Source organism: Acipenser ruthenus, chromosome 5 (genome assembly GCF_902713425.1).
Source record: "Acipenser ruthenus chromosome 5, fAciRut3.2 maternal haplotype, whole genome shotgun sequence".
Classification (NCBI taxonomy): domain Eukaryota; kingdom Metazoa; phylum Chordata; class Actinopteri; order Acipenseriformes; family Acipenseridae; genus Acipenser; species Acipenser ruthenus.
The window spans coordinates 25,653,842-25,897,634 of NC_081193.1; the positions used below are offsets into that span (position 1 = coordinate 25,653,842).

General features: G+C 39.4%; 1 protein-coding gene across 1 annotated transcript; it reads left to right on the forward strand.

Annotated features, from left to right (window-relative positions):
- The first annotated feature begins 47,309 nt into the window (after positions 1-47,309).
- LOC117403024 (sodium/potassium/calcium exchanger 3-like) lies at positions 47,310-240,611 on the forward strand. Its single transcript, XM_034004847.3, has 17 exons — positions 47,310-47,781; positions 78,249-78,383; positions 183,592-183,668; positions 189,060-189,134; positions 194,903-194,987; positions 196,849-196,952; positions 221,219-221,293; positions 224,647-224,672; positions 225,450-225,503; positions 225,837-225,970; positions 227,857-228,017; positions 228,953-229,214; positions 229,660-229,826; positions 230,411-230,525; positions 232,709-232,821; positions 238,277-238,342; positions 239,895-240,611. The coding sequence occupies exons 1-17, from the start codon at positions 47,619-47,621 to the stop codon at positions 240,042-240,044; spliced, it is 1,962 nt and encodes a 653-aa protein (XP_033860738.2). The 5' UTR covers positions 47,310-47,618; the 3' UTR covers positions 240,045-240,611.
- The last annotated feature ends 3,182 nt before the right edge of the window (positions 240,612-243,793 follow it).

The window sequence follows — 243,793 nt, forward strand, 5'->3', positions numbered from 1 at the left end:
CGCTGGAGACGGCAGCGATGGCTCCTCTCCCTCTGGCGCTGGAGACGGCAGCGATGGCTCCTCTCCCTCTGCTGGTGGAGACGGTAGCGATGGCTCCTCTCCCTCTGCTGGTGGAGACGGTAGCGATGGCTCCTCTCCCTTTTGTGCTGGAGATGGCAGCAGCAGGGTCTCTCCCATATCCGCAGCCAGGTAGTTGAACACCATGGCTGCGATGTCTGGGAGGGAAGCTGGGTGGTGTTGCTGTTCCCAGGCCTCCCAGCGCTCCCCATCTCTTGCCCACAGGAGGTTGATCACTGCAGGGAGGGCTTCCTCATAATCCCTCCCCGGCTCCACCAGCCAGTCCCAGACTCCCTCAGAGGAGAGTGCATTCGTCCTCTTTGGAGGATGCAGGTCCTCCCTCACTGGACGCTCTGGCTCCTCTTTCTCCTGCCATGGAGGGGGTTGGTCGGGTGCTATGTGACCCACCTCCCCAACAGCGAAGCACCACTCCTCACCTTTCAAGCAGGTGGGGCAGACGTCCAGCATGGTTGAGCTACAGTGGGACCTGCGACCGGCCCCACGCTGCTGTAGCTGCTGCTTCCTCCGTCCGCTTCTTCCCATATTTTTTTTTTTTTTTTTTTTTTTTTTTCCCAAAAACACACAAAAACACTTTGAAAAAAAAAACGAACAAAAAAACGAGCTTTTCTTTCCTGGTCCGGCTATTGGAGGCGTTTGTTTTGTCCCACGCAGGACACCATATGTGGCAGTCTGGCTCGCAGTGGTGAGGGTGATGACGTCACGGACCAGGAAGTAACTGAATCACAAACAGTGGATGGGCGGGTGAAGCTGAGTGCAGTAGCACTCAGCGTATTTATTAACAAACAAAATATTAAACAAACCAACAAAACACAAAACAAAAGGGCACGAGGGCCAAACGAATGAACAAACAAACAAGTAAGTGACGTGCTGGGTAATCCAGCACGTTTTAGCAATTGTTTTCCAAATGTGGCTTTCTCTCCTCTCTCCGCTCTCCCGTACTCTCCTCTACACTCTCAACCCCAAATGCAGAGAGCTGCAGGTTTATATACTCTGGCCGAGGGATTTAACTAGTTGGTAATTATCTTATTATCCCCCGGCCAGAGTCTGCACGCGTTTGGTAAGGATGCATGACTGTCAGCTATTTAAGTAATCAGTAGCTGATCAGCCATGCATCCTCACGGGGTTTTTAAATAATAATAAAAGACGCGGCGCTTTTACCCGCGCCGCAAACAAAAATACAAATAATAATAAATAGGGGCGGGACACTCCGCCACACTACTGTTATTATTGTAAGAGACATTCTTTTGTATTACAATACTTTCCAGCAGTGGGATTCAATGCTTTGATTGAAAGGACTTTAAGGTTTTATTGAGTGAGCTGCACAGGCAAGTCAGGCTTGCTGCTGAGATCTGAGTGATTTTATCAGCGACAGTCTGGATGTGTGTGTTATACTGTATTTCTAATTTACATAAAGAGAGATTATTATATAGAAATTTAGATTATTCCAAAAATTCTGTTGTGAAATTCCTAAGAATGTACTTTTGACAATTGTGGGGTAGCACCGATTTTCATTGGCCCTTGTGTTATTTGTTTTGAAATTGTGCAACTACTAGCTACACATTTCTTGCAACAAGATTACAGGACATGATGAATCTTACATTTGTCCCGTTGAATTTGACATGTTTTGAACCATGGCCTACCCCTCTCCAGAATCTAGAAAAAGTAGAGGATGATAACAATATGATGACATCGAAATTCTAGAAAAAGAATGTTCCATTCATTGTAAACATTGCCATAGATTCCACCCTCAGGTAGCATCAGACACCGAAATTCAGTGATAGATGGACAATCTGATACAGAGAAGTGCACATCTTGAACAGGATCTTGTACAGCAGCTACAATTAAAAGTCAAATGTCTGTAACCTCAGTATGTCTGTATATTCCTCAATCATACTGCCAAAAATATCACTGCCCATGCAAGAAAGAGGTAATGCTAATGGACTGGAATCTTTTGAAGCCTTAATAAGTTATTACTGGACAATCTACTGTAACACTAACGAGGCTACAGGTGAAATAAATTCCTCTGGTTAATTAACCATAGAAACCACATAAAGAGGCTGTTCTGTCACAAGCTTAATTCATGTTTTAGAACTGTAAAATTGAAATTTTACTTTAATCAGTATTCATAATATAGGTGCTTTCTTTCTCAAGGTCAAAGTTTGCTCTGATTGAATTTTGACTCACTCATTGGAAACAGTTCCATCAAGAATGTGTGCTTGAACCTTCAGATTTTTCTCCCAAAATCGAACTTGACATACATTTTTATCCAGTTCTGATTTACAAATGTGTAACAATATTTTGTTCCAATGTCAAGTTACCATGATAAGATGTCAAATATACTCCCACACAAACCTACTGTACATGTGATTACAAAATCATTGTGCATAGGCATAGCATAAAAATACAAAACAGAAAACCAGGCACAACACATTTCAGGCTTCCCAGCGTCATCAAGGCAAGTCAGATGCCCTAGCATGATGTCATGGACCCATTGTGATGTCATCCGTATCTTTAATGGTTGAGAAGCATCATAAAAATGCTGATTTTATGAAGAGGGAACACAAAACACCAGAAACAACCATCTTTATTATTATTATTATTATTATTATTTATTTCTTAGCAGACGCCCTTATCCAGGGCGACTTACAATCGTAAGCAAATACATTTCAAGTGTTACAATACAAGTAATACAATAAGAGCAAGAAATACAATAACTTTTGTTCAAGCAAAGTACAAGTGTGACAAACCACAATTCAATAATACAGCAGATAATAGTGATAGTTACATCAGGATATGATTAAATAGTGATAGTTACATCAGGATGTGATTAAATACAAAATACTACAGGTTAAACACTTGGCAGATTACAGTATTCTGAAGTACAGGATTAAATGCAGTAAAATAGGGGGCAGATAAGAGCAAAATAAAGCACATTTACATGAAGGGTGATAGTGTCCCAGGATACAAACAGAGGAGTTCTACAGGTGCTCTTTGAAGAGGTGACTGCAGGAAGCATTCAAATAGCAGAAGTCTGTTTCATAATGCCAGCTAGATGTGGACTATGTTGTAGGGGCAAGGTCCTGAAGACCCGTGATAAAAGGAAAGTGCTAGATGAGTTGAAGAGGAAGGAAGTAGACGGTGAGAAATGTGAAACAGGAGGATGAGAAGACTTGAGGGAGGAAGTAGAACAAGAAATAGAGGAAAAGAGGGAAGGAGTGATGAAGAGATGTAAAATAGGATAAGGAAAGAGGAACACAAGACGGATAAAAGGAGAAAGTGACATCAAATTTGAGGATGTTCAAGAGGGGGAGATGTAAAAAGGTAATGAAAGAGTCTATGAGACAACAGATGTGATGGGAGAGGATGAAGAGCAAAAGAGTGAGAAAATGGAAGGAAAAAAGAGGAAGGTGAGGTCAGAGAGAAGGAGTGAAACCATGAGAGCCCTGCCCAAGAAGGGGGAGAGACCAAGCACAGGAAGGAATCGTGGTGATAATTTAATGAGCCCCCAATTACATGGAGGGATTGATTCATAAAGTAATTGTAAAATAAATCCTTAAGCTATCTCGAGACAAGTAAACATGTATTTGGATGCCTTCTCAAGATACGCCTTTAGCTTTGTATAAACAGTACCTTACTAAAATGATCTAGGGTTTTACCACAATATCCTTCTATATCACCATCAAAACTACATTCATATCCAAGTGTAATCAAAAGTTAGACTTAAATATATGAATATATATTTTACAGTAATCATAGAATTCTGGTTATAAATGTGATTGATTAATTCGGCATATGATTTAAGTTTTAGACAATATTCAACTTTGATTCAATTCAGTGCTATCATATATAAATGCTTGTTTCAACATACAAAAACAAAACAACAAATCTTGTTGGAAGTTATAAAAATAAGATTAAAAGTAGATTGTACTTGATTGTAGTAATTAATGTTCAATGTATAATCAAGCATTATACTAAGTATGTTCAAGACAGATTAACCATATATTCAATTGTAATTAAGATTCTAAATATATTCAACATTCAACAATGCATTCATATTCTATCATGTAATTCAACATAGATTAATATTACTTCAATTTAATCATAAGAACATAAGAAAGGTTACAAACGAGAGGAGGCCATTCGGTCCATCTTGCTTGTTTGGTTGTTAGTAGCTTATTGATCCCAGAATCTCATCAAGCAGCTTCTTGAAGGATCCCAGGGTGTCAGCTACAACAACATTACTGGGGAGTTGGTTCCAGACCCTCACAAGTAGTAGTTGATTTTAACAATAGGCTGGAGACATCAGTAATGGAGAGAGGAGAGAAGGAAGAGAGAGCAGGAGGGGCAATCGGAGGGGAGTCAAGGTGGTCAAGTACTATACTGGGTTTGTGGCAGGAGAGCATAGAATAGATGGTGTCAATTTTGTTCCGAAAGAACGAGGAGAAATCATGGCAGGTAAGAGAGGAGGATGAATGGGAGAGGGATGTATCGGTGGCTGGATGCAGGATTTGATCAATGGTTTTGAAGAGAATATTTGGTTTACTGTGTCCCATAGGTATGATTTCTGAGAAGTATTTCACCCTGGCAGCAGCGAGCGCATGCCTATAGCTACTGAGGTGATCGGTCCAGATATAGCTTTCTCCTCGTGGTTAAAAAGTGTTTCAGATTAGAAACCTGTCTTCAGTTTGTAGTCCTCTTCAGTTAAAGCAGCGTTCCCCACTAAAATATTGTGGAGGGCCACATAAGTAACTCTGCTATCATTGGTGGGTCACATATTATAACCCCCTTATCCCCAAATATTAAAAATGGAATACATTTTTAACTTACCTTTACTCGTTGCATCTTCGGAAATGAGTGAACTTGCTTGTAATATTCTGATAACATGGTTCGTAGGAGGGGGTTGCAGCACGCAAACAATGTTGCAGACGGTCGTGCCTCAGTCTGTTACGGTACTTGTTCTTTATTGAGTTAATTGCTGAAAAGCTGGCTTCACACACGTGCTACCAAACACGGACAGTCCCTTAAAAGCACAGTTTACCAATGTGGGGTATTTTTCTTGAGGTACTTTAAACCAGAATTCATGCACGGAGCATGTCGAATGTATCGCTTGCATGTCAGTGTCAGTTTGAAGTTCCAAAAGTTCAGAGTCTGAATTGGCAGTTGCTGCCCCCATTTGTGCCAGTTCAGGAGAGGTGGCTCTCACTGGTAGAACAAAAGGATTTTGCAAAAAAATGGAACAAAACCATCCTATTGCAAAAGTCACCAAATCGTGCTTCAAACCTCTCCCTCAGTTGAGTCATGTACGTCACAAATATGTCAGGTCTGTAGTGATCCCTCAGCTCATGTCATTCAGTGGTGATGCACGCAAGTTTGGGGAAATGGTGTGTGAACTCTGCGCTTTGCAAGTCGCTGATCAAAAGCCCCTCTTTGCTTTGGAAGGAAAGCACACACTGCAACATGTCACTCACCATTTTACATTTTCCTTGCAGGGAGAGATTCGGGGTGTTTAAATGCCCTGTCATATCTGTGAGAAAAGCTAGTTTTAATATCCAGTTAGGGTTGGAAAACTTTACTTCGTTTTTGCCTTGCTCGGTTAAAAAATCCCGAACTACTGGAAGCAAAGACAAAAAACGCTCAAGTACACGTCCACGAGACAACCAACGAATCTCACTGTGCAGAATGATGTCATTATACTCTGCATCGTAGTGACTGAGAAACTTGCGGAAAAAAGCGGTGGTTTAAGGCTTGTGCACACAGGTAGTTTACTGTTTTTTTTATCTTTGCAACCAGAGCCTCTTGGTGAATTATGCAATGGTATGAAATAAACTTTCCAATACCTTTGGCTCATCTGAGCAGCGACACTGCACCATTTCCACATCCAGTCATTGAAGGCGCTCCATCTGTACAAACTTAAACTAGCTTTTCACACTGTACATTATGATCATCAAAGAAATCTGTCAGCTTCTCACATACATCTCACCCCCGAGTGTGGCCTTCAACAAGCAGTAAACAGAGCGTCTCCTCCTGAAACACACCATCTGACTGTTTTGGAAAACGTACCCATACAGGTAGCTGTGCAATATTTCGGACATCGATAGGTTGCGGATGCAACCCTGGTTCCCTGAAAGAGAAAATAGCCGTCAAGGTATGGGATATTGCTGTCAGGCAGTAGGGATTGGATGAGCTTTATAGCAAAGCTGCCGATAGGCCTCTGCGCGAGCTGCCGTGTAAGCCCGCCCCCGGGAGCAGAGACACATTTCCTCTTTTGCTTTTTTGATGGTTATTTTCTCTTTCAGGGAACCGGGGTTGCATCCACAACCTATCGTTCCCTTTCAAGTCGAAAATAACCATCAAGGTATGGGACAGTGTACCCAAGCCGTCGTGAGGGAGGATTCTCGGCAGTAGGACAGACTTACGTCATAACGCAACTGCGTAGGCAAAACATCTACGCATATGCGGAGCCGTGCCTCAGCGTCTATGCTCGCAATGACACCTGTCCTAAGGTGGAATAGTTAACACCTTATTGTCAACCACTCTATATGTCCGCATCCTGGGGCGTCATAGAGTGTAGCACATATGCTCCAAATAGTGGAGCAGAGGAATCCAGTACATTCCACCGGTAAAACCTCGTAAAAGTATGCGGTGTAGCCCAACTGGCTGCAGCGCAAATGTCAGACACCGGCACCCCTCTAAAGAGGGCCCAGGATGTTGCCATACCCCTTGTGGAATGCGCCTTCAACTGCCCTGGTGGCGGAAGGCCTGCAGATTCATACACTAATTTAATAGCATCCACTATCCAATGGGAAAGGCGTTGTTTAGACAACGGCGGACCCAAAGTCCTAAACCATGGCATATGAACAACTGTTCTGTTTGCCTCACAGTCGTTGTATGGTCAATATAACATCTCAATGCCCGCAAGGGGCAGAGCATGTTTAACCGTTCTTTGTCTGGGGAAGAAAAAGGAGGAGGATGGAAAGCCATCAACTTGACTGGTTGGTTCGTATGAAACGGGGATATGACCTTGGGTAAAAAGGCTGGATTTGGACGCGTGGAGACTCATGGAGATTTGGACGCATGGAGACTTTAGAAGCGGATCTCCGCTGCGTAATTGACTCTGCCCGGTAGGTGAACTGCACGCAGAGAGGTTAAACGCGGTTGTGCCCATAACAACATCCGTGTTACCATCCGGTGAAGGCCGGGGGACCGCAAGCCGCCCGTTTGATATATGCCACAACTGTGGTGTTGTCTGACCGCACTAACACGTGCTTGCCTAGAAGCACTGGCAAGAAGTGCCGAAGGGCGAGGTCCACCACTCTGAGTTCCAGAGCATTGATATGGGCTCAACCTGCGGTGTTTGTCTCTCTGCGGATGCAACGCGAAGGCATTGAACCAGGCCTGCAGGGGTCTTTGGTGTAGTAAGCCCAAAGGAAGGGCTTGCGAGGTGGCAGCCATCAATCCCAGCATGCACTGACACAGCTCCATGCTGACTGTTTCTCTCAACCTGAATAGGGAGAGACACCGCTCCAAAGGAGCTAGAATGGCATCTATGCATTTTGAAAAGGTTCGAGGAGCTAGTGACAGGCCGAATGGAAGGACACAAAACTTGTATACTCTGCTTTGAAATGCGAACCGCAGATACTTCCTGTGACCCGGGCAGATGGGAACGTGAAAGTACGCATCTGTCAGGTCCACGGTGGTGAACCAGTTGCCTTGTCGGACTGACTGGATAATGTGCCTGTGCGTAAGCATCCTGAACGATAACACCCGCAGGTATTTGTTCAGTACTCGCAGATCTAAAATAGGGCAGAGCCCGTCGTCCTTCTTGGGCACCAGGAAGTATTTGGAACCCCTGGTCGATCAGAGCAGGGTCTACTTGTGCACGCTTCCTGAGCAATGCCTGTATTTCCACATTCAGAGCTGAGGACTGAACCGAGTCCTTCACTGCAGTTACCACCACTCCCCGAAAGGGGGTGGGGGTTTAACCAGAACTGAAGGGTGTACCTGGTGAATATAGTTTTGTGCACCCAGATGTCGTCGGTGAAATGTTGCCAGAACTGGAGCTGTGGAACAGTATAGGGGTGGGTTAACAGCTGCCTGGATTTCTCAGGGCTGTTTTGGCTGCGCTCGTTCGCAAGGGGCCTGGCCAGAGCCACGAGGGCGTGGCCTGCCACCTCCTCTAGGGCACCACCCCGCGCGCTGCGGTCTTACAAATGGAGTCTGGCCGCGCGCTGTGGTACTTGAGGGAGAGGTCTTAGTGCCCCCTGGGCATGGCTGGTGCTGCGGTGGTATTCTACGCCACTGGTGCTCCTGTGGACGTCTAGGCTGAAAGGGCTTATGTGGCCACATCTTTTCCATCTGCTGTGATGCCTCCCGGGCTTTAGCAGAACGCTGCAGCATCTCCTCAACCGCTGGGCCAAACGTGTGCGCCGGCGTAATAGGAGCATCTAGTAATTGGGCCTTATCAGGTTCCTGCACTCTCGCCTGCGAGAGCCAGAGCTGCCTTCTGGCCACCACCAGAGACGCAATGCTCCTGCCCTGAGCCCACGCATTCAGCTGGGCAAGCTTCACCAGCAACTGATTGACTGTGCCCAATTCAGCTCTGAGGGCCACGGATGGGCACTCAGGCAGGTCCTTAATAAGCGCCACCTGGTAGACAGTGAGCAGGCTGGCTACATTAGATAGCCTGACCACCTCTGTAGCCGCAGAGTACCCCTTTTTGAGGTGTACCTCTGTGATCCTGCATTGCTTGTTGGGACATGCAGGGTCCTTTGTCAGCCCTGACAGCGTTGGCATCTTCACCAACGCGGCGAACGCAGCGTCCACTTCTGGGAAGGACGCCAACCCAGCATCCGTTGCCCCCTGCATGTTAAAGGCCAAAGCCTTACGAGATGTCGCCGGGGCAGAGGCCGGAGTCACCCAGGTGGATTGCACCTCTTTTATGAAATCAGGGAATGCCGGGAGCATCCTTGATTGAAGGGGCTGAGCTGAGGGCGACTCAAATAGAGGGCGACTCAAATAGAGAGCGCCGTGGTTGCTCCACCAAAGGCCACTCCACACTCAGGTGCCGGGTTGCTTGCTCAACCAACGACCACATAGGGTCGTTGGTATCCATTAGCTCTGGCTCCATGTCCTGTTCAGAGGGCTGGGAGGTTAGCTCTGCCACTGCACTGTCCTCCTCCAGCAGAGACAGCATCAATGTCCAATTCCTGCAGTTGAGGTACGGGGACCGGTATTGGCTGTGGAAGAGCCACCGGCTGGCTAGTGGGCCCAGGCAGCTGGTGTGAGACCGGGGCGCTACATTCGCCAAGGACATCAAGAGGGACTGCTGACCCATCATGACCTCCATAAACTGAGACATCTTGGAGGTCAGTTCCGCCACACCTGATCGGTCCCTGTATCGCCTGTCTCGACGAGGGGAGTGGGACCGTCCCTTCCGGCGCGGTGACCTTGAGCGTGATCTGGACTCCCGATGGGGGCGTTCCCTGCAAGGGGAGGGATCTCACGCGGTAGAACTGCGAGAGAGCGTTCCCGCACACGTCTGGGCAGGGACCTCTGACCAGCTGTGAGCTGGGAGGACGGGCTTCTAGAAAGCCACAGCCTGACTGGCGGAGTCGCCGTGAATGACGGCAGGGCCGAGGTGGTGTGGGATGACCCCGAGGAGGGTGAATGCCCACCAACCACCTTCTTCGCCCTCTGACGAAGGGTGCGGGTTTGGAACCCCACACACAATGCACAATATATCCTGTCCGCTAAGGTGGATGCGGCATGCTCTGGGCCCAGGCACGCCACACAATCCTCGTGTGGGTCACTAGCAGGCAACTTTGCCTGGCAAGTGACGCACCGGTGGAAAGACATGATTATGCCCTGAGCGTCGAGCGCGGAGCTTCGAACGTCGAGGTGCATGTAGCGTTGATGCACCAGGCACCAAGCGTCAAGTGCTGAAACGACAAACGTCGAAGCGTCGAGGTGCGTGCATTAAGCGCCGAGCGCCGCGCACCGAGTGTCACGCATCGAGCGCCGAGCGTCGAGCACCGTGCGTCGAGCACCGAAGGTGCGTGCGCACCAAGTCCTCAAGCGTGGACGAGCTAAGCACCAAGCACTGAAGTGCTGCACCAAAAACGCCGGAGTGCGAGTACCGAGCGTAGAACGCTAGCACAGACGCCTAGGCGTCAGCTGACCCGCATAGCAGAGACGCTAAGTGCTGGTACAGTGTCTGGGGTGCTGTGTAATACCTACCTGTTGGTGCTGGGGATTTGTTGTTTGTGGTCGTCTTCCTCTGTATAGTGAATAGGAACATTTTTTTTATTTATTTTTTTCTTGGGGGACGCTGCAGCTACACTATGTAGTGATTGTGTGACTGGGGCACAGTATAGCTACCACGCGGTTGGTAAAACACACCGCAGAGGTAATATATGAGAGACTGCAGTGCAGGCTCCACACACGTTGTCTAGCTAAGGCAAGACTGGGGCTGCAAATGTGCGCGCGGCCAAGGCCAACGCAACGCGCGTCCTTCACAAATTATATATACAATATAATACAATTTATTACAAAAAACCCCAAAACACAACAATAATAATTATAAATAAATTAACACAGGAAAGACGAAGACCACGAAGTAAACAAAAACACGATGCCGAAGCAAAGCGTGAACGAATATATAAGTATAATATAGAAAATATACAATATATAAACCAGTTTCACAAAAAATAATAATTACTCCGAAGAGTATAACTGAAATAAACTCGGAGATGGGGCAAAAAAACAGCTTCTCAAGCCTAAGCTTAGTGAGTACAGTCAGTTAAGCTCTATTACTTACCGCTACCGATGCTGAAGACAAAAGAGGAAATGAGTCTCTGCGCGCTGCGTATAGTAATCTCCCAGGGGGGTGGGCTTACATGACAGCTCGCGCAGAGGCCTATCGGCAGCTTTGCTATAAAGCTCAGCCAATCCCTACTGCCTGACGGCAATATCCCATACCTTGATGGTTATTTTCGACTTGAAAGGGAACGGTTATTTCATCCAGTGCTGTACTGAAGCAAAGTGCCTCGTTCAAGTCAGTTATCAGCTGTTCAAATACATCAGAACCAAGAACCTAGCTGTACTGTCCGATAGCTGCAAGAGACGGATCTCTTTCAGTATTTTTTCTTTGTTTGGAATGTTAGCGTAAAGAATTTTAGCAGATTCAGAAGCACTCCTTTATGATTTCCGCATCACTCAAAGCTTTCTTATGTTTGACTAAAATCCATATAATTCGAAAAGACGCTTCAGTAACAACCGATTCCTGCCCAGTTGCCTGAGCTCTCTCCTCCTGGTAATTCAGGGATGTTTTCAGTTTCTTTACTTGCTCTTTTCTAATTATAGATCCCATCAGAAAGCAGACTGAATAATCGCTGTGCATTGTTTTAAAATGCCTTTCCAGATTGCTCCGTTTCATGACTGACACGGATTTGTGACAAATCAGGCAGATGGGTTTATTTTCTAACTCGATAAAGAAAAACTCATCTTCCCAAACAGAGTTTCTGTATCCAAGAGAAGCGCTGGGGAATCGCTTGTTGTACTTTGAATGGGAGCAGTATCGGTGGAAAGCTCTATATTTTCATATCTTGCTAGTTTTTTGCAAATTAAAAAACGCTCCATTTTTTACGGCTGCTTTCAATCCCTTTTCAAATTACAAACCTCAGTAGCTATCACCGCTGTACTGATGCTGACGGGAACTGATGTGTGGTAACACGGTTCTCGAGCAACAACCAATAAGAAGAGTAGGATTTATGATTTAGATTTTGTGATTGGCTGAATAACAAAAAAAAGCGGCAGTGGAGCTGGTGAAAAGGGAATGAAAAATACACAAGTACGTACTAAAAAAAAGTACTGTAATATAATAAAGATGTACAAAACGCGGGAGGATTATACAGAGGCAGCTGGCGGGCTACTCCTTGGGACCCCGAGGGCCACTTTTGGCCCGCGGGACATATAATGAGGAACACTGAGTTAAAGAATTTCTGAAGAAAAACAAGATGGCTTTTTCTTCAGGACTCCATATCCCACGATGGAACAAAGCCACACTTCCTGTGTGCTTAAGATGATGCTTGTATCAAGGAAGCTCCATTTCAAGTAGATTTAAAAAGCACTTTTGTGGGGTTCCCGAGTGGTGCATCCAGTAAAGGCGCTCCGTGTGGAGTGCAGGATGTGCCCTATAGTCTGGACGTCGTGAGTTCGAGTCCAGGCTATTCCTTTGCTGACAGAGGACGGGAGCTTCCAGGGGACGGCACTCAATTGGCCGAGCGCCGCCCAGGGGGAGGGAGGGTTAGGTCGGCCAGGGTGTCCTCGGCTCACCGCGCACCAGCGACCCCTGTAGTCTGGCCGGGCTCCTGCGGGCTTGCCTGTAAGCTGCCCGAGAGCTGCGTTGTGCTCTGACGCTGTAGCTCTTGGGTGGCTGCATGGTGAGTCTGCAGTGTGAAAAAAAGCGGTCGGCTTACAGCACACGCTTCGGAGGACAACGTGTGTTCGTCTTCTCCCTCCCGAGTCAGCGCAGGGGTGGTAGTGATGAGCTGAGCCTAAAAATAATTGGCCATTCCAAATTGGGAGAAAATAATAATAATAAAAAAATTATAATTGGCAACACTAAATTAAAAAAAAAAAAAAACTTAAAACTAATCATTCACACTTCCCTTCCATGGTTGTTATCAGACTGGATGCACTCAGTACAGTAAATGTGTGGAGTTTTTGTCTTTTCCTGTCATGGTAAACACTATTATTATGTACACACACACAGTTTGATGTTTTTTTGTATGGATGTTTGTTTCAATGTAATTTATAAGCCCTACAAACCTACCTGCTGGCTTAGATCTATGAGCATAATGAATGATGAGCACCTTCTTCATTACACTGTGTACTGTAGTATAGTAGTGGCACCCGCTTGGGGCTCTTCTAAACCATTCCAGAACAGGATATTGTTCCACCTGAGCCTTAATTATCGAAATGAGAAGTTCAGAGCACACCAGAAGCTACAGGTTTAGGATATACTGCCATTTATCTTCATTTATTCATTGTACAGATTTATTTTTAAAAAGCAAATCAAAAAACAACTTTTAGTTTTTAAAAATGTATATATTTTTCCACAGCAGGAGATGATCTAGGCATTTAAGTTTTATCTCAGGGTAACCACGGTTAGGTGGTTGAATGCCCTTTTTCCAAAACAAGCCGGATGATTCTATAAAAGACTCCAGCTGTGCCTCATCCCTGCAAGGTGTAAGTATATCAAATCAACCCCTTATGCCTTGTTTCCACTGCGGGCTGGGGCTGGTGCTGGCCGGCCATGGCCGGCCCAGTACAATAAACACACGTTTCTACATTTTTTCTTAACATGGCCAAATTCAGAGGTTCATGTCCTGCATCATCATCAGGTCACTGGAGGATTGTGGGAATGTATTGTGCTGCATTTTAAAGAAACCCATAGTAGTAGAAGTTCAGGAAAAAAAATGCCCGAACCACGGATGCTGCAATTGAAAAAAAGTTTTGTCTCTATTTTTATTTTCATGCTATACAAGATTCTACACAGCATTCTCAAGACCAAATTTTCCAAACCAAAAAGAAGACAGATTGAAAGTTAATCTGATTGCTTACCATGTTAAAAACATCCCATGTTAAAAACAATACATAAATCTAGCACCAGTAGCAAGGAACACATCTTTAAACATGCAGGATTTCCAAGCAGGTAAGATTCATGTTTTATCTAATCCAGAAACAAACCTTCTTAACATCTGCTCAATGCAAATAAAATATTCCAAAAGGGGGCAGACAGCAGCCAGAACAAACAGCTAGGTTTTGTCTTTGTTACGTTTAGCCTGGGCAAAAGAGTATTGTGATCTCTCCCGTAAACATGTACCAACCCCCAAGACACATTTTACTCTAGAATCACTGTAGTGCTCTGAATGTTTACAGAAGTGTTATTACTGTTAGCAGACACAGTTTCCTGCTTTCAAAAATAACAGTAAAGCTTATATACCTGTAGAGTGCTGTTCCATCGTGGCGTTCTCCACATAGGTATTATTCAAAAGACCCTGCAGCTCATTCGCGGGCCGGCACCCTAAAACACTGTCTATTTGTTCATAAAACAAGAAAAAAATTGGCTGTTCCCGCTCCGATTGTTGCTGTCTTAAATTTTTCTGTAGTCAGCCCACAGTTTTTTTTTTAATTTTGTCCCGGCACTATTGTGGTGTTCGTGTGAATCTCTTATCTGCAAGAACTTTTGCTATTTTTTCATAGACTCGAATATTCTGCACAGTGCTCATTAATTGTTTTTGTTTTTCTGAATCAGGCCAATACGGACAGCAAACATTTTGTCTCCTCATTTTCCCACATGCCACCAGAATTTTGTTCGATGGCAGCCATTGTAGAGGATTAAATGTTTTTCTGTTCCCCTGTCAGGAACAGTTCCTTTGTCAACAGTCTGGCCACATAGAGTACGATAAAGCAAAGCAGGCCAGAAAAAAACGTTCGTGGCTGGCCAGGGCTGTTGTGGCCAGCAGTGGAAATGAGGCATAAGTCTCAGCAGCACACCCTTTGTGTAGCTTGTTTTGGAGTAGAGCCATTAAAAAAGATTTTAAACTCATTTGTTTTGCTTGAAAACAAACTTCTTACAAAAAACTCTCTGAAGCATTGCAAACAGCTGAACTGAATCCATCTCACTGTATTGTTATCACAGTCACCATTTCCAAAGGAAACTGTGTGAATGCAGTTCAACTAAAGTATAAAAACTACGGAAGGGAAATGATAAATGAGCCTAGCTCTTGTGCTTCATATTTTATTCAGTGTTCCTTCAGTTCTGTCATCAATGTAATTATTTACTTATTTAGGTCAATGTGACAGAGATCGAAAGATTCTTTGTGTTAGATCTCCCTCCCGACCTGTGAGGGTGCTGTGTAAAGGGAACAGAGTACCCTGGACTAAATGGCATGACAATTTATTCCTTGGGTTAGATGGAAGTCGGCCATCTAGAAAAGGGGCGGAGCTACGGTACGCAAACTCAATGACCCGGACAGGAAACGGTGTGGCATCTGTGGATTGGAGGCGCGGATGCTCTCGTTAACCTAGGCGTCATGGGGGAGGGTATATAGGGGTCGTAGTGTAAGCCATCTGTTCCTTTGTAAATGGTTAGAAAACCTAGAAGGATACCAATGACCTTGTTTGTCTAAGTAAAAACTGTTATTTGTTATTTTAGACTACTAACACGATCCAGAGCTGCCGCTACTCGGCCAGCATTAAACCCGCACACCAGCACGTTCCCTTTGTTCACAGAGAACTGTCTTGCACCACGAGCACTAATATCACTCATTGTTAACTGTGTTTTTGTTGTGTGTTTCATGTGGGTGTAATAGAACTGGACCTAATCGCAGGACTCGATGTGAAGGGATTAGAAGCCTTGACTAATGTGCTCACCACAGACTCACTTTATACACTATGTACAAGCATAAAACTGGGGAAATAGAAGGTGGTGCAGATGTAATTGGAACTACAGTAATGTATAGTTGGTTACCCAGATAATATTTGGTTACCAGATTAAACAGACAGCAGACCTACTTTGTCTTGGCCAGCATACCTGTGTTCAGGATCACTCCTTTTTGTGTGTGGGGAGGTGATGCATTTAGATGCCAGGAGGGGGAGTGTACATGTACCTATGGAGAAGCATGGTTGTATAAAAATAGCACTTCTTGCAAGTGTCCTTGTCCAGACTTTGGTAATCCATACTTTATGGATGTTAGGAAACCTTAGACAATGGTGCATTCAAAGAATATAAAAATAGGATTCCAAAATTCCCACAGGCCTGAAGAGCTTGTGCTGTGTTCAATATGTGCCAGGTGCTCGGTGACAGTACATATTGATCACCTCTACACATCTAAAGCAATATCTCTGTTTTAAATGTTACTTAGAATGGATTAAATATAAACTTGTATGTTGAATTCTGCAATGAGTTATGTTTTATTCCTGGAAGTAAATAATAATGAGTACTTGAGTCACAGTACTATTCATAAAGCATTAGTATGACATGAGGTGCATGGCACTACTTTGCACCTACCTGTGTGCTATTATTAGTTTAATCAATAAATTCAGGTCACCCTAAACAGGGAGGTTTCACAGGGAGAGGGCAAGGAAATAGACCTGAAAACAGCATGAAAATGATCTAGGGTGGTGTGATTAAAATGTTGGTAACACTTTACATTGTCTCTAATTACTGTGTATTTACATAGTAGTTTCTTAGTAAATACATGAGAACCTGCAAGTAATTACAATGTTATTATGCATAGTTACAATATACTTAATGTGTAAATGTTTGTGCACAATATAACCCTAACCCTAACCATTTTCTGATACAATTGTGTACTAACATATATCATGCAAAAATATTTACACTTTAAGGACATTGTAACTGTGCATAATAACATTGTAATTATGTGTAAGTACACCTCTATTTACAAAGTAACAGCTATGCAAATACAATGAAATTAGACACAATGTAAAGTGTTACTAAATATGTCCTTAAGGGAACTAGCCTTCATCTCTTGAATCCTGGTTCCATGGCTGGCTGTATACACAATTTAGCACAGAAAAAAAGTTTTATGTAGGACAATTGTGTAATGCATAACAGCTGCTGATTTTGCCTGCTGCAGCCAGTGCAACTTCCCATCAAGTTTACTTAAGTGTTTGAAATGCACTGCAGAAATGCACAGATCATTATTTAAAAAGCAATTGTGTTCACTGGTAAAAAGTGATAAGTAGTACACACTTGTTACAAGATTTTAATCTATCATGTAATCCTGAAACCACTTTGGTCGAGTAGTGGTAAAAACAAGTTTTTCTTTTAATATATTTAACAATTTTACAATTGCTCTTCTTAAAGAGTAAGTAGTGGGTTCCGAAAAATATAGCGTTACACATCCCCACGTGTTGCTACAACTGTTTAAATAATGTACCTGTAATTTTTATTTTCATTGTTAACATCCTGACAACTTTTTACACTTATAACTTTAAAGTCTGTTTCAAAGCTCTTTCAAAACGGCCTCTGTAGTGCACTGATAGTGTAAGGACTATTGCTCACATTGTCAAACAGGTAACACAGCAATAATGATACAAAAAGCTAGAGGACTTGCATAGCTGTCAACTCTCCCATATTTCATGGGGGGCTCCCGTAATTTGACCCCTTATCCCGGACAGCTCCCGTAATATAATTTCTCCCGTGTTTCTCCAGGATTTCAAACAAATTATATTCGCAGCAAAATGTCAAAACCTCAGCCCATTACTGTAGAGTTGTCAGATTTTAGGACCCAGGGAGAAGCTAGGCGAGAGAGAAAGTACAAGAAAGTTCAACCAATGAACGTAATGAACATATCATTTTGGGGGTTGTCTACATGCTCATTGGTTCTTAGTTTTTGCGTGTTGTTTTCAGCTTCTGTACAGTCACACTCTCACAGTAATAATGGCATCTCGAAGGACTAAAAAAGGCGAAATACTCATGCAGGTACCTACCAACTTGGAGCGAAACCTTTTCCTTTCTTGTCCCAAGTTCGATGTAGTCCAACATGAGAAATCCCAGAAGCACAAAAAGTCAACTGAGGCGCAGAAAACAAGTGGCACCATCACAACTTTTACTGCCAATGGAAGAACGGATGTTTAGAAGGTAGCATATGCTGAGACAGAAATTGCAATGTTAGCCTCCAAACAAAACATCCCTTTTGTTCTCTGCAAGGAATTGAATAAACGTGTGGGAGATATCTTTCCAGACTCCGCTATTGCCAGGAAATGTTCCACCAGGAAGACCAGAACTGCACAGATAGTAAAAGGTAAGCAAGCGTTCACTGTTTCTATTGACATTTAAAATATGGTTTGAAGACATTTACAGTAATTGACAGTCTGTAAGTGTGTTTTAAAAAGTACCTGGTCACATAGTATTATCATACCGTGGTTTTGTGTTTTCTGGAATATGTAATGGCATGTGTAACGATGAGCCCTGCCCCTATGTATATATTGTGCGCCATTATTATGATTTATTATATTATTTTGTATTTGTGTTATGATTTATATTATATATGTGTTATATATGATGGCGAAAAGCCTGTTTGCGGCGTGGTCGAAAAGCCGCCGCCATTATTTGTTATTGTGAAATGTTTTAAAATACCTGGTGAGAATGCTGTCAGCTACTGATTATTTAACTAGCTGACAGTCTCGCAGACTTAGTAAATCTGTGCAGAATGTGACCGAGGGATAATATAATAATTGATTGCTAGTTAGTCCCTCGGTCACCAATATAAAAAGACCTGCAGTTTGGCTGCACAGTGAAAGAGTGTTTGTAAGTGGAGAACGAGAGTGGAGACGGGAGGTAAAAGATAATTTAGAAGAAAATAACAATTGCTAAGCGTGCTGGTTATTAAACCAGCACAATACTTGTTATTGTTTGTTGTCCGTCTGTTTGTTTGTTTTGGCCCACCTGCCTTTTTGTTTTGAAAGTGTTTTGTTTAAATATTTAATTTTGTTATTTAATAAAAATGCTGAGCGCCGTAGCGTCTCAGTTTTGCCCCACCATCCCTGTTGTGGTTTCTGTTTCTGGTCTGACGTCAGCCCTGCAGCCATCCTGTTCACACATGTCAAAACAGAAGTATATAATTGATTGGAAATGCAGGCATAAACGCAATCTACTGTATAAAACATTATGCACAGTTTGCGTTTATTGCAGGAAAACAGTACATATTGATTACATTTAGCACACACATATTATTGTCAAGTAGCTTATGTTTTCAATCAAGATGATTGATCAGTTTTGATAGTAAAGGAAACGCTTTATAAATGGTGGTGGGAAGCTCTTGTCTTATTCTTAATGTCACCTCACCTTCAATAACTGCTATAATAAATGTGCTGGGTCCTTTTATTATTATTATTCTTAATTTCTTAGCAGACGCCCTTATCCAGGGCAACTTACATTTGTTACAAGATATAACATTATTTTTTTACATACATTTACCCATTTATGCAGTTGGGTTTTTACTGGAGCAATCTAGGTAAAGTACCTTGCTCAAGGGTACAGCAGCAGTGTCCCCCACCTGGGATTGAACCCACAACCCTCTGGTCAAGAGTCCAGAGACCTAACCACTACTCCACATTGCTGCCCTTATTACCCACAATTACCTTTTACCCACAATCTGTGTCTGAACTCTATACTGCCTTCTGGTCTGGGTTACCATCAAACCAACCTGCCCATCATTACACAAGGGAAGCCTGTGACACACTTTCCATGGTCTCACACAAAATATTCTTACAACACACAAAGCTGTATATTTATATCTATTTAGTTTAGCTTTTTACCCTCTGTCCTCAAATTAGGTTTTGTTTTTTCAAATGAATTGTTCCATTATCATTTCTGAGCAGACGTTATCAAAAAATAATCTAAAATGTAGCTTCCTTTATCACATGGAACATCTGTTATTTTACTTACTAAAAATAAAACTGCTTCACCTCTTGTTCTGAAGCTAAATATTTATATTGCCTGGTGGCTTGATAAAACGGCTTTGTTTAGTTAACAAGTGTCAGCAGCTGGCAATGAAAAGAGTGTTAACAGATTTACAATTCGCCAGTAAAAAAGAGATCGGGGACCGTTTAAAAAGAAATCTATTCTCATTATTCTGAGTCAAAGGTGGTTTGCATAACAGACGTATTGTAATGGAAAACATTTCCTTGTCATAAAAAAACCCCAGTCATTTCTCATTGTTCGTCTAAAAACACTGCAGGAGGTAAGTAAAACAAAATAGTTGAAAAAAAAACAGTGTTTACACTGGATAGGAGACTATTTAATATGATCAGGAATATTGTTCCAACCATCCTTGGCAAGGTAAAAAGCAGCCCACTGCCCAAATCTGTTTTATATTTGTCCAGGGGAGACTGTTGTTAAGAAGCGGTCACTGAGATATATTCACAAATATTATCATTTTACAAGGAGCAAGAGTCATGTACAAATGTATTTAATTAATAAAATATAAAGTAGCTACCTAGAAATACTACAATATTTAGATGCAAGAAGGGGGAGTGTACAGTACTTATGGGGAAGTATGGGTGCATACAAAACCCTACTGGATTGCAAGTGACTTTAGTAATCTATACTTTCTGGAAGGTCTGTACCTTGTAATTACCTAATGAAAGAAAGACTAGCATGCACTGCTCTTATAAGTATTTAAACTATGACACTATTTAGTATCACTACTGTTTAGATCAATATATCCCACTGTTGCTTACCAACAGTTACACAGTAAATAGTATGTATTGTGCAAATGGAAGAAAATTCAACCTTCAATATTATTGCATAAATATCCTCCATCGGCAGGGCTCCAAGTCTGAAGACTTGGACCTCATTTAGGTGTGGAGTTTCCGAAGCTGTCCAATAATATTGCAAGCAGAAGCCAATTGGAGCTGTAGCAAGCCTGCAAAGTTGATCCACACTTGAAGTGTGTCTGCAAGGATAACCATCTGTCTGTATTTGTCTTGACACCCTCTTTCCTGCTTTCCAGTTCTTAAAACCCATGTTAAAAATATCAGCTCCATATACAATTCCAGTAAAATGTGGGAGAAGAAAATTATCTGCTTGTTTTGTTTCTATATAAACTCCTTAGTCTGCTGGTATAATTGAACGAAGTGCACTGGGCTCATTGAGTGGTATAGGAACCACATTTTTAATGGGGGGGGGGAGCTTGTGTCCTTACATCTAAAACTGCCTTTGGGAATTGTACATGTGCAAGATTAGTGTAGAAATGGCTGCAAGGCGGCTGCCTAGGGCCCACCCCTCGGGGCCCGGCGTGTCACAAATTGGGTGCGTTCATTCTGCGCAGATTCTGTGTAGAATCTGACCAATTTAGCCAATGGCTGCGTTCACAGAGATCATTCTTGGAAGATCATTGGCTAAATTGGTCAGATTCTGCACAGAATGATCTCTGTGAATGCACCCATAGTGTATATGTTATGACGTCTTCAGAGTCAAAAGTCTCGTGGGATTAGGCTTGTTCGTTACTGTCACATATTGTGTCGGCTCCTCGCAAATACGAGTCGGGCCATTCTAAAAGAAAAAAAAAATAGAGAAAGAAATTCAGGTAAAGTGGCAACAAGGAGCTATGCTGCAGTATTTCAGATCAATTCCGCCGCCAACTACAAATCTAGAAGAAAATGAATCCAACTCTTCACAAGAGACCGAAGACTTACAGCAACAACCAGCCTTTTTGCACGAATCATAAGTCAAGAGGGCTCTGTAACGTTACAGTCACAAGAAAATCAGCCCAAAAAAATGAGCCTGAAGAAAATGAGGCTGAAGAAGACAAGGTTTTTGAAGAAGTGCCTTTGATGGATTACACCGATCCAGCAATGTGGCCACAAACACTTATCATACAGATTAAGACCTTTTTGGTACAGAAAGGCCCTGTACATCTACCAAATGATGAACACCCATTGGATGAAAACGGGAAACGTTTTTCTGATATCCACAGAAAGAGAAAGCTCTCTAATGGTGAGTCATTGTTTCATTGATGGCTTGTATATTCTTTCAGCTTTCAGTCTGCTTTAGAATGTGATGTTTTTTCTGATTGGAAAACTGTTTCTGCTTGCCTTTGTGAACACGACCTTTCAAAAACTCACATAGAATGCATGCAAAAATGGAATGAACTTAAGAAAAGACTGTCAACAAATAGCGTTGTGGACAAAATAATGGAAAGATTGATTAATAGTGAAAAGGAAAGATGGCATCAAGTTTTTCAGCGCCGCCTTGCAATTGTTCAGTTTCTCGCAGAGCAGAACATGGCTTTTCGTGGATCTGTTGACAAGTTGTATGAGCCACATAATGGGCATTTTTGGGGTCTGATTAAATTGCTGGGCAAATTCGACCCTATAATGATGGAGCATGTCAGAAGGATCATTAGTAATGAGATGCACGACTCATCGGAAAAAACATACAGAATTAGCTGATTAGCAGCATGGGGAATAAAGTTTGAAGTACAATAGTTGACTGGATTAAGACAGCTAAGTATTATTCAGTCATAATGGATTGCACACCAGATCAGAATTATACACCTGCATACACCTTTTTGAATGAAATGCAAACCATTCATAAGTTATTAATAACTAGCGGTTCATCCATGGTAAATGCGCTTTTTATTGTTTTGTTCTCAGGACATATTATTTGACATTGTTGCTGCTTACTTCCCCAACTGGCATACCTTTAAATACGAATTGCTATTTCATATGGATTATTATTTTTTTTTAATGGAAATTAAATTTCTTTAAAATTCTTTAAATGTACTTGTGACAGGGTCTTACTCGTGTCACGTGTGTGGGTCACCGCTGTTTAAGCAATACAGAGAGACAGCTGGGGATGGAGTTGAAACGCTGGCACATGCGCACAGGATTTATTAATAATAAACAGAAACGAAAGTAAAGGTGGTCATGTGACGTTACCAGCTATGGTAACGCACAGAGGACATATACAGCAAGCTGTACAAAAGGCAAAATAAAACACAGTACAAAAACTACAAATAAAAGGTGCCACAGAGGGCGAGCGCTAGCCTTATAAACGAGTCGTCCCGCTCCAGGAACCGGCTACACTACGTAACCCTCGCTATACATCACATGGGATCACTATGCCCTAAGCTAACCTACTGATGAGCCGGTATTCATACAACGACTCCTGCTGCTTCATACGGCCTTGGCTGGACATTGCCTTCACAAGCACCGCTTGCAGTCTCAGTGTTGCGTAGCTGTCGTTCCTGCAGAGCGGACCCTCTCCTCCCGAGTATTCGCCGCTCCCCTCTGGCATGGCGTTGCAGTCACCCCGATTCATCTCCCGCGGATGTTTTTAAACTGACGGACACTCGGTCAAGACCCGCCCACCTGCTGATTGAGGTCCAGCACAGCCAATCACTTGCTGCCCTTCCCCTCAACCAAGCCTAGCAGGCAGCAAGTCTCAATCGAGCGCCCGTCTGTAAACAATAATTCAATCATACAAATCAACACCAAAACGATAAACCCATTTCCCCATACAAATTATACCAACACTAAATTTACACACACGCAGGGCAATCACCCTGTTACAGTACTTGTATTAGATGAGTCCTCATGTAACATTATGTTACAGTGCCCACGACAATTATAACAATATGTATGAATACATAAATACACTGACTTTAAGGTATAGCCTACTGTAGCATTCTTTTGATGTTCTGAACCCACACTTGCATAGGGCCCCACACAGACTAAGGCTGGTCCTGGAAGCATCCAGTGCTTTGAATGTTTTCTTATTGTCAGAAATGAAATTCCCATTAACAGTAAAATGAGATCCACTGGCTGTGTGTGACCACAGTGGCGTTTCTCGTCCTTTGACAGTATGATTGAACACCAGACTAATATCAAAAATAGCTAAAACCTGAAATAGAAAACCATTATCAAGTATTCATAAGAATAAAAGCCCTGGCATAGTGTGTCTTTTGAGTTGGAATTTAGGGAACATGAAAATTACAAATTAAAGTGCAGCCAGGGAAGTACTGTAGGGAGTGAGCAGCTCACTAATGAAGCTGCCCAAGGCCATGATTGCCTTAAAGGTAAAGAGCAGCTTAAAATCAATGTGGAATTCAATTTCCAATGCAGTGGCCACATGACTGCGTTCTGGTGAGCAGATTTAGTCTTCATGTACTTGTTATAGTGTATCAGTTGCAGTCTATTCAATGTTACACCTGGAAGATCAATAATGTATGTACTTAAAATTACATTTCGGGTTAGCAGGTCTCATATAAGTAAACTATGAAGGCAAACACTGTATCAAAAGCCCTGTTCACACTTGTATCTGTACGATACCGATAAGAACTCCAGTCTGGATAGATGTTTTGGTACTGTTTCGGTATGGTTCCGCAACGATACCAGTATAAAAATGCTACTGTGAACAGGGCACAACCAATGTTGTAAGTTAAAGTCATGACTGTTTAAATAGTGGTTGTGAATCATTTCTTTCATTTTACAGTGTTGCTTTTTCACAAATATATTGAAGGACTTTGTGTTTCTCTTTTTTTTTTTTTATTTCGTCGCAATTGGTTTTTTACCCCGGTTTTCTCCCAAATTTGAAATGCCCAATTATTATTTGTATCCCGGTTCACCGCTGCAACCCCCTGGTGACTCGGGAAATGGAGGCTGAAACACGCATCCTCCAAAATGTGCTCCTGCCAATTCGTCATTTTTCGCACTGCAGATCCACAGTGAAGCCACCAGACCTATAGTGCCGGAGTACAACACAGATCTGAATGGCGCCACTGCAGACCTGCAGGCGTCCTATCAGCCACAGGTGTCGCTGGTGTGGTGAACCGTGGATTGCCCTGCCGACCTAAGCCCTCCCTACCCGGGCAGCGCTCGGACAATTGTGCGCCGCCCCCTAGGAACCCCTGGTCACGGTCGGCAATGACATAGCCTGGATTCAAACCTGCGATCTCCAGGCTATATGGCACATTCTACACTCCATGCGGAGCGCCTTTACTGGATGCACCACTCGGGAGCCCCGTGTGTTTCTCTTTTTAAAGTAATATATTGTACACATGGCAGCATGGTATTGGTAGACAACTGTTTTACTTCTCCACCCGACTTAATGTAGGAGGAATGGAAGGAAGTCTGGCAGGAGATTTAAACATGTGTCAGTACTGTCAGTGTGAAATTATTGTTTTCCAAAACAGGCAGAAAAGAGAAGGGAAGTGGTATGCCAATTGTCCTCTGTCACAAAGGATGGCTTTAGTGGTGTGGGTGGTGATGTCACAGACCAGGAAGAAGTGCAAAAACAAAAGGTATGGGGCTGAAACAGAGGCGCATTGGCGCTTAGTGTTTTATTTTAATAAACAACAAAAGTAAATATTTAAACAAAACAAAATACTTTACTTGAACTACAAAGTAAAGGGCTTGTTGGCCAAACCAACAAAACACGGAATAAATTAACAAGTATAAATCTAAATATAGCAATTGTTGTTCTTTTTACGTTGGTTCTCTCGACTCACGATTTGGTCTCTCCTCCGACACTCTCCTCCTATGAGCCCGGAGTGGGTCTCTTATATTGGTGGCTGGAGCCTTAATTACTCATTAATAAATTACCTTAATAAGGCTCCATCCACATTCCCACAGGTTTTATTGGGATGGGGAATTCAACCCCATCCACGCTCGCTACACTTTATACGACGTGCTTTTCGATGGTCTCAAATAATAAATAATAATGTTGGATGGCTTTTGTCCATCCATACATAAACACAAATATAATACAAATAAATAATATATAATACACAAGGGGTGGGGAACCCCGTCACACTCTCTAATCATGTGAATATAGTAGATTAAGTACATTGTAATTATGTGTAAGTATACATGTATTTTATTATTATTATTTATTAGCAGACGCCCTTATCCGGGGCGACTTACAATTGTTACAAGATATCACATTATTCAGATATCACTTTTTTTTTTGTTTAAACATACAATTCTCCATTTATACAGCTAGGTTTTTACTGGAGCAATCTAGGTAAAGTACCTTGCTGAAGGGTACAGCATCAGTGTCCCCCAGCTGGGATTGAACACACGACCTTCCAGTCAAGAGTATAGTGCCCTAACCACTACTCAACACTGCTGCCCTGAGTAACTACTATGTAAATGCACAATATTAATTAGAGACACTTAATGTAAAGTGTTACTGATGTCTGTTTCACCACTGACGGAACCATTACCATTATATAACACTGTCTAGAATCTATACTTGTATAGGGTTTAATGTTATCATTGATTTTGTGTAGATCCTTTCACAAATTCATAAAGCAGAACTTTCCCCTGTAACAGTGTGTAGTATCACTATTGTAGTTAATGAAACCGGTTGAGGAGGCCCTACAGCTATTAGTGAGTGTGACAGCTGAAAGCCGTGCATCGCAATGCAGTGCATGACAGAGAGGTTTATGTAACAATTGGAGTTTTTACACTGCCCATGAGAAACACTTGCAGATACTGTGTATAATGTTCACCCACACTCTTTGCACCAATAACAGCTCTTCACATGCTGCTTCACAAGACTCAAAAAGACGTAGGACAATTACAGGAGACCAACCATCCAAGCAAGTGGATGGCAGTGATGAAGGCAAATGCTGACGGGTGTGAGTCAACATTCGCTCCTTGAATTATTCAGTGGAGGTGAAAGTCCAGGGATTGAAGGCAGCAGAGTGCTTTTAACACCTCCCTGAACTATATGGATGAGGGTGTTACCATCAATCATTAGAAAAGTAGCATGCAATGTACAGTGAATTCTGGGTAAAATTGTCCTAAAAAACAACTGGCCATAATCGAGGTAAACTACAAAAAGAAACAGAACCTTGGGCGGATGTCATGAGCATCTAGAAAATACTGTACATTCAAATTGGGTGCCTTGTTGCGTTGTTATGGGTCAGTCATTAGAAATGCATTAGTTGATTGAGTTAGGCTTAGTTATAGCAGCATAGCTGTACGAGTGACAGCAATTAACGGGGTGGAATTAGGTAATAGAGCTACCAACACAGACTGCAGGGAGATTTTGCAGTCAGTGAAAATCTGCAGTACATGCTTACTTAAATAGCAGAACCCCACCCACAGGTACTGGGACGTTCTACTTTCCCAAACAGGGAAAGAAATTGCCCCTCTCATAATCAGACATTAAAATATATAAAATCGACTAATTGTATTTTGTTTGCCGTCGGCAAAGCAGATCAGTGTCAGGCTGTTGGGGAACATGTTATGTGAGTGTAAAATGTCACATGATAGTGGGATTATATAGTTGGATGTCTTAGATTGGCTATCCAATGTGTCAATTATTCTGGGACTGTGTAAGGCATTGCAAAATAATGCGGCAGGGGCGGGGCTTTACTCAAAATAGATATGCCATGGTTTGACTGTGGTACAAAGTGTTATCCCTCAAGTGTTAACCTGTAATTATGAGACATTTCAAGTTGGAATTGAGCGTAACTATAAGTGCTTATGAAGCGCTGAAGACTCTGATAGTGTTCTGTGCACCCAATAGTGAGAAATGTGGAATACTGGCTTATTCAGGGTGGAGATCAATTCTGTTCCTGGCTGCATGTATCTGATTTTTCTTAGGGTTAGCTCTTCAATTCTGAGACACTAACAAGACCTGTGCTGTAAGTGATAATAAACCACAGCAAATAAGCCATAGAAAGAAATCAATCATCATAATAAACCACAGCAAATAAACCATAGAAAGAAATCAATCAAATGTAAGAAATAGAGCTGTAAAAACACATTGTTAGTTAACAAAATCCAGCAGGAATCTGAGGACTCCTCAACTGATAAACTGGCAGAGAGGAAAAACATTAAAAAAAACTAGATGGTAACTTTACAAGTAAAGTTGTGGGGCTTGCTTTATTGGGAAAGTGGTCAAAGTAACTGATTTGTGTCAAAAGTCACATTGTTTACTAATTGTCTCATGCTTAGAATGTGCTAGAATTTGAAATTTCTCAAAGTTCTATGACAGTTAATTCAACAGTGGGAAGTAGCCTACTGAAAGAAGTTGATGCGGTTACTAAAACAGCTGGACTTCTTGATTGGTAGACGACATTCCTGTTTTGATTTCATATTTGAATAGCTGAGAAGTAGAGGAAGATTTCATTTACTCTAAGTAGTTGTCTAACTTGTTGGGAAAGTGGTCAAAATTGCATAAAAAGTTAGAGCTCTTGATTGGTAAAAGTTATTTATGTTTTGATTTTAGATTTGAATAGCAGAGAAGTAGAGGAAGATTCCATATGCTCTAACTTTGTGTCTTACTTGTTGGGAAAGTGGTCAAAGTAGCTGATTTGTGTCAACCGTTGCATCATTTACAGTAAATAGAATGTTGGAAGTCTGGGAGTTTTTAAACAATGGGGAGCTTTAGAATGTTGAACAAAGTCCCATTAAAGTGAATGAAGATGGACAAAAAAAGGACAAAAAGCTTAATAGTTTAAAAAGTATAAAATATATCAAAAAGTTGTATACAAGCACACTATTCCAGACCGGTCTACACGTTTTAAAGTTTGAACGGCGTTTGTAGCGTAAACGGTGTAAGAGGAGTAGCATGCCAAAGAAGAAGAAGAAGAAGAAGAAGTATGTCGAAGATTTAAAGTGGGGACTCTAAGCTTCGCAAGCCCCACTAATAAAAAAAAATGTGTAAAAGCAAGGAAAATTATAAAAGCATCTTTCACCGCTAGACGGACATAGCGTTCTCCACTATTGGAGTACCTGTGGGGCAATTAAGTTCAAGAGCCGTAAAGGAAGCTCTCAAATTGCATCACTTAACTGTCACGCTTGCATTTCCTATGTCATTTTGGTAACACTTAACATTAAGTGTCTCTAATTACTCTCTATTTACATACTAGTTACTTAGTAAATACATGTGTACGTATTTATAAAGTCATTATGTATAGTTGCAATGTACTTAAAGTGTAATTTTTTTTCTTAGGATTAGGCAAGTGCTACAGATAAGATATATAATGGGTGTTTTACAAATTGAAAAAATATGAATTACGTATCTAAATTAAATGCATAAAGAATATGCAGAGCAATTTAGCTGCACAGCCTGAGTTTACATCTTATCAAGCTTCTTGTACTTGGTTCCTGGCATTTCAATGATTAATTGTGAATATACTGCATGCAGTAGCTAGAGAATCGATCATAGAAATGGCAGAATACGTGACCAATAAGTTTGGGTTTTCATAAAAAATAAAAAAATAAAGTACGGTTGAATCCACTCACTTGCAATACATGTCTGTGACTGGTGAATAAGAGACTGGATTTTTCATCCAGGATTTCTGTCTTAGTCCCCCTCAACCTAACCTACCAATTTACCTAGCTGTCTACCACCACATTTTTGTAAGGTAAATCTATATAATAAATACGATATTCTGTATTTGCTATAGCAAAGCGAGCAACAAGGAAGACAATATAGTCTTTTCTTTATTTGCATTAGTGCAGTATAGTTAAAAAATATTAGAAAACAGTATACAGTATGTGCATGCAGGCCTTCTGTTAAGTATATTCCATCTGCAGAATTGGAATAAAACAAGTTCTGTTTCTGTGTTTATTTGCTTCACAGCCATTGTTTGTGGTCAATAAAGCAAATAAGGATAATTTTTATTTTTGTTTTGATTGTAAGACCAAGTTTTTGTTCAGTAGTTCAAAGTAACAATACAGTTAAGATGTAAGGCTGTAGTGAATGCATACCCCATACGTTAGCATTAAATTATTGAAACATGGAGGTAAAGAAAGCAGTTCAGGTAGGTATTCTGTTCTCAAATTACTCTGTTTATTATTACTCACAGAACAACGAACGAGCAGTTATTTGTTGTTCAGTAAAACAAAGGCAGTAAACAAAATTGAACACAGGACGAATAAAAGGTTGAAACAAACAGGCAGGTAACACACACAAAGCAAACAGTCTCTGTGTGTCTGGCTTGGTAAAAACAAGCAGACAAAAACAAAACAGGTTGTCTTTCACAGCTCCAAACTCACACTCTATACACAGCCCCTCCCTCTGCCAGGCTAACATACCCCTCACATATTTGCTCCCCCAATCAGAGCCATGCATTCCTATCCCACCACCCATTATCTCAGTGCACCCACACAGTCCATCAACCCCCAAGGGGGCTCTCCTGCAAATGCATGTTTGTGACTGGCTGCAGGCCCGTTGTCCGTGCGAACTCTGGACTTAATAACCTGGGCTGGTTGTGCGTGTGTGAGCATGTTCATGCCAGTGTGAAAGAGGCTTTAGAGTTAGGGTTAGGGTTAGGGTTAGGGTTTAGGGTTAGGGTTATATCGTGCAACATTTACACATTAAGTACATTGTAACTATGCATAATTACATTGTGATTATGTGTAAGTACACATGTATTTACTAATTAACTACAATGTAAATACACTTAAATTCTAAAAAGCAGAAAGAAAAGACCCTAGACTTGTCAGAAAATATTGGTCCTGTTGTAATTCTTAACAGGAATTACAAAATTACATAATTAATAAGAAGTTATTTCTTGTAGGGTAAGCGTTCAAGTTTAAAAATCTTTTTTTTTATAAAACAAACATGAAGAGATTTACCTTCAAACAGGGCAAGATCGATGTCAGGTAATTATTTCTTAATTGGCTTTACTAGAAATACATTATTTAACACACAGCAGTTTTCCTCCTGCTTTTCACGTTTATGATTTTGTTTTCTATTTATACATATCGCCAAAAGCTGAAACACAAATTAATAAGAAACCATAAGGGAAAATTATTGCAAACTGAAATTGCTGGAGGTAAAGCATTACTCTGATGAGAACATGTGTCGCTATTTTTAATTGATCTGTTTATTTGTTCAAACCATCTTTCCCCAGGATATGACTCTCTGAGATACAACATCAATTAAAAATAGAATATACTATAAAATGCAAACCTATTCAGATCCAAATCTAAGGTCATAATGCATATTATCAGATTTAACAAAGGAATCATATTTAATTCTTATAAGAAATGGGTATTGGTGGTATCATTTAATTATTTCTGACAAAAATCTAGCCCATCTGGATTCCTGCGTAGCTCACCTGGTAAAGGCAAGGTGTGCAGGGACAGGGAGTCATACACCTGAGCCCAGGTTCACATCCCGGCTGTGTGAAGTTGCTTCTCTTTCATTTTCACAGGGTGTGTTGCACTCACAGGTCATTGAGGCAGAACAGTCAGAGACTTTCTTCTAATCATGCTGCAGCTGACCCTACTGGCCAGGCACCCAGTAAGCTTAAGTGGACTTCTGCACGTCTGGCCTTTGTCCTCTAGAAACTGGAAGTTCTGTTAGTTTAAAGAAGAAGTATCTTCAAATGGCATTTTATTAATTTGTTCATCTTTCCCTTGCTTTTTATGATGTTTGCAATTATTTTGAGTGGATCTGGGTTCTATATATAGTATTGTTATTGTTGGGCCAGTAGAGTTAACAAGTCTCATTAGAATCAGGAAGTCTGTTTAGTGCTAGGCAGTTTGAAGTTCAAAGCAAGTTAAGAGTCAGGTAAAGACCAGGTATAATATCGGAGCCTCAGAAACAGGAACCACTCATAATGATAGCAAATATCCTAAATGGCAAAGGAGAGATACAATAATACAAACATTACAGTAGTATATTATAAAGGTTGTGCTTTGTCTATATGTGCACACTTACCCTTTTAGAAGTTCATTTTTCTGGCTGTTTGCCATCTTTTAGGGGTGTCACAGAGGATCCTGCCTTGTCCTCTCTGATAAAAAAAATGTAGTGTACACTTCTGGGAGTTGAATCAGAAGGGCATTGTTACCACTGAATGTATAGCCACTGTTGCTTTTCATCCCTTTTTATTACTCATAGTGTGTATATATTTTCACTAAGTAATGTCAATAGTAAACAAGCACACAACCCGGTTCTCTGGAGGGAGAGGGAAGTGGAGAATAAGCAGCAGTTAGGTTAAAGAGCCTGCATACAGTTCCCCTACAGTTATTTTAAAAAAGTGCTTGTATCTTGAACAACAGATAATGTATTTGATGCAATATCAGCATGTCATTGGTTGTGTCAGCATTCTGCAATGCCTTTTTTACAGTCCATTCTGCTCCCCTCAAGCTGAACTTTTCCTATGGGTCATTAATTTGCATTTTACAATAGTTCAGAATTTGCACTGCTTGAAATGTCAAAGATATCTGGCACATTAGAGAGCTCAGAGTGATTAGCCACCCAGAGTGCATTCATTATCTTCTCAGTGGTGGGTCTGAAGTCCATAGGATTATGACACATGAATACATTTAAGAACACTGCACTTTGCACTGAGCAAGGCATCAAAGCAGAGATACTTTTGGCCTGAGATTAAATTAATGAAATATCCATCCTAATTATCTTTAATTGTCTGGGCATTATGGCAATCGGGCAAAAGTGGCAGCTCAAGTAATACTGAAATGTAAATAAATTAAAGATGCAGTGCTTATTTTTGTAGACCCTGCTGAAAGCAAATAATTGCTGCCATGCAACAAATAAGTAATGAGACACCACAGGGAGCAATTTATTTTGGCTTTGGGGCTACTTTGCTAAGGTACATCACTGGAGAGTTGTTTGCAATATATGTTTTTTTATTCCCTGGTGTACAAACTGATTTATGGAGGCAAATGACAGCAACCACAGAGGAAGGTGTCACTACAGTATTTCATGGGTTGACAAAGCTTGTTTATGGGATGCTGGTGCTGGTTGAAGATGTTTTTGCTGTAAACCTTGTGAGGGATTTAATATACTTGCTGCATAGGTGTAATTTACATGGGGGGACGCGGGGGACATGTCCCCCTCACTTTTTCAATGATGGGGAAATGTCTGCCTCCCATTGCAGGAGTACTAAATGTGAATGTATTGATATAATCAATAGTCGGTATAGAAGTCAGTGGATCCGGATCATGAGATGGTGTTTTACTACGAGGATCTGGATCAGGCTCCACTGATCCGTGATGTTGATCCAATCCTGGAGCTGCACATACCTTAACTCGGGAAACTGACCAATGAGAAGTGAATATATGTGGTGGGTAGATTAAAGACCCCGGCTGACAAATTTGTATACAGCCTGAGATCACAGTAATGTTGTGGAAAAATGGCAAACGGGTGGACAAAGATAGAGGAGGATGTACTACGCTGCTGTATCCAAAACACAGGAAAATATCTTAAGTTTGTAATTCCCCATAGCTCATGTTATTTACTAATGTTATCACACTGAGGTTTCTGTCTACTTACAGTTTAACTTTTCATTTTAAATTGAAACAGTAAACTTAAAACAGCAAAATGACCTTTGTGCCTTGTGCAAATAAATATTGACATCAATAAAAACTAAATACATTACCAAGAACTTTTTACAGAATTATTATACCAAATTAATCACGATATATTACTGATTCTAAATTATTTTGCGTGTTTAAATAAATCTCTATTTATCAATGTTCCAAAAACTCACACTAGATCACATTTTACTAAACATTTTAAAACTAATAAATAAACAATTACTATAATTGACAATATCGTATTCATCATAGTAAAGTTGAGTTCTTGCCTGTAAACAGGAACACGTTTAATGTTTGAAACTCATTGTCTGGAGCTCGGTGTTATTTACATTATCGTCGATACACTGTGGTTTGAGGTTCAAGCTACATCTGCATAGTTTAAGTGGATGGAAGCTGAAAATACTTTTCTTTTACTAATACAGTCCTAGCATCATTTTAATAGCAAACTGTATTTATCTTAAGTATTTCAGGGTCCGGTTGTAAAGGGATCTGATTCTGGATCCAGGCTCCGATCTGAGTGGAGCTCCTGTGCTCTTTGAAGACTAAAGAATGTCTTTGGATCTTTTAATTAGACATACCAGGGATGCAACGTTTTGTTATACTTGTTTGTAACATATTTAATTATTTCAGATTGAATAATCTTCATGCATGCCCTAGCTACAGTAACTGTCCACTCCACTTTTGAAACCAAAGTTACACCACTGATTTGCTGGCTCCCCAGAAAGAGGAATGCATATTTGTTCCAGTTTCTAAAAAAAAAGAAGAAAGAATAACGACAGAGAGAACTAGCATGAAATCCCAGAGACTGCATCTAAACCATAGAATGAACAGGCAGAACTCAACAGGAAGACGCAGAATCATCTTGTTAATCCACCACAACAAAATACAGTGAGCAGTAAGGAAAATGGGTCAAGATTTCACCAGGGACCAAACTAAGTCATTCCCCTTGAAGTTCGAGTTTTTGCACATCTGTTTTGGGGGACTAGGTTCTCCTCAGAGTGCACCATTGCCTCCCTTGAGGTGACAGTGCTTTCCAAAATAGACAATTGACCTATGAACACAAAACCAGTAATGTGAATACTGCCAACTTGCTCTTCCCCACTTTAGCTTTGAATTCACCAGACCCTGTGTCAGCATATACAGGTTTTAACAAAATGAACAATCTAAAGGTCTGTTTTTCATTTATAGTTATTGGGTAACCAACCCTCTCCAGAACTTCTTCCGTTCTCAGCATAGCTTTAAAAGTCTATTACTCCAGCAATTCTTAAAAAGCAAGTATCTTAATTATTTGTTTTACTGTCCAATTAACTTTTTATGTTGTTTGTGTTGCAATTACTCAGATACTGCTTTTTAAAGGTTTATATTGTGGTGCTTTCACTTGAGTTCAGGAGCTTCCACTCTAGTTGCTTGCTGTAGATATAGCATAGAGGTAAGAGCCAGCGCCATCTAGTGATCAGCCACTTGGATGATGTTTCCTATAGTTTTCACTGCTGTGCACAAGAGGGTGCTCGCCCACTAATATAAAGAAACTTGATCTAGGCAACTACAACTGAAAAGCAAGACCTGACTTTGAATTAAAACCCCTTACATTTCATGCTGCTTACTCACATTTAGCAACGAACCAGATCAATCTTGTTAGAATGTTACAGCATGGATTTTTAGAGCTTGCTATATTTCACCCCACACTAACTTTGATTATGGTTATGATGAGTGAATCTTAAATATGTATTTTAAAGTGCAGTCCAGGAAACTACAGGACCGGGAATCAAGATTTGTTTTTCTAAAAAAAAAATTGTGAGCTGCAATTATCAGTTTAATTTTGACAAAAATCACAAACCGTTTGTGAATGGTTGAAACCCAGCCTGTTTGAGATACCACATTGAATACAGAACAGTTTTGTGGAGGAAAAGGAGAGTGTATTGCATTCCAAAGATGTTGTTTCTTTGCCCCTATAGAGTGGGTATGGAGCTGTCCCTCACTTTTCTCGCAATGCCCACTAGCAATGGAAAAACAATTTAGCCAGAGTTAATTTGTTGTAAAAAGTTTAACTATTGGGAATCCACCACATAGTACAGTAGATTGCTTTGTAACCACATTAAGAGAACATTATTGAAAGGTTTAACTGGGCTTAAGATAACAGAGAAAGAAAAGAACAAGAATAATGCTTCACAAAAAAAAAGATTTGTCTGCATTACCAGTGGTATTACGTACATTTATAACTTTGAGAAGAATCAAGTAGCAGAGGTTTTTTTTTTTACTTTCAGGTTGTGACCTGTGCAGATCCTGATTGCTAATGCTGTTCAAAATGATCTAGGAAATGCATTAAAATTTGTATTGGTATTGGATAATGTCACACTAAAAAACGGTTAGTTAAAACTAACAACAATGTGCTTAATAATAGCTAGCATTTGTCTTAACTGTGTTTTTGTTCTAAGAACTGCTGTTTGGGGATTGAAAAGCAGGCGCTCATGATGCAATGTTATGAAAAGCAGCTGGACCACGGGAAGTCCTACAGTCTGTTAGCTTGCTGGTAGGAGCACAAATTGATGGAGAGGACGTGATAGCGCGTGCCCTATTAGTTGGAGCAGTCTTGACTGCAATCAAGCACTACTGTGGCTATAGGGAATAGTGAACATCCTAGAAGGCAGAAAACAAATATCAAATAGGTGCAGTCATCGGCAACTGCTGACTTACATTGGAAGATGACCACTGTAATAGACAGTGGTCACTGAAAAGGTGTTATGCACAATAAACTCAAATGCAGGTAGTAAGTTGATGTATCTGCGTCATGTAAAACAGCTTCAGATCAGTCGTCTCCCCTCACATCTTCCAATTCTCTATTTTGCATAGAAACCAAAGCAGCCATTTTAAATGACTGCTGGCTCGGCTGTGTATTGATGTACTGGAGACTAAGAAGTACTGCACAATATAGTCTGCTTTACCCAGCTCCCTAACATTCCTCTGTTCTTGACAAACAGAACCTTTACACCTTGCATCAGTCCCTCTTTTGAAGCACATTAACCAAATTACTGTTAAGACCTACTGTACAGGGACCTGATAACAGACATTTTTTTTTATACAACCAGCATTTTTCTGCAGTGTTTCAGATTAAAAGGGGTTAAAGGCTAAATGGAACTGTGTAGCCTAGAGCTTAACCACTTTTTCCATTCTTCATGGGAAATTTCCAGTGCTATTTTTAAGAACACTTATGCTGAACAATCGGTGGTGTCCATCACTTAGGCAAATTTGAACAAATAATATGAAACCTGAGATGTGTTCTGCTGCACAACGCTAAAGTGAAGGTCGCCCTGTGGGATGCAGTGTTGACTGACTTTTAAAATTAAGGGTTGGGTTTGCACAAATTCTTTAGCGTATAGTTTTCCTCATTGCAGTTCATAATATGGTTATTTTTTATATTGGATTTCACACAGTAGGATTGGGTGAATAAACTTCTCTTATTAAGAAGAACACTAGCAAACCAGGCTATTGTTTCATTAAAAACAAACTGTGCTTTTCCAGACCTCTTAAGTAGATGTGGTCCAAGGCAGTTTTATGTTGTGTCTGACATTCAGACATTCAGAGATATCCATTCTGACATCCCGACTCATACAGCTCTGGTCAAATGGTGCTGGCATTTTGTATTCTTTTAGTTTTTTTTAATTGAGATATTACCCCATTTATTGCCGCAATTTGAAAATGCCCATTCTGACTGTCACCCACCACTGTAACCCACATGATTCCCCTGGAGAACTGAAACAGCCTATTATCTCCTGTCACCAGACAAACCTACACAGTAGATGTTGCCATGGTACTGACCCTGGACTTACTAATATAGGGTTCCTGTAGACCTGTAAAAGGGGGATGTTACATGTGTGGGTCGTCACTGAATAATACTGAGGCAGACACAGAGCAGTGGGTGTTGCCACGCTGCACAGGAGCAGAGATTTAATTGTAACACAGGTGTTGCCACTAGGGTACCAGCAATGGTAGCCCTAGTGTCAGATTTTTTTTTTTTTTTTTAAGTAAATTTAGCCGTTACCAATTATTTTTATTATTTTCTCCCAATTTGGAATCGCCAATTATTTTATTATGCTCAGCTCACCGCTACCACCCCTGCGCTGAATCGGGAGGGCGAAGATGAACACACGCTGTCCTCCGAAGCATGTGCCGTCAGCCGACCGCTTTTTTTCACACTGCGGACTCACCATGCAGCCACCCAAGAGCTACTGCATCGGAGGACAACGCAGCTCTCGGGCAGCTTACAGGCAAGCCTGCAGGCGCCCCGCCAGACTACAGGGGTCGCTGGTGCGTGGTGAGCCGAGGACACCCTGGCTGACCTAACCCTCCCTCCCCCTGGGCAGCGCTTGGCCAATTGAGCTCCGCCCCCTGGGAGCTCCCGTCCTCGGTCGGCAAGTGAATAGCCTGGACTCGAACTCGTGACGTCCAGATTATAGCGCGCATCCTGCACTCCTCGTGGAGCGCCTTTACTGGATGCGCCACTCGGGAGCCCCTAGTGTCAGATTTAATAAAGAAAACAAAACAAAACAAACTGTAATTGAGTAGCTTATGGGAATAACCGCTAGAGGGCAACAAGTGAGAAAGAAAAAGTGAGAACATCTTGGGTTGACAAGCACAGGAGTCCATGTTAAGTGAAGCTGTAAATAAAGTTTGCTTGAGCATTAAAACCTGGGTTATCGTTATTCCCATGGTATCACAAAAACAAAGTTTGCCCCACAAGGCAAGCACTAGTCCCACCAAAAGGAACGTCACACTCCAGGAACCTACTACACTATGCAAACCCTTGTTATACTGTTTGGGATCTACTGTACTTCTGGGTCCAGGCATCCTCATGGTGACCCGAGCCTCTTCAAACAGCCTTTTCCAGCGGTCTTGGCTGGGCAATGTCTTCACAGGACCGCTTAGGCAAAACAACTCCAATTAAATTCATGCATTTTTCTTTAACAATTTTAAAGAGCTTTCAGTGTCGTCACCTTGGGGTGCATTTTTATTCTTACAAATAAAAATGTGTTGCAGCTCACTGCCATCCACTGTTTGAGCTCCCAGGTGTAAACAGCCTTTAAAAAATCATTGGAATATTCCTGCCTATCTTTTTTATGAGGGTGCATGAAATGAATATTGTTGAGATAAATATTAGTTGGAAAATCTCATATTATTGAATTGCAGCAGTCTGTCGGCTTGACTGATATGAAGCAATTCTGCAACTGCTGACAATAAAACACTATAAACCACAAAGCAGTATGTTGCAAGTGATGTTGCAAATAATAAAGTGTCAATTGGAAAAAAGTATGGTATTGCACTTTATCTTAATTTGATAGCAATTGACAAAAAAATTGGTATATATAAACATGCTGAAGTATTTCCCTTTAAAAACAATAAAGCACGTTTGCAACGTGTTAAAGCAAATAGGGATGCATGACTAGTTTGAACAACACATTTGTGACTCCATTTGTGACACCAGAGCACCAGCACTGACCTATTCACTTCCTCTTAACCACTTCCTGTATTTTGATCTTAGTAAGCAAACTGTAGTCTTGGAATCAGAAAAGCAAAGTGCATTGAAACTTTACTGAAGACTAGTTTCTTATGCATAAAAAAGAGGAAGAGACACTTGCTGATTGACAGTCTGCATGCAGTTAATTGAAATATTCTTATACCCTTCTGTAGCCCCTTTCTGGTGAGTGTTATCATTCAACAAGAAACTGATGCTGCTGCAGGGTCCCACAACCATGTTGGAATTATCACTAAAACATAATTCCTTTGGTGTCTGTACACTGAACCAAAAATGTTTGTTATTCTGATCATAATATTTGACAGTAAACACCGATATAGATATTTTGAGTTTTTGTTTAATAACAGCCTCCTTCAATGTGTACTAAACTATGTGTAAAATCGGTGCAGTGCTATGATGCCACAGTAAGCAATGGAAATAAAAGGCTTGGATACTCAAGATCTTTTCCCTCATAACTTTCCACAGAAGTCCTTGTCAGTGGGCTCAGGGTAATCACCACCTCCCCCTTGCCTTCACACTCCTGTTCTCAACCTGTGAGGATTAGGGAGCTGCTGCTTGTCCCATTTTGCCAGGCAGTGCAATACCTCATGCCACCTCCTGACATACCTGACCAGGGCTTTGATGTTTTCAACCTCAGTGATGGGAAGTAGTGTCAGTGCAGTCAGGGCAGAAGTGAACCACAGCTTGAGTTTCCCTAGTGAGTCGTCACCATTGATAATCCTCAAGGATCTGTTGCCTTACTTCTGCTGCTCCTCCGCTGTCCTTCGTCAAGGAAACAGTGCAGCTAATCTCTGTTGTAAATTCCAGCAATGACCAGCAAGGGTGGTCTATACTGAAGGAAAGCTTTTGCCTCTTGTTCTTTTCTTGGGGCCCCCCAAGGATTGTCAACAAAATTCTGCTCCGGTGAATGATGGAGGATAAATTATCTTTATATTTTGCATTCATATACAATCTCTATAAATGCAGTGTATTTTGCAAATGATTTATATTATGATACTGTATTAAAGTGGCCCCTTTCATATTTGTAAGGAATATACAGATAATTTCATATGAAACATTATATTCTATGTGAAAGTGCAGGTATGTGTTAGTACTCATTGTATCTTCGAAGGGTGCTTTTGATTAAATCAGAAAATAAATAGAAGTTGTGTTTAAAAAAAAAAAAGTATTTGCTGGATAATTAAGCAAAGCTGACACATTTATAAGGGTAACATAAACAAAGTCAAATTAATTTAAAGCACAGTATCTATTTCTAAAATGCTTTTTCAAGCATTAAAAACAGCTTTAAAAGGCCACGTAGGCATGTATGTGGTGCAAGACAATACAATCAGGGCCTGTGGAAAGACATCAAAAGACATACAGCACAGCCCAATATTAAAGGGAAGCACAACCATAGATCACAGGCTGGAGATGAGAGGCACAGATCGATTCTTTAACAGCAAAGGGTGGTAAAAAATTGAACGGGACTAAAGTGACTTTGCCGGTTCCACTGTGACCTTTGGACAGGACAACTAGCCTGTTTTAGATATGCTGCAGTGAACTACAAACAACAACAATCGAAGATCCTTCTCCTTCACTTCAGGACTGCCACTTAACGCAGAGTGTGCAAGAGCCTTTGCACTGCTGCAGGAGTTGATTTAATATACCTTGGAAGAGAAGGGGTGGGGGCTGCCAATTGAAAGAAAACATTTTGCAGAATTATGAGGTCAAGATGTCACGAAGGCTACATATAAGGAGGAGCTTTACTGTATTGTAGTCAGACTCTGATACATACAGTAGTGGAACCAATTCATAAAATTGTTCATGAGTTATTTAAAGTATATCAACTTTGTATGATATCTGCAACTGGTCAGAAAAGTTCTGGGTGATGTTGCTGAAATACTGTATTGAGTTATCTTCCCATTTCATAATTTTGGTGGAGAATATATAGTATGTTCCTCCCAAATATTCGTTTCCCCATAAATGAATATTGGTTCCCCTTTTGAATATATGCACCCCCTTATTTTTTTGTAACAAAGTAATCTTTCTTTGCATATACATCTATATCCATGCTCTTTGAACTAATACCTTAATTTTAAGACCAGTTTCCCTAACCCTAACCCTAAACCCTCAATACCCTCTGACAGGTCCATTCTCTCCTGCAATAATACAGGGTAACAACCTGGAATCATTACTCGCATTTATTAGCATTATACATGCATAATCTACATAAAAACAGGACAAATAACAAACATGCATGTAGGGGGAAACAAATGTCTGCCGGTGAAAAAAAAAAATTGTTCCCCTGGGGGTACAAATATGTGAGGGAAACAATATTCATTTACACCAGTAATACTATCCTCATGACTACCAGTAGTTAGGGTTCTCAGTGAGGGTTTATCGACATTATTATTATTGAGTCATTTAGCAGACGCTTTTATCCAAAGCGACTTACATAGACTAGGGGGTGGGCTATACATCACAACTGCTGCTGCAGAGTCACTTACAATAGGACCTTGGTTTTAAGTCTCATCAGAAGCACAGAGTACAAGGAGGTTAAGTGACCTGCTCAGGATCACACACATTTATCTAAAGTATAAACATTACTCTGTCAGCATTTCTTTTCTAAAAGTTTGCTGTGAATGTTTCCTTTTATTCACTACAGCCTTTTTGTTTTTTCACCCACAACTTCAAACACTGAGTCTTACATGCAAACAATAAAATACGTAGAAAGCCAAAAAAATGCCCGCTAGCCAAAGAATTTTGGTTTGATTTAGAGGGTTACGCATAAATTAGCAACCCAGGAAAAACAAATACCTCGTATTGCCAATGCATCTAACAGGTGCCTCTTCTGCAAAGAATGCAGTGTGATTCCAGGGACTCTATCATAAAAGGAACACCTCACGTTGAGTCATGTGCTGTGTGTACTGCTGTATTCACTACTTGAGAAATGTTCCTTATTCTTTCTTGCTCTTGAGGTCATTCAGTGTCCTTTGTGTTCCTTGTGTTGTTTCTAGTGTTGCTTTAAGAGGCACAGACAATGGGTGTTTTGTGGTCAGGGAACAAATGACCTTTAATTAATTACAGGGCTTTATACGTTTAATGACAAATGTTCCAACTATTTCAACAATTTATTAGTTTCTCTTAATATTTTTAAATGTAGCACTATTGACTGATTTACTGTTATTGATCATGTAACTAGAGGGCACATTGAATGCACGAGGAGAATGTATTAAATATGTGATGAAGCCTGTTGTCTCCAAGTACACTACACTGTGCACCCTGTAGCTATAGCTCTCACACAACAGTTTTCATATTTTTTTTTTAAGTTCTTGGGTTTTAACTGGATCAGTTTGAAGTAAGAAGAGACTGGCTGCTGTTGCTATGGACCCTTATGTTTGGATTGCTTATCCAAAAGTACCATGACGTGTTCTTGCAGGATGACAGGATTTAAAATCCCAATTAAAAACTGAATGTCAGAGAGATTTCAGTTGTAATAATATAATATACCTTATAGATTTTTAGATTGCACTGTACCAAACAGAGATTAAAACCAATCTGCTCACATCTGTTTCCTTAGGGGGGAAAAAATAATGTAATCAGATAAGCTGACTTATTACAAAGAAATGTCTTTCAGTTAAACCATTTAGAGGAGATTTGAATTCCTTCAATGCTTTGGGACAGCATCTTTAGAATTGGGTTGCTCTTTTGGGGAAAATGAGTTGGCAATGGTCTGAACATGACTAATAGAAACCTGCAGGAAACTAAGTAAAACGGTGGTTCTGGCAGGAACTCACTTTAACTTTAGATCAAATCAGGTAAACATCAAGCATATTTTCAGTGCTTTTAATACCAGATTAAAATGTCAGTTGAATTGCGAGTATCTTATTTGTCCTGCGATAAACAATACATCCAATGATCAGCAAAGGAAAGGATTTATATCTTACCTCAATCCATTTCATCCCTGCTGTGCGCCAGAGTTCGCCTCCTCCTCCCCAGCTTCCACCTGCTTTCTGGCTTCGTCTAACGGGGAGGGCAGCTATCCTGCCCCCCTGCCCATGGTTTCCCTACGGTCCGCATCTACATTTATCTGCAAGCTCATTTATGGGCAGGGGTACTTCAAATGGCGAGGCCAAAGGTCAAAGAATGTAGTGAGAAAATATGCATAATGTAGTCTAGTCTAAGTTTTAATAGATTATTATTATTATTTATTTCTTAGCAGACGCCATTATCCAGGGCGACTTACAATTGTTACAAGATATCACATTATTTTTACATACAATTACATTATTTTTTTACATACAATTACCCATTTATACAGTTGGGTTTTTACTGGAGCAATCTAGGTAAAGTACCTTGCTCAAGGGTACAGCAGCCGTGTCCCCCACCTGGGATTGAACCCACGACCCTCCGGTCAAGAGTCCAGAGCCCTAACCACTACTCCATACTGCTGTCCCTAAATAATCAAATGCATGAGTTTCCTGACTGAATCATGTATTATTCCCCTCAGCTTAAATAGAAACGCTAGCATTACCAACCCTGGTAACACAGACCTCAAGAAGTTAATTAAAAGCAATATCAGAAGAGTATAAATGGAGCATTTTGAAATGCATGCACACCAGTAAGATTAAGTTGCACAGCAGGTCAACTCTGGAGCCCACGCAGTCTCAGATTTCTACTGACAGATATTAAATAACCATTTCCCTGTTGGTTTTCAGTGCTGTTGTGTTTGTTTTTTTAATCAATTATTCTATCTCGGCTTCCTACACAATTTGTAATGCCCAATTCACTAATTGTTAAGTATCCCTAATTCCCGATTTTCTGGGAGCACAAAGGCCAATTCAGCGCTCCCTGTGGACCTCTAGCCAAACAACAGGATTCAAACCTGCACCCCAAGCAGTACTGCTTTTACTAGTGGAGCCACTGAGGACCCCACAATAATAATCATGAATGTTTTTTCTAATAGACATTTGTGATCCTTAAACCGATTTGAACTATAGATAGGTATAAGGGCAACATGTTCCAGAGCCATTTTTACCAATTGTATTGTATCTAATTGCTTCAAAAAAGAGCATGATTAAACATTAGCATACTGTATTTATTTAAGAGAACGATAATGTAACATGGTTAAGTTTGCTTTGCATTTTGTTTTATATTTATAATTTAAGATGTGTCGTTTTTCTATTGCACTTCGATTATTTTACATTGATGTGTTTTTTTAAAGCATGTGTGAATGTGTGTAAGGAAATTGCATTGTAATTGATTAATTAGTCCAATTGTTTGTAGCTGAATACTTTATAAAGCTGGGAGGACGTTTAGGATAACGAGCAGTTTGTGTGAGCATGGATGCCGGGCCAGGAAGTAGGAGTGCGGTAGGGGATTTTGAGCAAAGTGCTACTTTGTTTGTGAAATTTATGAACTGTAGCGTATACTGGCGGTGGTGTGTTTTTATTATTATTATTTATTTCTTAGCAGACGCCCTTATCCAGAGCGACTTACAATTGTTACAAGATATCACATTACACATTATTTCACATTATACAGATACTACATTATTTTACATACAATTACCCATTTATACAGTTGGGTTTTTACTGGAGCAATCTAGGTAAAGTACCTTGCTCAAGGGTACAACAGCAGTGTCCCCCATCTGGGGATTGAACCCACAACCCTCCGGTCAAGAGTCCAGTGCTCTAACCACTACTCCACACTGCTGGTGTGTATCCACATATAGCAATTGTAGCTCGTGAGTGAGTCCTCAACCACATCTCCAGTTCACCAATGCAACTAACTCTTGATTGTTTTATTCTGTTTAGGTGCCCTTTAGTGCTTTACAAACTGTGATGCTGATTTGTGAGCGATGGTGTCTAATTTGTGTAGCTGATAACTAATATGTCTCTGTTTTTACGAAGCCATGGAAAGAAGGATCTGTTTGATATATACTATTTTTGTAAATGCAAAAAGCATATTTTACCTTTATAAATAAAAACGTCGAACTCCATCTTTGCTTGCTCTCTGCTTTTCTTGTGGTTCGTACATTGCTCTTTCCCAATAAAACAACCTGTTCTGTTAAACTAGGGCAAAATTGGCAAACATTACATTTTAGTTGCTCTTTCTTTTATAGATCTGGCGTAGTCGGATTACTGCACGGTGTGGTGCTGGCTTATCTTAAGCGTAGTTGCCCTCGAGGTAGCTGTGCACGTTCCTATACTGGTTTGGGCTTCCGTTACCTCCCCCCATTACAATAGTATAGGTGTGACCCAGGACCTCGTCAGGCCGGGTGGTGGGAGAAGAGTAGGAAAGACACTTTACGACTGAAGGAAAGCGGTAAAGTCCCAACTTTAAGTGATAGGAGTAAACCCTTAAGGGAAAATGTGTTATGATAAACTGTAGGATCATTTTGCAAATTCTTTGTTTTAACACTCCAATAATAACAGTGTAGTGGACACTTCCAGGCTCCAAGTTGAGACTCCAAATCATAAAATTTCATCACATGACTTAACTTCTCATTTATTTAACAAAATCTACAGTGTATCCCAATACTACAACATTAAACCCACCAATATCCTTCATTATCATCCATCTAGGAACTCAGTGCATATCTAACAACAGTTTAACCAATGATGTTACCTCTTCATTTCAAAAGGCAGCGTGTCCTGTTCTGCCATACATTTGTTAGTGATGGAACACAGTATAAATGTGCATAGTTTATTGTAACATCTCATTTATCTGATATTGTTTTATCGCTGACCTTCTTAATATGCCCCCCCTCCCCCCCCCTGGCTGTTTGAAACACTGCAATCAGAAAACATCATTGAGATTTCACTCCAACTACCTGACATTTTCAAAAGCATCCTTCTCTGGGGAGCCTGGGTAAATATGCCATTTAAATATCTTTTATTTAGGCTAGCGATCATGGTCTGAATATACCACTGTGTCATTTCACGACCTGCGTTCTAACGCATACTGCATGTAGATGTCAAATCCATTTACATTCAGTATGCCGGGCCAGAACACATCATTACATTACAGTGCCTCAGGACATCACAGTGCGATTTTAAGTGTTGCGTTCTATTTTTTTTCTGACAGTTTTGTGGAATTTCGTTTTCACAATGCTGATGCCATACATCTCCCCTCTATTATTTCACTATAAGAGCCTACCTTAATTTTTTCCTCTCTTTGGAGACCAAATGCAGTCACAACAAAGGTCAAAACGAATAAAGGTCTTTTATCATTTTTTTTGTTGTTCACATGTGGCATTCCTCTGAATTGCTGCTGCTACTGATGATTTCTCTGTCCTCTTTACATAAAAATACCACTGGAGAGACCCAAGCTGAGTCATTAGCAGATCTCGGCATAATCAGCACTAGCAACTTATGAATTTGGAAGAAACTACTGATATGGCAGCACAGTGCTATGTTACTTTGGCTCTGCAATGGAGTGTGTTTGTGTGTATTGATTAATGCCCTTGTGGTACCAGGGGTCTCAACAGCCACAACAAAAGCTGTTCTGAAAATTATAAACTTCTGGCCAGGCAGTAAAAGGTTAATTACAACGAGTGTACCTACAGTTTAGCTGGTCCATTGACCATATATTTGTTACACTGTGTGATCCCGTGGTTAAAGAAACAGGCTTGTAACCAGGAGGTCCCCGGTTCAAATCCCACCTCAGCCACTGACTCATTGTGTGACCCTGAGCAAGTCACTTAACCTCCTTGTGCTCCGTCTTTCGGGTGAGACGTAGCTGTAAGTGACTCTGCAGCTGATGCATAGTTCACACACTCTAGTCTCTGTAAGTCGCCTTGGATAAAGGCGTCTGCTAAATAAACAAATAATAATAATACACAACATTTCAAAACCTCACACTTTTAAATCTGGCACCAGAATAAGTTAACGACCATACAGGTTGAGGAATACTGATTAAAATTGTTTAGCTTCATGGCTCAGACTCTTTGGAACTCTCCCAGCTTTGGTGCGTAGTGCTCCCACCGTCGCTCACGTTAAATCAACTCTCAAGACCCACCTGTTCTCTCTTGCTGTCCATGCTCTTTAAGCCTGATATCTGCTATTAGCTGCTGTGTTGTTGCTACTATTTCATGTATTATGCTACTATGATGTATTATGCATTTTTCACTATCTAATGTATTATGCTTTTTTTTATTTTTTTTACTGAATGTCATGTATTATGCATTTCTCTGTATTTAAAGTATTATGGATTTTCTTGTTACTGCATCTTGTAAAGCGCTTTGTGATGGTGGTCCACTATGAAAGGTGCTATATAAAATAAAGATTGATTGATTGATTGATTTTGAATGACCTTTGCTGCTGCAATGGTGTTTGCTACTCCTCCTATTTTTGTCATCTGCAAATTTAACAAGTTTGCTTACTATACCAGAATCTAAGTCATTAATGTAAATAATACAGTAGTTGTCTTACAAAATTGTGGCTGCTATAATGTTCTATAGTAGTGGCGATTATTTTCCATATTATACACAGTGTATTTTGATATGGGTTAAGTCCCGATTTATAATGTGTATTCTTCTGTAGAAAATGACTATATTATTGTATAGAAAACATATAACGCTGTAGTCAGGAGCCATAGTTAAGAGATCGTGCTGTTTGCGTTTCGCCTTATAAAGAGACTACTAGTGTTAGTGTAATGGCATTATGGGGCAAATGTTAGCCTATAACCTGTTCCGCAGTATAAAAGGCCAATATAAAGGGGGAGCAATGCAGTTCTATGGTTGACGTATTTCCAACATGCCATTATAGCCTTCTGGTATTTACATCATAACTCTTAAACCGGTAGAGGGCAGTGATAGATGTTTATATGCGAGGCTCAAAATAACTATCCGTGCCTCTGCTCTCTCTCTTCCTCTCGGGATCTTTTTCACCATCAAGCAGCTGCACAGTATCAATCTGAGAAGAGCACATCTTACAGCTTCCACAGGCTCGCAACAGACCCAATCCTACAAGACTTGGCTCCATCTAGCCACCCATGGACCGTTCTCACCGCCCAGCACCCTCTAATTGCACATTATTAGGACTTAAAATGAAATAGAACAAGCACGTTGCACGCATAAACCAACGTTATTGGATTCAGTCAGTTTTGAAACTTTTACCCTCTCCGTTTTTTTTGTTTTTTTTTCTTTTTAAACGATTATTTTCTTCATTTGTGACCCATGGATGTGGTTGCTGCCAGGATGCCAGGGAGCCAACCGATTCACCAGAAAAAGATCAAGGCTCGCAGGAAAAAGAGAAAGGAGTTGTTTTTGGGACAGATATGCTTCACTGGCTTTTTGCTGCTGGTTGTATCGTGTTTTTCATTCCTAGCTGAAAAATCAGGTGAGCTTGCATTTAAATTACTATACACTGTACTTCCTAAAACTGCGAGCGTTGTGTTTCTGTTTAGGTAACTTTTTATTATTATTATTATTATTATTATTATTATTATTATTATTATTATTATTATTATTATTATTATTATTATTATTTACTGTATTTGATTATTTTAAATCGGTATTTGGTTACTTTATTTCGAAATGTGTTGCTTTATTTTTTCTTGTCACCCCAGCCTCAGACTCTTAATTGTTTCTGCTATTCCCTGTTGATCAGATCAAAGAAAGAAAATCAATCCCACATGAGCTCAGCATTAACTTAAAGCAACGTTGTTAAAAATAGACATGCAAAAAATAGGTTTTTTTATTTTTTATTTTGCATTACAGCGAAACATTAGAATTTAGCGAGCCAAGGAATTTCCTTTTTCATAATTACTCCCAGCAAATGAGAATTTTTTTCAATGGGCTTGACCCCAGAGTTTTATTGAGCGCGTTTCGATGAAGCATTTACTTGGAAGCATTGCAGTACAGCTCAGCGCTGACAGAAGTCTTTCTGGTCCATACAGTGCTCTCTCAATGCAATGAAGTAACAGTAACTCCAAGCCAGTGTTTACTAGATGTGCTACAGCATTATTGATGAATTATAACTTTCAGTTCAATATAGCTGCAGTGTTTTACTGTTAATTTATGCACAATGTGTCCTATTGTATACAAAACACATTATTTTAGCTATCCCAGGTTGGTGTATTGCGCAATTAAGAAACTAGCAGTCAGTTTTAGGCGCATACATTTTAGACGTAAATAACCACAGGTTCTGTATTAAATTGTAATTTGTCTAACACCTGTAGTGTCATTTAGACTACAAACTGGGCAAAGTTGACAGTAGCCTAATACATGCAGTAGTGTATTATTTACACAGGTTCATACTTCCTGTTACCTCAGCCGGTTCATAATGCCATGATTTTGTTTACATCCAGTACATTTACAGTACAGGTTTTATGCATTAAAATACATCACTGTAGCACACCTATCTTCATCTAATTTATTTTTACAATCTGTATGTCATTGTACAATACAGGTTTAATGGGGACTGAACATAAATATTTATTTTTGATCAAATATAATGACATTTTACCGGTGGATATGTGATAAGTTAATATAATGCTAATCTACAGTGCCGTGGTTATATTAGCTGCTGTAATGTTATAGAAGTGCCGTGGTTATATTAGCTGCTGTAATGTTATAGAAGCGCCGTGGTTATATTAGCTGCTGTAATGTTATAGAAGCGCCGTGGTTATATTAGCAGCTGTAATGTTATAGAAGCGCCATGGTTATATTAGCAGCTGTAATGTTATAGAAGCGCCGTGGTTAGCTGCTGTAATGTTATAGAAGCGCCGTGGTTATATTAGCTGCTGTAATGTTATAGAAGCGCCGTGGTTATATTAGCTGCTGCTGTAATGTTATAGAAGCGCCGTGGTTATATTAGCAGCTGTAATGTTATAGAAGCGCCGTGGTTATATTAGCAGCTGTAATGTTATAGAAGTGCCATGGTTATATTAGCTGCTGTAATGTTATAGAAGTGCCATGGTTATATTAGCAGCTGTAATGTTATAGAAGTGCTGTGGTTATATTAGCTGCTGTAATGTTATAGAAGCGCCGTGGTTATATTAGCTGCTGCTGTAATGTTATAGAAGCGCCGTGGTTATATTAGCTGCTGTAATGTTATAGAAGCGCCGTGGTTATATTAGCTGCTGCTGTAATGTTATAGAAGCGCCGTTTATATTAGCTGCTGCTGTAATGTTATAGAAGCGCTGTGGTTATATTAGCTGCTGTAATGTTATAGAAGTGCCGTGGTTATATTAGCAGCTGTAATGTTATAGAAGCGCCGTGGTTATATTAGCAGCTGTAATGTTATAGAAGTGCCGTGGTTATATTAGCAGCTGTAATGTTATAGAAGTGCCATGGTTATATTAGCTGCTGTAATGTTATAGAAGTGCCATGGTTATATTAGCAGCTGTAATGTTATAGAAGCGCCGTGGTTATATTAGCTGCTGTAATGTTATAGAAGCGCCGTGGTTATATTAGCTGCTGCTGTAATGTTATAGAAGCGCCGTGGTTATATTAGCAGCTGTAATGTTATAGAAGCGCCGTGGTTATATTAGCAGCTGTAATGTTATAGAAGTGCCATGGTTATATTAGCTGCTGTAATGTTATAGAAGTGCCATGGTTATATTAGCAGCTGTAATGTTATAGAAGCGCCGTGGTTATATTAGCTGCTGTAATGTTATAGAAGCGCCGTGGTTATATTAGCTGCTGCTGTAATGTTATAGAAGCGCCGTGGTTATATTAGCTGCTGTAATGTTATAGAAGCGCCGTGGTTATATTAGCTGCTGCTGTAATGTTATAGAAGCGCCGTTTATATTAGCTGCTGCTGTAATGTTATAGAAGCGCCGTGGTTATATTAGCTGCTGTAATGTTATAGAAGTGCCGTGGTTATATTAGCAGCTGTAATGTTATAGAAGCACCGTGGTTATATTAGCAGCTGTAATGTTATAGAAGTGCCGTGGTTATATTAGCAGCTGTAATGTTATAGAAGCGCCGTGGTTATATTAGCAGCTGTAATGTTATAGAAGTGCCGTGGTTATATTAGCAGCTGTAATGTTATAGAAGTGCCGTGGTTATATTAGCAGCTGTAATGTTATAGAAGCGCCGTGGTTATATTAGCTGCTGCTGTAATGTTATAGAAGCGCCGTGGTTATATTAGCTGCTGCTGTAATGTTATAGAAGCGCCGTGGTTATATTAGCTGCTGCTGTAATGTTATAGAAGCGCCGTGGTTATATTAGCAGCTGTAATGTTATAGAAGTGCCGTGGTTATATTAGCAGCTGTAATGTTATAGAAGTGCCGTGGTTATATTAGCAGCTGTAATGTTATAGAAGTGCCGTGGTTATATTAGCTGCTGCTGTAATGTTATAGAAGCGCCGTGGTTATATTAGCTGCTGCTGTAATGTTATAGAAGCGCCGTGGTTATATTAGCTGCTGCTGTAATGTTATAGAAGCGCCGTGGTTATATTAGCAGCTGTAATGTTATAGAAGTGCTGTGGTTATATTAGCTGCTGTAATGTTATAGAAGCGCCGTGGTTATATTAGCTGCTGTAATGTTATAGAAGCGCCGTGGTTATATTAGCTGCTGCTGTAATGTTATAGAAGCGCCGTGGTTATATTAGCAGCTGTAATGTTATAGAAGTGCCGTGGTTATATTAGCTGCTGCTGTAATGTTATAGAAGCGCCGTGGTTATATTAGCTGCTGCTGTAATGTTATAGAAACGCCGTGGTTATATTAGCTGCTGCTGTAATGTTATAGAAGCGCCGTGGTTATATTAGCTGCTGTAATGTTATAGATAGCATGTCTGTACTGCACTACAGTAACGTATTGTTCTGTTTTTTTGTTTGTTTGTTAAACAAATCAAGTAGAGATCCCTGAAATGTGGTTGACTTAAATTTCTTGTACCTGAAGTGTCCAGGAATTCCTCTCTTCAAACTATCTTCAAAAGCCTCTGCCTAGTACACCACTGATGTTACCCCTCTGCCAAGTTTAAACTGCATTATTGTGGTCCTTAATAGTTGCTATAACAAGCTCTGTTTTCTTCATAACTGTAAAAAGTATAGTCCCGTGATTACTGTATACCACCATTTACACTCCAAAGGAGTCCAAATGTTCTTGTGGCTGCTTTTTACCAGCAACAAACAACATAACCTTTGCATATTTTGTGTTGTTGATGTTTTGCTTGTAACAGTTAGTGTTGGGACAAATATTTGAATATTCAAAAAACCTTATTCAGAGACATTACTAGAAGTAATGTTCTAGAGAAACTGAAAATGAAAGCCTCCCTGCCACCAAGTTTCACCTGGTTAGCATTCGCTGGCATCTGAAATAAATAAAGTCAATTCTAATGTACAGAAATGTATCTCACAATGCTTTGTAAGGTAACCTGGTGGAGTGAAAGGTTTAAACATACTCTGAATATATTCCCCTTATTGTCATGCTGTGATATATTATACATGTTGCAGCTAATTCAAAATGCAAGAGTACTGAATCGATGTTCGTCCCAGCACCAGCTGCAGGCAGATTCTTGTGATTCACTAATGCATGCATCAATGCCATCTCGCCATTACATAACAGGTGATGTAATGTTTTCAATGCAGGGGCAGCTTTTGAATATTTTACATTGTGTCCATGTAATGTTATTGTACTTTGACAGGGAATGGCAGGTAGTAGCAATTGCCTACATTACTAGTATTTCACCAGCCAACCCTAATGTCTCCTTTCTCTTTGGTCCTTGCGATAACTAAATGAGTTGACAAGGTGATTTATTGAGGTCCCATTGCAATCATGATTTCACAGTAAATCTCAGAATATTTTCATTGAAAACATCATTATTGAGAAACTTTGATAAATAGCCATACTGCTAAGGCATATATTTTTTGTAAGCTGTAAAAGAAGTGTCCCTTAGCCAACTGTATCTACTGTGTTTATCACAGTTGCTGTTTGTTTTGATACTTTTCAAAGCCACTAAGGAGAGCAGTGTGGTAATTAAGACTGAATTCTAGGGACAGTCATCCTATATTCACCACGGCAACATGGTCAATAGATTAATCTCTCTTAAAAGTTTATTACTGAACCCAAGACAGAAATAGAACCCAGAGTGATCATCAGACATGGTACAAATTTAGTCTCAGAAGTCATGGAATTAAAACCCCATCTATGTTGAACGGTGCAAAAGAATAAAAAATAAAATAAAAACAAAAAAACAAACAAACATTTATAACCAATGGGATTATCAACTTTTTAAAAAGTAAACTGATCCCTGATTAAAGTTGTTGGGAAATATTTTAAATAAACTTCACGGGACGCCTTTAAGAGCTGAGAATTAGTAGACAGACAGGACAGACATGACTCTCACTACTCGGAGAACTGTGAGGAGCTTCCTCGGTGGTTTGGGAGCAAGATACAATGAGGGCAAGAGGTTGTGGTATGGTTGGAACAGAAGAACATATAACACATGGAGAGTCCCTTTACTGCTCGGAGGACCACGTCCTAGTGGCCTGTGGGGCTTTTTTGCCTGTACGCTTTCATACAAACTTTGTTTGTGTATGAGATGTGCAGCTGTGGCAGTAGGTCTTTATTCTGGAGAGATAAGTAACCCCATGATTACTGCCTCTTATTTATTCAGGGAGACCGGTGGTGAAAATCTGCAGAAAAGTATGTTGTCGAAAATGGCCCATTGAATGATACTTTTGAAACATCAGTAATTTCTGCAGTCTTGGATATGGTGCAGTAGCAGCTGTAAACTAAGCACCTACTTTTAGCTCCCTATCAAAGTGTCTCAGACCTGCTGTCTTGCCATTGTGACTAAGGGAGCGTTCATGTAATAAATTCCAGAATACTTATCATGGAATCCATTTGGAAAACAAACAAGAGTGTGTGCTGCGTGTGGCAAGTGCTTCTAAATGTACGAGCACTGTTGTTTTAACTGTGCGCATGTGGTTGTTAATGTGACTTCTCTCAGAAATAAACAAAATATATTGGAAGTCAGCTGGTCAAACTGGCACTTGAGAGAGGCCAGAGGTTGAGAGGAAGGACTGAGGTGTGCTCGCAGAGCTGCGAGAGAAAGCTCTCATGTGACCTGTCTACACCATGCCTGACTAGCCAGTGCTCAGTTCTTGCTGAATCCAGGGATAGTTTTAGGAATGGCAAATTTATTTTACGAATTGTATGTAGATGCATTGCTAAATAGGGCCTCTTGATTGTTTTAATGAAACCTTGGATAGCACCGTGTAACAATTTTTTTTTTTTTTTTGGTTCCTGGGTAGTAAGTGTTATTTCCTAATTGCTTATACCTCAAAAGTATAGAAAATGGCTATTATTCCCCACAAACTTTGCTTTTGTGACCAGGACAGTGATATTTTGAAATTTACCTATTTCCAATGAGAAAACGGGTGAATTTGTCTTTTCGTTCACATAAAGTCAGAAAAAAACAACATACGAATCCAAATTAACATGTATTTATACTAAAGTAATACAAAAATGACTACAAAAGATTTAGAAGTGAGTAGTTTTTCGAGATTTACGATTATACTGTAAATCACTTTCACGAATCAGCCCCCAAATGTAGTCTCCCATCATGTTCTCGTTATACTGTCCTTCATTGACAGCTCATCCAGGAGCCTCAAAGCCGTGCTGCTCCATAATGGTAACAAGTACCCGTCTCTTCCCCTGGCTCACTCGGTGCACCTCAAACAGCATCAAGACCTTGCTGGACGCCTTGAAGTATGATGAGTACGGCTGGGACCCCCGGAAGGTGCTGATGCCACCACTGCACATCAAATTGGGCCTTATGAAACAATTTGTCAGAGCTCTAGATAAGGAGTCGGCAGCCAGTCAAAGGTCAAAGCCGGTGTCTTCGTCGGACCACAGATAAAGAAGATCCTGGAGTGCAATGAATTCCCCAAGAAGCTTACTAGTAAGTAGAAAGCTGCTTGGAACAGCTTTGTCGCAGTGGTTCGGGGCTTCCTGGGCAATCACAAGGCCAAAAACTATGTGGAGCTGGTTGAGACTCTGGTGAAGAACTACGGCACAATGGGCTGTAGGATGTCCCTCAAAGTCCATATCCTTGATGCTCATCTTGATAAATCCAAGGAGAACATGGGAGCGTACTCGGAGGAGCAAGGCGAGCACTTCCACCAGGATATACTGGACTTTGAACGCCGCTACCAAGGACAGTATAACGAGAACATGATGGGAGACTACATTTGGGGGCTGATTCGTGAAAGTGATTTACAGTATAATCGTAAATCTCGAAAAACTGCTCACTTCTAAATCTTTTGTAGTCATTTTTGTATTACTTTAGTATAAATACATGTTAATTTGGATTCATATGTTGTTTTTTTCTGACTTTATGTGAACGAAAAGACACAAATTTGCCCGTTTTCTCATTGGAAATAGGTAAATTTCAAAATATCACTGTCCTGGTCACAAAAGCAAAGTTTGTGGGGAATAATAGCCATTTTCTATACTTTTGAGGCATAAGCAATTAGGAAATAACACTTACTACCCAGGAACAAAAATTGTGTTACATAGTGTAGTCTTTTAGAAAAACAGTTCAGCGCCCTCTTCTGGCTGATCATAGAACTGGCAAGATTGTGCTCACAGGTCTCTCAGTATGCTAATTGCAGTCTGCTGTGAAGTTTTTATTTGACCTTTTAGGAACAGATATGCTTGGAGTAATCTGTGTCTGTGTGAGGAGAAAATCTGCTTTTGGCATATTCTCAGTAAAATATTTGTCTGTGAAACCAATACAAACAGCAAGAGAACAAAATGCAAGTTCTGCACTCATGACAAAAGCCTTCTTTTTGTGTGGGGCAGTGACCTCAATAGATGAGGATTCTGCCTTTTGAAAAGAGGCCTCGTGCTGGATCTAGCAAAGTGCCTAATTGTACAAGGGGCAGGGAGGCCACACTGGTAAGAATTCAGTACCACCCATTGAACCAGCTGAAGGTGTTGGTGTTTCAGTAGAAAGTATGGGTTCTTTTGGAATAGTAAGAGGTATTATACTACAGTGAGCACTCACATATCCAACCCTATAAAATTTTGACTTCAGTGACGGTTAAACGCCTGTGACGCATATCTGATTATTTCATTTTGGCCCTTTCCAACCATATACAATATCAAAAATACTTTTCTGAAAGGACTGTGTTTTAAAATAAGTAGGCTTCCATTTAGATGTACTGTATTGGTTTTGTTGGTACAGTACTATATTTTCAACAGAATCATTTTAATAAAGAACGATATGATTCTGAAAATATCCCTTGCCAAAACTAAAGAGACGAAATGTTAACTACAATACAGTACATACTTTTAAATCCGGTACATATTGTAGCAGTATGTAAAATTTCCCATTAAGGACCTAACAGCAAAATGAAATCTAAATGTTATCCATGCACAGAACTGTGTCAAACTTAAAAGGTAATGCAATTTAGCAAAACCAAAAGATACCCCCCCCCCCAGTTCACTGGATGCACAAAAACAACTAAGATCACAGATAAAAAAAAAATACATCACAGTATCTAGAACTGTTTAATGATTAACTGTTACATTACCCTAGCTTGTCTCGTTTGCTTTGTTTTGGTTGCATTTTCGTCAGGTGAAACTGGAGGAAGCGCTGTGTAACTGCACAATATGAGACATTAGAGAGATTTTTTAAACGCGGGCTGTGACGGACATTCAGATCACTTTTAAAATTGAAGAGATGGGCTTTGTATCAAAATACTGGTGATGGAGTCGGAAATCGCATGTGACGGGTAAGTGCATTAATTTGTTACATATATATATAATGGGGCTTGATTTTATTCCTAATACAAGGGTGGTAAAACGCGACTGACGTGTATCTGGGTAACGGATAACCGAGTGCTCTGTAGCTTTAATACCTTGCAGTATTTGTTTGTAAAATGAATTAATGAAAGTTAAAAGTGCTTTGTGAATGTGCCCCTAGGTGTTTATATTCCTGGTATCTGAATATACATTCTCAAACTGTCTGTAGAGTCTATAGAGTACAGCATATGTTTCCAATGAAGGGCCTATCAAATGTTGCCTGTCCGGAAGTTTAATTTAATGTCACTTTAGAACAGGGGAACAACGCAGGTCAAAAAGCAACACTATGTTTAAAATAAATAAGTATAGCAATTCTCCCCCGAGAAGGAGCTTGCACTGCTGGCTACATATTGTGCTAGTACATTTGTATGAGTAAGTCTGAATGAGTTTAGACTTGCATGTAAAGTCTTGTGTACACACAAGTGGTATTTCATAAGCACTTAGACTCATTTGAAGCAGTCATAGATTTATTTAATGTAGCTAATATTATATGTTAATATTTGGTTACTATCCAGAAATTGCCTAAACTGGCAATGCTTTTTTGATTAACTGTAGGTTTTTTTGTAAGTGAACAGCGATTTACTGCAAGAGCCAATTTCATAAGGCCCCTTACTTATTTTTAGTTCTTATTTATTGATGGATGTAATACACACGAGAGAACTGGAGTGGGCCTGTCCGGATTGAATTATTAAAGCAGACAAGGAGCACTATAAAGGATGTTGTAAAAGCAGAGCTTGCCCAAATGAAAATGCATTTGCTATGTACAGTAGATATGCCTTTCTGGATGGGACTTTCACTGTACGTGTGATTCCAACAGCACAGCGCTCCCTTGCACCATACTGTGGCATTGCTTGAGTTCGGCCCAGACAGAACATTCCACCTGCTGGAACACCTACAATGTTTCCAGTGTTTTAAAAAAAGTTTTCTTATTTTGCATCTGTTTTTCAATTACAAAGCTGGAGCTGTTAGGTTTGTATTTTATAAAATGCAGGTAAATAAATTAGGTATGCACCGAATCCAACTTTTTGAGATTCAGCCGAATACCGAATCCATCTCAAAAGATTCGTCCGAAAACCGAACTGAATACCGAATCTACAAAAACTGTCCAGAAAAACTGAAGGAAATAAGATTTCAGTTTGAAACTTACAGAATTTATTGCTAGCCCCCTCCCCCCACAATAGAAACATCAAAATACGAACTGTTTACCTTTACAAGAAAGGAGAGCTGCATCTTTGCCATAACCCGCTATTTTCTTTAATGATGTTTCAACCTGTGTCACCTGATCTCTAAACTGTATTGTATTCAGTAAGTGAGTGTGAATTATGTGAACTGTTGCTAAATTAATTGAATTGTTTTATTTAGTTGTTACCAAAAGCACACACATGCCTGAGAGGATCGTTTCCATCAATCAGACCTATACAGCTGCTGATTGGATTTCTGAGTCTCTGACTGGGCGGGACTGTGTGAAGAAATATTAAACAAATAGAAACTTTACCTGCTGTCACAAGGTTAAATGAAAGAGTGCAGGTGAGTGCAAAGTTATCTATAATAATGGTGTTGCACTATTATGATAGATATTGTTTACTGTATAAAAAACATTCAAACAATACGATTAATCATTGTTACGAGGCTCTCCGGATAGAATCTACACAACAATTAAACAATTAAATACATTTACTAAACTGCTCAAGCAATTCACACTCACTTTACACGTCGAATACATTGTAGTTCAGATAGTCGAGTTAAAAAACCTGACCTGCCTTAAAGTGTCCCGAGATTCTGGAGCCTGTTGACAACCCTATCTGACAGCTATGAGGAAAAAATTACCATGATGAGTGACCTGAATCTCCCTGCGAAATAAAACCCACGTTGATTTAAATGCACCGTGTGTGTAACACATGTCAAATAGGCTACAAAATAGTTAGTTTTAATAAAACACAGCAGTTCCCAAATAGTTCAACTTGTATTGGCACATTACAGTAACGTAAAATTTTATTTACTAAAGCATATTGTTCAACAATGTCTTGCACATCTGACAGTTACAAAAAATATATATTTCTGTGGACCAATTATTTTTTTTTTCTCTCTCTCAGTATGATCTCTAGAACACATCTCAGACAAAGCAACAAAGCACAAAAGTCTACAACAGTTTGCCGTTACTATATATTACAGGTTTACTGCATAACTTTACTCCATGAAAAGTGTGATGTGACTGTGCTGTTGCATACGGGGGTATGTTTACATTCAGCAGCTGCGTGACGTGTTTAGTGCGTGCGCCACCAGTAATAGGGAGTTGAGAGGCACGACAGAGCTCATCAGATGTAGTCTTGTTATTAAATACAAGTTACGTTCAATACCGGATTTGAGTCTTTTATTTCAAGAAGAACTGCACACATTGGAGGGATATATTAAAATGGATGTGCGTCTGGGCGGATATAGGATTCAGATTCGGTTTGGTTTTGTCAGATGTCAGGGTCATTCGGTACAGAATATTTCGGTTTGTGCTGCGTCATGATTTTACTTTTAGTTTATTCAAGTTGTTGAGTCCTATGTGGCTACTAGAGTGCCATTTTGTTGTGGAGCATGTCCTTCCTAAAATTACCTTCAATGGCAGTGAGGTAGCACTGCTATACAATGGTATTTTTCAAAGTTATCTGTAAGGATATTACAACTCATTCATTTATCACATTAGATAAATCAGTATCAGACTGTGAACTGGTGCCTTGTAGGTCAGGTGGAAACAAAGTCACAAAAACACTGTGTCAGAGTGTGGCACAGTGATGAGTGAATACCGGTGCGTGCAGTGCAGAGCAGAGTGGATACAAAACAGACACACAATGATTTCCAGGTGCAAGGGTGTTTATTGATTTAATTAACAATGTCCAGAGCCTTATGGCAAACACCTGTAAATAATAATGATGGAGTGATACAGCGCCGTGTATCACTCGGTACTTGTAATTCCCCGGGTTTGACCCGTAACCAAAAGTCCAGTTTTACACACCAACACTAAACACAAAACACAAACACAGTTCTTAGTGATAGTGAATAAGTGCAAGTGGTGTAATACAGTTCTCCGTGAAATGCAGGGGTGAAAGTGATGTCCGGGTTTATGCTGGCTTTCGCTACAGCTCCGGATCGTGCTACTGGTAGTCTATTAAAAAACAGACGACAGTTAACAAACACAAGACAAAACTCACGGTTCACGATACTGCAACACAGACTCCTTGTAGGTTTAAAACACTAACCATTTACCAAGGAACAGATCACTTACACTACGCCCCCCTATTTATACCCTCGCTCATGACCCCTAGGTTAACGAGCGCATCCGCTCCTCCAATCCTTGGATGCCACGCCGTTTCCAGTCTGAGTCATTGAGTTTGGGTACCGTAGCTCCGTCCCCTTCCTAAATGACCGACTTCCACCTACCCTAAGGAATAAATTGTCATGCCATTTAGTTAAGGGTACTCTGTTTGTTTATTTAGCAGATGTCATTATCCAAGGCGACTTACATAGACTAGGGTGTGTGAACTATGCATCAGCTGCAGAGTCACTTACAACGTCTCACCTGATAGACGGAGCACAAGGAGGTTAAGTGACTTGCTCAGGGTCACACAATGAGTCAGTGGCTGAGCCGGGATTGGAACCTGGGACCTCCTGGTTACAAGCCCTTTTCTTTAACCACTGGACCACACCGCCTCTGTTCCTTTTATACAGTGCCCTCACAGGTTGGGAGGGAGATCTAACACCAAGAATCATTCGATCTCTGTCACACAGAGTTCAAACACTGGCTGTGCAATTTTATTCCAAAGAAAAACAAACTTTACAGTGGGCTTCTGGCCCTTTTAAGAAACAAAACCAAGTCTAAAACAAAAAACAATCTCCATTTGGTAGAACTAACCTAAACTTATCAGGAGGTAAGTTCTCCTCAATTCCACCCTATACTCACTGTGGGGAAAGGCTAGGTCCTTTTACCCCCAACAAATATTTAAACCTTGTAACTGACCCCTTGTTCAGGCAACCTGATCCAAAACAGCACAGTTGTTTGTATTCCCTGGTAGTCCTTCTCGAGGGTTGTCACCTCCTCTCTTTTATAGAACGGACTTAATATGTTTGTTGAGGACAGGCAGAGATAACAACCAAACCTGAAACTATTTAACTAATTAGCTCGGCCAAACATCCTACCTGCCCTCAACCTGAAGCCAGAATTTCCCTTACCACCTCCATGTTCCCCGGGGTCCTAAAGCCCTTAGTTTCCAGTATGACCAGTGTACTTCATCACACCAAAGGTACGAGAAGCTAGTGAAATACCTAAGTGGAATTTTGTTGTTTATGGGAAGATTGTTTAAATACGGTCACAAAAATGCTTTAGTTGTCCCAGTGGTGCTCTATATATAAAAAAATAGAAACCAAAATCAAAAAGTTGTCTGAAGAACTGGTGCTCCTTCATAAATCAATTAGACATCGGAAGAACAAGAACCTAAGCTTCACCATTGATTGAGGCAAACTTGTGTACACAGCTGTTATCAATTAATTTCTTTATCCTAGGGGCTGTGTTCCAGAAATAATACAAATACATATATTTTTGTTAGAATTAACCTAAGGAAAGGACGTTTGGAAATCACATAAACAGAAGGTTACCTCAGAACTACGAACGGAGACCAATCCTGGCAAACGCCAGCTAAAACTGCAGAGGTATCCAAGAAATAGAGTGTTAATTGGGACGTGCGAGCTGTGCTGTCGAATCCATATGGAAAACAGCAGTGAAAGGGCAATGTATTCAAGAAAGAACAGTGTGCAGCTGGCTGCAGTTTTGTTACATTACAACTACATTGCAGCTGCATTATGAGATTACATGTGTTGCATTATAACATGATTTAAACAGAGTTAAACATTGTTCTCGTCTGGTCAGAAAATGAGCAGGGATTCAGGTACACACCAACAGCATACACTCATCTAAACCCACTCATGTTGTTATTGTCCTGAACAGAACAACACCTAGTCACTGTCGTTCAGTACAGTACAAGCCCAATTGTAGTTAATCGGTTTTGTGTCTCTCAAATATAAACATATTTTAGTAAAGGACTTGTTTTTGTTTCCACTGTGGTTTTATATACACTCCATATAGTTGAACGTAGGGCTGTAATGTCTGTAATAATCTCTGTGTGTATATACTAATATGGAGTTGCATTGACTGTGACACGGATGACTTTTCCTTTGGTCTCTTGTGATTAGCTCAGATAAAAAGGAGGTCATTAATATTGTCAGGGTTGATCGTAATTGGGGGGATGTCCTACATTCCCAGCTAAAAATAGAACTTACTAGATGTGATGTCCTTATAGATATTATTAATGAGGTGGTTTGCTTTTTTTTTTTTTTTGCTGACAATAAGCTGGCAAGTTATAGTATATTGTGATACTGTAATAGAAATCTAGGTTTTATGTGGGACTCAATTGGTATATTTTTTAAAGTGGCTTATAAGGCATGCACAGAGTTAAGTAAAGGATATATATTCATATATTTACTGCTTGGGTACAGCAGCCAGTACATTTCTGAATTACAACACTGCTGTGGGTTTAATCTTTTATTATTATAAGGAACTGTGACAGAAGTACAATGATTCTTGGTAGCAAATCTTCCTCCCGACCTGTGAGGGCGCTAAGTAGCGAGAACATAGTTCCTTGGACGGGCTGGCCCGACAGTTCTTTCCCAGGGTTCAAGGGAAGTTGGCCAGCTAGAAAGGGGGCGGAACTCCGGTGCATTAACTCATCGACCCGGAAGGGAAAAGATGTGGCAGTCACGGATTGGAGGGGCGACTGCACTCTTTTACCAAGGGGTCATGTGTGATGGCATAAAAGGGGATGGAGAGACGCAATCTGTTCCTTCGCTTTGGTTTGTGTTATTGAACCTGAAAGGACCAGTGAGAGACCCTGTGATAAGACGTATCGTGAGTGTTTTGTTTGTATGTCTACAATTGTCTTGTTTGTTATTATTAGATGGCTAACATGTTCCGGAGCTGTCGCCGAAGGGCCAGCGCAAAACCCGGAACAGCACTCCACTACTGACACTAATAAACCTGTATCACCCACCACGAGCACTACTGCACGCACCCAGGACTGGTGACCGTGTTTGTATATTGTGGGACGGATATTAGTGTTTATTATTTGGGACTGCAACCCCGTTGTTATTTACTGCACTACACATTGTTGTGTATTGCTGGGAATTATTATTTGGCCACCAGACCTGGATATAAAATAAAACCTTTTTCCAAACTGGATTACAAACCTCTCTGTCTGCTTAATTACACACTGCATCACTCCTGCACCTGTACCCAATCAACCACTTTGCCACAGGAACTTATTTTTAAGAGTGTTCATAGACATTCTTTTAGCTTACAGTGCGTTGTAAAATGAGAATGCGCTTCTAAAAACAGTTTAATGAACAGGAAATTGAATTGAATGAATCAAAATAAGTGTTCATAAAACAGTCCTGAAAAGATGATTCTTTAAAACAGTCCTTGAAGTGTTGTGAATAGGGCCCAGTTATTGATAGCCGTTCAGGTGGGGATGTTACTACATAGTGTTCTGTCCATAACAAGGCAACTTATTGTGTCATGAATCTACAAAACCTTCTGTAGCTACATACTTACTATGATTTGTACAGATTATGAGTTGCAATGGTACCTCCAGTTAACCTTCAGACACACACATTGGAGTTATCTGTAGATCATTTCAAAGGTAATGGGGTTACACCAGAGGACAAAGAAATCTGGTTCAGCCTTTCCAAGTCTATCGTGATGGATACATAAGCTGCTGAATCAGCCAAATAAGGGAGGAAGGTACAGTTTCATCTTAATATGGGTTCCTCTTTCCATAACTGATGCAAATTTTCCACTGCTGTGTACTGTAGTGCCCGGGCCAAGACATTCATGGACAACTGCCAGCTGTTTTGTAATTCTTTTGTTGACAGTAAGTGCTAGGAAAACAGTGTTTGACAGTAAATTGTGAAAAATGTATGATTTGGATTCAGTGGTGATTGTGGTGTAAACTTCTCAAGCATTGTTCTGGAGTCCTAGAGTGGTCTAACACAACATTTACTCGCACTTGGTCTAAAGTTTCAAGACTAGTTGGAGCCAATGCAGGCTTGTAGTCCGGGTATAGATTATTCTTTGTGACAGCTATAATTTATTATGTTTTGTTGTCAGGGTGCATTATTACATATACATCCTATTTCCACAGGGCTTTGCTTTACAGCAATGTTAACCTGGTCTGGCAAGTTTCCCTTGTTGAAATGGCTAAGTCGTTTTTTTTTTAATGTAAATTATTAACTTATGGGAGGGTGAAGCACGTTAATAGAACATAAGAACAAAAGAAAATGTACGAACGAGAGGAAGGCATTCGGCCCATCTAAGCTTGTTCTGTTTCTAGTAGCTGATTGATCCAAGTGTTTCTGCCTCAACAACATGACAAAGTAGCCCATTCCTTACACTCACCATTCTCTGTGTGAAGTGTCTTCTCCACTCTGTCCTAAGTCTATCTACATTTAATCTCCAACTCAGAATTGACTGATATTAGCTTGTCTAGCAATGACAATAATACTACTTTGTATAGCATAAAAAAGGGCAGATCTAGTAATATTGAGATATTGAGAAACAATTACAGCAGTAAAGATACACTGTCCCACTTACAATATACTTTACCTCAAATTCTTTACCACTAATTTTCTTATTGCTGAAACCGTTTGAATATTATTTGTTTAATGAACCAAACGTATAATTTAGATTTTCCTTAATACAACTGGTCCTATGCAAATTTTATATTGTGAGCCTAGAAAATGTAAGAGGGAGCATCTCTTTGACATATCAGTTCAATCAATCAATAAATCAATCATTATTTAGTATAGCACTCTTCACAATAGAATTGTCACAGAGTGCTTCACAGGGCGTTAAAAAAACAAAACAGTACATTGTCAATTTAAAACATAATCCAGCAGGCACACACAGTGTTCACACGCGGGGGGAGGAGGGAGTAATGCTTAGTTGTAGTGATTGTGAGTAAAATGATTAGAAATGGAACCAGCATAAAATATTTGTAAGCTAGTTTTTCCTTTAAGTCTGTATTTCAAATAGGTTTATTTGTAGCTTTTATTGTTGTGGACTATTTGGCTGTCACTGTAGTTGCTGTTCTGTCTCGATGGCAGCGCGCTGTGTTCATTCGTTTTTAAAAAGAAACACTGAGGAAAGAACAGAAATGCAGCACTCTGACTGAAACACTTTACAGCATGTTGATGCAGAGTCGTTACCGGCATGAGATGAGATGTCGGTGTGGTTCAGTTGTGCGCACCATGTGAAAGATTTCTGGTGGCGCTCCTGGATATATACATACATCTTTTTATTGTTTTAACTGGCGAGCGAGTATAAGGCATTGCAAAATAATACGGCAGGGGCGGTGCTATGAGGAGCTATAAACAGATATGCTATGATTTGACTGTGGCTCTAAACTGTAAGATTGCACTGTGTCTACGAATTCGGGACAAATGCCGTCCCGGAGACATTAAGGCCGGGAACAGGACTTGATCTTTACATTTCAGGACTGTCCCGCCCAATTAGGGATGGGTGGTCACCCTATGCCCGGGGCATGTACAAATTTTGGTGGGGCATGTAAAAAAATTGCTTACATGCCCAAGGCAATTGTCAATTTGTCAATTTTTCAAAGCCTAAAACAAAAACAAGCGATTACTTTAGTACAGATTTAAACTTCCTTATTTGCTCCCACATCACTTTTCTTCTTTTTTTTTTTTTAACTTCATCCCTTCCAGCCAGCATCTCATGTGTTCTAGTATTGCATCCCTGTGCACCTGCACGAACATCAGAAAATGTGTTGCCCGAGTGTTTTGAGCTGCTATTGGTTAAGCTATTCTGCTGTCGGAGTGATAACGGATGGTGTTTGCAATGGATTACTGAAACTGGGGGGAAATAACAAAAAACGATTCAGCAAATTTTGAGCATTGTTTAAAGTTTATTTTAAAATAATGTTATTTTTTGTCATTGAGTACACCTGTCAAATTATTCTGTTAATACAATAAAACAGTAAGAACAGAACAATAAAAGGGGCAGACAAGTAATGTTTAAGATAAATAGGCTGGACTGTAAAAATGTGAATTTAGTCTTGTTTTAAAAACAGCAGTGGTTGTTGCTTCCCTAATGGAACAAGGTAGTTTATTCCAAAGTTTAGGAGCCCTATAGCTGAAAGCTCTACCGCCTGTTTTTAAAAAAAATATATATATTTGGGGTAGTTAGTAATCCAGCATCCTGTGATCAGAGTGGTCGTCTCGGAACATATGGAATCAACAAGTCATTCATATAAGATGGGACTGAAGTATTATGGTTTTGTAGGTTATTAGCAGGACCTTAAAATCAATCCTGCACCAAACTGGAAGCCAGTGTAGGGATGCTAAGATAGGCGTGGTATGGTCTTATTTGTTTGTTTTTGTTAAGACCCCAGTAGCTGCATTGTGCACAAGCTGCAATCAGGATAAGACATCACTTGAAACACCAGTAAACAAGGCATTGCAGTAATCAATTCTGAATGATACAAAAGCATGAATCAGTCTCTCAGCATCATGTTGTGAAAGCGAGCATCTTAGTTTAGCAATATTCCTTAGATGGAAAAATGACACTCCTAATGTGAGGTTCGAATGAAAGATCTGGATCAAGAATTAGACCCAGATTTCTCATTGCAGTCTTCGGCTCAAAAGGGAAGCTGTCCACTCTAATAACAGATGAATTTACATTATTTAGTTGACTTTCTAATCCCAAGAACAACCTCTGTTTTATCCAGGTTTAAAATTAAGACTTTTTCTGACATCCATTGCTGAATGTCAGCAAGACAGGCAGTCAGAACATTTCCATTTGAGGTATCACCTGGCTTCAAAGATAAATAAAATTGAGTATCATCAGCATAGCCATGAAAGTTTACTTCATGTCTACAGACAACAGCACCCAGAGGCATATATATACGGCAAACAGAATGCAGTAAATTAAAATGTTCTTAACATTTCTGCAAAACAAAATGTTTTTTTTAAGAAACCATTGCTTACATTAAACTACAGAGAGACAGCATTATAATTGGATTTTGATAGTCATTTCATAGTCAAATCCTTTTGGAGTTTCCCATAGTAACAGCACTTTAAAACATGGGTAAACATTGTAAAGCACAGAGAAGTATGGTAAAGCATATTAATAAACATGGCAAACCAGGGTCAGTTGTGGTAAATGCATAGTATAACCATGTGAAAAGCATTGCGGGGAAACTGTAAAAATACCATGGTAAGCTTTGATAAGGGAAAGTGGGATAATTTGCCAGAGGTATCATTTGGGAGATGACTGGTTTGGAAATCACCTTGCCAATTTTACTGCAACAGCAAAAACAAAAAACAAAAACAAACAAATAATACCGCACAGCATACAATTACACATGATCACAAGATTGAATGCATACCAGTTGGAAAAGATACATAATCAAAGCATGGCTACTGACAATGCAGAACAGTAATTTACAGTGCTTGGATGCTGGGACTGTAACAGGGACAGAAGAAAAACACAATTAGGATTTTCAAACAAAAACTAAGTTTCCTAAATTTAATTGTTTATTTTCTCTGATATGTTCCATATACAGTGTTCTTGCTGGCAGAAGAACCCTTATTGGACCCATTCTTTTCTGTGATTACAGCATATGTAGGTCATTGCGATGTATATTCTATTTTCATGTTACTGATGGCTCTGGTTTTGCTTTAACAGCTGTGTCACTGACATGCTTGTTTTACTACACTGTTGCCAGGTACAGTAAACTTAAAACCCCTAAAGCTAACAGGGAATGTATTCATGAAATTTTAAATCCGATGTATATAGTAAAAACCAGGTAATTATCTAGTACATGGCTGTAAAAGCTTTCTCTTTCTTTTTCTTAGTAGAAAGATCACCTTGTATCATAAAACTAATGGCCATATTCAGAAGCAACACTTGAGTGCTCACATTGAAGAAGCAAACTTAAAGATTAAGTAGTGGGGTTCTGAAAAATATAACGTTCTATGTCCCCACGTGTTGCTACAATTGTTTAAATAACATACCTGAAGTTTTTTTTTTCATTGTTAATGTCCTGACTTTTTACACTTATAACCTTAAAGTCTGTTTTAAAGCTCTTTTTAAAATGTCCTCTCTAGTACACTGGGGTTTGAGCTCTGTGCTCTAAATCACTGCAGGAAAAAAAAACCCAAAAAACCATAACAACAAGTGCTCTAGCTTTTCTGTTCTGTACCACATCATGGATCATTATTGCTGGGTTAACTGTTTGACAATGTGGGCAATAATCCTTACACTATCAGTGCACTGGAGCAGACATTTTGAACAATTGTAGCAACACGTGGTGACATGCAACACTAGCTTTTTAGGAACCCCGCTTCTTACTTTTTAAGTGAGCACTATCACACTAATATAAAATCTGTTTTAAAAAACATGAAAATTTTTTCTGAAAAACCAAGATATTTTCCATGGTTAATCATGATGAGGTGACCAAAGTTGCAAGGCCAGTGGACATCCTCTTCCAAATGTTAAAACATGGAAGACTTGATTGTTTAATTTATGATTTGCTTAGATTGTTGCCCCTTTTTCTGCAGTATTTTTTGGAAGTATAGCTTCTTAAGAATGTTTAGCTCGGTTTTGCACTGCCTGTGGTCTTCTTGGATGAGATCAATGGAATTTGTCATGAACACAAAGCAGACAGGTCACAGGAATTTGGACTCATGGTCTTGCCCAAATGACACCACGTCCATTGCCCATTGTCAACACATACTTGGCTCAAACAATCGTGATTATACTTCTTAGTAAATGAATCTTGAATAAGTTCTAGCTTGTCAAAGGTTGTAGGGCTTATTTTAGGACCAAAAAACAATAGCTTTTTTGTTGCTTGAAAATAACCAAATTCTAAAAGTAGTATCCAAATTAAGAATTCAAGAGCCAAGTTCTTACAATGATTTTCACTCCTCTATGACATACTCGGGAAGACATTATACAGCAAATATTTTATTGCAGCATTCGAAAACTTTTGTTTCAATAACATGCTTAGCTTTAAACAGAGCATACACGATATATGCAATCGAATTGTCTAACCTTTTGATTTGGGATCCGATGTGTTCAGGTCAAAAATGCCATTTACAATCTTTCCAGGACTCGTTGGTATCATGCAGCAAGACTGGTGCTGACTTGGGAGAGGCTACACAAGCAACAACACTATGAGAAGGATTGTTATTATTTTGTATGATGAATATTGTTTTAATAGTGTTTATTATTAGGATTAGGGATGGTAATTTTGAATAGTTTCCTATTTGAATACACAGGGTGCAACATTTTTGTGTATTCGATTACACGAACTCTGGTCCCTTACGCTCCCAAGAGTAAAAGGCAAGTTTTTCCTTTTGTTTACTGAATTAAAATACAGAACTCAATGAGCAGCAACGTCACAGCGCGTAGCTCTTCCAATTAAAGCAACAGTAGCATAATATTGCGCAAACAACCAAAAAATAATTTTTGCTGTAGTGTATTCAGAATAAAATAACACCTATCATATAGCAACCTAAATATTCTACATCTGTTTAATTCTAACAAATAATATTTATAAAATAATCTTAGTATTGTAAATATTGTAACCTGGCCAAAACAATAGAAAATACATTCCAACATTACAATAGTTTAACATTACTAATTACAACTAGCCATCAAGTACTGACATCAGATGAATCTAAGTCAAGTTACTTTGTTTATTCAATAACCTGTAAATAATTCAAAAGAAGGATACCTGATTGTACTTTTAATGGTCAGTGCAAATGTTGACGTTACTCCATCCATTCCCAGAAAGTCAACAGTAGATCTTTTACATTGAACTGCAGTCCAGAGTTAAAAAAAAATAACTCCTTTCCAACTCCAAGTATCTTGCCGCCGCCTTCTTTGTTTATTTAGCAGACGCCTTTATCCAAGGCAACTTACAGAGACTAGGGTGTGTGAACTATGCATCAGCTGCAGAGTCACTTACAACTATGTCTCACCCGAAAGACAGAGCACAAGGAGGTTAAGTGACTTGCTCAGGGTCACACAATGAGTCAGTGGCTGAGGTGGGATTTGAACCGGGCACCTCCTAGTTACAAGCCCTTTTCTTTAACCACTGGACCACACAGCCTCCTATTAGTCACTACGTTGTTCTGCTTAACGTTAAATGACCTTTCTAATTTCAATGTTACCCAAGTTTGGATTACTTCTTTTAGCACTTGCTATATATACATTATTTTATTTTAGTTCACACATTCAAAGTTCGTCAGTGCCATGCTCCCAGAAGCTGTTTCACGACTGGCTAACAACAGCTGCAGAAGCTGCTGTGTACAGTCATTACAGCGGAACTCAAGCAGGCATCTGTTAACATTAGCTAAAAACAAGGCAATAAAATTGGCAACAATTTTCAAACAGAATACGTAAAATGTGTGCATGTTAAATGGCTGAAGTAACATATATTGAAAGGCTTTGTTTAGCCACTTTCTTTTGAGACATGGGCTCTCTTAGGTTACCAGGCACAGTTAGAAACATACTGAAAATAAAAACCATCATGAAAAAATATATAAATATATTGTGCCAGATAAAATTGCATCCGGGCCAGTAAAAACACTAGCTCCGTGGCCCAAGGGGCCAGTAGTTAAAAATCTAAACGTAGAGCCCTGCACTCTGTGTGTGTGTTTGAATGCACTGTATTTGTATTTACTTTTTGTGATGATTTTTGTATTCTTTCTTTTAGTTATGCTTCATCTCTGGCCTGAGATAGGCAGCATTGTCATTTCCATAATGTGCCACTCACCCCCTTGTTTGTTTTGTTCTGTCTTTTCTTTTGTGCGTCAGTGTTAATTGCCCCCTGGCTGCATTGCTCTTTGGGTTTTTATACAAAGTGTCCTACTACTCTGCACCCTTTTGAAATAAAACATGTCACTGATTTATTTCATTTATTTAATCAAGAACTTCAGAACAATTCTCAAAAGAACATAATTTGAAAGTTTGATAATGCAACTATTTTCTTATTGAAAATACTATTGCTAAGCAGTTACCATCTTACATAGATTTGGGGATATATTTTAAAGGTGTTACTGTTTATGAAATGGGAAACAGGCAGCTCTAGAGTGCAGGAACAAATTGTGTTACTATTGCTGTGAGGTTTTTTTATTTTTTTCGGAAGTTCAGGGGTTTTTCTCAGTCCAACATAAGTGGAGTTGAGTGAGACTAGAAGAAATGGTTTGAAAATATGTCCCTTTGTCTCATGATGTTTTTCTTTTCATCTATCTCAAAGGTATCTAAAATAAAAACATGATCTTAACCCCATTACCCCCGGGCTCAACTATATCTAAAACCCCAGTGGAACAAATTCACACTGATCGCTTTAAATTAACTTTAACAAATTCATATTTTCATGCTAATGTACATACAGGAAATTTTCACACCAATGATGATTTTGTGTTGTTGTTTAGTTCTTAACTTTTTGTTGCTTACTTGATGTCCTGGAGGTCTAGAGTCATTCAGGGTTTATGAGTATCATTAAATAATGAACTAATTAAGGAAGGAGTTTAAATTACTTGAAATAAGGAATTGAGGGTAACGGTAAAACAATCACATAGTCTGTGGCCCTCGAGGACCGGGTTTGTGCCGGGGTTCACAAAGTTGGCTCTGCCAGTCCTTTGTTCCAACCATGCTTTGTTGAACCAATTGTATTTATATATCTGTCCAGGCTCAAATGTAGTTAAATATTTAAATACACCTATTAAACCTGGAGTGGAATGACTTGGGATAGAGAAACCACCAAGGTTGGAGGTCAGCACCCATGCCTTGAGATCATCACAAAGTATGCAGGACCTCTCATATATAATTAACTGCAACTTCATTAGGACTGTCCTATTACAGCACAGAGGTGTCCAATCACGGTCTTGGAGGGCCATTCCACCCTAGGTTTAACTGGTAAAATTAGATAATGAACTGCTTTAGGGTTTGGAAGGAGGTTTAATTGTTTCAATTAAACCATTTAAACCAGGGTTGGAAGAGACCAGGGCTGGAAAGACCAACTTTGACCACCCCTGTACTACACAATGGTTCCCATCTATGGCCCTTGAGGTTTATTCGAGTCAGGACCGTTGTTCCAGTTAATTCACCCTTAGCAGGTTCATTCAGCTAATTTAGACTGTGGTTGTAATACAGAGAAGGACTGGAAAGGAAGCTTGGGGCCACAGTTGGGAACGGTTGCACTACACTATAGCGTTCTGTTTAGCTGTGCATGTATTTTAATGCATTCTCAAAACAAAATAAAGTAATAGTGACAAAAATAGAATTCTGCCAGGAATTTGAACTGGCATTTGGGGAATGTATCGTCATAACAACCATTGTGCATGTTTCCATTACTCAGCTCAACCTTGCCTTGATGTGCCTGCTGAATGAAACTTGGCTAAAGCTGAGTGAATATTGAGGAGGGAAAAAGATGGCAGCATCAGAGGGCCCTTTAGAACAACAGTATTATTGCAGAATATACTAAAGGACATGTCATTGATTCAATGACCAACGGTTCGACTAGAAGTCTTTACAGGGATGGAAATAAAACTTGCTTTGTACAGCACTTTGATCAATTCTTGCTTTTACTATGAGTTTAATAAGACAGATTTGAGTGTGTTACCTGTACACTGTGGGGCTAATCAAGCTTGTAGTAAAACCTGGAATGGATGAAACTGTTATGCAGTAAGAGTCTTATTTCCATCCTTGCTTTATCAATGTCCTCAATGATGTCTTTGAAACCATTTAATTTAAGTTTTTTTTTCTCAATTTAGCAGTACTGAGTGATTCATAGTTACTATAGTGGTGGGCAATGATATCAACATTTGATATCGATATTGTGCATATATTTCGAAAACAAAGAAAAACACAATGACACGATTGCAATATCATATATATATATATATATATATATATATATATATATATATATATATATATATACACAGACGTGCTCAAATTTGTTGGTACCCCTCCACAAAAAACGAAGAATGCACAATTTTCTCTGAAATAACTTGAAACTGATAAAAGTAATTGGCATCCACCATTGTTTATTCCATATTTAATAGAAATCAGACTTTGCTTTTGATTTTTTATTCAACATAATATTGTAAATAATAAAACAAATGAAAATGGCATGGACAAAAATGATGGGACCGCTAACCTAATATTTTGTTGCACAACCTTTAGAGGCAATCACTGCAATCAAATGTTTTCTGTAGCTCTCAATGAGATTTCTGCACCTGTTAACAGGTAGTTTGGCCCACTCTTCCTGAGCAAACTGCTCCAGCTGTCTCAGGTTTGATGGGTGCCTTCTCCAGACTGCAAGTTTCAGCTCTTTCCATAGATGTTCGATAGGATTCAGATCAGGACTCATCGAAGGCCACTTCAGAATAGTCCAATGTTTTGTTCTTATCCATTCTTGGGTGCTTTTAGCTGTGTGGTTTGGGTCATTATCCTGTTGGAGGACCCATGACCTGTGACTGAGACAGAGCTTTCTGACACTGGGCAGTATGTTTCGCTCCAGAATGCCTTGATAGACTTGAGATTTCATTGTGCCCTGCACAGATTCAAGGCACCCTGTGCCAGGCGCAGCAAAGCAGCCCCAAAACATAACCGAGCCTCCTCCATGTTGCACTGTAGGTATGGTGTTCTTTTCTTTGAAAGCTTAATTTTTTCGTCTGTGAACATAGAGCTGATGTGACTTGCCAAAAAGATCCAGTTTTGACTCATCTGTCCAAAGGACATTCTCCCAGAAGGATTGTGGCTTGTCAATATGCATTTTAGCAAATTCCAGTCTGGCTTTTTTATGTTTTTCTTTCAAAAGTGGAGTCCTCCTGGATCTTCTTCCATGGAGCCCACTTTTGCTCAAAAAGCGACGGATGGTGCGATTAGAAACTGACGTACCTTCACCTTGGAGTTCAGCTTGTATCTCTTTGGCAGTTATCCTTGGCTCTTTTTCTACCATTCGCACTATCCTTCTGTTCAATCTGGGGTCGATTTTCCTCTTGCGGCCGCGCCCAGGGAGGTTGGCTACAGTTCCATGGACCTTAAACTTCTTAATAATATTTGCAACTGTTGTCACAGGAACATCAAGCTGCTTGGAGATGGTCTTGTAGCCTTTACCTTTACCATGCTTGTCTATTATTTTCTTTCTGAATCTCCTCAGACAACTCTCTCCTTTGCTTTCTCTGGTCCATGTTCAGTGTGGTGCACACAATGATACCAAACAGCACAGTGACTACTTTTCTCCATTTAAATAGGCTGAATGACTGATTACAAGATAGAAGACATGTGTGATACTAATTAAAGAAACTAATTAGTTTGAAATATCACTATAATCCAATTATTTATTATCTTTTCTAAGGGGTACCAACAACTGTGTCCAGGCCATTTTAGAATATCTTTGTAGAATAAGCAATAATTAATCTCTTTTCACAGCTTCTTTGCTTTATTCTATGACATACCAAAGGCATGCAAGTATACATGATAAAATAGCTTTTAATTTCATCACTTTTCAGGAGGAATGAAGCATTATTTCAATGAGCTGTAAGGGTACCAACAAATTTGAGCACGTCTGTATATATATATATATATATATATATATATATATATATATATATATATATATATATATATATATATACATATACTGTATATGTTTGAGTCATTTTTGCATTGAGGGTCCAGGTTTTGCATCCGTAAGTTAGCACTGGCAGCACGCATTGGTCCATTGGTTCAGAACCAATCTTCCAAAGGCACCCCAGCCTATTTTTGCTCTTCTGTTGATTTCGCACATTTGGTTCTCCGTTGCCAAAACTAACTGTCCTAAGTATACGAGAGAGAGAGAGAGAGAGAGAGAGAGAGAGAGAGAGAGAGAGAGAGAGAGATATTATCCTTGAATTCAGATTAGTGGGTATGTACTTGTGCTGGTCAAATGGATCTGCTGCAGTGCCACAGAGTCTTAATTAAGCAAGGCGTCAGTCAAACGCAATAACCTGGCAGAAGAGTTATATCGATTTGTCGTGTATCAATGAATTCGTTGTGTATTTCTTTACATAAAATATATCATAATAGAGGTCTGTATGGTTTGTATCATGATACAATACCAAAACTACAACATAGCTTATTGTAGTTCACCAAGTGGCTCTTAGATGAAGAAACATTGTGTTTTATAGTTGGCATGAATACATACTCTCCCTATCTTATATAATTATTATTTTTATTTTTTTTAATTTACAATCACCAATTATTATTCTTATTTTCTTCCCAATTTGGTAAGCCCAATTATTGTTTATTTCAACCCGGCCCACCACTGCCACCCCTGAACTGACTCGGGAAGGATGAAGATGGACATAGGCGTCCTCTGAAACACTCTGCAGGCCGACCATGCAGTCACCACAGAGCTACAGCGTCGGAGGACCACGCAGCTCTGGGCATCTTACAGCCAAGCCCGCAGGTGCCCGGACAGTCTACAGGGGTCACTGGTGCGCGGTGAGCCGACGACACACTGCTGTTGTCGATTCTGCCCTGTCCCGTCGGTGAGAGGAGGTTAAATGCTCTAAAACCACAAATGCAGAGGAGCTCTTTTGCAATGTGGTTATGATTCTCACTTGCGCTGTGCGGGGTCGCTGGTTCGCGCTGAACCTCCGCCCTGTTACACCTGCTTCTTGCTCTGACTGCAGGCAGGTACCACAGCCAGTGCTCATCAGATTTTATGCCTTGACACATGACACTTCAGTTCTATGCCTTATGCTACCATTTAAGCCACTTACTAGCAATCACTTGCTAATTCAAAATGACAGGTATTTCCTCTGACAGCTTGAATAAAGAAATGAATTATCCATTGTGGGCGCACATGTAAAGAGTGTTATTTGTGAATGTAAGATTGTCAGGGATGGGGTTAAATCCCTCCCTGCCAGACATGGGTAGAATGTGGCCATTAATTATGTTGAATGGATTATTCTAAAAGATAAGACTGGTTTCCGGATTGCTGCAAGCAAAGTTCTCCTAATCCCACTCCTTTGGTGAGGTTTTTAGTATCATTTGACTGACTTGTAGGATCATTCCTTATATACGTTTACTGTGGTATACCATTGTTAACGCATCGCAAAGTGTAGGAAAACAAAGTAAAAGCATAGTGAAATCATGGCAAAGCACAGGTAGGTAAACAGGGGAAATTACAAGATACATATTGCACATCATGGTTAACCATGGTAAATGAATGGTATATGCATTATTATTATTATTATTTATTTCTTAGCAGACGCCCTTATCCAGGGTGACTTACAATTGTTACAAGATATCACATTATTTTTACATACAATTACATTATTTTATTTTTACACATTATTTTTACATACAATTACCCATTTATGTAGCTGGGTTTTTACTGGAGCTATCTCGGTAAAGTACCTTGCTCAAGGGTACAGCAGCAGTGACCCCCACCTGGGATTGAACCCACGACCCTCCGGTCAAGAGTCCAGAGCCCTAACCACTACTCCACACTGCTGCCCTGTACAAGAGTACAGTATAGTAACCTACAAAAATATTATGGAAATCTACTGTGGTTTAATTATATTGCTCTATAATACAGGTTTATGTTCTCTAGTAATGTGATAACTGTTTTCTGTTAAAAAAAAAGACAACACTATAGAAGTACAAGTTGCTGCTGCTTCCTGGTATGAAATCACTTCCTGTGTCTCAGTTTCCTTGCAGTGCACGAGCAACAGTCAGACCATGTCCTGCACATGGAATGGTTAGATATATATTTTTTATTTTTGTGCTTTAAAAATAGGTATACCCTGAGTATGAAAACAAGCAAAGACCTGAAAGATCGTCAACACAAGAAAAGGCGGACAAGTGATTACGCTGCTGATGTTAATAATAAGTTAATTTTAAAACCTTGTTTAGCACTCCTACAGATTCCAGTATGCAGTTTTAGACAATAATCTCTACCACTACAGGCAGTGCACTTTTTACACATTTGACTACACGTTCACGCAGTCAGGGGCAACACCTGGACATTCATTTGCTATATAAATGTTTCAAATGGCTGAAGTCGCTATGTTCACCGTGCACCAGCAGATCAAACTTGAAAAAGTTTCCATGTTATGGGTATACCAACCAATGCATACAGTATGCCTGTAAAAAAAAATGTTGAGAGCTGTCCAAAAATGTAACTAATGTGAATGTAAACAGCACGTGCCAGTTGAGAATATGCTTTTGAATGATACTCCCATTTATTTTTAGTTATTTCACCTTCCATTGCTGAAATAGTCCAACTCAGTTTTGCTATCCTTTTCCCTTTCTGCTTTAAGACTGCAGTGTTTTACATTTTCCTAATTTAATAACTGCATTTTATTGACCTGAAAACATGCTGATAAATTCTGCCTCATTTCCTTTTAGCAAAGCCTGAAAAAACATTTGTTTTCGTGCAGCAGCACTGCTTAAACAGGGTTATGATGCTCATTTTGCAATAGATTTCAACGAGGATACTCCATTACAATAAAATGAGTTGGGAAAAGTATTTAACAATCTAGTTGAAAACAGTAGAAGTAAAATGCTAATGTTGTCTCCATTAATGTTATGGTTGTGTAAAATGTAATTGCATTTCATAGACTGGATATCATATTTTAATGTAAAGTTGAGATAAGATTTTTATTTTTTTGTTTAATTTACTTGTCATATCATTGATACAGATCTTTTTCACATTTTACCTCATGCTTAGAAACCATTCAGTTTTGTATGTCATTCACGTTACATTATGCACCCAGGGACGCTTTGTTTTTTTCGAGTTCATTTTTAGTTGTCTGGTAAACTGGTATAATTTTTTTTGTTTACTTTATCGCCACAGATATAACCCAATCTGTTTTGCACCTGAAGGATCTAGCTGGATAAAAAAGGAGATACACAGATAATAACCTTTGTCTGATGTTTTGGCATTTTGCTTGCTATACTTATCTTGCTCTTAATTGTATTATTACTTGTATTGTAATACTTGAAATGTATTTGCTTACGATTGTAAGTCGCCCTGGATAAGGACGTCTTCTAAGAAATAAATAATAATAATAATAATATACTCAGCAGGCCTAATTTTGATTTATCCTGTGCAGAAACTTTTCTTTGTAATTGCTGTTACTGCATTATTTGCACACTGTTATGTAAGAGGAAACCTGTTTATGAAAAAGCTAAGATGTATGTGGAAGCTGCACAATTAATTAACACTAACAATAAAATGTATTTTCTTTCTGGTGCAAAATTTTCACTGGAGAACAATCCCTTATAAAAATGTACTGTGGTAGGTGTCCCAGAGTGGCTCACCTGGTAAAGGCACAACCATGTGGTCTTCAGGTTGAGTCGCACAGGCGGAGGAGCACAGATTTTTGGCCTGGCTGTGGAAAGTTGCCAGTCTTCACTGGGTATTCCACAGGAAGCGTTGCTCTGTGCTACAGTGGACCCTACTGGTCAGGTAACACCTGAGCTCACAGTGGACAAAGGCACTGCACAGAAAATAATAATAAAAAAATGTAATTACTGCAGTGTAATGTGGTACAAGCAATGGAAAGTGTAGTGCAAGCACAGAGATGGAAAGCAGAAGCACACATGGACAAGTTGGGGAATGCTTTGGCCACAAGCACCAACACTAATACATGTTATATACTGTACTGTAAGCTCTAAGGAAGTGATTGTTCAAGAAAAAGCCATTGTTTTGTTAACAATTAATTCTAGAGGTTGCTTGGCGTTTGGCACTCTGTGAACAGCTGTTTAAACATCTGGTTAGATTTGAATGTTTGGGATGCAGCACGTGCCAAGATGAAGGATGTGTCGGGGTGAGAGGGATTCTAGGTACCTGTATGAACCTCTCAGCAGCAAGTGAATGCTTTTGCAATAATGAATACATTCTTGCCTTCTTTTCTTTCCAGGTTATGATATATTAAGCTACACTACTGAAGACGATGGCAGGTGGAGCAGCCGGCGACTGATGCAGGAAGCCAACAGGAATGAAACGGAGGAAGAGCAACTGACCCCCCACCTGTTTAAAAACTGCACTGAGCCTGGTAAGGGATGTTTCAATATGCTACACTGCCATGGTCTGCCTGAGTGCCTTTGAATTAGAGTAAGCAGCTTCAAGTGTTATTTTTTGCTTGCTTTTTTGCCTTTTGTTGATGCATTCCTAGATAGGAGTTGCGATTTCTCCAATATTGTTCATATTTGTTCCCCCTGTGGTTGCCTTACAAGCTTTCCATGCTATATTCACTACTGTCTGGTTTTTTACCTTTCAGTTCTGTTAGCTTCATACCGTGTAGGTAATTATGAGTAGGCTGTATATTTTGCATGGTTGTTTTCCATAAAAATGTACACATTGTCTAGTGCAGTCAGCACTCACATATCCAACCCTATAAAATGTTGACTTCAGTGACGGTCCATTCCAACCCTTGTCCGTTTTTCAGGAAACACAGAGACACAATGTCAAAAATACATAGCTGAAAGGACTGTGTTTTAAAATAAGTAGGCTTCCATTTAGATGTACTGTAGTTGGGCAGCAGTGTGGAGTAGTGGTTAGGGCTCTGGACTCTTGACCGGAGGGTTGTGGGTTCAATCCCCAGTGGGGGACATTGCTGTTGTACCCTTGAGCAAGGTACTTTACCTAGATTGCTCTAGTAAAAAACCCAACTGTATAAATGGGTAATTGTATGTAAAAAATATCTTGTAACAATTGTAAGTCGCCCTGGATAAGGGCGTCTGCTAAATAATAATAGTTTGTTTTGTTAGTACAGTACTATATTTTCAACAGAATAATTATTTTAATTCAGAATGATATGATTGTGAAAATATCACTTGCCAAAAGAGACGACACATGAACCGTAATACAGTATATACTTTTAAATCTGGTACGTATTTTGTAGCAGTATGTAAAATTCCCCATTAATGACCCAACATTAAAATTAAATCAAAATGTTACCCATGCACAGAACTGCGTAAAAGGCATTGCAATTTAGCAAAGTATTAAAAAAAACCAACCAACAACACAGGTTCCAGAATTAAAACAGTGTCCAAAGTCAGTATTCAAAATTGCAGAATATAGTGCTCTATAAGGCCCTAATGTCACAGTTCTCTTTCAAATGGAAATGCACAAAAGCAACTAAAGAGCACAGATAAAAAAAAATAATAAAAAAAAATACATCAGCGTATCTAAAACTGTTTAATGAAGCTTGTCTCGTTTATAAATAAATAAAAAACAAGGCTTCTGCTGGATAGTCAAATAAGTTGTAACATTGAAGAGATGGGCTTTGTATCAGAATACTGGTGACGGACTCGGAAATCGCGTGTGACGGGTAAGTGCATTAATTGGTTACATATATATAATGGGGATTGATTTGTTTCTTAATACAAGGACGGTAAAAAACGACTGACGTGTATCTGAGTGTTATATATATCGAAGTGCTGACTGTAATATGTAGTTCCTTGTGAAAATTCCCATTTCTGAAAGAATATAATCTATATACATATTTGCAGAGATGCCAACGGCTATGATTTGGCTGTGGCAGCTGCTATTTTTGGAGGTTCTGTTACGGCGCTACGCCAAAAACATATATAATACTACGATTTTTATTAAATAAATAAATGATGGATACTCCCTGAACATTTATGAAATATTATTTCAATACCATGTGTGTGGTTTCCTTTTGAATTTCTTTAATGAATTAATTGTTTGTAATACTGTATTTCACTTACAGTTTATTGTGGCATTTTAACTGACATACTAAAAGCTCTGAGCTGGGTTGCTTAATAACCAGTTTTGGGGTCCTTCAGAAACTCCTACGCTAATGTCGCCTTGCTATCATTATCAATTGCACTTACTCGGTTGCTTATCAATTTACTTGGTTGCTTGGTTGCTTATCAGTTATTAAAATAGGATTCACAAATCAAACAAAAATCTCACTCTCCTCCATCTAAAAGATCGAGGTTGGCTTGCCAGAAATACCGAGAGGAATTTACCACAGAATGGTCATTCATTAAAAGAAGTGGAGTGTCTCAATCTCACGTCTGCTGCCTTGCAGACTTCTCTGTGAAACATGTTGGGCGTCATGACTGTATCACTCACATAGGTACGAAGAAATGCTCCCCATTACTTTATGTTTGTGTAAATGGGTTTGAGGTTTAACTTACTTAAATAAATTAATTATTGGATACTACACAGAATTTTGTGTTTTGATAGTTGTTAAATCTGTTAACATCTTTCTTGAGGTGTTGTTATTTTTTATAAAGTTTTGAGGTTGAATATTTCAGTCCAGGTTTGATTGCACTTATGAGATCCTAAAACACTCTTCATTACTAATATTTAAATTCAGAATAAATAGAACTTGAAGTACTTTCATTTATTTCTTTTTTTAAAATTTCTAAATGCTGTGTTACCAAAATTATAGATTGAAGTGAGGTAATTGGTTTGCCAAAGCCAAAGAACCTTTTCATTTCTAGGGGCTAGCAGCCACTGGCCTTAAAAATAAATACAGCAAACGTCTACCAAAAATAAAACTGTATATCGAAAAAAAAAAAAAATATATATAATAATATTTTTTGTATACTGCAGTTATACCAACATTTCAGCCCTATATATATATATATATATATATATATATATATATATATATATATATATATATATATATATATATATACATATCCCTATATATGTGAAGTGGTTTCATAAACCAATTCGCAATTTTGAATGTGACAATGCAATTTTTTTCTGCTTTAATAAATATTATGTTTACTCGTGAAATACCTTAAAATACAGTGAAATCAAAAACATTTTACCATGAAAAAAATACAGCCCTGAGTTGAAAGTTTAGAGCATCATGTAATATTTTGGAATACAAAAATAAAAGACTGGGAAGTCACTCTAGCAGTCCTATGCTTATGCATTAGAAGAATGTGATCTGCCCTGGCTTATTTTGTAACTGAGAGTTGACTGTAACTATTGTGTCTTTCCCATGTCGTGCTCTTTTAGTTTTAGCATGAATGCATTGTTTGTCAAAGGTATCAAACGTGTCGCAGCCAGAGCACTTTGGTGCATTCATGGTTGAAAGCAGGATGCCTGCTAACCTGTTCTTAACACTAGAGATTAAATAATGCATTGTTACATCACTAATCAATGGCAAGCATTATTTAATTAAGAGTGTGGACTGAATCCTAAAAATATCTGGTGCTGCTTTTTTCTTTGGTGGCAGATGGAACAATAAAGAAGAGCATTCGATAAAAAAAAAAAAAGACAATCAGGATTGTATTTTTAGAATTGAATTCCGCTTTTAATTGATCTGCCAGATAGGAGTTGAATTAGCTCGCTCACAGTTAGGAAGGTGTGTGATAATGACAGAGATAAGGGAGCGGGGCATTAGGACCGGGAGACTGTGTATCTGCTCTCTGTCCCTTTCATGTCCAGCCCTTCAGTCATTCCTTTGTTTAATTGTGTGTGTGTGTGTGTTTATTTTTAATCCCGCAGAAACAAAAAGCAGCAAACAGGCTATTGTTCTATAGACGCTTTTGTCACTGTCTGCAAAACTATTCATCCTGTTGTTTCCCACCTAGAAATAGAGGCAGAAGAACGACTGAAAGACTGTCTTGGCAAGGACAGAAATAAAACTCCTGTTGCACAGTAGTTTAACATTACAGGTTTTACTGTGAGCTTAGGGAAACCATAAAGAGTATTAAGAGTTCAGAATGGCGATAAATCCTGGCGTGGCTTTTACTTATTTGCATTGGGATTCTTATTAGGTCATCATGAAATCTGAAATGACTAATTTCATTTCCCCCTCATATTTGGATCATGCTTTGTGCTCTCTCTTCTCCCCCCCCCCCCCCTCTCTCTCTCTCTCTCTCTCTCTCTCTCTCTCTCTCTCTCTCTCTCTCTCTCTCTCTCTCTCTCTCTCTCTCTCTCTCTCTCTCTCTCTCTCTCTCTCTCTCATGTTCTTGTTCAAGCTTTCCTCTGGGCCTGGTTCTGAAAGCTTGTCGATGTCCCGTCTGTTTTATTTATGGGATTTCACCCAGTAGAAAACTCTTCACTGACGGTAATGGCGATTGCCTGTCTCTTCTGTTTATGGTATATTTTAGATGGTTGTAGTGACTGCTGCATTTGTACTGATGGTTAAGCACTTTGTAGTTAAAGGTGCTACTGTATAAATAATTTGAATACTACAAATAGCAGCTGTTATTATTATTATTATAATAATAATAATAATAATAATAATAATAATAATAATAATAATAATAATAATAATAATAATAATTCACATATTTCTATATGCATTACTGTATTTACTGAATATACAGAATACAGCCATGGCCAGATTTCAGTGTGGCTGCAGTTCTCTGATTTTCTGGGATTTTGTTTTCCTCGGGCTATATCCTTTATAAATGTTTATATTGATAACAGTTGGCAAAACAACAATATCAGAGTAAAATGTGGCTATGCAAAAACTAAACCCACACCCCACCTAACACAGATACACACACACACACACACACACACACACACACACACACACACAGGACGCGCACATTATTGAATTTCTCCCCTATTTAGAATACCCAATTATTTTTTTCTCCTCACCACAGCACTTCCCCACACAGCTCAGGAGAACCGAAGGTTCAGTTGGCATCCTCCGATCCCACGACCGAGCCAGTTTCCTCTTTTACACCCAGGAACTTGAAAGCAGATGTCAGCGAGCTACCGGCCTCTTGAGGACAAAGGCCAGCCCTGTGGGTGTCTGCCTGAGCTCACTGGGCGCCTGACCGGTAGGGTCTGCTCTAGTATGAAAAGAAGAAAGAGTGCCTGCCGGTTTTGCCTCCCTAACCCACAGAAGCGCCAGAGCCAATGCGATGCCAAGAGAAGTCTTGTGTTGTATACAAGCCTCAGCTTAATATTCCTTGTGAAAACCCTTGTACCTTGACAGCTATGATTTACTGTGCCCCTTGAATTGATATCAGTTGATGAGTCTTATTTTGAAGGACTGTCATTTTGATTCTATTGTCAGCTAAGTAAGACAGATGTTGATAATAAAAAAACTCAACAATTGAAAAAGTCAGACAAATCATAGCCTGTCTGAGACCATTTTAAAAAATGTATATGGAGTTGATGTATGTGACACCAAAGAAGCCTTAGGACCAGTGCTCCAGATAAGGTTTTGGGTCTGGGAGTAACTTACCCTCTATTTTTAACACTGAGAGAGTAAAATGTATTTTCTGGGGGTAAAATGCAACACTACCTTGAAGTCATGAGTAATCTGGATTTAAATACTGTACAATCTGTAATGATAGTACAGTATGAAATTATTTACGTTACTTGTATTTTAATATTTATTAACACTCAGTGTTAAAAAGCCATACAGATAAAATACAATAAGGACATGCATTAATAAGTTATAAAACAGTTTGTTAAATATATTATAGGCACCTTTTTAACTCTGACAATTGTTCCAGTTGGATTTGTAGTTGGACTGGGGTGTTTATGCTTTAACCTATGTAGCTTCGATTTTTTTTCATATTCTTACTGTGATTGGCTGCAAAGACAACAGGACTAGCCAGAGACTGGATAATGTTTGTTCAGTTGTTTTTTCTTGTGTACAGTTTCCTAGTAACTGAAGACATTGCATTCTGGGAGATGTAGTTGTTAGTTGAAGTTTTAAGCGCATTAAATAATAAGGAGCTGGTTGGGATTGTCTTGTCAGTCCCTGGGGGGTAGGACCATATTTTAGCATTGAAAAATGCTAATGTTGAGAGTCCAGTAGCAACATTAAATAATCTGACCTGGCAGCCCCGGCCAAGAAACTGTGTGTTGATGCAAGGAAAAGAGCTGATTTGGCACAAGCTAATAACAGCTCTACCATAATAGGTGCTGACGTGTTTTGTATTCTGCCTAGGTGAATTTTCATGCTGAAAGCTGAAATCTGGGCCTCTGCTTCTGAGATACATAAATAAGACCCAATTCATAAAACCGTACATTATCTGCCATTAGAGGCCATTATTTATTTTTTTTAACTATTTTTCCAAAATATATGGTGTGTAATATATATATATTCACAGTGGCATTCTGGAAAAATCATACTTAAAAAAAAGCTCATTCACAAACATACAGCAATTAACAACCCACTAACACGACAATAAATAATGCATATTTATGCAGCAGTGTGGAGTAGTGGTTAGGGCTCTGGACTCTTGACCGGAGGGTCGTGGGTTCAATCCCAGGTGGGGGATACTGCTCCAGTAAAAACCCAACTGTATAAATGGGTAATTGTATGTAAAAATGATGTGATATCTTGTAACAATTGTAAGTCGCTAAGAAATAAATAATAATAATTAGTATTATATTTATATACTTGGCAAATAATAAATCTGGTTATGTCTTTAGAGAAGGTTACCTTTTAGGGCTTCTTAATTACTATTTTATGTGTATAGAAATATAATTCAAGGTTTTATGTCAGTACATATCTTGAGATGACATATTGCCACTTGGTTGGAGCTATTGAAGTGCATATTTTAAAAATAAAAAAAAATAAAGGTAACACTTTAGATTACATTATATGATAATAACATAGTAATAACTATGTAACTACCACCATTTCCTGAGCTTACATGGTAACTAATTTGTAAAATAAGTGTGTAATTACATAAACATGGCCTGTGCCATGGTGTTACATGTACCATATAATTACATCTGATTTCCGTGTAATTTTAGAGTAATTACTGTTTAATAACCATTAGCAATTGGCCACTTTTTACAATGTAATTACATGGCTATTCATGGCCAGTAATATAAAGTGGTACCGAAAATATACATGATAGGAGTTCAATAAGTTTATAAGACGCACAGAGAAGCATAGAGGGGCAACACGGCTTTAATTTTCTTTCAGCATCACCTGTATCAATTTCAAAGTACTCCGTCCACAGCTTCTGAAGTACTCTGACGCACGCAGTCCTCAATGACCTGTTTCGGAGTGTCCGAGCAGGGCACAAAGAGAAGGGCTTTATTGTGCTTGTCATGTCCCATGTTCACCAGGCCAAGGGCCCATTGACTTTTGCCTGATTGATACTTTGAAGACTCACCTGTGTATGATGTGCATTTTCCCAAATAAGACCTGAAAGAAGCATCATTTGGACAAACCAAAGTATGTTCTTTCAGCAGGCAGCCATAACATTCGACAAACGGTGGAGCAGCATTTAATTCAACTCAAAGTTAATATACTTTGAGATCATACTCGTGGCACTGCTGACTGTCAGCATCTTGTTTTCCATACTGTTCCTCCCGATTCTCTAGGTGGTACTGGCAGAATGGCAAAAAGGGTAATCCCAGAATCGTCAATGGAGATCAACATTATATTGTTGAGCATGTGAACCACTAGACTCCTCTGAATTCCGGACAGATCACAAGTTTAAAAAGATGCTTCAAGTCAAGTTTCTGGACCTGTAAGTTAATGACCACTCAGTTCCATCACTGATTATTGAATTGAAATAATATCAGTGACATGGCAGCTCACCATTACCTGTATCCACTGCATACACATGTAAAAGCATGACATACATATGTACAGGTGCCTTTGTATACCCCTACATTCTGATAATCTTAATAGTAGTCTCATTTGACAAGTGGTTCTTTAGAGTCTAGAGAAATGAATCGAAGGCACAGGCCCTAGTATTAACACTAGAACCACCGCGGTTATACTGATACCTAGAACCGCCACCGGCAGCCATTATGAAGGTTACATTTTAAACAACCTCAATATTAAAATGAAAGACAAACTATCGGATACAACTCAAAATGGTTTATTTTCTAACATGCCACATGTAAAGCACTACTTCAAAAAATGAAAAACTATAATAAAGTAAACATTTCAAAAGAAACTAGTGTGCAAACAGGTATATGTACAGTCAAACTGTAAAAATGAAATTCGTTTTTTTTAAAGTAACAGACTTCAAAGTAGCAACCTAAGTAGCACAATCCACACAGCTGTAACGCTTCTCAACTTTTCCAGTGCATTTACCACATACTGCTCTTTCACACTGGGCACAGATATCGGAAGTTTTATTTTTATTGCATTCAGCTACCTGGCATTGTTTTCTCTTGCGTGTGTTACTGGGTGGAGAACTGAATCCAGGTTGAGTTGCATTTGCCTCCTGCTCATTTGTAGTTTTCTATTGAAATGTTTCTGCCGAAGTTCTGTGGCTAGCTTTAAGATGAAATCTCTCCTACTGATATTTTCCCTGGTGCATTCCTTGTACAAAACGAAGGAATTGATGGCTGCCAGGTCCAGTACATTGTAAAATACAGCAACTGGCAACCGGCGAGAACCGGCTTTCACTGAGTACTGACGTGCCATCTGGTCTGTATTCCGTACTTTGTTTCATTGTAGAAATCCATAGTCTCAGTTTTTTCCTTGTCAAGTACAGCAGTGGTTATTATTATTATTTGTTTATTTAGCAGACGCCTTTATCCAAGGCGACTTACAGAGACTAGGGTGTGTGAACTATGCATCAGCTGCAGAGTCACTTACAATTACGTCTCACCTGAAAGACGGAGCACAAGGAGGTTAAGTGACTTGCTCAGGGTCACACAATGAGTCAGTGGCTGAGGTGGGATTTGAACCGGGACCTCCTGGTTACAAGCCCTTTTCTTTAACCACTGGACCACACAGTGGTTAAAAAGAGGGGTGTTTTAACATTTATACTTCTGTCTGAGTCCGAGTTGTTGGGCTCCTAATGTTATGAAAATATAATGAGTATTTTGATCTTTCTCCTGGATGGAGAGTGTGATTTCCTGGAGAGAGTGAGCGGGAGGGGTAAGAGGGCTGGATGTGTGAAACCAGAAAACATGTCAGGGTTTCAGTTACTGTTAATGATCTAAACTGTCAAGGATATAAATACAGAACACTTTTACCTTTAGATTAATCCTGCTGTTTTTTTGAACCCCCGTATTAAAGCCACACAGTTAAGATGTGGTTGACAGAGATCTGTGATGAAGCTGGTTTCAGGCTGGCCACTGTTTCATAGATTCCCTTTTACTGGTTTTGCTCACCGTTGTACAGTAGTAGCTCTAGTCACAAACACTCCCATCCAGAGCTGGTTTTATGAGCTAGCCACCAGTGCAGTTGCCTGGGGCCCCAGGCCATGGGGGCCTGTGACAGGATGGACCGAGGTTTGAGACTCAGAGACAGTATAAAGTTCAGAATAAAGATTTTTAATAAACAAAAATACAAAATAAACCAGCACGAGGGCCAAACAAAAAGGTTTCAAACACAAAATACAAACACAAAACAAAAACTTACAAAATAAAGTTTCCAGGCTGGGCGTTGCCTTCACTGGAACAGAAAAACAGCACATACAAAACACACCTTCTCCTCTGGAACTCTCCTCTGGAACTCTCCTCTACAACTCTCCAACTCTCTCCCCCAGCCAGGGCCTCTCCCCTGGCTTTTATCCCCTGTGGCTGGAGCCCAATTATTCAATAATTACTGATTAGTCAATTAGGGCTCCAGCCACATTCTCACATGTTTTTCTGGCAGGGAGGAATTTTAACCCCCTCCCTGCCAGTCCCAACATTGATCATAAAGACGGGGCAGTACCCCGTCACAGGGCCCCACTAGGCTAAGTTAGATCATATCTATCAAAACATAAATTTAATGCAAACAATCACAATAATACTGCATAAGTCACCTTAAAGTGACATAGTCTAGTTCATGACACTTTGATTTTATGACTATTGTTAATATAAAATGGTATCATTACCTTTTAACAGGTGTGTAATAATAATTAGACCTATTTTTTTTTTTGCATTCTGAGTTTAAATGATTTGCTTATTTCTTATGTGAAAGTCCTTTTCCAAGCAAAGTAGCAGTGGGAGTCATCCAATATGCGGGTGGGAAGAGGAAGGGAGGGGCCCTCGCCTTAGCCTCTGCCCGGGGCCCCCACGAGTCTAACGCCAGCTCTGTTCCCATTATACTTTGCCATCTGGTGCATAAATAATTAATTGGCAGACATCTTAGACTGGCACATACCATTTTTACCCCTCGGCCCATTTTTTAAAAATTTTTAAACGTAAATGGTTTGTCTTATAGTTTTAGACCATCTGTGTGGTTTCTTCAAAGTCCACCTACCTTTAAAATGAGACCCAGCACACAGTTTAACAACACAACAAAAAGGCTTTCACGCAGTACCTTATTACTTACGATTGAGCACATTTATCAAGCGGGCTCTCCACACAGCAGCCCTAAGCAGACTGACTGCTTTCTTTAAATACCCAGCACCTGACTCTAATTTACAATATTAGCCAGGTGCAGGTGATTATTAAACAAAACAATAATAATCAAACAATAAAACAATTAACCCAATACACATTTTTAGGCAGGGAGGATATTAACCCCATTCCTGCTGTGTTACTTATATATATATATATATATATATATATATATATAGATAGATAGATAGATAGATAGATAGATAGATAGATAGATAGATAGATAGATAGATAGATAGATAGATAGATACACAGTAGAACCCCGTTTATCCAAGCCTCGCCTCGATAATCCGACTCTCCTTATAAACCGAACAACCCCTTTCCACCTAGCAGTAAAAATTGTGCACAGTTGTAAATGCAGAAATGGTGTCTTCATGTCTAAAACATGATATAATGCCAGTGGCATGCACAAGCTTGCATTAACAGCCATTGGCAAAGTGAAAAAAAAATCCACATGCCCCTAAGAATTCAAACATGAACAGTAGCCTACTCTGTTTCGTTATTTCTTTTCCCATACGTTTTTACCAAAAGATGTAATCATCTGATGTAAACAACATCACATAAAAAGCTATTCATCTGCTCTCCCTGGTGGCATTGTTTACCTCACAAGATGACACAATCTTGTTTTTTTCAATCTCCAAATGTAATGTCTTTTTTTTTTGTCTCTTGTGTAGCACATGGAGCCATGAGTGCTAGAAAGTCTAAACGGCTCTATTATGCTATTTTTTAAAACTGAGTACTGATGTTAAATCCACCCAAACACTGCTTACAGTACTTGCAGCAGCAGTCCTATACTGACCCAAACTGTTGTTAATGAAGCGGCTATGATTGTGCAAAAAGTGATCCTCTCCTCTGAAACAAGGCAAACTGTCAGATTTTTTTCCAGTCATTATTAACGGGAGTACTGTTTTACTACAGTACTTTATACTCAATTGCCAGTTTGTTACTTTAATCTTTATTATTATTATTATTATTATTATTATTATTATTATTATTATTATTATTATTAGAAAACCGGTATTGTTTTCTAAAACTAAAGTTTTCATATGCTTTAATTTAAATAAGTGGTGGATGTTTTGCTCCTTTTCTGGCATAGCTCAAGCTGTTTCAAACATCACGCAGCTGTCTGCACATTAAAATCAAGGTGAGAAACTCTATCGATTCAAAATTTTTTATTGCTGACTATCTAAAACAGTTAATAATGTTTATTCTCCTGATGATCCGAACTTTCATTTTTCCGAACTGGCTCCAGTCCCAATTAAATCGGTTTAACGGGGTTCTACTGTATATATAAAGAGTAATTAGCTTCAAAATGTCATTTTCATTTATTCTTTATTACTTTTTTATGGTGAATGCAAACATTCAAAGTGGTTCAGAGTTCATGTAGCTCTTTTTTTATTCCAATTTTATAAATATTTTGTTTTACACTTTTAATTGTTCTATTTTTACAAACTAGATTTTTATCTTAGTTTTTCAAATGTTACAATTAACCACATTTTGTATCTCTTTTTAAAATGTCTGTGCTATTAGATTTTGTATTAGACTTATTGAATGGTTTAATAGTTTTTTTTTGTGCGTGCATGTGTGTGTGTGAAGCGCTTTGGGATCCTTGTGATAAAGGGTGCTATAGAAATGTGAATTGTATTGTATTGTATTGTATTGTATGAGAGCGAGGAGATCCTATTGTCACATGACTTGAACGGAATGAGAAAGTCTATTCAATGTTAGGACCTCCAAGTAACCTCAAAGCAAGCGTGAATCAGGTAAAGACAGATATAGAAAAAAAGATGAAAGTTTAATATTGGAGCAACAGAACCCACAGAGTAAAGGAATGGCATTTGAAGCTGCATTGTCCTAATAGGTTGGTACAGCCTCCTGTGGATTTTTCACAGCTTCTAGATCAGTGGTTCTCAATCCTGGTCCTCGGGCACCAGTGTCTGCTGGTTTTCATTCCAACTGAGCTCTCAATTACTTAACTAGACCCTTAGTTGAACTGATCATTTGCTTAATTAGACCTTTTTAATTATTTTCAGCTTTTAAACAGTTGCTGATTTGAAGTTAGTTATAACATTTTATAAGTAACTTGAATAAGTAGGCTGAGAAAACATTGTCGATCACATATCTTCACTGCTTGTTTTTAAACTTCAATGTTGTGAATAATTTTCATTTAGGGATTTAGAAATATAGTGCAATGTGTAGCCCTGGGGCAAAGGGACAGTTAGAATAGTTAGTTGAATGACCATTGGCTGCACGTTCAGGTCTTTGATACAGTAGCAGGCTGTTGATTCGTCCAGTACTAGATGCTTCAGCAACATCTGTTCAATGGAGAATAACTTTGCAGTCCGGAGGACAGAATAACAGTTTTGCAATCTAATAGTTTAAGAATGAATTGAAGGATTCGGTTGACATTGTGATTTTAAATTTAGGACTAGGTGTATGAGTCCAGTAGATGCTCCTGGAAGCTTAGATATTTCTGGAGCATTTGGCTAAGGATGAATCGACAACATGTATCCGAGTTCATTGGCGATGGAGAGTAAAGGAGTGAGTGAAAAAAGTGCGTAAAGTCATATAAACTTCACATTGCTGTGAACTATAAAAGGTTTCTTTCAAACTGTGTGTTTGTAGTGGCTGAAACCTGCCAAAAGAAACAAAAAAAAAAGAAACATATTGTAAAACAGCAAGTTACTCTCTCAGGCAGTGATTGGGGCAATTGGCTGGCAGCCATCTTTACAAGGCATGACAGCCAATAAGTGACACCCAGAGCTGAGCTCAATACAGGCAGCCGTGTGGGAGGTGCTCAGTCCACGCAGGGATCATTATCTTCACAGTGCACAAGTCAGCACCCACTGTGGGACCTCTCTCCAATACTGCTGGGGTGACCAACAACTCCTCAAGCTTTATAAAGATTGCATACAGTGTAGTTTTGCATGGCCTCATTTCACCAGAACTAATTTGTGAGCTGGGCAGCATTTCCGCCACCTCACACACCTACGCTTTAGCAACCAGGGATCTTCCTCTGTAACGAATCTCTCCAGTCTCGATATAATGCAGGCATCTCCACTGCCTGCCTGTTGCTCAGTGAACTCTTCTGAGTTTGATCAGCGGTGAAGCTGACCCTGCAGGTGAAGTCAAATAATAAGAACGATTTTACAAGAGACACTGGATCCTTGGATCCTCTTTCTCAGTCCCCACCTCAGCCTAATAAGTTATTTGCACAATTAAAACCAAGAACGGCTTGAGTTGTTGAACTTAATTTGCTGCAGAGGACCACTGTTTACCAATTTTGTGGCACGTTTAATGGTAGGAGGAACATGAAAGATTAGGCTGTTGAACTTGAAATGAAAATCAAATTCCCTTCCTCTCCACTGCTCCCTATCAGTATTTTGGTATCCAGATCAAGATTTCTATTATCATATTGTAGCATTGCGGGTGTCTGTCGGCAGGTGGAGAATCTGGAGTGGATCTGTTAGCAATGGGCCAAAGCTGTTAACACCTTTTTCACTGTCATTAACCAACTAACAACTTGCCCTATTGACTGGCATGCTTACAGGGGTGGAGGTAATTTAATGCTCCATGACCTAGGAAGTGGAAGTTTAGATTGCATGGCAGGTACAATTTAGGGAATCATTTAATTAGCTGTAAGTGTGAATGACACACAATCCAATACAGAGAAACCTTTAATATAATTAGGGCTTCTGATTTTAGGTTTTGAATGATAAAAAAATGATAAAACACCCCCGATACAAAAAAATGAAATCAGTGTATAGCCAATAAACACCGTAAATAATTACTCAATTCACGTTGACTTCACCCCTTTCCCATTTAAAAAAAATAAATAAATAAATAAATAAATAAGTGGTACATAAAAACAAAAACAAACTACCTTTTCCAGTGCAGTTGGGCAATGTCCCTCCTTTCTGACTTGTCATTTAGTCGATCTGAATACTTTAAACCCACCCCAACTACTGAGTGGAAGCAAATTCCTACATATCTATTGAAGACCACTTGCCAGATTTTAAACGAGATTACAATTAGGAACAGAGACTGTACGGGATTTAAAGCTGTACAGTTAGATAGGGAGGATTTAAAACAAAATTGCAAATTGTGGTGAAATGTAAAAAAATGCCTAGACACAAAAAAACCCAGAAGAATGTGCCCGTGACCATAGGGATTTCGTTGTGGAAGACAGCAAAGGAAAGAAGGTACAACTTGTACCTTGTAAGTGTGCAAGTAGTGTTGAGTTACTATATTGTGACAAAAAAAAAAAAACATTTTGGAAAGTAGTCGAAAACAATAATTTCGTACAGTATATAAAACTCAAAGGCCACGAAAAAAAAAAGATTTTAGCAAAAATAAGCACCCAAAAATAAAATTAATAAAAACAGAAAAACAGAAGCCCTAAATATAAAATACATAAGGTTTCCATGACTACCTATTTTGGATGCAGCAATACTGTAATAGTAACTGCATTCACCGTAATTCAAAAGTTACTTTTCAAAAGAGTGCAGTTTATTTCTACAGCATATTTTTTAGGGCATAAACCACACTAGAGCAATATTAATCTACCAGATAAAATATATTTACCTTTATAATAGAATTTTTCGATGTAACATTTTTACAGCTCAATTGCCTTTTAAAACAATGTCGGGCCTTTCAGACAGAAAGGTTATTGTTTTCATATTTGAATAACAGCTTAGGCCCTAAATACATACGTTTTGCAAACATTGATTTTGCAAGTGCCTAAAACCTAATTATGTTCATCGGCAGGGGGCCCAAAGTACAAGAATTTAATTAAAAGGAATTTATGGGAAGATAATAGAAGACTGACATTCATATGCCAAGCACCTTCTTTGGTGGGATGTGGTTTTAATATAAACAGCTTTGCGGCTGGCTGGATTAGGTGGCTCTTGTTTGAACTAAGGATGGTAGTTAATCCTTGTGAAGAAAACCTGAAACTGTTTCCATTAGGAATTGCAGGTTAATGTAGCCAATGTAGACCTGCAATTTGCTAAACCACTATGCTCTCGTAAAAACTAGTGGAAGACAGAAGCTCAGATAGTCCACGTTGAAGGGCAGGTCCACGTGTGTCAGTATTGTGAACTTGTTAGCCTATGGCTTAAACACTTTATAGCTTCAAATTATCTTTTTATTTAATTTTTTTTACCCGTTCCTACAATTTATTAGATTTTTTCAAACATCCTGAGGGGTTCTGAGTTCTGATCCAATACTGACATGAATTAATTTTCCCAACAGCTCTCTCTACTACAGCTATGGCCAAACGTTTTGCATCACCTAGAATTTTAGGATTGAGACATAATAAAAAAAATTTAAAAAAAAACCTATGTGAACATAATTTAGATATTTTATTTAACATCATGTAATCAAATAAACTACATCATGTAATCAAGGAAACTACAGTATATGGAAAACTACAAAGCTGCATGTAAAAACAAAATAGTGATCAGAGAGGTCCAGAGGGGTGATAGAGAGGGTGGGGGGCAGCAGGCCCTGGAGAAGGTGAGGTTCAGTTGACAGTCAGCTTTGTGGGTAGGAGGGGATGGAGAGAGATAGAAGTTGAAGGAGTAAAGGAGAGGAAGGAATCCGGCAGAGTGGGTGGGGTTGGAGAGATGAATATTGAAATCACCTAACAGGACAGTTGGGGTAGACAGAGAGGGGAGGGAGGAGGGGAGGGAGGAGAGGAGATAGTCAAGTTCATCGAGAAAGTGAGTGAGAGGTCCAGGGGGATGGTACAGTACAATTAGCAGGAGTTGACAGGAAGAGGTTAGTTGGACAGCATGAAATTCAAAGGTGTTAACAGAGAGTGAGGAGAGGTCAGAGGGGACAGAAAAGAGTAAGGAGGGAGAGAAGAGAAGACCAATCCCACCTCCCTGTCCAGTGGGACACAGAGTATGGGACAGGACGTAGTGAGAGGACAGGGCAGCAGGAGTTACAGTTATCAGGAGAGAGACAGGTTTCAGTGAGAGCAAGGAAATAAAGAGAGAGAGAGAGAGAGAGATGGGAGGCAAAGGCAGAGATGAAATCAGCTTTGTTAGTGGAGGACGGGAGTGAGAGGACAGAATAACAGGGATGTGAGAGACAGTCATAGCAGGACAGGTGAGACAGATAGGTACAGTAGTAGTGGGGGCAGGAGTGGTGGGGGGAGGGTACAGACTAGTCTAGTAGTTGGCGTCTTCCAGAGCACTGCTAGGTTCGGAATTTCTCCAAGAGCCTCTCCTCGCAGGTCTCTCTTTGCAGGAATCCCACAGCTAGACTCCCAGCTCTTTGGTAGAGAGGCTCTACGGTTGGCTGGCGCACAAATAGGCTAGCTGTCTAATTTACTAACTAGATGGATAAAAGCTATCTGCCTCTGACTCTGGTTACCTGTAGACTGCCCACTAGTAGATTCACTCAGCTTAAGTAAGCGCCACCCTCACTTTGCAAGGGAACTGGTTAACAGCTGCTAAAGTGCGCTACAGACACTACTTAAGCAATACAATAGTTTAAATACACTTCAATGGGATCACACAACTACAAAAAGCTGTGTGGAAACCAGTAAAATTGCAAATCAAATATATTCAATTTAACCACACTCACCTGGTACTAATCACAAACAGTAAATCATCTAATTAAAACAACACCACCTTTATAATGTTACTTAAATACAGCTAATGTTAATTACTTGAAGCAGGATCACTTACCTATCTGCCTCTGAATATTACTGTAGTAGTAATATTCTTGTCACTAATTTCTGTTTACTGTTGGATGAATATAGGATTTGTGAAGAGAGTCTAAACTTTTAACAACCCTCCTTCTGTTTGGATGTCCCTGTTTTTTGTACCTCAGAGGTGGCAACCCTAGCCTCTACCTGGCTTTGAGCTTGCTGGACTAAGTACTTATTGCTTGGCTTGGGCTGTGCTTCCAGATTCCAGAGAAGTGTCTGTTTTCCCTACCTGCTTGCTGGTATTGTTAGGGTTTCTGATTTTAGGTTGTAACCAATGAAACACTGATAGACCCCCCTGAACCAAAAAAACTGTATTTAGTTGTACTGTAATATTTCCCAGGATGGCTCAACTCATCAAAACTCCAGAAGAGTTACTTTTGGGCAGCACCATAGAGAACTAGTTAATTCACGATATACAAAAAAAATAAAAAATCCCTGATACACACAAGATCCCTAGTTACTAAATTCCAAGGTTTTTTTTCAGTTCCATTCTCTTAACAACCCCCTTGCATAAACATGAAAACAATTTTGTTTGTTTATTTCTTATTTTTTAATGGCTGTCACAAACTATTTTGACCAAGTTTTTGATTGTGTTGAGTAGTTGGATAATTCTGCCAGTCTTTAATATTCTGTTTAAACAAAAAGATTAAATGAATATGCAGATGAGAACTGGTAATTAGCATGAGCCTGAGATTTTTACCGATGAGCAGTTGCTACTGACACACTTTCCTGAGGACACTCATGGAGAGATGAAACGTGTTGGTTCTTTGTTGATTGCTTCCTTTATAAGCAGAGATGAAAAATGCTGTTTATACAAATTAATAAATAAATAAATAAATAAATAAATAAGCATTTTAAAAAGCTGCATCTGCGTGTTGCACGTCACAACGTTTTATATAGTCGTCGTGGGTGTGCTTCAGTATTCAAGACACAAATTGGAGTTGTTTCACTGAAAACAGGTTTCCAATCCACACTTTCCTTAAGTAGTAAGAGGCAGTAATCACTTAGGAATGGTCACTGTATCCCTCCAGAACAACTTAAAAACTCTGAAGGCTTGTCTCTTCAATCAGTGCTGTCCTGGTTGCCTACTGTATGTTGATAACTTGGTAGCCCAGCTGGTTTTCTGTTGTATCCTTCCCTGTATATCATTTGTATAAGGACAGCCATAATAAAATATTATGAATGAAACCCTACAGTATTATTACCAGTGCTTTTAGGGTAAAATAATATGCCCCAGAACGGAGAACTGCAAAGGAAAAACTATTAAATGTATGCAATTCTGAATATTATTATGATTATTTTACCTTGGGAATACAATATGTTCATGTATAGATTTTTGTGTTTTTCCAAACCTGATTCCTGACACCTCCATGACCATCCATGCAGGCCCGTCTAGCTGGGGGTGAGATCATGACCAATGCCATAGATTTCAAATGTTAGCCGACCAATAGTAAAATTGAAAGTTAGGTAGAGCCATACCCCCGAGTGGTTTTATTCTTTGGATCATTTTTTGTGGATTCTGGGAGATTTCTTGTTCCAGATAAATGAAAAAAACATTTGATCTACGGTGTTAAAAAAACTTTTTGATAATAAAAACAGGGCTACATTGAAAAAGGTAGAGTAACTTAGGGAGTGTGTTCATCTTGAGTTAATACAACCTGTTAGGGAAAGAGGTAGAATGGACCAACAAAGAAAGTCTTGTTTGATGCACTCTACTAGGGGAGTAAAAAACGTGTTGTATGAGCATGTAACTGAGATTTCCCAGATAGGTGAACCTATTGGATGTAATTTTGAAAGGGATCTTAACAAGGGGGCAGCGGAGGGCAGACAAATTGATAGGGAAGAGTTTGCGCTTGTGTAGGTTGAGTTTATATCCGGAAACCCTGCTAAATTGCTCTAATATAGCTAAGCCATGGGGAAGAGAGAAGATAGGATCCAAAATATAAAAAATAAGGTAATCAGCATAGAGAGCAACCTTCTGCTCGTGACTCCCCCACATTACTCCCCTTACATCCTGACTTCAACGCAGGGATATCGAAAGAGGTTCAATGGCAATTGCAAAAAGGAGGGGAGAGAGAGGGCAACCTTGTCATGTACCCCGGTGGAGAGGGAAATATTTAGATTGCATTTTATTTGTGCAAACAGAGGCTGAGGCAGAGGTATATAACAGCTTGAGCCATGAAATAAAATTGGGACCAAAGCCAAGCTGATGTAGTGTAGCAAATAGATAATCTCACTCATCACATGGTCAAACGCCTTTTCCACATTGAGTGAAACAATAACCTCAGGCAAGGGAGAAGAAAGGAGTATATATGATATTAAACAGACAGCAGAGATTAAAATAAGTGTCTGCCCTGCACAAACCCTGTCTGGTCAGGGGAGATTATGGATGGAAGAACTGATTCAACACAGTGTGCTAGGGTCTTCGCAAGAATTTCAAAGTCTGCGTTAAGAAGTGATATCGGGCAGTACGATCCACAGTCAAGAGGGTCCTTATTCTGTTTTAATAACAGTGATATAGAGGCTTGGTGCAGTGTTGGGGGTAGGAACAAAGAAGTAAAAGATTCAGAGAACATAGCACTCAACAAGGGAGATAAGCTAAATTTCTTGGGAAAACCATCTGGGACAGGAGATTTACCACTCTGCATTGACCTAGTAGCTTGAGTTATTTCATCTGGATCATAAGGCTCCTCTAGGCAGGCTTTAGATTATGGGTCAACAGCCAGAACATGAAGGCTCCCAAGACAAGATTCAATTAAGGAAGGATCTGCAGGTGATTCAGATTTGTAAAGCGTAGAATACTTTATTTTAAATTGATCATTGATCTCCTGCTGGTAAACTGTAGGCAGGCCCAATTGCATATTCATTCAACTTGGTTGGTCTGCCTTCCTCCGTCCCCCCCAGAACTCTGATAACACGCAGGTTGTTTCTCCTACTTCGGTTCTCCAGATCATCAATCTTTGCACGGAACTTGTTATTTTCAGAGGAAAGCAAGCTGCAGGTTGATTCAATTCCAGCAAGGCGGGTTTCAAAAGCATTCATGGAATCCTCCATCTCCCGTACTTTCTCTTGGCATTCTGACAATGTGGCTTGAATGGGAGCAATTGCTAGTTGAATTTTGGTCCGAAGGGTAGCGATCTTGTCTCGTATAATTTCCTTGACGATCCTACGAAAATCTTCAAGCATCACAGAGCTGTAGCCAGGCCCCGCAGCGCTCTCTCCACATCAGCGTTCGACCCAGCAGCGAGGGTAGTTGGATCAGTATCGACTTTTTGCCTGATGGTTTTGAAGGTATTGCAAAGTAAGCTGAACTGACAATAGCCAATAAATCTAACAAAATATTAGAATTTAAGTTTACTTTACTTAGAATTTAAGTTTACAAAAAAAAAATGATGAGTCAAAAAAGGATTGATAAGGATTGCTTATCAATCCTTTAAAGTTACTGGAAATCTTGCTTTTAACCTCTATTCCATAACTGGCCCCACTAGTGGTCTCTTTGCTTTTTGCTTTTTACTTCAAAGAGAATTTTGGTATAATCCAGAGATTGTGCAGCGGCCAAGTCAGGCAGTGATGTGATTTCCTCAGCTCCCAGGGGTCCTGAACTGTGCGCTGCGAAGATCTGTGCCGGAATAATGCTTCACATCTGAAACAACAACCGACAAGCCGAGCACTGCCTGCATACAATAAACAAAAATGCCCTTATAAACGTGTTGTTAAAGAAAGAGAGAAAAAAAAATCACACATGTCTTATACTCAGCCAAGCCAAAGCATTTCTAATATGAAATCTCCATTCCCTGTGGATTTGCGGTGAACTCGAGCAGACAAAGCTCCTTTTCCTGGATCTACTGGTTAAGACTCCAGAGGCAACCTCTGCAACAAACGTTGGGACAGGCTGGCCTAACTATCAGTTATTATCCACAGCTGGAGATGTATATCCCCGACAAGATTTTTAGATGAAAATCCATTTTACTGGGCTTATGTGTGTGTTTGCAATATGTATGTGTATAAGTCAAAGGAAGTATAACAGCTATTATGACTGTGTGGAAATAACATTGAAACTGTTATTCTGAATACATCTTGTTATTGAGACATACTGAAACATGGATCTAAATTTTATAGTGGAAAAAGGCAGGATTTGTCTGCAACTTGTTAAATGTGATCCCTGGCCACAAGCATTGTGCTTTAATGGACCAGTGCAATGCCTTAATGCAGGGGTTTTCAACCCTTTTTTTTAAAACCGTACCCTTCTGTTGAGAGGTTTCAGCTAAAGTACCCTTTACAATTTTCGCTCACTGAACGGTAGCAGAGTTACAATAAAAGGCACAATGATGTGATCAACACTTTTCTTTTGTTTCTGTTTATTTAATATATAATTTTTCACAACAGTCCGGGACGGACTGTTTGGGACACAATACCAAACAGTACAGGCTTAATTATTTTAAACTTAATTACATGTGTTTGGATGCACATATATAAAAGACAGTATTTGGGAATCTCTTTGGAAACACTTGTATTCGCTTTCTATTCGGCAAAGTTATTATAAATATTACAAAATAGTCTGCAATGTAAATGTTTATCACATTCCCATATATTTCCCATCTCGGCCATTTAACATTTTTACAATATCAAAAACATTAACCTCAAGATAAAACTATTATAACTAACAATGATACACTTTTTTTTTTTTTTTTTTATTAAAACGAGCATAAAAATGATCCAATTAAAAAAATGATCTTTCTGTCGCTTTGCACTTTCTGTACTCTTGTGTTTTCATCCTTTGTTTTTTCTTTTGCAAGTAAGAAATGTATCCGTTTCAAACATCAAAAACAAATTCAACCACCCGCTATTGCTAAATGCAGCCGTGCCTAATAAATAAAACAAAAAACGTCAAAGTATGAGTATTGTGATTACTATTTATGTTTACCGGAGCATTACATACTTCTAAAAAATGCAGAAATATTGTGCTTCACTGATACAAGTTGAAAAAAATTCAGTTCTAATAAATGTGTGATGAATATTCATCTGAAATATTTCCTGATTGATGATTTCTCATAAAATCAAAGAAAGAAAGACTGACCTCAGATTCGGTATGTTTCAGGTTCTGGGTTTGTGCTTACAACTATGTCTAATCTCTACTGTGCTTGCAGGTGTTTGAATATCTTCATAGGTTCTTGGAATATTCTCCCTTGTGATATTTATCAAACCACACAGTCAAATCAACATCTGAATATTGTGTTCCTTGCAGTTTGATCTGAGGTTTAATGTGGCTTGAATTGAGATTATGTTTTATTATGCTGCTGTAACCATTAGTAAGTGAGGCAATGGGCATTGTAGATTGTTTGTTTTTTGTTTTTTTTTCATGTGATGTGACTGGTGGTACAGAGGGGGCGGTTTACTCAGGTATAATCAGATCTCAGGCAGTTTAACAGACTTATATATATATAAATATGAATCCTGTTTCCACTGATGGAGACATCACAATACAATTTCATCTTCCTTTCTGACAGCTGTGGATAGATTAAACAACCGTATTTGGGATATGGATGAAAAGCTTTTAAAAAATAATAGACGTAACGTGTCTGTAGACACCATTGGAGTCCTGCAAGTTAGAACATTATTTGGAATTTGGAAATTGGTAGCCAAATAGCAGGCCCATGTAGGAGCCCAGTGTGTTATAGTGAATAGTGAGTCATACTAGGTAATCTGTCACCATGTAACAGGATAATCAACACCACTGCTTTAACTAATATATTGTTTCAAAGATCACATGCTGTAAAACTTTCTTTAATATTACTCATTTATAGTTTATTGCCAGCTATGCTTAACTTGTGCTGGCTGCAGTTTCAAAATTGAGACCTGAGGGAACTAAAAGAATAATCTGGTTTATAAAAGCAGGAGATGATGACTAGTAAAAACAATGGACTTGATCCTCGAAGCTATCTATTCCAAATTGTCATTGGTGCCGATTACAGTTCTAAAATGAATATGAAGAAAACCAAGACTGTTTACAGGCGCATAACTTCAATATTTATTTGTGGTTTGATGCTTTTCTGGGGGCATTTTTCATTCCTGGAAAAAAAGCGCTTGTGATGATTTGGATTAAGAGCTTTAATAATCTAGGGGCTCCTGAATGGCGCATCCAGTAAAGGCGCTCCACGTGGAGTGTAGGATTCGCCATATAGCCTGGACCTCGCCGGTTCGAGTCCAGGCTATTCCATTGCCGTCCGTGGACGGGAATTCCCAGGGGGCAGCACACAATTGGCCGAGCACCGCCCGTGGGGGGGGGGGGGGGGCGGGTTTAGGTCGGCCAGGGTGTTCTCTGCTCACCGCGCACCAGTGACCCCTGTAGTCTGTGCCGGGCGCCTGCGGGCTTGCTTGTAAGCTGCCCAGAGTTGCATTGTCCTCCAACGCTGTAGCTCCAAGGTGGCTGCATTGTGAGTCTGCAGTGTGAAAAGAAGTGGTCGGCTGACGGCACACGCTTCAGAGGACAGCGTGTGTTCGTCTTCGCTGCTCCCGATGCAGCACAGGGGTGGTAGCGGTGAGCCGAGCTTAAAAAAAAATAATTGGATATTCTAAATTGGGAGAAAAAATAAAAAAATAATTGACGACTACTAAATAAAAAAAAATAAAAAGTGCTTTAATAATCTAGACCAATTCTGTTATATATGACATTGCTTGGGAGTTCTTCATTTTCTCCATCAAAAGGCTGTGAGTTTGCCTCTCAGGACTGTAAGCAAGGGTAAGATATCACACATGGGTTTTTCCTAATCAAGTATGGCCAAGGGATCGCTTTTCTTAGAGAAACAGCTGTTTGTCCTCAGCTTGTGGAGAATAGTATTATTAGTCTGTGTTTTTGTGGCAGGATTTCTCTGCTACTGCATCTTATCCAGATTAACCCAGTAGTGTCTAGACAAATCACTGATTCATGAAATGTTTGTCTACTGGACTACATTTCTATAGTTTTATGTGTAGAATAGGGTAAGCCATGCTGATCCTTATAAGAGAAGTACAGCAAAGGATTTTTTGTTGATACCTTTAGTAGGATAGTCTGAAAATGTGTATAAAACATGCGTTCTAAACCACAAAGGTCTATTCTGCAGGTGAGAAGTGAAAAGTAAGATAAAGAAAGTGCCTCTTGCAGATCAATTCAGCCTTCTTTCCACTTCCCACCTGACAAAGGCATTTGTGACCTCGAATGTATGTTACATACAGTACTGCACAGTACATATTCAGCTAATCGTATATAAAAATTATTGTACCAATAGTTTTATCTAAAATGCATTTACCTGGAGTCTTTTTTGGTTAGGACTGTATCTGTAATGTGTGCTGTATGTTTACTTTATAACAGATCATGAAGTAAAAAAAAACAAGCAGAAAAAGTAGCCTACAGTGGCTCTCAAAAGTATTCACCCCCCTTGGACTTTTCCACATTTTATTGTGTTACAACATGGAATCAAAATGGATTTAATTAGGAGTTTTTGCCACTGCTCAACACAAAAAAGTCCATAATGTCAAAGTGAAAAATAAAATCTACAAATTGTTCTAAATTACAAATACAAAACAGAAAATAATTGATTGCATAAGTATTCACCCCCTTGAGTCAATATTTGGTAGAGGCACCTTTGGCAGCAATTACAGCCATGAGTCTATTTGGATAAGTCTCTACCAGCTTTGCACATCTGGACTGCAATTTTTGCCCATTCTTCTTTGCAAAATTGCTCAAGCTCCGTCAAGTTGGATGGGGACCGTTGGTGAACAGCAATTTTCAACTCTTTCCACATATTCTCAATTGGATTGAGGTCCGGGCTTTGACTGGGCCACTCCAGGACATTGACCTTTTTGTTTTTAAGCCACTCCAGTGTGGCTTTGGCTGTATGTTTGTGGTCATTGTCCTGCTGGAAGATGAATCTTCTCCCAAGTCCCAGGTCTCTTGCAGACTTCAGCAGGTTTTCCTCCAGGATTTCTGTGTACTTTGCTGCATCCATTTTGCTCTCTGTCTTCACAAGCTTTCCAGGCCCTGACGCAGAGAAGCATCCCCATAGCATGATGCTGCCACCGCCATGATTCACGGTAGGGATGGTGTTCTCAGGATGATGTGTGGTGTTAGGCTTGCGCCAAACATAGCGCTTAGCATTGAGGCCAAAAAGCTCTATTTTGGTCTCATCAGACCATAGAATCTTCTTCCACTTAGTCTCCTGAGTCTCCCACATGCCTTCTGGCAAACTGTAGCCGAGATTTGATGTGAGTTTTTTTCAACAATGGCTTTCTTTTTGCCACTCTCCCATAAAGGCCAGTTTTGTGAAGCACTCGGGCTATTGTTGCTGTATGCACAGTGTCTCCCAGATCAGCTGTGGAAGACTGTAACTCCTTTAGAGTTGCCATAGGCCTCTTGGTGGCCTCCCTGACTAGTGCCCTTCTCGCCCGGATACTCAGTTTTTGAGGACGGCCTGTTCTAGACAGATTCACAGTTGTGCCATATTCTCTCCATTTCTTAATAATGGACTTTACTGTGCTCCGGGGGATATTCAATGCCTTGGAAATGTTCTTATATCCTACCCCTGATTGGTGCTTTTGAAGAACCTTATTCCGGATTTGCTTTGAATGTTCCTTTGTCTTCATGATGTAGTTTTTGTTAGGAAATGTACTAACCAACTGTGGGACCTCCCAGAGACAGGTGTATTTAACCTGAAATCATGTGAAACACCTTAATTGCACACAGGTGGACTCCATTCAACTAATTATGTGACTTCTAAAGACAATTGGTTGCACCAGAGTTTATTTAGATGTGTCATAGCAAAGGGGGTGAATACTTATGCAATCAATTATTTCTGTTTTATATTTGTAATTAATTTAGAACAATTTGTAGATTTTATTTTTCACTTTGACATTATGGACATTTTTTTGTGTTGATCAGTGGCAAAAACTCCTAATTAAATCCATTTTGATTCCATGTTGTAACACAATAAAATGTGGAAAAGTCCAAGGGGGGTGAATATTTTTGAGAGCCACTGTAAATAGAGAGCAGAAGTTTATTGTTTTTGGATTTACAGTATCAATTTGTTTTCTAATATTGGTCCTGTTAATGGGATTTTAACATCACCCTCCATTTAGACTTCAAGCACCTCAGTCTGAAGCATCTCAATCTCAAAGGTGCCCTGGGCTAGATTCTCAAAGCTTTTTCTACAAATTGTTCATAGCATGAAATGTAAGCAATATCAGTTTCAATTCTAAAACTAATAAGTAGTAACTTAAGCCTGCTAAATTGAGTTTTATTGATCTGTATCTTTTATTTTATTGTGTTTTTTCCTTTCCCCCCAAAAAAGTCTTAATGACGATTCGTGGTAAAAGGATTTGGAGAATCAATCATATTTTCAAGAGTAAATCATTAGAAACCATAGACATGTCATTGTAGCAGTTCTTAGCTTGTGTATTCTTGCGGTTCAGTGTAGCTTGTCAGTGTTCCCAAGGCTTGTGACCCTTTGGGACACCCTGTTGCACTCCAGTAACTGTGAAATTGGCAGTCATGTCTCAGCTAATAATCACTATTCACGACTCTTGAGGCCCTAATTGGCTCAATCTGTCTGTGAGTGTTGTAGGTGACCCTGGCTTTGACATGGTGGGGGGAAAAAGCCGTTAAGCAGCACTGTTAAATGAAATTGACTCTAAGCCTATTCTTACATGTATTGTCCAAAGACATAAAAAACACTATTATCTGAAGGCTCCAAAGCTCCCTTGTTACCTTACTGTCAAATGGAGTTTTTCATTACAACGTAACAAAAACCGGTCTGAAAGGTGATGTCTGATAGATTTCCATTTTCTTTTGAAGACGTGACATGACCCATTTATTAAGCAATCCATTCCAGTGTGCATTTGTTATTTATTGCAGTATCATCTGTTTACTATTTTATTGATGTGTCAAAACCACAGTATGGTGATGCCTAGTTTAATAATAGCACCGTTCCGACTTATCTTTCAAGACTGCTGTATCTGGTGTCTCTGGAATTCATGAGCTTTGCTAATAGGGAAAGCGGTTTAAATAAATACCTGTGTTTCCTGGCCAATTTTAAAATCATCATTATGCATCCGTACTTGAACTTCAAACACTCAATCAGAGGTAAAACAAAAAAAAATAACACAGGCATTTCAGCTTATGCATTCACCGTTAGAGGTGTCAGAAACAAAAATGGTACAATTAAAGTAAATAAACTACAACTAGACAATTATATAATACGCCAGTTAACAATCCAAAATGAAACTTCCTCCACAGATTTTGGCTGCATAGTATTTTGGTCTGACGTGTTATTATCCCTGTTCTATTCTCAGTATCCCATCACCGGACTGCTTTTTACATCATCTGGGGGGGAAATTGTTTATTTTCTTATTAGGCACCTAGTGTTTCCACAGTTCGTCAACACCCAAAGAGCTGAATCAGACACGCTCTCTGATGTAAATGCAATAGATTTTGTTTGCATGCCATATGCTACCTTTGCAAACAAGCTCAGCTGTGTTCTAGCTCTAGATATAACAGCATGCACAGATTCTTGCTTTGACTAGTACTTGAGGCTCCTCTCTTCCACTGCAGAATAAGCATTTTAACTTAAAAAAAAAGTTTCTCCTCATACGAGTAAATGTACATCATTTACTGCATTTCAAATAGAAATCATAACATGATTGCCGAGAAGCTGAAGCTGTTTATTCTTGCAAATTAAAGGGTTATTGGCCTTGACAAAGTCAGCAAAGTCAACCCAAGTCACTATTTCAAATGTACCACTGGGACCAAGACCAGTGGACATATTCAGAAGTAAAATAGAGGCAGATTATTATGGGGGGAACTAGTTCACACAGAGAGCGGTGGCTGTATGGAAAAGATTGCCAAGTCATAATGTTGTTGCTTATTCACTGATATCCTTCAAGAATTGTCGTATGACCAGGATCTCTATTCCCTTAAATCTTTCTTACTGTGCACTTTCTTTTCATCACCATACAATGACACATGTTCACATTCATATTCAAGCAGGAGAATTCGGAACCACCTATTCACTGTTTTAATGATGGAATAACAGTGTGTGTTGTAACAAGGCTTGAATTGTCTACTCCCATTCAATCAGTATTAAATAGTAACTCCAAGGCAAGTCTGGTTTGTCATTAAGAAACTGTAATTATCTGTGCTGGCCATGCAAACCTGTTGACGCAGGCATGTCAAAACCCAGGAGAGAGAATCTTTATTTAATCTAATGGCCCCCATGGCTAGTATCTGCCACTGACTTCCCTGAGTAGCAGTCAGCTGTGAAGAACAGGCCACAAACATCTTAGAACTTCGACTGGGACAAGTGCATAAGGTTTTTTTCTGAAAAGTCAAAAAATCTTTTGTCTCTTTTTTTCCTCTCTGGAATTCGGAACAATTGGGGAAGGTGGTGGTGTCCCATAAACAGCTTACAGAGCCGTACTTAAAACAGGAAATTTCTACGAAAGCCAGTCATTCTACAGTCAAGGGAAGGTTGCCATCTGTGTGACTTTCCTAAGGGCTGATCTGGAAGCCAAGAGCACAGAATTCAGATACAGGTGGCCAACAAATGTCAATAAATAATTCTCAGGTGTCCAGATTACTGCAGAGTCTTCCTGTGAATCTGCAGTCAGTGTTTGCCTGAAACAGCTTGCCGTTTCATTGACGTGATTAATTACAGTAGTTTTAAAGACCTAATTTCCTATTAAATCAAAGCTCAAGCATATCATGAAGACATACGGCCCGATTTTCAAAAGGGGTTTCATTTTCAGTGGTTTTACCCGCAAAAATAATACAAGTGTGTTAGCACATGCTATATAAACATATACTAATTTAAATATTTGTCTTAGTGAGATCTCAGCATTGTGAGAGTCATGCGACATTTTTTGGAATAAATAATAAAAGCCAGTTTAATCCTATCACATTCTATAGTGGGGCCCCCACCTTCACCCCCAAATAAAAAATTTGTTTCTAACAAAAAGCTTTTCATAATCATACAGTAGCCCCTCGCTAAACCAGACGAGTTTGTCCGACATAAGGAGGCGTTGGGTTTAAAAAAAATACAATAAGATCGCACACACATACATTTATAGTACTTAATGTATTTCAAATGTATAAATCATTGTGCTGAAATAACACTAATGTGTTTTGGGTAGACTACACATTACATGTAAAAATATAAATTTGTACAGTGGGCCTATACAGTATACAGTACAGTAGTACAATCAAATGAATACCTAGCACACTTTCTTTTTATTTTAGCCTGTAGTCTAACGCTAACACAAAATAAATCATGCTGCTGTACAATGTGTACACATTGCACACACTCTCAACTTACACAAAATAAATCATGCTGCTGTACAATGTGTACACATTGCACACACTCTCAACTTTAAATGGCCAGACATATATATTGCCTATAACTTTTATAAGGCACCTTGTTAAGGTGCCTGCCAAGTGAAATAATAACATCATGATGTTGCATACACAGATAGTGTTTTAAGAAGGATTTCATCCTCTCAATTTCAATAGCCAGATCTAAACATATGAGGACGTTTTCCTTAACATCTTAAGGTGTAAGTTCTACCAAACAGCCAAGACTGAAGCAGAAGCAGTGCTCTGTACCTACAGTGGAGCAGCGATCTGCTGTCCAGAACAAGACAATGTTTTCCACAATACTTTGCGGTTGATGTTAGCTGCCTGAAGACTTTCAGGTTTCAGATTATACAGATGAATGGAAATTCAGCTACCTGTTTGACAGGGGTTCTATTATTATTATTTATTTATTTCTTAGGGTTCTACCTACCCTCCATCAATGTTCACATTGCTGCAATCTCCAACATGCTACCTAGCTGGTACTGTCACTGTGTAGGTTCCACCCTAGGGTGGCTAGAGTGTTTGTTGGGGCTCCCACCAAAGGAAACACATTGTGCCTCACGGGAGCCTCAGCCGGTAATTAACTATTTAGGTTACCACAGTTCAGACCCTGGCACAGGAAAGTAAAATGTCACTGCATTTCTAGTGACTGTGATCTCAGTCGAGGGATCACAAAAGCAGGGCACATCTGTCTCCAAACAGACACATTTAATCTGCATCTCATCCTGCATCAAATTCTGTTGTAGCCTTGGAAGGAAACCATCTTCAATATCCATCAAAACCCATGGGCTAAAGTAGGGTTAATACAGGGACAAAACTAAAATATGCCCAATACAGGACATCTGTCACACTGCTACAGGGCCTCTTCTGAGACCTTGTTAGCGTTACAACTTTAATAAGTCTTGTTTCAGCCTACTTTACTCTATGTATGCCGTATCTTCCTCTACTAAATTCTAGCAACCACCCCGTTGCATTAAGTGCATTGGTATCGTTCACACAGTGTGGAGTTCATCAGACGAGGTCAGAAGACGAAGATTATCTGTAATATGGTTTCTTCGTAGGATGATGCTCCACACACCTATACCCCACCCTCCTTTCCCCTCTTTTCTTTACTGTTCTTATTTTCGAAATTTGGACAATGACAATGATTGGTGGTGACGTGGGCTTTTATGGAGGAAGTGACATGGGCTTTGGCGCCGAAAAATATTTTATCAATGATCTCTGGGTAAGAGATCAGTTTATTCCTCCTGACCAAGCAACATGGAGACCAGGAGTTCACACTGTGTGAAGTTCGTCATCCTATGAAGAAACCATGTTACAGGTAATCTTTGTCTATTTTAAATTGAAAGTGAATGATTTCAGTGTTTTTTTTCATTTAACGTATTGAACCTCCATCCAGACCCTGAAGTAATTCATTATAAATGTATATCATTTTACCTGTTAAACCTGGAGTGGAATGACTCTTCAGGATCGTGATTGGTCACCCTGGTGTAGCCTCCTAACAGCTGAAGATAGTCATCAAGGTGCATTCAGAAAGATTAACTTTGACCTGCATCCACCTGCACCCTGGGTTTGGATGTAAATGTGACTGTTGGTTGCAATACCCAGAGCAGCAAGCCCAACAACCTGATTTTGCTGTACGTTTTTCAAGCCTGTTTAGATATTGCAGTTTTGGGATGGTCACACACTAAGGCACCTCTTGTATGGCCTCTTCTGACAAAAAACAAGCTGTAGCCTTGTGACAGTCTGGCTTGCAGTGGTGACGTCACGGACCAGGAAGTAGAAACCAAAACAATGGATGGGCGGTTGAAGCTGAGTGCAACGGCACTCAGCGTATTTATTAATAAACAAAACAAAAGATTTAAACAAAACAACAAAACACAAAACAAAAAGGCACAAGGGCCAAACGAATAAACAAATACTGTTTAGCAGTCGTCTTTAACTGTCGTGATTTTTCGCTCGCTCTCTCCGCTCCCCGTACTCTCCTCTGTACACTACACCCCGAGTGCAGAGAGCTGCAGGTTTATATATTCGTTTGGTAAGGATGCATGACTGTCAGCTAGTTAAATAATCAGTAGCTGATCAGCCATGCATCCTCACAGGGTTTTTAAATATATAATAAAAGACGCTGCGCTTTTACCAGCGCCGCAAACAAAAATAAAAATAATAATACATAGGGGCGGGACACTCCTCCACAAGCCTGTATGCAAGTAGATAGATGCTATAGTAACTCAACAGAAACAAATATGCACCAGCTTTTGTCTTGAACTTGTGTCTACTAAACTGCACCCATGCCAGGAATATAAATAAACAGAACAAAGTTTATTCCATTAGCTAATTCGCCACCGTATGCTAACTTAAATGGCTGCTAATTGTGCAGCACTGTACAATTAATTGAATACATCTGTTTTACTGTTTATCGATTACATTTATGACGTCTAGTTTTAAATGTATTGAAAAAAGAGACACAAAGGAGTAAACAAATAGAAATATAGAAAAGAAAAACAAATCTCAGAACTACATATATTTTAGAGTTTTGTATGGTAAGATTAAATACCAACATGTTACAGTTTACAAAACTAAGTCAACTGAAACGTGTACCACGATCACTATTTGTTTAACTTAAAAAAAACAATTCCAAAACTCTGATTTCTTCCTCTTAAGAAAAAAAAAATGCAATAAAATACTCCCACAGTGCTTAATTGTCCAAGAATTGAACAATACATAGGGACATGCTGGAGTTTGGGTTTCTAATTGCCTCAAGTTTCCTGAACTTATTAGAAGAGAATTGATTACTGTGGGAGCACCACATGAAATACCAGGTAATGGCTGTGTGTGGCCATTACTCATCATGACTGATAAACCTTGGAAGCGTGTACCATTTGTTTCTATCCAGGGAAGCTTATTCACTGCTTCCATATTTATCTCCTTTGTTCAAGTAAACCTCATTCATCCTGCAGCTCCCACAGGACACACTGTATGTTCCTGCTGTTTTTTTAAAATTTATTATTATTTCATGGATTGCCTTTTGAGGGACATTTTCTTTTTGAGTTTACACCACCTTTGTTGTGTAGTATCTGCTGCCTGGATTTAATTGCTTGTTCTTGGACAAATAATAATGCAGATAATCCACTAGATGTGACATCATGGCAAACACCTTGACCACTTGTGGCAGCATCCAGCAATGGCAACTTTAGATTAGCTTACTGCTACCTGCTCCTCTGTGCAAAGTGGCATTCTCATTCACAAATCGGGAACCAGCTGAGCAGACAATTCAAACTTGAATAGACTTGCAATACCCAGAACAGCAAGACCCACATAAGCTTGAATTTAAACCGATGAACGCTCTAGCCGAAATGCTTGTCCACTGGACTTAGTTTCTTTTAAGGGTCCATTTACACCTACTGTATTAATGTATGTAAACCTATCATGGACGAATGTCTAACCATAAGATAAATTTTGTCCCATGTTTAATGCAAATATTTAATGGAATAAACTTTCAAAACTCAATAATAAGCAGATTTCTGCTGTAATAGGCCCTGAAATAAAATGATATTTGTTTTGTCGTTGAAGATTAATTTAAATAGCTAGATAAACCAATCAACATGCATAAACAGTCAGGAACACAAGCACATAAATGAATATATGTAGTTTGTATTATATTGTATTCTAAAGATCATGGCTCAATATGAGTTCAAATGTGTTTAAGGCAATCAATAACGGATTAAATTAACTGACTTTGATTTATTGTGGATGAATGAGCCCAACTGCTGCTGAATTAAATCTGTTAAAAAAAGTGATAACTTCTATCTGTGAAGAAATAAACAGCTGTCTCCCAAATCACAGCACGCACTGGACCACTGGAACATAATAAGCCAGGATATGCAAGAGCGCCTCACAAATTAAATTAGGCAATATTAACTGATTTCCCCACGAAGACAAATGAGAATCCTGAAGGGTTCACAGAAAATATCTGTGTTGCGCTTGCTGCATAATCAATCTATCACCTTGGCAGGGCTTTGAATCCCAGGGGGTGGTCTATAAATAGAAGCTAATCACTGATATGACACATTTGCAGAATGGCTCAGCTTGATAGCTGATTGTATTACTTTGCAAACCCAGTGGCTTTTCTAAGTAATGAACTTCACTCTGAATTCATATCTAACCTTTCAGGTCTGGGTTCTGAAACATTACCCAGTCACCGCATATAACACCAGTTAAGGAATATATTGATTGGGTTTATTTATATATTTCGGAAGGTGAAGTTGAATGTGATCCACTAAGACTAAAGTCTAACTTTCAAGGTCTAAGGGCAAGAAGTTTCACTGCAAGTTGTCCCAAATTACAAATGTAGACATACAGTCCAAGATATAATATAACCCATAATGGTATATTTAAACATGTAAGGAGTATTGATAGAGCTTTGTGCAGACGCTTTCTGGTTGTGACCAGTGTTGCTGTCCCTCAGATTTAAGGGACACAAATAAATACACAAATGCATACATACATAATATGAATCTCTGCTAGTCAGGTTTTGAATAGATGGCGTCTTGACACTCGTTTAAAAAAGCAACACGAATGTCAACTAGCCAATACAGTCCCAAATGTAACCCCAAAACACATTTAAAAATGTATTACAAAACGCAACCATTTCTTCAGTTTATAATTGCATTATTGTCCAAACTGACCTTTCGTTAAGTGCCCTCGTGTTCGGCTTGGGATATCATTTTTTTTTTTTTTTTTAAATACTTGGCATATTTTTAAAGAGGAGACAGTTATCTATTCAGGGATACCAAGATAATTAAAGAGAAAGTAGTCTAAGTAAAGTTATCTGGCAACAAACTCCCCATCCCCAGTGGTACTGCTTTCCTAAAAAAAGGAGAAGATTTTGGGGTACCATTCTACTTGAGATGTCTTGCTCATTAAAATATTTAGCACATTTTTAAAGTGGAGATGATTATCTATTCAGAGATACCAGGATATTTAATCACTTTGAACCGTCGTGTTAATACAGGAAACACATGCTCAGTACTGGAGGGTCGTGGGTTCAATCCCAGGTGGGGGACACTGCTGCTGTACCCTTGAGCAAGGTACTTTACCTAGATTGCTCCAGTAAAAACCCAACTGTATAAATGGGTAATTGTATGTAAAAAATAATGTGATATCTGTATAATGTGAAATAATATGATATCTTGTAACAATTGTAAGTCGCCCTGGATAAGGGCATCTGCTAAGCAATAAATAATAATAAGTATTAAAATAGTGAGTTTTCAGTTTATCACTTTTCTTCTTTATTACGGTATTTCTAGTAATTGATGAATATTCTGTTGGATCCTGATTCTCCTTGGATGTAGTGTTGTTTGCTGTTTTTGAATTCTCTGTATGTTATGTTGTGCGAAAGTGTCAGCTCAAGGAGGAAAGGGTTCTAAACAGAAGGCGCTGAAGGGCAGCCTTATGTTTTCTTAGCTGTCCCATTGCATTCTCTTTAAACTCCTCCAGTTTTTCTCATTGTGTGCTAACGTGCCCATTGATGGCGAAATCATTGTTTGCCTGGTTCATTGTGCAGATTGCCAGCATACCTATAGGAAGGGTTGCCATGGCAACCACACTGAGTACACTGAGTATGATATCATCACCGCTGTCAGCCTCCAGTCCTTTTGAGTTTTGAGTTTACAAGTTCAGGCCTGGGTTAAAGATAATCGTTTTTTTTTTTGTTTTGTTTTTAGTCAATGCAAAACTTATTAAAAAAAAAAGTAAATTGAAAGAGCTTCATAACCTGTTTTTACATCTACAACTTGGTCAATATAGCGTAAAGGAATTTATCTTTATTTCACCCAATTACTGTGCCTATGGAATGGTGTCCCACTCCATCAGGAATATTTGTTGACTGAATTAAATAAACTGTTTTTTCACCCTCTAAGAGCATGCACACAGCACTGGGTAATGTAGGAAACTCTTGTTGTCACTGCCTGTGCTATCCCAGCTCTATGGATAGACAAATAAAGGTGCAGCCGATGTATTGTAGCGACAAACAGTAAGGGCCTCCTTATATCCATTGCTAACAGAAATCACAGTCTGTCAAGGTGTCTTAAGAAATCCCATCCATTATCTTTTTATTTAAGTTGCTTGTCTACGCAGGTTAAACATGCTGGCAATTCAGGCTTTGCCATTTTAATTGATGAAACTAATTGACAATAACCCAATGGTACATTCTTTTTTCCCCTGTGAATTCTTCATTTCCTCAAAAATCTATGTTTGGATACTGACTCACAGCCCTCTGCTACAGTAGTGTGGAGTAGTGGTTAGGGCTCTGGACTCTTGACCGGAGGGTTGTGGGTTCAATCCCCAGTGGGGGACACTGCTGCTGTACCCTTGAGCAAGGTACTTTACCTAGATTGCTCCAGTAAAAACCCTACTGTATAAATGGGTAATTGTATGTAAAAATAATGTGATATCTGTATAATGTGAAATAATGTATACTGTGACATCTTGTAACAATTGTAAGTCGCCCTGGATAAGGGCATCTGCCAAGAAATAAATAATAATAATACAGTAGAAACCTTAGGCCACACTGCATTGAACACTGTACTGTACATCAGCATGACAAAAAAAAAAAAAAAAAAACATATTGTGTGGCTACCTGCTTAATTCTGTCTTCTGCATTGAGTGTTTTAAAACCCGCAAAGCAGATTCTTCTCTCATACTCTCAGCACATTTTTACTGCTGTACCGAGGCAACAAACTGTGGATTTGTTTAATATCTGCTCATAAATACTTCTTAAAGGCAATTATGAGTACGAGTGTTAGTACACCTCTAATATTAATTATTATGTAAATCAAAATGTACTTGAAATTATTCAGAATGGGACATTGATTAATAATATGTGGTCAACCTACTACTACAAATGCTTCTCTAAGGAGAACCTGCTGTGTGCCCCCCCCACCCCCATTACTCCCCAAATCATCTGCTTCAAAGTTACAGTACCTTGCACTACCAGCAACCAGATACAGCTTTAGTGGCAATTTGCTGCATTTATGTTTTCAATTCATTCAGCAGTGCTCCAGATATATATTCTGTCAGTAGTAATCACTCCCAGAATTTTGTCAGCAGGAGTAATTTTCAATTTCCCACAAACTGCAGCAGTACAGTTTTGTGATAATAAAATAAGTCAGGGTTTACCCTGGCTTTTATATTTCTGTAGTCTTTTGTAGACTAATCCTTTGAATACACTTTAGTCACTATGGTATAGAATCCTCAAGGGGCTTTACACACCGTTTTTATTCTGTACCTTAAATTACTATAAACAGATATATTGTACACTGTTGTGTAACATACTAATCATACATAATAACAAAATGCATTTAGTTTGTTTATTTTGCAACTTTTGTAGTGATTTTGCAATATAAAACATTGCACTAAAACAGGAAATATCAGTATAATTTGTATAGTGATTTTCATGAAAAAAAAAATATATATGTTTTCAGGTTTCCCTTCTCAAATAAAAGGTGTAGTCCATTACAGTTGTTACAAGGGAGTAACTAAATTTATGATTTTTTTTTTTTTTTAATGGAACGTGTGGTATAGACTAGTAGTATAACAATTCAATTACTTATCATACATGGTTGTGTACTGGCAAAATCTGCATTTCTTTTGACTCTTCCACAGATAAAATTAAAGTTTCTAATTATATACCTGTATACCATTTACTCTGAACAATACACATGCAATATATTGCACAATTTGTTTAAACTTTCCAACAACACTGTGATACAGTCGACCATACACTGCACTATTTATCACTGCAACAAGAAAGCCATGTTGTTTAGTATGACACGTTTAAACTGTTCTTTGTGACGTTTTTTAGAAAGTGCGAACTGTCTGCTTCATTTTATTTTGGCTTCTGCGCGACACGTGTGTTTACCGCGTGAGAGAGACACAGAGAATGAATTGTAACCATTAAGTGTGTGCACCGAGGCACCTATAGAAACTTCTGGCGGTTGCAAAGCGCATATTTCTGCAGTTCTGTTGTGTGAGCTTCAGAAATCTGCTCTACAAGAACGCACTCATTAATTTATGTACTGCAGTTAGAGCGGCAGGGGTCGTACTGTTTTTGCACCGCTGTAAAACAAATCCTCATTTTTTTTGGAAGGTCCTAAATGGTTGTTTTTTTAGTCGGGAATTACCACGGTACGCCCCTTATCTGGAGTACTGATTTGTACAAAAGCCTGTATATATGGTAGTTTACATTTACAGAGACATATAAAAAAATGTAGTGTTTAACTATGACATGTCTCAGTATAAAACTTAATTGCTCTAAGGAACACACACACACATATACATACATACATACATACATATACTGGTTAAGTAAAGTGGATTTTGAACAATTTCTATTTGAAAATTGTGGCAGCTGTTCTAAAAAGCCTTACTTTTAATGGGTTTTGAAGAGCTATCTGGTAACAGTTACTGTCATGAACACAATCCAATGACAGAATGAGTCTGCGAATCTGTCCAAAATTCATTGCATTGCTTAGCAGATGCGACACTTGATTTAAGGAAATTGTTTATGATTCAGAAAAAGTGACCTGTTGTTTAAATCCTGTACATACTATATACAGTATATATATATATATATATATATATATATATATATATATATATAGTACAGACGTGCTCAAATTTGTTGGTACCCCTCCACAAAAAACGAAGAATGCACAATTTTCTCTGAAATAACTTGAAACTGACAAAAGTAATTGGCATCCACCATTGTTTATTCCATATTTAATAGAAATCAGACTTTGCTTTTGATTTTTTATTCAACATAATATTGTAAATAATAAAACAAATGAAAATGGCATGGACAAAAATGATGGGACCGCTAACCTAATATTTTGTTGCACAACCTTTAGAGGCAATCACTGCAATCAAACGTTTTCTGTAGCTCTCAATGAGACTTCTGCACCTGTTAACAGGTAGTTTGGCCCACTCTTCCTGAGCAAACTGCTCCAGCTGTCTCAGGTTTGATGGGTGCCTTCTCCAGACTGCAAGTTTCAGCTCTTTCCATAGATGTTTGATAGGATTCAGATCAGGACTCATAGAAGGCCACTTCAGAATAGTCCAATGTTTTGTTCTTATCCATTCTTGGGTGCTTTTAGCTGTGTATTTTGGATCATTATCCTGTTGGAGGACCCATGACCTGCGACTGAGACAGAGCTGCGACTGAGACACTGGGCAGTACGTTTCGCTCCAGAATGCCTTGATAGTTTTGAGATTTCATTGTGCCCTGCACAGATTCAAGGCACCCTGTGCCAGGCGCAGCAAAGCAGCCCCAAAACATAACCGAGCCTCCTTCATGTTTCACTGTAGGTATGGTGTTCTTTTCTTTGAAAGCTTCATTCTTTTGTCTGTGAACATAGAGCTGATGTGACTTGCCAAAAAGCTCCAGTTTTGACTCATCTGTCCAAAGGACATTCTCCCAGAAGGATTGTGGCTTGTCAATATGCATTTTAGCAAATTTTCTATGTTTTTCTGTCAAAAGTGGAGTCCTCCTGGGTCTTCTTCCATGGAGCCCACTTTCGCTCAAAAAGCGACGGATGGTGCGATCTCTTTGGCAGTTATCCTTGGTTCTTTTTCTACCATTCGCACTATCCTTCTGTTCAATCTGGGGTCAATTTTCCTCTTGCGGCCGCGCCCAGGGAGGTTGGCTACAGTTCCATGGACCTTAAACTTCTTAATAATATTTGCAACTGTTGTCACAGGAACATCAAGCTGCTTGGAGATGGTCTTGTAGCCTTTACCTTTACCATGCTTGTCTATTATTTTCTTTCTGATCTCCTCAGACAACTCTCTCCTTTGCTTTCTCTGGTCCATGTTCAGTGTGGTGCACACAATGATACCAAACAGCACAGTGACTACTTTTCTCCATTTAAATAGGCTGAATGACTGATTACAAGATTGGAGACATGTGTGGTACTAATCATAGAAACTAATTAGTCTGAAATATCACTATAATCCAATTACTTATTATCTTTTCTAAGGGGTACCAACAAATGTGTCCAGGCCATTTTAGAATATCTTTGTAGAATAAGCAATAATTCATCTCTTTTCACAGCTTCTTTGCTTTATTCTATGACATACCAAAGGCATGCAAATATACATGATAAAATAGCTTTTAATTTCATCACTTTTCAGGAGGAATGATGCATTATTTCAGTGAGCTGTAAGGGTACCAACAAATTTGAGCACGTCTGTATATAGTGAGTGATTCATGCTCTCTGGCTCTTTTCCAGCACGTAAACACTGACCTAACACACAGGAACTTGTTTTAACAGCGCAATTGCGCTATTTTTATTTACAAAAACACAAAAACAAAAGAAAACGAAACAGAATCTAACCTAATTTTTGGAGTACCGTATTCCCCGAGACTACCTTTTCTCTCCTAATATCCTAATTTGCTCCACTCAAGCTGAAAGACCAAATAGAAATGGATTATATCACTAGCAGATTACTGTATGTATCAATATAAAATCAAAACTAAATATAACAAGGGATGGTATTTGTCTCAATAAGATGAACATTTCATCATTTTCCAATGCCTGTTTTCTAGGAAGACATTGTATTACTCATTTGATTTATTGTTAAACATACTAATTAGAATAAAGAGTAAAGAAGAATTCATGGAACCCTCTTCAATATCATTGTCCCTGGGCAATCATTATTTTTCAGCCCAATTATATAATAGAACAGAAATACATTGATATCATAATAGACCCAATAGCTCCAGCAGTGGCAGGTGTTTTCATTTAAAAATAATCTTGATGGGTATATGAAAAATCGACATGTTAGTGATGTAGGATTTTCTTTTTACAGTTCATCTCTGACGGAGAGTACCCAGGGACTCTGAACATCTGCTCATCTCGAACAGGCCCTGGTTGTTGAGAATGACACTGTTGACATTAAAATTGTTCAATGGATAGCAGGTTTTAGCCTGTTTGTGAAATTATATAGCGATATAATACATTTATGATATTAATTAGGGGTGTGCTGATACTCGTACACATCCTCGTACTTGGAATTGCCTTTGAGAATTATTTATTGACAGCTGTTAAATAAATCTATTAATTAATGTGTTGATTTCAAAACAAGAAAATATGACCTTCCCTTTACAATCGAGTACCAATCCATTACAACTGTCTTCCGCATTGAGTTTTTTAAAACCCGCAAAGCAGATTTTTCTCTCATTTGGAGCACTGACATTTTTACTGCCGTACCTAGGCCACAAACTGTGGATTTGTTTAATACCTGCTCATAAATACTTCTTAAAGGCAATTATGAGTACGAGTATTAGTACACCTCTAATATTAATTATAATGTAAATCAAAATATACTTTAAATTATTCAAAAAGGGACATTGTAATGTAATTAATAATATTATCGGTCACCTACAGTATAACATTATTTATTGGCTAACTGCTCTGATGAGGAGGGACATGGAGGATAATAACAGCTTTTGAACATTTTATAATAAGTGCACGTAAAGTACATACAAATGAACATAGAGTATAAACATCATGATTTACAGTTACATTTCAGTTTAGTAAACAATTATTACCACTTACCTAACACTAAACACGAATTAATCATTTAAAAATGTGGGTATGTATTAAATGTATCCCAAATGAATGCTTGTTTTGTCTGAATTTAGTAGGAAATATATTAGTTCATATGTAATTGGATTTTAATTGCTAGCACACTGTAAAGTGTAACACAGACTCCAGGGCTAGGCTGTCATTTTCTGCCGAGGAAGTTTCTCTTCTCTTTTCTGTCTTCAGACTTTTTACAATTTTAGTTGAATTCAAAACTACCTCATCCATTAAGTTCTAATTTGGCCCAGTAAACTAGCACACAGTACATTATGTCCCTCTTATAGAAGTGAGTTTTGATCCCTTTCCCAAGTACTGTAAAGAGCTTCTGGTTCAGCTGATAACTTGTGAATTTGACATTTCTCCTGGGGTTGTCTTGGATCGCACAGAGGCTCTGCTCAGGTAGATGCATGTGCAGGCATGAGGAAGCCACTGCTGCGTGCTCTAATGCATCCACTGTGTTTACTGTCATGGAAACACCATCTGATGAGTCACATCAGCATGCAGGGCTGTGGCAATGTGCCCCGCCCCTGTGTGCATATTATGTGTTGTATGTTGCGTGTGTGTGTTAATGTTGGTGTATAGTCAGTGGTACACGGGATATAAACGGGTCTGTGTTTCACGTGTATTTAAAAAGTGTAGATTTGTATTTAGGCACGAGGAGGGCACAAATCACTTCACGTGCTGGTTAAATGTAATATGTGAGCACGGGGTTGCACAGAATTAATTCACGTGCTGGGATTCAAGTGAATAATTAATTAGTAATTGAATCCCAGCACAACAGTATATATAGATGCACATTTCATTCAGTCGGGGTTGTTGGGTGTTCGAGAGTGGAGAACGGGTGAGGAGAAGGAGGAAAGTAGTAAAGGAAAGTAAAGTGAAATCTATAAGTGTTTGTACTCACCGTGTTTGTTTGTCTCTCCGTGCACCGTTTGTTAAGTGTTTAGTACGTTTTGTTTGTCTATTTATTTTGGCGCAAGTGCCATGTCCTGTTTTATGTTTAAAACCTTTTATTTTCTGTTCTGTCTGTTAATTATTAAATGCTGAGCGCGATCACGCGCTCAGCCTCACCAAAACCCCAAGTCTCTGTTGTTTATTTCCTGGCTCTGGTCTGACGCCACCCACTCCGGCCGTCTTTGTGACAAGGGCACAAACAAAATTTAAAAAACAAAGAGATGGTGTAAAATGAAATAAAGACTCTTAGCAATTCAGCTGAATGTGCAGGTAACCTTTTTATTTTTACTAGAATTTTGTAGACTTTGGCATTTAAGGCATTTATTTGACACCATTTGTGGTTTGGCAACTTATGAGTGAAACGAAAAAGAGACCCACTGAGGCTTTCACTGCAGTCTGTCACGCGAAACAACTCCCATCCAAATATACTGGAGCATTGTGGGAACATCAACCTTCAATCTCTAAGACTGGCTGAATGGAAAAATTCGAATTCAATCTCGGTGAGAGAGCAAAAGATACGAGGAAGTTTTTTTGTTTGGTTTTTTTTTGGTACAATTGGATACCCTGTGGTTCTGGCTGCATATTTAAATGCTCACTGTTAACTCCTATCACTGTTGTTGATCATCATAATTTAGTTATACTGAGGGTTTCTAAGAATAGAAGATTATAGAAAAATAATGAGAGTGTCTGCAAGGGCTGGAATACCCCGAGCAAAATTAAAGTGAAGTGAGGCAGCGGTATTCCCACTGCAGAAGCTGTGTGGGTTGAAATGAGTCTTTAAAGTAGGAGGATATACAGCAATCCCAATACACTGTGGGCACAGTGATCACAACAGGCTGTAATGCTCCTGCTGAACTAGCAGCACTTATAATGAAACACAGGTGAATTAATACAGAAGAGAGGAAAAAATAATTTACTTGCAGAGCACTGGGTTCTACTGAAATGAAAGAGCAGTTGTAATTATATTTTGTAAAAAAAAAAAAGTCCCAGTCTTGACAGCTTGTGTGTTAGACCTGTGTGTTGCAATAAAAGTTATCAAATGCATTTTTCTTCATTATTTCGCATTAAACCGCTTCCCAGCATCCCTTCACCTAACCACTTAAAATGCAAAAGAGAGCCTGCTTTATCTTGTTTACTGTATAGGACACAATATTGTTGTTATTGTTACATACAGCGTTTTGAATATAATATTTTTTCATACAGCAGCTTCTTAGATTTATAATGCTTCTCTCATTATAGCGCAATTTGGTACCTGCCTGTAGTTGCCGATGTAAAAAGGGACAGCTGTAGTGAAAGATGAGCTCCCTTATAAATGACCTAATTTGACTTTTTTATTCCGTTTATTCTATACAGTTTTTTTTGACTATCACATTTAAACAAAAGCTTAGAAAATTAGGATGTTTTTTATAAGGAATTGAAAGCTGTGTATTTTTATTAAAAAAAAAAAAAAAGAATTCTTATGGAAACGAGAAGAGGTGGTTAAACAGAGTTTCAGCTGAGGAGGTTGAATTAATTAGGGGCAAGCAAAACAACACCTCTACCGCACACACAGACACATAAACTTTTTATTTTTTGCTATAATACTGGCAGCATGCCTCCAATTTACAGGAATGCCATTTAACAAACAAAATGTGTTTGCAATTTTGCCCGGGGCTGCTCAGATAAACGTGTTCAGTTTAGGAACAAACCCAAAGTGCATGGTGTGCATCGGCAAGGACCATTACAGGCCCGGTCCATTATAGGATGGGACCATTAGAGGCCAGGACAATTACAGGCCGGGACCATTACAGGCACGGCCAGTTATAGGCCTGGACCATGACATTCCCGGACCATTACAGGCCCGGATGCAAGTGCCCTGGCCAACAGCAGGGAAACAAGGCAATCCATTTTTGATGATGAGTCTACCGCCTCTCCCATATCCCCTCCTGTCTTCCTGGGACTGTCCGGCAACAGCTCCTATCCAAGGACGATGCCTGCCCTAACAAGCAGTGTCATGTTTCTGAGGTGATCCTCAAAAGACCCTATTCAGCCGGGGCGTTCACTGCATGGCTAAGGAACTAAAATAGAATCTTGGTAGCCTACCAGTTGCTTTTGCTGTGGTCCCTCTCTGAGAACCACGGGCCCTCACCAGAATAAAAACCTGCTCCGTGTGTCTAAACTCAACATACAGGCTGTTAGCGGAAATCTGGGTGCTTACTATCAGTCAAACTGGCAATTCGCTGCAATTCAAGCATGGGCCCCCTCACTTTCGGGGCGTGACAATGACATCAGTCACTGACCCACAGAACGCCGCTGTAGTGTCTCGGGCTATTGCATCTGCTTGGGGTGTCGAACTGGCCGGCAGACCTCCTCTCAAGGGGAGTCCCATAGCAGCTCAGAGTGGAGGCTTCACCCTGTGGTGGTGAGCCTCATCTGGGAGAGGTTCGGGATTGCAGAGCTATACCTCTTTGCCTCCCTGGAATCAACCCACTGTCCCCTCTGGTTCTCCATAATAGGAGGCGGGGAACCGCTGGGAATAGATGCCTTGGGACACCAGTGGCTGAGGCATCTGTTATACACCTTCTCATCGCTCACCCTACTCCCGCTGTGTCTGGAGAAAATCAGAGGGTTATTGACATCCTACAAAATGCCACAACAGCGTCCACGCATTCCCAGTATGGGTACAAGTGGGGTGTCTTTAAGACGTGGTCTGCCTCGTGGTTCGATCCCACGACTTGTCCCATGGCAGTAATACTGCAATTTTTGCAGGACCTATTTGACGAGGGGAAATCCTCCACCACATTAAAGGTCTATTTGGCAGCTGTTTCAGCTTGCCATGCTCACTTCCTGGCAGGGCAATTTTTGAAAGGGGCTCAGCGGCTTCGGGTGCATATGAAGGACATTATTCCTTGCTGGAGGCTAAATGCAGTGCTTAATGCACTCGTGAAGCCTCCATTTGAGCCTCTGCATTCAGCTGAGCTGAAATTTCTATAATTTAAAGTGACTTTAAAGCTTGCTATCACCTCCGCAATGCGGGTGAGTAGATACAGACATTCTCTATAGTGAAAGCCTGCTTAATTTTTACAGAGGCCAGGACAAAGGTCACATTCTGTACCAATCGTGCCTTTTTGCTGAAGACTATCTCGACATTCCATGTCAAACAGTCTGTGGATTTGGAGGCTTTCCATCCACCTTCATTCCAGTATGACAGAGAGCGATAGCTCCATGAACCCTGCCCAGTTCGGGCCCTGGCATACTATGTTGATAGGCAGTCCGAACGTCTGCTATGGGACGAAGTTCCGAATGGTGACTTCAGGCCATGAAGTAGACAGACATGGTGAGTGAGTGCGCTGTTGCGCCGGTTTATTATAAATAAAAAATTTAAACAAACAAAACACTTTACAAAACAAGACATGTCGGCCAAAAGAAACAGACAACTAAACAAACACTGACAAACACTATAACAAGTAGCAGGGTGGTGTACGTGTAGCAATTGCTAATTTTATATTTGTTTCTCCTCCTATCTCCTGTTCTCCACTCTGAACACCCAACCCTGAGTGAGTGATTCGTGCATCTACCTATATATACAGCTGTGCTAGGATTCAATTACTAATTAATCATTCACGTGAACTATTTTGTGCAATCTATATATATATATATATATATATATTGTAAGACAGCAGGGAGGGGGTTAAAACCTCCCTACAGAAAAACATGAGCGTAAGGCACATTTTGGTTTGTTTTGTTAATTGTTTAATTGTTTTGTTAATTGTTTAATTGTTAATTATCACCTGCACCTGGCTATGATTGAAAATTAGAGCCAGGTGCAGGGTTTATAAGGGGAGCAGTTAGTCTGCTCATGGCGGCTGCTGAAGAGGGTAGAAGCCCGACTGTGCTGGTTTGTGGGTACAGCCGTAATTTCAAAGGGGAAAGGTAGAGTGAATCCTTTTCTGTGTGTGCTGTTCTGTTTGTTTTGTTTTTGTTACAGATAAACAGCTTAGCTGTCCTGTTTTGTTTTAGTTATTGCTCAAAGAAGAGCTAGGTGTTTGTTTTGTTTATTTTGTTTTTGTATTTTCATTAAAAATAGCGCAAATGCGCTTTCAAAAATCCATTTGTGTGTGTTGGGTCGGTGTTTTTAAAGGGGAAACGAACCGCGTGAGGGCGATTCTTTTACTATATATATATATATATATATATATATATATATATATATATATATATATATATATATAAATATACATTTTAAATCACTTGTGCTACATAGCCCACATTATACCGTGTGCACCAATACATACACACCACATAAAACATACAGCACAAAAATACGAACAGGGGTGGGGCACCCCGCCACATTCCCTGAAATAGAAATGTAACCATTAACCTTCAAGGTAGCGGCATTCATGATTGCAGCAGGCTTGAAGGAAAAATGACACTGAGATCTGTGAGTGCAGTCCTTTTGATACCTCGGGGGCGGAGTCATGACTTTGTCACAGGTGAGCAGCTTTGGTATACAATATTCAGGATTCGGGTCTTTAGGAGGCACCCATTAGGTAATTGTTACATTTCTATTTCAGGGAACCAGGGTTATGATAATAACCTAACGTTTCCTTTACTCATAAACTGTTTTTCATTGCTGTTTAAAAAAAAAATAATAACAATAATTTTTAATTATTTTTTATTAATAACTTGAAATTGCCTAAATAAAACAAAAAATCACTGAGTAACGGTTATATGCTCCAATTATAGATAATATTGTTTTAAATAAATGTGATTATTGAAATAAAACAAATGTTAACGGGTCTGCAGTCAGTAGCTATCCACTTTGCAACAGCACTGGTTATAGTATCGTACTTAGCTTGATTCATGGGTTTGCAGTGATTCTGAATTTCTAAAAGAGTACTGTTGAAACTGACGGGTTTCATTTGTTGTTGTATTGCTGTTGTCTGTAGCATAACTACTAGAAGTGTATTTTGAGATGTGAAAGCATGTTTAGCACGCAGGTGGTACTGCAGACTAGATGCACTTCTGTGTTACTGGAACTCACTTTGACAGTAGATACTACCCTCTTTCTATCCAATGAACCGGCAGTTTTTTTTTTTTTTCAAATAAACTTCCCATTCACAAGTCCTTCAGTTTGAGTGCTTTGCTACATAATGCGGTTCGGTGACTAATTTTATATTCAAACTATGACTACAGTCATTCAATTCTGACATGCACTCAAGTGTATTAAAATGGTGCTGCAGGGAATGAATTACAGTAAGCTAAGAGGGACAAGACAGAGAAGTGTGATTAACATGCTTTAAAAAAAAAAAAATCTCCAAATAAAATGACGCGTTAATCGCAGAAGTTAACTGCGATTAATTGACAGCCCTAGTACTTACACATAATTACAATGTTATTATGCATAGTTACAATGTACTTAATGTGTAAATATTTTTGCATGATATAACCCAAACCCTGTCCCTATCCATATCCCTAATCCTAACCCTAACCCTTTACTGATACAATTGTTACACAAACTGTGGAAAAAGATTTGTACATTAAGTACATTGTAACTATGCATAATAACATTGTAATTCTGTGCATTAGACATGTATTTACTAAGTAACTACTATGCAAATGCACTGTAATTAGAGACACTTAATGTAAAGTGTAACCGCCTCGTCTTGGTACTTTTTTGAAGAGGCAAAGTACTGGCAGAGGTTACATTTGTTTGTTCTGTATATAAAGGAGGGCCACAAGGACCATATGAGGCCATTTAAGAAGAACATAAGAACATAAGAAAGTTTACAAACGAGAGGAGGCCATTCAGCCCATCTTGCTCGTTTGGTTGTTAGTAGCTTATTGATCCCAGAATCTCATCAAGCAGCTTCTTGAAGGATCCCAGGGTGTCAGCTTCAACAACATTACTGGGGAGTTGGTTCCAGACCCTCACAATTCTCTGTGTAAAAAGTGCCTCCTATTTTCTGTTCTGAATGCCCCTTTATCTAATCTCCATTTGTGACCCCTGGTCCTTGTTTCTTTTTTCAGGTCAAAGAAGTCCCCTGGGTTGACATTGTCAATACCTTTTAGGATTTTGAATGATTGAATCAGATCGCCACGTAGTCTTCTTTGTTCAAGACTGAATAGATTCAATTCTTTTAGCCTGTCTGCATACGACATGCCTTTTAAACCCGGGATAATTCTGGTTGCTCTTTTTTGCACTCTTTATAGAGCAGCAATATCCTTTTTGTAACGAGGTGACCAGAACTGAACACAATATTCTAGGTGAGGTCTTACTAATGCATTGTAGAGTTTTAACATTACTTCCCTTGATTTAAATTCAACGCTTCTCACAATATATCCGAGCATCTTGTTAGCCTTTTTTATAGCTTCCCCACATTGTCTAGATGAAGACATTTCTGAGTCAACATAAACTCCTAGGTCTTTTTCATAGTTCCCTTCTTCAATTTCACTATCTCCCATATGATATTTATAATGCACATTTTTATTGCCCGCATGCAATACTTTACACTTTTCTCTATTAAATTTCATTTGCCATGTGTCTTCCCAATTCTGAATGCTGTCTAGATCATTTTGAATGACCTTTGCTGCTTCAACAGTGTTTGCCACTCCTCCTATTTTTGTGTCGTCTGCAAATTTAACGAGTTTGCTTACTATACCAGAATCTAAATCATTAATGTAGATTAGGAATAGCAGAGGACCTAATACTGATCCCTGTGGTACTCCTCTGGTTACCTCAATCCATTTTGAGGTTTCTCCTCTATAATCAGTACTTTCTGTTTTCTACCTGTTAACCACTACCTAATCCATGTGCATGCATTTCCTTGAATCCCTACTGCGTTCAGTTTGAGAATTAATCTTTTGTGCGGGACTTTGTCAAAAGCTTTCTGGAAATCTAAATAAACCATGTCGTATGCTTTGCAGTTATCCATTTTCAATGTTGCATCCTCAAAAAAGTCAAGTAGGTTAGTTAGACATGATCTCCCTTTCCTAAAACCATGCCAACTGTCTCCCAGGATACTGTTACCATATAGGTAATTTTCCATTTTGGATCTTATTATAGTTTCCATAAGTTTACATATAATAGAAGTCAGGCTTATTGGTCTGTAGTTACCTGGTTCGGTTTTGTCTCCCTTTTTGTGGATCGGTATTACGTTTGCTATTTTCCAGTCTGTCGGTACAACCCCTGTGTCAAGAGACTGTTGCATGATCTTGGTTAGCGGTTTGTAAATAACTTCTTTCATTTCTTTGAGTACTATTGGGAGGAGCTTATGAAAACAGTGAGACCTTAATAGTGTAGTTCAAGGTTAATCACTTTCTTCTGTATTGAGTTTACTGTAACAGCTGCAGTGCATCCTTTGTGTGATCTAATTAAACTGAAAAAAGGACAATTGGAAAAAAGAAAAAAATGTTACTGTCATGACCCTGTTGAAAAGACAAGACCCTCAAAAACAGAAGCAAGTTCATTACTTTCTACCAAAAAGTGCTTCGTCTGATGAATTGTGTTCAGTTTCTTTCTTTTGAATCACTTTGGGCTTGCTTGGAATAGTAAGCGTCATGTCATGTTTTGTGTGCGCTTTTAGATTTTATTTACAATCAAGAAATAAATACATGGAAAGCAAGCCAGCATACTAGAATACATTAGGGACTGGGGCAAATGATATCACCTTTTGAGACCACATATTCCATGAATAGCCAATGTGCGTAAACACATGCACAATGGGCTTCGGGGAGGAATGAGAGCATCTTTAAAAGGCTCATGAACTGTACCACTGTTCTCGGAAATGATGCAAGCCATTTAAATGTAATATATACAAGGTAGATTTGAGTTATAATCTCCTATAGCCATTTGCATTAATAAAATAAAATACTTACTGATTTATCTGGCTGTTTTGATATAATTTAGTACATAACTTAAGTAACTAAGTATACATGGAATATAATATCTAGTAGATCACCCAATATAGGTGTGTACTTAGTCATGCTGGTTATGCCCAGGGTATAAGTTGTACACAGGTACACGTACCTGTAGCAGCACATTGGAAATATTGAAAGACGTAATGGTCAGCAGTACAGCTTTTCCAGCCAATTTATAAAAAAAGACAAATGTTTCTTGTATCTCCAGCAGTGTAAATCCAACCATTTTAAGAGACTAATTGACAGGCAAGCTGCGGTGTACAGCCACCTCAATTTGATTAAGGCAGATTATTAAAAGAGAGATCAACAATTTAGAGTGATTAAGGATTAGAAAAAGAAAACCAAATTAAATTAATTTGATTTATTTTTGTCTATGGATGCACGCCGTGCCCGCTGTAAAAGATTCCTGTGTGGTCTACTTTAAACATGAAGTTTGCATTGAAGTACAGTATAGAGTGCCTTTTAACAATACTCAACAGGCACAGTGGTATAGTGGACAGACCCTTAGTTGCTGTAAGTATGTACGTTCACTACCCTCTTACACTGTCCCAGTCCTTGTTTTGTATTTGACATTCAAATGCATATGTCACAGTTTCTTAAACACTTGCCCTGACAATTTTTACAAATGGCCACGTTGGTTATCCCTGATTGACCAGTGCCCAAAGATCTTCCATTCCTGTCATAGCACTCCCACAAATTCTGACTTATTTCCGATTTATTTATCACATTGGTAAACCCTTGTTCGTGTCGTTAGCTTCTTTGTCCCAAATCATATTTATTGCCCTGGGGACATTGACAAGAGGGAGATGGGGTGAATTCAAATTACTCAATGCATTTCACTGTATGTTTCCCTTGCGAAAAAAACAAAACAACAACAACAACTATATAAAACCTAGCTAAGTATTCTTAGCAAGGTTTTTTCATTGTTCCTGTTGCGTCACTAGATTTATTCATCCTTTATCTGTGGCTGATCTTAAATACCTTTGGCCTTTTATTTCAGATGTGTCCCTTCTGGTTTGTCTGTCTTAAATAATCTCCAGCCTCAAGATGCAAACCCCCATCAATGCTAGGCACCCAGAAACAGAGCAAACTCAGAGTAAATAATTGTATTTTTTAGATTTGATAAGAAACCCATGCCTTAGGGCATGGAACAAGTGGAAAATTATTTTAACACTGAGGCCATTCTCAAAAGGATATTAGAAGGAATCATTGCATAACATCAGTCAGAGCATCATCCAGAGAAAGAGTTGAAATTAATTTGTCAATGTGAGGGCTGTTATGTAAACATCTACAGCAATTCCCATGGAGGTAGTTTGTTCACTGTTGTAACGCAATGTAAAGAAGATCTTGCTCATCGTTTAACTGCTGGAGTGTGTCCACAAAGCTCATAGTAAGAGTTGGTGGATGATGCGTGTTATGTGGCTCATTGTGCATAAACTGTAGCGCTCACACAGAGGCGTTTGGGGATACAAATAAGGCAAGATGCAATCAAGCGAGGGAGTAGGTAAAACCATCTGTAGGTGCAAGGAGGGAGGCTGCCCTGCAAAAAGACAAGTTTATACACGCATATACATGTGCATATTTAAAAAGAAAAACAAATACAGCTATATGCATATCAGGAAAAAAAAAAGATAAAACAAGACTGCATTCTCATTTACTGGCACAATCTGTGTAAACGGATACACAATTAAATCGCTAGCAAATGTTTAGTACAAAAGCACATGAACACATTTCCCACAGTTTTAGGAACACCAGTGATACCATACTCTTGCTGTGTCGAACAAGGAGCTGCCACATAAGTACCTGTAATACTTTTTACAAGCCACAAAGGGAATGTCAGCCAGGATATATTATAAAAGAAGCCAGCGTTTTAAGCCAGTGCAAGTAAGCAGCAGGAGCTCCCAGATTGCTCTGGTTTGTTCCAGCTTATTATAATTTGCTTCAGTGACAAAATACAGAGGATTTCCCCTTGCTTTTTTTTTGCCCTTCTTGGATGCAACAAGTTTGTAAGTATTGCCTCCCGTGAAGCAGGTTCTAGTATCCCGCTTGTCGCCTCTATTTAATGTTAGTTCCTTTTAGGAGCAGTGCCTGGTGTTCACGGCCCATTACCCCCAGGTGCTTGCCAGCATGCAGAAGCACCGCTTGCGAATCACAATCCTATTGGCTGCTCACCATGCAGACTCCCCGTGACCTGTCAGTTGATATAATTTCCCATTTGATGTTTTCTCAGTGGGATGCTCTCCACCGTCGAGACACTGGCATGCAACGCACACAAACACTTAAAGCAACAAACATGTTCTAGGATTATAAGCATTGCTGGACCACAGCTGAATGATGAGAAAGCAACATTTAACGTTGTCAGGATCTCATTGAGACATCTTTAAATGAGAATGAGTACTTTGTATTTTGGATAATAGCTTGTCAGACCGCTTGATCAATAAAACATTTGCATATATCTGAGGAGAGATCTGTGATCTATGATGCCAAGATATCTATTAAGCAAGCACCAATTTCCCCCCAATGTCCTTCTGCATTTATTCATCTGTCCCATTGGTAGTGTATATATAATGTACATGTACTGTATGTATATTGTATGTATATACGTTATTGCTCAAAAGAGCCAACTTCCCAATGTTTTGAAATGTTTAGTATACCATTGTCAAGGGAAAGTGTGTTTGAAAACTTGTAGGCTTTTGATGCCATGGTGACTACATTCACTTCTATTTAAATTTATTAATGTGATTTACTACATAGTTAATGATGTAACAATCTACTATTCCTTTATATTTAAACCTTCAGGCACCATGGTATTGAGTCTATTTATCCATTTATTTACCTTCTGTATTGTACAGTATCTCATTTTATTTCTTCTAAAACTGCCAATTGTAGGTCATTCGTGTTGTGTTCATTTTTTGTAATGTTGAACTATTGGTTATTTTACTTTTTTTTCTTCTTATGTTTGATAGGTGATTCTGTATTATCTTATATAATGTTCTACCTGTCTCTCCTACATGTTTTATTTTGTTACATTTTTTTAGCAAAAAATACCATAAACAAGGTTGCTAGTTGTGCATGAAGGGTTTCTTAGTTCTATTTGTGATTTCACTTTTATCTTCAGAACTATATTTGCATTATTTACATGTGCTGCTACAGGTTTTAATGTTGTTTAGTGTGTCTATGATCCATTTATGTTTATGTGGACCAAAATGTCAGCAACTACCGGCACTTTTGGAAATATTGTTTTCATTTTTTCTGAATTAGGAAGTATACGTAAATGCTTCCAAACTATTTTGGAAATGTTGGGTAATAATTTAGAATACGTAATTATGAATGGTATTCTTTCAACCTCAGCCACTGAGCAAGTCACTTAACCTCCTTGTGCTCCGTCTTTCGGGTGAGACGTAGTTGTAAGTGACTCTGCAGCTGATGCATAGTTCACACACCCTAGTCTCTGTAAGTCACCTTGGATAAAGGCGTCTGCTAAATAAACAAATAATAATAATAACCTTTTTTCTCTTTTATTATACTCAAGTAGTTAATTTCTGTAAACTCTTTTTCTCCCAATAATCTGTTTATAATGTAATAATATCTCAATAGTAATAATCTCTCAATAATCGATATATATATATATATATATATATATATATATATATATATATATATATATATATATATATATATATATATACAGTGCCTTGCACCCTAACCAATTCTCTCATATTACTGAATTACAAATGGTACATTGAAATTTCGTTCTGTTTGATATTTTATTTTAAAACACTGAAACTCAAAATCAATTATTGTAAGGTGACATTGGTTTTATGTTGGGAAATATTTTTAAGAAAAATAAAAAACTGAAATATCTTGCTTGCATAAGTATTCAACCCCCACACATTAATATTTGGTAGAGCCACCTTTCGCTGCAATAACAGCTTTAAGTCTTTTGGGGTAAGTATGTACCAGCTTTGCACACAGTGTCAGAGTGATTTTGGCCCATTCTTCTTGGCAGATTTGCTCCAGGTTGTTCAGGTTGGTTGGACGACGCTTGTGGACCGCAACTTTCAAATAGTGCCACAGATTCTCAATGGGATTGAGATCAGGACTTTGACTGGGCCACTGTAGGACATTCACCTTTTTGTTCCTGAGCCACTCCAATGTTGCTTTAGCCTTGTACTTGGAATCATTGTCCTGCTGAAAGGTGAATTTCCTCCCAAGCTTCAGTTTTTTAGTGGACTGAAGCAGGTTCTCTTGCAGTATTTCCCTGTATTTTGCTCCATCCATTCTTCCTTCAATTTTAACAAGATGCCCAGTCCCTGCTGATGAAAAGCATCCCCACAGCATGATGCTGCCACCACCATACTCTACTGTAGGGATGGTGTGTCTTGAGGCATGGGCAGTGTTAGGTTTGTGCCACACATAGCGCTTTGAGTTTTGGCCAAAAAGCTCTATCTTGGTCTCATTTGACCACAAAACCTTTTCCCACATCACAGCTGGGTCACTCTCATGCTTTCTGGCAAACTCCAGACGTGCTTTCAGATGGTACTTTTTGAGTAACGGCTTCTTTCTTGCCACCCTCCCATACAGGCCAGTGTTATGCAGAGCTCTTGATATGGTTGACTGGTGCACCATTACTCCACTCCCAGCCATTGAACTCTGTAGCTCCTTCAAAGTGATTGTTGGCCTCTCTGTGGCTTCTCTCACAAGTCTCCTTCTTGTTTGAGCGCTGAGTTTTGAGGGACGGCCTTTTCTTGGCAGTGCCTGGGTGGTGTGATGCAGCTTCCACTTCCTGATTATTTATCCAACTGTGCTCACTGGGATATCCAAACACTTGGATATTATTTTGTACCCTTTCCCTAATCTATGCATTTGTATTACTTTATCTCTAACTTTTGTAGAATGCTCTTTGGTCTTCATTTTCCTTCAGATTCACAGCCTGACCACTGATCCTTCAGCAGTGGGGTTTTTATCCAGAAAATGTGACAGCAACTTTAATGGTTCACAGGTGGCAGCCAATGGTAAGGTTATTGTGTCCTCGTTAGGGCAATTTCTTTCATCGGTGTAAACTGGGAGCTTCCACAGCACAGGGGTTGAATACTTATGCAAGCAAGATATTTCAGTTTTTTATTTTTCTTAAAAATATTTCCCAACATAAAACCAATGTCACCTTACAATAATTGATTTTGAGTTTCAGTATTTTAAAATAAAATATCAAACAGAACGAAATTTCATTGTACCATTTGTAATTCAGTAATATGAGAGAATTGGTCAGGGGTCTGAATACTTTTGCAAGTCTTAATTTTTTTTATAATAAAGGCTACTTATTTTATCTTTCTGGTAAGAAACTATATCTGCACAATAACTGTAGATAAAGCATTCTGTATTGGAAGCTACACGGTTATGAATATTAATGGATCACTGAGTTATCACTGACATAAACCCAACAGGATGCTGTTATAGGAGGCAGTGTGGTCCAGTGGTTAACTTCCAGGGCTTATAACCAGGAGGTCCCCGGTTCAAATCCCACCTCTGCCACTGACTCATTGTGTGACCCTGAGCAAGTCACTTAACCTCCTTGTGCTCCATCCTGTGGATGAGATACTAAATCAATGTCCTACTGTAAGTGACTCTGCATATAATGCACAGTTCACAGCCTACCTCTGTAAAGTGCTTTGTGATGGTGGTCCACTATGTAAGGCGCTATTAAAAATAATTATATTATTATGATGTTGTTTTCTTTCCAATTTATTATTATTGAGGTGTACTTGCCGCTGTGTGTTATTGTTTTCTCTCATATGTCAATGCATTGTCATATTTTCTACATTTTCTTTAAATTCTCAAATGAATAGTCATAGTAAAAAGAGAATCGGGTCAGGTCGAGTAATTTAAAACCCGATGGGTACCCGTGCTGACCTCTAATATATACATATACAGTGTTATATCATTACTTTGGATTGAAGGTTTTAGCTTTCCATTGTTGTTCAGTTCTGTTGTCCCATTAATCTTCAAAAAAGGTCAAATGTTTTGGCTTGTGTAAAATAGTTTGGAGATTTTCCTTACATATTTATCTGCCTAGTTTTGAGCTTGAATGGAGAGTGATTGTTGCTGGACCATTGTTTCCATTTCCCAATTCGAGAACACTTTTTGATCTTACAAATCTGTTGGCTCTACTTTATCCTATACTATAGCGCAGAGAAGATATGCCCAACAAGGTTTCAGAATGCATGCAAAAAAATTCATGGTAGTAAAGATAACCACTCTTTATGGGTCTCCATAAATGGTTACCTGTAAAACAAAAACTTTTTTTTTCTCCATTTGGAGAACTTGTAACATGTCTAATTGTGATCCGAGACAGAGAAAGTTCCAAGTCTCCCTGCGTCCGCCACCCGTCCGCTCCAGCTCATCCAGAACTCCACTGCTCGCCTGTTGTTCTCTCTGCCTCGCTTCTCCCATGCAACTCCACTACTCCGCTCACTCCACTGGCTCCCGATCACCGCTCGCATCCAGTTCAAGACTCTTGTACTAGCCTACAGATGCCTTGACCAGACTGCACCCAGCTACCTCCAGACCCTCATCTCTCCCTACACCCCCCCTCGACCTCTCCGCTCCGCCTGCATTAGAAGACTGGCTCTACCTCCTCTACGCTCCCCTGCCTCCAGAGCCTGCTCCTTCTCCACCCTCACTGCGCAGTGGTGGAATGACCTTCCTACAGATGTCAGGACTGCCCAGTCCCTGACCACCTTCCGGCACCTCCTCAAGACACCTTTTCAGACAGCATGTGGCAGGCTGGCTCACGGTGGTGAGATGTGGTGACGTCACGGACCAGAAAGTACAGAAACCAAAACAATGGATGGGCGGGTGAAGCTGAATGCTACTGCATTCAGCGTATTTAATAAATAAACAAACAAAAGATTTAAACAAAACAGAAAACAGAAACCAAAGGGCACGAGGGCCAAACGAATAAACAGACAAACAAGTAAGTGTCGTACTGGCTAATCCAGCACGTTTTAGCAATTATATTGTCTCCTTGCTCTCTCCGCTCTCCGTACTCTCCTCTGTACACTCCACCCTGCAGAACGGACAGCTGCAGGTTCTTATATTCTGGCAGAGGGGTTAACTAGCTGTTAATTATCTTATTTACCCCTCGGCCACAGTCTGCACGCGTTTGGTAAGGATGCATGACTGTCAGCTAGTTAAATAATCAGTAGCTGATCAGTCATGCATCCTCACAGGGTTTTTAAATATAAATTTAAAAAACAATAACAAAAGATGCAGCGCTTTTATCCGCGCCGCAAACAAATACATATAATAATAAATAAATACATAGGGGCGGGACACTCCGCCACACAGCACCTGTAGAACTCCTCTTTTTTTCCCCCTGGACACTTATCACCCTTCCTTAAATGCGCTTTATTTTCACTTATCTGCCCCCTATTTTACTGCATTTAATCCTGTACTTCAGAGTACTATAATTAGGGGTCTACTTATTTTTCACGGGTATGTTGCGGAATAAAATTAGGATTTCGCAGACCTGTTTAAACATTAAATAAACCTAAGTAGACAGTATTTCAGAGCGCTATAAAAGCCTAAAAATAGCGGTACTTGCTTCCTTACTAAAACAGAGTGCTGTCATTTGTTAAAGGCGAGTATGCAGCATCCCCCTGCAGTTGACTTGCCCATACATTGAGACTGCACGTCTGCATCCACTGAATTGGTTGGAAGTTAAGGCAAAGCTTTGCCAAGTTATACAGATGTGGAAATCGATTAGAAACAGCCCAAAAACTCAGTTACACACGGGCATCTGGCATACTTTAATAAAAGCAATATACAAACGTGCTCAAATTTGTTGGTACCCCTCCACAAAAAACGAAGAATGCACAATTTTCTCTGAAATAACTTGAAACTGACAAAAGTAATTGGCATCCACCATTGTTTATTCCATATTTAATAGAAATCAGACTTTGCTTTTGATTTTTTATTCAACATAATATTGTAAATAATAAAACAAATGAAAATGGCATGGACAAAAATGATGGGACCCCTAACCTAATATTCTGTTGCACAACCTTTAGAGGCAATCACTGCAATCAAACATTTTCTGTAGCTCTCAATGAGACTTCTGCACCTGTTAACAGGTAGTTTGGCCCACTCTTCCTGAGCAAACTGCTCCAGCTGTCTCAGGTTTGATGGGTGCCTTCTCCAGACTGCAAGTTTCAGCTCTTTCCATAGATGTTTGATAGGATTCAGATCAGGACTCATAGAAGGCCACTTCAGAATAGTCCAATGTTTTGTTCTTATCCATTCTTGGGTGCTTTTAGCTGTGTGTTTTGGGTCATTATCCTGTTTGTCTGTGAACATAGAGCTGATGTGACTTGCCAAAAAGCTCCAGTTTTGACTCATCTGTCCAAAGGACATTCTCCCAGAAGGATTGTGGCTTGTCAATATGCATTTTAGCAAATTCCAGTCTGGCTTTTTTTATGTTTTTCTTTCAAAAGTGGAGTCCTCCTGGGTCTTCTTCCATGGAGCCCACTTTCGCTCAAAAAGCGACGGATGGTGCGATCAGAAACTGACGTACCTTCACCTTGGAGTTCAGCTTGTATCTCTTTGGCAGTTATCCTTGGCTCTTTTTCTACCATTCGCACTATCCTTCTGTTCAATCTGGGGTCGATTTTCCTCTTGCGGCCGCACCCAGGGAGGTTGGCTACAGTTCCATGGACCTTAAACTTCTTAATAATATTTGCAACTGTTGTCACAGGAACATCAGGCTGCTTGGAGATGGTCTTGCAGCCTTTACCTTTACCATGCTTGTCTATTATTTTCTTTCTGAATCTCCTCAGGCAACTCTCTACTTTGCTTTCTCTGGTCCATGTTCAGTGTGGTGCACACAATGATACCAAACAGCACAGTGACTACTTTTCTCCATTTAAATAGGCTGAATGACTGATTACAAGATTGGAGACATGTGTGATACTAATTGAAAGAAACTAATTAGTTTGAAATATCACTATAATCCAATTATTTATTATCTTTTCTAAGGGGTACCAACAAATGTGTCCAGGCCATTTTAGAATATCTTTGTAGAATAAGCAATAATTCATCTCTTTTCACAGCTTCTTTGCTTTATTCTATGACATACCAAAGGCATGCAAGTATACATGATAAAATAGCTTTTAATTTCATCACTTTTCAGGAGGAATGAAGCATTATTTCAATGAGCTGTAAGGGTACCAACAAATTTGAGCACGTCTGTATGCAGCACGTTCGTTGTCATGTTATTTGTCCCATCCAATAATTTATTTTATTAGTACCGAGTCAAAACAAAGAAGACGTGGCTATTCGGGTCTAAAATTACAACTAAGCAGCAGGTTGAAGCCAGGTGGCTGTGCTGGATCGTTTTAGTACTGATTTAATTTGCAGACAGGAATACTTTTTGTCTGGGCTGACTTTCCAGTTTGGTTTCTGAAAGCTGTTTATTTTACGTTCTGTTCAGCAGCCTCTTGTTTAATGTGTGATTCTGAAGCTAAATAGCGATCGATCGTATTTTCTCCAAATACTCATTAAGATATGGAAAACAATTACCTCAGTCTGCATGTACAGTTTCTCTGGGAAATATCTTGAAACGATCATCATCCGAAATATACTTTGCTTTTTTTTGTCGTCCATTTCTACTATTTTCCCTCCAATGCTGAAAACTAGATTTTAGCAACCTAAATCAAACAATGCAGCACCAACCTTGTCCCACCCCCTACTGCACAGTACTATAGATCACATAAAAGCAGTAAAGACGCACTGATAGGCTGATTAAAACTTTGTCTTTTGAATAGTAAACTAGAACGCTAACTGCTTTGGAGAATTTTTTTGTGTAAATGTTATTTGTGGACGTTTTTTGTTTGTTTGTTTTTTGCTTAAGTGCAATGCACACGGGACGGCGAAGGAATAAAAACGGGCTATCTAAACAAGGAAGATACGTAGTTTGCGTCGCTAGATATTGCTGCACGGGATATAAATGGGTCTGTGTAACACGAGTGATTTCAAATATATAGTTGTATTTAGGCACAGGGATTGCACAAACACTTCATGTGCATTTAAAGTATGTAATAGTATGTGAGCATGGGATTGCACAAATTGGTTCACGTGCCGAGATTCAAGTGAATAATTCATTAGTTAAGTGAATCCCGGCACAACAGTATATAGTAAAATAAAGTTGTCTATTTATTTTGGACCTCAAGTGCCGTGTGCTGTTTTTGTTTAAAACCTTTTATTTTGTTCATTATTAAACCGCGCAATTCACATTTCACCTCGCAGTACTGTGTGTTTCTTCCGGGTCTGACGTCACCACTACAGCCTGCTTGTCACAGGGTGCTTGGAAGATTTTGTTTTCCTTCAGAACTCACAATATAGCTGTCAGGGCCCGCTATAGTTGTTTGGATCTGGCTTTGTCATATTACCAGGTGTTTTACTTCATCCAAAAAATAGGAGTTAGTTAAATACTGGAGTAAACGCCTTGAAAATACAGCCTTACAGCTCTTAATCAAACGTTTTCCCGTTATTATTATTATTTATTTCTTAGCAGACGCCCTTATCCAGGGCGACTTACAATTGTTAGAAGATATCACATTATTTTTACATACAATTACCCATTTATACAGTTGGGTTTTTACTGGAGCAATCTAGGTAAAGTACCTTGCTCAAGGGTACAGCAGCAGTGTCCCCCACCTGGGATTGAACCCACGACCCTCCGGTCAAGAGTCCAAAACCCTAACCTCTACTCCACACTGCTGCCCCAGTTGATGAAAGTCATTGGGTTTATTCCCATCTTGACACCCCGGATTAAATAGGAGTGGCTGATATGAAAAGGAAACCACAGAGTTACTTATGTATCAGTCCAGCTCCTCTGGCTCACTTTAATAGCTTTGCCAAGAGGGATTGCTTACTGTTGTGGTGTTGTTTGCATATTTTATTTGGAATAATTTACTCTGAAAGACATTTTCATTTTAATATTAGTTACAGGAATATGAAGCCATGGTTATGAAACTGCTAAGAAATGGAGATAAAGGACACTGATTACAATTCAGAGAACAATTATACATTCATTTATATCAAAAAGACACATGACTGTCACATGCAGGGAGTGTAATTATTCCATTTTTTTCTGAATACTTTTTGGAAAGCAGGTTATTAAAGTGTCTGTCTAATATCAGAGCTCTTTCCTGTTGTACACAGAGCAGATACCATTGCTTGTACCCATCTACAACGATTGACCAAAATAACACAAAATGTCCCTGTGACAGGGGCTCACCTCCGCCCCTGAGTGTATTTGGTTAATTTTTTTTTTATAGTATTGGTTATGTAGCATGGGTGAGTTAAAGTGTATATTGGTATGTGGGCACAGGGATATCACAATTAGTTCATGTGCAGACTTTGCCAGGGCCAGATTGAATGATTAGTAATTAAGTCCCGCCACAGCTATATTTAAGTAGCACAGATTTCTCACTGGGGGTTGGTGTGTTTGAGAGAGAGAGAGAGAGAGAGAGAGAGAGAGAGAGAGAGAGAGAGAGAGAGAGAGAGAGAGAGAGAGAGAGAGAGAGACTTTTGACTTTTAAGATCCTTTATTTAACATTCCAAATAAAATCCATTAAAACTCAATAAAGGTAAAACATAACAAAATTAAGATTTAGCAATATTAAAAAATCCTAAAATACATCATGTTCTCCTTAAAAATAGATTTTACCAAAATAAAAGGATCATAAAAAATCAATTAAAAAAACACAGTGTTTTCTTTCTGTTAAAAACAGATTAAAGCCAAAATTAAAAAAACACTGTAAAACAATAAAAAATAAAATTAAAACTAGAACAAAAACTGGAGCTCCCCCTCCTCACTCACAGCACACAAGGCGTCTCCCACACACCACCTCTCCTGGAAGTCCTCCGGGTTATTATTTAGTTTAAAAAATTCAAAATCCACTCTTATCCGGCTGACCACCAAAACCCTGAACTGCAACACAACATCAGTCAGCCCGGCGCCAGAGATACTGTTCTTTCTGGATTTTAAAATGGCCAATTTTGCCTGACCCATTATAAAATTAATTAAAACACACCTGTTTCTCTTTTTAAAACTGTAGGGAACCCCAAAGATAAAAAGCTCTTTTGTGAACTCCTCGCCTAGGCCCTGCAGGAGCTCCTGTAGGAGATGGAAGAGTGGTCCTAGCCTGACACACTCACTATACATGTGAAACACTGTTTCCTCTGCAGAGCAGAAACAGCACTCTGAGCTAATGCTAGCATCAACTCTGTGGAGAAACCTGCCGGTGGACACAATACAGTGCAGGATCCTCCACTGCAGGTCCCCCGCTCTCTTGGTGAGGGGCAGTTTATACAGCACCCTCCATACTGGCCTGCACCCCTCCTTTACCTCCAGACATGCCCTCCATCTTGAATCCACCAACCCCCTCAACTGGTGGGAATGTGATGCCTTCACACAAATTTGGTAGATCTTCTTACTCTCTGCTGTATGAAGAGTTAGATCTTTAACTGTGTCTAGGTTTAATAACATTCCCTCGTTTCCTACACCCTCCTCTCCTTCACCTACTGCTGGACACACTAGCAGTCCTGGAAAGATGAAGTCTTGTCTCTGCCCTGTGCCGCTGGACATCTCCTCTCTCACAGCCTCCCTGAGCTCGGGGGAAAGACAACTTCTCAGTTCACTGACCATTTTCTCTGCCAGTCTCTCAGAGTGCCAGCCCAGCCGCCCAGCCAGCTGTGTAGCAGTCAGCCAGCAGGAGAGCTCAAAGTTGATAAGATGTCTCAGCCTGGTCACTCCTGCCCTCACAAAGCTGGCACAGAGCGTCATTGACTGAAAGAAACGTACAGGGAAGAGCGGATTGAAAAATAGGGGCTCCTCCAACAGGACCCTGCCTGTCAGGGACCCCTCATCTCTCGCCACCCTCACTGCCCTCCAGGCATCTAAAACACTCAAGTAAAAAGAAGAGAGACCTACTTTAGCTAGTCTGGCACTCTCAATTAAAAACAGGTGTTTGTCTATCCCCAGCCCCCCTACTCTGCTGAGGAAAAAACAAGCTAGCCTCTTCCAATGAGCCTCCTCCCCAGCGTACAGGAGCCTCTGAACCGCCTGCAGTCTGAAGGCTGCCACCCTGCTGGCAATGCAGACCAACCCCTGCCCCCCTTCATCAGTGGGGAGATACAGGACCGCTGGCCTCAGCCAATGTCTCCCGCTCCAGAAAAACTCCAGCAGTATTCTTTGGATCTCCTGCACCATGCCCCGGGGAGGGTTCAGACACACCAGCCTGTGCCACAGCATGGAGGCCACCAGATTATTAATCACTAGGACCCTTCCCCTAAAGGACAGCTGGGCCAGCAGTCCCCTCCATCTCTGCAGCCGCCCCCTCACCCTGTCCACTAGGCCCTCCCAATTTTTCTGCATATATATCTCCACTCCAAAAAACACCCCCAGCACTTTTATACCTGTCCTGTCCCATCTCAGCGCCTCAGGCAGGACAGGGGGGGTGCAATCATGCCAACTGCCTGACAGGAAGGTGTCACACTTTGCCCAGTTAACTCTTGCTGTAGAGGCTCCTTGGAATGTGTGCAGGCTCTGCTGTAGTGCCTTGATGTCTCCGTCACTGCACACAAACACGTTCACATCGTCTGCATAAGCGGACACCTTCACTGCGACAGAGGAGGGTGAGGAGGGCACTGCCCAGCCAACCAGCCAGCCCCTCAGCAGGTGCAGCAGGGGCTCTATGGCCAGTGAATAAAGCATTCCAGACAGGGAGCAGCCCTGCCTAATACCCCTGCACACTGGGAAGGGCTGACTCAGCCCATTGTTAATCTTTAAAATGCTAAAAACATTCCAATATAAAAGCTGGATATAAGAAATAAAAACAGGGCCAAACCCGAAGGCTTCCAGGGTTTTAAAAAGGTATGTGTGGTCGACCCTGTCAAACGCTTTCTCCTGATCTAAAGAAACCAGACCAACATTCAAATCGCATGTCTTAGCCATTGATAAAAAGTCTCGAATTAAAAACAAATTATCAAAAATGGAACGTCCCGGTATGCAGTAAGTTTGGTCCGTGTGTATTACAGCTCCTATACACATTTTTAGTCTATTGGCCAGACATTTTGAAATAATTTTAAAATCAGAACATAAAAGCGAAACAGGTCTCCAGTTTTTGAGTAAACACAGGTCTCCTTTCTTGGGCAGTAGTGTGATTACTGCCCTCCTGCAGCTGAGGGGCAGTTCTTTATCTCGGAGGCTCTCTCCCAGCACCTGCAAAAAGTCCTCACCAATCACAGTCCAGAAATTTTGAAAAAATTCAGTGGGCAGTCCATCAATGCCAGGAGCTTTTCCATTTGAAAGCTGTGTAACAGCAGTGGTCAGCTCCTGATATGTTAGTGGCTTGTCTAATTGGTTCTGTTCTTCCTCGCTCAGGGTGGGCAAATCCTGGAGCAGCAGGTCTGTATCCTTCTGCTCACAAGGCTCTTTGCTGTATAGTTCAGAATAGAATTTTACTGCCTCCCTGCTGATCTCCTCCCGGCTGTACAGCTCCCTGCCGCAAGGCGTCCGGACGCAGTGCATCTTCCGGCTGTCTGCTCTCCTCCTCTCCAAGCCAAAAAAGAAACTGGAGGGGGTGTCCATGTCTTTAAGCTCTATGAAGCGAGAGCGCACCAGCGCCCCCTTCACTCTTTCCTTCAGCAGGCTGCCCAGCATGTGTTTCTGCTCCCTCAGCGTTTGCAGGGTCTGCTCCTGGTGGTCTGTGTCCAGGCTCCTCTCTAACTGGAGAATTTTCAACTCCAGCTCTCTCACTGCTGCGTTCAGTGACCCGGTTGAATTGAGTGTGTACTGCTGGCAAAAGATTTTAATCTGCGTTTTGCCAATGTCCCACCACTGCCTAATATTTTTATAATTTGTTTTTTCTTTTTTCCAAATGTTCCAAAAATCATTAAACTGTTTTACAAAAAGTGTGTCCTGTAATAGCTTTAAATTAAAATGCCAGTAGGAGGTGCTGTGAGAGTCAGTGGTGAGTATTACTGTAACTAACAGGCAGTGGTGGTCAGAGAGGCTACTGGGGATGATATTGGCTTTAATGAATTTATTCAAATGTGTGTGTGATGTGTAGAGGCGGTCTAACCTGGCTCTATATATTTGTTGTGCGCGACAATGAGACCAGGTGTACTGTCTTGCATTGGGGTGCAGACACCTCCAGACATCAACCAGGCCAATGAACTGAAAAACTGCAGCTAATACACTTGAGGATTGGGGATTGGGTTCCTCATTATTTCTATCCATTGTAAAATCAATAGTGCAGTTAAAATCTCCTCCCACCACCACCACATCATCATTATCAATATTTAAAAGAGCTTGCTTTAATTTATTAAAAATTAAAATGCGTTCCCTTCCTTTATTTGGTGCATAAATATTAATAAAAACAAATTCAGTACCACCCAACCTTGCTCTCACTTTTAATAACCTCCCCTTTTCAATTTCTTCAATATCTAAAATTGTTGCTCCTAGGCTGGGCTTAAATAAAATTGCCACTCCTGCACTGGTGCTTGAGCCGTGGCTCAGCACACACGGCCCCCTCCACTCTGCCAGCCACGCCGCCTCATTCTCCCTGTCTGAGTGCGTCTCCTGCAGCAGCGCGACCCCCGCCCGCTTCTGCTCTAAAAACTCACACAGCTGCGCTCTTTTAAAAGACTGTCTGCAGCCATTCACGTTAAAAGAAATAAAAACGCACTTTTCCATAGCGGCTAAAAAAAATAAAACTGACAGAGTAAAACAAGCAACAATAAAAAAATTCTTAAAAGAAGTATCCATTTTTAAAATTATTGTTTGGCAACATAGCGATCTTTTTCTTAATTATTTGAACATATTTTTTAAGACGGTACCTTTTTTGCTGGTCAAACTCCTCTAATGTTGCCTTTCGTGTGACGATGTGTGCTGAGTGGAGGAATAATCTCAGATCTGGGAAGAAGTTTTCAATTTCAACCCCCCTTTTCCCTTTTGTACTCTCCATAAACTGTTTAAATTCATCTAGGGTATAGATTTTTTTCCCCCTGTTAACGGGTTGGCTATCGGGGATGTCAGAGATAAGCGAGGAGTCAGAGAGCTCCCCCTCCATTTCCTCTGCTCCGTCCTCGCTGTCTGCTCCGCCGTCCACGGCTGCCAGCTCCTCCGCGGCTCTCTCCACCTCTACAGCGCCGCTCTCCTCTCCTCCTCCCAGCACAGCCACAGCCGTCACCGCTGCCTCTGCCTCCGCTTGCTGGGGTTCAGAGAGAGAAGAGCGCTGCACCACGCTGGGTTGTAAGCCCGTCGCCGTGCCGCTCCCCTCTCCCTCCATATCAGGAGGGACAGACCCCCCTGCCTGAGACTGCAGGCTCCCCTCCAGCACAGGCTCGGGGCTCTGCTCCGTCCCCCGCTCGCTGTTAGGCAGATCTGCAACTTTGTTTTTTTGTTTTTTAAGTCTTTTTTTAGCTACCATCACAAAACCCTCATCATTTTCGGTAGTTTTATTTTGTGACGGACCGTGGCTGAGTCTCTTCAGCCTCGGCTGTGGTGTGGGCGGCTCCATCCCGATCGGCGGCTCCCTGGTCTCTGCAGACTCCGGCTGGCGCTGCGATGGGGGAGCAGCCTCATCCTCCCGCTCACCCCCAACATCCCCAGCCTCCTCCCTGCCATCAGTACCCTGCTCCTGCCTTTCCTCATTTCTGTTTTTTCTCGGGCAGGCTCTCCTCTGGTGTCCCTGTTCCCCACAGTTAAAACACCGCATTGTATCCGAGCTGACAAACACTACGCAGCCCGTCCCTTCCACACTGAAGCTCCAAGCAACATCAATCACCTCCCCCGGGTTATTCAGCAGCAAAAACGCCTGTCTCCGAAAAGACAGGACGTGCTTAACATTTGCATTTCTGCACCCTAATGGTATATTTTTAATTGGGGACACCAGTTTGCCATATCGGGCAAGTTCATTTGCCAAGGTCTCGTTTTTTAAAAACGGCGGCACATTAGACATGATTACCTTGGTAACAGGGGTTACTAAGGGGGATACTTGAATAAAATCTCCTTTCACTGAAAAACCTTCCTCCACTAGTTGATTGACCAGCGTTACCTCTTTTAAAAACACGACAAACCTTTTATTCATACGGGATGCCGATATTATATTATCACACCCGACCACCTCTCCCACTGCCAGCAGGCACTCCTCCACCGACACGCCGGCATCGGGCAAGCAGCTGACCCCGTGTCGGCGGCTGAGAGCACCCAGCCCTCCAGAGTGAGATCCCATAACGGGACCTACACACACACACACACACACACACACACACACACTACTCTATAAACGGTAAAGTACAAACAAAGCAACGAAACAAAGATATATAAACGAACTAAACAATTAACAATTAAATATATAAATTTGCAAAAAATATAGTAGCGAAAACACTCTCCTACCGCACCAGCGTTCAAACGCTACCGCCTCTCCACAAGCTCCTCCCACAATCCCACAATCCTCCGCGAGAGAGAGAGAGAGAGAGAGAGAGAGAGAGAGAGAGAGAGAGAGAGAGATCCAGAGAGATCCCCCAGACACATAATCATTCACACAGGCACAAATGATCTGAGGGCCCAGCAGGAGAACGTGGCCAAGTCCATCAGGAGAGTGGCGGAGAGGGCCACCCAGGAATTTCCGCATTCAAAAATCATCATCTCCACCCTGCTGCCCAGAAAGGATTTCCACCAATACACCATCCAGAAGATCAACGCGGAAGTCTCCAGAGGGTGCGCTCTACTACCCAACGTGCACCTGGCACACCACCCCACCCTCAGGCTGCAACACCTGTACGACCACGTGCACCTGCACCAGCAGGGAGTCAGCATCTTTGCCAAGACCCTGAAAGACGTCACCCTGGGCCGAGACCCAGCCAGCCCCCAACACGGCAACAGGAGAGGCCTCAACGTCCACAGACCACAGCACAGCCCACAGACAGCCAGGTGGGCCCCCAGGAGCCTCCGTCCACAGCCTGGACAACACAACCGACACCTGCCCAGCCCAGCCCAGCCCAGAAAGCCCAGGCCCGGCCCAGCCCAGCGCCCAGCTCAGCCCAGCAGACCCAGGTCTGGTCCTGCCAGCCCATTCCAGCACCCAACCCAGCCATCCCAGCAGCAGACTCACAGCTACGCTACGGCCCTCAGCAGACCAGCAAGGACTGGGAGCATAGAGCTGGAGGAGATTCACCACCTCCTGAAACTCATCTGCACAAGACTTATGAGCTAAGTCACTACTATTAAAAAAAAAAAAAAATTAAATAGATTGTAAAAAAAACGGAGAGAAAAGGGGGAGGAAAGGAAAAGAAAAGGGGGAAAAAAGTATATATATATATATTGTACGTAGAGATTTCAGCAGCAAAACGTAAATATAATTAATATTTAGTGAATTATTACAAAACAAATATGTGTGTGTGTGTATATATATATATATATATATATATATATATATATATATATATATAGATTTATTTATTTTTTCATCTTCTCCAAAATGTTTTGTTTAATTCTAAGACAAAAAATAGAAAAATAATTGCAAATATAAATCTTTGTCCATCACAATGTAGAATATCCAGGGCCTGAGCTCCTCAGTGTTTGGGCTGAAGAGCACAGCCCCAGAGTTTATAGAGAGAGTGAAAGGCCTGGATATCATCATCCTGCAGGAAACATGGTGCAGGGCAGACGTGTCCACTCACTGTCCCACAGGCTATAGGGAGATCATAGTGCCCTCACTGAAAAAGACCACAGTCAGACGAGGCAGAGACTCTGGGGGAATAATCATTTGGTACAAAGCAGAGCTCACTAACTCAATAGAGCCAATTAAATGGGGAGAGTCACATTTGTGGCTTAAAATCAGCAGAAATATTGTCTCTGCACAAAATGAAATCTTCCTGTGTGCAATATATATCCCCCCTTCAGAATCCCCATACTATAGTGAGGAAACCTTTACCAGTCTCCACACAGAGATCTGCCACTTCCAGGCCCAGGGAAATGTTCTGATCTGTGGAGATCTGAACGCCAGGACAGGCAAGCAGCCTGACTTCACCAGCACACAGGGAGACCAACATATATTCAGGCAAAAATCCCTATATTCCAGCCCTATTGTCTCCCAGAGAAACAGCTATGATAGAGAAATAAATCAAAGTGGGAGACAATTACTGCAACTCTGTCAAGGCCTGGGCCTGTACATTATTAACAGTAGGATCCGAGGGGACTCTTTAGGAAGACACACCTACAGCTCAGCTCTTGGCAACAGTGTAGTAGATTACAAAATTTCTGACCTAGACCCTTCCTCTATTAGTATTATTATTATTATTATTATTATTTATTTCTTAGCAGACGCCCTTATCCAGGGCGACTTACAATTGTTACAAGATATCACATTATTTTTACATACAATTACCCATTTTACAGTTGGGTTTTTACTGGAGCAATCTAGGTAAAGTACCTTGCTCAAGGGTACAGCAGCAGTGTCCCCACTGGGGATTGAACCTACAACCCTCCGGTCAAGAGTCCAGAGCCCTAACCACTACTCCACACTGCTGCCCCTATTAGTGCATTCACTGTCAGGCCAATATCTCCTCTGTCAGACCACAGTCAAATAACTGTGTTCCTTAAAAGAATAGAGCAGACCAGCAACACACAGACACAGCCCTGCAAGCTGTATAACCTCCATCATTCCTACAGATGGGCTCTAAACAGTGCAGAAGAATACCAGAAAGCAATCAGCCATCCAAAAATCCAATCACTATTAAACACCTTTCTGGTTACACCACATACTCACAGTAAACGGGGAGTAAATCTAGCTGTAGAAAACCTGAATGAAATATTTAGACAGGCAGCTTTAAAATCCAAACTAAAAATAATTCGGAACACTCAAAAGAAAAAACTGAAAGAAGAAAATTGGTTTGATGAAGATTGTAAAAATATAAGGAAAAGACTTAGGCAATTATCAAATCAAAAACCTAGACAACCAGACAACCAAGATTTACGCCTCAGCTACTGTGAAACTAAATTACTATAAACGCACACTAAAACAGAAAAAAAATAACCACATCAACAAGCAACTGACAGAAATCAAGGAGTCCATTAACTCAAACCGATTCTGGGAACATTGGAAAAAACTAAATAAATCAAAACCAGAAGAATTGGCCATACAAAATGGAAATATATGGAAAAACCATTTATCAAAACATAACACACAATGAACAACCATTAGATCAAAACAATATTTATGAAAAACTGAAAAAACTAGAATTGTCAATTAAAGACAACCAGAATCCACTGGACTCTCCAATCACTGCGCAGGAACTTAAAGAGAAACTGCAGACCCTCCAGAATAGGAAAGCCAGCGGGATAGACAGCATCTCCAATGAGATGCTGAAGCACAGCAGCCCTAAGCTGCAGGAGGCCCTGCGCAAACTGTTTAACCTGATACTAAGTGTGGGCTACTTCCCTGACATCTGGAACCAAGGGATTATATCCACTGTCTTTAAGAGTGGAGACAAATTCGACCCCAATAACTACCGAGGCATCTGTGTGAGTAGTAACCTGGGGAAGGTATTCTGCAGTATCATTGGCACAGTATACTGGCCTTCCTTACCGAACACAGTGTCTTGAGTAAGAGTCAGATTGGCTTCCTTCCAAAACACCGCACTACTGATCATATTTACACCCTACACACCCTAATAGACAAACATGTAAACCAAAATAAAAATAAATTATTTGCTTGCTTTATAGATTTCAAAAAGGCTTTTGATTCAATCTGGCACGAAGGATTGTTTTATAAACTCCTCCAAAGTGGTGTAGGATGTAAAACCTATGACACAATTAAATCAATGTATACGGAAAATAAATGTGGTGTAAAGATTGGCAATAAAAGTACACAATTCTTCTCACGGGCGTGGAGTGAGACACGGGTGCAACACTGTTCAACATCTACATCAATGAATTGGCCACAGTGTTGGAGCAATCTGCAGCCCCTGGCCTCACTCTGCTTGATACTGAAATTAAATTCCTGCTCTACGCAGATCACCTGGTCCTGCTGTCACCCACAGAGCAGGGGCTGCAGCAGAACCTGTCACTGCTACAGCAGTACTGTCAGACCTGGGCCCTGGCAGTAAACATGAACAAAACTAAAATCATGATATTTCAGAAAAAACCCAGATATCAGGAAAGTAGATACATCTTCACACTACACCACACCACAATAGAACACTGCATGCACTACACCTACCTGGGCCTAAACATCAGCGCATCAGGTAGCTTTAACCCGGCAGTGAATGCACTAAGAGAGAAGGCCCGCAGGGCTTTCTATTCCATAAAGAAAAAGCTTTATATAAAACTCCCCATTAGAATTTGGCTCAAAATTTTTGAAAGTGTTATCAAACCCATTGCCCTCTATGGCAGTGAAGTGTGGGGTCCGCTCACAGAGCAGGATTACACTAAATGGGATAAACACCCAATAGAAGCCCTGCACACAGAGTTATGCAAATACAGAGAAAAACACCAAACAACGCGTGCAGGGCAGAACTTGGTCAATATCCATTATTGATCTCAATACAAAAAAGAGCAATTCAATTTTGGCTACATCTAAAACAAAGCAACCCAAACTCCTACCACAGTGAAGCCCTGCAGTACCAAGAACTGAGCCAAAAGAAGAGTCCCCTCAGCCAGCTGGTCCTGAAGCTCACTGCACTAACACACACTTAACACCAACCAGCCTTAGGACAGCACTGCTCCAACACAGACAATTCGAGTTAACCAAATTATAACACAACACAAACAAAACTACCTCACCTATTGGGACACACACACAAAAACACAAAGCAAATTAGAGTGCTATCGGGCCCTAAAAAGACACTACACCCTGGCTGAATACCTGAGCAGGGTGAAAGCCAACAAGCAGAGGCAGATCCTAACCAAATACAGGCTCAGTGAGCACAGCCTGGCCATAGAAACAGGCCGACACAGGCAGACCTGGCTGCCCAAAGAAGACCGGCTGTGTCATCACTGTCAACTCCAACAAGTAGAGACAGAGATGCACTTTCTACTGCAGTGTACAAAATACACAGAAATAAGGGAAACTTTCTTCCCACAAATAAAAAATCTCTGCAAAACATTCCCAGACCTGCCAGACTCTCAAAAACTCCCAATCCTCCTCGGAGAGGAGTCCAGCTGTGTCCAACTGGCAGCCCAGTACACAGCCGCCTGTCACAGCCTGAGGGACAAACAGTGAGCACTCTACATTAGTTCAAATCTTGTTATATTTCATTGTTGTTATTGTTAAATTATTAATAACGTGGTTATTATTTATATTTGTTTACCATTATTATTATCATTATTATTCTCATCAGTGTTATTGTCTATTTAATGTTCAGATGATGTACTGTGTATACATTGCTTTGTCACCACACAAAGCTTACCGTGACAGTGCACAGGCTTGGTCCGTTATGACCCACTTGCAATGAATTTCCATTCCAGGAACACCAGGGAGACTGTTTTGATTTACAGTAAAATGTTGATTATCTGACCCCTGATTATCCGAACACCTCTATTATCTGAACAGCCCCTTGTTAACCTTGTCGTGTGCTGTCCTCTTCTGCCTTGTTTGCAAAGACAATGCGCTATGCAGCCCTCCATTTCTGGTATTTACAGAACAGTGCAGTACTGTTCTATGTATTTACAGGTAAAGGGGTGAATCCTTTTAGAAGATTTCTTGATTAGGAAAGTCATGTAAAAAATGTCACTGTCATAATTCAGTTATCAGTTTGATTCGATTTATACAAATACCCCCTGGTCCCAATTAGTTTGGATAACAGATGTTTTACTGTACTTAATATCTGATAGCATTTTGGCTCACCCATGCCATGAGAATACCTTGCCTGATTTTGGTGGAACTGTGCCTAGCCATTTCTTATGAGTTGCAGTTCCACGTGTTTTGCTTGTAGGTAGTAAAGTCCAGACCATATGGCTAATATTACACACTGATTATGTTATAATTATTTATATTTCTGGGTGCTACCTCCAGGATCAGTTTCCCAAATATCCCAACATTGATCACAATTGATGAAAACAGAGGGGCAACACCATAATAATAGTCCATGTTTTATTATATATTATCTGGCAGGTCATGGTCACCTTTTACTTGTACCTGTACATTTGTTCTTTATATCCTTGGTTAAGGGAGAATCCATGCTTGTAACATACCTCGTTTCTGGACTCAGTAGACAGGAACATGAACATCTTTATGCCTGACCACCTTAGCTTAGACTTGCTTAGAATGACATCAGGTTCTGAGTTACACAACTGGGATAGTTCCTTGAAAAATCCACAGGCCACTGCAAATTAGTTAACTTACCATAACAAGTAGTCTGATAAATGATCTGTTTAACTAACCCTTGACACAGAGCGTGTGGGCAAATGCTTACAAATTGTACTAAATAAAGCCTCCAAATAAGTACATGTTATTGTTTCGTGCCAGGTGCAGCACAAAGATCATTAATAAATAACTAATGCTTGACAGCTTTTGTTCAAAGATTAAAATAATTCCTTATTCTTTCCCAATCAGTGAGAAGCAGTTTTCTGTTAAGGGAAGTGTAATCATAAACTGCGGGTGTTATGTTATGCTGTGTAGTCTCTAAATGTAATGTCATCTGACTTCCACAGTTTGACACCTACAGACTTGGCTGAACTAACACGCTGTTGTTTGACTGAATGAACATTGAGTAATGACAAAAAGACACAATAATAATGAATGGCTAATGAAGTCATGTGTTTGCTTCTGTGCCAGAATGCTTCTTTTCCTTTTAGTTGTAATTCCTTCTTAGGTGTAACTGCAGTGTCAAGGAGAAACAGCACACTGCAGCATAGTACCGTGCTTTAAATACAGTGTTGATCAAACCTCCAAACTCACGCATACAATGCAAAACATGCAACTGAGTTTTACTGGCATTTAACCTGATCTACCAACACTGTAAACTGTGCAGAATGTGTCTGGCATTTGTGTAATGACCAATATATTATTATTATTTGTTTATTTAGCAGACGCCTTTGTCCAAGGCAACTTACAGAGACTAGGGTGTGTGAACTATGCATCAGCTGCAGAGTCACTTATAATTACATCTCACCCGAAAGATGGAGCACAAGGAGGTCAAGTGACTTGCTCAGGGTCACACAATGAGTCAGTGGCTGAGGTGGGATTTGAACTGGGGACCTCCTGGTTACAAGCCCTTTTCTTTAACCACTGGACCACACAGCCACACATGAATTCCCTTAATATTTTTTTTTATTAAATGAAACCAAACATGCCTCTTAATTTATGTGTATTTAACAACAGGAAAAAGCATTTCCCTCACCTTTTGAATCCCAGTTAATGAGAGGTAACTTCCACTTAGAGTGATTTAAAAAGCCTTTCACTCTGAGCATGTGACCTTTCCTTCAACCAAACTTAAGAGCTACCGCTGTGCTTACTTACTGAGATATGTATTTTTTCCTCAGGTTTAATCAAATGTTAAACCAGGACTACAGTCCCACAATTCACTGCAGAGATTACGCATTTTGTCAAGCAAAGGGAAATCAAAATGATTTTATATCGAAAGGATAGACAAACAATCACAGATAATATATGAATGGTTTTAGTTCGTCTGATGTCTAAAAAAGACACAAGTGGGTAAAAGGTTTGGAATCTGAACGTTTGCCCTCTCAGTCCTTAGTTAGAACCTGCCAAGGTTCTAGTAGTTAGTGCCTGTTTCTAGTATGCACCAGTACTAACCAAAGAATTCAGTCCTGGGAAATGCCTGCAATCATGCCTTTGTTACTTAAACAAATATTAGGATATGGTATTGTTAGTGCTGTAAGCTGGCAGTAGTGCTGAAATATTTTAGTACACAGTATAACCTGTAACAGAGTGGACAAGGGATGTTTATTCACTGAGCCGTGGCTGTTGGGGGAGAATGTCTGTCTGGAGGTGATGAATAGCTGATTGATGGTCTATGCAGTGCAGTGTGTGCGATTATAGGGAATGTACAGCCAGTGGTGCTTACGAAGCCAATAGCTAGTGACTGTGGTTCTGCTCGATTGCATGCAGCCTTTTATTGCTGGCTGGAGATACACTGAAGAGCAATTTTCACAAACTGTTGCCTACTGCAGGACAACCTGTGTGTTTGTACTCTTTTTCTCTTCATCTCCTATTCCTCCCAATTTAGCCAATTATTTTTAGGCTCAGCTCACCACTATCACCCCTGCGCTGACTCGGGAGCGGCCAAGACGAACACACGCTGTCCTCCGAAGCGTGGGCGGCGCTCAGCCAATTGTGCGACCGTCCCCCTGGGAGCTTCCGTCAATGGTCGGCAGTGGAATAGTCTGGACTCGAACTGGCGATGTCCAGGCCATAGGGTGCATCCTGCACTCCACGCGGGAGCCGATTGTTGCTTTTAAACTGAAATAGATTTCTTTCAGAAATTCTCAATGCTGTTATTTCTACCCTTTCCACATACTCAGTAAGCAGCAGAGACATGTGCTGTAATTGCCACGGCTAGAGTGTTAAATGAGGATCGAGACTTTATCAAGATGACAGAAAGAGGTTTTCTTTATTGGTCAGCAGGGCTTTGCTAACAGAGAGCTGTAGCTGGAGATGGATCACAATGAGCTGACAATGACTGTAGAGATGGTGAGGGAGGGAGTACTTTAGAGCAGCACAAAAGTGCACCCTTAGTTGGGTAGGTGTTCTTCACTCTTAGAGGTGAATTCACAATTGCTTTACTCATCTCAGGTCTGTAAACACTGCAGCAGGCATGTAACTCCAGCTCTGTTATGTCATGACAAAAAACTGAAGCCCAATCAAGGAGGTTTAATCTGAATCGCTACTGTGTTAGGGGGTGGTTGGTTAATTTTAATTGGACTCCACTGGGCTGCACTCCACCAGTTTTAATATATTCCTAGAGAGATACTTGATCATTCTTCTGACAGTGCCGTTGGTTTTAAGTAGGGCAAGGTTGTGCAATACATGTGTGGTATTGTTTCAGTTCATTCCAAAAATGTCCTTTGGGACTGATGATGTAAGGACTAAGATAATAGCCGGTGCAACTGTGAGGTCAGAACTCTGTTTGATACCTGTTCAGTAGTCATTCTTTTCCATGTTGGGGTCCTGAATGGAGTATCATTGCTCCAACGACTAAACCTCTGCAGTACTAGGCCAACATAAATTGTTTATTATTTATTTGTGAAGGAAGTTACTTATTAAGATACAGCACTTGTTCACAAGGATGTTCGGAGAGATGGCTTCATGCCAACATACTGTATGTGTGAAAAAAAAGCTGCAGATAAGCAATTGTAGTAAACCAATAATTGGTACTAGACAACTTAATGAATGTAATAAAAACCACATACCAATAACACATCACACACAAATATCTAATTAAGCACAGAGGGCATAACCATCTGTTAATTCCTGTAGGACTAACCTGAACTCTGTGGAAGGCTTGCTTGTTGACTGTTTTAAAAATAAACACATCCTACGTCATTAGAAAACCATGATGCATTATAATTTGACAGCCAAGGCCTTAAAAGAAAGCCCTGGCTTTATCAGCTACCTTTGCTGTAGTTCAGTCAGCCCTTTTTTTGTTTTGTTTTGCCAAAGGGTAGGGATTCTAAGTATTGTTGTTCTGCTGCTTTCAAGCCTGCAGTTTTTTTTTTGCAGGCCAATCTTAGTGTGTGTGTTGAGGTTGGTGGGATGGGAGGGAGGGATGGAGGAGAAAGGGTTAGGTCACCTGCAGCTTCCTGCATTGCCTAGAGCTCAACAGGATGCTAAACTAATTGGGATAGATCGGGCTGTCATCTTGAAGCTTCTAGAACTTCTTCAAAACTTATAATGTAGCTGTCAGGGCCCGCTGTGGCGCCTCATAAGTCATCCTTCTTCTCAAGGGCCCTAATGAACAGCACCTGAAGAGAGAAGCTTTCTTGGTGAACTTAGCTGGAAATGGATTTCCTCGTCAGGTAGTAACTAGGCGTCAGCGGGACAGGTAAGACAAGCTTGTTTGATTGATTAGCTATTTATCTCTGCCACCATGCAGAGGATTTTTAATGTTGAATGTTTAGCAGTGGGAGCCCAGAAGCCCTAGCCAGAAAGTCTTTCAAATGACAGTATGCTTTTGTAGAATTCCTGGAAATATAAGTACCCTATTGAGACTGTATAAATGGTTTAAGGGCAAGCCTTGTTATGGAGGCTCTGTAGTCATGTGGAGGCTTGGGCAGGATATGGTCAAGATGTCTAGGTCATGTACTGTATATGCCTGCCAACAGGGATATAGAGATGCTTGTAGGAGGGTATATTTATGTGACTTGGATTTGTAGCTGTATCTTCTGAACGGCTTGTCCAATTGTGATGCAAAATTCACAATTGGACGATAGATACTGAATAGGTATGACAACACAGAAACACATACTGTACAGAGGTAGGAATTGTGTTAGACTGCTACACTGTTTGATTTGCTTACTGACCCATCACTCCATCCCTGGCCTGTAGGGTTGATAGCATTTTTGAGAGTATAATTCAGATTTGCCATTTGGTTTAAATCCAGTTGTCCTAGTTTTGTGATGGCCCACTATCCACCAGGACTAGAGCTACAAACGTCTTGTGACCGAGCGACTTGAGTCCGGTTCCAACCCAGAATTCTAGAGATTAAAGACTGGTGCATTTGGTAATGTGACACCCAGTCCCTTTTAAACACATTTGTCTTAGTGACTGCTACCATATGTTTTCTATCAGAGTGTGATCCGTTGAAGTGTGCTGAAAAGTGGAAAATTAGGGGAAATTGACTTTCATTATTTAAACAATTTTCTTAAAATGAGGGTAAAATACTAATAGAGCAACATAAACCAGAACCACTGACTGCAGACACCATAAATTAGTAAGGGAAGAGTATTGCATTTAAACCTACTTATTCATTAAAGTTCAACCATGCTTCCTAATCCCATGTTAGGTTGTAAAAATCTTTCACGTCATGATATAGAGATGTAATGCCATTCTGTTTTATGCTAACTGGGCTTAAATCGCACAGTACCTCTGAGATCTTAATTTTAGTCTACTGAAAGAAAATCAACTCCCAGAGTCCCTCTTTTCCACCTATCTGAATGGGAGACTCACCAACTGTTCCCATTGCAATCACATGGACTACTCCCTGGAAAAGTACAGGTGAAATCCTTGCACAGAATGTGTGATAGTGTGATAGTGAAACCTCTGGATCACCGGGTGATAGTAAGATCTTAGTGAGGTGGAGTTCAGATGATAACATGACTACAAGAAGGGAGCAAAATGCCACCAACAATGTCAGAAGAGCCAACCAAACAGTCAGGACTCAAAAAACACAGTTGGAACCGACACGATCGTTAGAAGAAACGTACAAATAAATATACAAAATACTTCTAGCACTTTATTTTATCATTGTGCGACGTGTTTATTGTTCATTTTAACTGAGTCCTGTCCTCTCACACTGATCTTTATTTGGATTGATTGCGGCATGGACCTTTTAGCCTCTCTAAAGGATGAAAGTCTATTTCAAAACTTTTCCGAAGGACATCCCTGACCCTTAAACTTGTTTATGCTAATAGGTTACTACGCTACTGTACATTCTATTCTTTACCTAGTATGCCTTTTTAATTCAAGAGAAAGCTTTCATTTGACAAAGTGGATTAAATAAGCACAACATCCCAGTAAATATAATGAGGTGGTGACCCTCTGCTTCTACAACTGTCATCTTCTGAACTATTGCACAATGCTCACCATGTCTACTCCAATCAATTAAATTAGACCAAACTTTGTCCTTGACTCTACGGTCTATAGTAATAAATGTATGTGCGTGTAATGCTATGAAGTGCCTTTGTGCAACAGCATGAAATGTTTTGTTTATGTTTTTTTTTCTTTCTTAAAAATGATAACGTAACAATGGTAACGGTAACCATGGTAACAGTAACAATAAACCCCTGTGTGACAGGGTAGCCGATGTGGTGACGCCAGGCCAAAATGCAGGAAGGGAAACACACAGGCAGTACTGCAGGGCAAAAGACGCGGCTTTTATTTAAACAATAACAAAAATAAAAGGTTTAACAAAAAAAACACACTCACAGACAAAACAAAACAAATCACAAACACAAAACAGCCAATACATGTCAGGCTGGGCAAACACTGTCACTGATCTTGTATATTTTTTAAATGTTCTTTTCTCCTTTCTCCTCTCGCTCTCCCATACTCTCCTCTGTACACCCACCCCGAGTGCAGAGAGCTGCAGGCTTATATGTAGGTGACCATCTCCCGATTAGGAACAATTAAACTCAGGAGATGGTCACCTTCTGCACGAGGTTTTTAATGTGGATGGGGCTTCCCATCCACGCTGCAAAACAATATAAAACATATGGCTCCGCTGTCACATTTATAAAGAAATAAATCATAAAAATAACAACAATAATAATAATAATACAACAAAACAAGTACAAAATAATAAATCGCACAGGGGCGGAGGGGTACCCCGTTCTAAAAATAAACAAATAATCATGTACAGAGCTCCTCGCCCTGTCATGTCATTTTTTTGTTGATCGTCCTAAAGTAATATTTCTTTGCATTTTTAAATCTGCAGCGATGTGGCTTAGAAATGCTTAGGCCTACCTCCCCCAGTATAATGGAGTTCTTGTCTGCTTGTAATTGTGACTTTGGTAGTGCTGTGTGGTTTATAATGATTTGCAATGATTCTTTTTAAATGTATGTAAGTTTAGTTGAGGTCTATTGACATCAGTGCTCTCTACTTTAAGCCTCAAACAAACATATGGATAAAGCTGTTCCACCTTATTATTTACCATAACATTGTATGTCCTATACCGGGCTTGCAGGTCAAATTAGACCGGAGCTAACCTGTGTTATGAAAAATGTAATAAATCTCTGCTGGCCACTGGCATTCCCATCTTTCCTGCCTGTCCTGTATAAGTCATGAAAGAAGATTGTCTATTAATAACTAATGGCTATTATGAACCTTAAAGAGTACACAAAGCCTACATCAATCAGATTTGCCAGTATGAAAAAGCAGTACATCCATAAATCCTGTGCAATTCATGTTTTGTGTGGTTGAGAAAACTAAATGAATTTTGACAGTAGCATGTTGTCATATAGATCTGATTGGAATTGTAACTGTGGTTAGTGATTTATTATAATACAGTATAGAAAATTGATTTCTTACAGTGTAGAATTTCTAGAGCTTTTGACAGAGCAAGTCAATGGATTTAATACAATGTGTGTATCCATGTCAGGGTTTTAATGCAGAAGATGAAGATGTCATCTAAATATGGTTGCCAAAAAGCAACTGTTATAAGTGCAAAGATAATGTTAATGTGTACAGAAAATGGTTAGATTATTAATTCTTGGGCTTCACAAGCTTCTTGTCAAATCTTTTCAGAGATTACATACAAGCTAATTGGGTGGTGCAGTAGAGTCATTAACTCCATGTTGCCCATTTATTGTGTTTAGTTTAATGTCATAGTAAATTATAATGACTTAACAGTTTCCTGTTTACCATGAAGACCATGTAGAACCAACTGGTATCATGGGTGTTATGGGACCATTGCAGATTAGGCACCGGTTGCCCATTCGTGCCCAGTTATACATACCTTTCTGTTTAAAAAAATACCATAGCAAAAGCCAATCAAAGTTTAATAAAGCATAGTGAAAGCATGGTAAAGCACAGGTAATCATTGCAAAGAATACTGAGGTATGGTAAAGGATATTAATAAACATGGCAAACCAGGGTAAACTATGGGAAATGCAAAATATAACCATGGGAAAAGCTTGGTAAAACTACAAAAGTACAGTGCAAAAAAAGTTTCTGACATTCATCTGTGATGATGCTGTTTCATTCCCGCCCTCCATTAATTGCTGTATACTGATAGGGAGCTCCCACACATACTGTACGTTTCTTGACTAAACTCTGTTCTGACATGACGCCTGTGAGCTGCAAACTGTAGACGAATTTCATCTTAGTAATGACCAAGGCTGGAAAAGAATCAGCAGAACAAATGAGAGCTTTAAAAAATATTTTTAAAGCTATTCCTGAGCACAAACTTCGTTGGTGTGGTTTTATATTAAGTGATACATTGTGTGTAGGGTGTCTCCAGTGGTGAAATTCTGCCGTTACTCACCGGTACTCCGTACCGGGACTTATTTTGATGCCGGTACTGGGTATCGGGATTTATTTAATCTACTTTTCATCCAACGCGGATGGATACCATCCACTCACACAGTCCACTAGCGCAACGTTTCTCAAATGCGCTTTCATTCAGCACAGTTCATGCTGCTTCTGTTAGCTGCTATTGGCCACCATTAACGTCAATATAATCACTGCATGTTGATTGGCTGAGCTTTCATTCTGATCAGATTTCATTTTGGCATATGTCACAAATCTCTGCCCATTTCGCTTTGTGCTCATTCGTTGATCAAGAGAAGACCTTAGCAGTGCAACGTGAAAACAGCTGTGTGGAGTAATTATCATTATTGTGAAGTAATCATTATTTTCTTTAGAGCGGTGGAGAAACTATCTGAATATTCAAACAACCATTGCTGCACATGAATTTGAAGACAAAAATCGACGTCAGTGTTCGCCATAAATTACATAGTTGATAAATATTTAAAATAATTATCAGAACGTGTTTTGCTTTGCACCGATTTGCCACATTGCCAGAATTTGCACGAAATTTTCTAAAATGGCAAGTGATGTGTGGGACAGTAGGGATTAATAATAAAAAAACAGGATCAAAGTGCAGCTTCAGATTTGGTAAGCGAGTCTGAATCAGGATACAGGTGTAGGTGTGCTTCATGCTTTTCAAACACGGGCCCAACTTGCAAGGTACATGTTAAGTATAGTGATCAACGTTTTTCTTTTGTTGTGATCCTAGTATTTTCTGTTACGAGAACTGTAATAAATGAAAACCAAAACAGTGAGATGTTTTTTCTTTGTACAATGCCGCCTTTTCTAAAACATTCTGAAGAGTTTATTTAAGTTAAATGCGAGTTTTCACTTGCGTGTACATCAAAAAAAATTACTATATTACTTTATGAAAATGTGTCTTTTGTCACTTTGTTTCTTGTGCAGAACCCACAATACCAGGGATAAAAATAAATACAAAAAAGTCTATTTTATAATGTTTCTGCCTGAAAAATCTTTTTCTAGAATAGATCATGGTAATTAGTCTACACAGAAACACAACAGAGAAGCACACAGAACATATTATTATAAGATAAGTAATAAGTATAAAATAAATACAAGAAACAGGGATATATGTTCTAATCCAAGGCTATTATTGTAGCATGGTCAGGTCCTGTTGTAGGTGAGTACCCAGGGTCTGGAAAGTATGGGGATGATTTCAGAGAATACTATGGAGATTAAAATGGCCAAGTACATCATTAGTCGTAGTAGTGCTTGTTACATAATAAATTTGAGGAGTATTTTAACCCCTATTGTGCATTGTTTGACTTAGACCTTTTTGTATAACTTTTTCATAGCACAGTTGTTTTTTATACCATTTTTATAACATTATCCCTTTTTAGGATATCTTGAAATAAACCCCTCTCTACAGCAGTTACTGCATAGTGTAATATTTCTTAATATTTGTCATTTAAGGTTTAACTTAAGTGTTATATCACAGTTCATGACTGAGTGATACAAGCAGAGGGTGCAAAGCTTTCAGTATTTTCAGGTTCCTTGTTTATGGTGAATTGGTTATAATTGATCAGTGTGGTCGAGCAGCTGTTGTGTGGCGTGTGTGGTGACGTCACGGACCAGGAAGTACCAGAAACAAAACAATGGATGGGCGGGTGAAGCTGAACGCTACTGCGCTCAGCGTATTTATTAAATAATAAAACAAAACAAAAGATTTAAACAAACAACAAAACCAAAGGGCACGTTGGCCAAACAAATAATCAAATAAATAAGCGTGCTGGTTTTAGCACCAGCACGATACTTAGCAGTTGTTTTTAAATGTGTTTTCTCTCTCCTCGCTCTCTCTGTTCCCCGTACTCTCCTCTGTACACTCTCCCCTCAGCACGGACAGCTGCAGGTTCTTATACTCTGGCCGAGGGGTTAACTAGCTGTTAATTATCTTATTACCCCTCGGCCACAGTCTGCACGAGTTTAGTAAGGATGCGTGACTGACAGCTATTTAAATAAATCAGTAGCTGATCAGCCACGCATCCTTACGAGATTTTTTAAATATAAAAACAATAACAAATACGCTGCGCTTTTATCCGCGCCGCAAACAATAATACAAATAATAATACACAGTGCACATATAAATATAGGGGCGGGACACTCCGCCACAATCAGTTATTTTTTGAGGTGTATTTTGTATTTATAAATGTATCGTGTACCAATATGTATACATTTATTTATTCATTGGCACTTAAATTGTCTGAATTTGTAAATGTTTACACCCGGCTGTGGATATGAGTACCTGCACTTTTTTGTCGAGAATTTCACCTCTGAGTGTCTCATATTGCATAGGAGACATCATTTCACACAGTTTGAGCAGCCAGAAGCACTCAGCTTCACTGTCCTCTCACCTAAACTCCACGAGATGACATCTCTTCTACAGTGAGAGACATCCTGCACATGACCTTTGCACTTATAGTATTATGTAGTTCTACATGTGTATTTGTAACAAGATCTGTCTCTAGTTGGCCTCGACTGCCTATTGTAGTTATATACAAATGTACTTATTTTTCCATCCCTCTTCACAGGCAGTCTCCTCTTGAGCCCAGACCAAGCAGTACTTACACAGTGAAACAGCGCCTGGAAACCCTTTTTAGTGTCACCTCTAGTGCTAAAATAGATGGATGTCATTCTTCCCTTTTAAAATGTTAATAAATGGTGTGTTTGTCCGCTGTTAATGGAAGGGCAGCAGTTTTGCATGTAAGTATCTTATTACCGTGCCTTTGATAAATAGCTTCTGAAGCTCATACATCATTAATTGAAAGCCCCTATGTTTAGGAGCTTCTGGTTTTGAGGAAAGATTAAAGACTCCTCTGAAATGTATCTGTGGAGCTGGGTACGCTCTCATAATATTGGGGCTTTTTTTTGTTTTATAAATTAACTAATTCAAAGCAGATTATAAAGTTGTTGAGCAGTCCAATTAAAGGTATGGTATCCCATTGTGTATGTCTACTTCTATGCGCTATTATAGAACCGCTGGAAATCCTCTCGATATTCTAACACTAAATGCATTTTACATTATTTGCATACAAAAATTATAATTATAGGAGATGGTTGGAATAATTCAAGTAAAACTGTTACAGATATCTCCTCAAACTCTGACTAAGTTTCCCAAAAATATTTTGGTGATGTTTTGTCAACTATATTTTTTTTCAGAATGTTTAAGAAAATTCTATAAATATTATTATTATTATTATTATTATTATTATTATTATTATTATTATTATTATTATTATGGAATCATCAGGGGTCTATAGGACCATGACCACATATTTTATTTTAACAGCAATCTTTTTTTTTTTAAATTAACTCTCCATAGTCCAAACATCTAGCCACAGCTCCACTGACACAAGAAGAACACTAACTAGCCTAGACCCTGTCCGCCACATTAGCTCATTAACACTCCAGGAGGATTCCCATTCATTGGCTTTGCAGCGTGCCCATATCAACCCATGCCCACTACCGCCTAGATGTATTATTATGAATTACTATCCATGTTACCTTTCAAGTATAACTTCTGTTAAAAGTGTAAACAAGAACTTAAGATACCTTTCACTTGTAATTCTGGTGTGTAATTCTGTTAAACTGAAGATATCGCACGCATATGGAAAAAAAAAAACTATAGTGAGTCTTATCTTGAAAATACATTCAAAATATGATTGAAAGATACAGTAGCTTTACAGTGGTTAATGCTATAAAGATAACTTGATGGAAAGTTTGTCTTTTCAGAGTTATGAAATGCACTTTCAAAATATCCACCTTTTAAAAAAATGAATTTGCACAGTTTAATTTTTTAAAATACAGAAGCTTTGTAGATAAAGCTAGACCAGGTTACCATGTTTGTGTTGTAAGTGCTATTGGACTGAGGTGCCAACAGGTGGTGGTGTGGCTGAGTTGTGGTCACGTTATCATTCATACCTTAGTTATAAGCTACAGTAAAGGAACTGGGATGTGACTTCCAGAACTCATTATAAGTTGACCATAAAATGAATGTCTGAGGAGCAGAGAACAGCCATTAGTCTTTCTGTGTTGCATTTTGTCAGTGCATTCAGCCTAACATATTGTTCTTGTGAAATCAAGATCTCAAATTTTTAAATGAAAGTGTTTGTTTTTTCTGTATGGCAGTGTTTTAAATTGGGTCACCCCATACTGTACTTACTGTGGTGGCCTCCTGTGTAACTACTTGTTTCAATTTATTTTGTATACAGTGTCCGTAACCAACTGGGGCAGTGCTGTGAAATTTGTTTCACTGCCCACCACTGAATGCCATTTTGATTGAATATAAGGCCCCCTCAGCCTGAGTAAAGTAGCTGTTTATCCTACAGGAAGTTAACCCCAAACTTTTATGTAGAGGCCAATAGGCAGCCTCTACAGAGCGATGTGCAGTACATGAGATGGAAAGGATCAAATGGACATTACAAATTGTGGTAGGCTTGATTGTTCCCACTAGGCCCCTAATCAGAAACATTCTCTGTTCTCGATTCTGTGTACAGACTAAAGAAGGATTCCTTTTAGCTTTGAAGTGCAAATTGTTTCAAAGAAATATGAGGTTCATCCAGGGAACATAAGCATTAAGACTCGCTTCAGGATAGTTTTACTGTACATGAAGACAACTAACGTCCCGGTTGCCAAGGGCTACCAAACTGTATTTTCAACCACTGGCATACAATGTATGGCAGTCACTAGTTTGATGCTACTAGTTACAGCTATGGCAAAAGGTTTTGCATCACCTAGAATTTTAGAATTGAGAAAAACTATATGACCATAATTTAGATATTTTATTTAACATCATGTAATCAAAGAAACTACAAAATTATATTGCAGAAGTCTACTGGAAGCCATAATTATTATTATTATTATTATTATTATTATTTATTTCTTAGCAGACGCCCTTATCCAGGGCGACTTACAATCGCAAGCAAATACAAATACATTCAAGTGTTACAATATAAGTCATACAATAAGAACAAGAAATACAATAATTCTCAAGTGTGACAAACCACAATTCAATAATACAGCAGATAATAGTGAAAGTTACATCAGGATATGATTAAATAGTGATAGTTACATCAGGATATGATTAAGTACAAAATACTACAGATTAAACACTTGGCAGATTACAATATTCTGAGGTACAGGATTAAATGCAGTAAAATAGGGGGCAGATAAGAGCAAAATAAAGCATATTTAAATGTAGGGTGATAGTGTCCCAGGATACAACAGAGGAGTTCTACAGGTGCTGTTTGAAGAGGTGAGTCTTAAGGAGGCGCCGGAATGTGGTCAGGGACTGGGCAGTCCTGACATCTGTAGGAAGGTCGTTCCACCACTGCGGAGCAAGGGTGGAGAAGGAGCGGGCTCGGGAGGCAGGAGAGCATAGCGGAGGTAGAGCCAGTCTTCTAGTGCAGGCGGAGCGGAGAGGTCGAGTGGGGGTGTAGGGAGAGATGAGGGTCTGGAGGTAGCTGGGTGCAGTCTGATCAAGGCATCTGTAGGCTAGTACAAGAGTCTTGAACTGGATGCGAGCGGTGATCGGGAGCCATAATAGTAGTACAGTATTTCATCAAGTTTCAAAATGTCAATTTTAAAATTTTTTGGTCAGTTTTCGTTAAGTACCGGTATATGGAAAACTACAAAGCGGTATGTAATTCAATATGTTAACGTAACATTATTCAGCAGCTTTCATTCGACTTTATGAAGTAAAATGAGTTAATTCTATAGGGTGATGCAAAACATTTAGCCATAGCTGCAAGTATTTCCCAGCATTTAATTATTTCTTAACTTCACACTGTCAGAAAGTGAATAGAAATTATGGAATGAAGTTGATGTTAAAAATACATGTGTGCATAAAAAAGATTTGTACCTGTAAAATAAATTTGTACACTCGCAAAAAAGAGTTGTACCTGTAAAAAGCATTCTGTGTATTTGTAAAATAAATGTGTAAGTTTGTGAGCTGCTTTGTGCACATTCTCAGCTGGGCATGTACTGTTCCACCGTTGTATTATTATAATGTATATTAATAGTTTATTTTGATATCCGTTGTTTTTAATTACCACTGTGCAACACGTTTTACTCCAATATGTGTTACGAAGGAAAACAAATAAATAAAATAGCACCAGCCAAACCAACATCACTATCATGAATATTGTGTTTGAACTGGTGCATTCAATACCCATGAATCTAAGGGAGCAGATGTCATATCCCATACATTAGGTTAAAATGTCTCGTTACAGATGATTTAGGGTCATGATTCCTTATAGCACTTTTGTGTTCACCAATTCTGTTTTTTAATTATCTTTGTTTTACCCACGTAACACAATCAACATGGGTGTCACAGTGCTGAACAAATGAACTTGACCCAAAACCCCACTTCGTGAAAATACGGCAAATCTTTATTTAAGTGGGAGTTCCTCGAGTGCAGGTTGCAATCCACATATAGGTATGTGCCGTGAGACATCCAACAAACAGCAACAACCTCGTTTGACAGGTTATTCAACTTTCAATCGTTGGCCTGCTCAACGCACCATTTCAAACGCAATATTTGTGATAGTGATGTTGGTTTAGCTGGCGTTATTTTACTTAACACATACTGGAGTAAATCGTGTTTGACAGATATTTCACTCCATAAGAAATCAGCCAATTGGCTTACATGCGTGAGTGATTTACCCTAGCAAAGACGCTAGAGCAGCCATACAGTTTCCACAGCATTCATACAGTACATCTGTGTGTCAGTCAGAATTTCCTTTGTTTTTAAGGCTGTTGGAAAGAATGAAGTTGATAAGGAAGGTGGGAGAGGAAAGCAATTGCAGGGATGTCTTCCACCACTTTGTTTATAATACAGGTTGAAAGAAGTTTAACTGAGGATGGTGCAGGGCTGTGCCTTTACTGTCATTTGTACTTAATTCTTGTATTGCATGATTAAACAAACAGGTATCTGAAGAAGAATGAAAGGCAGTTGTAAGAATATCTATAGAAACTACATCCTGTAGAAAACAGAACCCTAGATATGCATGGCTGGTTTTGGGGTATCGCCACACATACTCTCTGGCTGAAATGGTGATGAATTATGTTACAGGACAGAACAAGCCATGGACAACACAATGATTCAATAAAAAAGCCCATATCACGTGGTTCATGTGAGGCCTCAGCTCATTCAATAGCTATGTAATATGGGCTTCAACAGCGCCCTCAACAGGTGTTTTTATATTGCCTTGTGTCGCCCATAGCTTTTTCATTCGGCACACTACGGCAGCTAGTATGTGTAAATAACCCATGCAACTTCATGCCAGGCCTGTACTGTATGTTAGCACCATATATTCTTTGTTGTTGGTGCATATCATGGACTGTGGCTTACATAAAAATACATCAGGCAGGCAGTGCTCTGTCTGGGTACATGTTAATTAAACCCATGTATGTTTCCTAGCCTTTCCCTGTTTTTTAAAATGTACAAAACAATGAGCAACCAGATACGCTTACACAATTATCCTGACTGGATCATTGCCTTGTGGCCTATTTAAAGTTGTATGGGATTGCAATGAATCTTTTATGAAATGCATATTATATAATTTTCATGCTGTTATATAGTATGCATGACGTCTCTGATTTTCTTCTGCTCCAGCAGTGGCTTTGCCGAACCAGTTTGAGCTGGCACTGCTTTAGAACTAGGGATTTATGGAGCTGATATCATCATAAATGATCCGACCACACTGCAGTGAACACATTCTGTCAGTACTGTAGATACATACATATTTAGGCACAGGTGTACAATACTGACTCTGTAATGGGCAGTGTTGTGTGATGCACTGTTTTGGATTCTGTCCCCTGTCTGTTTTTAACTTTAATGTCGGAGGTTAAAAGCTCTATAACCACGAATGCCAACAAGCCTGTCCTTTTTGCATTGCTGTGTTTGCGGTGTGCAGGGTCTCCAGTTCCCAGCCAGCCTCCACCCTATTACAGCTACATAAACATCACACACATACAAATGCACACAAACACAGAAACATCTAGCAAAAATATCTAAACAATGTACATTACATACAGCGGTACAGCTGTATTGCTGAAAGTTTTTGTGCTGCCTGGCTCTGGTTGTCTGTATGTTGTCCTATGACAGTCCTGTTTGTATTATTGATTTGTATTACTGTTTTTAAAAGGGTGTCAAAGGGGAATCAAACAATATCGTACACCAACATTACACCACATGCAAAACATACAGTGGCATAGAATATCATATCGGTGGTTGTGTGACACGCTGATATCCACTGCTTGAGAGGTGAGAGCAGCTACAGGATTAGTGACCGATGCGACCTTGAATGGGTGAAAGTCAGCTTACACTGACCTCTGTGCTGTATTGTTTTTTATAACATATGGTTCAAATAAGAATAATTAAATAGTATAGCTCATTTTAATGTAACGTCATTTCCATCTGGCGTGTATCCTGACCTTGAGGCTGGATGAAGAATGGTTGTTACCAGCGTTTAGGGTTGTTTTAGGCTATTTCCACTGTTTAGGTTGTTGATTTTATATTTGAGGCTTATTGTCAGGGCTGTATTTTTTTACACTTTTTCACGGTCTAAAAATAGGTATTTCAAGATATTTCATGATTCAACATAATATTTAATAAAGCTGAAAAAACAGCAGTGCAGCATTCAAAACTGACCACTTTCTCCAAAGTTATTATACAGCAAATGTTCCTAAATATTTAAATGCTTACCTGAAAAACAGTAAATGCTAAATTGTAGAATATTTCATTTTATTCCCACTTTTTAAAGACATTCTATTTTCACCATCAGTGAATTATCAAACAAAATAAAAACATAAATAATTATATAATAACAGACTCGTGAAATGTCCCCTTCTTGTACTATTCAGAGATCTTTAGCAGAAATATTTCCGATCTTTAATGCAGCTGGTGTCTTTTTTTGTTAAAGACATTTTAAAGAAACCGTGCAGCACTATGTAGTGTGTTGAATCATTTACTGGAAACAAACTAACTTGTCTGCCAGGTTCCTAAATGCAGTGTAACAGGTAGTTCTAAGGAACACGTTCGCTGTATTTATTTTTAAGTTATAAATGTATTTCATGTGTATATTTATACTGTTCTTTCAGAAATAGGAAGGGGAACTACATATTAGATGGCAATGGGTACATTTCACGAAAATCACAAAATCTGTGACAACCCTGAAAAAAATGCAGCCTTACTTATTATTAAGTGTCAACGCTTGGTTGAAGATACATGACCAAGGATGCATTCAGTATTACTGATTCCAGTCCTGCTGCTGCTCTGGGTTTAATATACTGCACGCTCCTGTCTGACCTGCTGCCACTTGTCCTTCCCATCATAAAACTGAACCAGTAAGGTTTTTTTTTGTGGTGCTAAAATAAAAGTGTATTGGATTGCCTTATAACATTTTGCTGAAATTCAGCTAAATGAGTTGAATTGAATTTCACACCCACTGCTGTATCACACAACATCAGCCATTAACAGAACAAATCTCGAAGAAAGGTTCTAGGTAATTCTTGCTGTTGCCTCAGACCAGCATCCTCCTGTGCTCATTAATAAAATCACAATACAACTGAGAGATCCGAGATCCGTGACACACCTCCTCTCTGCATTGTTCCACAGCAGTACACAGAAATTTGCTAACAATCACATAGTGGTATAATTGGCTGTATAGGAGTGCACCATGAAACAGAGTGAACCCTTCTCTCCATTTGATCTACAACACCCTTATCGCTAAGTGTTAGTTAGTTGCTCTTCATTTTAGCGTTGCTTGGGATACAGATGCTATAGCAAGCCAGGTACCCACACTCTCAAGCCTCATTCAATCTATAAATAATGTCTGTTTCTTCCATGGTTTTAAATTGCTCATTTTGTGTACAGTTCCCTCAGTAAGGACCTATACTTTATCTCCCTATTGCTCCTAATACAGTGGAGACTCCTCTCTACTGCAGAGCATTTTTTGCCATGGTTGAAGAAAACCTTTTAAATGCCTAAAAATGCTTTAATTGAATTGCTTATATGCAACAGGCTTACTCTTATTGTATCTGTGGATACACAGTAGAAGGGCCCATCTGCTGTGCAGTCATTCGAGATCCCAGAGCACTTGGTAAAGCGCAGGGGCGCTGACCCCTGTACATTGGCCAACTCTTTGGAAACAAGCAAGCATGCGTAGTTTATAGGGATTCCCTGTCTCAATACTTTAAGCAAATAAACATGGATAAACTGAACGGCGAGTGCCAAACCACTTAAACTGTGCAGGAACTGGACACTTTATTAGGAACTATGAGGAGATAAAAGCAGGTAAATCACAAGGAAATGTTGGGTAAAGTAAATGATGTACCACATGCTCCACTTTTGGCTCTAAAATGGGCAGAAGAAAATGTTTTATCAAAGTTAGAAAGGGGCATGATTGCGGGGACCATAATAGTTGGATCATCGGTATCTAGGGTTTAAAGTAACTTACTTTGCAATAATCGTCCTGATTTTTACAGGAATAAATGCAGTCATCACTATTTCTAGTTGTTAGATCTGTAACACACTGTGGCAAAGTGACTTGCAGTGTACAGGTGCAGGAGTGATGCTGTGTTTAATCAGGAGACAGACAATTGTAATCTATTCAGAACTGGTTTTTAATTCCAGGCAATACACAGCAATGTGTAATGCACTTGAATAAATAATGGGGTTGCAGTCCTAAATAATAAACACGCACAATACACAAACACGGTCACCAGTCCTGGGTTTGTGGTGTCCTCTGGCGACAGCTCTGGACGTGTTTAGCCATCTACTAAATAACAAGTAACAGTTAGAGACAAGACAAAACAAACAAAACACTCACGCATGCACGATATAACACAGGTCCTTCCAGTCGATTCCTTAACCAAAATGAAGGAACAGATTATGTCACTTCGTCCCCTTTTTGTACAGTCACACATGACCCTTTGGAAAACGATTGCAGACGCTCCTCCAATCCACGGCTGCCACAATGTTTCAATGAAGTGTCAGGCCAAACAGTCGAGGGTACTCTGTTCCCGTTGCTTAGCGCCCTCACAGGTCAGGAGGGAGATTTACCACCAAAGATCATTCTATTTCTGTCACACACACACACACACACACACACACACACACACACACACACACACACACACACACAAAAGCTCCAATATCGTTCTGCAGGAGTTTGAGCGGGATAATTTGTCTTTCTGAGAGCTTAGTCTCTCCTAGGATCACAGTTTCCAGGAAAATAGAAAAGGGATTTTTCTGAGTAACAGAATTGGGAATTGGTTCTAGAAAGTATCAGCTTAAGGATACTATGCCATTGAGAAACAAGGACGTCTGTCCGTTCCTGTGATATTAATCAGAACATGGCATTGGTTTTTTTCTCTCCAATTAGAATGCAACTAGAAGGGTGTTTGCATAACACAGCCAATCTCAAAAGGTTATGCTTTGAGATCTATAAATAGCCAGTGGGTGGATGTGTTCAGTGTTATGAAGGTCCCCTTATAAAAGTGTCCCATAGTAACAGCAAAGCAAGGAAAGCATGGTAAAACATAGGTAAGCATTGTAAAGAATGGCAAATATGAGCTGCAAGTTCACAGACTTAAGAAATTCAGTGCCAATACAATACAAATCTCAAGTCAAGAAAAAAACTCATTTTTACTATAGGTGTGCAGACATGAAACTAAAAGAATTTTAAAAAAATGAAATACTTTATGGAAGCAATTCATATTGGGAAAACGGCAGTGAGAAAAAAAGAAGAGGTGTGCTTGCATAAAACTGTCAATATGGCTTTTATGTGTTTTTGCTCTTTTAACTGCAACGCTATATAACTAAATCATAATAATAAAGGTTAAGAGATGGATGTCTTCAATTTATAAAACAGCAGCCGACTGAAGAAAATAATGTACTGTGTACTTATAAAGTGGTCGGGCGCTGCAGTGTTGGACCATAGGAGGTTGTGTGGTCCAGTGGCTAAAGAAAAGGGCTTGTAAGCAGGAGGTCCCCGGTTCGAATCCCACCTCAGCCACTGACTCATTGTGTGACCCTGAGCAAGTCACTTAACCTCCTTGTGCTCCGTCTTTCGGGTGAGATGTAATTGTAAGTGACTCTGCAGCTGATGCATAGTTCACACACCCTAGTCTCTGTAAGTCGCCTTGGATAAAGGCATCTGCTAAATAAACAAATAATAATAATAATAATCATCCCCGTTGTCACCAGATGTGGGGATATGGTGTGAGGATGATTTGGTGCCAGTTGAACTCTCCATAGAGTTGAGTGAATATGGGTAATGGAGGCTTATTAAGTTTTCAAGAGGCTGTGTGGACTGAGGTTAATTGGTCAGGACTTACAACCTCCAACCAGACAGTAACATGAAAAACATCTCAGCAGGAGCAGTGTGGAATTGCTGATAGTTTGCAAAGGTTCCCCCCCCCCCCCCCCATGTTTGAAGCCCTTGTGTCACATGCAGCTTTGCTCTATTTATGTCACAGAGTTAGTTGCTATTTTGAATATCCACTGTTCCCATTTCTAAATAATTTACTGTAGCCAATAGGTTGTTCTTCACACTATTGAATACTGTAGAAAAAGGTAACCAGCAGCCTTGTGACATGGAAGAGATAAGGAAAATAGATCTTGTGGGATCATTGTCTCCCTGTTTAAATGTCTTGCTTTTTTATTTTACAATGCAGCGTACTGCTAATATACCAGAACCTATGACACATTTGGCACATGGTCATTTAGTGCTCTCTATCCGTTAAGATGAAGGATGGATTGAAACTGAGTGTTTAATGCCAAAATGTATGTTCACAAATGAAAACAACTGTTACTATTGCCTTGTATCCACTGCCTATTCACCACAAAGAAAAAAGGTAGTGAGGGCAGCAGTTAAAACTGTTCAAATTTAACTTGAAACCTTGATGACAAATGCTATAAATGACCTGAAATAATTTGATATATGAAATAAGATGACAAAGTACTGTAGCTTCAATTGTCATTGTATCCCTTTCCCTTACATTTGGATGGTGTTTACAATCATTCTGTGAGTTGCTGTGAGTTCTGTTGCTCCAAATTAAAATGTGTGTCATTTCTCTTTGTATTCCATGTGGACGATCAAAGGGAAATTATTGCTTCCTTTGTATTATTTCCACTCCAAGCTAACCAATGATAAGTGCTGGTTCCACTTAAGTTCTCATGAAGGTCCTGTTAACAACCCAATTATCTCTTCAAGTTAATCTTTTGGCACAGCCGTAGTAATTGCGCTTGTCTGGCATTGAGCTGCATGCTTATTATACTGTTCAGTTTGTTATTAGTCACTTTTGTGGATGCATTAATGTGCCATTGTTTGTTTTTATTTATGTTTAGAGAAAACTGCGTTTGCAGTACAGGTATGTGGCATGACAATTATGTCAAAGTTGCTACTGTTATCATGGCTTCAAACCCTTTGAAAAAGAACTCAGTATAGAACTCAGTAGTTCATTCAAACCATCTTGCTTGCTTAACAGTGGAATGATCAAACGTTTGATAAAGCAATAAAAAATATGAAACTTGATCTCATCCACGTTTTTTAAATGGACACACACCAAGCTCAGGTTTACTGTGCACCTTGACATGTTGGTTAGGGTTAGCAGCCTATATTATGGACCATTGTAGCTGCCCTGTTGCTTCAGTACCATTGCACCTGTGCATTGAACAGCAGGTCATTATTGTCATTGAAGAGATGGTGAAAGTAGACTCACCGATGTTTAGATTAATTGACGAGACCACATAAAGTATAAGTAATTTAACATGTTAGTACACTAGTAGTACCAGTATGTAATAACATAGTACTGTATAATTTGCAGTAAGCTCACCATAATGCATAGTAAAGGGTAGTAAAACATAGTGAAAGTACGGTCCCATACTAAAAAAATATATATTTTAAATATATATTTTTAAAACTCATAGTCATTGGGAATGATAAAATATATGGAAAAATATATGTATTATGTATGTAATGTTATATAAAATATATTTAACATATTACAAAATTGGCTCGTTTTCATCATATGGAAAATATATTTACAAAGTATTTGCTTAAACATATTTTAAATATATTTAAAATATAATTTCAGGTAACAATATATCAATTATATTGTCCATGTATTTTTTAGAAATGTATTATTCAATACATTTACTAAACATGTATTATATAATGTATTCACAATATATTGCATAATGTAAAGTGCCTGGACACACATCCTATTTTGCATGTGTTCCATCAAACAGATTTGAAGCAAATAAATAAGAAAGGAATGGAATTCCGCAATTTCACTTAAAAATAACCACTATCTTTAAACATAATGGAATATATCAACATTTTGTAAAAATTCAGTGTATATAAAACACTCAAGCACAAAAATGAAAAGCTTTCAACATATGCTAAAAGGCTGTTTGCATTACAACAGGTGTTTGGGCTGCTTCTCTGTAGACCTGCTAACACTGTTCTTCTGAAACTGAGACGTTACAAAAACTGCTGCTTCCAATTAAAAATTCATTAATAGCCATGGAATTGTTGCTGAAAATAGAGCTATGAAAGTAAAAAAAAACACTAATAAACTGGAAATACATTTTTACAATTTGATTCTTTTTTCATATTGGTGGGCATACAGTTTAAATATAAGGTGACTTAAAATATGAACAGCCTATTGTGTCCTTGATTGTTATTGACCTTTCTTTTTTTTTCTTCTAAATACTAGGCTTAGCCCAGTTATTTTTTATGAGGTATCTGTAACACTTCGGTATCTGCAGAAAGATTGATTAACGACCATATTTGTTCCGTCAAGAATAAACTTATTTACCGAATTAAAATCACAGTGTCTGTGTTTTTATCTGCTGTACATGGATAAACTTCTGAAGCCTTCTTGTTTTAAATTTAGTGCTGCCTGACCGTCGCAGTCTCCCATTATATGCAATATATAAATATATTGTTTGAAAACACTGCATACACTTTTAAATATATTAATGTGAATATATTTATTTACAACATATTTTACAATGTATTTTGAATATAGTTTAGAAAAATAAAATATATAAATGTGAATATGTTGATTTACAAAATACATTTATAGTATATTATAAATATATTTAAGCAACATGTCATATTTAAGAAAATGTATTATAAATACATTTCAGGTTTAAAAAATATATAATTCCATATATTAAAAATATATTTATTTTCCGTATGGGGTAAAGCACAAGTAAGCATTATAATCACAGTGCCACTTGAGATAGGGAGGTGTGACTAGTAGGTAAGAGAGACTTCTTAGTGATCTGAAGTTTAATATGTTTGTGTGAATGTGTTTCAAGAAAGCAGTGAGGAATACTGAGCTGTAGAGCTACAGTGGAGTACCATCGGCTAAGTTAAGTGCAAAAAGATAAAAAAAGAATGTCACAATACAAAAAAGGGGGGGGGGGGGGTGCAATGTTTATGATTTATGAAATATAAGTCTGGTTTATACTCACTTCAACCCCCCCGCCCCCTTGGATTCTTCCCTTCTCTTGCCTGTCTTAATGTTCTCTCTCTCCCAGAGCTCTTTGAAACATTTGCAGCCCGCAGCCAGCTCCATAGTCTAGATACATTTTCAGGGAAATGTTAGGTAATACAAAGCAGATGTTTGTGGCCGTCTATAAATTTTGCTTTGATTGCTAGAGTGGATATTAATCATGTTGTTTCTGTGCGTTCCCTGCATTCCATGAAGAAAGGGCATGTCAGACCATCAGTGCAGTATTGATACATAAAAACGTGGGCTTGATTGGTTGACTTCTACAGTGTAGCCTATAGAGCACATAGGTTTCATGGACTATACCAAATGGTAAAGGAGATGTCTGCACCCCATTTATGTTCTCAAAACTTTCATAAACTCCAGCATATCCAAGTGTATTCTATTCAGTTACATTTCTTCAGTTTATTTTAAACTATGTGGAGTGTCTCGGATTATACAATTATTTCCCAACTGGTGTTGTCTGATCTTTGAATCTTGGGAGGCTTAGTTTTTAGCATCCTAATGAGGAATAATGGTCAATTCTTGGCCCTTTACATTAACATAAGGATGCCTTTGTAATACCAGTGGATTGCTCTATAGAATATTTAAAGTAAAGCACTCAAAAAGAGGCGGCAAGTAGGATTCTAAAGGCTCAGATGATGCCAGGTGAATTCACTACATGTGCAACAGAACTTGGAACTAGCTAGAATGAATGTAAGCATCATAAAAAGGTAAAGGAGAAAAAACAAGCAAACAAACAAAATTATTTGAAGCTACATTTCCATGAAATAAAGTAAATATAAAATAGCTTTGGGGGAATCGCTTATTTCCAGTTGGCATTTAATGACTAAAATATTCACATGTTTTTACTAGTTGTTCACATACCCATCAGAAAAGGGCAAAGTCACATTCTCAGCTCTGTGTTATACTGTTTAAAGTGCAGGGTAAGTGTGACCTTCTCCATTAGGCTCACATCCCCTTATCACTTTTTGTCTATATATAGTAATTGCTTTATTTCAGATGTATTTCTGCAGCCAGCATTAACATGCACGTGCGCACACTCATTAACATGTACCAGCATCTCTGGATACATTGCTGAACTCTTTTCAAGTAGACGTTGAAAACCATTCTGTTGTGTTGCCTTTTACTGTACAAATACTAAAACTTGAACCATGTTATTCAGGTATCTACAGACGCTTTGAAAGGTGATGGACATGACCTAGTTCTGTTTAATGGAGTTCCTTGAAAATTAATAGAAACCAACTTATAATATATATAAGTAAAGAAGATGATGCCTTCATCTGTGTTGTCTGTCTGTTTGTCTGTCTGTCTGTTTCTTCTTGTGCTGAGTGGTAATTGTCCAAACACTTAAACATAAATTGGGAGAAAAACTAAGTGAAATCTAGTACACTAACATATATGCTGTTCACGTGTTAAAAATGGATTTATTATTTATCAGGACTGCCCAACTGTGGTGAAACAACAACAAAAAATCCATAGCAGCAGATTATGTGCAGTGGAAGATTGTGTGTTTGTTATTGAATAATAAATAAAAATAAAATGCACAGCTGAGCCTTTGCTAGCGAGAGCATATTCATCAGAGTGCCGTTCACCGCACCTCGAAGACGTCACTCTTTTCTCATTGACATGAGTGTAATGGGTGTCAGTGAGAAGTGGCAGTGCAGTGCTCGCTGCTGCGCTCATGCTGCTTGGATAATCCCTCTGTGAAAGGTTTTTCCATCACTAAATCTACACACAGGGTTCTAAAGGCTGTTGTTTAAGTCAGAAAAAGCTGAGCCGACGCCAGGCATGTGAATAAGCAGTGTGGCATACTAATGTGTCATATAGTACATGGTGTATAGAGGGCGAGGGAGGTCTTCATGGAACTGACAGAGAGGTGGGGAGCTGGTCTTTACATCAAACTGGTCACACAGAGGGAGTCTTCTGCATATATGGATTTTTAACAAGGGGGAAGCGTGATACTGTATTTTGGCTGCACCCTTACATATATTGTACAGTATAATGTACTGTGTACAATACAAGCTGTATATACACCCCACCAGAGGTCAGAATGCTTTACAGCTGCTCAGACCCTGACCTTGTATCTTGCAGCATGCAATACTATATTTATTAATAATCAAAAAAAAAAATTAAATAAGTATAATTAAAAAATATAGCACATTTGAATATAACATAATTTCATTCTGATACAAACTATCTGATACAAGACATTTTAGATGGCTGTATCACATCAATATTAGGGCCTACGATATATGAAAGTCTTTTAAGGTGTTGATACTGTATCATGTGTGTTTTTGTGTTTTATTGCAAATAGGCTAAATTTGTGAACCCTATAGTAATATTGCTTAAGTCACCAGTAATCTCTTCATGGATTACTGTACTGGTACCAAATTACTGCACAATCCTATATAGAACAAGAGGTTATGTTCTTTTTTATCAATATGAAATATTGACTTCAGTTTTTTTTTCTACTAGAGGAATCTTAAAGGATTTTATTATAGGGTTATTTTGTACAATAGATTCTTATTTTTTTAGACCCTGCAGTAGTGACAGTTGGTCTGATTGATAGATAGACAGATGATTTTTAGGAGATGACATTCTCCATCATTTTTATTTTTTTTCAGCCGCTGAAAGAGGGTGATAAAAAGAAAAAATCCAGACTGAAAGGGTCCCTATTGCTGCTGTGGTGGGCTATCAGAAGTCCTGATCCCAGGCTGATTTGTTTTGTGAAAGCTACCAGAGTGACGGGGCAAAAGAGTCACAGTTTCTGTACTGCGATTGTTGTAGTATTATGAAATTATTAGTAAGAAAAACCTGACTGTATGAAAAAAGGCTGCAGTACGGTACAGTACATGACCACATAGATTCAAGGGGATTTCTTGTATTCCTATGAAAGTCACTTGTCAGCATGACCTTTTAATGGACACAGACAGGCTACTCAAGGGGGGACCTGGGATTGGTTGCCACATGTATAGCAGCAGCACTTTCTTCTGTTTTCTGTAGCTGACAGAAATATCCAAGCCTTCTTTAAAATGAACCCTGCAGGGTAGCTGTATTGAAAAGGGATGTTTGTTATTGAAGAAAGCCATGCGATATTGAACCACCAAGCAGACAGCAGACAGGGCATTAGTTTCATATATCGGCAGAACCTCTGACATCACAGAGCCCTTTCACGGCTCACCAGTCCGGAGTGAGGCTCAGGTAATCCTCAGAACACATTTCGATCTTGTTACCCTCTGACCCAAAGGCAAACTACTACTGAGAAAGCCAAACACAGCTTCAACTTATTGATATATCTTATACATACTGTTTTAGTATCTAGCTGGTAATATATTTGTTAATGGTTATACAATGCTGACTAGACTTGTTGTTACTGTTATTTTGTTTCTGCCAGGGATTAGGGAGCTTGCATTCCCATGTCTATGCACATTTATTAATCAGCTTAGCATATTAATGTTTTTTTTACCTCAGTTTATTTGGGTTCGGCAACGTCCCTTGTAAATAATCTTTATAAATGCATGAATCTCTGTGTGCATAACATATTGTAATGACTTGTGGTAATGAAGTTGTGGTGATGTTTTATCCATTTAAAGGTTACCGTTTAGAGTTTGGGTTTGGGTTTAGGTTTAGGTTTGGGTTAGGGTTAAGGGTTAGGGTTAGCCAAAAATGTTTCTTTGTAGGGTATGTGCTGTGCAGTCTGCCTATTTGTACTTATATAGTGGCTTTCAGTGCTTCACTTTAGCAGAACCAACTGCGATATTGGTTTCACCGATATTTTACACTTATGAGATAATAGCCACCAGATGAAAGTTGCATTTGCTTTTCAGTCTGGGATGTGGTGACCTTATATACAGGTAAAAAATGAGTTCCACAACACAATATTGAAGAAATTTCCAATGCCAGTTAATTACAATCTCATTTGGTCACGCCTCCTTAATAAGAACCTTGTGGGGCTGCGTGAAACAATTCTCATTTTGTGGCCATCAAATGTACAGTTTAAGGGACCGACTAACTGAGTTCTCATTGCTAAGTTCACTTGCTTTCTTGAAAACAGTATGTCTTTGGATTATGATTGTAAACTGTCTTAGTAACACAGACCATGACTGTTGTTTGTGGTTTATGGTCTAAAAAAACATAAGGCCAGCCACCAAGCTTATTCTTGTTACTAAACAGACAGGAAGACTGGTGACTAAGTACAGTGATAATGTTTATCTTGTGCAGTTTGAAAATAAAATAAGTAAACTCAATGGTGAGGGTACTTTGGGATTGTGAGAAAGCTATTTTCTGTAGTTTGAAAAATTGGATTTTCTTTGGCTCTGTCCTCTTCACCTTAAACAGGATCCTAAGGTCTGAGGAAAGGTCTTGCATGACTTCGGACCTACCACTGCCTGAGGCACCCAAAAAGGGCCTCTAACTGTAATTACTCTATTAGGCAGAGTAGACTTACTCAGGAGAAAGTAAATTAAGCATGAAAACAGCCCACTCCTATGTAAACAGACTGCCTTCAGGTATGCATCTGCATTCAGTTACCTGGGATGACTCTTCTCAGAACCTCTTCTCATCGCTGGAGGCCGCATTCTCTCTCCAGCACACATCAAAATGCATATTGCCACGGGCAGAGCGTGCCCTTTGAAGGACATCACAACATTGCCCTGTCGGTTTACATTAGTGCGAGGCAGCACTGCTGTTTTTTGTAACAGTGTCACCGAACTAAAGCACTTTTGACATCACCTCTTCAGCCATTAATGATATGATGTCATACTGTAGTTCAGTAAACAGTAGTTGGCACACCCATGGGTGAGTTCTTTCTTCCTCACAGTTATGGGTTGAGACTTTGTTACATAAAAATAATGTACATGTATTTCTTATAAGTTGCAGTGTCTGTTTTGCGGTATCATTGTCTTTTTATAAAACATTTTTACAGCTCCACTACCGGTGCTTGAACATGACAGGTTACGGCGTCATGCTTTTGTTTACAAATTGAACCTCCCAGAAGGCAGAGGGTTTCACATTGGTTGAGTTCATAGTAAACAAGGAAGCATGTGTATCACTGCACTAAAGTATAGTCCTGATAAATCAATAAGATCAAAACCCCTAATTCATGGCAATAATAAATCCCATTTATTCATGTAACTCTTTTAGGTGCTTTATGTATTGAGAAAGTTAATACTTCAAAATTCTATTGTTGGGTGAATGGACACCACAATCCCCATTGCCATGTGACATCACTTTTCATATAGTACACTCCTGCTCTTAGTTTAGCACCGAAAGTGCTGATGTTTTTATTTCCTTTTGAATCTATGTTGTCTGTACCTCAGTTTCTTCTCCAAAGCGTTGTCAAACAGTACCCTCAACCACAACTTACTGTTGCTGACTGCTGTCATGGTGAAATCTGTGGACAAATATTGTTAGAGTTTCTTACATTGGGATTTCAACTAAACAGATAGCGCCAAAGGTGTCCTCAAGTTGTAATTTCTTGTACAACCGATAAAGGAAATTCAAGCCTAGCTTGTGTCATAAAACAAAAAAAACGAATTATGAATCAACCCATTAGTTAAAAGATTGTTAAAATCCAATTAATTATAATCAGTGTGATGCTGTTACAAAGATGTAAAAATCACAGAATCGAGACGCATCTTCAGTGAAACTCTACGGCTAGCAGCCCTATGGGTTTGTCAGCTAAGTAATTATTATTTTTTTTGTTTATACGCCTATTAAATATAGAGGGTTATTCTGGACAGGTGCATTGTTTAAGTGGAAAGAGGTGTGTCTTGTACAGGGTTCCTGTGATTTGGGTCGCTGAAGTACATCTGTTGCTCCTTGCCATATGTTGCATGCGTCTGTAGGCTCGATTCATCATTACCCGCTTGCAAGTTATGCTTTCTGGTGTCATTGGCTTTATGCAAATTTTGCCATTCCAGGAACACTTGGGAGACTGTCTTGATGGACACGTTGGTCAATGCAGTTACTGTGCTGAGGGATGAGACGGTTACACAAGCACCTGAATAATCTGGCCCCTTGTGAAGTTACTGAGATCTTTCAGCTTTCCAGTGATTGTTTCTGAATATTTGCACACATCTTTCACCCAGCTTATCAGATTGCATGTATTGCCAATCGGATTATAATCAGTTGTACAGCAATACGTTGCAATTCATTAGTGTTGTACATGCCACAAATAAATACAATGTAATGAATCCCATTGGAAGCAAATGTGCTAAACAACTCCTTAAAGCAGTATTATTAAAGTGGTTGTACTGATCCACCTGGTTGGTTCAAGTCCCATGTTCTCCATGGGAGTTCTTCTGAACACTCTGTGGTTAATGACAAGCCACACTAACTGTGTCAGATCCACAGTTACCAGTGCAGGATATTATTATGACATCTAATTAGATCCCTGCATGCTGTCTCTTCATGTCTGATAACAGCTGCTGGCTTTGTGAGACAGATCTGCTAGCCATGCAGCCTGTCTCTTATGGCATTAGGGCAGTTAGTATGTGCTTCAGTGTTAATTCGTGATTAAATCTGATGTTTGTTGACTTTTGGTTTGATGTATGATATTGATTGGGTTGTAAAAGCTAAAGAACACAAAATATTTAGGGAAATGTTAAAATGTGCTTGTTAAGACATGATTTAAAGTCTCTTGCTAGTTTTGTCTTGTTTTCTTTACAAAAATGGTGCAAACTATTTGCACAGGGAAGCCCGAAGGCAGGCAGCAGGTTTGCTCTCTGCTTGCATTGTTGAGTCTCAAGTGTGTCGTGTAAAGTGGCGCCTCGCATGTCAGAAACTCTGCTGACACTGGCAAACTTTCTGTGCAGGATTTCAAAGCAGTTTGAATTAATTTTAAGACAAGGTTCTTACACTCTGCGTTAGGTGGTTCCTAATACAGAAAGAACCGTGTCACCTCATGTGGCAAAGTGGTTAACAGTGTGCAGGTGCAAGTGATCAATGAACAGACAATTATAATCCAGGTGCAAAGGTGTTAATGGGTTTGTATGTCCAGTGCCTGACGGCAAAACAAACAGTAAACAATAATGATGGTAAGTAATATAGCGGTGTGTATTACTTACTTTGTAATCCCCGTGTTTGTCCCGAAATAATAGTCCAGTTTATTGTACACCCACACAAAACACATACACAAGTCCGTTAGTGTGTGAATTAGTGATCGTGGTGAAAATAAAGTTATTTGTGATACAAGTGCAGTGCTGTTCCGGCGACAGCTCCAGAATGTGTTAGCTGTCGCTGTTATTATTAGACAGCTAACACATTCCGGCGACAGCTCTGGAATGTGTGAGCTGTCTAATAATAACAAGCAACAATTAGACAAAACAAACAAACACTCACGATACAGATACACAAAACACAGGTCCTTCTGGGTTCTTTTTCATTAACCAAAATGAAGGAACAGATTATGTCGCTTCGACCCCTACTTATACCGTCACTCATGACCCCTTGGTAAACGATTGCAGCCACTCCTCCAATCCACGGCTGGCACATCATTTCCCTTCCGGGTCAATGAGTTAATGTACCAAAGCTCCGCCCCTTTTCGAAATGACGACTTCCTTTTAACCCTAGGAACGAAGTGTCAGGCCAAGCAGTCCAAGGTACTCTGTTCCCGTTACTTAGCGCCCTCACAGGTCGGGAGGGAGATTTACCACCAAAAATCATTGTCTTTCTGTCACACCCCAGCACAAACCTTGTGTTGTATCTCATTATAGGTTGGTTATATTGTAGGTTGGTGCATTGTCGGTATTGATACTCAGCAGTAAATACGTCAGCAGGTCATCTCATAATGTGGAGAAGTGCTTTGGGTAGTGATTAGATGCATTCAGGTTTTAAAATCAGCTTTGATATAGTGGAGAAATGTTGTACAATATCAGTCAAATATCAGAATTGTATTTACTAGAAACACACCTTTTTTTCTGTTTCCATTTTTGTTTTACCTTACCCTGAATCACAGCAGAGCGTGCATTTGCCATTCATGTCATCCTACTGCTGCAGGCAGTTGTTCAGTGACAGTGACAGGAATGCTTCAATGAGGGAAGTGTACCTTTTAGGGAATGTACAGTACACACACAGGAAAACCAACAAAAGTCCACAGAAGAGTAAATGGTGTAATAATGTAGAAAAGCATACATAGTAAAAGCATTGCAAAGTGTAATGATGTAATGAAAGCAGTGTAAAGTACAGAGAAATACAGTATAGTAATGCATATAAAAAAAAAAACATGGCAAACCTGGGTAAACTATGGTAAATGCACACTATAACCATGAAAAAAGCATGACAAAAGTGAAAAAACACAGGGCAAAAAATACCATGGTAAATTATGTTTTTGTATAAAATTGAACGCTGCAATTTTGAACACTCCTTACTCAGAGTCATCTTCCCTTGCAAGCAGCGTGTGATGCTTTGCTTTGTCATTTATCTGCACCTGATTCCCTGCTGTTTATAATCAGTTATACCCCATAGAGACACAAGGTAGCTGTTGAGAACGAATCAGTCTCAGTGGTGTCTAGCAGAGGCATCTTATAATTCTGCGTTTCCTTCTTTTCAGCTCTTCACGAATTCCCTACTGATGTTTTCTCAATCAAGCAAAGGAAAGAAGGAGCAGTGGTGCTGCATGTGATTTGTGTAAGTCTTTAAGCATTTACTTTAGTATTTCACAATAGACAAAGGGGACCTTATTTGTGTAGTATAGGTTTTTAAAGGGTGCTTGTGGTATGTGAAAGCTTTCACAGAGGAGGATGTTTATCTCAGGGGTTTCTTCCACCTACAGTGAAAAGTGAGAATGTCCAGGGAAGTTATGGGTTGTAAATCTACAGCAAAGTTGTTTCTCCATAAAAGCCCATTTAATCGTAACTTTCTTTAGGCTATTCCTCCTGATTCATTATTAACCTGTACAGTCTTGGAAATGGATGCACCTGCCAACCAAGTGCCTACTATCAGTCTGCTAGATCTGCTGTTGTGGTCATGGAGACTGAAAGGGACATATTTTCAAAGTGTTTCCTCCATTCTTTAATAAGAGAAAAAAAATCACGTTGATATTACAAATTGAAAAACAAAGCACCTTGAGAGTCCTGAGGAGAACTTGTCAAACAGTGTGTAAGTTGTTTGGTTCTGGTTTTGTAAAATTCAATTAGCTGTTTTCCCTCTTTCAAAAAATAGGAGTTAATTAAAGACTGGAGTAAACACTTTGTGAATATGGCCCAACGTGCCTTGTAACAGGGAGATCTTTTTATATTTTACAGAACATATCAATTAATCAACCAATCTTTATTTCTTATATAGAGCCTTTTACAGTAAATAGGCTCAAAGCACTTTACAGATAAAAGAAAAATCAACAAATGTATAATATTCAAAACAATTTTGAAAAATAGTAAAAGATAAAATAATAAAATACCCCTTAAAGTACATACATTCAAATAATAAATGTCTTTTAAATCTTACTTTAAAAAGCAGTGACAAAATGTACATCACTTATAAAAAAAAAAAAAGTATAGAACAGGATAATACATTTTCCCTTTAAAATACATATGCTAAATTATAAAATGTGTTTTTAATCGTACTTTAACAGCGAGAGACTATGCCTCACTTACAAATCGTGGCAGATTATTCCACAAAGCTGAACACTCTGCCATCTGCCTTCTTTCACTGTGTCCGCGGAATGCTGAGCAAACCTTCATCCTGTGATCTAAGAGAGCGACTAGGGATGTATGAGGTCAGCAAATCTTTTAGATATAGGGAAGCAAGGCCATTTAAAGCTTTATAAGTATATATGTCTAACTGACCGCGTCGGGAAGGTAAGAGCTTCCTGATTGGTTGATGACAGTTCTGATGTTTCTGATCAGTGATATTCATTCTGAATTAAATGAAAGTTGTCAAACTAACCTCTGCAATGCAAGTGTGTTTTCCCACCATTTGATATCTTAATAAGATGCTATGAACAGGTGGCTTCTGATGCTTGGAGTCTTTTGCCCAATATTGTTTGCTGATTGATATCATCTTGAGCCATCTATAAATATATAATTATAATTTTTTGCCTCCTCTGTGTGCTGTCTGTTAAGATGAAGTGCCCTTCCTCGACTTGAAAGAGCATGTCATCCACTCATCACCTCCATGTCAGGCAGCCTGGATGTCAGCCTTTGCTGCCCATCAGCACACATCAGCCCCTCGCTCCCTGTCGTCCTGGCTGTCAGAGCAGAATGAATGTGGGGGGACAGGACTAGAGGGTCCTGCTGATATCTGACATTCATTACACACTGCTGTAATGAGCAGGGTTCTTCTCTCATAGAGGAAGCCTGTGTTTGCAGCCGGCTCCGCACCTCAATCGTTGGCAGTTTCATTATCAAGGCAGTTGACACAATGCTAGTGTTATCACTTTATTACTTCCACCACCACACAGCGACAGCTTCAGCACAGCAGGGTCCACACCAAGGGGCTTTCTCAGAACCGCACACACTTCTTCACAGGCTTGCTGCTGATTTAACAACGGCTGAGGCTATTAAGCCTCTGGTGTTCAAAATAAAGATACAATCTGAAAACCAGACTCAGGTTTTAAGATGGATGTACATGCAGACTTTATAATCGCAAGAATGAGCTTATTCCAGTTCCAATGTTGGCCCATATGTTTGTGTCCGAGAAAAAAAAGCATCACATTGACAGAGTAAAAGCTCTCCCTGGACACCAATGAACTTCATTCCCAGACTACATTAGAATTGAGCGATGAGAGTTTAGATCCGACTGAGTTTTATATATATATATATATATATATATATATATATGTATATATTGTGGGCGTGTGGGTGCACACAGACCAAGCAGACAATAGTTTCCAATCCAAGTTGGTTTATTAAACTTCACAAAAACACAACAAATAAACTTGCTCGCTTACTTCACAACAGAAAATACCATCCTAGTTGTGAGATGCAAGGTAAAGAAAATAAACAGTTCAAACAGGATTTGTATAACCCAAAAAAAAAACAACCAAAATGTAAACTAACTGGACAGTTCCCCACATCCAGTTAGATTACTTGGTTCCAGGATTTTACCAGGTTGGTTGTTGGCTTCAGCTTGTCTCCAGCTTGTAAAAAACCAGTGGCATCTATTTCCCCGTTGCTGTATTCCCTTCCAACAGCGAAAGGAAAGAAAGTGTTAATTGCAAAGGCAGTTCTTTTAGCTTCTGTTTTATATTGACGGTCCGTCTATGTTGTGGATAACCTCACGCTGCTCCCTGGTTAGAAGCCAACTTGACTGGCTGTGAAGGCTTTCTTTTAAAGGGTGCTGCATCATCTGGTAATGGGACGGTTACAGGCTACAGGTGCGGGCAACTTATGCTAATGGGAATCAACCAAGATACATCCTTGGTCCCCTACCTAACCACACCTGCAGCCTGTTTACCCGTTAACTCCTGGACGTCATGGCAGGCAAGTATGCTGACCACAGGTCTATCATTGTATTATCTGCCACACCTGTGGGCTTGTTCCTAGCCTGCCATTGGGGAATCTGTGAGCTGGCTCACAATATATATATATATATATATATATATATATATATATATATATATATATTTTTTTTTTTTTTTTTTTTTTTTTTTTTTCAGCTGAAAAAAAATCACTTTTATTTTTTATTGTCAGCCTTTAGGAATTTGTAATCGCACATGTGCACCTAAATTTAAAATGTACATTATCACAAGCAGTTTTTTAGTCTCATATGTAGAAACTCTTGGGATATTTTCATCTGTGCTACCAGACGGCACAGAAGGCTCTCCTCATCAGCCATAACAAAAACTGTTGCATGCTTATATGTTAGTGCTTGTTCTGATTTGTCCCGAGATCCACCAATAATCTTTTGCGATCCACCCGTGGATCGTGATTCACGGCCACCACTGCCCTAAGCAGAGAGCGCACAAACAGCAGAGCTTTCCCACATAGCCCAGTGCCAAATACTTTTTTATTCACATGCTAGACTATTGTTGGCTTTTTAAACAACACCATTTTCACGAAACAGACTTTGAGTTAAAGCTTAATATGGGGCGTGTTTCAGCCCTATTGAGAACAATTGAATGGAATAATTGCTATTTGCTGCATCACATTTTTAGCATTGGAAGCTTATATTAAAATCAAAAGCCTGAACCATCAGAGAAAGAGATATTTACTGTAATAGAGATGCCCCCCCTATTGGTGTTCTGTTATTTACAACTGTACTTTATGGTCACATCACTGTAGAACTGGCTATAATAATAATAATAATAATAATAATAATAATAATAATAATAATTGACCAAAACTACTCATAAATTTCATAAAAAAAGTAATAGGAAATGTAAAAATAATATATGTAATACTTATAACAGGGCTTCTAAATGTAGTCTGTAAAAACAAATGTCAGTTGAATGTAACTCTGGAAGCTGACATTATAGGGTTAGCACAGGGATTCCAAATATAGGACAATTAATTCTTTGGACAGGATCCCCCTTGGCAGTCAGATAGTTAACTCCTAGAAATACATTGATTTACTGTACATGTTTTCACATGGTTTGACATTCATTTTATATACACACATACATAACATATATACAGTAAACACACACTTACAGTATGTATAGTGTCTGTTGCAAAGGTCTGCCATTTTACAATTGAGTCATCTAGTATCTGTCTGCAAAAGCCAGATTTTTCTGCTTTGTACAGCTCAACAATCATCCATGGACAAATGACAGCACCTGGCAATGTGTGACTATAGATTTCTAGACCTGATCAATTGTTTCATTTTTGCATTGGGGTGAGTGGGGAGGGGGAAGATTAGGTGTTGTAGGTAGGAACCACTGTAGGGTTACAAAAATGTACAGAATTTCAAAAAGATATCTAAAATATTTCCACTAATTGAATCGTCAGTCTTCTGTGTGGTATTCAGTGGAATTTCTAATTATTGCTGTTCTTTGTCCATGTAGAACTGACCGACTGCGGTGTCTTTTAATTCAGCATTATACTGACAACATACAGTACTGTAGAATGGTTTGATTGGGTTATTCTGGTAAAAGGATATTCTTGTAAAACACATTTAATAATTCTATAATGTACCAGAGGTGAAATGTCAATTTCAAGCAGCCTTCTTAATTAAGCTAAGGCATGTTTTAAATCTAATGGTGGTTTTGCAATGTGTTCAAGTGGTGACATTTTAGAACTCAATTCAATGAGCTGTAAAAGCTTCGTATCTAGGTCTGTATCTAGACTGGTTCAGCACAGTAAGACCATTGCCTTAGAGCAGGGGTGTCCAATCACGGTCCACTCCCGGTTTAACAGGTAAAATGATATAATTAACTACTTTATGGTCTGGATAGAGGTTTAATTGGTTGAATTAAACAATATAGAACAGGTTTGGAACAAAGACCAGGAGTGGAAGGGCCAACTTTGGCCAGCCCTGCCTTCGAGTGAATGTTCTCTGAATGCTGGAGTCGCAAGCTCACACACTTCGCAGTGAGTTGTTTTGCGATCTTCACTGGGCCAGCTTTGGGATTGGCATTCTTGATATCTTTGTTTCTTTTCTTGTTTCAGTTATTGTCAGTTTCACTATAGGAAAGACAGTGTATTTGGTTGGTAGTTGCTTCTAAATCCACAGCACAAAGCTGTGATGGTTTATGAGTGCACATTAAATTCTGTTCAAATCTGACTACGCCATCAGATTCAGAAATCTGGTCATGTAAACAGTGCAATGAGGAACCTTTTTCTAAACTCCATATGCCATTCAGGTTCCCTGAAGTATTCATAAAGGAATGATCATATATCCCTCCACAATTTAAAGACATTGTAGTCACACTGAAGCGGTACTGTACTGGCTGTCTATAGCATTATAGTGACAATATTATGGGATGGTGTTGGTATCTAATCTTTTGTCCAGACCCTGTCCTGTGTATTTTATCAATATACATGGATAACTTGTTTAGATTCCTTTAATTCCATTAAGTTTTTCTGCCTGCTTGGTGACAGGGAATGACAAAACTGACTGCTTGTTGTAACTCTTCCCTAGGCTATGTACATGTTTTATGCCCTGGCTATCGTCTGTGATGACTACTTTGTGCCCTCCTTGGAGAAGATTTCTGAAGTAAGTACTCATTCAGTACTCAACACTTTCCCTGTGTAACAGGCTTCAAATGACTTAATTACACACAAAGATTTTCAGTTTTACATAAGTATACTAAAAATGTGTTTGCCATGCACTTACCTGTGTCAAATGTATATAATGTCTGAAAGTGTCTTGGGACAGCTGATAACACCCCAACCAGAGCTGTACCTTCAGTCAAGCATTGTTGTTCTGTTCTAGCTACCTGTATATACACCTGTAGCTCATGCTAGCTCAGTCAAAACCTCTTTATTGAAGTTACAGGCAGCTCCATCTATTGAACAGGTAGAAAAGGTCACGTTTATTTTTGTATTGCTAGAAATACACATTTGTGCACTAGAAATACAATGACATCAAAAGTTATTCAGACTATTATTGCAAGTCCCATTGGGCCTTATTCCTAAAGCTTACAGTAAGTGTGCCAGTAGTTACATTGAAATCGTAGGAATTTACTAGCATGATAATGCTTTCGAATTTAACCCTAGCCAATACTTTAATCGCAGTACAGAAACCAGAGACAGTTGGAAATTAAGTGGAGACAGAGTTACCTTTGACAAATACCCCAAAAAAGCGTAAAAAGGGGTTTGGGATAGCTGATAACACACCAGGCTGGGCTGTACCTTCCGTCGAGCATAGAGGAGATGGTGTTATTCTAGTGCTGTGAGGGTATGGAATGGGCTACCTAATGTTGTTAATGCCGAATCAGTGGAATCTTTAAGACACGACCGGATGAGCACTAATGGGTCGAAAGGTCTCCTCTCATTCGTAATATTGGTCAAATATCCATAGATCTATAAGGTTAAGAGGTAGTCAGTGCCATCTAATGCAGCAGGCTCCAGTTTGAAATATAAAACTTTGTTTTTTTACACGATTTAACTGTATATACTGTACTGTATATAAAACTTAAGAACATAAGAAATGTTACAACGAGAGGAGGTCATTCGGCCCATCTTGCTAGTTTGGTTGTTAGTAGCTTATTGATCCCAGAATCTCATCAGGCAGCTTCTTGAAGGATTCAACAACATTACTTGTTGGTTCTAGACCCTCACAATTCTCTGTATAAAAAAGTGCCTCCTATTTTCTGTTCTTAATGCCCCTTTATCTAATCTCCATTTGTGACCCCTGGTCCTTGTTTCTTTTTTCAGGTCGAAAAAGTCCCCTGGGTCGACATTGTCAATACCTTTTAGAATTTTGAATGCTTGAATCAGATTGCTGCGTAGTCTTCTTTGTTCAAGACTGAGTAGATTCAATTATTTTAGCCTGTCTGCATCCGACATGCCTTTTATACCAGGAATAATTCTGGTCGCTTTGCACTCTTTCTAGAGCAGCAATATCCCTTTTGTAGCGAGGTGACCAGAACTGAACACAATATTCTAGATGAGGTCTTACTAATGCATTGTAAAGTTTTAGCATTACTTCCATTGATTTAAATTCAACACTTTTCACTATATATCTGAGCATTTTGTTGGCCTTTTTTATAGCTCCTCCACATTGCCTATATGAAGACATTTCTGAGTCAACATAAACTCAACTCCTAGGTCTTTTTCATAGATTCCTTCTTCAATTTCAGTATCTGCCATATGGTATTTATAATGCACATTTTTATTGCCTGTGTGTAGTACCTTACACTTTTCTTTATTAAATGTCATTTGCCATGTGTCTGCCCAGTTCTGAATGCTGTCTAGATCATTTTGAATGACCTTTGCTGCTGCAACAGTGTTTGCCACTCCTCCTATTTTTGTGTCGTCTGCAAATTATACAAGTTTGCTTACTATACCAGAATCTAAGTCATTAATGTAGATTAAGAAAAGCAGAGGACCTAACACTGATCCCTGTGGTACTCCACTGGTTACCTCAATCCATTTTGAGGTTTCTCCTCTAATCAGTACTTTCTGTTTTCTACATGTTAACCACTCCCCAATCCATGTGCATGCATTTCCTTGAATCCCTACTGCGTTCAATTTGAGAATGAATCTTTTTTGCAGGACTTTGTCAAAAGCTTCTGGAAATCTAAATAAACCATGTCATATGCTTTGCAATTATCCATTGTCGATGTTGCATCCTCAAAAAAATTAAGCAGGTTAGTTAGACACAATCTCCCTTTCCTAAAACCACGCCAACTGTCTCCCAGAATACTGTTACATATAGGTAATTTTCCATTTTGGATCTTATTATAGTTTCAATAAGTTTACATATAATAGAAGTCAGGCTTATTGGTCTGTAGTTACCTGGTTCGGTTTTGTCTCCCTTTTTGTGGAACGGTATTACGTTTTCAATTTTCCAGTCTGTCGGTACAACCCCTGTCTCAAGAGAATGTTGCATGATCTTAATTAGTGGTTTGTAAATAACTTCTTTCATTTCTTTGAGTACTGTTGGGAGGATCTCATCTGGCCTTGGGGATTTGTTTATTTTAAGAGCTCCTAGTCCCTTTAACACTTCTGCCTCTGTTATGCTAAAGTTACTTAAAATTGGATAGGAACAGGTCGACATGTGGAGCATATTGTCCATATCCACCTTTGTAAAAACTTGTGAAAAGTAATCATTTAATATATTTGCTATTTTTTTCTCGTCATCTATCTCGTAGACATTTTACTTCCTCCTTGAATGTTCTTTTGATGTTATAATATTGGAAAAATGTTTTGGAATTGGTTTTAGCCCCCTTGGCAATGTTCATTTCTATCTCTCTCTTGGCCTTTCTAACTTCCTTTTTGACTTGTGCTTACAGTTTCAAGTACTCTTTATGTGCACTTTGTTCTTGTTCCCTTTTAAACGCTCTGCAAAGTGCCTTTTTTCTCTGAATATTTTTTTAATTGATCTATTAAACCATTTTGGCCATTTTGTTTTAGATTTTGATTTGTCTACTTTTGGGATGTAATTGTTTTGCGCCTCTAGTACTACATTTTTTAAAAATAGCCATCCTTTCTCTGTGGATGTTTTCTCTATTTTACTCCAATCTACTTCTGTTAGTCTCTGTTTCATTCCCTCATAGTTGGCCTTTTTAAAATTGTAAACCTTAGCTTTAGTCGAGTTTTAAAAAACACTTCAAATGAGACCATGTTGTGATCTGAGTTTGCCAATGGTCGTCTCACCTGTGTTTTAGTATTTCTGTCTTTGTTGTTTGAAAAGACTAAATCAAGGTATGCACTGCCTCTAGTTGGGGCCTTGGCAAATTGTGTTAGGAAGCAGTCATTTGTCATTTCTACCATTTCAATTTCAATTTTCCATATTCTATATACAATAGTGTTTTGGTCACTACAATGTCATTTTTAATTTTCAATAAGACCCCTATTAATACTGAGGTGGCTGCCCTGAAATGTTGAAATGTGCAAATGATAATTTTTTCATATATACATTCTTTTAAATCTCCTGTGAATAAAGAGATCAGTCATGATACGCGTGGGATTGAAGTACAATGTTATACATATTGCTGATGTGGATCAGCTAACATGCCATTTGACCTATGTATAAGGCATTAGGAAACCAATTACTATTGAGTAGGCAATCTGAGTGGATGACACCATTTTGAACCTGAGGAAAAACTGAAGTAACCGTACATGTTTTACATACATGCATTATTAATAGAATATTAGAAGGGCTGCAGTGATTGAAGAGGTTATTATTTGTACCAAGGTTTTGGTGATTTCCATTACATGAGAGTAGGTGTTAAAACTTCATGCTGACATTGGACTCAGTTGTCACCAAGATAAGCACCAACTAAGACATAGCTTCTTTTACTGTAAACTAATGTGATCCATCTGCGTTTCCTTCCATCTGATGATGTAGATACCCTTCTGCGTGGTGTTGATAGCTGAAGAGTAATGCTGGCTCCAGGGATCAGCCTATTTTGCCTCCCTGCCACATCAACACACACAACGGCTGCGATGCTGGCTCCAGGGATCAACCACAGTGTGGCCTCCCTAGAGCTTCAGCATGACAACTGTCTGGACTGAGCTGAGTAGGGTACTTCTCTGGGGGCTTCAAGTGGGCACCTCCCATCCTTGGTGTTTCGTCGACTAGCCCACGACACCTTAACAGGGCTCGACAGTGATTCTGGCGTTCCAGCATCACCCCCTTCCGTCCTCCGCTCAGCTAAGCCCAGCTTACTTACCCTCCTTTTTTTATTTCTACTGTGCTTGAGGTCCACAACCGGAATCTTTTCATCTCAACCAGAACCAGTTGCTGCACCTGTCTGCTGCTTCAGGTAAGTTCTTCACTGTGCATCGCAACTCCTGACCACTGAATCCAATGGCTTTGAGAAACTGGGTTGTGGAGTGTGCCACAAATCTTCGACAACCCACCTCCACTTGGTAAACCGGGACTCTCCATCCTTGCTATTCTGCTTCAGCAGCTAGTTGAGCGTACCGAAGTTTCTTTCTTTCATACGCCTCATCCACAGCATCCTCCCATGGCACTGTTTACTCTACCAGGTGAACAAGGCGTGCTCATCCAGACCACAAGACAGTATCAGGTCGAAGGTTAGTGGTGGCAATCTCAGGTGGGAAAATAAGCCGTTGTCTGCCAGCATTGTCCAGTCTCTAGCAGCTTCCAGTTGTCCTAGAGGAGTTTTGATTTTAATACCTATTCTTGGAGGCTGCTCCCCTGGACGGAGGAATGTTGTTCTTCATGTATCATATATTGCTGGCATTGGTGGCAACCTGTTGGTCATGTTGTGCTTGTCTTCCACTGCTAAGGCCTGGTCATGACGCCAAGTAAACCGTTCTTGGCTAAGACCCACCTTACATCCTGTCACAATGTGTCTTAAAGGAGCTGGCGATGAAGACAAAGGACACCACGGATCCTCTCCTACCCATAGATTAAGGTTCTGTGGTGATGGGAGAACATCATATGTTGACCTGATGAGGAAGCTGATCCTGCTCTGTTCCATTGTCCATAGATCTCACCAGCCGATCTTGCGTTGTTCCACACTCTCCCATCTTGTCCATTGACTACCAGCTTCCTCTATTCAGCTGGGGTTGCTTTGTGCCATGTAGGAGGAGCTGAACTGAGACCAAGGCCTCCTTTTCCATGCTGTACTTGCCCCATGATATCACTGATACGAAGGGCAGCCTTTGCATCTTCCACAGCTTCCTTTGCCACCCACTTTCTTCCAGTTTTCAACACAGGTGCTGCCTCCCTCACACATTCGTTGTGTGACTCTACCAATGTCATTTCCAATCGAACTATGCTTTTACATTACGCTTTATTACAGTTTGCTAATTTTTTACTGTGGTAAACATTTATCAGGGATTAATGACTTAACATATTAAGTAACATCAAGTACTTTTTTTGTTGTTTTCTGTTTTGTGTGCTATTGTTATAGGGATCTATATACTGTACTGTAATTGAACTAGGTGAATTTCATTTTTGTGATTCTTAAAAAATAAAATCTAATAAATAAAAAAGTAAATTAACCACAGATAAACAACGAAACTATCGTAAATACCTATAAACTGAAACGTGACAGGTGTGTTCAGTTACAAAATTACTATGAATTAATATCTTTAATCAATTGACAGACGATCAACGTGAATTGTGAAGATGCTAGTTTTGAGTCGGTGTGTTTATGTTAGCTAATTGGAGCATTATGTTGCCCTGAACTGCCTAATCTTACATATTCAGTAGTACTCAGAGTCACGCTTGGTATGAAAGGCCAGTACAGGTAAGACTGTTTCAGCAGACAGTGAAATGCCAGCAGTCTTTGTTATCCCTGTTTTTATGTGTAACCTCTTCCCCTGTGTATTCTTTTCCAGCGTTTGCAGCTCAGTGAAGATGTTGCCGGAGCTACATTCATGGCAGCAGGAAGCTCAGCTCCTGAACTCTTTACCTCAGTCATCGGTACGGTATTGAATAGTTTTTTTTTTTTTTTAACAGACAAAAAGATTAATCAATTCATGGGCTATATTAGCTGAATTATTTTTGTCGAGCTTAAGAATGTGAAACTAAGTTATATAATTCAAAAAGGAACTCCTTTTATTGAGTATGAGTAAGAACAGGAAAACATTTTTTGATAATTTAAAGGATCTCATCAATTTACCAAAGCAGACAAAATACTGTTCGTCACAATTTATAGTGAGTATTTCTGATATCCCAGCTATGAAAACCGCATACAGTAGCAGTGGTTCAGTACATAGTTAAAATGGGGATTGTTGAATACCACTTTGTATACATGGATCCATGAAATACATTATCTTTTTTAAATGGGATGCATTTGCAAACATGCAGAAAATAGTATGTCTTCGAAACAAACATGCTGTCCAAATCAAGGCACAGTACACCTGCAACTTCTAGGTGAAGTGACTGTGTTTCTGAAAGGCATAACGATATGGAAATGGTCTGCACTGCGCCACCAAGAAAGTCTCCCTGGTTTACCAATTCCCGTGTACTGTCATATGTAATACAGTTATATTCAGAACATTTTGGTATACAGAAATGTACTTTCCTCTGCTTGGTTGCAGAGTGTAATTCTGATACATTCCATGTCCATAGATATCACAGCACTAATGAACACTTGAGAGACACATATGGGCGACCATATTATTTTCTACGGCCTTGATCATGTTGCATTACCTAATGTATAATGTACAGATGATCTCCATTTTTATGGTCTTGATTTGGGTGGGATCCCTTTTCTGTCTGCAAAAAACTAAAAAATCCTTCCTTACCTACAGTGTGTGCTTCAAATACCGAAGAGAGTGTAAAAGTGCCTCGACTGCTAATGCTGTATGATGTATACTATAGTCTCCCCTTATAAATGGTTTCCATAGTAAAAGCATAGAAAAGTGTAATAAAGCATAGGTAAGCATTGTAAAGAATAGCAACGTATGGTAAAGCATATTCATAAATATGGGAAAAAAGGGTAAACAATGGTAAATGCATAGTGGAACCATAGGAAAAGCAAAAATACAGTGCTAAATTAATATAAGGGTATCTGTGACACTGTGCTTTGGAGTTACTGTATTGACATTCCCACAGTATTTATCAGTTAGCTTTCAGTATTTTGGCCCATTTAAAAACTGAAGAAGGATCATATCTGGAAAGCATTCACTGTTTCTCAATAAGTCATCATTTTCCTCAGAGGGCTAGCCAGGCAATGTTATATAATAAGAGTTTTCCAGACTTCATTGGGAAAGATCATCACAGCAAAGACTGTTGGGGATTTAAACACAAAAAAACCCTGACAACAATATAATTGTCTCTGTGTTGGAGAGATGGTATTGATTACTAACACCCTAGAACATTTTCTTGTTTCATTATTAAATAGTTAAATATTAAATATTAAATATTTGGCAATAGTTTCACATTTGTTAAGAGCTTTCCCTTGGAGGGAAGTCGACAATGAAAGAGAAGATGCCGTTTTAATTCTTTTTACCCACTCCCTTACCTATTTTAATGATTGCAGTCCTTTTATTGCTCCAATATTAAATACTGTGCAAACAGGACTTGATTCCTGTATATATTTACAAGCCCACCTTCTCTGTGCTACAGTAGTCAATATGACAGCCACAACCCTGGTCAGGAACTAAAGCTGGGCATACCACATTTGTGGATATGAAAAGTCTATTGCAGAATTGCAGAAATTATCTTAGAAGACAGCTCTAGCTTTGTTCAAAAGTTTCTTGCCTAAGGAAGTTGGTTTTGTTTGGAAACAATATGTAAATTAGGTCTAATGTTTCTGTGTTGTTTTTAATTTAACCAGGGGTGTTTATCACCAAGGGAGACGTGGGCGTTGGGACCATTGTTGGGTCTGCAGTATTCAATATCCTCTGCATCATTGGAGTCTGTGGGATCTTTGCCGGGCAGGTAATGTCTGTTGTAACCCAAATACTGACATTCCTTTTTGTGCTTCGTTGCGATAATAGAAAATCTATCAAAGGGTAGAAAAAAGAAGATAGACTTAATTAATCACTGGGTTTCCTTGACACACACACACATTCCACTGTATGTGTTTAATTCTGGAGTAATTGTACAAAGAACAAAGTGTGCATGTTTTGTAACGAGAAGCTCTAGTCAAGTTTCTTGAGGGACATTTTGACTTCAGGCAGACATGTGGTGCGAAGTTCACACAACTTTGTTATAAAATGTTACAAGAACTACCAATACTACTTAATTGGCTATGAACAAGACATAGGCATACACATCCCTTAATATTGTAAGAGCATTTGTTGAAGGGTAATGCACTCAATGGTATAGGTATGAAATATCACAGTGCTCTTATTGTACAGTATTAATGTATCTGTTATGAAGCTGAGATTAACTTTGTACAGTTTTTAAAGCATCCCTGTGGCCTCTAAACGGCTCTCTGTCTTCTTTCTAAGTGTAGCTGGTATCATAGGTGCCTAACCAATGAATATATATATATATATATATATATATATATATATATATATATATATATATATATATATATATATATATAGTATGACCCACCCACTTTGAATATGGGGTGGTCAAACTATATATTTTGACCCTCCTCTTTTTTTCGTTCATTATATATGTGTTATACCTTGTTGTGTTTGGCATTGCTTTGTCTTTAAAATGTTTAAAATAAAATATAAAAATGGAAAAGTATTCAGAGGATGGGCCACATTTATAAACAATTACAACAACTTCGCCCTACACGAACATATTGGTTTGACCCAAGGTCTGCACCGAGGCTAACGTTAGCTAAAAGTAAGAAAAAACATTGTTAAGTGAATGTGAACTTACAGGCGATCAGGAGAGACGACTGCACGAAATATTAATACTTAAACACAGGCATATATATTTTTTATTACTCGCAAAAATAGCTGAACGAAGAGAGAGTATCAGACCATTATTAAAAATGTAATAATGTGTAAAAAAGTGGCATTTCAAAATCACATGAGCCTGATTTTATTTTTGTTTTCATTAAAAACTTGTAACTTAGGGGGGCTTCCGAGTGGCTCATCCAGTAAAGGCACTCCGCTCGGAGTGCAGGATACACCCTATAGCTTGGAGATCGCCAGTTCGAATCCAGGCTATGCCATTGCTGACCGTGGCCGGGAATTCCCAGCGGTCGCCTGGGGAATCCTTGGCTCACCGCGCACCAGCGACCCCTTTGCTGGCCGGGCGCCTGCAGGCCAGCCTGTGTGCAATTCAGAACTACGTGGTCTTCCAACACTGTAGTTCTGTAATGGCTTCACAGCGGGCTTGCAGTGTGAATAAAAGCAGATGCCTGATGGCACACGTCTTCATCTCCCTCAAGTTAGTGTGGGGGTGGCAGCGGCAAGCTGGGTTGAAGAATTGGACATTTCAAATTCGGAGAAAATTGGGGGTAAAATAATTGGCCAGTCCAAATAAAATTTAAAAAATAATAATAAAAAAACTTGTAACTTAGTTTTTCATTGCTGACATTAATGTTCCGCTTTCATATCAAAATGTGTGTACTTACTAATAATTTAAACTCACATTCGTTTAATAATAAACATTTAGGTATATTATGTCCCTGAATGACTGTAAAAAATGTAGAAATAAATGCTGATTAATAAAAAGGCCAATATTTACTAATCTAGTTCATGAGATGATATACTGAAATGTCATAGATTTCAGTATATCATCGACTCCATTGGTCGGGGCAGGTAAATTTCACATACTTGGCGCATCAATTTTTATTTATTTATTTATTTTGGTGCCTAAGGATGCTGGAAGTGGGAGTGCTGGTGGTGCAGCCGAACTCATAATTGTTCTCTTGTTAACGTATACTATGAGCAGTGTATGGTTGAGCTGCACTGCCTGTAATATTGTCATGAATCAGCAGTTTCAACCAATTAGCATTGCAGGGTGGGTGCTTATTGTTTCAACCTACCAGCATCAAGCATTGCCCTGCGATAGAGAGTGTTTACTTTCCTAAAGTCTCGTAGCGGCTGGTTTTGCTGTCATAATTGAGCTCAGCATTGTATGATGACAAAACGTAAAAAAGAAATTCTCTAGCATCCAGCACTACATTAAAAACAAAGCCGAGCAGGGAATATTTGAACTGTTAACATACATATGTAAATATATCTATCAATAAACAAGCATATTATAACATTTCGTACATGTTATTCTTTGTGTTTTTTTTGCACTTCCCTTTAATAAGCTACATGTTGGAATTATAGGTACTGTATAGCATTGTGTAGATATGCCACTGGAACTGGTTCTGCCATTTGGTGCTACTTGTGTTTGTACTTAATACATGCTCAGTTAGTAAATATTCTAGATTTTATGCTGAAACACCTGCCCAATTTTGTGAGTTTACTATTACAAAAACAGGAACGTGAAAAAGATTGAACAGTAAAAATGAGGTTCACCGGAGCTTCTTAGCAAAATAATACTCAACTCACTTCGTTAGGCAGTTATTCCTTACCTCTCCCCCCCTTTCTGGTATGCCCCCTGCAAAGAAATACATCAGTAACAAACACAGTACCGCTTAGAACAAATGTGGTAACCTTTATATCCACTAGGGGCAGATGGTTGCAGGTGGGCTGTTTAAGTTGAACTGTTGAACCAGCTTAGAGATATGACATCGGTGTGTGTATTTTTTTTATGCATTTAGCAACCTTTTTCTCATGTTTTGAAAGCCAAAAAAAAAAAAAAATTCAACAGACCTCCATGTGTTAGATTCTATGCAAACTAATTTCACAGTTACAGTGAGGTATTACACCAGACTTTCTCACAAATCTTGTTATTGTATATGGATTGTGATCTGCTTGTACGCATCAGCATTGACAAGGTTGTGTGTCATTTATTTGTCAAATGAAACAGCAGGCAGTGTTTTGTAGAAAATACTGCTGCCACTATATTTAAAATAGAACAATTGCATTTAATATTACCTTCAGACATGGTGTGATAATTATTTTCTAACAAGGTTTAATGTTCCATTGTGGATGTGGCATTGGAGTCCCTAGGCAAGACATTGTCCGCATTATAACTCCTACAGTCACTGCAGCTACTGTAGCATTTTACCAGCTTGGATTCAATTTTAATAGAAGCAATATGTTCAACTTTTCTGACAACCTTTGTGAATATTAGCATTATAATTTTACTTATAAATGTTAACAGCCAATGTCAAACTAATTTAAAAACCGCATATAGCACCCTCAAGTGTAATTCTTGATTTATTGGTGAGGCAATTGTCTCCATAAACTGGCTGACTGTTATACCTGTATTATCAGTAAAGAAAAGACCACAAAGTCACAACCCTAGCTTGGCAAGAGACTATTCCATGTTATAATGTGTTACTTCCTTCATTTTCCTTGGCTGCTAAGTGACTTCTTACACCCACAGACCCCCCCCCCCCCCCGTGTTCATCAATCAAAATTTAAGTTAAACACCCCTTCATTAAAAAGTGTGCCTGGCTGCTTGCTACAGCTTCTCATATTTCCATTTTTCATTTCTTTAAAAAAAAAAAAAAAAAAAAAAGCTGTTGTTATTCTCCTTGACAGTTTTGAGAAAGAGGCTTTTTCTCTGACCTGTTCAACAATAACGCTGAGCTTGGCAGGAATAAGCAGGGGCTTTTTTTCAGTGCTTTTTCAGCTAATACTTGTGACGGCTGATATCTGAACACTGTGCTCCCCAGTCCTGCTTTAACAATAGACATCACAAGAGCCACCAAGAGAACGAGACCCAGTTAAAACTGAAAACTTAGCATATTACCAAACTCAGCAGAAATGTTATGTACCTTGTTCTGTTATTTTACATCAAAATATTCCCCAATTTAACCACCTAAATATGACAAAATGTCATATTTTAATAAAATGGAGATGTTGATACAATATCAAGATCTGGAAATCGAGAATGTCATAGTGCCAGACAAGAGTCATGCCATATATTCTGTTGTCACTGAAATACATTGCATTGAATACGTAGTCTGTTTGGAACATTTTTTGACAGCGTTAATGCAGTTGTTTTAAAATGAGAATTTAAGAAAAATGAATTGGATTGGAAATGCATTCTTAACATCAGTGGTGTCACTAGCATGCTGTTGGTTCATCAGTTTCTTTCCAAATTTTCTACAAGAACACACCAAAACTTTTTTTTTCTACTTCTGTGGGATACAACAACATTTTGTGGGGTGTTTGTGCCTGGTCAAGCAGACAAGACCTGGTGATAAGGATTTGACTTTTTACATTGTTTACTGAGAGCTCTATATTCTGGTCAGAAATATTTACATCAAACCCAAGGTCTTTGAACACTTTATGAAGAGACCTATAATACGATTACAATACAATTATTCACAGTCCCCTTGTGACACATCATCATTATAATGTTCCTTATAAAGATATACCACTTGTTAAAACAGTTGTCATTTGGAGTGAGACTTACTAATTTTAGAAAACAAAAAAGGCCACAATTTTATTTGGATAATCCCTTGGCATCTGTGCTAAACCCTGCTAGAATAAACCACAACAATTTACAGAATCCAACTGGATTGCATTAACTCAATTTATTGGTAATCCCAGGATATCCCAGTTCTGTAAAATGCTCTGAAAACCCAGCTGTGGTGCATACCGGCAGTGTACATGTTGATTTAATTGAACCCATAGTTTCTTGTAAATTTTACTGTACAATCTACGACTGGTGTTTTTGAATTTAAAGAGAAAGAGGTATGTGATAGCGATGGTGGCTGAATGTGAGTGAATACATTTCTGAACTACCCCTAGATAATACAAAAAGAAGAAATGCATTCGCTAAAGACTGTAAAGACTTTTCTTCTTGTTAGGGTTGCCTTTTGGGTTTTAAAGAATGACACTTTAAATAAACAACTTATTTGAAGTAGAATCTTTTAGCAATTGAAGTAACAGAAAAGACTGTCACATGCTTTCCCTGCGATAATCATGTGGTAATATTTGTGGATAAAGACGGGATTTATTGAAAGGGATGTGATACTGTTTGTAAGATAGCTGGTTCATTATCTGTTACTTCCAAGGCAATCATTCTGCTCTGACTGCCCTAATTATTTAGATATTATGTATTATCCAAAAAAATAATAATTAAAACAAAGTGAGGATTAAATCACAGAATGAATTTACTACCAGGCTGCTGTGTTAATAATATTTCTATCCATATTTAAAGCCTCATATTTCAGTGTAATCAGTTTACACACTGACTGCCTTGGGGCTCTGACTCATAGATCATTCTCTATTTACACTTTTTAATAGTATCAGTACTGCCATCCATCAAATGCATTTCTGTTGCTTAATTTATTTATTGTGAATATCATAGCGTGAATATTGTGGAAATTGAATTTTGTTTTATTTTAATGTGAAATAAAATAGCCCCCATTTCAAGGTCAATGTTTAGTTTTCTTCATGACTGTCCAAACCAGACTCTGTATGAGTTTATCTAGTTTAGAATTAACATACACCTGTGTTACTGCATTTATACAGCATGTTTTTATGTGAAGGACTGTGACTGGGTACCCCACCCCTGTGTTTATTTGTGTTGTTTTGTATTATTATTATTATTATTATTATTATTATTATTATTATTATTATTATTATTATTATTATTATTATTATTATTAATACTACGACTACTACACTGGGCAGCAGTGTGGAGTATTGGTTAGGGCTCTGGACTCCTGACTGGAGTGTCGTGGGTTCAATCCCAGGTGGGGGACACTGCTGCTGTACCCTTGAGCAAGGTACTTTACCTAGATTACGCCAGTAAAAACTGGGTAATTGTATGTAAAAATAACGTAATTGTATGTAAAAATAATGTGATATCTTGTAACAATTGTAAGTCGCCCTGGTAAGGGCGTCTGCTAAGAAATAAATAATAATTATTATTATTATTATTATCATTATTATTCAGATGTACTGTTCTGTGCTTGTTTTATTGTTCTGATTTAATATAGTCTGGCAGAGACAATGTTTGCTTCTTGTCTCTGCCAGACTACATCTCGTGAGAATGCGTGGTCGGCAGCTTGACAGCTATTGACAGATTGGTTGTCGACCGCGCATATGGGAAAGGCCATGCAGAATGTGGTCGAGGGATAAACTAGATCATTGATGGCCAGTTAATCCCTCGACCACAATATAAACACCAGCAGCTTTTGCTGACCGGGGTTGGGTGTTCAGGGAGTAATAACGAGAGAGAGGAGAGAGAGGAGTTTAAAGAAATAACAATTACCACACTTGCTGGTTCTGCACCAGCATGATACTTCTTCAGAAGGGTTTGTCTGTTTATTTTGGCCACCTTGCCGTTTTGCTTTCTGTATCAGTGCTTTGTTTTGTGTATTTAATAAATGCACGACCAGCACTTCAACCCGCAGTATTAGCGTCTGTCTCTTCCTGGTCTGACATCACCACCAAGCCATCCTGTCCACAAGGACTTACCGGATTTAAACACTGCACTGGAGCCCAGTTTTATTATTTTCTTTTGGTTTTATTTACTTTAGCCCGCTGAATACCAACAACGGTAGTTAGGTCCACAGTAATACCAGCACAGGTACTGGCAGGCACACTCATAGGTGCTCAAAAACAATAATGAAATCCAAAGGCGAAACAAAAAAAGGGAAAATAAAACACAGAAATAAAACTACAAAACAAAAAGTGCTGCTTGCGCAGTGCCACCACTGCCACCAAACCAGTCAGTACAGGGCTCCAACCTACGCTCAGCTATTTGTTTCTATTCACTGGGGTGGCCAGAGTTCCCCGTATAACTACACACGTCCCCTTGGGTATGTAATTGTTTCTTTTCCTTTTTGGTTTATTTTAAGGCAGGCTGTCTCACTCAGCTGTGCTTGCCTGGTCTTTGTTTACATTGGCGTCTTCCGCCAGCGTCACTGTGTATTCCCAATCACGGCCACACGAATGCACAACCAAGCGCAGTACTTATGGGCCAAGCAATCTCCCAAGGCCCACCTCTCAGCCACTCAGAGAGAGGGAAAGCCAACACATCTTCCCCACCTCTTCATGTCACTGCCATGACTGACAGGCGGATCTACGAGGCTGCTGCCACCTTCCTGCAGTACCACGCATGCGCCAGATAGTCATCACAGATCTCCCCATTACAACATCCAATATGATTTTTTTCAGTGTGCGTAATACATTATATTATATATATATATATGTATATATATATATATATATATATATATATATATATATATATATATATATATATAACTAGTAGCTTTCGAGTTAAGGTGAATGAAAGCAATGAATAGAGAACAATGGGGCTCATCAGTGCAGCACGACTGTACTTTGACTTATACTGATGCACAAAATATACTGATGCACAAAGAAATGCAACACTCTGGTCTAATGGATTTAATCACAATTTTTAAACATAGATATCAAACAAAATCACAGAAAATACAGATCGCTGAATTGTTTTATTGAAGTCGTGCAATTGTAATCCTAGCACTGTGTGGTCTTGCATTGTCCTGCTGGAAAATCGACACTTCCGGATTGGCTTGCAGGAACGGAAAACCTGTTGCCTCAAGGACTTTGTCAATGTATCACTGAGCAGTAAGGTTGTCCTCAATCTGCACCAAAGGCGTGGCCTTTCCCTCACAGAGCCGGTTTCCTGGTTTCTCTGGACTAGTCTGCTGATTGTTGAAGCAGAACATCTCATTCTCTGGGCAACTTCTCTCACAGACAGATGCCTTCAATCATGCTGATAGCAACCAGGTAATCTTCATTACTCAAGCGGGGCATGGTCGTATCTTTTGCTGTTCTGGCGTTAATTAAAATCATCAAATCGTCTTTTCGAATGGCTATTTATACAGGTTCTTAATCAACTCATTTTGGCAATTTTAACTCAACTCAAATACCAAACACTGAGCACCTGCTACACAAAAACTTACACTTTTCCTGTAAACTTTCACGACTGCTCGGAAGCAGAGCACTCCTTCTGCCTCCTTCTCCTCAGCAGCCCCGAGTAGACTGACTGCTTCATTTTTATACCCTGCACCTGGTCCTAATTTACAATTACCGTCCAGGTGCAGGGGATAATGAACCAATAAAACAATTAACAAAATTAAATTAAACAAAACGCAAAACAATTCAATTAAAACAAATGTGCATTCGCACATGTTTTTTCCTGCAGGGAGGATTAACCCCCTCCCTGCTGTGTTACAATATATATATATATATATAGTGCTCCCTCGCTATAATGCGGGTCTCGGGGGATACACAATATGAGTATTATAACTTAAGAGCATTATAAACGGAGGAAGGGGTTGGGGAGCGCTGTAGGACACATAACAACAAAATACAAAATAAAATAACTCCTTCTCTATAATGCACATATAGTGAAGCAAAAATGTAACTTTCAGTGAATTAACAATGCATAAAGCACCAAAAAAGGTAACATTCCCACTCATGGATCATTTTAATTAGCGGTTTTTAAACTAAATAGCCTGGCTAAACGGTGGTCAGGAGTTCAGTTCGAAGCGACATACAAGCAAACCAAGTGTGAGAAGGAGAGGGAGGAGGGAATGGGCTCGCCCCATGTTCGGCTGCCAGAGTGGGGCTGAAGTGAAGCTGAAGCGTCTCGTCTCCCGGAGAAAGCCGCAGCTCCTCTCACAGCAAAAAAGCAAATACATTAGGAAAGATAACCACGTAATAGGCCTGATATTTCTTCAGTTCAGATACTGTATCAAAATTGAGAGACAGAAACGGAAGTTAGGCTGAGAAGTTGTTTACAGTTTGAACAACACCAGTATTTTATTTACTGTAGAAATATTGCATGAATCACTAGTATAGTGAATTGGGGGACATGCTGTGGGAGCATTATATCCGAGGCGCGTTGTAACCGAGAGCCTTATAGCGAGGGAGCACTGTATATATATATATATATATATATATATATAATATATTGTAACATAGCCTCTCTCTGCTCAGCTCATTTGCCCCTTTAATTAACAGAGCCAGACACAGAACTGCACATTTCAAGCACTTTCGTGCACTTTTATTCACACAGAATAACTCGAAACAAAACACAAAACAAAAACCTAACTCCCATTGGAGTGCTAAACTAAACTTATCTTCTGTTCAAACTATATCAGACGGCTAAGTCGTTTATCGATTGCAAAAACACTTTTTCACACACAGTTTACAAGTTAAATAACATTAAGGTTCACATAGTACCTTTTCTATATCCCACACAGGACTTTGGCCTTCACACAGACCCCAACCAAACATTTTTGACCTGTTTAAATACCTGCCTGCTAATTCAATTTAATAAACCAATAAAACAAGTAACCAATTAAACCTGTGGCTGTACAAAACTGCCACAAAACCCACATTTATTTGGCAGGGATAGAAATTAACCCCATCCCTGCCAACCACCACCAACACATCAACCCAACTTGCTTTACAGACAGGGCTCTGCCCTACAAAAAGATTGTATTGTATGTGATATTGGCATTGTATGTGATATTGACATTTGTATCTGGACCCAAGAGCACAGAGGAAGTTTAATGACGGAGCTAACACAAAAGAGGCAAGCATATTGAGCTGGGTATGCATATTACTTCAGATTTAGTGCATGCAGTAGTTAGTACTTGTTATGAGCAGACAAACAGGCTGTAAAAGATGCTGTGTCATGGCTACTGTTCTAAAAGCCTCTAATAATAGATTTATTTCTAGATGGGGCAATTACTGGAATGAAGGAATGTTTTTGTTCCACAGTAACATTACAGTGCAAGAGAAGAACACAGACTCTGGGCCTTACATACTCTTATACCAAAATTACTAATTTCTGTGCTGTTTCTGTAATTCTGGGTGGTATTTTATTCAGGGGATTTTCATACCAGTTTAGCTCCATTTACTGAAGGCATTTAGCAGAGGATATGACGCCCATGTTAGCCTCAAAAGTCATAATAGAATTGGCGCAAACAGTAACCAACAGGGTCTGAAACACCTGTTTAATGGCTTGACCAGGGTTGGCCGATTTTAAATCAAGTCGGTATAAACCACTTGATTTTTTATTTAAATAACTTGATTTTGTTTAAAAAATCATTGATTTAAATAATTGTTTCATTTACTACCTATTTTATATTGTTTCTTAAGGAAAAGACATGAAAAGTATGTTTTAAAAATCTTTTATTAACACAAACATCTTAAACTCTTACCGTCTATAAACTAAAACTCTTAGAGCTGTATTCTGATCACAGCGCAAATGCAAGTGCAAGCACGAACGGCGCTTGCCCTCGATTTCTGTGACGCATAAATGGAGTGAAGACGTCAAAAAAAAAAAAAAAATACTGCATTGAAATGGTATTCTGAAGGCTTGCCTTGTCTTGTCTTGCCCCGTTATAGAGCACCTGCCCCATCATTAACATATTCGCCAAAGTGATTCTGATGACAGTGCAATGGGGTCCCAAATAGACAACTGAGCACTGTGTTAAGACTCTGAAACCAGGTTTATTTAGTGGTGCAATGTGACAAGTTGGCTTTGGTGGTGACGTCAGACCAGAAAGGAACACGCAGACAGGCAGTACTGGCGGGTGAAACTGAGGCGCAATGGAGCTCAGTGTTTTATTAAACAAACGAAAAATAAAAGATTTATACAAAACAAAAGACACAAAGCAAAAGGGCACATTGGCCAAACAGAACAAACAATTATCCTAACAAATGTTGTGCTGGCAGTTCCAGCATAATAGCAGTTGTTTTATTTTTTTTACCTTTTTATTTCTCCAGAGTCTGCACAAGTTTAATAAGGATTTGCGACTGTCAGCTAATTAAATACTCAGTAGCTGATCAGTCACCCGTCTTCACGAGGTTCTAAAAACACACAAAACAATAACACATAATGGTGGCGGCTTTCATCTGCACCACAACACTAATAATACAATAAATCATCATAATAATAATACAAAGGGGCAGGACACTCCGCCACATGCAATCAGGAACTTTAATAATTGAACACACTATAAAAAGCAAAATAGTCCTAAGTAACAACTGCGTGTATTTGGACCGACACAGAAAGAGGAAATCAAAGAAAGAAAAGTAAAAGAAAAGAATGACTGGGATGAGTGAGGGGGATTTTTCTCTGGCGTACTCCATCGCTAAATTCTTGTAGTTGACATATTGTAGTTCACATTTAGAGGATGTCACAATGATAAATAATTTGCTTTATTTATTATTATTATTATTTATTATTATTATTTATTTCTTAGCAGACGCCCTTATCCAGGGCGACTTACAATCGTAAGCAAAAACATTTCAAGCGTTACAATACAAGTAATACAATAAGAGCAAGAAATACAATAACTTTTGTTCAAGTAAAGTACAAGTTTGACAAACCACAATTCAATAATACAGCAGGTAATAGTGATAGTTACATCAGGATATGATTAAATAGTGATAGTTACATCAGGATGTGATTAAATACAAAGTGCTACAGGTTAAAAACTTGGCAGATTACAGTATTCTGAAGTACAGGATTAAATGCAGTAAAATAGGGGCTGATAAGAGCAAAATAAAGCACATTTACATGAAGGGTGATAGTGTCCCAGGATACAAACAGAGGAGTTCTACAGGTGCTCTTTGAAGAGGTGAGTCTTAAGGAGGTGCCGGAATGTGGTCAGGGACTGGGCAGTCCTGACATCTGTAGGAAGGTCATTCCACCACTGCGGAGCAAGGGTGGAGAAGGAGCGGGCTTTGGAGGCAGGGGAGCGTAGCGGTGGTAGAGCTAGTCTTCTAGTGCAGGCGGAGCGGAGAGGTCGAGTGGGGGTGTAGGGAGAGATGAGGGTCTGGAGGTAGCTGGGTGCAGACTGGTCAAGGCATCTGTAGGCTAGTACAAGAGTCTTGAACTGGATGCGAGCGGTGATCGGGAGCCAGTGGAGCGAGCGGAGTAGTGGAGTAGCGTGGGCGAAGCGAGGCAGAGAGAACACCAGGCGGGCAGCAGAGTTCTGGATGAGCTGGAGCGGACGGGTGGCGGACGCAGGGAGGCCAGCCAGGAGGGAGTTGCAGTAGTCTAGGCGGGAGAGTACCAGGGCCTGGACCAGGAGCTGGGTAGCATAGTTGGTGACGAAGGGTCGGATTCTTCGGATGTTGCTCAGGAAGAATCGGCAAGTGCGTGCCAGAGTGGAGATGTGCTGGGAATAAGAGAGGCAGGGGTCCAGGGTGACTCCAAGGTTCTTAGCTGAGGAAGAGGGAGAGAGTGTGGTATTCATTTAAGATGGAGTAATTTAGTTTGGTATGTAACTATTCACAAACAACCATTTCCAACATCCTTACATTTACGGTTTGGAGGTACTGTACAGCTACAACTACGGTACTACAAAAAAGAATTCCATAATTTTAAATAAATAAATAAATAAAATCAATTTAAGTAAAAACAAAATCAGATTTTTTTTATTAAAAAGAAAATCCAAATAAATCGCCAAACCTGGACCTGACTGTATTATGTCTGGCCTTGAATGATATACTTCATTCACAAGCAACTGTGGTTATAGTAAAGGTGTGCTGAGCAATCAATTTTATAAGGCTGTGGATCCTGGTGCATTTTGCTGTAGATCATGAGGTCTGATTTCAGCTACCTGTAGACCATTGGTGTGATTGAATTAATAACCTTAGTTTGGTTGTGAAACAGCGTATTTTAAAAAGTCTATTACAAATTCAGTCTCATTTGAGTGACATAGCCTGTAATAGCTTAGGCAATAAGAGGTCAGTAGAAATATATGGCAGATATGCATCCTCATTGGGGATAAGTGGGTGACAGTATATATTATTGTCATTTGTTTATTTAGCAGACACCTTTATCCAAGACGAGCGTGTGTGAACTATGCATCAGCTGCAGTCACTTACAACAATGTCTCACCCGAAAGACGGAGCACAAGGAGGTTAAGTGACTTGCTCAGGGTCACACAGTGAGTCAGTGAGTGAGCCAGGATTTGAACTGGGGACCTCCTGGTTACAATCCCTTTTCTTTAACCACTGGACCACACAGCCTCCTGTATATGTACCATATTTACACAATACTGGATGGTGTGTTTTTTATAGGGCGATGCTGCAGTCCCAGAATGACAACAGCACGCACAGGAAACTTTACCAAACTGCACTCTCACACTTTTTATGTGCACTATGTCTAATTTGATTGAATAATGCAACTCTCGGAGAAGAATTTATTTTGCACCGTAACACTCTAGTTCCCTGACAGAGTCCCAGCGTATGTAAGAGCAGAGGATTGCTAGATTACTGTGGTTAGAGGGACAGATGGCACGTCAAAATATAAAGCTGTTTCTCTGCCAATCTGTCAGTAAGGACCAGGGAGGTTAATGAACTTCCAGCCCAACTTCCTGTCTCTGCTCGTTTTTATTTATTTATTTATTTATTTATTTATTCGACCAGGAGATTTCCCCATTGAGACTGAGACGAGGCCTCATTTACAAGGGGGGCCTGGAAAACAATACAATAAAGACAATTACAAAGTACAAACAACACAGTAAAAACGTGTGGGTCAGACTTAATCAGCAACATACAGAGATCAGAGAATAAAATACATATCTATTTGTTTATGTGGACTGAAGGAGAAGCAAAATCTTTAAAACCAGAGAAAGAAAGATTATCAAATTCCATCTGATTTCCATTACACGAGAGTAGATGTTAAAACTTCATGCTGATTTGAACTCGGCTCTCGCCAAGATAAGCACCAACTAAGACGTAGCTTTACAGTAAACTAATGTGATCCATATGCGTCTCCATCCATTTACGTTTCCTTCCATATGATGATGTAGATATCCTTCTGTCTGGTGTTAATGGCTGAAGTGTAATGCTGGCTCCAGGGATCAGCTTATTTTGCCTCCCTGGCGCATCAGCACACACAACGGCTGCGATGCTGGCTCCGGGGATCAACCAAAGTGCGGCCTCCCCAGCGCATCAGCATGACAACCGTCTGGATTGAGCTAAGTAGGGTACATCTCTGTGGTTTTCAAGTGGGCACCTTCCATCCTCAGTGTTTCGTCGACTAGCCCACGACACCTCAAGAGGGCTCGACGGTGATTCTGGCGTCCCAGCATCACCCCCCTCCGTCCCCCACTCAACTCAGCCCAGCTTACTTACCTGTCCCCAGCCAGAATCTTTCCGTCTCAACCACAGCCAGTTGCTGCTCCTCTCTGCTGCTTCAGATAAGTTCTTCACTGTGCGACGCAACTCTTGGCCACTGAATCCGACGTCTCTGAGAAACCGGGTTGTAGAGTGTGCCACAAATCCTCGACAACCCACTTCCACTGGGTAAACCCGAACTCTCCATCCTCGCTGTTCCGCTTCAGTGGCTAGTTGAGCATACCGCAGTTTCTTCCTCTCATACGCCTCATCTACAGCGTCCTCCCATGGCACTGTTAACTCTACCAGGTGAACAAGGCGTGCTGATCCAGACCACAAGACAATATCTGGTCGAAGGTTAGTGGTGGCAATCTCAGGTGGAAAAATAAGCCGTTGACCAACATCTGCCAGCATATTCCAGTCTCTAGCAGCTTCCAGTTGTCCTGGGCGGGGATTGGTTTTAACACCTTTTCTTGGTGGTTGCTCTCCTGGGCGGAGGAATGTTGTCTTTTGTGTGTAATGTTTTGATGGAACAGGTGGCAACTTATTGGTCATGTTACGCTTGTCTTCCAATGCTAAGGCCAAACATCGCAGCACCTGGTCATGGCGCCAAGTAAACCGTCCTTGGCTAAGAGCCACCTTACATCCTGTCAAAATGTGCCTTAATGTTGCAGGTGATGAACACAAAGGACATGAGGGATCCTCTCCTACCCAGAGGTTTAGGTTCTGTGGTGATGGGAGAACATCATATGTTGACCTGATGAGGAAACTGATCCTGCTCTGTTCCATTGACCATAGGTCTTGCCAGCCAATCTTGCGTTGTTCCACACTCTCCCATCTCATCCATTCTCCCTGTTTGGCCTGGGAAATGGCCTTTATACACCTCATCCTCTCCTCCTGCTTTTGCACCTCGTTGACTACCAGCTTCCTTCTTTGAGCTGGGGCCGCCTTGTGCCATGTAGGAGGAGTTGAACTGAAACCAAGACCCCCTCTTCCATGCTGAATTTGCCCCATGATATCACCAATTCGAAGGGCAGCCTTTGCATCTTCCACAGCTTTCTTTGCCGCCCACTTTCTTCCAGTTTTCAACACAGGTGCTGCCTCCCTTACGCATTTATCGCGTGACTCTACTAATGTCATTTCCAGTCTGACCTTGGCGCACTTAAACTCCTCGGTTAGAGCAGAGACTGGTAGCTGCAGTATTCCTTTACCATAAAGTCCCACTCTGCTGAGGCAGCGTGGAACTCCCAACCATTTCCTGATGTATGAACTGATTAAAGCTTCCAGCTTCTCTACTGTTGTCAAAGAAACCTCGTACACAGTCAGTGGCCACAGCAACCTCGGCAGTAGACCAAACTGAAAGCACCAGAGTTTTAGTTTACCTGGTAGAGCGCAGCTGTCTATGCTCTTCAACCCTTCCACTGCTTGTTGTCTAACTTCTCCCACACGAACTGTGTCCTTTAGATCCCCGTCGTACCATCTCCCAAGACTCTTCACTGGCTTCTCAGACACTGTTGGTATTGCCTCACCATTAATGAAGAATGTTTTATCTACTACTTTGCCTTTAATTATAGAGATGCTCCTTGATTTAGTGGGCTTGAATTGCATTCGTGCCCATTCAATGTTATTGGTTAATTTGCCCAATAATCGATTAGTGCAGGCTACTGTTGTAGTCATGGTTGTCATGTCATCCATGTATGCTCGAATTGGTGGTAGTCGCATTCCAGAAGCCAAGCGCTCTCCTCCTACTACCCATTTTGATGCCCTAATGATTACTTCCATTGCCATGGTAAAAGCCAGTGGAGAAATGGTGCATCCTGCCATTATTCCAACCTCTAGGCATTGCCATGTAGTGCTGAATTCTGAAGTTGAAAAACTGAATTGCAAATCTCCAAAATAGGCTTTCACTAAATTTGTTATTGTCATCGGTACACTGAAAAAAACCAAATGCTGCCCAAAGTAGTTCATGTGGCACTGAACCATATGCATTAGCCAAATCCAGGAATGTCACATGGAGCTCCTTCCTCTCCTTTTTAGCTGATTGAATTTGTTGCCAGATCACATTGATGTGTTCTAAGCAACCTGGGAAACCTGGAATGCCCGCTTTTTGTATTGAAGTGTCAATGAAGCAGTTCTTTAATAGGTAAGCTGACAATCTCTGAGCAATAATGCTGAAGAAAATCTTGCCTTCTACGTTTAATAGGGAAATGGGACGAAACTGACTGATGCTTGTAGAATCTTTTTCTTTAGGTATAAAGACTCCACCTGCTCGGCGCCATGCTCTTGGTACAACCTGTTTTTCCCATGCCACTTTCATCAATTTCCACAGAATTCGTAGAACTCCTGAAGCACTCTTGTACACTCTGTACGGAACTCCATTAGGCCCTGGAGATGATGAAGCCCTTGCTTTTTTCACAGCTTGCTCTATTTCTTTCCACTTAGGTGCACAGTCCTCCATTTGGTATTCTGGTGGATTGATAGGTGGGATGTCTGACGGAATTGACATAGGCTCCTGCCTTTTTGAATCTGTATGTGTTTCCTCCAAATATCTCTCCAGCTCAACCTTAGATGCTTTTAGTGTGCCATTCTTCTCACTGGTGAATAACTTCTTTACAAATTTGAATGGGTCTTTATAAAAGTTAGCTCTCGCACGCTCCTTCTTTTTGTAGCGTTTCCGTAGGCGCTCAGCTCTGCGCAATGTTGCAAGCTTATCTTTTATGACCCTTTGTAAGAGATTGAGTCCCTCCTTCTGACTTTGTTCTGCTCTTCTCCATTGGTTCCTCAGCTGTCTCCTTTCTCTAACTAAGCGTTCAATCTCCTGCTGCCGTCTAGACTTTCCAGGAATAGTTTGTACTTTTTCCTTCCTTTTTTCAACTCCAAACCTCTCACTTCCATATGCGTAGATGATGTCCCCAAATTTATCCAGCTTCTTTTCAACTGTTCCACTTAATCTTTCCAATGCAACGCAGAGATCTGTGTTTACTGTGTCCCATGCAGTTTTCTCACAAGCTCTTGGCCATTTAACTCCAGGCTTATGCCCGTTGAGGTTCTTTTCTCTCTTATGCTGGTTTGTCTGACCGGGTTCACAAGGATCATTAGGTTCATCACTAACTGTGTCCATGCAAGTCCTCCTCAAATCTATGACAGGGGTGCTGATATCCTGCGAACTGTGGTTTGCTTCCTGTCGCTGGATTTCATTCGACTGACTTGACTGACTTCGTAAGAAGTACTGATCAATGCGAGGCCCTTGTCCCTTCTCCCTCAAGCATTTCATTCTCCCTTGATGAATCTTCAAACCCCTGACCGTTGTCGCCTTGCTCCAGCCGCAGACACAAACCTGGAGTTCCATGTCTTTGTTAACTGCAGATCTTGAACTAGTCTTTTGTGAAGTACTCTCCATACTCATATCCGTTTCCGTTCCTAAGTCGTTAACCGTGTTGTCCAACGTTGAGTCATCTTCCGCCCCCGCTCTCGCAGACTCTAGGGGTATTTTTCTCTTTAATTTCTTAGAAGCCTTGGGCGGGTGTCTCCAGCATCCTGTAAACACAGAGCTGGATACTGCCGACAAGGGTAGCTAACCCTTACCAGCCCCAATGGGGTCTCTTTCCTCCTGTCAGCTGTCTCTCCAGGCTGTCACAAGGTCTTTCCCTTGTTGCCAGCTGCACTATTCACAGCAGTCACTGGACGTATCCAGATCTTCATGATTTCCATTACACGAGAGTAGATGTTAAAACTTCATGCTGATTTGAACTCGGCTCTCGCCAAGATAAGCACCAACTAAGACGTAGCTTTACAGTAAACTAATGTGATCCATATGCGTCTCCATCCATTTACGTTTCCTTCCATATGATGATGTAGATATCCTTCTGTCTGGTGTTAATGGCTGAAGTGTAATGCTGGCTCCAGGGATCAGCTTATTTTGCCTCCCTGGCGCATCAGCACACACAACGGCTGCGATGCTGGCTCCGGGGATCAACCAAAGTGCGGCCTCCCCAGCGCATCAGCATGACAACCGTCTGGATTGAGCTAAGTAGGGTACATCTCTGGGGTTTTCAAGTGGGCACCTTCCATCCTCAGTGTTTCGTCGACTAGCCCACGACACCTCAAGAGGGCTCGACGGTGATTCTGGCGTCCCAGCATCACCCCCCTCCGTCCCCCACTCAACTCAGCCCAGCTTACTTACCTGTCCCCAGCCAGAATCTTTCCGTCTCAACCACAGCCAGTTGCTGCTCCTCTCTGCTGCTTCAGATAAGTTCTTCACTGTGCGACGCAACTCTTGGCCACTGAATCCGACGTCTCTGAGAAACCGGGTTGTAGAGTGTGCCACAAATCCTCGACAACCCACTTCCACTGGGTAAACCCGAACTCTCCATCCTCGCTGTTCCGCTTCAGTGGCTAGTTGAGCATACCGCAGTTTCTTCCTCTCATACGCCTCATCTACAGCGTCCTCCCATGGCACTGTTAACTCTACCAGGTGAACAAGGCGTGCTGATCCAGACCACAAGACAATATCTGGTCGAAGGTTAGTGGTGGCAATCTCAGGTGGAAAAATAAGCCGTTGACCAACATCTGCCAGCATATTCCAGTCTCTAGCAGCTTCCAGTTGTCCTGGGCGGGGATTGGTTTTAACACCTTTTCTTGGTGGTTGCTCTCCTGGGCGGAGGAATGTTGTCTTTTGTGTGTAATGTTTTGATGGAACAGGTGGCAACTTATTGGTCATGTTACGCTTGTCTTCCAATGCTAAGGCCAAACATCGCAGCACCTGGTCATGGCGCCAAGTAAACCGTCCTTGGCTAAGAGCCACCTTACATCCTGTCAAAATGTGCCTTAATGTTGCAGGTGATGAACACAAAGGACATGAGGGATCCTCTCCTACCCAGAGGTTTAGGTTCTGTGGTGATGGGAGAACATCATATGTTGACCTGATGAGGAAACTGATCCTGCTCTGTTCCATTGACCATAGGTCTTGCCAGCCAATCTTGCGTTGTTCCACACTCTCCCATCTCATCCATTCTCCCTGTTTGGCCTGGGAAATGGCCTTTATACACCTCATCCTCTCCTCCTGCTTTTGCACCTCGTTGACTACCAGCTTCCTTCTTTGAGCTGGGGCCGCCTTGTGCCATGTAGGAGGAGTTGAACTGAAACCAAGACCCCCTCTTCCATGCTGAATTTGCCCCATGATATCACCAATTCGAAGGGCAGCCTTTGCATCTTCCACAGCTTTCTTTGCCGCCCACTTTCTTCCAGTTTTCAACACAGGTGCTGCCTCCCTTACGCATTTATCGCGTGACTCTACTAATGTCATTTCCAGTCTGACCTTGGCGCACTTAAACTCCTCGGTTAGAGCAGAGACTGGTAGCTGCAGTATTCCTTTACCATAAAGTCCCACTCTGCTGAGGCAGCGTGGAACTCCCAACCATTTCCTGATGTATGAACTGATTAAAGCTTCCAGCTTCTCTACTGTTGTCAAAGAAACCTCGTACACAGTCAGTGGCCACAGCAACCTCGGCAGTAGACCAAACTGAAAGCACCAGAGTTTTAGTTTACCTGGTAGAGCGCAGCTGTCTATGCTCTTCAACCCTTCCACTGCTTGTTGTCTAACTTCTCCCACACGAACTGTGTCCTTTAGATCCCCGTCGTACCATCTCCCAAGACTCTTCACTGGCTTCTCAGACACTGTTGGTATTGCCTCACCATTAATGAAGAATGTTTTATCTACTACTTTGCCTTTAATTATAGAGATGCTCCTTGATTTAGTGGGCTTGAATTGCATTCGTGCCCATTCAATGTTATTGGTTAATTTGCCCAATAATCGATTAGTGCAGGCTACTGTTGTAGTCATGGTTGTCATGTCATCCATGTATGCTCGAATTGGTGGTAGTCGCATTCCAGAAGCCAAGCGCTCTCCTCCTACTACCCATTTTGATGCCCTAATGATTACTTCCATTGCCATGGTAAAAGCCAGTGGAGAAATGGTGCATCCTGCCATTATTCCAACCTCTAGGCATTGCCATGTAGTGCTGAATTCTGAAGTTGAAAAACTGAATTGCAAATCTCCAAAATAGGCTTTCACTAAATTTGTTATTGTCATCGGTACACTGAAAAAAACCAAATGCTGCCCAAAGTAGTTCATGTGGCACTGAACCATATGCATTAGCCAAATCCAGGAATGTCACATGGAGCTCCTTCCTCTCCTTTTTAGCTGATTGAATTTGTTGCCAGATCACATTGATGTGTTCTAAGCAACCTGGGAAACCTGGAATGCCCGCTTTTTGTATTGAAGTGTCAATGAAGCAGTTCTTTAATAGGTAAGCTGACAATCTCTGAGCAATAATGCTGAAGAAAATCTTGCCTTCTACGTTTAATAGGGAAATGGGACGAAACTGACTGATGCTTGTAGAATCTTTTTCTTTAGGTATAAAGACTCCACCTGCTCGGCGCCATGCTCTTGGTACAACCTGTTTTTCCCATGCCACTTTCATCAATTTCCACAGAATTCGTAGAACTCCTGAAGCACTCTTGTACACTCTGTACGGAACTCCATTAGGCCCTGGAGATGATGAAGCCCTTGCTTTTTTCACAGCTTGCTCTATTTCTTTCCACTTAGGTGCACAGTCCTCCATTTGGTATTCTGGTGGATTGATAGGTGGGATGTCTGACGGAATTGACATAGGCTCCTGCCTTTTTGAATCTGTATGTGTTTCCTCCAAATATCTCTCCAGCTCAACCTTAGATGCTTTTAGTGTGCCATTCTTCTCACTGGTGAATAACTTCTTTACAAATTTGAATGGGTCTTTATAAAAGTTAGCTCTCGCACGCTCCTTCTTTTTGTAGCGTTTCCGTAGGCGCTCAGCTCTGCGCAATGTTGCAAGCTTATCTTTTATGACCCTTTGTAAGAGATTGAGTCCCTCCTTCTGACTTTGTTCTGCTCTTCTCCATTGGTTCCTCAGCTGTCTCCTTTCTCTAACTAAGCGTTCAATCTCCTGCTGCCGTCTAGACTTTCCAGGAATAGTTTGTACTTTTTCCTTCCTTTTTTCAACTCCAAACCTCTCACTTCCATATGCGTAGATGATGTCCCCAAATTTATCCAGCTTCTTTTCAACTGTTCCACTTAATCTTTCCAATGCAACGCAGAGATCTGTGTTTACTGTGTCCCATGCAGTTTTCTCACAAGCTCTTGGCCATTTAACTCCAGGCTTATGCCCGTTGAGGTTCTTTTCTCTCTTATGCTGGTTTGTCTGACCGGGTTCACAAGGATCATTAGGTTCATCACTAACTGTGTCCATGCAAGTCCTCCTCAAATCTATGACAGGGGTGCTGATATCCTGCGAACTGTGGTTTGCTTCCTGTCGCTGGATTTCATTCGACTGACTTGACTGACTTCGTAAGAAGTACTGATCAATGCGAGGCCCTTGTCCCTTCTCCCTCAAGCATTTCATTCTCCCTTGATGAAACAATTCCACTTCTTCCAGAGTTGATATTCACAAGATAATTCTCGCCATACGTGTTCGAACCCTTGAAACAGCCAAATTAACAGAATCCTGAGAATGTAAGCTATAGACAATCCCAGTCCTTTCTACCAGTGCACTCAAATAAGGAGGTACCAAGCCTTTAAAAACCATAAACACAAACAATACCAATGAAAAAGGCTCTGGTTAATAAGTGAGAGCCAGCCTAGTTTTATGTACATAGTGTATGACAATGATGTGTCAAAGGGGATCACTCTAAAGCAAATCTGCCACACAAATTATACAGTACATCTAATTTATATAGAGACTGCTTACAAGCAAACTGGTAAATATAATCACCTTGGCTTCAGTCCAAGAAAGACTCAAACAATGCATGCCCTTTCACTATTAACTGAACATTATGCGCTCTGGTGTGCCATAGTAAAAATGTTCAACTTTCTATTGTGCTATTCAAACTTTATTTTAAGCAATTAAATTAACTCAGGCTCGGCCATAAGGTGGCAAAATACCTAGGTGCAGATTTTTTTGTTTAGTATACACATGATAATTTGTAACGGATGGATTTCCATGTTACTGTTAAATGAATGCAAAATAAAATAAGATTTTTCAGTTTATGTGCCGAGCCCAATTTGGCCCCACAGTTCAACTGTGTTTGTCTGGCATTCATTCGCAGTTGCAGATTTGTTGTAGACACCTTAAATCTGAAAAAGGCCATACATGGTATCTATTTTAATGAGTACTAGTTGGTAGTAATTATTATTATCCATTGGGTTGAGATTTTAATGGAGTCCCAGAGGACAGTATAAATACAACATTCTAAACACAAAATGATTAGAATGGCATTACACAATACAGGTACAGAAGTATTTCATGCTTTTTACAGCATCTACTTACACCCTGAGTGTGTCAGGATTATGATTTTAAATTAAGCTTGGTGACCCTCAGGTACCCGTGCGTCATATGCAAATGCATGCCCTTTCCAAAGTGATTTAAAGGTGGAAAGTCGGCCTGTCCTTGTTACCTTATTATTTAGGTAGGCTTAGCAACAGGGGATTACAAGAGCAGGAGACAAAGCAAATAAATACACAGAATAATCAATGGAATATAAATTGTATAATAGGGTAGCTGGGAGCTGGTACAGTATATACTCGTGGGATGCGCTTGTCAGGTGGGAAGTCAAGGTTGTTGCCTCTTGGGTAGTGGTTGGGATCTACAGGAATAATACACAGTAATTATTATCTGTTGGGTTGTGTTGCTGTATTGTATGAGTCTGTCACAAAGACGGCCAGAGACGGCAGGCTCAGCGCAGCAGTAACACCCGGGCTGCTGTTCCTCCGGCTGGTGTTGTGGTTGCTGTTGCTGCTGCAGCTTTCCTTTCCCCCTTCTCTTCTTACTCATCCTCCCTACCTTCCTCTCCTGCGCCGGTTCCTCCTCCTCCTCACCTTGGAAGGGGCAGATCACCACCGTGTGTCCGTAGTTCCCACAGGCCATGCACCAGCCTTGGTCCTCGAGGCCCCCGAGGAGGTCCTCCAGGTCCCGGCAGCTGTCTCTCCAGCCTTCCATTTTCTCCTTTTTTTTTTGAAAACACAAAAACCCCTCTCCTGGTCTGACACTTGGAGGCGCTGTTATCCCACGATGACACCATGTGTCACAAAGACGGCCGGAGTGGGTGGCGTAGGACCAGAGCCAGGAAGTAACACACAGAGACTTGGGGTTTTGGTGAAGCTGAGCGCGTGATCGCACTCAGCATTAACCGACAGAACAGAAAATAAAAAGGTTGTAACACAAAACAGGACACGGCACTTCACGCCAAAATAAGAGACAAACAAAACGGACAGACACTAACAAACAGGGACGAACAAACACGATGAGAAACACTTCTTCTTCTTCTTCTTCTTCTTCTTATTATTATTATTATTATTATTAGTATTATTATTCTTTTTACCTTCTCTCTCTCTCTCCCGTTCTTTCGCCCTGAACACCCAACCCCGAGTGAATGAAAATGTGTCTATATATACTGTTGTGCTGGGATTCAATTACCAATTACTCATTCACTTGAATCCCAGCACGTGAATTCATTACAAGCAACCCCGTTCTCACATATTACATTTAACCAGCACGTGAAGTGATTTGTGCCCTCCTCATGCCTAAATACAAATCTACATTTTTAAATACACGTGAAACACAGACCCGTTTATATCCCGTGTACCAATCTCTATACACCAACATTAACACACGCAACATACAACACTTAACACACACATGCACACAGGGGCGGGGCACATTGCCACAGAGTCCTATGATTTTCTCAATTAAGTTCCATTATGGGAGTTGTTGACTAGCAAAAATTGACTGTTTCGCTGACACAGAATCTTAACCTATGGCCATATCACTGATACAAGCCAAATACTCTGAGAGTCTGTGTTGTTCAGTTGGTACACATCTGCTTTCTAGGATTCTTTCAGTCAGGTTCCATTTTCCATGTTAGCCGCAACTTAACCTATTCACTTCCATGTTGTTCTAAGGTTGAGTTTTTGATGGTATTAATTGAAACCAGTGAGTGCAACAGTGACTGAATTCCTCTGCTCTTTCATTACAGGCTGTTCATGTGTCCTGCTGGACCCTTCTTCGGGACTCAACTTACTATACTCTGTCAGTTGTGGCTCTTATTCTGGTAAGATTTCTTTTTCATACTCATGTAAGTATCATGTATTGTTAGCAGTATTTCTTGCTTTGGATCATTTGCCAAATCCAGCCCAACCACAATTGTAACAAGGCTAGAGTGGGTTTGTGGGAATTCTCTTAAGGATACTAGTGCTGACCCCTGTGGGTGAGAAGATATATACTTGTGTTCTTGTTATAAGGTGGAGCACAATTTGCCCGTCCTCTTAGCTATGGCTCCTGACTACAGCGTTATAAAGGGGGGGGGGGGGGGGGGGGGCACTGTAGATACAAAACAAAAAAAAAGGTTCTTCATTATCGAGATAAGCATTAACATTTACAGCTATCAGCGGTGCAAAAAACAGGCTGATTCGGCTGAAAACTTAAATATGCATAATTCACCGCGCCGAATTGCAGCAATAATGTGATGGAAGTGTTGGCAGTGTTGACACTGATTTTCTGCTGGTTTAACAGGATTTTATGACATGCTACTAATTAGTTAGCTACTTTCTGCAATACGGTGGATTTCTTTATTTCTTCATTCATTTTGCGAAACATCTGAAACACTGAACGATCTTTTGTACTAGTACCTAAATTGATATGAAAGTAGTCTTTTCAGACCTGATTGTCAGTTACTGACCGGGAAGCAGAGTAAGAAGCTTAAAATTTCATTTAAATGCTTTATTTTTACCATCCCTTGTTATGATGTTTCTATCATTCTGAGTGTTTTTTTATTAAAACTACTCAAATACTGTGTTTTTAATTTCAAATGCCAGTGTGCGTTCTCCTGCTTCTCTTCAGTTAAGATGAACTGCCATATTTTCAAAGCATTTCCATGGTTTTGATAAACCACACCTGCTATCTATACCCTCAATCTGGCAAATAATACAAGGATAGAGCACAGTAATACAATACTCATATTGCTGTGGTTGTAAGTCTTTAAACATACTATAAATGAAAAAAGGCTACATTTAAGTTACCATTGAAATTGTAACTGTAGCAAAAACACAGATTTAACGTTGAGGAAAACCTGGGTTAACATAGCGCTTTTTTTTTTTTTTTTAACTCAATGCATTCATGCAGCTTTATCAGGCATTCAGCCTCCTTTTGGCTTTGTTTAAAATTAAAATGACCCTTGCAAAATTGCATGTACTTGCTTTGAAATGTGCCTCACCTCTGTCTGGATACATTTGTTAGTACAGTCATGTTGCCTTCTTCATGACCAGCACATCACTTATAGGGGTGCCTGTCTGGTTGCATTATATGCATGGCTGTGATTGCATACAAAGTGAGGTGTTTGGTGGGTCGGTCAGTTCGTACGTTTGGTGTTCGTAACTTTGAAGTTCTCCTGTATAAAGAATATATATATATATATATATATATATATATATATATATATATATATATATAGATAGATAGATATATAGATAGATATAAAGATATATAGATAGATAGATATATGAATTAACCTAGTGTCTATTAAGCTTTGCCTGCTGTCGTCCCCATCATTACTGTGATTGACTGTCAACAGGGAGATGCATAATACATGGCAGGGGATTCAATTTGCATAAGAACCCACTCATCTAAGGCCCAGCCCTGTTACACAAAACTGCAGGGGTTTCTAAATTTTTTTTTTTTATCATCCTATTTCTATGTAAATCATTTTGGGGTTTTTTTGTGAACAATTATTTTTATTAAATTTCCTTTCTTTTCCCCACCCCATGGGGGAGACAATACAGATAAAAAATAGAGAAATACAACATAATATCAAGACAAAAACAAGAATATTACAACAAGACACAATAAACTATTAAAACTAAAATATCAAAGAAAGATTATACCTTAATTAATTGAATGAAAGTTATCCTAGAGGCAAATGCCATAATATGCACTTGATCTTACTCAAACAACTGTGCCTCTTTATCGGGCACAGTTGTTTGTACTATACTTCCCATTTCAGCATGCATGTTGTTTTCAGTGTATATTAATATGATACTGGTAAATAAAAGATACATCCTTTATAAAAGTTTACCATAGTAAGAGCATAGCAAAGTGTAATAAAACAAAATGAAAGCATGGTAAAGCATAGGTAAATATTGTAAAGAACTGCAAGGTACAGTATAGTAAAGTGTATTAATAAACATGGCAAACCAGGGAAAACTGTGCAAATGCATTGCATAAACATGGGAAAAGCATAGTAAAACAGCAAAAATACTGTTCAAAAATACCGTGGTAGACGTTTCTAAGAGATCTGACAGCTAGGTAGCATGTCTATTGAATAATGAAATTAAGCAACCTGTGTCCCAGTTAAACATGATATCCAGTATCATTGTGTTGCTTGCAATATAGATACCTGTCCACAGAGAACTGGCCTGAAACCATCATAACTCATTATACATACTGTAGGTCCCCAGCAGACTCTGGATCAAAGTACCTCAGTTATGAGCATGCAGTATTGGTATTTGTGTCGACAATTTATTTAGAAAAAAATTAAATATCTTAATTACCACTCAGAGTTATGTCTAGAGATTAAAAAGTCATTGCTGAAATGGAAAAGCCTGCCAGTCTTGTTACTGGGCCGAGAGAGTGCATTTATTTAATTGACAGCATACTGTACCAATCCAAAACCATCTCTGTCAGCATGTGCAAACCAGTAACAAAGTGCATCGTGTACTGTGCTGGGGTACTCATGTTGAGACGCACAGTACGTCAGCACAGTAGGAGGCTTTGAAATAGTTAAACACAAATAGCAGCTTTTCTAATTGGGGTCTGTGATTGGGATAAGCTAAGAGGATCTTGTGTGGTATTATTTCGTATGCCATCAGGTTTTAGCATCAAACCGTCAATGAAATCATTTTTAAGTACACAGCCGTCTACTGAGACCTGCTTGCTTATTCAAAGAATGGAAGAAAGGGTTATCAGATACTGTTGTCCACTCCACCACATTGTAATCTCACAGTGCCGCAAACACAATGCCTCTTTCGCCATCTTGTGGTAATTTATCGCAACATCAGGCCTATAAAACAAAGAGAACATGAATCCACTTGAGGTCTGGTACTGTGTTGTTATGCCATTACAGTGCTGCACTACATGGTTGTGACCTCAGTTAAGTCAGTTTAAATATTACATCAATAGTAGCTCTTGTAAAACTTTTCTGCAAAAGTGTAGTAAAGCATTGTAAAGGCCTGGTAAAGCATAGGGAAGGAATGGTGAACAGTATGGTAGATTGTGAACTATGCAAAAAGACAGGCAGCTTTGTCATAAAGGAATGTCTTTTTATTGGGTGCTGAGCCCAAACAATAACCAACCCAGATAGCATTACCTTTTATAATCCCTGTTTCTTTTTTTGTTTTGTTTTGTTTGCAGTTTATTCATGATGAGAAAGTGTCCTGGTGAGTCCTGGTGTGAAACCTTTTCATGTACAAGGCCGTTGTCGGACTACTCAAGTCACAACTGCATTTAGTTCCCTCTTATATACTGTATTCTGAAAAATACAGTAGCTTGCAGCATATACTGCTTTTCCAGCTTCTTCGGCGCTATAACAAAAGTAGTTTGTGAAAGGCCTGTCAGTTTCTTTGGGTAATAATGACTATTGTATTCAATGGACACAGAACGGCTGTATTGAAATTACGCATGTGTTGTAATCCGTTAAAGGTCATTTTATATATTAAAAAAAAAGTCAAGTTGCCTGTGTGTATTGGCCTTCAAAAGTAACCTACTGTAGCACCTTGAGGTTGTATGTACTTGTAATTTACAAAAAAAAAATGTACATCTTTCTATTAGTAGCCAACAGTTTTAAAAAAGTAACCCCAACAGTTACACCTGTTGAATTAGGAAGGGAGACTTCTTGCAGTACAGCAATTTATTTTTGCCTTCTGACAAATCCTTGCAATCTGTTGTGACTTGGCAATCCCTCTAGTGGCCACACTTGTAATGACTACTGCACGCGATTTTTCTCTTCTCAGAGTGCTGTAGTTAAATTATGTTTTGCGTTTCTTATTATTTTATGTTTTGCGTTTCTTATTTTTAGTTGTAAAGTGGTCAGCCTGTATTACTCAGAAATATATATATATATTTAAAACCTGCTGGTTAATATGAAATGATATTATTCATGCTTGTTGGAAATGCATAACTTTTTTTTATTGTATCTGTTTCATTTTCTTTGACAGGTGGGAGTCATTGGTGCTAGTCCTTATGTACCTGGTGTACATAGTGATCATGAAGTAAGTTGAGGGAACTTCAATACAGCCACAGTGAAAGTGGTGGCAGACTAAATAATTCCAGTATCTCTTCTGCAAGTGCATTCGCTATCTGCTGTAGGTCTGAAATGTGCAGTTTTGAAAGAAACACATTTAATAGCAAATATGTTTTAGAATTTTTTTTTTTTTTTTAAATTATGTCTGGTACTGTTTAAGGAAAAAAAAAACTGTTTGCCAACCTTTTAAGTAGTGAAATGACCAAGTAAAATGTTTTTAATTGTAGGGGGTCATGTATGTGTGTGACTGTATTATTATTATTATTATTTTTTGTAAAGGCTTTTTCTTATTTTGTTTCAGGTTCAACTACAGGGCGCTGCGTTATTTTGATCGCAGGAAGAAGAGTACAATAAACATGACCAATGGGATGGCAAATAACACGGAAATAGATGACAACAGCAATTGTGAGGCCACTGTGGTGTTACTCAAGAAAGGTACTTTTTTACATTTAGGGAACGTGTTTACTGTATACAGGTGCATTATTATTAAATTACCACCTGTTGTCAGCACCCAAGTGGCTATAATTTGTATACTTTTACTTGTACCATTATGAAGGGGCTATGACAAAAGTATGTCTGAAATGAACTAATCAACAAAGGTGAAGCCATTATGTTGTATTTCATTAGGTTAGTGAAGTGGCTTTACTTGATACATTGATCTGGAGAGATCACTACTGGTACATTGTTACTCAAGTACTCGAATACTGAAATGATGCCTTTGTAAACCTATAACACCCAGTTTCAAAGACAGGTAAACCAAAGGGTATGGAGAACGTCTGTTTTCATGTTTCGCTAGATTTCACAACCCCCACATGATTTCTGCCTGTAAAGCAACACACAGAATAAAAACACCTACTGTAGCTGTCCCTTCGGTTTTCTTTGACGTTACCAAATACTACCCATAACATAGTAGGTATCCAGCTCTTCAGCCTTTAATGTTTATATGCTGTAAACAAATAGAATTGATTAGAATATGCTAGGGGTGGGGAATCTGGCTTGGTACGCCAACAAGGGTCCATGCTGACTACATTTTTGTAGAAATTATAGTGTTAGACTTCAAGTGTGCACAGACATTTTTCTCTCAACAGTCATGTGTGGCAGCCACCTAACATTCGTTTTCAGAATGCCAAAGTGCCTATCCAAAAGTACTTTTACAGGTTTCTATGATTCTTTCATCAAGTTACATTACCGACGTTGTCCAGTAAACATTAATCGTTTCACTGCCACTTTGTTTGAATCACTGACAGTATCAATGTCCTTTTAAAAAAGTTAAAAAAAGGTAGTCTATTTAATTCCTTAGTTACAGCAAAACTTGTATATGATATTTATAACACCCTATATAAAGGTTGATTATTTTATTATTGTGAGTTTGAAAAAGGCTCCTAGTTTTATACCAATCTTTAATGAAACACTGGACTTTCTATTTTCTGGCATGGCCAGTTTGCTTAAAAACAACAGAACTTTATCTTTTGTGTTTTGAGATAACACAAAATAAGACATGCATGACTATGGCCTGTGTACCATTCTCTGTTGCTTCTTTTGCTTAAATTGCGGTAAAAAGCGTAATTTCAAATGAAAGCTGTTCAAATGGTGCAAATGGTGCAATGATAAAACCATTAAAACAAAAATAGGGAAGCCTTACAATGTGGGGCAGTTCTTTTATTTATTTTGTGAGTGACTCACTGGATAGAGTTCACAGTGAGTACACTCCCCGTGAGGGAAGATATATTTCATACAGTTGGGAGGATATTATATGCATGTGTATTTTTAGTCTGTATAAAATAATTTACAGTGAAAGATCTTGGGCCATATTTACTGTAATAACATACTGGATAACTGTTAATTTTGCTAAGCTAGTAAGAAAACGCGTGTATGTAAATAGAAGGCCTCTAAGAAGCACCATGAGGTCTGCTTTATGATAAAGGAAATCTTATTTCAAACAGTTTTAATAATTATTTTAACAAGCAATTCTATTAGGCATACCAGAAATCATTTCAGAATAACAGAAGGGCTGTAGTGAATTACAAGGTTAGTATTTGCATGAAAGTTCTGACATTATAAATCACCTGCGTGGAGCTTTAGTGCAAATTATAACCATGAATTAACCACAGCAGGCCTGTTTATTGTTATTTTAAATGACTTGAAATTAGATTTTTATCATTCGAAAAACACAGTAAAACATCAAAAGCATTAACTGTCTACTCTCTCCTCCCTGCTTTAGGTGTGTTTTTTTTTCCATTTCCATTTAACCTTAAAGAAGGACAGCTGACTAAATTGTGTGCACTTTGTGAAAATGATGTTTATGATGTTTCTCTGTACAGCAAATTTCCATCACAAGGCCTCAGTCCTGATGGTGGATGAGCTGCTGTCCGCCTACCCTCACCAGCTCTCATTCTCCGATGCTGGCCTCAGGATCATGATCACCAGCCACTTTCCCCCCAGAACCAGGCTCACCATGGCCAGCCGCATGCTCATAACTGAGGTACTTTGATCCAGTGTCAGCTGGGGACCTACAGTATGTATAATGAGTTATGATGGTTTCAGGCCAGTTCTCTGTAGACAAGCATATATACTGCAAGCAACACAATGATACTGGCACTAATGGGTGACTTCGAGAGCAATCTCTGAGAAGGCCAAGGATTGCAGACAAGGCAGTGTGGGCAGGCACCTGTTACTGCTTTCTTTGTTGAACCTGCTACATGGTCTTCCATCATCGAGCTGCCTTTCACAAGAACTACACAAAAAATACATACAAACTACACAAACATGAATACATCCAAGTATCACATTTGATACAGAGCTGTACATTTCCACCCCCCACCCCCCTGTAGAATATTGCATTTATAATTCTGCCTCAAAGTATTTTATTAAGCAACATAAGAACATAAGAAAGTTTACAAATGAGAGGAGGCCATTCGGCCCATCTTGCCCATTTGGTTGTTAGTAGCGTATTGATCCCAGAATCTCGTCAAGCAACTTCTTGAAGGATCCCAGGGTGTCAGCTTCAACAACATTACTAGGGAGTTGGTTCCAGACCCTCACAATTCTGTGTGTAAAAAAGTGCCTCCTATTTTCTGTTCTGAATGCCCCTTTATCTAATCTCCATTTGTGACCCCTGGTCCTTGTTTCTTTTTTCAGGTCGAACAAGTCCCCTGGGTCGACATTGTCAATACCTTTTAGAATTCTGAATGCTTATGTTTTTGATATTGTGTTTGGTACAAGGAATAGGGTGTAGTAATATACATGCAAATACCTTTTTTTCCTCTACACAAAATACTAGAGCATCACAGGGTTAAAAAGAACAACGACAAAAGTAGCCAGGTTGGTGTAAAGTCATAAATGCATCTTCAGAGCTGGCTCACAGATTAAGCAGTACTAGTACATTGCTTAAGTATGCATTGTTCCTTGTCCTGACAGAGGCAGAGGCTGATAAACAACAAGTCCTTCACCAACGGCGATTCAGAGGTGGCCATCAGGACATCCAACAAACACAGGATCGAGAATGGCCTGGTCGCCTCCTCCGAGAGGGGCATGAACGGTCATCACGGTGAGGAGGATGGGATTGAAGCAGGGAACGAGACGGAGAACGAAAACGAGGACAACGAGAACAATGAGAACGACGAGGAGGAAGAGGATGATGACGACAATCAAGGACCCCTGGTGCCCTTTGAACTGCCAGGTAACAGGCAGACTTTAAGGGTCACAAAGATGTTGGCACCCAAAAATAGGAGGTCTATGTAAAATGAATATGATATAATGGTCTCATTCTAGTTATATTCACAGCATAATACCACTATCTCAATTGGTGGCAATGGCAGCCAAGTCCCAATACTTCAAAACTTTAGCCTGTACTTGTATTCAGTGTATACACTGTCTGGCACACTAATATTTATGAATGTGACTTATTATACTGTATAATACTTCTGTATAAATCCAAGTTATGAGCATTCACTCCAGTCTTTAACAAACTCTTGTTTCTGGAGGGATTGTATGTTAATGTTAGTTAATGGGGAAACAAACAATTTGAGAGTACTTAAGAGACCTGACATTACTTTACACAGGCAATTAAAAACTTAAAACTAAATGACAGAAACTGAGGACAGCACTGTATTTCCTCTTCACAGCTGGTACATTTAATAAGGTCAAGTGGCTTGTTGGTTGGCCACTGAGTCTTCTGTTGTATTTCACTGTCCCGAACTGTGCTAACCCCCGCTGGGAGAAATGGTTCATGGTCACCTTCGCGACATCTACCATGTGGATCGCAGGCTTCTCCTACATCATGGTCTGGATGGTAAGTTATGTGGTATTATCTAAGAACATCAATGATCTGTATGTTAAAGATTCCACATCAATTAAAACAACAACAACAATTCTTTTTTGTATTCTTATTCATTTGTGTATATATATATATATATATATATATATATATATATATATATATATATATATATATATATATATATACACATACACAGTGCTCCCTCGCTATAACGCGGGTCTCAGGGGACACACAATATGAGCGTTATAACCAAATAGCGTTAATATGTTATTTTTTTATTTTTTATGTAATAGCCAAGACCTTTTTTTTCTAATCGTGTCTGGTGTTGCTAGCGGAAAAATTGAGGAATAAAAATGGACCTTTCAAAGATTCACTGCGGAAGTGGTGCCAGAAAGCTAATACTGGAACATTTTCATTATACGTGTGGTTGTGATGATTACTGTGTCATTATTAAGGCCAATTCAAGTAAATTGTTCAATTCAAAACAGATTTGTTATATTATTTGTATTGCAGGAAATGTATTTGGCCAGATGAAGTCTATTTCTAACCCCTTCTGGCCCTGCCACTAATGTGGTCATGTCACTCCCGTTGCCTAGGTAACAGTTATCGGATACACACTGGGAATTCCTGATGTGATCATGGGCATCACATTCCTCGCAGCTGGAACCAGTGTACCAGACTGTATGGCCAGCCTCATTGTGGCACGACAAGGTAAGACAAGAGGCCATCATCTCTGGAAACCTAAACGAAGGTTTGAGCGGCCAAGCAGTTAACTCATACACATGCAATTAACAAAGAAAACATCAGACTTATTTAGGATTAAGTTAACCACATATTATCATTGAATTGAATTGAAATCGCATTAGCTCCATTAACTGCATGTTAATTGAATAGGAACATAATCAAAGTTTCAATCTAGAGGAGGCCATTTAGGCCATCCCAGTAGCTGATTGATCCCAAAACTTTGTCTTGTTCAGCGGTTTTCAAACTGGGGTACCCCTGGGGGAACGCAAGCTGTCATCAGGGGGTACGCAACAAAAATCCTGTAATGGTAAACAATGCTATTTTTTTTTTACCATGTTGTAGTACTGCGACAAATAAAACCACAGCCGTACTGGTGTACGTTTCCTTTCAGCTGGGTGAGGTTAACTCTGTAAACACCCAGCTGGCTGCTGACAGTGTTGAGTGTTGGGCGCACACATGGCTAATTTACATATTTAAATAGCAGGGCGTTGGTTACTGCAGACTGGGCTAAATAAATGTTTAGTGTTTAGTTTTATCTATGCTTACGTTTTCAAATAACCATATTATTGAGTTGAGCAGGCAGCTGGGCCACCCTACTTTAGACAGCGAAATCACTCACCTGTTCTGCGCTGGAGCGAGACGACTGTTGTTTACTTGCAATGCTTGTATGTGTTTTTATATTATTAATTAATTTGTTGAAGAACTCCTTTGTCGTGTGAGTGCATTACCCTACGCCTCTACACCGGTAATTATCAATAAAACCAAAAGCATGATATTATTATTATTACAAAAATGGAATCGCAGGATTTAAAAAAACGTGTTCAGAATTGGATTCCCTACTCCAGACCTATTGAGTGTGTTCATATCATACAGAGAGTACCCATCAACAAGCTTGAATGGTCTTACAGCTGATTAACACAAACTGACTACTGCACTAAACACTTTAACATGTAAGCGTTTTGCTAAAAGTCATTTTTGACTGCCTGATATAAATATCCCCTTTCATTTAGCATTTTATATTGTCAGCTCAAGTGTTCAACGACAAAATTCAAGTTCAATAAAAGAAAGGCTTTATTTGCAACTTTTTAAAAAATCAGTTTTCTTTCTACACTTCTGCAGTTTGTTGGAAGAAATGTATGTCTTTTGTTGAGAAATGCTTTTTGATTTTTATTTTAAATTGGAACCTTAGTTTTGTTTTTCAGAAGCATAACCTGTTTTTGGACTCTTCATTTAGACTCGAGTCTGGATTTTGAAATAATTTTACATAGCATTTTTAGTTGGTGCATTTGCACCGTTTTTAACTAATTGTATTATATTGCGTTTGTTTTTAACAGCAGTTATCCATTTACAGTACTTAATCTACTAGTTCGTAAATACCATATTTTTTCCTGTTTTCATAGGTATATTATGACCCTATCTCAGATGGGGGTAAGCAATCGACTAGCTTATTTGGAAGGGTACAGGGCCTAAAAAGTTTGAAAACCACTGGTCTAGTTGGTTCCAAATTATTCAGCAATTATGAGCTTGGCAACCCATTCCAGTCCTCACCATTGTGTAAAAAAAGTGTCCCCTGGTCATGGTCTCTGTGCCAAATATGTCATTCGGCATTACCCACCATCAAAAATTGAATTGAATTTAGCTATTTATATTTATATGCATGTTTTAAAATGAATTTCTGCAACCTAAGCATTTTCTGTGATTCCCAAGGTAAACAATGCTCATAGCCCTGCTTATATGAGAGAATGAAAAATAAAGGGACAGGATACAGATTTTAAGAAGCTACAGAGTTGTCTTTGCCCATGATGGAATCTTTTGAAATTCCAGAATTTCCAGGGTTGTCAATACCACTTAACATTCCACAGGCCCTCTCCGGAGACTCGATTCTTTGGTTATGTAAGCAAGTTAGTAGCACTTCTATCATTTTTTCTCTGTAGGCTACAGTTGGCTTTGTAAGCCAGAAATTGAATATGTATGATTATTCTATCAGAAACATATTCTAAAAACAACATCGCTGAAATGCTTCATGTGAGCTGAAGCTTTGTTATTTTAGAATAAAATGTGCTGAACTTTTCACATAAATGTTTTTAAGCCATGTCCTCATAGTAGGTACTTGTATTGTTTGCATTGGATAACTTGTGTGTTTTCTGCAGGTATGGGGGACATGGCAGTCTCAAACTCCATCGGCAGCAATGTGTTTGATATCTTAATAGGACTGGGACTTCCTTGGGCACTGCAAACCCTGGTCATCGATTATGGCTCATATGTAAGTGTTTATCTAATACATCATATCTTACATGGGGATCCCTGAATGGCTCACCTGGTAAAAGCACAGCCACGTGGAGTGAAGGGTGAGTCATACAGTCAGGGGAGCGCAGGTTCACGTCCTGGCTGTGTGAACTCACCGGTGTTGGTTGGGGATTCCAGAGGGAGCTTTGCATTGGCCTTGGCGCTCCTGCAGGTTAGGGAGGCAAAACTGGAAGGGATTGTTTATCCTCCTCTCGTTACAGTGGACACTACCGGTCAGGCACCCAGTGAGCTCAGGCGGACACCTGCAGGGCTGGCCTTTGTCCTCCAGAGGCCGGTAGCTCTCTGACATCCTGGGTGTAGAAGGGGAAGCTGGCTTGATTGTGGGATCGGATGATGCCCACTGAACCTTCAGTTCTACTGAGCCGTGTGGGGAAGTGCTGTGGTGAGGGGAAAAAAGAATTGGGTATTCTAGATTAGGAAGAAAATCAGGGGTAAAATGATGTAAAAAATGTATTTATCTTACATTCTCTACGTGCATTGACACACTTCGACTATATCGTACATACTGTATGAGCATAGCTTTATATTCCTTTCAAAATGTATTTATATAGTAGGGGTGCACCAGTTATTTGACTTTGGACGTTTAATGCATTATCAACCAGACCACTCCCAATGCTTGCCAAAATCTCCCATGTGAAGGCAGTTTTATCTACAGTAGTATCTGCCACATAGCATTTAGCTTTGTTTTGAATATTTATGATTATGGAAAAACTTTAATATATATTTTTTTCAAACTTCTGGAGTATGGAAAGTGAGCTGTGTATTTAAGTTGTTGTTACATGCTTGATATTGCATCATCCTTATGTCTACTACAAGCATTTGCGGGTAAATCCACACTTACATCGAAGAATGCTGTGCAGCTGTTGTTGAGTGCAGTGGATGCAGTGCAGTAGTGGTTTAAATGAGGTTGATTCAGAAGGCAACTAAGAGAGAAACAATGAACTTCTTAAATTCACATCACATCATATCAAATCCTGATGGATTAACCACACAAAGGCTATTTGACTGGAATTAGACTTGGTAATTGTAAATGTTTTGTAATTTACATAGTGCCTACATGTTGTGGAAAGTGCATACATTATACTTGCTCTGTGGGGGTAATTCAAAATGTTTTGAACTGTTCATATTGAATTTCCATTAATAAAATCTATCTTGAAAAGCTTGGCCAGGCAATCAGTATTATCTGCATAACCAATGAGACACATTCTGAGTAAGCTATTTTCTTATATCAAGCTCAGTAGAGGATGCTATTACACCGTGTAACAATTTTTTTATTTTTTTTGGTTCCTGGGTAGTAAGTGTTATTTCCTAATTGCTTATGCCTCAAAAGTATAGAAAACGGCTATTATTCCCCACAAACTTTGCTTTTGTGACCAGGACAGATATTTTGAAATTTACCTATTTTCCAGAACATTCCAGATAGATTCAGTGCTGAGTAAACTTGGAGTAACTTCTAGAACTTTCTAGAACTTTCCAGTAATATAAATAGTAGTATAAATACAGGGGCCTTAAGCCCACCAGTTCAGTTTAGTTCCAGCTGCCTAAGTGGATACATATCTGCATTTTTCTGAGATGGCATCAAGGTCATAGGAGACTTCAAAATGGTGGCATTCCTGATGGGTCTCATAGGCGGTTTTACCAAGTTTCCCTGCTATCTTTGCCTTTGGGACAGCAGGGACACCAAGGCGCACTACCACAGACGGGACTGGCCACAGCGGACCGAGTTCTCTGTGGGGAGGAACAACGTCAAGTGGGAGCCACTGGTGGACCCCTGGAAGGTGCTGATGCCACCACTGCACATCAAATTGGGCCTTATGAAACAATTTGTCAGAGCTCTAGATAAGGAGTCGGCAGCCTTCAAGTACTTTCAAGACTTCTTCCATAAGCTGTCTGAGGCAAAGGTCAAAGCCGGTGTCTTCGTCGGACCACAGATAAAGAAGATCCTGGAATGCAATGAATTCCCCAAGAAGCTTACTAGTAAGGAGAAAGCGGCTTGGAACAGCTTTGTCGCAGTGGTTCGGGGCTTCCTGGGCAATCACAAGGCCGAAAACTATGTGGAGCTGGTTAAGACTCTGGTGAAGAACTACGGCACAATGGGCTGTAGGATGTCCCTCAAAGTCCATATCCTTGATGCTCATCTTGATAAATTCAAGGAGAACATGGGAGCGTACTCGGAGGAGCAAGGCGAGCGCTCCCACCAGGATATACTGGACTTTGAACGCCGCTACCAAGGACAGTATAACGAGAACATGATGGGAGACTACATTTGGGGGCTGATTCGTGAAAGTGATTTACAGTATAATCGTAAATCTCGAAAAACTACTCACTTCTAAATCTTTTGTATTCATTTTTGTATTACTTTAGTATAAATACATGTTAATTTGGATTCATATGTTGTTTTTTTCTGACTTTATGTGAATGAAAAGACACAAATTCGCCCGTTTTCTCATTGGAAATAGGTACATTTCAAAATATCACTGTCCTGGCCACAAAAGCAAAGTTTGTAGGGAATAATAGCCATTTTCTATACTTTTGAGGCATAAGCAATTAGGAAATAACACTTACTACCCAGGACCAAAAATTGTGTTACATAGTGTTATTATACAATGAAAACTAAAGTTTCAGCATGAATTACCATTAGATTTTTTCTTAACAAATAAATGCATATTTAGAGGGGCTTACTCTGTGTTGATTCCTGAAGTGTGTTGTTTTAAAAGGGTCAAACACTGAGTGATTCACTGACCCACCTCATTCCAAGGCTAATGGTTTCTCTGCTAGGCCTCGTGCCGTTTTCTATTATCTGACACGCAAAGCTTCAATAATGAAAACGTGATCTTGGTGAAGAATATCAGGATGATGATGTCATGAAGAGGCATTTTAAAGGGTCATTAAATGCTTTCTGTGTCCCAGGGGTTGTAATTAACAGACATTTACTTTACGTTAGGCACAGCACAATGTTTCCCAGCGATATTACACAGGTCATCTGTTCATCATTAGAGTAGGTGAACAAACCAGCCAAGTGTTACCTTCCAGATGTGATTTTCTTCTTTGTGCACCAGGCACAAGACAGTGATTGAATTAGGAATACAGAGTCAATGTGGTTATTATTATTATTATTATTATTATTATTATTATTATTATTATTATTATTATTAATATTATTATTAGTAGTAGTAGTAGTAGTAGTAGTAGTATTGTTGTTGTACATTACAAAGTGTAATTCTTAACAAAGGCTATTCAAAGAAAGCAAAGATTAAATACAGACGTGCTCAAATTTGTTGGTACCCCTCCACAAAAAACGAAGAATGCACAATTTTATCTGAAATAACTTGAAACTGACAAAAGTAATTGGCATCCACCATTGTTTATTCCATATTTAATAGAAATCAGACTTTGCTTTTGATTTTTTATTCAACATAATATTGTAAATAATAAAACAAATGAAAATGGCATGGACAAAAATGATGGGACCGCTAACCTAATATTTTGTTGCACAACCTTTAGAGGCAATCACTGCAATCAAACGTTTTCTGTAGCTCTCAATGAGATTTCTGCACCTGTTAACAGATCGTTTGGCCCACTCTTCCTGAGCAAACTACTCCAGCTGTCTCAGGTTTGATGGGTGCCTTCTCCAGACTGCAAGTTTCAGCTCTTTCCATAGATGTTCGATAGGATTCAGATCAGGACTCATAGAAGGCCACTTCAGAATAGTCCAATGTTTTGTTCTTATCCATTCTTGGGTGCTTTTAGCTGTGTGTTTTGGGTCATTATCCTGGTGGAGGACCCATGACCTGCGACTGAGACAGAGCTTTCTGACACTGGGCAGTACGTTTCGCTCCAGAATGCCTTGATAGTCTTGAGATTTCATTGTGCCCTGCACAGATTCAAGGCACCCTGTGCCAGGCGCAGTAAAGCAGCCCCAAAACATAACCAAGCCTCCTCCATGTTTCACTGTAAGTATGGTGTTCTTTTCTTTGAAAGCTTCATTTTTTCGTCTGTGAACATAGAGCTGATGTGACTTGCCAAAAAGCTCCAGTTTTGACTCATCTGTCCAAAGGACATTCTCCCAGAAGGATTGTGGCTTGTCAATATGCATTTTAGCAAATTCCAGTCTGGCTTTTTTATGTTTTTCTTTCAAAAGTGGAGTCCTTCTGGGTCTTCTTCCATGGAGCCCACTTTCGCTCAAAAAGCGACGGATGGTGCGATCAGAAACTGACGTACCTTCACCTTGGAGTTCAGCTTGTATCTCTTTGGCAGTTATCCTTGGTTCTTTTTCTACCATTCGCACTATCCTTCTGTTCAATCTGGGGTCGATTTTCCTCTTGCGGCCGCACCCAGGGATGTTGGCTACAGTTCCATGGACCTTAAACTTCTTAATAATATTTGCAACTGTTGTCACAGGAACATCAAGCTGCTTGGAGATGGTCTCGTAGCCTTTACCTTTACCATGCTAGTCTATTATTTTCTTTCTGATCTCCTCAGACAACTCTCTCCTTTGCTTTCTCTGGTCCATGTTCAGTGTGGTGCACACAATGATACCAAACAGCACAGTGACTACTTTTCTCCATTTAAATAGGCTGAATGACTGATTACAAGATTGGAGACATGTGTGATACTAATTAAAGAAACTAAATAATTTGAAATATCACTATAATCCAATTATTTATTATCTTTTCTAAGGGGTACCAACAAATGTGTCCAGGCCATTTTAGAATATCTTTGTAGAATAAGCAATAATTCATCTCTTTTCACAGCTTCTTTGCTTTATTCTATGACATAGCAAAGGCATGCAAGTATACATGATAAAATAGCTTTTAATTTCATCACTTTTCAGGAGGAATGAAGCATTATTTCAATGAGCTGTAAGGGTACCAACAAATTTGAGCACGTCTGTACATGTTTTATTATACTGATGTGTTATTATATACCCTGCACAAGGGTTATATTGATGTATTTTACACTGCTCATCCTTCACACGAGTTTCTTGAAGGCATGAGAATCTAGTTCATGGTGAGTTCTGGACTCTAATTGTTTGGGCTGATGACAGATCTTCAGAAATGTTTGACTGGTTTTGATAATACTTTGAATTGGCGTTTGAGTTATTTCACATACTGTAAAAGTAGTTTATGCTGGTTGAGAAACTGAAGGCTGTGTTTTTACTTACGGCAAACAATGCTGACAAGGAAAGTCATATGGACCTGCAGTTACACAATGTTTTGGCACATTGTAAAAAAAACATTTGGTAAGAAAAAAAAGCTACATGAAAGTATGCAATTTTGTATTTTTCTTGGATGTTTACTACAGCTCTGTCTCCATGGCCTGCCAAGAATTTTCGGTGAGAAAAAGCGAGGTCAAGCACTTTCTGAAAGCAGAAAAATAATACTTCTTTTATTCATTTATTTTTCCTGTAGATTCATTTGAACAGCAGAGGACTGATATTTTCCGTGGGACTGTTGCTAGCTTCAGTTTTTCTCACAGTAAGTACATATATATATATATATATATATACATATATATATATATATATACATATATATATATATATATATATATACATATATATATATATATATATATATATATATATATATATATATATATATATATATATATATATATGCGTTTTTTTAATCTAAGTAAATGATATTATAAAATTCTGTTGTCTGGTGTAAACAATGGACAAACACACTCTTCCCCATCTGACCTATACTTTCCTCTTCAATGTTCTTTGTAATAAAAGCCTAGAAGGATTTTTACTGGAGAAAGGTTTCATGTGCTAAACTATAAAGAAAACAACATATTTTTAAGTCACCTCAAAACCCCCCAATGAAAGTTTAACGCTTTGTAATTATAAATCACCTGTAAGAGACCAACCAGTTATAGTTTACAAGAGAAGGGACAGCCATAAGAATCACAACCAAAGCGGTTTAAACTGTTAAAATCCAAAGGCCTTGTCATTTATCCCAAAACATTGACAGCCCTTTGTCATGTGTGGCAAGTTTCTGGTGCATGACCTTTTCCACATACTTTTAGTAAAATGTGACGCTCATTACGCACCAAACAAGCACCATTGCCAAATGAAGGACTGTTTCTATCACACCGTGACGACACCTCGGCTTCATCTCAGCCCCCCTGCTTCAGCTCATGTTCACACATCTGTGCTAGGTAAAGCTTCTGCTGAATCTGCCATGACAGCATTTTGACTGCCCTCAAAGTGTTTGCATTTAATGAATACCATAATGTAACAATTATAATTTTAAATATGTTTTCACTGTTTTTCACACTGTTACAACTGTTAATATCTCATAAATCATTGAAGATACCCAATATTTTCAAAGTTATGGAAACTCCTTGGGTGTATCGTAAAGGCACCCATCACTTTGACTTATGACCTAGGTTGATTGCCATGATTTCTGATTCTTTCAGTCAAGTTCCATTACAAGTGCTATATAATAATATAAAAATGATCCATGCTGCAGATCTTTCTCACATGTCCATTTTACTTCATGTTTACCTACTTCATGTAGGACATTTTTAAACGCAATTATAAATCACATATAAGAAATAAGCAAATCAGTTAAGGATTTCACAAAATTCCTGTCCATCTTATCTTGTGTTCAGTTATCATCCTGTACATAGAACATATGACACAGTTTTAAATAAACACATTTTTTTTTATCGTAGTTCCTCAGTAAAAGCTTTGTGCTTTATAACAAGTCAATATGCTGTGTGCAGGACGTCTCTTTTTTCAGAATATAAATCAGTTTAAGAGGGCCATTCCACTCCAGGTTTAACTGGTAAAACGATATAATTAACTACTTCAGGGTCTGGAGATTTAATTGGTACAATTAAACAATTTAGAAAAGGGTTGGAACAAAGACCAGGAGTGGATGGCCAACTTTAGCCACCCCTGCCCTGAACTTAACACATTAACCTATAAAATAAGTGTGCCTGTAAATGTGTGCCCACTTGTACTCTTAAATTGTCAGTTTACTGTGGCACCCATGCATGTTTTGTCTCTTTCTGTAGGTTGTGGCGGTTCACTTGAACAAGTGGAAGCTGGATAAGAAGCTGGGGTGTGGTTGCCTTCTCTTGTACGCTATCTTCCTGTGTTTCTCCATCTTGATCGAGTTCAATGTCTTCACCTTTGTCAACTTGCCAATGTGCCGGGAGCTCTGATTCACTTTCATGGCAGCTTGGAGACACAAAGTTCTGGTTTCTGTTTTGGTTTCTTTAATTGTTTGTGTTCTATGGTGCAATATGAACAAGTTGTGCATTTCTATTGGGTACAGAGTATAATATATGGCGCACAGAAAGCTACAAAGCATATCTTTCAGACTTTTGTAAAACAATAATAATAATAATAATAATAATAATAATAATAATAATAATAATAATAATCAAGAATGGGAAAGATGTTGAATAATGCCTGCGTTGATGTGAAAAATTATTTTACATTTTTTTGTGATTCTTGGCTTGACTTTTTCAATGGTTTGTGGCAACTCCAGTTTCATTTGTTGCTAACCAGTGGAGAGCTGGACAGAAGAGAATGCTATAATGGATTTTTTTTGTTTGTTTGTTTGTTTTTTGTTTTTGAAGACTTCAATTATTTGTGACAGACAAGACTTAATGAAAGTTACAGGTGACCTGCTGTATATAACTGGAGATGGGAAATTGCTTCTTTTGAAATTTTTAAGCGCTGAAGTATGGTTTGATTCTGCCTCATTTAAAATTGTTTTCCTTCATCATTCTGCCTGCGTACAAAATTAATATATGGATTGAAGTTCACAATGCCAAGAGAGATAGTTGCTCCCAAGTAAAAGGAAAGTAGCCTTCTATCAAGCCAACAGAGGGCTTTATTGTGAAGGTGGAGTGTAAGATTCTCTTTTTAATGCAGGTTTTATCCTGTTAAAAGTATTGCATTGATTATTAAATATCAGCATTGCTTTATAAGGTCAGTGTTTTAGTACAGGGCTGCAGAACTGTGCAATTATTGGTGTTCTTGTCCTAAGTATTCCTCCAATTATGTCAATGTATTTATACTCAGCATTGAACTATATGCAAATCAAGCCAAACATGTACTAGTGTACTGGCTTTAGTGAAGTGGCATTGCAATCGCTGACCCTTTACTTTTAAATTGCTCATAGAACTGCATTACGAAACACACTTGATTATACATAATAGAATAATTGCATTTCAAATGTATTGACTTTTTAGTTCCATGAAAAAAAAGATCACTGGTTAATAATTAACAGCATGGTAACACTCTAATGGGATAACATGGGAGCAGTAAAAAAATGAATACAATCATATACTAGCTTTATTTATTAACTTATTGAATTATTTATACAATATAGGTCAACTATACTTATATGATTCGATGTGGAAAAAAATTACAAGGTTATCCTCTGATCATTCAGGCCAGTATTCAGCACTGTCACTTTAAGAGACTTATAACCTTTTATGACACCAGAGGGAACACAATGCCACTTTGTGGCTTGGAACTTGGTTTCAGGAGTAAGTTTCAGGCCAGTGCATGGCACAACAGGGGAGCCTCGAGGTTTGATACAGCAAAGTTGCCTCAAACTAGGTTGCAAAAGTGGCTCTGTGTTCCCTCAGCTTTAGGCCACACTTGCAAGCAACAAGGGTGGAACTTTGTCTCCTGTAAATCACAATTACCCTATTGCTCACATACGTGCAAATATAATTATAATATCAGTGGGGAAATGATGAAATACTTTAGGCTAAGGGTGGATTCAATAAAAAAAAAATACAGCGCTGCTTTATGACCAGCATGATTTCCCTTTCCTGTTAAATATCTATTTTAGAAGTGTGTTGGGACCAGGAGCACAATCTCCCACAGTACATCTGGACATTTTTTTTTAAAGAGAATCAAAGAACAGAAGAATAAAGAAATAATGTGCGTCATAAAGCAGCTGTATATTATTATGACTGAACCATCCCACCCCATCCTTAGCAAAGTCTGTACTCTCCACAAGGCTGTCTTTGGTGATGGTTTGCTAGGTGGTTGCCTCTGTGTAAATTACAATTAAAATTGAAAGGTTCCACCATCTGCATCGCAGAACATCCTTCACGACTCACGCTTTTGTTTCTAATTACGCAGAAAGGCCAAGTATTGAATGGACACAGAGACTGAACTTGCCTCTCTACCCCTAGGAAGGTGGGCAGAACTGAAGCACACAGAGGAGTCTGCTTGAGGAGGTTTGCAGGACTCCCTCAGCACTGTCTGTATTGTTAACTAATAGAAGAATAATGCTGTACAGGGGCTGTAATCTAGCCAGTCTTCATCAAAAGATTACAAACAAACCTATCCATCAAGTAATCTTTTGCTGTGGAATCTACATCTTGGTCACCAAGTAATTCATTTCAAAAGACCTTCATGTTTATTAAGCACTACTGCTCTGTAGCATTTAGTTGTGACAGCATCAATGAGGATGTGGTCTGTACCCAGAATTAGCTTCCTTTGTATTGATGCGTTACCTGTCATGTCAATGCTGGAATTCGTTGCTATGTATTGTACATTTATCTTAATTTTATCTTTTCCTTGAATTTGATGTCAAGTCAATCGGCACATTAATAGAGAATGATAAAGTGAAGCTGTTCCATGTTCTGTTGATAAGCACTCTACCTAGTTAAGGGTGGGAACTCAGTGATAACAAGCCTGGCTACAAACTACGATTTCAGAAAGGACTGACAACAGGTTATTTCATCGATCCTAGAAGTGTTTTATAAGGTATGTGCACAATGTTCGTTTTTATTATTACAGTAATCCGTCGCATATCCGACTGTGGTGGGACCAGAGTAAGGGTGGATATGTAAAAAGGTGCATGAATGAATCCTGTTTTAAATACCATTATACACAGCTATAACAATTACTATATTAACATAATTAGTGTTTTGAAATTCAGCTTTATTAGGGAGATCCTCTTAATCCCTTGTTTAGAAAGATACAGGGTATTAATGCTTGTGACAGAGTAGCCGTCTGTTGTGTGGATGCGTACATTCGCTGCTGAGTGACAGGCAGGAGATCGAGACAGAGGTTGACGTTGATACGCCCTGCTGGCAAACAGGATTTATTTACATATCAACACACTGAACAGCTCACGTAACACTGCCAGCAATGGCAGCGCACGGAGCACATACAACGCAGTGTACGAAAACTTTGGTAGGATCTACAATATCTGAACTAATCTTCTGTGTTCAGTAATAAACTAACGTTGCTGAAGAGGTTGATCATGGCGGATAAATGGCTAGGGCGGATACACGACGGATTACTGAATTTTTATTAAGCATCACTGTCGCAGGGTAACCTGATACTGCATGTTGAATGGACAAGATGAATTGTCATGTAGAAGGATTTTTTTTTTTTTATGTCACAGAACCATTTTAAGTACTACGAAAAGAAAAATCACTTTTCTCAGATAATAGTATTGTTAATAGTTCTAAAATATTTTTTAAAGGGAATAAAACTGAAGACCTTTCTTTGGAAGAATCTAGTACTGTATACATAGTTTGTATACATAGATTATTTTGAGTCTTCTTGTGTAAAGATTTCTGTAATTCAGTCAACATTGCTATCACCCTGTCTCATGTGGCATTACACTGTTGCTACCAGCTCTTATTGTAAATAGTATGATAAATACTGTCATCATGTCCATTGTATTTCTGTATAGTTTTAAATTGCACATGCCCGTCTTAAGTTTCGTATCTGTTTGCAAATCTGTTGTTGGCGGTTCTCATATATCAAGCAGTTTAATACGTACCCATATTCCAAATGACAATTCCACTTTCCCCTTGAGTTACAGTATCTTAAAATGCTTTTGTTCACGCCCTCTAGTACACTTCCACTCTCAACTACTGTTGTTTAAGTTCTAGATATATCCGTTCCTGTATATAAAGTATATGGT

Excerpts from the sequence above, each read along its gene's own strand:
- LOC117403024 (XM_034004847.3), top strand. The coding sequence starts at position 47,619 with ATGGATGTGGTTGCTGCCAGGATGCCAGGGAGCCAACCGATTCACCAG. Across the intron at positions 229,827-230,410 it reads CCTACATCATGGTCTGGATG|GTAACAGTTATCGGATACAC; the intron begins GTAAGTTATGTG and ends CCCGTTGCCTAG. Across the intron at positions 232,822-238,276 it reads TCATCGATTATGGCTCATAT|ATTCATTTGAACAGCAGAGG; the intron begins GTAAGTGTTTAT and ends TTTTTCCTGTAG.